We start from the raw sequence: 288,358 nt of genomic DNA on the forward strand, positions 1-288,358 counted from the left end.
TGTTCCACTGTAGTGAGCGTGAATGCTCTCTCCTGACATCTTCAACTGTGAGGATCTACTCTGAACATGAAGCCAATATCCACATGGGGGCAGACATCAGAACCGAAGGAAAATAAAACCAATTCCAGGTCAAACCACATCTGTTTTCTGAACTATATCTAGCCCTTTCATTTGAATGACCCAATAAATTATCTTGATTGTTTAAGACGTCTACTTGGGTTTTCTGTTAGTTGCAACTAAAAACAATCTAATTGGCAATAAATGGTAAATCAAAACACAGATGGCATTGCTTAGTTACCTGTATCTCCTGTATGGCATTGCTTAGTTACCTGTATCTCCTGTAGGACAAAATGTAACCATCTTACAAGTAAAGACTTAGACTAGTTACAAGAAAGAAGAACTGTTCATGTATGAGAGGGCAGGGAATAACTGAAAACACAGTCAATAAATTGGTGGTTGTTTTTGGAAAGACTGTAGATCTCAAATGTCAGTCCAATAAGGATGAACTTAAATATGTACATCTGCTTGTTCATTCATTTGTCAACAAATACTACTTGTGTGCCAACCACATGCAGACTTTGTAGAAGGCCCTGGATATTGGGTTGCAAAGAGGTCCTAACTTCCAGAATTCAACATCTAATTTCATTTCTTTTAAGAAGGGATATCTTTGTTTACAAAGTAAGAAATGCAAGTTATAATTTAATTGCTAGTTGACATTTTTTAAAAGCTCTTTTACGGATATTCCCTTGATAATTCAAAAGTTTCTAATGATCACTTTCTAATATTCATTTCTATATCAAAATTCATGTTAATTAAAATTCTGAATATTATTAGCATTATTATGTTAATTTAGAATATATCATCAATTTTTTGAAATAGCTAAGTTCGTTATTTTAATAGTTTCTTCATATATTTGAAAAAGGCAATTATAAACACAAAAATGTTGTTATGCATAGGAACCTAATATTTTGACACTTTATTAAATTTCCATATTGCTATGCTAAATTATATCATTTAACATTGTGCAATGGAAACAGTCTCATGGTGTAAATAAATAAGCTAGTGGGAAATATGTTACAGTATGTTTAGAGTTCAAAAGAATAGTTGGAAAAATATGTCTTAGACTGAAAATTTTTATCTAGAATTAGTAGTAATACATTCAGAAAATTAGCTTTTTTATTAAACAATTTTGTTAACCTTAAAACTGAGGGAAAATTATACTAAAAATTATTTACTCAACATTTGAAAAGACCAGACATATGATAACATATTTAATAGCTACACTGATTTTTACTTCTATAATTTTAATTTCTATCTATTTTTAATTTTTTTTGCATTGACATGACATTAGATTCAAATGCAGTTGCAGGAAATAACAGACTCCAAATATTCCCTGCGCCCAGTTTCCCCCAATGATGGTATCTTGCATAATTATAATATTACAATGAATAAAATGACATTTATATAATTCACAGACTGGATTTTGATTCCCCCAGGTTAATATGCACTCCCTCCTGTGTGTGTGTGAGGGTGTATATGTGTGTGTTTAGTTCTGTGTACTCTTATCAAAAAGTACATTCTTGTGATCACCACCAAAGTCAAGATACAGAAGAGTTCCATCACAAGAATTAATTGTGCTACCTTATAGTCACAACATGACCCTCCCTCCACCAATCACTTTACTCTGCTCTCCATCTTATACTTTTGTCATTTCAAGAATGTTGTATAAGTGGAATCATTTAGTATAATATTTTGAAATAGGCTTTTTTCACTTAACATAATTCTGAGTCATCTAAGTTGTTGCATGTATTAATAGTCCTTTTAAAAAAATTATTACTGAGTAACACTTCATTATTGGAATGTAGCACAGTTTGTTTAACATTCACTAATTAAAGGACATTTGGGTTGTCTCCAGGTGTTGAGTGGGTATAAGTTTTTATTTCTCTGGGATAAATGTACAAGAGTACAATTTCTCAGTCCTATTGGAGACACATGTTTAGTTTTGTAAGAAACTGTCATATGTGTTTCCATAGTGGCCACACAACATTTAACATTCCCACCAGCAATATATGAGTGATCCAGTTTCTCTGCATCCTCACCAGCATTTTGCATTATCATCATTTTTTTTGCCTTTGTGAAACATGTGTAATCATCTTTCATTGAGGTTTTAATTGGCATTTTACAAATAGTTAATGATGTTGAATCTCTTTTCCATCTGTATATTTTGTCCACTGAAATATTTGTTCATGTCTTTTGAGCATTTTTAATTGCATCTTTTTTTTACTGTTGAATTTTGAGAACTCTTTATATATGCTAGATATAAGACCATTGTCAGATATGTGGTTTGTGAATATTTTCTCCCAACTTCTAGTTTGTCTTTTCAATCTCTTCAAATGGTCCTTTGTAGAGCAAAGATTTTAATTTTCATGAGGTCTAATTTACCTCTTTTTCTTGTATGTGCCATGTTTTGATGCCAATTCCAAGAACTATTCACCTAGCCCCAGACAGAAGGTTTTCTATATTTATTTCTAAAAGGTTTAGTTTTATCTTTTACATTGAAGTCAGTAATTCATTTTGAGTAAATATTTGTATAAGGTGTGATGTTTAGGTCAAAATTTTTGTTTTGTTTCATTTTGTTTTATCTATGGATATCTAATTTGCTTCAGCACTAAATGTTGAAATAGTCATTCTTCCTCTGCTACTGAACTGTGCTTTAGCACCTTTGTCAAAAGTTAGTTGGGCTTATTTGTGAGGCTTTACTGGTGGGTTCTCTTCTATTCCACTGATCCATAAATAAAGGAAGTAATGAGTAGAGACTAATTATTCAAATATTTGTAAAAGCTGTCATATGGAGTTTCAATACTCAAATGTTTAACATTGCAAAAACAATGGGCTCAGTACCATAACTGTTTGTTTTTACTCAGAACTGTGTTATATCATGTTGCAATTACTGTGGCTATAGTATGCTACTTCCTCAGAAGAAAGAGTATCAAAGAAGTTAGCAAATATATTTAAAGGGTACCACAACTTTAACAATATTGTCATATAAATAGTTGTTATAAACCTATTTAAATTATATAATTAACAATTTCCTTACCTATGTGCTGAACATTCTCAAAGTGCAGAAAATTCTATTACAGTCCCATCACTAACATGGACCTCCAGAGACTGGAAGTTGAAAATCAAGGGAGATAGCCAGGGAAGAAAAGAAAATAATTTCATTTCTTATTATTTTTGTATTCACACACAAATTTTTATGTCAGATTAATGTACTCATAACTTGTATTTGAAGTATTTTGTAAAATTAAATTCAAAAGAAGTAGAAAATCTATTTTAATTCTCCTCTTGGGAGTACACTATAGGTCTAATACATTGAATTATTTTGGGACTTTAGTGATTACACTCTCTTGGACAGAATTCAAGATTTACATATATGATACTAAATTTCAGTTTGTTCTGAGAAATATCACAATGGTGTTCCAGGGTACATATGGCCACATTGCCCGCACTTCTTTAAATATAACTCACAAGAGGAAAGTTAATATGAGTTTGGAGTTCCTTTAACATTTTTTTTTCCACATTAACCCTTGCTTGTATGTTTGATAATTAGAAATAGTTTCTTTTAAATTTTGGTGCATATCTTCTTTTCTGTAACTTTATTATCAACTTTTTGCATTTTATTACTGAAATATGTAAATGTGTCATTTAGGCTCGTAACAGAACTTGAAATAGGTTATTTTTGACAATTTGGCTAAATGGAATCAGATATAGAACACAGAAAAGAAGGTGAAATTTAAGTCTTTAGTATAAAGTATGCTTGGGTAGATATAATAAATCAGAACGTTTTCTCATCACAGAATTAAAAGGTCAACCTACAGTTGAAGACCTATCACTACTTGATCTCAAATTATACTATAAATCTACAGTACTCAAGATAGTGTGATATTAGTGAGAGGATCCATACATAGATTAATGGAAGAGTAGATCAAAAATAAAATATAATGGGGGAATTTGTTTTATTTTTCCACTGATACCTTTTGTCTTGATTATACAATGAAATAATATTTTGGACATTGGGTTAAATAAAATACTAAAATTAATTACTTAAAAATTTTTAAACTTTTTATTTTAAACTAATCATAGATACATAGGAAGTTTCAGAGACCCCATGTACTCTCCACTTAGTTTGCTCCAATGGTAACACCTCACTAGTGCAATATCAAAATCACAAAATTGACACTGATACAATGTGCATGAATAGTTCCACCTCCTCGTATCAGATATGTAGATTCATGTTACCACCACTGCAATCAAGATGCAGAACTATTTCATCATTACAAAGATCTCTCTCATGCTACACTTCATAGTCACATCTGTCCTCTTACCCCACCATCCCTAAACCCTGGCAATGACTGATTTGTTCTCCATCTCTGTAATTTGTCATTTGGAAAATGTTACAAGGTTAGAATCATACAGTACTTAAACTTTTGAGCTCGGCTTTTTATACTCAGCATAATTCTCTTGAGATCCATTCAAGTTGTTATGTGTATCAATACTTCAATTTTCATTACTGCTAAGTAGTATTTCATGGGATGAATATACCAGTTTGTTTAACAGTTTGCCTATTGTAGGACATTTTGATTATTTTCAGTTGTTGGCTATTACAAATGAAACTTACATGAACAATCGTTTATAAGTTTTTGTGTGGACATAACTTCATTTTTCCAGAATAAATGCCCCAAAGAGAGATGGCCAGGCCATGTGGTACATGTATGCTTTATCTTTTTAAGGAAACTACAAAATATTTTTTAGAATTTCTGTATCATTTTACATCACCAACACCAACGTATGAGAGATCCAGTTTCTCCATTCTTACCAGCATTTCGTATTGCCACTGTTATTTGTTTATTTGTTTATGTATTCTAATAGGTATGTATGATGTCTCTCTGTGGTTTTGCTTTACATTTCCCTAATGGATAGTGATGTTGAGCATCTTCTCATGTGCTTATTTGGCATCTACATATCCTCTCCAGTAAAATGTCTCTTCATGTCTTTTGCAAATTTTTTGAGTTGGATTTTTTGCTTGTTTGATTTTTACTTGTGAGTTGTGTGAGTTCTTTATGTATTCGAGATATGAGTCCCACATCAGATATGTGCATTATAAATACTTTCTCCTAGTCTATAGCTTCCCTTAACAGAGTATTTTGCAGAACAAATTTTTGTTTTGTTTTGTTTTTAATAAAGTCCAATGTATTGTGTTTTTTTTAAGGATCTTGTTTCTGGTATCAAGTCTAGGAACTGTTCTCCAAGCCCTAGTTCCCAAAGATTTTCTCCTTTATTTTCTTTTGAAAGTTTTAAAGTTTTTATCTTACATTTAATTCTACAATTCATTTTGACTTATTGTTTTGGTGTGAAGTTTGGGTCAAATTTATTTTATATGCCTGTGGATATTCAGTTGCTCCAGTACCATTTGTTTTAAAGACACTCGCTCCTGTGTTAAATCCCTTTTGCCTTTCTGTCAAGAATAAGTTGGATGGATCACAAGAAGATTTTTATGGCAGCAAAACAATTCTGTATAATGCTAAAATAATGGACATGTGTCATTATATATTTATCAAAACCCATAGAAGACACTTCATCAAGAGTGAACCCTAATGTAAACTATCAACTTTGAATGATAGTGATGTGTCAAGGTAGCTATACTGATTGTTACAAAAGTAGCACCACTCTCCTGGGAGATGTTGAGAGTGAGGGAAGACTATGCATGGATGGAATCAGGTGGTATATAGAACCATTCTGTACTTTCCACCTAATTGTGCTGTGAACCTAAAGCTGCTCTGAAAAAAACTTTAAGTCTATTAAAAAAAAATAAGTTGAGAATATTTGTGTGGGTTGCTTTCTGGGTTCTCTATTCTCTCCCATTGCTCTCTAGGTCTCTATGGAAAAATGACAATCTAAATGTCTATAGCTATACAATAAATTTTTTTTTTTTTTTTTTTTTTTTTTGCGGTACGCGGGCCTCTCACTGTTGTGGCCTCTCCCGTTGTGGAGCACAGGCTCCGGACGCGCAGGCCCAATGGCCATGGCTCACAGGCCCAGCCGCTCCGCGGCATGTGGGATCTTCCCGGACCAGGGCACGAACCCGTGTCCCCTGCATCGGCAGGTGGACTCTCAACCACTGCGCCACCAGGGAAGCCTGTACAATAAATTTTAGAATCTTAAATCTTCATTAAGATACAGTTAATATACTAGATATCAATTACCAGAAAAAACCTGTAAAAAATACAAACACAGGGAGGCTAAACAATACACTACTTAATAACCAAGAGATCACTGAAGAAATCAAAGAGGAAATCAAAATACACCTAGAAACAAATGACAATGAAAACATGAAGACCCAAAACCTATGGGATGCAGCAAAAGCAGTTCTAAGAGGGAAGTTTATAGCAATACAATCCTACCTTAAGAAACAAAAGACATCTCAAATAAACAACCTAACCTTACACTTAAAGCAATTAGAGAGGGAAGAACAAAGAAAACCTCAAAGTTACCAGAAGAAAAGAAATCATAAAGATCAGATCAGAAATAAATGAAAAAGAAATGAAGGAAACGATAGCAAAGATCAATAAAAATAAAAGCTGGTTCTTTGAGAAGATAAACAAAATTGATAAACCATTAGTTGGACTCATCAAGAAAAAAAGGGAGAAGACTCAAATCAATAGAATTAGAAATGAAAAGGAAGAAGTAACAACTGACACTGCAGAAATACAATGGATCATGAGAGATTACTACAAGCAAAATATATGCCAATAAAATAGACAGCCTGGAAGAAACGGACAAACTCTTAGAAATGCACAACCTTCTGAGACTGAACCAGGAAGACATAGAAAATATGAACAGACCAATCACAGCACTGAAATTGAAACTGTGATTTAAAATGTTGCAACAAACAAAAGCCCAGGACCAGATGGCTTCACAGGCGAATTCTATCAAACATTTAGAGAAGAGGTAACACCTATCCTTCTCAAAATCTTCCAAAACATAGCAGAGGGAGGAACACCCCCAAACTCATTCTATGAGGCCACCATCACCCTGATACCAAAACCAGACAAAAATGTCACAAAGAAAGAAAACTACAGGCCAATATCACTGATGAACATAGATGCAAAAATCCTTAACAAAATACTAGCAAACAGAATTCAACACCACATTAAAAGGATCATACACCACGATCAAGTGGGGCTTATCCCAGGAATGCAAGGATTCTTCAATATATGCAAATCAATCAATGTGATACACCATATTAACAAATTGAAGAAGAAAAACAAGATGATCATCTCAATAGATGCAGAGAAAGCTTTTGACAAAATTCAACAAGCATTTATGATAAAAACACTCCAGAAAATAGGCATAGAGGGAACTTTCCTCAACATAATAAAGGCCATATATGACAAACCCACAGACAACATCATCCTCAATTGTGAAAAACTGAAACCATTTTCACTAAGATCAGGAACACGACAAGTTTGCCCACTCTCACCACTATTATTCAACATAGTTTTGGAAGTTTGGGCCACAGCAATCAGAAAAGAAAAAGAAATAAATGGAATCCAAATTGGAAAAGAAGAAGTACAGCTGTCACTCTTTGCAGATGAGATAATACTATACATAGAGAATCCTAAAGATGCTACCAGAAAACTACTAGAGCTAATCAATGAATTTGGTTGTGTAGCAGGATACAAAATTAATGCACAGAAATCTCTTGCATTCCTATATGCCAATGATGAAAAATCTGAAAGTGAAATTAAGAAAACACTCCCATTTACCATTGCAACAAAAAGAATAAAATATCTAGGAATAAACCTACCTAAGGAGACAAAAGGCCTGTATGTAGAAAATTATAAGACACTGATGACAGTAATTAGAGATGATACAAATAGATTGAGATATATACCATGTTCTTGGATTGGAGGAATCAACATTGTGAAAAGGACTATACTACCCAAAGCAATCTACCAATTCAATGCAATCACTATCAAACTACCGCAGGCATTTTTCACAGAACTAGAATAAAAACTTTCACAATGTGTACGGAAACACAAAAGACCCCTAATAGCAAAAGCAATCTTGAGAAAGAAAAATGGAGCTGGAGGAATCAGGTTCCCTGACTTCAGACTATACTACAAAGCTACAGTAATCAAGACAGTATGGTACTGGCACAAAAACAGAAAGATAGATCAATGGAACAGGATAGAAAGCCCAGAGATAAACCCACGTACATATGGTCACCTTATCTTTGATAAAGGAGGCAAGAATATACAGTGGAGAAAAGACAGCATCTTCCATAAGTGGTACTGGGAAAACTGGACAGCTACATGTAAAAGAATGAAATTAGAATACTCCCTAACACTCAGCACAGAAATAAACTCAAAATGGATTAAAGACCTAAATGTAAGGCCAGACACTATCAAACTCTTAGAGGAAAACATAGGCAGAACACTCTATGACATAAATCACAGTAAGATCCTTTTTGACCCACCTCCTAGAGAAATGGGAATAAAAACAAAAATAAACAGATAGGACCTAATGAAACTTAAAAGCTTTTTCACAGCAAAGGAAACTATAAATAAGACCAAAAGACAACCCTCAGAATGGGAGAAAATATTTGCAAATGAAGCAACTGACAAAGGATTAATCTCCAAAATATACAAGCAGCTCATGCAGCTCAATATCAAAAAAACAACCAACTCAATCCAAAAATGGACAACCTAAGTGTCCATCAACAGATGAATGGATAAAGAAGATGTGGTACATATATACAATGGAATATTACTCAGCCATAAAAAGAAACGAAACTGAGTCATTTGTAGTGAGGTGGATGGACCTAGAGTCTGTCATACAGTGACGTAAGTCAGAAAGACAAAAACAAATAGTGTATGCTAATACATATATATGGAATCTAAAAAAAAAATGCGTCATGAAGAACCTAGGGGCAAGATGGAAATAAAGACGCAGACCTACTAGAGAATGGACTTGAGGATATGGGGAGGGGGAAGGTAAGCTGGGACAAACTGAGAGAGTGGCATGGACATATATACACTACCACAGGTAAAATAGGTAGCTAGTGGGAAGCAGCCGCATAGCACAGGGAGATCAGCTTGGTGCTTTGTGACCACCTAGAGGGGTGGGGTAGGGAGGGTGTGAGGGAGGGAGATGCAAGAGGGGAGAGATATGGGGATATATGTATATGTATAACTGATTCACTTTGTTATAAAGCAGAAATGAACACACCATTGTAAAGCAATTATACTCCAATAAAGATGTTTAAAAAATGCAGTTAATACTTTAACCAGAATATTTAATGGACATTATGTCCATCAACCCTATAGCTATCCAAAGTAATATACATAAACAGTGTATAAAGATAACTTGTTATTTCCAGGCCTAATATGAATATTATCAGCATAGTCACATGTCATGCCATGTGACAGATTCACTGTCAAATAATATATTGTTCAGAGTCTAAGGTAGGCTTTTCATACCTTAATAACAAGAAAAACTGTCACTTAATGAGCAACACAATCAAAGACAACGTGGAAGTAAATATTCAGAGATTTCACGTATTTTTGTCAGTCTCTGTGATTATATGAGTCTTTAAAATGTCTTAGTCTGTCTCAGAAAAAGAATCAAGTGATTTTTTTAAAGAAATAATATGAATTTATTCAATCACATGTCTTGTATAACCAAATCTCATTGAAGCATAGGAGTCTTGATTTCATAATAAAACTCTATTTCCTCTATAAAAGGACAATGGCTATCCAGATATTTACAAGAACACTCAATATTCTCATAAATATGCCTGAATGCCAGCCTTCCCACACGCCTTCATTATTTCTATTGCTCCAAGTGTCCAGCCATTTTTAGCCCAGATCTTTGAATGATATATTTATAATTTCCTTTGGTCAATATTTACAAAGTTTCTGATTAATGTTATATTTTATGAAAGAAATATAGTCAAATTATTAATGAGAATTTTTAAAAAACTTAACTGTTCTATCCAGGAACTTTGTTTTGTTTTGTTTTGTATTTTTGAAGCATAGTTGATTTACAATGTTGTGTTAGTTTCAGGTGTACAGCAAAGTGATTCAGTTATATATATTTTTTCATATTATTTTCCTTATAGGTTATTAAAAATATTGAGTATAATTCCCTGTGCTATATAGCAGGTCCTTTTGTGTTATCTATTTCATGTATAGTAGTGTGTTTATGTAAATCCCAAAATCCTAATTTATCCCCCCTCCCTTTCCCCTTTGGTAACAATAAGTTTGTTTTCTATGTCTATGAGTCTATTTCAGTTTTGTATATAAGTTCATCTGTATCATTTTTTTAAGATTTAACATACAAGCAGTATCATATGATATTTGTCTTTGTCTGTCTTACTTCACTTAGTATAATAATCTCTAGGTCCATCCGTGTGGCTGCAAATGGCAATATTTCATTCTTTTTTTATGGCTGAGTTATATTCCATTGTATAAATATACCATATCTTCTTTACCCATTTATCTGTCGATGGCATTTAGGTTGCTTCCACGTCTTGGCTATTGAAAATAGTGCTGCAGTGAATATTGGGGTGCATGTATCATTTTGAGTTATGGTTTTCTCCAGATATACGCCAGGAGTGGGATTGCAGGATCAAATGGTAGCTCTATTTTTAGTTTTCTAAGGAACCTCCATACTGGTCTCCATAGTGGCTGTACCAATTTACATTCCCACCAACAGTGTAGGAGGGTTCCCTTTTCTCCACACCCCCTCCAGCATTTATTATTTGTAGACTTTTTCATGATGGCCATTCTGATCGGTGTGAAGTGATGCCTCACTGTAGTTTTGTTTTTAAATGGATAATAAAAGTATTCTTGTGGCAATTTGATTTCTATAGCAATTATGGTACACTTCATTACAGCTTCTTTACTAGACTGTGATCTCCCCATCAACATCAGCCATGCTTTCTTTGTCATTTTATATCTGGTGCCTACCTCTGAACAAATATTCAATAAAGGTTTATTAAATGAAGCAAGAAAGAGAAAAGGAAAGACAGAAAGGAATGATCTGTTTCCTTATGTACATTATTGACTTTTAAAGACACTTCTCCTTTGGATTTGTCAACTTTGTTTGTTTTTTCAAAACAAAGTCCTAGATAGTAAATTAATATTTATTAATTAACATAATATATATGTATATAAATTAACATCATAAGAAATGTTTCAAATAATATTTTAAAGATTAGAACAATTTCTGTGGTACTTTTGAAGAAGTTACTCCTTTTGGTCCTCCCCAAGTCTAAACGATATTACATACTACTCCTTGGTTGACCTCTTGTGAGTTCATGAACAATTCGTTATGTTCTTATATGTAATTACATGATGCCTTGCCAACTCTACTGGATGTATTTATGAACAAGGCATAATGGCTTTTGAAGGTGCCCCCATCATTACTGGCGGCTAATACAATGCTCACCAAGAGAATACTGTTAATAGTTCTAGGTAACTGCTCAGTTGTGCTACATTCTCTAGTCTTATCAGTATCCTGAAATATGGGGTATTACCTTTCTCACATTGGGTCACTCTTAGGTACCTGGGCACTAGTCAGTCACAGTACATTGTTCTGATAATATACACCTCTACCATTCGTTCCCTCTATTTAGAAGAAAAACCAAGAATAAATATATAGTTTGGGGACACATAAATGTACTCTGAAACAGATTCCCCAAACACCTTTGCCTCCTTTCTGTTTTTTCTTACAAACATTGTCTGTTGCCCTGGTATCCTATTTGGCATAGAGGCTGTTTATGCCAAGGAAACTGGGTTACAATGAGGAAATAATGTGGTACTGCTGTACTTTATTTTAGGATCTTTGTCAGAGCTTGGTTGGAGCATCTATCAGAGAGATTCATAATTTAATATCAAGATGATCTGAGACGTTGACTGAAGCTTAGTCATTAATAAATACCACAGGCTTTCCTGCTTATACTCTTTATTTTGATTCTGGCACCATTACTTAAAATGGGATTACATATCTAAAACCAAGAGTGTGCCTTAAATCATCCTTTTACTGTTGTACCTAATAATCATCATCATCATGTCCTTGTTATGATGAAAAACTTTTCTAGGCTGAAGAAAAATGCATATATTTTATTACATTCATAAGTGTTTTTTTAAAAACAGGACTCCAGTGAGAAGCTGAACACTTTCAGGTGCTTTTACCAAGAATAAAACAGTAAGAAAATAAGACATTCCAAACCTATTTTTAAAATGACTGCAATTGTGAGGGTGAAAAGCCTCACCTCTACAGACACCCAACTCACTGCTATAAAATATAACCATTATAGACCTTAAAAGAAGAGGGGGGATTGAAATCAATAATTTTTCTCCTAAACATTATTAAAATTAAGTAGGGAAACCCACTAGCCACCTACAAAAACGAAATGTGTTTGTTTATTTGGGCTCATTCATGACATTTAACTTAGGCAATGAATGCCTCAAGGTATGAAAGAAATTTATGTTTTTGAGCTGGTTTAACTTTACCTGAAGTTAAAAGTTTTTGAGGACACTATGAGCAGCGTACTTTTTTTCTCTGTGTTCTTTCTCTCATGCAAATGCCCTTCCTTTTAAAGTCCTTTTTTGATATAGTGGAGAGAGTGCCCTCCCACAGCAGAAATCACTCATAACTGGCTCAGGGGAAGCAATTTAGTTGTATTTCTTGAAAGATAGTCAAAGAAAACAGCTGAGTAGGGCTGAAGGCATGTTTCAGTTTACTCAGAATCAGAGGAAAAAGACAAATGATTCCTTCATTTTGTTTTCTGAACATATTTGTTACCCATCACTTTTCATTAACCAGCTGAAATCATTAAATTGGCATATTAGCAGTTCTTTGTTGAGAAAATTATTTACTGAGATATATCAGAAAAGATATTATATTTTACATAACTTTAAGAAACCAATTCCATATTTAATCTTTATTTAGTTTCCTTTTTACAATGTTGCAATATGTCATTCTGACTTTCTAGATGATTGAGACCAATAAATGTAAATGATATAATGAATACTTTTTTATATTTGTGTACCTTAAATTTCCATTGCTCATGTCCATCCAGAATGCCACGTGAATGGGTTTTCTGATCACAATATATGCTTGTTAAATTAATTAGTTTCTTATGCTTCCTGAAGTTACTAAATGGAAAGAGGCAGGGGCGGTTTCAAGTGGTTTTAAAGGCTTAAAAACTAAGTAGACTTGAAGACGTAGCAATAGAAAGTATCCAAAATAAACATAGGGAGAAAAAGAGACACCCCCTCAAAAAAATTTTAACGGAGTTTCAGTGAACTGTGAAACACTCAAGCAGCCATATATGTACATACATAATGTATATATGTATATATATTACATATACATATTTATAGGTGATTTGAGTATCTAAAAGAGAAGGAAGAGCAAAAATATGTAAAGAAGTAGTGCCTAAGATTTTTCTGAATTTGATTAAAACTATAAACCCACAGATCCAAAAACCTTAATCTTCAGCCCAAGGAACACAATGAAAGCTATATCAAGCCATATCATATCATAATCAAATCTCCCAAAATTAGGGAAAAAGAGAAAATCCTAAGAGCAGCTAGAGAATAAAAGAAGTCCTGTATTCAGGAACAAATACAAAGATAGCAGTGTGTTTCTTGTCAGAAACGAAGCAAGTGAGAAGACAGAGGTATAAAATCTTTAAAATACTGAAACAGAAAATATCAAACTTGAATTCTATATCCAGCAAAAATAGCTTTCAAATTTTATTCTGATACCATGTTATATGTATAGACTTATCTAAAGAGCCTGCTATTTTCCCAGGTTATGTTCCAAAGAAGTGCAGTTTTGATTGACTTTATAAAAGTATATCTTATTTATATTAAAATCCACAAATATTTAGTGTACCGATTGTTGAACTTTTACATACATATAGATTTATGTAACAGATCAAAATGTAGAATAACCCCACTGTAATGGAGGGCTCCTTGACGTATGTTAGTGTTAGCTCTAAAGTAACCCCTCTTCTGACTGTGATCACCATAGATTAGCAATTAGCAATGCCTATTTCTGATTCCACATGGATAGAATCATACGGAATACTTTCTTGTGTTGGATTTCTCTAAAGAAAATATTATGAATGTTATCTTCCTATTTGCTTTTATGTGCATAAGTATTGCTGTGTGGTATTCCTCTGTAAAAAAATAAAATCACCCAGTCTAATATTGATGGATATTAGGTTGTTTCTATGTTTTGTCTATTAAAATAAGCATCTATGAACATTTTTGTACATTTTTTGTTAGACATTAGAGCTTCCTATTTTTTAAGTTACGTTCGTTTTTTGTTATATATCTAGAAGCAGGTTAGTAAGGTTAATTAGTTCACTTAAAATATATATCTTTAATTTTTGAAAATATGCACTTCCAAACATTTTTTCCAAAGTGATTATGTCAAATTATGATGGCACCAACAATTTAACAGTGTCCCAGTTGTTCCACATCCTTAAAGTTATTTAAAACTCTTCCAGAGGGAGTGAACATTGAAAGACAGCGAAACAAGATGAGAGAGAGAGAGGAAGAGAAATCAAGAGAGAGAAAGAAATTATAATGCCAAATTACAATCTATGAAAAACACAAGACACAGAGTTCTGTAAATCCTGGACTGAGGTAAGACAACATGCTTTGGAGCTTACGGATACTGTTTTATGTATGGTGAAGAATACAGATTTCCTACAAAATAAAGCAAGAATTCCACGAGCCAACCTCAGTGTTTCTTACATGCAGAAATCCCTTCACCATCATTCTGACTTCAAGCCATCACGCTTGAACCCAGATTCTTGCATTTTTCTTTTTCTCACGCTTTTAGCTTGCCCCAAGTACAGTCAGATGAGAAGTTATCTTTAATAGATTCCCCATCCTTTTTATTCCCTACCCAAATGCTTTTTTTGGAGTCAATAATAAATTATTTTTAGTAATGAGAGACACTTTTAAACTATCAAAACATTGGCTTCCTTTGGCAGCATAACACTGCAAACCATGGAAAACAGAACTCAGTGTGACAAAAGGAAATATATATATAAGAAAAAAAAAACACTAAGAAAAGTAATTTCCAAAATAATAATTCGAAGAAATAGGAGTGGAAAGGGGCCTATACTGATACAGATTATAGTTCAGTGTTGAGGAATCTGCGTTAAAAAAAAAAAGACTGAATAAATCAAATACTTGTCCTAAATTCTTTTAATGAAATATTTTCAGGATAGTGTTGCTTGATTTCACTTAACCTCCCCACTCTATGCTTAAACTACATAGCAAACATAAATACCAATTACTACAGGGAAAAGTAAGAACAACCTCATCAATTCTAATCTCTGTTTAGCTAAATAATAACCATATGCTGTCTATTTTTGCATCTATATTTGTACTATTAAAATATTAAAAAGTGTTTTATTATTTGTCCTTTCTAAGCAAAAATTGTTTTTTAGTTACTGGGGATAATTAAGATGTAGTTCTCTATATTTCTAATAATTTTGAGGATTGTAGATAGTAAGTTTGAAAGAAGATAATAAAATTTAATATTAAATAAATATTTTTTTTAACTTTTTATTGTGAAAGATTTCAAACTACAGAAAAATTGCAAGAATAGTACAACCAACCCCACAGACCCTTTAATTTTTTTTTATTAGTTTCTGCTTTATAACAAAGTGAATCAGTCATACATATACATCTGTTCCCACAGCCCTTCCCTCATGCATCTCCCTCCCTCCCACCCTCCCCATCCCACCCCTCCAGGCGGTCACAAAGCACCGAGCTGATCTCCCTATGCTCTGCGGCTGCTTCCCACTATCTATCTACCTTACGTTTGGTACTGTATATATGTCCATGCCTCTCTTTCGCTTTGTCACAGCTTACCCTTCGCCCTCCCCATATCCACATGTCCATTCTCAAGTAGGTCTGTGTCTTTATTCCCGTTTTACCCCTAGGTTCTTCATGACATTTTTTTTTTTTTAATTCCGTATATATGTGTTAGCATACAGTATTTGTCTTTCTCTTTCTGACTTACTTCACTCTGTATGACAGACTCTAGGTCTATCCACCTCATTACAAATAGCTCAGTTTCATTTCTTTTTATGGCTGAGTAATATTCCATTGTATATATGTGCCACATCTTCTTTATCCATTCATCCGATGATGGACACTTAGGTTGTTTCCAGCTTCGGGCTATTGTGAATAGAGCTGCGATGAACATTTTGGTACATGTCTCTTTGGGAATTATGGTTTTCTCGGGGTATATGCCTAGTAGTGGGATTGCTGGGTCATATGGTAGTTCTATTTGTAGTTTTTTAAGGAACCTCCATACTGTTCTCCATAGTGGCTGTACCAATTCACATTCCCACCAGCAGTGCAAGAGTGTTCCCTTTTCTCCACACCCTCTCCAGCATTTATTGTTTCTAGATTTCTTGATGATGGCCATTCTGACTGGTGTGAGATGATATCTCATTGTAGTTTTGATTTGCATTTCTCTAATGATTAATGATGTTGAGCATTCTTTCATGTGTTTGTTGGCAGTCTGTATATCTTCTTTGGAGAAATGCCTATTTAAGTCTTCTGCCCATTTTTGGATTGGGTTGTTTGTTTTTTTGCTATTGAGCTGCATGAGCTGTTTATAAATTTGGGAGATTAATCCTTTGTCAGTTGCTTCATTTGCAAATATTTTCTCCCATTCTGAGGGTTGTCTTTTGGTCTTGTTTATGGTTTCCTTTGCTGTGCAAAAGCTTTTAAGTTTCATTAGGTCCCATTTGTTTATCTTTGTTTTTATTTCCATTTCTCTAGGAGGTGGGTCCAAAAGGATCTTGCTGTGATTTATGTCATAGAGTGTTCTACCTATGTTTTCCTCTAAGAGTTTGATAGTTTCTGGCCTTACATTTAAGTCTTTAATCCATTTTGAGCTTATTTTTGTGTATGGTGTTAGGGAATGATCTAATCTCAAACTTTTACATGTCCCTGTCCAGTTTTCCCAGCACCACTTATTGAAGAGGCTGTCCTTTCTCCACTGTACATTCCTGCCTCCTTTATCAAAGATAAGTTGGCCATATGTGCGTGGGTTTATCTCTGGGCTTTCTATCCTGATCCACTGATCTATCTTTCTGTTTTTATGCCAGTACCACACTGTCTTGATTACTGTAGCTTTGTAGTATAGTCTGAAATCAGGGAGCCTGATTCCTCCAGTTCCGTTTTTCGTTCTCAAGATTGCTTTGGCTATTCGGGGTCTTTTGTTTTTCCAAACAAATTTTGAAATTTTTTGTGCTAGTTCTGTGAAAAATGCCAGTGGTAGTTTCATAGGGATTGCATTGAATCTGTAGATTGCTTTGGGTAGTAGAGTCATTTTCACAATATTGATTCTTCCAATCCAGGAGCATGGTATATCTCTCCATCTATTTGTATCATCTTTAATTTCTTTCATCAGTGTCTTATAATTTTCTGCATACAGGTCTTTTGTCTCCTTAGGTAGGTTTATTCCTAGATATTTTATTCTTTTTGTTGCAATGGTAAATGGGAGTGTTTTCTTGATTTCATTTTCAGATTTTTCATCATTAGTGTACAGGAATGCCAGAGATTTCTGTACATTAATTTTGTATCCTGCTACTTTACCAAATTCATTGATTAGCTCTAGTAGTTTTTCGGTAGCTTCTTTAGGATTCTCTATGTATAGTATCATGTCATCTGCAAACAGTGACAGCTTTACTTCTTCTTTTCCAATTTGGATTCCTTTTATTTCCTTTTCTTCTCTGATTGCTGTGGCTAAAACTTCCAAAACTAGGTTGAATAAGAGTGGTGAGAGTGGGCAGCCTTGTCTTTTTCCTGATCTTAGTGGAAATGGTTTCAGTTTTTCACCATTGAGGACAATGTTGGCTGTGGGTTTGTCATATATGGCCTTTATTATGTTGAGGAAAGTTCCCTCTATCCCTACTTTCTGCAGGGTTTTTATCATAAATGGGTGTTGAATTTTGTCGAAAGCTTTCTCTGCATCTATTGAGATGATCATATGGTTTTTCTCCTTCAACTTGTTAATATGGTGTATCACATTGATTGATTTGCGTATATTGAAGAATCCTTGCATTCCTGGAATAAACCCCACTTGATCATGGTGTATGATCCTTTTAATGTGCTGTTGGATTCTGTTTGCTAGTATTTTGTTGAGGATTTTTGCATCTATGTTCATCAGTGATAATGGCCTGTAGTTTTCTTTCTTTGTGACATCCTTGCCTGGTTTTGGTATCAAGGTGATGGTGGCCTCGTAGAATGAGTTTGGGAGTGTTCCTTCCTCTGATATTGTTTGGAAGAGTTTGAGAAGGATGGGTGTTAGCTCTTCTCTAAATGTTTGATAGAATTCGCCTGTGAAGCCATCTGGTCCTGGGCTTTTGTTTGATGGAAGATTTTTAATCACAGTTTCAATTTCAGTGCTTGTGATTGGTCTATTCATATTTTCTATTTCTTCCTGAGTCAGTCTTGGCAGGTTGTGCATTTCTAAGAATTTGTCCATCTCTTCCAGGTTGTCCATTTTATGGGCATAGAGTTGCTTATAGTAATCTCTCATGATCTTCTGTATTTCTTTTTTTTTTTTTTTTGATCTTCTGTATTTCTGCAGTGTCAGTTGTTACTTCTCCTTTTTCATTTCTAATTCTATTGATTTGAGTCTTCTCCCTTCTTTTCTTGATGAGTCTGGCTAATGGTTTATCAATTTTGTTTATCTTCTCAAAGAGCCAGCTTTTAGTTTTATTGATCTTTGCTATCGTTTCCTTCATTTCTTTTTCATTTATTTCTGATGTGATTTTTATGATTTCTTTCCTTCTGCTAACTTTGGGATGTTTTTGTTCTTCTTTCTCTAATTGCTTTAGGTGCAAGGTTAGGTTGTTTATTCGAGATGTTTCCTGTTTCTTAAGGTGGGATTGTATTGCTATAAACTTCCCTCTTAGAACTCCTTTTGCTGCATCCCATAGGTTTTCGGTCGTCGTGCCTCCATTGTCATTTGTTTCTAGGTATTTTTTTATTTCCCTTTTGATTTCTTCAGTGATCACTTCGTTATTAAGTAGTGTATTGTTTAGCCTCCATGTGTTTGTATTTTTTACAGCTCTTTTCCTGTAATTGATATCTAGTCTCATAGCATTGTGGTCAGAAAAGATACTTGATACAATTTCAATTTTCTTAAATTTACCAAGGCTTGATTTGTGACCCAAGATATGATCTATCCTGGAGAATGTTCCATGAGCACTTGAGAAAAATGTGTATTCTGTTGTTTTTGGATGGAATGTCCTATAAATATCAATTAAGTCCATCTTGTTTAATGTATCATTTAAAGCTTGTGTTTCCTTATTTATTTTCATTTTGGAAGATCTGTCCATTGGTGAAAGTGGGGTGTTAAAGTCCCCTACTATGATTGTGTTACTGTCGATTTCTCCTTTTATGGCTGTTAGTATTTGCCTTATGTATTGAGGTGCTCCTATGTTGGGTGCATAAATATTTACAATTGTTATATCTTCTTCTTGGATCGATCCCTTGATCATTATGTAGTGTCCTTCTTTGTCTCTTCTAGTAGTCTTTATTTTAAAGTCTATTTTGTCTGATATGAGAATTGCTACTCCAGGTTTCTTTTGGTTTCCATTTGCATGGAATATCTTTTTCCATCCCCTTACTTTCAGTCTGTATGTGTCTCTAGGTCTGAAGTGGGTCTCTTGTAGACAGCATATATATGGGTCTTGTTTTTGTATCCATTCAGCCAATCTGTGTCTTTTGGTGGGAGCATTTAGTCCATTTACATTTAAGGTAATTATCGATATGTATGTTCCTATTCCCATTTTCTTAATTGTTTTGGGTTCATTATTGTAGGTCTTTTCCTTCGTTGTGTTTCTTGCCTAGAGAAGTTCCTTTAGCATTTGTTGTAAAGCTGGTTTGGTGGTGCTGAACTCTCTCAGCTTTTGCTTGTCTGTAAACGTTTTAATTTCTCCATCAAATCTGAATGAGATCCTTGCTGTGTAGGGTAATCTTGGTTGCAGGTTTTTCTCTTTCATGACTTTAATTATGTCCTGCCACTCCCTTCTGGCTTGTAGAGTTTCTGCTGAGAGATCAGCTGTTATCCTGATGGGGATTCCCTTGTGTGTTATTTGTTGTTTTTGCCTTGCTGCTTTTAATATGATTTCTTTGTGTTTAATTTTTGACAGTTTGATTAATATGTGTCTTGGCGTATTTCTCCTTGGATTTATTCTGTATGGGACTCTCTGTGCCTCCTGGACTTGATTAACTCTTTCCTTTCCCATATTAGGGAAGTTTTCAACTATAATCTCTTCAAATATTTTCTCAGTCCCTTTCTTTTTCTCTTCTTCTTCTGGAACCCGTATAATTCGAATGTTGGTGTGTTTAATGTTTTCCCAGAGGTCTCTGAGACTGTCCTCTGTTCTTTTCATTCTTTTTTCTTTATTTTGCTCTGCAGCAGTTATTTCCACTATTTTATCTTCCACCTCACTTATCCGTTCTTCTGCCTCAGTTATTCTGCTATTGATCCCATCTAGAGTATTTTTCATTTCATTTATTGTGTTTTTAATCGATGCTTGATTCATCTTTAGTTCTTCTAGGTCCTTGTTAACTGTTTCTTGCATTTTGTCTATTCTATTTCCAAGATTTTGGATCTGGGAAATAGAATCTTGGATCATCTTTACCATCATTATTCTGAATTCTTTTTCAGGTAGACTGCCTATTACCTCTTCATTTGTTAGGTCTGGTGGGTTTTTATCTTGCTCCTTCTCCTGCTGTGTGTTTTTCTGTCTTCTCATTTTGCTTATGTTACTGTGTTTGGGGTCTCCTTTTTGCAGGCTGCAGGTTCGTAGTTCCCGTTGTTTTTGGTGTCTGTCCCCAGTGGCTAAGGTTGGTTTAGTGGGTTGTGTAGGCTTCCTGGTGGAGGGGACTAGTGCCTGTGTTCTGGTGGATGAGGCTGGACCTTGTCTTTCTGGTGGGCAGGTCCACGACTGGTGGTGTGTTTTCGGGTATCTGCGGACTTTTTATGATTTTAGGCCGCCTCTCTGCTAATGGGTGGCGTTGTGTTCCTGTCTTGCTAGTTGTTTGGCATAGGGTGTCCAGCACTGTAGCTTGCTGGTCGTTGAGTGAAGCTGGGTGCTGCTGTTGAGATGGAGATCTCTGGAAGATTTTCGCCGTTTGATATTATGTGGAGCTGGGAGGTCTCTTGTGGACCAGTGTCCTGAAGTTGGCTCTCCCACCTCAGAGGCACAGCACTGACCCTGGCTCCTCAATTTGGAATGATTTGTTGTCTATTCATGTATTCCACAGATGCAGGGTACATCAAGTTGATTATGGAGCTTTAATCCGCTGCTTCTGAGGCTGCTGGGAGAGGTTTCCCTTTCTCTTCTTTGTTCTCACAGCTCCTGGGTCTCAGCTTTGGATTTGGCCCCGCCTCTGCGTGTAGGTCGCCGGAGGGCGTCTGTTCTTCGCTCAGACAGGACAGGGTTAAAGGAGCAGCCTCTTCGGGGACTCTGGTTCACTCAGGCCGGGCGGGAGGGAGGGGCAGGGAGTGCGGGGCGAGCCTGCAGCGGCAGAGGTCGGCGTGACGTTGCACCAGCCCGAGGCGCGCCGTGCGTTCTCCCAGGGAAGCCGCCCCTGGATCCCGGGACCCCGGCAGTGGCGGGCTGCACAGGCTCCCGGAAGGGCGGTGTGGACAGTGACCTGCGCTCGCACACAGGCTTCTTGGCGGCGGCAGCAGCAGCCCCAGCGTCCCACGCCCATCACTGGGCTCCGCGCTTTCAGTCATGACTCGCGCCCGTCTGTGGAGCCCCTTTAAGCAGCGCTCTTAATCCTCTCTCCTCACGCATCAGGAAACCAAGAGGGAAGAAAAAGTCTCTTGCCTCTTCGGCAGCTCCAGAGCTTTCCTGGACTCCCTGCTGGCTAGCTGTGGCACATTAGCCCCCTTCAGGCTGAGTTCTCGCCGCCAGCCCCAGTCCTCTCCCTGCGCTCTGACCGAAGCCCGAGCCTCAGCTTCCAGCGCCGCCCGCCCTGGTGGGCGAGCAGACAAGCCTCTCAGGCTGGTGAGTGCTGCTCGGCACTGATCCTCTGTGCGGGAATCTCTCCGCTTTGCCCTACCCAGGTATGTGGGGAGTTTCTTGCCTTTTGGGAGGTCTGGGGTCTTCTGCTAGCATTCAGTAGGTGTTCTGTAGGAGTTGTTCCACGTGTAGCTGTATTTCTGGTGTATCCGTGGGGAGGAAGGTGATCTCCGCGTCTTACTCTTCCGCCATCTTACCCGGAAGTAGGAAAATAAATATTTTTTATATGTAGCTTAATAACAAGGAAGATTCAAGAAAGAGAAAATGATGGCTAAAGGTACCACATTCAGTGTTCTTCTTCTTAAGAAAATTAATTCTATATTTATCATCTTAATTTTTTTATTCTTATAGTTTATAACATGTCTTTATTTATCATCTTTCCATGAAAATATGTGCAACTTATTACCTACTAAGAAATCCTAAGTTATAATCCATATTGCCATAAGTGTGTGCACACTATCAAGTTATTTTAAAAAACAACAAAAAAACCCACCTCACTTTTTACTGTCAAAATACAGACAAAGTTTCTCTTCCTAGTTGAAAATGGAATGACGGACATTGAATGAAAATATTAGTTTTACATATTGAGATTTATAATTTGTGATACGCATTGAATTAAACAATTGCTATCTATTGTTGCCATACAATGCCTACAACTTTCTATTATAGGTAACTGTAATGATGGCCAACACAATAATAATTTCTTTTTTTAATCACATTCCTTTAAGGTTTGAATTTCCAATGTTCTCTTTTTTATTTTTGAATCTACAAAATTTGCTGTAATTTTCTACCCATCTAGTAAATACTAAGATGGTATTAAAAACCCTATTCAGAAACCTCATAAATGAAAAATTATTCCTAATTACATGTCAGCGATGAGTTTTCAATTTACACCCAGTCTTATTTTATTATCACAAAGAGCTATAATATATATGAGAATGGTTACTGGAAAGAATAAATTTCAAATAAAGTAAAATAAAATTATAGAGATTTCTTTTAAGTATTTCTCATTAAATTAGCAATTTATTAATTTCAATATTAAGCACAATGAGATACTCTAAGATAATATTTCACAATATTTGTTTATATATTCATCTTCCTACCATTATATATGTGTCCCATGAGGGCAGGGGCTAAACCAGATAATACTTTTCAATTAAAAGAAATGAATACAATCATTTTAATTTATGACTGTATTAATAATTCACCAATTATGTCACTTTGAAAATTACACAATTGTACACTCATTTAAAAAAAATCTTTCCAACATTATCTGATAATGTTGACTACTCTGTCATCTCACTGGATTTTTCAGGACTCCATGCTTTAAGAACACCTAAGTAAGCTCAGTCCTTGGCCATCTGTTGATATTTCTTTATAATAAGGTCCTTAGAGAATCTGTGCTCTCTGACTATATATCTATCAAGAGACAGTTCCAAAAGCTGCCTCTAGCCCAGATATTGTCCTGTCATAATTATATACTCAGTTCCACCTGTGACTTATCCAAAAATAAGACTGGTCATTTTCACTCCAAAATACTTGTTTCTTTCTTTTCTCACCTACCACATTAATACTTTAAATATGCCAAGTACTTTTGTCCTCCACAATTTCTACCAATTGATACTTTCCACTTCTTAGCCATTATCGTTGACAGTCAGTAATCTTCTCATGCCTGGACAGTCACATTAGAGTTGTCTGTAGTGTTTCTGCTGCTCTCGTTTCTAATATGGTCCATACGAATTAGAATTTCTCAAATATGGTTTATATATCTATCACTAAATATTCTACTTTGTAACATATAAAACACAATTTTGATTTTATATGTTTAAGCTCTTCTTTAGTTCTCTTTCATTATCTGGATTCTCCTCACATTGTTTTTTCCACATGCATATTTTGGTTTTGTTTAATGGACCAGTCTTTTCATGCAGTTGACTACATTTGCCGTTCTTTCAAGAAACATTGTTCATTCAATTTTCCCATATAGAAACCTCTCCCAAATTTTCGACTTTTGCCTATTATTTCCTTTACAATCTGTGCTGGTTATTTTGCCTTAAGATTCATTCTGTGACCATCTCTTCTAATAATACTTCTCCCTCTGGTAGCGCACAGAGTGGGGGAAATGATTTTCACTATTGCTAGTCCCTGGGCCTTTCTTTGTTTGTTGCCATCTATCTCCTGAGGAATCATGATTTAACTCAAATGTTACCTTCTTGTTGTACCTCTTTATTCCTTTTTATAATAGTCATTTCCTTTTTCCCAGTCTGTTTATGTATTTTTGTAACAACTAAGAGTTCTCTCATTTAAAACTGACCCAATCTTACACCACACACTGAAATCAATGTCAGGTGAACAACAGAACTAAATGAAGATCACATAGAAGTATGTGGTATTCCCAATGGTTTACAAATATCTATTATAGACTTTTCTATTTTTCTTATGCTTCAAGTGAAAGAGAGTTTGAAACTCTATTTTTCATAAGTACTGACAGGACAGAGGAGATAATCAAACCACGTCCCTGAGAATGTGATGGGGGATGCAATCAAAACAAGGATGAGAGAGGAAAGAAAAAGCAACAGTGGCTATGAAGGCAGGTAGCTGTAATTTTGGAGGTAGGAGGAGAGAGATGTTTAAAGAGTTCCCATGTTATAACTTCAGTTTTCTCTAAATCAGGAGTCAGTTGAAAGTTCAGATAAAGGTTAGTGACATTTGAAAGAATGTAAACGTTCTAACCATCATAGGGAGGAGAAAACCAAGCAGATAGTAACAAGCAATAGTAGTAGTTGCGATAAAGAGTCTGATCTAGCAGTAACATTAAACTACTGACAGCTTTAAAACCACACCCCTCCCTCTTTCCCTTCTACCCCATCTGCCAAGCTAATAAGGAATCCTGGGTACATCCTCCATTGACTTCGTGGACAAGTTTAATCATGTAAGTGCCATCCAGAGTACATGCTGAATCGTCACCCTGGACCCACCCTCTTACCACTATAAAACCTCAAATCAATTTTCAATTTTCTTTCTCTCTCTCTTTTTTTTTTTTTTTTTTGGTCGTGCCGGGCTTCTTGTGGGATTTTAGTTCCCCGACCAGGGATCAAACTTGTGCCCCCCTGCAGTGGAAGTGGGGGAGTCCTAAACACTGGACCACCAAGGAATTCCCTCAAGTCAGTTTTCTTTCCCTGACTTCTTGAGCCATTTTTGGACCAGCTTCAGAGTCCTGCTCTGCTGTCTCCCAGAAAGGACCATTTTGTGAGTAATAAACCTTTCATACCATCTTGATGCTTGTGTGGCATTATCAGCCTCAATACCCAAACCAAATTTTTGGTGGGGTGGTGGAAAATTTATCCCTTCTCTGTGGGGTGATTGTTACAGTAGGATTGATGGGTAGCACTGAGGGCCTATCAATGGTGAACACAAAATGAACATACAATTGCAGTGGTCCCAATGGTTCTAATCTACTGTGTGGAAAAAGGGTCATCGGTCTATGTATAAGTAGGAAGACTGTTGAATTCACTGAAAGTTAAGATTTTACAGGACAGATATGCAAAAAGGACAAACAGTCAGAGGGTAGAAGGTTAACCTAAACTTCCATTTAATGACATCTAAAGATTAAGTAAAGTGACTGATAAATACAGAGAAAGTAAAGGGTCATTGGAGTGAAGGCCCCATGAGAGAGAAGGTAGAGCATCGGAGTATGTGTTAGAGCTAACAACTGCAAATGATATACTATAGTGTCATCCCCCTGAAATATTTGGCTTCTAAAATAACAAATATAGATGGTGGAAGGTATTATAGGAGGAGAGGGTGACAATTTAATATTTTACAGATGAAATATTTCTAGATATTTGCAGCTAAGGTGGCATAGATGTGGTCACAGGAGATTATAAAACTGAGAGGTGACAAAGTAAAAAAAAAAAAAAAAGAAACTGAGAGGTGAGATTTTGGTGGATCATTCCTTTGCACTTTGAATCACGTGGTGTTATAATATACCTAGGACAAAAAGCTGACCTTCAAGTCTTTCAGTGCATAAAATGAGCATCAAAAGTTTTGGATTTCCTTCCCATGTAGGTCACCACAGAGCACCGAGTAGGGTTCCCTGTGCTATACAGTAGGTTCTCATTACTTATCTATTTTATATATAGTAGTGTATATATGTCAATCCCAATATCCCAATTCATCCCACCCCTCTTTTCCCCCCTTGGTGTCAATACATTTGTTCTCTACGTCTGTGTCTCTATTTCTGCTTTACAATGTTCACTTTGCTGTATAGCAGAAACAAATACAACATTGTAAAGCAACTATACTCCAATAAAAATTAAAAATAAATAAAATAAAATGAAATTTTATATATAGAGAAAATTTTTTTAAAAACGTTTTGGTACATGAGAGCAGCCCAGTTGAAAAAGAAAGTCTCAAAGCAGCAGGTTATGTTAAAATAGTGAGGAAGAAATGTGTTGAAGTGGGATTGAGGGAAGAATGGACCTCCAAAGTGAACTGCTATGTGTGTAGCATGGGAGATGAAAAACCTTCATTTGAAAAGTGTACACTTGGAGCAGAAATTTGGGGAAAATAGTTTTTCAGTTGTGTTTAGAGATATTAAAGAAGATAGGAAAAATTGTTGAGAAAATAGGGGAGTTCTTAGTTGATGATTGGTAGTGGTAGAGGGCATTGTGAAGAATTTCAGAGGGTGAAAATGATTTTGAGGATGTTTCACTAGTGCAAGAAACACAAAGCAGTGTGGGAATGGCTTGTAACTAATTAAAGGGGCCTATATGTGGAAGTTGACTGAAGAATCCAGGCCTGTGAGCCATGAAAGGTTTAAATGGTGAGCTACAATGAGATTTAAATAAGTAATCCAGTTTCATAGTAGATAAGAACTTGAGTTCATTTGAGACTTCTAGAATGGCCACACAGTGTGCTCGACAATGTGACATAGGTGACATGAAGTGGCATTCCTAATATTCCACAAGATGAATGTCCTCAGACAGCCAGGGCAGGTGGCATTATTTCTTGGATTCCATAAGGAACAAACTTCATGCTATTTGAAGGGATTACCAACAGCATGTAAAGGAACTTCAGCTTGGGGGTTTCATTGAGAGGCTAAGATGTTTTATATTTGTTTGCAGGATGGGTTCCCTGCCAAGTGAAATTAAGAAAGGCTGGGAAATCAACAGATATCAATACAATGAAGGTGATGACAAAGCTTAATTTGATCTTTGTATTGCCAGAGCCTAGCACATATCCATTTAGTAAATAAATGATTAGAGAAATCTAAGTCACTTATAGATTAAAGCAATAAAGAAATGTGAACATCAGGCTTCTTTATAACATAAAAGCTTCATTTATTTTAGGTTTGAAAAAAACTGTCAAAACATTAAAAAATTTTTAAACTTCAGTAGAAAGAAGAAAATTGAGTGGACTATAGTCTCAAACAGCAAGTTCTACGTTGAGATTTATTTTTATTTGAGATACACACACAAGTGTGTATATGTATGTGTGTATACGTACATGCACACATATATGTATATATGTATATGGTTTAGAACAGGGGTCGCCAATCCCCGGGGCGCAGACTGCTACCAATCCGCGGCCCATTAGGAACTGGTCTGCACAAGAGGAGGTGAGCGGCGAGGGAGCAAGGGCAGCTTCATCTGCCACTCCCCATCGCTCACATTACCACCTGAACCATCCCCCCCATCCATGGAATACTCATCTTCCACGAAACTGGAAGGTTGGGGACCACTGGTTTAGAAAATAATAAAATAACATAGTCTCTAAACAGCGTAAGACATATTCTGTAAGATTGTCCTTGAACACCCAACTTTGTCCCAGTCAGAGCTTAGGCCTCTCGCTTCTCTATTCTGAATAAATGTATGAATGATTCCAGGCTGGCTTTAGCTGGCAAGTCATTTTTACATGAAAAAGTAGCAGCTATTCCTTTGGGGGAAACAACCCTCTCTAAACCGCCTGAAGCAAAGCCCATGTTTCACTGGGCTTTCCTCTAAACACCTAGGCATGGTTAACTAAAAAGCTGAATTCTGAAAATGTCCACTAGGCTACTGTGGCTGTTCAGCTTCAGTACCAGCTCTGCAGACTGGAAAGGGACGCGGTTGCTCTACTCTGTGGGTGGAATTTAAGGACATTCTCATAGCACTGACTTAAGTTCCCCTTGATGAACCTGGTAATAGTTTTATTGACTCTTGAAATGTTGCCAATAACCTAAGTGATAGCTATCTAGTCTGCCATTTAGAAAACTATAAGTTAATGATTAAAGACATCCCTTTTTTGGATCCCGTGAATTGTGGGAAAAAAATCATAGATACTGATTGCACCCTGTGGGTCACTCAAGTAGATGCCCACAGCATGGACCTTTCTGTGAAGGCATCAACTGGAATCAAGATGTTGATGGAAACTGCATCAGATTGCTCAGTTGCAGACTCAGATTGCTACCATTGCTGCCTGGATCCACCCTGTAATAGGTATGGCAACATTTGCACTATCAAAGGCTAGGCAAAAAGTAAAGGACTCCAGGTTTCAAACCTATAGGCTACCCTCTATACTGGATTCATGATTCCTGCCAAAGTTGACCTGGGTGTCCTGCAGTGAGGAAGGCTCCACTGCGTGGTGTTGTCCTTGCCTGCTCCTGGCAGACTGACTACCTCAGAGCTTTGATCATTTTTCTCAGGACTATCGGCAGTATGTCACTGCTGTTGACAGCTTTTCTTATTAGTGTCGCTGGTCCAGTCTGATTAATCAAATTGATAGAGAATATTTCTGAGAATATTTTGTAGGTATGATTTGTGTAAACCATATCAGATTAATAAATTTTCTTCTAAGTATACTAAGGATATTGTTAAAGATTTTCTCTGAGAAAAAAATACAAAGGGCTACTTAATATTGATCTGTGTTATCAGTTATACTATTCATCAGTTTGAAGAAGGTAGGATAAGAATGAAGACTTTGTACAAACAAGAAACGTGTATATTTTACTCTACATATATTAAAAATACTGCATTAACTTTTCATATGTAATTTTATTTTTACCTTTACTTTTATTCTATTCTTTACTTCTATTCTATATAAGAAGCAGGCCATCCCTCAGGTGGTTTTTTTCCCTCTATTTGGAAGAAAGCTGAGTTGTGTTGGAGTGTTCATGCTTCTTCATTTCAACACCAGCTTAGGAAAGTGTTCCTTTGTACTAATGTGAACCAGCAAATAGTTAGAAATACCCAATTATCTATTTGATTTTACAAGGCATGAAATTGAGGCTCAAAATCCTGATTTTGACTGCCACTAACCTGTGGTCATAAAAGTGACCCTAAGTGGAATCATCTCCTTCTGTCACAGCTATCTATTGATATTACTAAAATAATGATGCAAATCAAATAAGCATTATGTGTTAGTGACGTACAACAACAAACAGGTATTTAGCTCATGAGTCAGTAAGATTCAGTAGATCTGGGCTGGCTTTATCTGATCCTGTCCCTTCCCATACTTCTATAATAAGCAATAGTTCAGTAAGGCAGATCTGCTGATATTAACTAGATTAGTTCACAGACGTAGGGCCAACAAACTCTCGGTTGACATAGGATGACTTCAACTGGAACAACTGGGGCAACCCGTTTTATTCCACATGTTTTCACCCTCACCAATGTAGTTCATACATGTTACCACAGAAAAGGTAGACAGCATGAGTGAAAGCAAATCCAATCACAGAAGTACGTTTTAAGTTGTGCTTGTATAAAAATTTGCTAGTATACTATTGACCAGAGAAAATTGCATACCTAAAACTGGAGTTAGAATTGTAGACACAACAAATTTACATTGCAAAGGATGTGAGTAAGGTGAAGTATTGAAGCCATTTCTGAATTCTACTACATCATCCATTTTACATAATTATATATTCTCAAGTATCTGTATTTTAAACTAATTAACTACACATGCATTTATTTGTTCATTCACTCAGTGAGCGTTTATTGAGCTACTAGCATGTACTAGACATCTTTCCAGGAACTATATATACACAGCAACAAACAAAAGATTAAAAAAAATATATCATCATAGTACATAAATTTTATTAGAGTTGTCACAGACAATAAACAAGTAAAAAGTTAAAGTATGTAATGCTAGTAAATGTGCTATGAGAAAAATAAAATAGAATGAAAACTTTGTGGGGGAGAATTACAATTTAAATAGTGCTAGTGTTTCTTCCTTCCAGTTTTATTGCGATATAACTGACATACAGCATTGCATAAATTTACGGTGTACAGCATAATTATTTGACTGACAAAACTCATGAAATTATTATTACAACAAGTTTAGTAAACATCCATCATCTCATATTGATATAAAATTTAAAAAAAAAATTCCCTTGTGATGAGAACTCACGGATTACTCTCTTAACAACTTTCATATATACTAAACAGCAGTGTTAATTATATTTATCATGTTGTACAATACATCCCTAATACTTATTTATCTTATAACTGGTAGTTTGTACCTTTTGACTGCCTTCATCCAGTTCCTCCTCCCCAAACCCCTTCATCTCTCGTAATCACAAATCTGATCTTTTTTTTATGAGTTTGATTGGTAGGCTTTGATATGTAATTGACCTACAACACTAAGTTCATTCCTGTTATAAAACTTAGTGATTCCATATTTCTATACATTTCAAAATGATCACCATGATAAATCTAATGACAATCTGTCATCATAAGATATTACATAGTTATTGACTATATTCCCCACACTGTATATTTCGTAACCATGACTCCCTTATTTTGCAGTTGGAAGTTTGCACCTCTTTATTTTTTGTTTTTAGCATGGGATGGCCCCCCACCATTTACTTTTTTTTTACATTTAATTTTATTTATATTTTTATACAGCAGGTTCTTATTAGTCATGAATATTATACACATCAGTGTATACATGTCAATCCCAATTGCCCAATTCATCCTACAACCACCACCCGCATCCTCCACTGCTTTCCCTGCTTGGTGTCCATACATTTGTTCTCTACATCTGTGTCTCGATTTCTGCCCTGCTAACCGGTTCATCTGTACCATTTTTCTAGGTTCCACATATATGCATCAGAATACGATATTTGTTTTTCTCTTTCTGACTTACTTCACTCTGTATGACAGTCTCTAGATCCATCCACGTCTCAATAAATGACCCAGTTTCGTTCCTTTATATGGCTGAGTAATATTCCATTGTATATATGTACCACATCTTCTTTATCCATTTTTCTGTTGATGGGCATTTAGGATGCTTCCATGACATGGCTATTGTAAAGTGCTACAATGAACATTGGGGTGCATGTGTCTTTTTGAATTATGGTTTTCTCTGGGTATATGCCCAGTAGTGGGATTGCTGGGTCATATGGTAATTCTACTTTTAGTTTCTTAAGGAACCTCCATGCTGTTCTCCATAGTAGCTGTATCAGTGTACATTCCCACCAACAGTGCAAGAGGGTTCCCTTTTCTCCATACCCTCTCCAGCATTTGTTGTTTGTAAATTTTTTGATGATGCCATTTCTAACTGGTGTGAGGTGATACCTCATTGTAGTTTTGATTTGCATTTCTCTAATAATTAATAATGTTGAGCAGCTTTTCATGTGCTTCTTGGCCATCTGTATGTCTTCATTGGAGAAATGTCTATTTAGGTCTTCTGCCCATTTTCGGATTCAGCTGTTTGTTCTTTTAATATTGAGCTGCATGAACTGTTTATATATTTTGGAGATTAATCCTTTGTCTGTTGATTCATTTGCAAATATTTTCTCCCATTCTGAGGGTTGTCTTTTCATCTTCTTTATGGTTTCCCTTGCTGGGAAAAAGCTTGGAAGTTTCATTAGGTCCCATTTGTTTATTTTTGTTTTTATTTCCATTACTCTAGGAGGTGAATCAAAAAAGATCTTGCTTTGATTTATGTCATAGAGTGTTCTTCCTATGTTTCTTCTAAGAGTTTTGTAGTGTCTGGTCTTACATTTAGGTCTCTAATCCATTTTGAGTTTATTTTTGTGTATGGTGTTAGGGAGTGTTCTAATTTCATTCTTTTACATGTAGCTGTCAAGTTTTCCCAGCACCACTTACTGAAGAGACTGTCTTTTCTCCATTGTACATCCTTGTCTCCTTAGTCATAGATTAGTTGACCATAGGTGTGTGGGTTTATCTCTGGGCTTTATATCTTGTTCCATTGATCTATGTTTCTGTTTTTGTGCCAGTACCATATTGTCTTGATTACTGTAGCTTTATAGTATAGTCTGAAGTCAGGGAGTCTGATTCCTCCAGCTCCGTTTTTTTCCCTCAAGACTGCTTTGGTTATTCGGGGTCTTTTGTGTCTCCATACAAATTATAAGATTTTTTGTTCTAGCTCTGTAAAAAATGCCTTTGGTAATTTGATAGGGATTGCATTGAATCTGTAGATTGTTTTGGGTAGTAGAGTCATTTTCACAATATTGATTCTTCCAATCCAAGAACATGGTATATCTCTCCATCTGTTGGTATCATCTTTAATTTCTTTCATCAGTGTCTTATAGTTTTCTGCATATAGGTCTTTTGTCTCCCTAGATAGGTTTATTCCTAGATATTTTATTCTTTTTGTTGCAATGGTAAATGGGAGTGTTTCCTTAATTTCTCTTTCAGATTTTTCATCATTAGTGTATAGGAATGCAAAAGATTTCTGTGCATTAATTTTGTATCCTGCAACTTTATCAAATTCATTGATTAGCTCTAGTAGTTTTCTGGTGGCATCTTTAGCGTTTTCTATGTATAGTATCATGTCATCTGCAAACAGTGACAGTTTTTCTTCTTCTTTTCTAATTTGTATTCCTTTTATTTCTTTTTCTTCTCTGATTGCCATGGCTAGGACTTCCAAAACTATGTTAAATAAATGTAGTTAGAGTGGACATCTTGTCTTGTTCCTGATCTTAGAGGAAATGCTTTCAGTTTTTCAGCATTGAGAATGATGTTTGCTGTGGGTTTGTCATATATGACCTTTATTATGTTGAGGTAGGTTCCCTCTATGCCCACTTTCTGGGGAGTTTTTATCATAAATCAGTGCTGAATTTTGTAAAAAGATTTTTCTGCATCTATTGAGATGATCATATGGTTTTTCTCCTTCAATTTGTTAATATGGTGTATCACATTGATTGATTTGTGTATATTGAAGAATCTTTGCATCCCTGGGATAAATCACACTTGATCATGGTGCATGATCCTTTTAATGTGTTGTTGGATTCTGTTTGCTAGTATTTTTTTGAGGATTTTTGCATCTATATTCATCAGCAATTTGGTGTGTAAATTTTTTGTAGTATCTTTGTCTGGTTTTAGTATCAGGGTGATGGTGGCCTCAAGAATGAGTTTGGGAGTGTTCCTTCCTCTGCAATTTTTCAAAGAGTTGGAGAAGGATGGGTGTTAGCTCTTCTCTAAGTGTTTGATAATATTCACCTGTGAAGCCATCTGGTCCTGGACTTTGGTTTGTTGGAAGAATTTTAATCAAAGTTTCCATTTCATTACTTGTGATTGGTCTGTTCAAATTTTCTATTTCTTCCTGGTTCCATCTTGGAAGTTTATATCTTTCTAAGAATTTGTCCATTTCTTCCAGGTTGTCCATTTTATTGGCATAGAGTTGCTTGTAGTAGTCTCTTAGGATGCTTTGTATTTCTGCAGTGTCTGTTGTAACCTCTCCTTTTTCATTTCTAATTTTATTGATTTGAGTCCTCTCCCTCTTTTTCTTGATGAGTCTGGCTAATGGTTTATCAATTTTGTTTATCTTCTCAAAGAACCAGCTTTTAGTTTTATTCATCTTTGCTATTGTTTTCTTTGTTTCTATTTCATTTATTTCTGCTCTGATCTTTATGATTTCTTTCCTTCTGCTATATTGGGGTTTTATTTGTTCTTCTTTCTCTAGTCCTTTATGTGTAATGTTAGATTGTTTATTTGAGATTTTTCTTGTTTCTTGAGGTAGGCTTGTATTGCTATAAACGTCCCTCTTAGAACTGCTTTTGCTGCATCCCATAAGTTTTGGTTTGTCGTGTCTCAGTTGTCATTTGTCTCTATGTAATTTTTGATTTCCTCTTTGATTTCTTCAGTGATCTCTTGGTTATTTAGTAATGTATTGTTTAGCCTCTATGTGTTTGTGTTTTTTACATTTTTTCCCTGTAATTCATTTCTAATCTCATAGTGTTGTGCTCAGAAAAGATGCTTGATATGATTTTAATTTTCTTAAATTTACTGAGGCTTGATTTGTGGCCCAAAATGTGATCTATCCTTGAGAATGTTCCATGCACTCTTAAGAAAAAGTGTAATCTGCTGTTTTCGGATGGAATATCCTATAAATATCAATTAAATCTATCTGGTCTATTGTGTCATTTAAAGCTTGTGTTTTCTTATTAATTTTCTGTTTGGATGATCTGTCCATTGGTGTTAGTGAGGTGTTAAAGTCCCCCACTTTTATTGCATTACTGTTGATTTCCTCTTTTATAGCTGTTGGCAGTTGCCTTATGTATTGAGGTGCTCCTATGTTGGGTGCATATATATTTATAATTGTTATATCTTCTTCAGGGATTGATCCCTTGATCATTATGTAGTGTCCTTCCTTGTCTCTTGTAACATTCTTTATTTTAAAGTCTATTTTATCTGATATGAGTATTTCGTCTCCAGCTTTCTTTTGATTTCCATTTGCATGGAATATCTTTTTCCATCCCCTCACTTTCAGTCTGAATGTGCCCCTAGGTCTGAAGTGGGTCTCTTGTAGACAGCATATATATGGGTCTTGTTTTTGTATCCATTCAGCAAGAATTTGTTTTTTGCTTGGAGCATTTAATCCATTCACTTTTAAGGTAATTTTCAATATGTATGTTCCTATGACCATTTTCTTAATTGTTTTGGGTTTTGTTTTGTTTTGTTTTGTTTTGTTTTGTTTTTTGCGGTACGTGGGCCTCTCACTGCTGTGGCCTCTCCCATTATGGAACACAGGCTCCGATGCACAGGCTTAGTGGGCATGGCTCACAGGCCCAGCTGGTCCACGGTATGTGGGATCCTCCCGGACTGGGGCATGAACCCGTGTCCCCTGCATCGGCAGGTGGACTCTCAACCACTGAGCCACCAGGGAAGCCCTTGGGTTTGTTTTTGTAGGTCCTTTTCTTCTCTTTTTTTTCCCACTTCGAGACATTCCTTTAACATTTGTTGTAGAGCTGGTTTAGTGGTGCTGAATTCTCTTAGCTTTTGCTTGTCTGTAAAGCCTTTGATTTCTCCATCAAATCTGAATGAGATCCTTGCTGGGTAGAGTAATCTTGGTTGTACGTTCTTCTCTTTCATCACTTTAAGTATATCATGCCACACCCTTCTGGCTTGTAGAGTTTCTGCTGAAAAATCAGCTGTTAACCTTATGGGAGTTCCCTTGTATGTTATTTGTCTTTTTTCCCTTTCTGCTTTCAATAATTTTTCTTTGTCTTTAATTTTTGCCTATTAGATTACTATGTATCTCGGCATGTTTCTCCTTGGGTTTATCCTGTATGGGACTCTCTGTGCTTCCTGGACTTGGGTGGCTATTTCCTTTCCCATGTTATGGAAATTTTCAACTATAATCTCTTCAAATATTTTCTCTGGTCCTTTCTTTCTCTCTTCTCCTTCTGGGACCCTTATAATGCGAATGTTGTTGCAGTTAATGTTGTCCCAGAAGTCTCTTAGTCTGTCTTCATTTCTTTTCATTCTTTTTTCTTTATTCTCTTCTGCAGCAGGGAATTCTACCATTCTGCCTTCCAGGTCACTTATCCATTCTTCTGCCTCAGTTATTCTGCTATTGATTCCTTCTAGTGTAGTTTTCATTTCAGTTATTGTATTGTTCATCTCTCTTTGTTTGTTCTTTAATTCTTCTAAGTCTTTGTTAAACATTTCTTGCATCTTCTTGACCTTTGCCTCCATTCTTTTTCTGAGGTCTTGGGTCATCTCCACTCTTATTATTCTGAATCCTTTTTCTGGGAGGTTGCCTATCTCCACTTCATTTTGTTGTTTTTCTGTGGTTTTATCTTATTCCTTCATCTGTTACATAGCCCTCTGCCTTTTCATCTTGTCTATCTTTATGTGAATGTGGTTTTTTTTCCACAGGCTGCAGGACTGTAGTTCTTCTTGCTTCTTCTGTCTGCCCCCTCGGAATTTTGTACCTCTTAATCTCCTTCACGTATTTCTTTCCTCCTCCTCCCCCCCCACTCCCTCCTTTCTGGTACCTGCCTATTGGTTCTCTGTATCTATAACTTTGTTTCTGTTTGATATTTGTTCATTTGTTTTGTTTCTTAGATTGCACATATAAGTGAAATTATACAGTATTTGTCTTTCTCTATCTGACTTATTTCACTTAGCTTAATACTGTCTAGGTCCAGCCGTGTTGTCACAAATGGCAAGATTGCATTCCTTTCTATGGCTGAGCAACATTCATATATATATATGAATATATATGTTATGCATATTAAGTTCCCCCTCTTTTCATTTCTTTCCTTTCCTTTGTTTTCTTTTCTCTACAAGTCATCTGGGCATCCATGTTGCAGTCAGCTGGACTGAAGTTTGGACCTTAATATGCATTATATATATATGTGCATCTTTATCCATTCATCTATTGATGGGCATTTAGTTTGCTTCCATATCTTGGCTATTGTAAATAATGTTGCAATGAATATAGGGGTGCATATATCTTTTGAATTTGTGTTTTTGTTTTCTTTTGATAAATACTCAGGAGTGGAATTGCTGGGCCATATGGTAGTTCTATTTTTAATTTTTTAATAAATTTCCATACTGTTTTCCATAGTGGCTGAGTTTATTTAACTAAGTAAAGCACTATTGGAAATGAGGGAGTGAATATTGTAATTGGAAGAATGAAAACATCATTTACACAAATAGGAAAGTCTTGAAATGGATGAGGTTGACCATTCTTCTATTTGGCCATGGCTTTCTTATTTCAAACTCTGGTGGTATCAAGGTTTAGCACAGCAAATCTTATATATTGCATATAGGCATGTATGTTTGTATAATCACTTTGAAAATATTTTGGCATTATCTAACAAAACCAGAGTTGTTCACAACCCTACAACCTACTAAGTCCATTTCTAGATTAATCCAGTGAAATATCTTATATGTATGTCCTAGGAACAGGACCAGCTTCGTGGGTGTACAACCTGTGCTTAGAAGGGCTCCACTTTTTGTTTTAATGCCTTTCTTTCATATCTTATGATTCTGAATAATTCTGGACCAGGGGCCCTGCATTTTCGTTTTGCACTGGGCCCCCTAAATTAGGCATATGACCCTAGGAGACATGTACACAAAATGCACAGAAATATTGTATATAATAGTAAAATTCTATGATCAACCAAGATGTCTATAACTGTAAAATGAATTTTTACATTTTTTCTCTCTCATTTTTACATATGAGAGAAAGAGAAAGACAGAAACTGAGACAGAGACACAACACACACACACACACACACACACACACAGAGATATACATGCAACTTGATTTAGCCAGTGGATTGTCAGGTGATGTGACACTAGGCACTCATAATTGCTTGAAAGGTGTTTCTGTGGGAGAGTTTTCTCTCTTGCATTTCAGACTTCTTCATGGAAGTACATATATTTAAAACCTCAGTAGTACTAAAAAAATAAGAATCATAGCTGTCCCAGCCAAAATTCAGTCTGGCTGACTGCAACATGGATCCCCAGATAACTTTTAGAGAAAAGAAAAGAAACGAAAGGAAATAAATGAAAAAAGGTGGACCTTAAGCCAAAGTAGAAAAGTAGAACATCTCCTAGAATGAGCTTCTATGGCCCTTTTATCCAATTTGCCTGTATGCCCTCATTCTTGCCTACTGGCTCCACCCTTCCCTGCTGGGGCGAGATCCATCACCAGTTAACTAAATCCTAATATTTTATACTGATATACTAGTGCTTCAACAGTAAAATCATAGAGCACTTTCTCTCCTAAGTAAATTACAACATGATTTTGAAAAGAAAGCTTTAGTGTCCACAGATTTTATGAGTAGGAGTGAACAATGGAGATTCCTCCCCAACCAAATGTTGCTAGTTGATCTAGAAATCAGAGCTCTGCTATTTAACATGAATATAAAGTTTGCAATTTTCATCATCTTTAAAATACTGTTTCTGTATCTCTGAACTGAGTACAGTTAAACTCTCTTTATGGGTTTGTTCTAAGAGCTAAACAACATGATAAGAATTTATTTCTTTGAAAACTCTAAAGAAATACATATAAAAATTCAGAGAGTATCCACAGGGATATTAAAGTTGTGGACATACATGTAGATTATCGGTGGGTTATGCAAGCATGTGGAATACAAGATCATGATTTGGAATGAGGATTTCACCATGGATCTACAAATATATAGACATATACATATCATGATAGATGGCAAATATAAACAAAAAAGTATATATAGATAATTTTCAGTAATGTGAAAATTTTTGTCATCATTCTAGAAGTCATTTGGCTAAATAAAACGTTACAGAAATAAGTAAAAAGTAATATGTAAAAGATAAAACAGAGATAAGATTTAGATACAATACATTTGGGATGGTATGAAAATAAAGACTTTGTCTTAAGAAAATATCTCATGGAGAATCAGGTCCTCTACTTTTTAACTAGTTGTAAATTCTGAAATCAATGAGTAAGTAAATAAGGGAGAGGATGCAAATCAATAAAATTAGAAATGAAAAAGGAGAAATCACAATTGACACTGGAGAAATACAAAGGATTATAAGAGACTAATACAAACAACTCTATGCCAATAAAATGGACAACCACGAAGAAATGGACAAATTCTTGGAAAGGTACAATTTTCCAAGACTGAACCAGGAAGAATTAGAAAATATAAAAAACCCTATCACAAGTAATGAAATTGAAACTGTAATTAAAAATCTTCCAACAAACAAAAGTCAAGGACCAAATGGCTTCACAGGTGAATTATATAAAACATTTAGAGAAGAGCTGACACCAATCCTTCTCAAACTCTTCCAAATCATTGCAGGGGGAGGAACACTCTCAAATTCATTCTACAAAGCCACAATCACCCTGATACCAAAACCAGAAAAATATATCCCCAGAAAAGAAAATTATAGACCAATATCACTGATGAACATAGATGCAAAAATCCTGAACCAAATACTAGGAAACAGAATCCAACAACATATTAAAAGGATCATACATAATGATCAAGTGGGATTTATCCCAGGTATGCAAGGATTCTTCAATATATGCAAATCAATCAATGTGAAACACCACATTAACAGTTTAAGGAATAAAAACTATATGATCATCTCTATAGATGCAGAAAAAGCTTTTGACAAAAGTTTACACCCATTTATGATAAAAAAACTCTCCAGAAAATGGGCATAGAGGGAACCTAACTCAACATAATAACAGCCATATATGACAAAGCCGCAGCAAACACCATACTCAATGGTGAAAAACTGAAAGCATTTCCTCTAAGATCAGGAATAAGACAAAGATGTCCACTCTCACCACTCTTATTCAACATAGTTTTGGAGGTCCTAGCCACCACAATTAGAGAAGAAAAAGAAAAAAAAACGAATACAAATTGGAAAACAAGAAGTAAAACTGTCACTGTTTGCAGATAACATGATACTATACATAGAAAATCCTAAAGATGCCACCAGAAAACTTCTAGAACTAATCAATGAATTTGATAAAATAGCAGGATACAAAATTAATGCACAGAATCTCTGGCATTCCTATACACTAACAACGAAAAATCAGAGAAATTAAGGAAACAATCCCATTTACCATCGCAACAAAAAGAATAAAATACCTAGGAATAAACCTACTGAAGGAGGCAAGTGACTTGTACTCAGAAAACTATAAGACACTGATGAAAGAAATAAAAGATGACATAGGGCTTCCCTGGTGGCGCAGTGGTTGAGAGTCCGCCTGCCGATGCAGGGGACACGGGTTCGTGCCCCGGTCTGGGAAGATCCCACATGCCGCAGAGCGGCTAGGCCCGTGAGTCATGGCTGCTGAGCCTGCGCGTCCGGAGCCTGTGCTCTGCAAGGGGAGAGGCCACAACAGTGAGAGGCCCGCCTACCGCAAAAAAAAAAAAAAAAAAAAAAAAAAGATGACATAAACAGATGAAAAAAATACCATGTTCTTGGATTGGAAGAATCAATATTGTGAAAATGACTATACTACCGAAAGCAATCTACAGATTCAGTGCAATCTCTATCAAAGTACCAATAGCATTTTTCACAGAATTAGAACAAAAAATTTTACAATTCGTATGGAAACACAAAAGACCCCAAATAGCCAAAGCAATCTTGAGAAAAAAAAATGGAGCTAGAGGAATCAGGCTCCTGGACTTCAAACTATACTACAAAGCTACAGTAATCAAGACACTACGGTACTGGCACAAAAACAGAAATATAGATCAATGGTACAGGATAGAAAACCCAGAGATAAACCCATGCACCTAATTTATGACAAAGGAGGCAAGAACATACAATGGAGAAAAGACAGCCTCTTCAATAAGTGGTGCTGGGATAACTGGACAGGTACACATAATAGAATGTAATTAGAACACTACCTAACACCATACAAAAAAATAAACTCCAAATGGATTTAAGACCAGACACTATAAAACTCTTAGAGGAAAACATAGGAAAAACACTCTTTGACATAAACCACAGCAAGATCTTTTTTGACCCACCTCCTAGAGTAATGGAAATAAAAACAAAAATAAACAAATGGGACCTAATGAAACTTAAAAGCTTTTGCACAGCAAAGGAGATCATAAACAAGGCAAAAAGACAACCCTCAGAATGGGAGAAAATATTTGAAAATGAAGCAATGGACAAAGGCTTAGTCTCCAACATATACAAAGAGTTCATGGAGCTCAGTATCAAAAAAGCAAACAATTCAATTAAAAACTGGGCAGAAGACCTAAACAGACATTTCACCAAAGAAGACATACAAAAGGCCAAGAAGCACATGAAAAGATGCTCAACATCACTAATTATTAGAGAAATGAAAATCAAAACTACAATGAGGTATCATCTCACATGAGTCAGAATGGCCATCATCAAAAAATCTAGAAACAATAAATGCTGGAAAGGGTGTGGTGAAAATGGAACTCTCCTACACTGTTGGAAGGAATGTAAATTGATACAACCACTATGGAGAACAGTATGGAGGTTCCTTAAAAAACAAAAATATAACTATCATATGACCCAGCAGTCCCACTACTGGGCATATACCCTGAGAAAACCATAATTCAAAGAGTCAAGTACCACAATGTTCATTGCAGCACTATTTACCATAGCCAGGACATGGAACAAAGCTAAATGTCCATCAACAGATGAATGGATAAAGAAGATGTGGCACATATATACAATCGAAGATTACTCAGCCATAAAAATAAATTGAGTTATTTGTAGTGAGGTTGATGAACCTAGAGTCTGTCATACAGAGTGAAGTAAGTCAGAAAGAGAAAAACAAACACCATACGCTAACGCAAATATACAGAATCGTAAAAAAAAAAAAAAAAGTGATACTGATGAACCTAGTGGAAGGGCAGGAATAAAGATGGAGATATAGAGAATGGACTTGAGGATGCAGTGGGTGGGAGAGGGAAGCTGGAGTGAAGTGAGAGTAACATCGACATATATACACTACCAAATGTAAAATAAATAGCTAGTGGGAAGCAGCCGCATAACACAGGGAGATCAGCTCGGTGCTTTGTGTCCACCTAGAGGGGTGGGATAGGGAGGGTGGGAGGGAGGCTCAAGAGAGAGGAGATATGGGGGTATATGTGTGCATATGACTGATTCACTTTGTTGTACAACAGAAGCTAACACAGTATTGTGAAGCAATTATACTCCAATAAAGATGTATTTTAAACAAAAAAGAGTAGCAGGAGGGAGATCTTTGTGGTGATCTGATCCTTCAGTATATCGATTGTGGTGGTGATAATGTGAATTTATACATGTGATGAAACAGCTTAGAATTACCCACCCACATTTTTCTGATTTTAATTTCCTTATTTTGATGTTATTCTGTGGTTATGTGAGATGTCACTATTTGAAGAAACTGGATAATGAACGTAGATAACCTCTATATACTATCTTTGCAACTTCCTAGGAATTTGCAGTTGTTTCAAAATAAAATGTTTTTCTAACGGTTAAAAAAAACACAAACCCAAAAAAATAACGAATAGAAGTATTGCCATCCCAACCAACACCTTAGCAGAACAGTTGTTATTTCAAGTACCTGAGGAAGAGTTCTGTTTTAGAGAATTCAGTCACTTTACAAATTAGTGTTCTTTTGAGGGAAAAATTAGTAACCCAGCAGACATTCGACTCTAAAAATGTTAACTAAGTCCTAAAGAAAAGGCCAAAGCAAAAACAAGAATAAAGAAGCAAGCAAAAACTATTTCTCTAACTTTTTGTGCTAAATGCCAATCTTACTAATTTGTACTTAGTATCATTATTTTTTCCCATGATTATTCCAACTTAAACACAGTCTAGTCTATTTTACTGATATTGGCCTTTGGCAGAAAATCTTGCCAATGCATTCCCATCTGCAGGTCATATGCTTTAAGACTTCTTTCTTTCAGGCAACAGAAGGTTAATATATGCTGCTAAAAAAAAATGCCTTAATTTTCTTTCATTTTTACTGAAGACAGGCAGATAAACACCTATAGGCAGATCTCTACCTGCAGGCATGAGTATGCTTTAAGAGAAATTCTCTTAAGTTATGCAAGATGCTTGTAGAAGGAATTCTTTGTGTGTTAGCTAATTACAACCCTGCTCTAAAAAAATGTTTACTTTGAATATTCTTAGAGCTTTTCCAATTCCTTTGCTGTACTGCAGTCTGTTTGCTCACACTTTCAGGAGATAAAAGAAATAAATGCAAGATTTTAAAAAAGAAAACCTTATTCTAAGATGTTATTAAAAACAGTATCTTTACTCTTGGTTTAAAATCTCAATTGATGGTTGATATAAATATGATGCTTTTTTAGTCTCAACACAATCTGTTTAAATAATGATTGAAGAAAAAGTAACTACATGCCATTTATTTCACAAATTTTAAAAAAAAACTTGTTATTGGGGTTGTAATTACTTATACTAAAAATAGAATAGCTTATTTTGATTCTTTTATGGAAAAATCACAGAAATCACAAGAAAATGCTATCTCATCGTTAGTCCAAAATATTGTTACTATCAAAACCCTTGTTCTTAAACAATTCAAACATATAAAATAGTAGAAAATTTGGAGGTAGGCCAAAACATGTATTTACATTTTAAAATTGTAATTGTAAAAAAACAAACAACCCATCAAAAAATGGGCAGAAGACCTAAACAGACATTTCTCCAAAGAAGATATACTGATTGCCAACAAACACATGAAAGAATGCTCAACATCACTAATCATTAGAGAAATGCAAATCAAAACTACAATGAGGTATCACCTCACACCAGTCAGAATGGCCATCATCAAAAACTCTACAAATGATAAATGCTGGAGAGGGTGTGGAGAAAAGGGAACCCTCTTGCACTGTTGGTGGGAATGTCAATTGATACAGCAACTATGAAGAACAGTATGGAGGTTCCTTAAAAAACTAAAACTAGAACTACCATATGACCCAGCAATTCCCACTATTGAGCATATACCCTGAAAAAACCATAATTCAAAAAGAGTCAAGTACCACAATGTTCATTGCAGCTTTATTTACAATAGCCAGGACATGGAAGCAACCTAAGTGTCCATCAACAGATGAATGGATAAAGAAGATGTGGCACATAGATGTAATGGAATATTACTCAGCCATAAAAAGAAATGAAATTGAGTTATTTGTAGTGAGGTGGATAGAACTAGAGTCTGTCATACAGAGTGAAGTAAGTCAGAAAGAGAAAAACAAATACTGTGTGCTAACACGTATATATGGAATTTTAAAAACAGTGGTTCTGAAGAACCTAGATGCAGGACAGGAATAAAGACACAGACATAGAGAATGGACTTGAGGACACAGGTAGGGGGAAGGGTAAACTGGGACGAAGTGAGAGAGCAGAATTGACATATATACACTACAAAATGTAAAACAGATAGCTAGTGGGAAGCAGCTGCATAGCACAGGGAGATCAGCTTGGTGCTTTGTGACCACCTAGAGGGGTGGGATAGGGAGGGTGGGAGGGAGGGAGATGCAAGAGGGAGGAGATATGGGATATGTGTATATGTATAGCTGATTCACTTTGTTATACAGCAGAAACTAACACAATACTGTAAGGCAATTATACTCCAAAAAATATGTTTAAAAAATTGTAATTGTATTTTGATTCCTCAATTAATTTAGAGACAAATCTAAGAATTTTACTTTATATTTCATTGCCAATAAATATCATGATTCCATTCGGCATTAGAACATAACTCTGATCCACATCCTCTGAATCCTAATCTCAGATTGATTTACAATGGTTAAAAATGTACAGATTTATTTATAATGGATTAAAATAAACAAATATGTTACTTATTTTTTCACTCAAATATAACTCCCATTTTTGACAGTTTGGCTCAATTTATCATTTGTCATGCAACATTCCCCCCAAAAGGCTATTTGTATCAAGAATCAGAACATTCCCATATTCTCTAAATGCATTATTTTTTACTAAGAATGTTGTTGCAATCTTCAAAAGTAATGCTTTCAAGTATTTTATAACTAATTAACATATTTAGTAATGTCAGCCTCAGAGTGAGGGAACTTAACTAGCTCAGAAAACATCCCATCACTAGTGCATGCCCTTGGGAAAATTATTGCCTCTTATTATTCAGGCAAACCATTAATATATGTTGAGTTTTTATTCATCTATAATATCCCAGTGACATTAGGAGCATTTTAACTATGACTGGGGCACACAAAGTGTGATATGTCTTATGACATTTGGGCTGCCATAGCAAAATACTGCAAATGGGTAACTTGCAAACAATAAACATTTATTGCTCACAGTTCTGCAAGCAGGAAGTCGGAGATCAGGATACCAGCATTGTTGCGTGAGGGTCACAGACTTCTGGGTCATAGATTGTCATTGTATCTTCACATGGCAAAGGGGTTAGGGATCTCTCTGGAGCCTCTTTTATAAGGCACTAATGGCATTCATCAGTGACCTAACTGTCTCCCCAAAGCCCCGCATTCTAATAACATCACTGTAGAAGGTTAGGATTTCAACATATGAATTTGGGGAAGACACAAATATTCAGACCAGAGTGATGATATAAACCTCAGGTGTAAGAGGTTGCAAAAGCCTAAAGGTTGAAGGGATCCCTAAGATCTCTAGCCAATTTTGTACTAAGTGACCTTAAAGTAAAGTACCCCTCAATAAATCTCTCAGAATACTAATGCTAAATTCTAAGCATTGTCAAGTTCTGTTTTTTAAGGGGAGATTAGGTGAGATGTACTGGATAATATCATAAGTACTCACCTATTTATATATGGAGATAGGAGACCCCAGATAAAGAAACACTGACCATATGCTACCTGGATGGAGAAAGATGACTATTAACAGTGTTAGTAAAAATAATAATCCTTTTCATACAAAACCACATGGAGTTTTTTGGTTTTTTTTTTTTTTTTTTTTTTTAGTTAATACATTTTAAGAGCCAGTATACAGGGGTAAATTGTCCACTAAAAGTCCATTAAATTTAGGTTCTATTCATAACTTTAATGCTGAAATTTGGTGCCACCACCATTGACAAAAGAATTTGTTAATTGGGTCTCAGATTGTTCATTTGTAATCAAAAGATTATATGTTGGTCAATACAACACAGAACTGTTTTTAAAATTTAGTTTATTTACAAAAGTTGAATAATTTACCTTAACTTTTTTGTAGGTGTCTTAGTCCATTCAGGCTGCTATCACAAAAATACCATAGACCAAGTAACTTATACACAACAAGAAATTTTTTCTTACTCTTCCTGAGGCTGGAAAATCCAGGGCATTGGCAGATTGGGTGTCTGGTGAGAGCCTGCCTCCTGGCTCAGAGATGGCCATCTTTCCACTGTGTCCTCAGTGGTGCAAATGGTGAGAGAGCTCTAGGGCACTAATCCCATTCATGAGAGCCCCACCCTCGACCTAGTGACCTCCCAAAGGCCCCATCTTCTAATACCATCACATTGGTGGTGAAAATTTCAATGTATGCATTTGGGGAGTACACACATATTCAGTTCATATCAGTGTCATAAATTTTTAGGTAATGATCTTATGACTTTATGAATGAAAAGAAGAATATCCAGTTTTTTTTCCTGAACTCATTATATCTTCCCTAGTCTGAAAAACACCTACACACACACAAGGATTGAAAGACATGTTCCACCTAAGGATGGGTTATTATTTCCACTTACCATGTAATATGCTTGTCAACAGTTTAACCAGTAACTGTAAACTTCCTCTCAAAAGAAGGGAGAAATTGGAGACATTAAAGAATTTGGAAGAAAGATCACATAAACATCTAAAGGTGCTTTCCATATACAAGGCTGTAACAAGGGTGCAGTCAGCAGGGACAAATGATCTAGAAGTAATATTAGCTGTGTTGAACTAGAAATGATTAATTCTGATTAAACATAAATAATATTGGTTAAAAAGATTCATAATTGATAAGATAAACAATACTTATTTTACTTATTCTATTTGTGTTTCAATTTTTACTCCTTACCCCATCTTTTCAACCCTACTTTTTCTTAATTGTTTCCTCAAACAGACAAAATAAGCCTTGCCCTTGTGAAGCTCACATTCTAGTGTAGAATGTCAGACAGAGAAACATAAACATAATAAATTAACAAATTATGTGCTAAAGTGATTGTGCCAGGAAAACTAGATTTATAAGTGTGGTGAGTTCTACGGAGAGACTGAAACTGGAAAAGAGTTAGATGGAAAAAGCTTAATGGAGAAGGTGACATTTAAGAAAAGGTCTGGAGGAGCAGTGGGAGTGCTCAGTCAGAATATCTGACTGAAGAGCACTTCGGGAAGAGGAATAAAGCAGAGCAAAGACTCAGAGTGGGGAGTGTGCCTACCGTGTCACAGCAACAATAAAGGGAAAAGGGACCCCTCCTGCACTGTTGGTGGGAATGTCAATTGGTAGAGCCACTATGGAGAACAATTTGGAGGTTCCTTAAAAAACTAAAACTAGAACTACCATATGATTCTGTAATCCCACTCCTGGGCATATACCCTGAGAAAACCATAATTCAAAAAAAGTCATGTACCACAATGTTCATTGCATCTCTATTTACAATAGCCAGGACATGGAAGCAACCTAAGCGTCCAACAACAGATGAATGGATAAAGAAGATGTGGCACATATATACAATGGAATATTACTCAGCCATAAAAAGAAACAAAACTGAGTTTGTTTCTTTGTTTGTAGTGAGGTGGATGGACCTACAGTCTGTCATACAGAGTGAAGTAAGTCAGAAAGAGAAAAACAAATACCGTATGCTAACACATATATATGGAATAAAAAAATGGTTCTCATGAACCTAGGGGCAGGAGAGAAATAAAGATGCAGATGTAGAGAATGGACTTGAAGACATGGGGAGCGGGAAGGGTAAGCTGGGACGAAGTGAGAGAGTAGAATTGACATATATACACTACCAAATGTAAAATAGATAGCTAGTGGGAAGCAGCTGCATGGCACAAGATCAACTCGGTGTTTTGTGACCACCTAGAGGAGTGGGATAGGGAGGGTGGGCAGGAGGCTCAGCAGGGAGGAGATATGGGGATACATGTATACATACAGCTGATTCACTTTGTTGTACAGCAGAAACTAACACACCATTGTAAAGCATATATACTCCAATAAAGGTTAAAAAAAAAAAAGGAGATGACTGTGGCTGGAGGAGAGCAAGCTGGAGAAATAGAAGTAAATAAGATCGGACAGGAAATGAGTGTCAGGTCACCTTGGGCCATGTATGTCATAGTAAGAAATTTATCTTTTATTTGAAGAGAAATAAGGAGTCATGGGTGGGTTTTAAGCAGAAGAGTGACAAGAATTAAATTTTGTTTAACAGTGTTGCTCTGCCTGCACTTCTCTTTGTTTTCTTTGAATTATAGTTGATTTACAATGTTGTGTTAGTTTCAGGTGTACAGCAAAGTGATTTTTGTATATGTGTGTGTGTGTGTGTATACACACACACACACATATATATTCTTCTTTAGATGATTTTCCATTATAGGTTATTATAAGTATTGAGTATAGTTCCCTGTGCTATACAGTAGGTCTTTGTTGGTTATCTATTTTACACATAATAGTGTGTATATTTTAATCCCAAACTCCTAATTTATCCCTCACCCCTCCCTTTCCCCTTTGGTAACCATAGGTTTGTTTTCTACATCTGTGAGTCTATTTATGTTTTGTAAATAAGTTCATATGTATCATTTTTTTTTAGATTCCACATGTAAGCAATATCATATGATATTTGTCTTTCTCCATCTGACTTATTTCACTTAGTATGATAATCTCTAGGTCCATCCATGTTACTGCAAATGGCATTATTTCCTTCTCTTTTATGGCTGAGTAGTATTCCATTGTGTATATGTACCATATCTTCTTTATCCATTCAGGCTGCACTTCTAAGAGAAGACTGGGTGGAAGCATGTATTCCAGTTAAAAGACTATACTAGTTACAATGTATACTGATGTACCAAACAATCCCATCACCTCCGTAAATCACCACAATAAATTTTACTTCTCACACATGTATATTCAACCCAGGTTTACAAGGGTTCTCTGTACATCAAGGTCATTAAGGCACTCAAACAGGCAGCAGCTGTGTCTTGGTGGCTTCAACAATATATAAGGTAGGAAAAGGGGACGTGGCAAAACATGCATCCACTCTTAAAGTGTCATGTCACAAGGTCAAGTCTAACTTCAAAGGAAATAGAGAGGAGCAAGGCTGTCATAGCCTAGAAGGGGAGAAAAATATTACAAAATCTTGAGCAAGAGGTGACAGTGTCTTAGAGGAGGGGGAGAGCGGTGGAGGCAGTGAGAAGTCACTGGATTCGGACATTTTCAGAATATGTAGCAAGCAGTATTCACTGACAAATGGATATTGGGTGTGAGAGAAAGAGAAGAGAGCAGTGATGACTTTGGGGCATAAACCACTGGGAAAAAGGAGTTTCCATAACTGAGATCAAGGAGACTAAAGGTTTAGCAGAATTTGTAGGGAACTTAGATTTGCATATACTAAGTCTTAGACATTTAGGTGGAGCACTCAAATAAACCACTGACCATACAAGCTGGGGACTGCAAGGGAGATGTCTGCATTGGAGAAAACAATAAGAAAATCAGCAGCAGATAGGTGACATTTAAAGCCATGCAATTAGATAAGATCACCAAGGGAGTTGACAGTGGTCCAAGGACGGAGCTGTTTCACTAGATGCTACAAAACTGCAGATTTAGGTATCTGAATTCAGAAGTTAATAGTTATTTCTCTAGATCCATCTGATACAGATAATTCTAGGCCTATATACCTGCACCATGTTTATCATACCTAAGTGTAACTGGAAATATATACCCATTTCCTATAATGAGGTGATGTATATGAAGTATACAACCACCAGTACCTCACAGACACTGATCAAGCACAAAGGATGTTTGCTAGTATGCGGTCATCCTACCTGTAACACCAACTCCTAACTTCCCTTCAAGAGCTCCACTGTCTAATATGTGAAACTCATCTTCACTTCCATAGGCAGCATTTAATTATTATTTGCCTTCCTATTTTATATAACATTATACCAAAATGTATCATAGAATTTGGTACTTTATGCAAATGTTTTAAATGTATTTTTTTCTTCTTAAAACATGAATTCAGTGCATCTTTCTAATATCTTTGTAACACCGTGAAGCAGAGGTCTTGAAACAGAGAAGAATCTTGAACAAAAATATTGAAAAAGGATTAAAAATAATCATAATTATACGAACCAAATAAGTTATGACTGTTGGCAATTATCCTAATCCTATCTGACCTCATAATGCACTATATACCAAATAAAGCTTTAAAACTTTTAAAGTAAAAACCAACACAACTTGACAATGTTTTACTAACCTAAAATTTTAAGTACAATAAAAAGAGAAAACTATACAATTGATTGTTTTAACACCAGGATACCCTGCTGCATGTGAGCTCCTCAGGGACTATATTTCATTCACTTATAACATAACTATGTAGCATAATTCATGTGACACAGGAAGCATTTGATTCAGGAAATATTTTGAGAATCTATTTTGTGACAGGTATTGTCCAAAGATAGGGTAAGAGAAATAAACTGGCAGATTAGTATCCTGCTGTTTACAGTTTACATTCTAGTGGAAGATATAAGAAATAAATACATACCTAAGCCTAAGTTATAGTTTCAGGTCAATGATAAATGACATATATAAAATTAAAGCAAGGTGTGGGAATAAAGAGTGAGGGGAAGAGGAAGGTTAGATAGCTGGGGAGAAGATGTCACCTTTCTGAGATGATGACAAAGGATGAGAGACAAGAATACCATAAAGAAACCAGCCAAACAGAGATCTCAGAAAAGATATTCCTGATGGAAAAATTAATAATTGTAAAGGTATGTGGACAGAAATGACCTAGTGGGTTCAAGGGCAGCAAGGCCAGAGGGGCTGAAACAGAGTAGTAAGGAAACAAAAGGTAGGAGACAGGGCCAGAGGCCTGGGCAGGGATCATATCAAGTAGAGCTTTGTAAACTAGAGAACTTGAATTTTACTCTGTGATAGGAAGCCACTGGAAGGTTTTGAGCATGATAGAGATATGATTTGATTTATGTTTCCAAAAGACTACTTTGAATTCTGTGTAGAATATAGGTAATAAATCAGGTGAAATCCCAGAGACCACTTTGTTAATAGGTTTTTAAAGTAATTTGGAAAAGAGATGATGATGGTTTGGACTTGTAGCAGTGTTAGTAATTAGATGTAGATGTTCACAACCTTTGCCCTTTCAGCAAGTCCATGCACATTTCTCTCAAAAGAGAGAAGAAAGGATCTGAGAGTGAGCACACAGACTTGGGGAATTGGGGGAGGGGTGATTAATTAGGCTGAAAAGGATTCATTAAGAAGAAAGAAATCCAGTAGAGATTTTTGTTTGGGAATCCACAAAGAAAAGTTTTCATGAAGGAAGGAGTGGTGTATTGTATAAAATGGTTCTTAACTTCAAGTATGATGTTGGTTAAAATTGATCATTGGGGTTGGCCAGTGAAGGTTTTGGTAACATCAGTAATAGTAATTTATTAGTAGTATTAAACCACTCGGTCAAAATTGGTATTTAACTGTGTTTAAAAAAGGACAGGCAAATATGAATGTGGTAATAACCAGTTATGTGAGGGCTCAGGGAATCAAAGAGGCTTTTGTTTGTTTTTAAATTGGAAGGATTTTTGCGACTTGATCATTTGTAACACATGGGAAATCAAACTATTGATTAGATATATTGATAGATTTGTGAATGGAAAGAAGAATAGGTCTATTTTTATTTCTCCTATTTTCTCAGTGAAGGGAGAATCAGTTACCAACATTGAGAGATGGGAGAGGTGTGAGGAGAAAGTAAATGGTATAGTCTTTTGAAAAATAATGAGTAATGTAACTATAGAAATGTGTATTTCTACAGAAACCAACCTGGGTGATTAAGGGGTAAAACCTGTAATGGAGTGACAGTGACAATTGCATTGGATCTGAGGGGTCTCCAAACAAATATGATAATAGTCTTTAAAAAACTAATTTTTTAAAGCACTGATTTTTCCAAATAAATCTGGAGTGTGAAGTAAATAATCTAGTGCAGTTTTTCCCCAAACAAATGCTCAGCATAATATTTTTGTTTGATCAAATATGTTTTCATAAAAAGGTGTTACATAAGTCTGAGGTTCACTGACTTAACCAAACTGAAACAGAGTTTGGTTGATAGTTGGTTTAGTTTTGTTTTATACTTTTAAACTGTAGGACTTATCAGAGCCTTTAATAAGCCACTGGAAGTCGTGACTCTCCAAGAGGGTGATTTTGAATGTTGTATTTGAGGATACCCCTTTTTGGGGAAGGGAGAGGATCCCCAAAGAATCTGATTATTTTCCTTTCTCCAGTGCACAGTCACCCTGGTAAATGTCTATAGGTCTCTGGGGGAAAGCTAGGAGAATGATTAAAGTATAAATTTTAGTGTAATTTTGAGAATACAGTTTGGGAAAATCTGCGCTGGTACTTCTGAATTTCAAATATTTTACCACACTCCCTTTTTGTTTTATTTCTCCTCCATGACTACTTTACATAATAACTTCCACTTTCCTTTGTTTTGCTTAGATTAATAAAGTGTTATGAGATTTATTTTGTGAGATATGCCAGCTAACATATCACTTTTCCTATGGTAATCAGGCACTAACCACCTGTTGTTTTATTGATTGTAACATTATACTTAACTATGGAAGAAGTAGAAACAGCTTGTCTATTTTAATATGATTTTAGATATCAAAGAATGCTTTCCTCTGAAGATTGTTATGTTTTAAGTAAACGCAATAAAAAAGCAAAACAACCAAAATTTCAAGTTGTTTCGAGGTGGTACTAATGACAAGGAGCTTGAGTAAAATGTGCCACGTTGTGCATGGTAGCTGAAGAGATAATGTGTGAAATTGGGAATGCTATTTTCATAATTCAGAGGCAGGCAGAGACAAAAAAATCTAATTTCATCATTTTGAGAGGAGAAACAAAAATGCTCCTGTGCTTTCATAAGATTTTTCTCTTATTTTAGTCCATACACTGAGGTTTCTGAAAGTTCCATTTGCTAATAACTTAATCAGCAATTCAGGGTAGTTGGGTCTGCAGCCTAATGCTGTTTTTGGAGTTGACTTTGAGAATGAAGGCAGCCTAATTTGTTGAGTGATTCCCATCTCTACCAACTGGCCCACGAAATCGCGAAATCTAGAAGCATCACCTGGGCTTCCCCTTGTTAACTCAAAGCATATCACAAGACTCAGATTGATGTCTAGGGCCCCTGAGCTCTCTGCTCACTGCCCACACAGCAGCTATAATCACATTCTGAGCATGGGGAGTTTAGTTTTATCTAAGTGCTCCAAATCCACTGTCTCAAAAAGGGATGCTACAGGACAGAAGTGTCTTTTATTGAAATGAGCTGAAAGCATTTACATCCACAAGAAAAGCTGTGCTTTCCCAAGGATACTCAGTAATGACTAATTGTGTCTGATGCCAGGTGCATAAAGCAAATAGCATTTGGTTTGGCTTTCACAGTTCTTAAGGGGAAAAAAAGGTACATTGTATACAAAGAATCAGCATGTTGCTTTTCAAGATATATTTATTGTTTCTGGGGATGATACCTGCTTTCTTTCTATTTATGATTCTAGTTCAGTTTCCTTTTATTCTTTTTTCTCTTTCATTTCCAGATTGAATTGTGATCAGAAGAGCAAATGGAATTGCATTTTGCAGAATCCTCTGTTGATTCATATACAAATTTCAGAAAATGTTGAGACTGTCAGGAGATTAGCATTTCTTTCTCGAGATGTTCTTTGTTTGTTATCCTTCACACTGAGCAAGATTAATGGGCATCAAGAGATGGGGGCACATAAGGATGCAAATTTTAACCCAGCAGTTCTTTCGTTAGTGCAAGTGCCATAAATATTCACAATGTTGTTTGTGTTATTCTTCTTTTCAGTTCTAATTTTTATTCTCCTGCTATGTCTTTTTTTATCTCAGAAGTGGTATTATATAATTATCATTCTTAGTGTAGTGTGCTACTTTTAAGTGGTTCATTTTTTCTAATGACTAAAGATTGACCATCACTTGGCTGGCATGGATCTTTTCCAAATATTCCTCAGTTTCCATAATTTGGTAAAATGAGACACCTTCCTAGAAAGCTTTTTTTTAAAGCAAATTAACTATGTCAGGTTTATTTCATTTTGTTTTGATCTATGAATTAGTGTTTTATTTTCTGGTATAAAATAATTACAAAATGAGCTTAAATGAGCAGACCCATGGAAAATCTATCTGTATGACTCAGTCCAATATTTAGTCTATGAAACATTATTTTGGTTAATTTCATGATATTCCTGTGTTATTATTTTAGTCCTGGACGTGGCATCAAATATTTAGGAAACTTTTTTAGCTAAGGTTCAATTAGAAAAGCAGAATCAGTAGTAAATATATATGAAGCGGTTAGCTTTCATGATTGTAAGGGCTGCCTAGGCAAGTCCAAAATCTTTAGAGTGGGCCATCAGGAAGGGAAGAGTGGACCTCTCAGGCTGAGTTAAAGATGCAGTACACAGATAGAATTTCTTCCATGAAACTTCTGTTCTGTTCTAAGGGCTTTCAACTGATTAAATCAGGCCTACCCAGATTATCTAGGATTATCTCCTTTGCTTAAAGTCAACCAATTATAAATGTTAACCACACCTACAAATGTCTTCATAGCAATATCTAGATTAGTTTGACTGAATAACTGGGTACCTTAGCCTAGCCAAATTAACACATAAAACTGACCATTAAAGTCCAACACATATCAATTTGGCATCCCTACACATCTCTTTGAAGTATGTTTACCCTCCAAATAAAAACAGTAACAAAGTCCTATTTTCCAGCTAACATGATACAGCTATCCTGCGCACTACCAAAAATGCACTAACCATTTCCCTGGAGGAAGATGTACAGTCAATGGGTAATTTTTACTCTTCTCTTTTGATATCCTGTATCTTAAATACTGTGATGTAAAGTTAACTATTACTAATACATCTTATGTTAGATGATAAAAAAATGAATTGGAAGGAAAAGAGAAAAAATGCTTAATATATCTCTATCTATATACAAACACATTCAAGCAAAATAAGGAATAAATGATTAAAGATATTACAGTTCTCATTTCTGCAACTAGTCACAAGGTTATAGCTAATATTTATAACCACATTTCTACTACCATTCCAGTACCTCAGGTGGCCATGGCTCTTTGCTTGTTGAGGTGACCTAAATATTAATTCCTGAAGTGTCTGGGCCATTAGCAGTCTTACCTTAGTTGGGTTGATGCAATTTTCCATTCATTTAATCACAAGACTGGCAATACTAGAAAATAAGTTAGTGATCTCCTGTATTCCAGCCATATTCTTTCTTACCTCCACTGTATAGTGGAAATTAAAATTGTGCAAACCAACCTCCCCTTGGGGGTCAGGATCAATCACTCCTGTCAGTACAGAAGTTCTTTCTTTGCTTGTTGATTCAGAGATATGAGGAGACCAAAATGGACCATGACACTCTTAACTTCTAGTTCAATGGGGTCATTGTTGTGCCTCATGGTGGAAGCATTTCTCCCTTTGGGCTAAGACATCTAAACCACCAGAGCATAAAGTCACAGGGACAGAAAGGAAGGATTTTGCTAATGGCAGTAATGAGTGGTGCCACTCTCATTTCCACCCCTTGATTCCTAGACATGAATACTGGCTATGGAAAAAAAGAGCACACTATGTGTGCTGTCATTAATTTAGAGGCTATACAGCCTCATGGTGGAGATTGCCACAGCCCTGCAAGGTATTACCACCTGGCTGACACTGCAACTGAATCTTCAAAAGACTGTAGCTCTGTTTGGTCAAGTCAACTTATACTTGATCATGAGGGACATGGTACAACTGGTAAATTCAATGAACATGGACCCATTGCTAAACTTAATTTGCTGTTTAAGAAGTGATCATTATTTCATTGATCAGAAACAATGCTCTCTGGAATACTGCAATGGTAGATAGGCATTCTGTGAGTCCACAAATAGTTTCAACAGAGGCACTTTGCACCAGACAGGTAAATTCATATTCAGAATTAGTGTCATGCAGAACACAGTGCTGCCCCTTCCATGAGAGAAATGGTTCGATATAATCAATCTGCCAACAGGTAGCTGACTGATCACCCTGGGAAATAGTGCCATATTAGGGAGTCACTGTTAGTCTGTACTGCTGGCACTGGGCACCCAGCAGTAGCTGCAGCCAGTTCTCTTTGGTAAATTGAAGTCCATGTTGCCGAGCCCATGAATCACCTCCATCCCTGTCACCATACCCACTCTGTTCATAAATTCACTGAGCAATAACAGGAGTGGCTGAGAAAAGAGGCTAACTGGTATCTGCTGATATGTCATCCTATCCACTTGATTATTAAAATCCTCCTCTGCAGAGGTCACCTTTTGATGAACACTCACATGGGACATAAATATGTTCACAACCTTTGCCCTTTCAGCAAGTCCATGCACATTTCTCTTCCCAGCACCTTCCTGTCACCAATTTTCCTATTACATTCCTTTCTAGTCTTTGACTAGTCAGCCAGATCTTTGGCCACAGCCCATAAGTCAATATATACTCGTACCTCTGGCACTTGTTCCTTCCAAGCAAAATGCACAGCGAGGTGCACTGCTTCAAGCTCCGTCAACTGGGAAGATTTCTGTTCACCACTGTCCTTCAGCAATGTCTCAGGAAGGGCTTGGAGTGCTGCAGCTGCCTGCATGGCATGCAGGACTCTCTGTAAAACATTCCTGAGTTTTCTCTTGCTCAGTCGACTAGTTATGGGAAACTACCCAGGCCATAGCTGTGGGCTGAGAAAGAGAAGCTAATGAAGCAGCAGTGGGGACTATGTGCATTTGCACCACTCCCTCGTGTAACTTGCTTGTGTCTTCAGGGCTTGCTCTAGTTCAATATCATAGATGTCACTTTTATTTGAAACCAGAGTGCTGCTGAGAATGCCCAATTTCATGGCTTGGTGGGTCAAAAAATATTCAGTTCATGATGGGCAGCTCAGGTTGCATTGTAACTTGGTGGCAAAAGCTTAAGCATTCAGTCTCTACTAAGGCACAGGAGCAGGTCAAAGGTGTTTCTCAAAAGGAGAGTCATTATCTGCAGAGGATGACACTTTTCTCCAAAATCCTGAGTATTCTCTGTGATTCAGCTGTAAGGGCCTGTCAAAGCCTCCATGCAGCATCTCAGTCTGCCACTCACACACACCCTTGCATCTGCCCCAAGTGGCAGATCCATGAAAGCTTGCCACTGTCACAGAGCCTTCCTTTCTTCTGGACTCTAAAGTAGCAGCTGTTCAGGCCACTCAGTAATGGACTGGACTAGCATATTTAAAGCAGGAATATGTTGCCTCCAAAATCCAAAGAAGCACACTAAGCACTGACTCTCTATTTTTGGTTGGGCCAAATGCAACAACTTATCTTTTACCTTAGAAGGGACATCTAATATGCTCACGCCACTGAATTTCTAGAAATTTAACTAAGGTAGAAGGCCCCTGTGTTTATTTCCCACCTGTTACATGCAAAGTGATTTATTGGAGGGAACTGGTTTATGTAGCTGTGGAGGCATGTCCAAAATCCACAGAGCAGGCCATCAGGAAAGGCAAGATGAAATTCTCAGGATGAGTTGAGGCCACTGTTCTGTTCTTAAGGTCTTTCAATTGGTTGGATAAGAGCCATTCATAGTATCTAGGATAATCTCCTTTACTTAAAGTCAACTGATTATGACCTTGAATAACGTCTAGATAATATCTTCACAACAGCACATAGATTAGTGTTTGACTGAATAATGGGAGACTCTAGCCTATCCAAGTTGACACACTCAGCTGAGAGTCACTGTAACCTTTGCCCAATAACTTAGGGATCTCTGGAGATTTTTCCTAATTTATAAAATATGGCACTGTGTATATGGTCTTTAAACCTTTCCTAGCTCTGTATCACTTCAGAACTTTCACATGACACTCCATTAGTTTAGAAGTCATACAAAAGAGCAAATGTAATCACCAACTATTTGAGGTAACCTCTATAAATCCGGTTTACCCTAAATTTTCATCCCTATTTTTTCAGGTTGAATTTAACTCCCATCCTGGTCTCACCATATTTACATTTTATTATTTATAAAATGTTTATTTTGATGTACCAGTGAATATGCATTACATCAAGACACTATATGGAGGAGAAAGAATTTAAGCTTGTCAAGTGTAATGGCATGGAATTCTAGACAGTTTTCAGGTAGAAAAAACATACTAGAAAACTGCGTTACTGGAAGTAGGAGGAAAAAGCAGAGTTCTAGTAAAAATTATAGCCAAAAAATAAAAGAAAATTATAAAAGGAAAGAAAACACATGTTCTCTTTTTATCACTGCGCCACCAGGGAAGCCCACACATGTTTTAGCTTCTTCACAATTTTGATTTTGATGGGAGCTTCTTTATAAGTGCGTGGGAATTTTGCTATAATTACTGGATCTTTTGCACATAATTGGACATGAAATATAGAAGTGAAAGGCATTGCTGTTAACTCACAGGTTAGCTGTGTCCTATGCTAGTAGTGTGAGATTCAGTATGTCAAATTAATATGGGGTCTTAAACCAGAGACTTTTCTCCAGATTATCTTTCTTAGTCGCCTGTGGTATGAATATAAAAGATTTCTTCTCAGCACTGTACCTTAATCTAACCCAAATTACCCCTAAAGGGCTAAACATTCCCACTAGCCAATAGTAAATTTTTTTGATGTCACCTAAAATAGCTGTGTATTTTTGGAAAATGATAGTATAGAAAAGAGTTTCCTTTGAGTTTTATGTCAAAGGGAGATTTGCTCTGTTAAGCTCATTTAATGCAAAAGCTATTCATAACTTTTGTAATAATTTTCCCCCTCTATAAGATGGTACAACATGCAATTCTCTACATTTTGTTACAGGAACTGACTCTCAGAAATACAAATTTAGATTTGAGTTCAAACCATACAGGAAAGGGATTTATATACAAGACAGAGCTGTGAAAGAATTAAAAATAGATCATTGATACCCAATATCAAAGCAAGAATATGACTTTAAAAATGTAGGAAAAAATATTTCTTCCAATGTCTGTAGTAATCACATGATCTATATAAGATTTAAAATATGGTATAAAGTTTTGTTATTTAAATTTTGAATTTAAATTTATTCTTCTTTTGAAGTGATGAAAAATACTAAAGAACATCCTGTACAATTTTATTACCATAATAGTTATTACCTAGGCAAATGAAGCAAAGGAATTTTAGAAAAAATTCTCTTTGTGTATCTTACTCCTAAAAATTCTTTAAAGCAATAGTTTTCAAACACGGTCATTCTTTTTCTCCAAAGAACATTTGGCAATCTCAAGAGACAGGTTTGGTTATCACAACTGTGGTGAAAATGGGGGGGTATGATGCTACTGGCATTTAGTGGGTAGAGGCCATGGAGGGTATGTACCATCCCCCAGGGCACAAGAAAGTCACCTACCAACAAAGAATTATCCACCCAAAATATCAGTATTGCTGATATAATTTCTTTAAAGAATGAAACAAGGTAACTGATATAAACTTGGATACCTGAGAATTACTATCTACTAATGACAGAATACTATATTCAATTCTGCCTTATAAGGTCTACATGGCAACCACGTGCATTATAAAAGTTTCCTCCAAATAGATTCTGCTATTTTAATTATTATTTTTAATAATTCTGTCCTCATTTTACCTTTTTATTTCCTCTTTGATCTACTAAGTACTATTTCATAGGCCATTGCTTCCTAAGTATATATTGCCATGACAACCAGAAAGTCTACACACCCTCCCTTTGCTTATGATTTTAATTTACTTATACCTAGGTCATTTTATGGGTGGAAGTTAATTTTAGCCTTCAAAATCTTGTGTGCATGCATTCAATAACTATTTATTAGACATATTTTATGATCCAAAGCTATCTGCATTTGCATATTAATTATGAAAGAAATAAGAAGAGAATGTCATAAAGAAGTTGGTAACTTGGGAAGATTTTAGAGGAAATCAACTATGAACTCGGCCTTGAAGGTGAGATTATAAAATGGAAATGCAAAAGAGAGCAGATATCAAGTGAGAAGGAAAGTGTAGGCAAAGGAGGAGAGTGTCATATGAGTGAGATATATATGAGGAACAGGACTGTCAGCTTGGATGAATATATATTGTTTGCAAAAGCACATGGAAAGATAAGTTTGCTAATGATGGCCACATTAAAAAAGGTTTCAAGTGTCAAACTAAGGAGTCTGGGTTTTGTTTCTATTTTTGTTTTTCAAACAAATGCGAGATATAGAAATTTTTTGATATAGAAAGGTGCCATGGGCAAAGAAATTTTCTAAAATGACTAATCTGTTTGCAATATGCCAAATGGAGTTTGCATGGGGGAAGGGTCAGGACAAATTCGATATTAGGGAATGAATTTTAAAAAAAGTAGCAACTCTGGTGATAAATATGGGAAATCAAGACATTAGATTTAACACCCTGAAGAAAATATAGATCAACCTAGGAAAAAACTGTAATGACTGAGTACTGATATATACTATACTTGAGAAGTGGGAGGAATAATAGAATAGAGTTGATCCAAGTGGCTAAAAATGATACAGGGAAAATAATATGCAGTGTAGAATCAGGAACTAAATCTAAGACCATACTGTATTAATTATTGCAATACCATACTGGTGGTGATTCACATTTATTTTGTTTAGAATTATTGTTTCCATGCTGATAAGCAAGACTGGTTCAGGATTTGCAATGCATATAAACTATCTATATAATACTAAGATAAAATGGACTTAGAAGTTTTATAACTTTTACCTCTACATTGGAAATTTTTGGAGGAAAAGAAATCATTTTGTGCTCAATTTTTACAGAAAATCTTTGTGCAGATACCTTTGTGGGTTAAAAGACTTTGTGGGAGGGCTTGGGCATTTTAGTTTTCTTGTTTGTTTAGTTTTTTTCATTTTGTTTTTTTATTTTGCTATTTCACATGTATTGGTCAATTTAGACTTTCTAAGATAATTTTATGCATATTTGCATAATTCATTTATTTCTTCAAAACTCTATTCCGTCTAGATTTCATAATTAATAAGTATGTAATTGAACATAATATCCTTCAAACTGAGCAAATTAATGAGGATTAATATATTGGGGTACATGAGCATGCATATTACAGTCTGTCAGCTCTTTTGTTAATGAAAGTGCTATAGATACAGAACAAAATAGTTTCATTAATATAGCTATTTCCTTTGTAATTTTTGTTATGGTCACTTTGCCAAAAGATCATATTCAAGTGACCTTATTGTTATGTATCTATGTGTCCATTTTTTGTTCTTCTCCTTTAGTATTCTTGCTTGACTCTAAGTAGAACATTTTGACCCAAATAAGATTTTCTTCAGCTCAGAGAAATTGCCCTTGTTTTTTTGATGGCCCTTTTATCTTGTTTATATGTTGTATTTTTCGAAAATTTCTATGAAATATTTTCTCAATTTTATCTTATGACTTAGATCTTTATACTTGCTAAGTGGAACAAAGAACAGCAGGAACCTACCTGAGATGGCCAGTGCATCTCTGGGCAGGTTCCTTTCTGCCTGCAGGATTTGCCTGAATACGGTCTTTTCCTCAGACTGACCATCTAGGGCAGGGGTGCCCAACCCCAGGGCCGTGGACCGGTAACGGTCTGCAGCCTGTTAGGAACCGGGCCGCACAGCAGGAGGTGAGCAGCGGGCGAGTGAGCGAAACTTCATCTGCCGCTCCCCATCGCTCCCCATCGCTCGCTTTGCCGCCTGAACCTTACCCTCTTCCCACCCTCGTCCGGAAAAATTATCTTCCACAAAACTGGTCCCTGGTGCCAAAAAGTTTGGGGACCGCTGGTGTAGGGCATAGACTGGTAGAGTGAGAATAGCATTTAGTTGCAAAAGTAAAAAATTACATTATCCTGGTAGAAGAATTTAGGACTTTGCTATTCCACCCAGCATCTATAGATGCTATAAAATCTATTTTTCCACCTCTGGCTACTATGATGAGATGGAGCTGCCTGAGGTCTTTTCTGGCTTTTTTATCACCAAAATACCTGTGTTAGGCACTTATATGGCAGACACCAATGCACAGAGGGAACTACACCTAACAGTTTGGAGTAAAAACAACAGCTGCATCCTCTCAGTACAACAATTAAACCCTGGTTAGTTCTTTATCCACTTTAATCACTCCAGTAAGTACTCTGTAACTTGCTGATAGTTTACTTTGCTTTGGGTTTGTTTTCTTTTATTTTTGGTGTTCTTAAGGAAAAATCAATCAACAACCACCTCAAACAACTTACCTCTCTTCTCTTTTTGTATCTTTGCTCTATTTTGTCGATCTTGTTCTGCTTTAAAATTTGCAAATTTGCTTAACATTTTTATCATCTTTGACACAATTACTTATTTCTAGTGATTGTATGGATTAATTTATATTTTCATATTTTTTCAATTGTCTCTTTGATTATACCAGTGGGGAGGATAATATATGAATTCAAAACTCACCTCTTGACATGAAGCCTTAATCTTTTATCTCCAATTACTTTTTAATGTACTTTAAAATCTTATACATTCAGATACATCTTACCTTTTTAAACTATCTAGGCTGTTTGTTAATTAAGATCCCCAATAAACTTGATGTTTTAACCATTATCTGAGGTATATATAAGTGCCCTAATATTCTATGCCTGTAAAGTCTGGATTTTGCTGAAACAGTCTTGTTTTCTAATATTTGGCATTGAATCCAACTGGTACACAGGTCTAGTCCTTTAACTTGATTATTGATAGGGAATATATGCTCACAATTAAGTAAGATCCTCAATGTTGGTCTCTCAAGATTTAGGACACAACTCACAGGAAGGGAAATAGCCTCTTAGGCCAGCAGAATTTCCATGAGGACATCGTCCACAAATCTTCACAGCAGTCTGAAATTTTATTTTAGAACATAAAAATACCGCTTTTGAAAATTAGTAAAACTTTGGGGTTTTAGTTTTTGTTTTTGTAAAGCATCTGCTAGTAATTGAAATAAACAGAAGTCACGTACCAATTACTTCATCAAGAAGGTAATCACTTAGTGGGAGAGAAGCATATAAGAATAAACAATAGTTCTTTTTATCGAGTTGTAGTTACAGCTCTGCTAGTTGATAAATAATGGCCTTTGGGAAGTAACTCAGTCAGTCAAAGCCTCAGCGTCTCGTAAAATTTAGTGAAATGTAGTGACATAGTTCATGCATAAGAAAACTAGGAAGCTCAAAAGAGAGAATTATATAAATCAGTTTTAAATATGTCAAGATATTGTACAAAAGTGTATATGATTTTATTAAATGAATATATTTTTAGCTGACTAAATAATTTCTGATTCTGACCTAGTCTTGCATTGGAAAGTGCCTCACAACCAGAGGGTCTGCAGCAAGAACAATGTAGATACCTAAGAGAATGCAAAGTATTACCTGGTGACTGAGAAACAGAATCAGACATAGTTTCCCACGTGAGTAATTCCAAGCCCAGCACACACTTTTGTTTCCCCTATTAATAAGCACATTCTGATATGTACATGCCTGTGACAGTAGCTATGCTATGTATAAGCTCTTCCTCACATTTCTTTATGATTTAGGAAAGCAAAGAGAATGACATCAAGGGACTGATATCTTGGATCTTACCTTTGCATCAAAAGTAGCAGATGCCAGTTGGGAGAGTATGGACAAAATATTGAGAAGTGCTTGTCTGCTTACTTCTAAAAGACAAGTTCTTCTCCCAAAACCATCTGCTATGTAATCAAATTCTCTGGTCATCACACACAGACAAACTCAGTCAAATCAAAGTACAGATGGTCGTTTATTACAAAACAACACAGGAGGCTTAGAATAGATGATACATTTGGTCATTTTTGCACATAAAGTCTCTGATTAAGTATGAAAAATGTGAACATTTGTTTATCTTGGAAAAACTGCTATTACTTGTCAGGCATGACCAATTAGTTATTTCTAAACTGTTATCCATATAATTAAGAAAAACAGCCATCTGTAAAGTCAGAAGTTTGTGTCTCTTTTCTGATCCACATGTAAATGTAAGTTCCATAATCTGATTTACTTCAAAGAGAATTATCAGGCACAATACAAGACAGATGATAGAAACTGATGTATTTTATAATTTCTTTCTCTGTTTATTCCTTCACTTAATGGGAGAATATATAGCTATTGTGGCTGGAATAAGGAAAACCAAAAAAGCATTACAAGAAAGCTTATCAGGATACTTATTTTTCAAATGTAAGACATGAGTGCTATAAAGAAAAGTAAAAATGTCACATAAGAAAATTTGTATTATTTTATCACACTTAAGCATTTTACACACTTAAGGCAGGAAAAAATGAAACATGATCAAGTCTTTAAAAATAACCTCACTGGAATTCAATTTTAATGTGCACTTATATGTTACATGTATGTGCTTGATCTTAATGAATATTACTTTATGATATGTTAAATATAACTTTTATACTTAGCTAATTAATATTTATAAAATGCTTATTTATATTTCATTTGTAACAACCAGCATTCTTTATCTCAAGCAAAATTCCTACATTATAGGATTCAACATCAAATTGTGAACAAATGAACTAGTCACATAAAATGCAATTTTCATGGTTTTTTAAATTTATTTCCAGTAGTATTCAACACTTTCCTGAATTCCCAGAGTGGCAGTGAAGTATGTCACAAAAAAGGAATGCATGCATCACTTACCAATTCCAGATGTCCCCTGCACCTACTGTTCTCACTATTTAATCATATACCCAGATGTCTTTTCTTTGTTTCACCTAGAATTTTTTTAATGTTAAACATTTTAAAAGACTGTAAACTCTATTTTAATTGAAATTATTAATGCATAAAGCAAAAATACACTCTGTCTCTCATAACCAATTACTCTTGAATTACTTTTCCTATTCTGATTTGAAAGTGCCAGTAAAAAATAAAATTCCATAGGAGATTGTCAGCAGAATAAATTACTTATTTAATGACTTTCAAATACTTTTAATTAGTCAGAAAATAGGAAAATTCAGGATTTGGGGAATATGCCATTTATAGTATATATGTGAGTAGCAAGTATTTCTGCTATGTATGAATAATCAATAGTGACTATTTCACATTTTAAACTTATAAAACATAATCAGAATACTTGATCAGGTTCTTTTTTGCATTTAATGCCATACAGTATATTTGAAGTTTGCTTATTAAATAGAAGCACTTTTTGAAATATTAAAACCACCTCTTACTCTTGAGAAAGAAAATATTTAATAATGGAGATATTGATATTAGAGAAAAGACTGAATTCTCACGTTCATGATAGAGACAGGTGCTGCAGAAACTAGACTGACTTTTTGCGACATTTGTCAAATGACTTCCAGAGAAGACTTCAAGTCCAAAAGGCCACAATGCATGTTCTTCCTATCTGAGTCAATGTTGAAATAAGCAAGAAAAAATGTTTGTGAACTGAAATTAAATCATATGCAAAAGCTGCAAGATGAGTACTTCTCAACACGAAAGTTATTATGTAAAAGAAAAATTTAATGAGATGAAAGAAATAAGTGTTTGAATAAAATAAGCAGGTAATCTGGTGGTTTTTATGGTTATCATTAGTATTAGTATAGTATTTTAAGTACTGAAAGAAAATTGAAACATTAAAAAATCAATTTCCATGGTTGTCTTCTAGATCAGATTTTTAGCCTTAAGAGCTCTTTTCTCTATTAGAATCTAGTGAGGGTACCAAGGAGCTTTTCTTTATGTGGCTAATATTTACTATACTAGAAATTAAAACTGAGAAATTTAAAACCACTTATTTATTTATCCATTAAAAGCAACAACAATAAACCTCTACAAGTTAATGAAAAATAACTATAATGTCTTAGACAATAAAAAAAGACGAGAAAAGTGACATGGCTTCATATTTTTGCAAATCTTCTTGATGTCTGGCTTAAGAGAAGTCAGCTGAATTCTCATCTCCACTTTTGCATTCAAATCATTGTGATATCACATATGATGTAGCATCTGGAAATGGGTAGTTGTAAGAGAACGAGAGTGAAAAAGGCAAATAATATCATGGGATTATAGTGAAATTAATACTGACCTCACTAAGCCACAAAAGGGTTTCAGAATCCCTATAAGACCTCAGAAAACACTGTGAGAACCACTATTATAAAGCATGTATAACACACAAATGGCTTCAAACCAATGGAAAGTACTTGACACTTGACAACACAGTTCAGTCTGTATAATACATGTTGTATATTTGTACCTAATGTTCATGTATGAGATAAAAGCTATAGTCATGGGTGCACTATATCTGTTATATCCATTAGACATGTAATAATACAAAACTGATTACACAAAGATATAACACTGAAATATTTTAAAATGAAGAATGATGAAAAATACAGTGAATGTTTTAATTGTATTATTTTATTAAAAACTAAGAAGATATTGAATTGAGCATAATAAGATTTATCTAAATTAGAAAACAGATCATTGTAATTTTGGTTTCCCAAATTGATATAGTAGTTTAAATGATATCATCTAGATTATAAAGCAAACTCTCTAGCTAACTGCCTTAGCTTAAAACACTAATCCCTGCTCCTTGTTTTTTTGTAACATCATGCAATGTTGATGCACTTTATACAGATTCCTTGGTATAACATTAAAGACAAGTTTGTAAAACTGTCAGATGTAATGAGCTATGGTAAAACAGCAACATAGAGCACTTAGAGTCATACAACTCACAATGCTAAATTTGAATGAACCAGAGGCATTACATATAATGTTGACTAACATTATTTTCACTGCCTGCTGGCCTGCAAAAAAAAAGAAAAGAAATTTGTCGTCAGGTTTTAAAAGCGATGAATTAGTTTTTCAGTGAGAAATGCAACTGGAAAATAGCATGCATTATTAAATGATTTGCATAGAAATCCCATAGGATAATCCTTATATTAAAATTGTGCAATAAGGCCACACTCATCAGATCAGAGCAACAATGTTTCATAAAGTAAATAATTAGTGAATAAAGTGGCGAACAGATGAAAGACAAATATGGATTTGCTGACTAGATCTGAAACAGGTTGATGAGTAAGTGAGAAATGACCTAGTGTTAATGAAAAATATGAAGCAGCAATAGATTTGTGATAACATCTGGAAGAGAGTACATGTGCTAAACTAAGGAAGACTGACTTAGTGAGAGCTTTTCTAGCCAGCCAAGGCAAGCAAAAGCCTCCCAAATGGAAGGTCCACTTCATAGATGAGATCTTGTTCTCTAATCAAATCCAAAACTCATAGCACCAGTTAATTTCTAAATACTATATTTCTTTTCCATGTTATCCAACCTTTAACTATAGAATGTTTTCCCCTGGGATGAATATCACAGGTCAATACTTCAAAATACCAAAATGATAAGTGAATTTTTCCCATGTAAAAAATAGTCTGGGGCTTCCCTGGTGGCGCAGTGGTTGAGAGTCCGCCTGCCGATGCAGGGGACACGGGTTCGTGCCCCGGTCTGGGAGGATCCCACATGCCGCGGAGCGGTTGGGCCCGTGAGCCATGGCCGTTGGGCCTGCGCGTCCGGAGCCTGTGCTCCGCAGCGGGAGAGGCCACAACAGTGAGAGGCCCGCATACAGAAAAAAAAAAAAAAAAAAAAAAAAATAGTCTGGGCTTCCCTGGTGGCGCAGTGGTTGAGAATCTGCCTGCTAATGCAGGGGACACGGGTTCGTGCCCCGGTCTGAGAAGATCCCACATGCCGTGGAGCAGTTAGGCCCGTGAGCCACAACTACTGAGCCTGCGCGTCTGGAGCCTGTGCTCCGCAACAAGAGAGGCCGCGAAAGTGAGAGGCCCACACACCGCGATGAAGAGTGGCCCCCCTTCCTACAACTAGAGAAAGCCCTCTTACAGAAACAAAGACCCAACACAGCAAAAATAAATTAATTAATTAACTCCTACCCCAAACATCTTCTTACAAAAAAAAAAAAAAACTAGCTTGAGGGACTTCCCACCTGCCAATGCAGGAGACATGGGTTCGATGCCTGGTCTGGGAAGATCCCACATGCCGTGGAGCAACTAAGCCCGTGAGCCACAACTACTGAGCCTGCGTGCCACAACTACTGAAGCCAGCACACCTAAAGCCGATGCTCTGCAACAAGAGAAGCCACCACAATGAGAAGCCTGTGCACCGCAACCAAGAGGAGCCCCCGCTCACCGCAACTAGAGAAAGCCCGTGCGCAGCAATGAAGACCCAACACAGCCATAAATAAATAAATAATTTTTAAAATAAATAAATAAATAATAAAAACTTGCTTGACTAATCAATGCACTCATTCCATTTATAAGTTTCAAAATTTAAGTTTTAGACTAAACAAAGTGACTGAATTTATTATCTTTAAAAGTACAAAAGCAGGGCTATTAATTCTATGTATGTTGTTATAATTTGTTCCTTTTAGTATGATTGTTATACTTTATACTCATCATTATTAAAATTTAAACAAAATACTCTAAATACAAGTTTTAACATAATAATATATCATTTGTTATGATTTAATATTATTAGCCATAATTGTATTGTTAAAACACACATATATACACTTACATAAATGGTGAGTTAAAAAGCTGGAAATTAAAATATAGCCCCAAAAGTACCTTAATGGATAAGAAAAGACAATGTAAGTAAGTATCTGACTGCAGTGATTTCTAGATATAATCACAGTAAGAGTCAGGCTTGGATATTCCAGAAAATGTATGATTATAAAGGGACCAAATTTCAGATGAGCTTATTGACAACAGATTTTCCTTATTACTTCTTCTTACTAAAATTCCAATCAACACCTTTCCCTTGTTACATATGCATTGAGGAAGGCAGAAATTAGGGTATCTGCTACCCTTTGTGTTTGGAATGAGGGCACCAGAAAGATTAAAAATTGCAGAACTCTGGGTACATAACAGCTTTGCCCAAACCTTTGCACTAAGATACTTGACCAAACTCTAGCCTAGCTTCTGGCAGCAGAAGCCTGGGTCCCTAGGATGACACTGCAGCACACACACCCCATTAAAATGCCTGCCCGAAAAAGCCCAACATTGCCAATAGTAAATAGGAAAATTTGCTCTACTTGCTCTACTATTTGTTCTAGCCAACTCTTATGACAGGCCCCTGACCTCCCTTTCTGAGAGTGTTTACTAAAAAGGACTTCTCTTGTAACTCAGAAACATCTCTCTCCAGGGTTTGGGAACTATTCCTTTGAATTGTAATCATTAAAAAGAAGGCCTCTGCCTCCCAGTCTCTGTGGGAAGATAGAATCCTGACTTGGATAACTACCAGTCTGCAGACATAGCTGGCCTAATCACATTTATACTGATGAATCTGTGTACTTTTTCACCTCTCTAACTCTACTGAGCTCCCAAATTTCCCTCCCTCCTTCTCCCTTTAAATTTCCCAGTCACCTTTGCAGAAATCGGAATGGAGCTCGGCTCTTTCCCTTACTGTCAGCAGTTACTGAGTAAAATCTGTTTTCACTCTTTTAGCAAATGCCCCACTGTGTTTATCATTGACAGTTTCATAGACAATGTGTCAGCATAGGTAGAAATAAATAGATAGAAAGGACAGATACATAGATAGATGATAGATAGATAGATAGATAGATAGATAGATAGATAGATAGATAGATAGAAAGTAAGAAGGAGAAAGCACATGTGAATCACTTAGGAAACAGGTGAAACCTAGTTTCCATTTCCTAAAGCGTGTAAACAGACCTTGTCTTCATAATCCGTGAAATATCAAGGAGGTGTCCATGTCATTCACTGAATCTCAGATCTTCTCACCACCTAACTAACCCTGGGACCCACCCCAACCCTCTTTCTTTTAATATCAAAATCACAATTAAGTGTGATGCTGCAGCATTCCATTATCTTGCAGAACTCCCTGTGTTAGAACAATAAGGCCTCTTACTGATTTGGATTTGGAAGTTGGAAACATTGGATTTGTAGTCTATCTGATATGTGAAAATTCATGTGTCAGAGAAAAAGGACATGATAGCTTGCTCTAAAATTACATTCGTTAAAAGCTTTATGCCTTTGGGTGAAATCTTACCTAGACATTCAAATCCTGAAGGAAGATAGAAATCATCAAATTTCCCCAAATAATAGTGAAATAATAGAAGTAACTGGGCTGAAATATGTTCAAATTTCTATTTCATGTTACTACATATAAGTTGAAAAGTAGAAAGTGGTCACATAATGTAGATTTTTACTTTAATAAATATTCCTGGGCTTCCCTGGTGGCACAATGGTTGAGAGTCCGCCTGCCGATGCAGGGGACACGGGTTCGTGCCCCGGTCCGGGAAGATCCCACATGCCGCGGAGCGTCTGGGCCCGTGAGCCATGGCTGCTGAGCCTGAGCGTCCGGAGCCTGTGCTCCGCAACGGGAGAGGCCACAACAGTGAGAGGCCCGTGTACCGCAAAAAAAATATATATATATATTCCTATTAGCTAACAAGTTAACTAAAAGAAGTGGAAAAAAAATCAAATAGAAGTATTTTCTCAATTTTCATAAGATACACTGATTTAGCCCTTATAGTACTGAAGGATAGTCATAGCAGGATAATTTTTGTTGGATTTCTTTATGCACTTATTTGTTTTAGACTAGTTAGGCAACTGGATGCTACAAATATCAAAATCTACAAGAAAGCATAAAATGTATTATCATTTAAGGATTCATTTCTCTTTTGACTATTACATGTGACACAGGGGTAGAATGAGAAAATTCAGTTTTGCAAAAAAGGAAATACAAAAATTCCAAATATGGTTACCTGGAAAATATTATATACTGACACAAAAGACAAATATTAATATGAAATGTATTTCTCAATGCCAGTTCCATTAGGAGAGCAATTGTTCCATTTCTCAACACTGTCAGTGTTATGAATAGGTAACTTTGCACATAATATTATTTCAAAAGCCCCCAAAAGACTCCTATTTGCAATCCACAAAAAAGCACCATAAATCTATTCACCCTATTTATCAACACCTCATATTCTAAGAATAATTTTTGGACCGAATTCTGGGTTCACTAAATGTAGTTACCTTGGGTGGTAGCAAAAATTTAGACTCATCAGTCATTCATACCTTAACGTAAGTGAATTTATAAACTCTTTGTGAAGAGCAGATTTGCATTTAGATACTATGAAAATTGAAAGTAATAATAACCTTTATTTGTTTCAGGGTTCTTTCATCTCCAATTTATGTGCTCTCCTTGGGTAAAATCTCTGGAAATTGTAAATGCTAACCTCACCTAAATCTGAGGTCTGGTAAAGATAAGAGAGTGGATATCACTTTCAAAGGAGATTTAATGTTTCCTGCATAGTGTAATCTTGTGTGTCACATCCATAATATTGTTAAAGTTGTAAGTTATGATGATTAGCATTTTAGGCACACCTGCAAAGAAGAAAGGCATGTATGTGAGAGGGGGGAAAATGTGGGAAATATATTTTATATTAACACATATGTGTGTTTTCCCATGATGAAAAGCTCTACAGCAACCAAAACAAAAACAAAAACAAAAACAAACAGGGGGCAGGGAGAAAGAAAGAAAGAGGAAAGAGAATAGCTCATACCATGGTAAAAGAGAAAATGAAGAAATTCATTTGAAATAGTCAATTGTCTTCCATGAATCTGATGGGGGAGTAGCATGAACAATTGTTTTTCATGCCTGTCTTATGTCCTTATCTCAACCCTCATCAAATGGCCTTTCTGGAATGCAGCCTAGTGCTTGGAGGCAGATGGTAGGGCATGTCATTACAATACTGAAGTTCTTATGCCTAGAGAAGATTAATAATAATAACGGTCTCTCATGCCTCCAATTTAAAATGCTGAAATTCTTCCATAGAAAGCACACTGGTTTCAATATTTAATGGTGAAAATAAATATTAGCTTACTATTTCAGCATTAAATTATGAAAGTAGCATTCTTTCACTGATTTATATTTTGGGCATTGCAAAATACACAATTTTTTGCATATGATTTTGAAAAATATGACCACAAGCACAAAATCATTTAGAATTTTAATTAGACATAGAGCAGGTTTATATTTATCTTGCTATCATATTTCTTGCACCTATCTATTGGTGCACCTATTGGTATCTCTTACTCCCCTACCCCTATCTTGCCCCTACCCCCTTCCCTCTCCCCACTAGTAACCACTAGTTTGTTCTCTACATCTGTGAGTCACCTTCTTTTCTGTTACATTCACTAGTTTGTTTTACTTTTTAGATTCCACATATAAGTGATATCATACAGTATTTGTCCTTCTCTGTCTGATTTATTTCACTTAGAGAATTTTTTCATTTCTTACTTGTTGTATCTAGAAATATCCTAAGTGACACAGCAATCAGAACTAACCTAGGTTAACAGAGGACTGGTTAGAAAGTTTTGGCATTTGAAATGTAGTTAGAAATTTTGATACTGAAGCATTTGACTAAAGAATTTCCAATTAATAAATTATAATTTTGTCCCCATCAAAATAGGAAGTGATTTGTTCTGATACATGCTCAAAATGACTGTCCTCATTTCCTCTCTGAAATTCTCCTAACTCCTGAATCTGTAAAATTTTAGTAAAAAAGTAAGAGAGACATGGAAGAAAGTGGCTGTGCCCTCAATACAATGAGGACGATCAGAAAAAAAAAAAACAAAAAAAAACAGAAGTTTGTTTTAGGCAGCAGTTTAGGCCATAGTGGCAAGGAAAGAAAAAAACAGGTTCCAGTAAACCATGGATGCCCCAGTACGTACTTGCAGACTTGGAAATCAAGGTGTAAGAACTGCTTTCATGACTCTACCACTGCAGACTGCCCTAAAGGTATCCGATGTCCACCCCAAATCGTAGTCTGTCCTTGACACATTATTGATGGAATATCCTAAGCACACACAGTAAACGAACTTTGTAGAAAGGCACCAGGCCCTGTGTGAGAAGGAGAGTGAACTGAAGCTGTCAAGGAGAGATTATAGAGGTAGTGTTCCCTCTTATTAGTTTCTCTTAAAGAAAGTCAACATTTTAGAAAGAATGTCAACATGAACACACTGGGATTAACATATACATACTACTACATATAAAATAGATAACTAATAAAAACCTACTGTATAGCACAGGGAACTCAATACTTTGTAATGACCTACACGGGAATAGAATCTAAAGAAGGCTAGATATATGTATATATATAACTGACTTACTTTGCTGTACAGCAGAAACTAACACAATATTGTAAATCAACTATACTCCAATAAAAATTAATTTTAAAAAAACGCTAAGGTAGTCTAAGTGGGGGCCGGGAGGTCGTGTCAGGAAACCAAGGAAGCTTCAGCTAGTGAATAAACTGGACTGTATCTCCCACCCTCCATTTTGTCACCTCACCTAGGCAGAAAAGATCCTAAAGTGGGGAAGGACAAATTAAAGTCAAAGCTAACACATCAACATGTTGGTCACTGCTAACGAAGCTTCACTCCTTGACCAAATTTTAGGAGGCTCCTCTGAACTAACTTCTCAACTGAGCCTCAGTCTTAGCCCCCCATCCTGTCTTTGACCTGCCTGGCCCAGTTTTAGCAAGAATTCTGCTAAGTTATTTTAGGGAGAAGCCCACCTTTGATGTCTGATCATCCTTGATACCTGATCACATTCCTTATCCCTCATATTTGATGTATAAATCCTTGGTTAAGTTGGTTTAGCAAGAATCCTCCCACTTATCTTTGATGTCTAATATTCCATCCCCTTGATCCCCTCACTCTTCTCATGGGCTGTAAATCCCACTTGTCTTTGTTTCACTCGGAGTAGATCCTAGTCTCTCTTCCTACTGTGAGAGTCTTGGTACCTCTCACAACAGTTCTGAATAAAGTCTTCCCTACTGTTTTAACAAGTGTCAGAACAATTTTTTTCTTTAATATTGCTGCCCTGAGAACATGGGCAGGCCCAGAAACATCCGCCCCTGCTGTGGGAACCTGAGGCTGGAGGAATGGCTACTTGAAGCTCCAAGTAGACATTGATGGAGATGGGTTGGAAAGCCAGTTGATATCACCCACCCACATGGACTTTCCACAAGACTCTTTACCTTCAGGCTCATCTCAAGGTTGAGAAGCACATACAACATCTATGTAAACGTGGAGTAAAGTCAGTCCAATATTTAGAACCTTGGATGGCTGAGCTCATTTCTGGAGGAAAAATACACTCTAAGGATTGTCTCTCAAAATTAGGAAAAGGTTTCACTTTTTCTTTCTTGGAGATCATGAGGCAAGTATTACCCCCAAAACTGTGAGATACCTGTAGGCAAATTTGGATGTTTTTGAGATGAAAAGGGTGTGCTAAGAATAACTAATAACTAAATTTTGAAATAGTTATTTATTGGCCAATAAGTAGGTTTTATTTCATTGATGGATATATAGATATAATAATATTTAAATAATAATTATTTAAACTATTTTTACAAATAAAATGATTTATCAATATATAAAATATACATGAAATCATTTTTTCCATTCAAAGTAACTTAGTAGGAAAATTTTCCTGATATATATTCCTGTAATAGAAACTGCTCCTTCACCATATCTGCATTTAATATCTTATTATTTATATTTTTCTCTAGAACTCATATTTTTGTATGGTCTTATTTTTTAATTTTGTCAAAATTACCTGCAATCTCTCCAAAGTTATATTTAATGAATAATAAATTTAATATCCTTGGCCATTTTAATAAACCCCACTCTATACCATAATACTATTTTAATTGGAACATCAGTCTACAGTAGCTGAAGTCTTTGGTAAGCATAGAGAAAATTCTGAAAATGAAAGATATTCGCAATTTCATTTGTATATTGAAATTTACCTATATTTCAAACAAATTTATTTTCTCACATAAATTTTTATTTTTAACTCATGTCAGAGTAGCTTTCTTGGATAAATAACATTACAATAAAACTAATAATATAATACATTTATGATTCTTTAGAATATTTTATCAAGTCTTGATTATAAAACCAAAAGCTTTCTAAAATTTACTCTATTCTACTATACAATAAAATATTAATTAAATGTAGAAGCTTCATCAAAAAATCATTCCAGCAAGTTATTTATCAATTTGAATCTATAGTATTCCAAATTTAAAAAAGAAACTTCAACACATATTTTTCTCTCAATTTATTTGTTTCCTTCCTCCCTTGAACTTTCAGGTGTGTATTTTAATATGTTCCTGTATCATTGCTTTTAATAATTGCACATTATCACAACCTTCAAAATTGAAATTATTTTTGTTGTTCTATTATTTGAATATTAGACTAAAGGTTTCCAAATAGTTTTGAAGAAAATAAAGCCAAAAATTATTGGAATTATTTTCAAAATGCCAAATATAATAGTAGTAGAACTCTCATTATTTATTTATTATAAAGATTCAAACCCTTCTAAATTAACGATTGGTCACAAAAACAGAAAGCAGTTATTATCATGCTGAAAGGTACATTTTACATCTGATACCATATTCACACAAAAATTATAGTTTAGTTATTCTCTTTATATATTTTACTGATACATTTTGATAATAGATCTTATTACAAGTGGTACAGGACTAATGCTTCTTTAGAAAGAATATGAATTTTGTATACACCACTACCAATTCCAAGTAAATTTTTGTTCCATGTTTCTTTATTTTACCATAAATATATTGTTTATATTACAGTGCAAAAGTAAATCATTTTATTTCTATTTAGAATATCTTAACTAAATTTGCAATCACAAATAATTTCATATGTTACATATTGATAGAATGAACCTCCAAATAGTTTACTTTGATTCTGTGAGGTAGTTAAATAACTAAAATCATGACTGAAACTGATTTTCTGTTTGAAGAATCTGATGACATTGGCATAAACTGAACTTCATTTAACATTTGCTTATTTTGCCTTCTCCTGAAGGAACTGACATAATAAAGACATTGCTTCACTTTTAGTATTTGCAGGAGAAAACTTGGACTTGAAAATGAGTGACACTACTTTAGAGGAATATTTTGACCTAAAATAAAGGCTATGTTTTGTAGAGTAATAAGTAAATGCACATTCTGCAGCTGAACATGTTAAATTATCTTCACTAGGCAGAGAATCTCTAAAATGAAGGTTACTTTCAAGTAGTGGTCAATGCATATTCTAAGATTTGTTTCTTCTGGTTTCCACATAGTCAGTGATGAGGCCTTGCTTTCCATTCATTTCACAGATTACTCATACATCATCAAACATTAATATTCCTAAGAAATGGAAATTCAGTACTTATTAATTAAACGTTTTTATTTTAAGTTTAGTTTTTAAAAAATGAGTATATTTTAATTTTTTAATGTGTTACAAAGCAAAAAAAAAACAGTATAAAAAGGTGAGATTTTACACCAATAAAATTTAAAACATTGTAGCAAGAGCACTCAAGCTATTCTCTATATGCTCTATGCTCCGATCAGCCTCAATTTTCTATGTGATTTACAAATGATATTATTATTTTGCTGTTTGCCACTGACACCACTGACTAATAGCATGCCTATATCTTGCATGTTAAAGACCTCATCACAAACCATGGCACACCTGGCTGTTTTATCAAATTGTAGGATGTAACAATCATATGTAATACTACTCCTGCCATAACCAGAAAGAATTAGCTAACCCTGCTCACACATGCCCCTTGTAATTAATTTTATCAGCTAGTGCTTTCCACACTCTCCTTAAAAGAGAAGGGCTAGATAATTCTGCAAAGAGGTGGGGAAAAAGGGGTATATTTCTGATAGTTATTCATATTTGACAACAGTTTAAAGTGAGAACTCGCCACAGTGCATAGTCATTTCATATGTAACCAGCTGAGACCATGGAAGAATTTGGATGGACAAAGCAACAATCTACTAAACTCATCCCAGGTTACTGCTAATAATAATAATTTTAAAAGTTTAAAATAGTAACAAAAATCTAATCCATACAGATTGATATAGCAAAAGGTAAAAACAAGGATCAATCTAAGCAAACAGAACACATGGTCACCTAGTTATGGAGAACCTGACCAATATCAGAGGACTGATGACTTCACGTCAAACAGTGGCATACTGGGGGAAAGAAAAACACCAGGATGGAATGATAGGAAGTACCTTTTCTCTCCTATATGCAAATATGTTCCAGGTGAATAGCAGGTCAGGATAACTGCTGAGATACTAATGTGGTTCTTTTCCTCGTAGATGCCCTTTCCTCTCGCCTTTTCCAAGAAGTTAGCATGACCCATAATTATAATTATTCCTTGGTAATTTTGGCATGTCTAAAATCAGAAGCTGCTTAAAGATGATCATTTGGGGGGCATTTTTGAAAGTTGATGCTCTTTATAGAATTTGTATCAGGTTTTCAGAGCACTGCCAGAGAGATGGGCATGGCACTGAGAAATAAATATGATGAGAGGAATATTATTTAATGTTGGAAAGAGGATAGAAAGTGCAGATCTTATAGGCAAAGATTTCTTAGGCCACAGAAAGAAATAACCATACAATTAAAACATGACAAAATACACTTCATCAAAATGAAAAATAACTTTGTTCATCAAAACACACCATTAAGAAAGTTACTAGGCAAATCAATTTGGTGAAAATATCAGCAAAACATATTCAGCATAATATATTCAGAATACATAAAAAGCTCTTATAACTCAATAATAATGAAAACATTTCAATTATTTTAAAAGTAGAAAAAGACTTGAACAGACGCTTCTCAAAAGAGGATTTGTGAATGGCCAATAATGATATGAAAAATTGTTTTACACAGTTGGTCATCAGTAAAATGTAAATTGAAACCTCATTGAGATACCATTAGATACCACTGGTGTACTCACTAGAATCACTAAAAAGTTTTTTAAAGTTCTGAACAGTACCAAATTTTGGTAAGAATGTGGCACATCTGGAACATTCATACGATACTCATAGAGAGTAAAATGGTACTACCATTTTGAACAAATTCTATTCTTTTTTTTTAAATAAAGTTAAAGATTATCTACACTTTGACCCAGAAATTTCACTTCTAGGTATTTTTCCAAGGGGAATAAAAAAAAATTTGTCCACAAAAATACTCATACAATACTGTCTATAGCAACTTATTCACAGTTGTGAAAAGAAAAATATAAAGACAGATGGCAATCAACAGAAAAATGGATGCAATAAAATACTACTCAGCAATTAAAGAAACAAACTACAAAGACATACAAAACATGGATGAATTCACAATAGGATGACCAACAGTCCCAGTTTGCCTGGGACTGAGGTGCTTCCCAGTACACAGGACCTGCAATTCTAAAACAAGCACAGTCCCAGGAAAACCAGGATGGTTGCACCTTAAAAGATATTATGTTGATGATAAAAGGCAGACACAAAAGGGAACACTTGTACACTGTTGGTGGGAATGTAAATTGGTGCAGCCATGTGGAAAACAGTATGGGGGTTCCTCAGAAAACTAAAAATAGAACTATAACATGGCCCAGCAATTCCACCTTGGTATGTATACAAAGAAAACAGAAATTCTAATTCTACATGATTGATTTTTTAAATGGTAATTAAAACATATAGACCTGGAAAAAATTATCATTGTCATATACATGAGAAATATTTAGTAATAGCCAACACTGCAAAATATTCTCTGAGATGCAATATTCTCTGAGATAAAAATCAACTTTTCATTAGATTATTTATTCACCTGTCCATATCTCAAGAGAAATACTTGTATACTTTGGATGTTAAAAATTAAATAATTCCTATTATAAAAATCAGAACCCAATCAAAAATGAAATTATATATAAGTATATTATTTCATATATATGAAAATTTTGCCATGTCATGTGGCTTGCAGGATCTTGGTTCCCAGGCTGGAGGTCAGGCCTGAGTTCCTGTGGTGGGAGCTCTGAGTCCAAACCACTGAACTAACAGAGAATCTCAGGCCCCAGGGAATATTAATTGGAGTGGAGCCTCCCAGTGGTCCTCATCTTGGCACCAAGACCCAGCTCTATGTAACTGCCTGCAAACTCCAGTGCTGGAGGCCTCAGGCCAAACAACCAGTAAGACAGGAAAACAGCCCAACCCATCAAAAAAAAAAAAAAAAAAAAAGAAATGAGAAAAAGAATGTTACACACGAAAGAGCAAGGTAAAAACCTACAACTTCAAATAAATGAAGACAAAATATGCAACCTACCTGAAAAAGAATTCAGAGTAATAATACTAAAGATAATCCAAGATCTTGGAAACAGAATGGAGAAAATACAAGAAACATTTAACAAGGATCTAGAAAAACTAAAGAGCAAACAAACAATGATGAACAACACAATAACTGAAATTAAAAATAATCTAGAAGGAATCAATAGCACAATAACTAAGGCAGATGAACGGATAAGTGAGCTGGAAGATAAAATGGTGGAAATAACTGCCAGGGAGAAGAATAAAGAAAAAAGAATGAAAAGAATTGAGGACAGTCTCAGAGACCCCTGGTACAACATTAAACGCATGAAAATTCAAATGATAGGGTCCCAGAAGAAGAAGAGAAAAACAAAGGGTCTGGGAAAATATTTGAAGAGATTATAGTTGAAAACTTCCCTAATATGGGAAAGGAAATAGTCAGTCAAGTCCAGGAAGCACAAAGAGTACCATACAGGATAAACTCAAAGAGAAACACACTGAGACACATATTAATCAAACTATCAAAAATTAAATAAAAGAAAAAATATTAAAAGCAGAAAGGGAAAAACAACAAATAACATACAAGGGAATCCCCATAAGGTTAACAGCTGATTTTTCAGCAGAAACTCTGCAAGCCAAAGGGAGTGGCAAGACGTATTTAAAGTGATGAAAGGGAAAAATCTACAACCAAGATTACTCTACCCAGCAAGGATCTCATTCAGATTCAACGGAGAAATTAAAACCTTTACAGACAAGCAAAAGCTAAGAGAATTCAGCACCACCAAACCAGCTTTACAACAAATGCTAAAGAAACTACTCTAGGCAGGAAACACAAGAGAAGGAAAAGACCTACAATAACAAACCCAAAACAATTAAGAAAATGGTAATAGGAACATACATATAGATAACTACCTTAAATGTAAATGGATTAAATGATCCAACTTAAAGACACAGACTGGCTGAATGGATAAAAAAACAAGACCTGTATATATGCTGTCTACAAGAGACTCACTTCAGACCTATGAACACATAGAGACTGAAAGTGAGTGGATGGAAAAAGATATTCCATGAAAATAGAAATCAGAAGAAAGCTGGAGTAGCTATTCTCATATCAGACAAAATAGACTTTAAAATAAGGCTATTACAAGAGACAAAGAAGGACACTACATAATGATCAAGGGATCAATCCAAGAAGATATAACAATTGTAAATATTTATGCACCTAACATAAGAGCACCTCAACACATAAGGCAAAAGCTAACAGCCATAAAATGGGAAATCGACATAACACAATCATAGCAGGGGACTTTAACACCCCACTTTCACCAATGAACAGATCATCCACATACAAAATAAATACGGAAACACAAGCTTTAAATGACACATTAAACAAGATGGACTTAATTGATATTTATAGGACATTCCATCCAAAAACAACAGAATACACTTTCTTCTCAAGTGCTTATGGAATATTCCCCAGGAGAGATCATATCTTGGGTCACAAATCAAGCCTTGGTAAATTTAAGAAAATTGAAATTTTATCAAGTATATTTTCAAACCACAACACTATGAGACTAGATATCAATTACAGGAAAAAATCTGTAAAAAATACAAACACATGGAGGCTAAACAATACACTACTAAATAACCAAGAGATCACTGAAGAAGTCAAAGAGGAAATCAAAAAATACCTAGAAAAAAATGACAATGAAAACATGATGAACCAAAACCTATGGGATGCAGCAAAAGCAGTTCTAAGAGGGACGTTTACAGCAATACAATCCTACCTCAAGAAACAAGAAAAATCACAAATAAACAACCTAACCGTATACTTAAAGCAGTTAGAGGAAGAAGAAGAACAACAACAACAAAAAAAAAAAACCCAAAGTTGGCAGAAGGAAAGAAATCATAAAGATCAGATCAGAAATAAATGAAAAAGAAATGAAGGAAACGATTGCAAAGATCAATAAAACTAAAAGCTGGTTCTTTGACAAGATAAACAAAATTGATAAACCACTGGCCAGGCTCATCAGGAAAAAACTCAAATCAATAGAATTAGAAATGAAAAAGGAGAAGTAGCAACTGACATTAGAGAAATACAAAGGATTATGAGAGACTACTACAAGCAACTATATGCCAATCAAATGGACAACCTGGAAGCAATGGAAAAATTCTTAGAAAAGCACAACTTTCTGAGACTGAACCAGGAAGAAATAGAAAATATAAATAGAACAATCACAAACACTGAAATTGTTACTGTGATTAAAAATCTTCCAAAAAACAAAAGCCCAGATGGCTCCACAGGCAAATTCTATCAAACATTTAGAGAAGAGCTAACACCTATCCTTCTCAAACTCTTATAGCAGAGGAAGAAACACTCCCAAACTCAAAATATAGCAGAGGGAGGAACATTCCCAAACTCATTCTATGAGGCAACCATCACCCTGATACCAAAACCAGACAAAGATGTCACAAAACAAGAAAACTACAGGCCAATATCTCTGATGAACATAGATGCAAAAATTCTCAACAAAATACTAGCAAACAGAATCCAACAGCACACTAAAAGGATCATACACCATGATCAAGTGGTGTTTAACCCAGGAATGCAAGGATTCTTCAATATACACAAATCAATCAATGTGATACACCATATTAACAAATTGAACGATAAAAAACATATGATAATAGATGTAGAGAAAGCTTTTGACAAAATTCAACACCCATTTATGATAAAAACACTCCATAAATTAGGCATAGAGTGAATCTACCTCAACATAATAAAGGCCATATATGACAAATCCACAGCCAACATTGTCCTCAATGGTGAAAAACTGAAACCGTTTCCTCTAAGATTAGGAACAATCCAAAGTTTTCCATTATCACCACTATTAGTCAACATAGTTTTGGAAGTTTTATCCACAGAAATCAGAGAAGAAAAAGAAATAAAAGGAATCCAAATTAGATAAGAAGAAGTAAAGCTGTCACTGTTTGCAGATGACATGATACTATACATAGAGAATCCTAAAGATGCTACCAGAAAACTAATAGAGCTAATCAATGAATTTGGTAAAGTAGCAGGATACAAAATTAATGCACAGAAATCTCTTGCATTCCTATACACTAATGATGAAAAATCTGAAAGAGAAATTAAGAAAACACTCCCATTTCCCATTGTAACAAAAAGAATAAAATATCTAGGAATAAACTTACCTATGGAGGTAAAAGACCTGTATGCAGAAAGCTATAAGACACTGATGAAAGAAATTAAAGATGATACAAACAGATGGAGAGATATTCCATGTTCTTGGATTGGAAGAATCAACATTGTGAAAATGACTATACTACCCAAAGCAATCTACAGATTCAATGCAAACCTGTCAAACTACCAATGGTATTATTCACAGAAATAGAATTAAAAAATGCACAATATTTATGGAAACACAAAAGACCCTGATTAGCCTCAACAATCTTGAGAAGGAAAATCCGAGTTGGAGGAATCAGGTTCCTGGACTTCAGACTATACTACAAAGCTACAGTAATTAAGACAGTATGGTACTGGCACAGAAACAGAATTATAGATCAATGGAACAGGATAGAAAGCCCAGAGATAAACCCATGCACATATGGTCACCTTATCTTTGATAAATGAGGCAACGGTATATAATGGAGGAAAGACAGCCTCTTCAATAGTGGTGCTTCGAAAACTGGAGAGCTACATGTGAAAGAATGAAATTAGGACACTTCTAACACCATACAGAAAAATAAACTCAAATGGATTAAAGACCTAAATGTAAGGCCAGACACCATAAAACTCTTAGAGAAAAACATAGGCAGAACACTCTATGACATAAATCACAGCAAGATCCTTTTGACCCACCTCCTAGAGAAATGGGAATAAAAACAAAAATAAACAGATAGGACCTAATGAAACTTAAAAGCTTTTGCACAGCAAAGGAAACCATAAATAAGATGAAAAGACAACCCTCAGAATGGGAGAAAATATTTGCAAATGAAGCAAATGACAAAGATGAATCTCTAAAATATACAAGCATCTCATGAAGCTCAATATCAAAAAACAAACTACCAAATCCAGAAATGGGCAGAAGACCTAAATAGACATTTTTCCAAAGAATATATACAAATTGCCAACAAAAACATGAAAAGATGCTCAATATCACTAATCATTAGAGAAGTGCAAATCAAAACTACAATGAGGTGTCACCTCACACCAGTCAAAATGGCCATCATGAAAAAATCTACAAACAATAAATGCTGGAGAGGGTGTGGAGAAAGGGGAACCCTCTTGCACTGTTAGTAGGAATGTAAAGTGATACAGCCACTCTGGAGAACAGTATGGAGGTTCCTTAAAAAACTAAAAATAGAACTACCATATGACCCAGCAATCCCACTAGTGGGCATATACCCTGAGAAAACCATAATTCAGAAAGAGTCATGTACCACAACGTTCATTGCAGCTCTATTTACAATAGCCTGACATGGAAGCAACCTAAGTGTCCATCAACAGATGAATGGATAAAGAAGATGTGGCACATATATACAATGGCATATTATGCATCCATAAAAAGAAACGAAATTGAGTTATTTTTACTGAGGTGGATGGACCTAGAGTCTGCCATACAGAGTGAAGTAAGTCAGAAGGAGAAAAACAAATACCGTATGCTAACACATATATATGGAATCTAAAAAAAAAAATGGTTCTAATGAACCTATAGGCAGGACAGGAATAAAGACACAGATGTAGAGAATGGACTTGAGGACATGGAGGGGGAAAGGATATGCTGGGACGAAGTAAGAGAGTAGCACTGACATATACACACTACCAAATGTAAAATAGATAGCTAGTAGGAAGCAGCTGCATAGCACAGGGAGATCACATCTGTGCTTTGCGACCACCTAGAGGGGTGGGATAGGGAGGGTGGGAGGGAGATGCAAGAGGGAGGAGATATGGGGATATATGTATACGTATAGGTGATTCACTTTGTTATACAGCAGAAACTAACACAACACTGTCAAGCAGTTATACTCCAATAAAGATGTTTTTTAAGAAAAGATACATGCACCTCAATATTCACAGCAGCATTATTTACAATTTCCAAGACATGGAAACAATCTAAGTGTCCATCAGCAGATGAATGAAGTTGTGGTTTATAAATATATACATACGTACACACAATTGATTATTACTCGGCCATAAAAAAGAATGAAAGTTTGCCATTTGCAGCAACATGTATAGACTTTGAGGCCTTTATGCTAAGTGAAATAAGTCACACAGAGGAAGCAAATACTGTAGGATATCACTTATCCATGGAATCTGAAAAATACAGCAAACTAGTGAATATAACAGAAAAGAAACAGACACAGATATAGAGAACAAGTTAGTGGTTACCAGTGAGGGAGGGAGGGGGAGGGGTAATATAGGGATGGGGGAATGGGAGATTACAAACTATTGGGTGTAAGATAGTCTTAAGGATGTACTGTACACCAAGGGGAATATAGCCAATATTTGTAATAACTGTAAATAGAAAGTAACCTTTTAAATGTGTATAAAAATAAAAAATTAAAAACCTTTACAAGTCATATAAACATAAAGAATTTATTTTAAATAAGTAAATAAACAAAGCTATGTGTAAACAACCTGTTCTAACAAGGATGTGTTGCACCCGGATTCATGGTAGCGCAATCAAGTTTCTCTCTGGTGTATTTATTTCCTCCCTATTTGATATGAGAGAAAATTTCCCGTTGAAGTCGTCAGATTCATTACACATATAACCTAATCAATGCAGAGACTACATCTTCCTATTGCTATGTTCAAGAAGACTGAAGTAATTAAAAATAAATTCCCCCCAAAATTTTTTAATTCCATTTTTTAATATAAATACCTCACAAACACTAACCAGGACCTAAACGCACATCCACATCAGGCACTTACATTTTCTATTCGCTGCTCCTTCAGTTCCCATCAGTTCAAGGGATTTCTTGTTATTACTTTCCGAAAAATAGAAAATATAGGTTCCACATCAGTAGGGTTGGTTTCTTTATTCTTTATTCTCCGTTCCTGATATCAGAACACTTTCTTAAGCTGGTTTACTTAACTATTTCCCCCAAAAGAAAAAAATTCATTCTGGGAGAAAAGGAGCTGCTCTTGTTACACACAGACTTCTAAGATTGTCTCGAGTACAGTGTTCCCCAGCCCCCTGGTGTGCACAAATCTGCTCCCAATTATTCAATTAAACAGTAATATAGGTACCTTCGAGAAGGAATACTGCAGGTACAACTACCAAATCAATTCGCCTAACAAGAGCGAGATTATCCACGTAGGCTTGACCTAATTACATAAAGTCTTTAAATCTGGGTCTAGGTCCAAGACTCGGGCACTCAGGGGCTTGACGCACCATTTCTGGCTTGGAGGTGAAGGGGACCTTGTGGCAAGCGATGCCGGCAGAGTGTAGGGCCTGGGAGCAGCCCCAGATGACGGTCAGTCAGAAAGAAAGCAGCGACCTCAGTCCTACAACTGCAAGAAACTGAGTTTTTCTTGGACCGTAAATGCTTTGGAAATTAACTTGGAAGCAGACTTCTCCCGGAGCCTCCAGGTAAGAGCTCAGCCTGGCCGACACCCTGGCGTCAGTTTAGTGTTACCCTGACCAGATAACCCAGCCATGTTGTCGTACCGGACTTTTGAACTACGGAAATGGTGAGGTAAGAATTTTTTGTTGTTTTAAGCCGTTAAATTTGTGGTACTTTGTTACCAAGCAATAGAAATGTGCCTCTAAATGTGCCGTCTATGACATAATGCCTATTTTCCTATGAACAATGTGTTTTCAAGTAATAGTCACATTATAAATTTTGAAGCATGTGTGCTGGTTTACCAACTTAAGCAAAATATCTTTGGACATGTACTGCTTGAACACTATTTTAGTTATATATTACACTATATATGTCAGAACTGACCATCTTTTCCTCATCTGCATTTTTAAAAGTTATTATAAATACTGTATTGCTTTTAGCCATTTTCCTTTGTAACTACTGGAAGAGAAACTAAAACAATTCTAAGTTTTTGCATTTTTCATGTAATGAAAATCACCTGATGGCTGGTAAGAACACCTGCTCAGATTCTCTCTGATAAATTTTCAGTAATACTTTTCAGGTGACTATTTTTGGTCAGAAACTAAAATGTGTTTATGTCTCTGTGTCTCTTAATTCTTTTAGTGTAAATTCTGAACAGAAAAAAATATTTAGTAAGAGAAACTTTACACTTATTATAAAGTATGTATTTCTTTTATTTAGCTGATAGTCATAAAAAATTCTACATGTGCTGTAGATAGAACTTATATTTGATGGTACTTAGTTTTATGACTTTAGCTATTTAACTTTTCCAGATATAAACTTAAATATGGTGACAATATGAATTAGATTTGTTTTAAATTTATTGCTTCATCATGGTTGCCACACAGAAAGTTACAGACTTTTGTTATGGAAGACACACAAAATATAGAACTTCCAATTTCACTGGAAAAACCTCCAAAGATAGTTTTGATACATGAGATACTATCGTGTCTATTTATTCAGAGTATTTTTTAGTTCCTAGTTGAAACTGGAATTTTCAAATTGATGTTTGAAAGTAATAACACGGGTGGTTAATAGTTTTGATAATGACACAAGATTTTGAAAGGTAGTCCTAGTCATTTTAGGTTCAGTAGATGGATCTTAATATTCTTCCAAAAAGAATGAAAGCTTCCTAATACCAGAACATAGGCTGACATCAAACTTTTCAATATTTTACAAACTATAAAATTTTTTTAAGAGTTCTGTGCAGTTTTGAAGGTATGAAGTGTCCAGTTACCTATGAAAATTGAGACTATATTTACTTTTTTCTATCTACCATTTTTATCAACTGAGGATATTATTTGGGTAACAATGAATAGACAAAAATGAGTAGGCTAACAGTGACATTTATAATTAAAACCTATAGCTAAAAACCACCCTAAACAGAATAGCAGAAAATGGCTGAACACATAAAAGTTTATAAATATGAATGCCAATCACAGATATACCCAGCATGCAGGTATTTAAATATACTGGTATATAAATCTCTGTGCAATGTTGTTTTTAAAGCTTGGCTCCATCCTACTGTAATAAATGCAAGGGAGTCACTGACAGGTCAGTTAAACTTAAGTAACTAAGCCCCAGCCCACAATTTTGAAGCAATCAGGGTTATAGTTTACTACTTATTAAAAGCAGTTGATTAAACAATTTAGAGTAATGGCTTGGAGTTTTGTTGGTAGCTATTAGTATTACTTACTGTGAAGCAGCAGCTTGATTTAATTCAAAAACCCTTGTTCTTTTCACTTACAAGCAATATTAGCACCTACACTCTTGCCAATAAATTAGACACTGTACCTATTCTGAAATGAGAACCACTAACTACTGATTGTAATTAGAGCAGATAACCTATCACACCTGCTTAAGGCCTCATTCCAGTGTTTACCCTCACCTTAGGAAATACAAGGAACTGATGCATCTTTGATACCAAAGTTCCTTGGTAAATGTTATGCATTTTTTAGTAAACATCTGATGGAGTAATGCACCAAATAGTCTTAGTTGTGGTGTATGTTGAAGGGAGTTCCACTGTGTGTCATAATATAGATGGGAGATATAATTTATTGGAAGTTTGCTACAGAATTGGTTTTGCAAATGCATAAGGCATAGTGTCATACATCTGCCTTAAACCCATTAGAACACAACTTCAATAGTGTACTTACGTATTTGAAAAAACCAAAATAAGAATAGCTATATTTTGTTTAGTAGCGAGTTAGTAGATTTGAGTTTTTGAAATTTCTTACTAGCAGTATTCCTAACCCCCTTCCCATCCTCTACTCACACCCCTCCCCTGTTCACACACATTTGGCAGAAAAATTTAACCTGAGGTATATACTAGGAATATGACCACATTTAGAACAAATTTTCTAAATGCACTGCAGTGTATTACCAGGTTGTTCTCAGTCTGTCTAGAATGTACTTGCTAGGCTGGCCAATATGATTTTGATTAGACATCTATATATAGCAATCCCTGGAGTGATTCTTTAAGGATATTCAAAAATGAAGGTGACAAACGATTTTGGTGAGAATGTCTGAATCCAGACCCTGTAATAAGTGCAAAGAGACAATTCAAATAGATATTCAGCTGTCTAAACTACTTTAAAACTGACATATAAATAATTACAATGAATTTCTGATTATAGTACATTCATCAATATTCAGTTTTTTCTCACCAAACACAGCCTATACCCAGCACCTGGCTTTTGACTTCTGTCAGACCATGAGGTGAGAAACAGATGGATCTGAGTCAATCTAAGCAGATCCTGAGCTGGGTTTGGGTTTTATTGTTACTTAGGTCACCTACAGTGTGCTTATAATGTTGTCACAGGATCCTGGGTTTCTCCCCTTGTCCTGTGAGGAGATATCCAGGCTGGGCTGAGGCCATGTGCCTTTTCTGAAGCTGCAGCCAATTCCCCACACACATGTCCCACTGAGGCAGGCTCCCTGATCACATGTTCTTCCCCCAGACTTCCTCCTGAATACCAGATGGGCATCTATGAAGAAGAATCTGCAAATAGTCTTTTTGTGTGGTGTTCTCAGCCATCCCATCATGTCACCCTGTCCCACGGTTGGCCTTTGGCATTTTGTTTAAATGCCAGATGATTTCTCCTTGCCTGTCTAGATGGTGGCTTACACCACTGTCTACCATGATCTGTATGGGTGAACTGTGTCTACCTGCAAGGTTCTGTTTCTTCCTGGAGTTCAGGCAACTGTTTGTCCTGGTACCCCAGCATTCTGATGATTTCAAGAAAAGTACTCACTTTGTTACCCTGCTCTTTTTTGTTTCAAAGTGGGGAATGATATTCTTTCCAATTTTCTATATCCTAGACAGAAGCTGCCTATGCATTTTGATCATGTGATCCCCTGCATCCACCCCTTTGAAAGGCTTCTGAGCTAAATTAGGATTTCTTCTGGAATTCCTACTAAAGTGACTCTTGGTCTGATTATAAATCAATAAAGTACTGAATAGTCCATGGCAATTTTAATACTTAGAATAATTTGAACTCTGGCTTTATAGCCAATAGAGAATTTTTTAAATATGTAAGAATTATGTGACTTTATTAACTTTTTAATATATGTTGTGGTGCAGGGGAACATAACACATATCAGAAGAATCACAGATACTGAGTTCCATTCTCTCGAAGAAAGGAGAAAATATTCTTGACAGTTAACATGGCAATTTTTACTTCATAAGATTTTTACAAAACTTTTTCATTTGAAATTGTATGGCTTAGCTAAAATACAGGATTTCTTTTCTGAAGTGTTACTAAATGACCAAGTCTTTACAATGGAGGCAAATATTTTGCACATTTGATGTAAAGAATCCACCATAGCACTGCTGACACAATATTTTGATTAAGCCTGTTGCTCTTATCAACTATTTCATTTGTCAAATCAACTGGACTATTAGATGGCCTCACACTACCTAATCATTCTTATTCCTCACAATTATTCTCTCTATATTCATAACTTTACTCAAAACATATTTTTCTCAATCCAAATACATTCTTACTTCTATTATCTACCTTTGTTACATCTTCTACATTCTTTCTCTCACCTATCATTATTCTTTTCTTCTTTTTATTTTTTCTAATATTTTCTTTCAGTATTTTTCTAAACTATTACTTATTTTATGAATCTTTCCCTGATTATTCCATTCCATATTTGTCTTCCCTTGGCTAGAGTATCACTTTATTGTTCTGTAGTTCATAGTTTCTAATGAGTGATCTAATTTAGCATATTCTCCAGTCGTTGATGTGTTAGTTTCTTCTCCTCGTGCAGAAGGATGTGAGACTTCTAGAGAGAAAGAAATGCATATATTTTCATTAAATATCATAATTTACTAAAATATAACTGGTACAGTGCTCAGCACCATTTATCAGCCAATAATTAATTGATAATCATTGGTTAATTATGTAGCAAAATTGGGACTTCCCTGGTGGCACAGTGGTTAAGAACCCACCTGCCAGTGCAGGGGACACAGGTTCGATCCCTTGTCCGGGAAGATCCCACATGCCTCAGAGCCACTAAGCCCATACACCACAACTACTGAGCCTGCATTATAGAGTCCACAAGCCACAACTACTGAGCCCACAGGCCACAAATACTGAAGCCCACACACCTAAAGCCCATGCTCTACAACAAGAGAAGCCACCACCATGAGAAGCCCACGCACCACAACAAAGAGTAGCCCCTGCTCGCCGCAACTAGAGAAAGCCCACACACAGCAAGGAAGATCCCATGCAGCCAAAAATAAAATAAATAAATAAATTTATTTTTAAAATTATGTAGCAAAATTATATAAATATTTTAATTGTTTCACGAAAAAAATCTGTGCCTGTACACATAATTCCGTTTCACTGTAAAGATCAAAGTCAATTCAGCAAAAAAGAAACCTAATTTGGAAGTGTACTTATAAGACTCATGTTCTGAATCATTACATGTTTATTATTTTCAGTCACTGATTTAGAGACATCTGTATAACCATCATTTGTGAATAGGAAAAAAGTCATGATTACTGTCACTAGGTATTTCCATTCTTTGAGCTCACTGAACTTTGTGCATTAGAACTGAAGTTCAAATATCAAATGCTCTAGAGGCCAATGGAAAGTTATAACAAGTCATTAAAATAATCTAAGCAAACAGTTTCTTTCAGTGAGTGATTTTTTGAATTGATTTAAGAAATTACATTTAAGACACACTTTGATATGTACTTGAATAACAAATTAGAAATGATCTTCTCCCAAATTTTACTTAATATTTTATTAAACCCATTTCTATATAGATACTTACATATTTACCTCATTCATTTTATTTTTTCTTATTAATAAGCTTTTAAAATTTTTAGTATCATTTTAGCCTTTGCACATTTAATAATGATAGCATTAAATACATTTATCAAAAAATGTCAATCATATAGGCCTTAACATTTTTTCAAGGTTTAATTTGTTGCCTTAGTCTATGTTTTATGAAGTTCAATTGTAATTGCAATGTAGTAATCTTAGAAGTGGAAATTTGCAGACTGTGGGGGGAGGATGATGTGGAGGAAGATTCAAAGAGACACAGTGATTGCTGGCTTTGAAGACAGAAGAGGGGTTATGAGCCAAGGAATGCAGTAGAACTCTAGAGGCTGGAAAATGCAAAGAAACAAATGCTCCCAGAAAAATGCAGTCCTGACAACACCTTAATTTTAGCTCAACAAGATGCATGTCAGACTTCTGACCTGCAAAAACTAATGTTTGTCATTTTAAGCTTCTAAGTTTGTAGTAATTCGTTACAGCAGCGTTAGAAGACTAACGTACTTGCTCATTTAATAGATCATCTAAAAGTGATGTGGGAAAGAGTGATATAAGGGTCAAGAAAGATCCTATTGGATGGCTATGGTCAGCTTGACTTGACATTGGAGTGCTGTTGGGATTTATTTCATGGATTCATGAGAAAATAACCTGACCATCACCAGACTGCTCACTCACTGTCCCATCTGTATGGCTGAATGCCTGTTACCTGCTTGGTCATTGACTTTATTTAGGTATACAGTACTGCCCTTCCATCCTTCATTTCTTGAGTTTGCACCATTGCTTCAGGCAGCCTTGACCCTGATGTGAGGTTAACTATAGGCCATTTATTGATCATGTAGCACACAGCTAAGCAGTAGGGGCAATCCCTATACTCTTGCTTAGGAGAGAATATGGAACTCACAGTCACTTGATAATTTGCTCAAAAATCATTTGAGGGCTTCCCTGGTGGAACAGTGGTTGAGAGTCCGCCTGCCGATGCACGGGACACGGGTTCGTGCCCCGGTCCCGGAAGATACCACATGCCGCGGAGCAGCTGGGCCCATGAGCGATGGCCACTGAGCCTGCGCGTCCGGAGCCTGTGCTCCACAACGGGAGAGGCCACAACAGTGAGAGGCCCGTGTACCATAAAAAAATAAAAAATAAAAAATCATTTGACCTCCTAGTCAAGCAATGTGTACCCGCCACATATCCTCCACTGCCAATCTTGCAGAATAGTTTGTTTGGATTATGGAGGAACTTCTTATCTATTGTTTGTGATCAAGTCAAATATTGAAATATACCAGTTAAGATAGATTTGGGTTACAAATCGAGAGATTATTTACCATTGTAGTTATTAAAGGCATCTAATTGTTTTACGTAATTAGAGATCAGAGATAAGAAACATCATACTTGACACAGTGCCACAAGGACACTAAGAACGACGTTCTCTTAATCATTCCACTCACCCGTCTACGTTGCCTTTGTTTTTACCTTTTGGGTTGCCCATCTCAAGAAAAAGCAACGTATTTTCAGAAAATAGGCAGGAAGAATAGGTGAAAAGGCTTGGAAGCTGGAATATTTTTATTCATCTGCCTCTGTTACCAGGAACCTGAATACACCCCAGAAACCATTTGTTGTTCCACGAGACTTCCTCTTGGCAACTCACTGACAAAAACTAAGCTATATGACCACTTTATCAGACAGTGAGTGAATATTTTAAATTATCAATTGAGAACGAGCTAAAGTTTATGCCTGTATAATGGTTAATTTTATAGCAAATACTAAATTAGCATAAAAATATAAAGGAAGAATTTTGAATGATTAACTCTTATTAAATTATTTAAAAGGTACAAATATAGTGTTTTAAAACATGTGATATATGGATTAGATAAACCATGCACTCCATAAGGAAAAGTCCCCAAATAAGATCAGGAAAAAGAAATTACATGTTCCTATTTTTAAGAGACTCTGGAAAGCCAAGGCCAAAATTCATTATTCATGGTTTTTACACATTCAAAACACTGTCGTTATTATTTTGTGATGAATAGACTAACAGTTATACCATCAAGGACATATAGCAAATATCTTTTCTCCAAATTAGCTTTTATCAAGTTGACTATAGCTCCAAGACATACATTAGTTTAGGAGGAGATGATTTATATAGATTCCAATAATAGTCTGGCTGTCCTGGATGCCAATCAATAGAGATTTTTTCTTACATTATTCACTTGACTTTGTCACTTATGCTGACATACAGACAAAGATCATTGTACAAGTTTATAAAGAGATAGTTTTGGCATGTTAAAATAATGCTTTTAAAAAGAACTTTCAACTCGAGTGAAGTATATTTTAATGACCTGGTAGAACCAACTAACAGTGTTTTAAATAACAGCAAGACATCTATCTCCTTTACCTCCTTATTTAAATATTCCCCTTCAAAGAAACTTCCTCATTAATTCTTTGCCACTTTGAACTGTTACCTACCGAATGCAATTGCGTGCAGATTTTTAATTTTTCTAGATTTTGGTAGTAATGGTAATGAAAATATGCTTTATATATTTAACATCAAAACAATAAGACTATGCTCTCTAAATTAGTTCAGGATGTTTTAAAGTGAGGTGAGTAGTACAGTGAGGAAAAAGAAACAGACAAATAGTAGAGACTGGGAAATTAAACTCCTAGTTACTAAAATATATCACATTTTCTTGTATTCCCCTGTTCAAACTCTTACTCAATAATCTTTATTCAATCAGATCTCTTAAAAGAAATCTTTAGTTCTAGTTGATTTTACATTAAACATTAAAATATGTTCTTAATATAAAATATTAAATATTATAAATCAGTATGAGCTTATTCTATATGGAGGTGAAGTAGGAAAGAGTGTGGAAAAGAATCTACATCTATATAAATTTAGTTACTACACTGTATTATAAAATAATTTAAGTTTTAGCATTTTTCATCTGAGATCCAAAATATTCCAGTCTCCTCCATGTAACTTTAGGTTTACTTATGAAAAAAAAAATCTCTAAAGTAATGACTATTTCAAATTACTATTTGTTAAAGTAATAACTTTATGTAAACTATACAAATTTTATTAACAAAGGAATATAAAAAACATTTTCAGAAAACAATATGGTAGAGATAAAACAAATGAATGAACAAACAAAATACATAATATTCTCTATGTGTAGAAGTATGGAATATTGGAAAACTCTTTCATAAAGTAACTTCCACAAGTCTTGGGAAATACAAGTTAGTAAAAAAAGAAAATTGTATACACTCTGTGGCTTTGGGATAGAGTCACCATAAACCCATGCCTTAAGCTAAAAACAACTACAAAAAGATAGCATAATGAAATTGTCAAGTCCAGATGAGCAAGTGACTGAACACTTTTACTATAGTAGATTCGACTTCATCCCATTGCTGTTGAAAACTTGAAATAATTTGACAGCATAACTTGTATCTCATGAAGGGAAACGAGTATGATACTGCTACAAAAGGATGCACAGAATCATTGAGAAATCTCTCTCTCTTCTCTCTCACCCATTTTTATTATAAAGTACTTCCCATTTTCAAATATTGAAGGAATCCGAAAGTAGATAAAGAAGAAAGTGAGGCTTACTTCTAATTCTACCACTCAAGGATATCTTATATTTCAAAATACCCTCAAGATTAGTAAGTATCTTTATTCTCTCTTTCTCTATCTCTCTCCCTCCCTCCCTCTTTCCCTCTCTCCCCACCCACCCCCTCGCCCCATGCCCTTTCATACATACTCACATTTTCATGATTTCATGAATTGCTTACAAATATTTCTGGTGCATGTGCAGAAAATCTGGTTCTGAATATGATGACACTGATAGATCACATTTTAAAACATGGAATCTGAGATATCTATTCACTAATCTTAAATATATTCTTGGCAAGACTATTTTACTTCTTGGCATCTTCACTTTCCCACTGTCCTGAGTTACTGTTGTACGGCTCTATCTTCAACACTCCAACACAGTTTGAACTCTCCTTACTCTTACCCGATATTTTTGCCTCAATTAACTAAGAATATATAAACAAGCACTCAGTGATCATCTAATCATCTATCCTTCCACCACCAAATCTGTCAACAAACTAGCATCCATTTGTGGGGGGCTGGCTGTGTATGGGAAATCTTTATACCTTCCTCTTAATTTTTTTTTTGTAAACCTAAAACTGCTCTTAAAGTGTTCCCAAAAAAGTCTGTATAAAGACAGTATTTTGGCTGAACATTAAGTGGTTCTATTCTTTTATCTTTTCCCCTATTTCTTATGCTTTTAAGGACTCATCAATAATATTTGCATTCTCTTTAACCTTAGAGAAAAAACATGTAGAATGTGTGTACTGAGAATTTTATAAGTACAAAGGCAAACTTCACCTTCTGTTTTACTCTCAGCCACAAGACACAACCAATAAGATGTTCACAAGATATCATTCACCCAATAATATGGACTTCTGCACTCATTCTCCTTTAACAGTATATTCATTATATTTCTTCATCAGGCCTATCTTTCCCAAATATCTGAGATGCTCACATTAATCCAGACCTTACTGAATTTACCATTTTTTATTTTCACCCTACATTATGTTCTGAATATGATCTCAACACTATATATTTCCTCTCCTATAAATCTTTCAAATGGAAGTATATATAATGAAGAGCATGTGAACAAGCCCTTGCACCTGTGTCTGGATGTCTATTTGCTACCCCTGTTCTCTGGAGGTTATACACTCTAGCCTCCAAGGTATGGAAACTGAAAACCAGGACCAGTACCACTACCAGGGAGACTGTGTCCTATTTCAGGCTCTGCAACTTTATAAACTAACCAGATAGTGCCATTTCAGTGCTCAATTTTCTACATCTACAAAACAGAAATGAAACTATTATTTTAAAAAGGCATGAACACAGAAAGGAGACTTTAAAAAGTGAATCTCACACTAGATCTTTCACTAATCAGATTGAAGCAAGAGCTGATTGTCAGCGAAGTGGTGAAAACTCCTACAGTGCTGTAGCATCTCTTGCAGTGGATTAGAATGAGCCACAGATTGAAAGGGAAGCATTGGCTTATGCAGAAGCTCTAGAACTTGAATGGCATGAGGGTAATATTTAAGGATTTTATATATCTGACTAATCTAAGTTAGAAGTCAAATAGAGAATTGCATTCTCAAGGTAGCCAATTATCTTATACAGCATACTTTGAGGGCAGGAGGACTTATATGTCAGATACGATCATTTCCTACAACTATACGGCAGACTATGTTGAGAATCAGGCACAAAACGTACCATGACAGGGGCAGAGTTGCAAATTAACTGGATTTTCACCTCAAGTGCCCTCCTGTGGTAAAGTAAGTATTCCAAGAGAGGGACACTTAAAACTAGAGTGAGAGATTACCTGATTGTTTAAATATTGATATTGGTATCTACATTTCAATTTGTAGATTAGCACCAGATGAAAGTACAATTTTATGATGACTGATGGTGATAGATGTTATGGAGAAAGGCTAACTTTTATTGAAAAACTGATATGTGCCAGAATTTTTCCAATCTCTATGCAATAGTATTATAATACCTGTTTCATGGATGGAAACTTAAAGAGCTATTAAATCTTTTGCCCCGAACCAAAAATTTAGAAAAACTTAGGTACATTGGCTCCAACTCACCATATAAGAAAAAAAAAAAGCTTTGTGCAATGTAAATGGATTTGGACTTTGCCTTAAGAACTGTTGAAGCCTTCAACTATTTGGAAGAACTTTGATTTGGGAGTTTGGAGTTTATTTTAGTATTCATAGAATATTGTCCTGCTTTAGAATATTTACAGCCATATTTATGTGAAGATGGAGAGAAACAGACATATTGCAAGAAGGCTTATGAGGTGGAAATTGTAAGTCTTGGAGACTGATTAGATATGGAGTGAAATGTAACTAGGTATAATATTCATAGTATTTAAAAACCAACACAGCATACGTACCAATCGATCAGATTGAATGTCGAATGGATAAGAACAGGAGCAGCTTTACAGTACTGCTGTATCCTGGCTCATTATCAGCTCTGGGTAAATGGGAGAGGCCGAAAATGTGTAGTTCATGTTTTTGACTTAAGTGAATTGGTGGATAGTAATTCTGGTCTTTCTGACTGGGACATACTTTTCTACTGAATGATAAGATATGCTTATTCCCTTCACAGAGCAGTTTTGTATTAGCTTATAGATTTATTGTGATAATAAAATACAACATATATGTTGTCAATTACCTAGAAAAAATGGATCAGAAATATTATTTGAATAGATTTGAATTGTGCAGGAATTGTATATTTAAAATAATAATGGTTGTTACTATTTTTATTGAGGTATTGACTTACAACATTATTTTAGTTTCAGATGTACAACAAAATGATTCTATATTTGTATATATGGAAAAATGATCACCACAAGTCTAGTTAACATCCATCACCATACCTAGTTGCAGAATTTTTTTGTGATGAGAACTTCTAAGATTTACTCTTAGTAACTTTCAGATATATAATACAGTATTAACTATAGTCACCATGCTGTACATTATATCCCCATGATTTATTTGTACTAACTGGAAGTCTGTACCTTTGACTACCTTCACCCGTTTTGCCTACCCCTTAACTCATGCCTCCTTTATCAGCTATCAACCTGTTCTCTGTATCTATGAGCTTGTGTGTAGTTTTTTTGGTTTGGGGAGGGGGGGTGTACGGTTTTTTTGTTTAGTTTTATTTTTAGATTTCCTATTGTCACAAATGACAAGATTTCATTCTTTTTTATAGCTGAATGTTATTCTTGAAGTTTTATTGTGTGTTCTAAAATATACACACTACAGAATAGACACATAATAGACAACTTTGTTCTAAACATACTTCTCATAATAATATCAATATGCATTAAATTAGACATGGTTTCAGTGCCCAGATATAGTAGGATATTTTAACAGCTTATGGAAAACGAATATGATGCTATACACAAACACTTACTGTTGGAATTATAAAACATACACACCCACACCAAAAGTATATATTTATCTTATAGATTTCAGTGGGTATGTCAGTTAGATTGCAGGTAGTCTTGCTCTAGCCATCCTTCTTCAATAAATGACCCAAGGTAGATATTTGACAGGGGACCATGAAAGGGTAATCAAAATAGAAGGAAAATTAACAGTGCACAACTTCCCAGGTCTTTGTTAGGGGAATAAATTGATACAACTTATTTCAAGATAATTTGTCAATAACAAATTTAAATGTACATACATATATATTCAGACATGTGTTCAAGGCAGCACATCAACAGATGCTCATTACATGATTTTTAATAGTATATAACATTAAAATCAACTTAAGTATACACAGGTAGACAACGGAAAATATGTTTTGTATCCCCTGTATCTGTACACAATTAAATCCAAAGTTTAGAATGAACAAGTTAAATATAATTGCTGACCCACAGAGATGTTCACAATGAATTAAGGGAAAAAAGTAATTTTTTAGTATTATATAGTACGAATGTTGCCTTTGGTAAAGCTGAGAAATGAATTCTATTCTTAGGCATCCCAGGCTGCCCTGTGTTCCACTATACTCTGATGCCTTCCAGCCATATTAACAAAAATTAGCATAAATATAGCCCTTGTGCCTTAGATTCCCCTGATACAAAGAACCTCTGATTAATTTCAGATTGGGGCATGGGTGCCTGGCAATATAGATCATCCTTAATTTGATTTAAGTCTCTGCTAAATCCACAGGAGTATAAAATACACCTATGAAGTTATTTGTTTACCCTGGCAGGTGCACTCATAAGCACTTATATGGAAATGCTTATAAGGCAATTAAGAAAGAACTGTAATTACAGGAAAACAACATCGTTAAATGTTCTACCTATTATGGAATACTGTGATAATCTTTCAAATAATCAGATATGTGGGAAATATTAGAGTAGAAAGGAGAGAAGGAGGAATGAATGGAGATAGGAGATAAGGAGTGAGTGAGGAAATAAGGAACAATTTTATTTTGCAGTCTTCAACATATGATTCTTACATATTTTTTCTAATCTATGCCCCTCCCACACTCTTAAGTGTGTCATAAACTGGTAAACTGAATTGCTCTACTTTTCTCTGTATATGCTCTCAAGTTTCTGTTTCCATGACTTCGCTCCTACTATACCCTCCACAGAAATGTCCTTTCTCAAACCTGTGTAGGTCTAAATCTTACCTGGTGTTAAAAAGCAACTCAGTGACCACCGACTTTGCAAAGCTTTTCTTAATTAATCACTGTATCAGCCAAACCCTCAGTGGAATAACATCTGAATATACACAACCATACTTTACCTGGAACTTTTAACAACATGTAACAAGTGCTGGTATAAATATTTTGGTTTTTCAATTTGCCTCTAAATAAGTAACATTCCCCATGTTTCACCGTGGAGAGAGTGATGTTATTTTTTTGCATTGTATTTTTCACTTTGAAAAGTTTATTCTGAAGTATGCTTGCCTTTTTAGGGTTTTAATGAATCATCTGCAACTTTGTTTTTCTTTGAAGTTTTTAGAAAGCTATAACTAAGTTTTATTGTTGCTTATTGAAACAATGACATACATATTGGTAGTATCATATACATAATAGATTACAATAAATCCTATTTTGTCATCAGTAACATTATCACTGCTTAAAAGATGTTTCCACCCAATACCATAACTTGATTTCATTTATTACATAAATGTTATAAATCTGTACAAGCTGCTCACTGAAATTCTGTCTTAAGGAATCCTAAAGGCTTAATATAGGCACAAATCAAAGTTATCCTGTCCATCGTTACAGGAAATGGGTTCTAAAGCTGCTTTTGAACATAAAACAGTTTGACCTGATTAATATTATTATTATTAATTTATAATATATTAATATTATATATAGTTATATATTAATGTGTGTATAATTACTTAGAAAATAACAAGCTGAGGTTACTGATATTTTCATTTCATGTACAGCTGACCCTTGAACAATGTGGGCGGTGGTTTATCCACATATAACTTAAGTTGGCCCTTGATATGCTCAGTTCCTCCACATCTGTGGATTCAACCAACCATGGACCATGTAGTTCTATAGCATTTACTGTTGAAAAATACCCCATACAGTTCAAACTGCATTGTTCAAGGGCCAACTGTATTTACTTTTGGCATCTATAGATACAGAATTACTTTTCCAGAGGAGCTGTAAGTAAGACACTCCGACAAGCCTACTTGATGCAGTGAGGTTTTCAAGATATTAAGGTTCTCACCTATTTATTCCACCAGACAATAATGTGGCCAGGTTTTGGTTTATTTGAATATTCATAAATGTATTATAGACTGTATTTGGTGGGAAAGATTTGCTCTATTTTTTTTATGTTTCATTGTATCTATAGCAACATTTGGTTACTATTCCTAATGCCCCTCCACGAACTTGATAGCTACCCCAACAGTCACCATGGTACGTGGGGTACCATGTACCAGTGTACTTGCAGAGGGGTGCACCGAGCAAATACTCCCAGCTCTTTATGAGTGCTGGAATGTGTTTTAAAAAGGGAAAAGAAAGAGTCCTAATATTAGAAAGTAGTCTACAGATTCATGCTCTCAGGTTATAGATAAAGCTCCATAAATTTACAAGTCCGCATAGCTATACCTCATAAAAAACAAGAAAAACAGCTATTCTGAGACCTTTTCTGAGGATCAGTCAGAGGTTTTAGAAGCTTATTCAGGATGTTTTAAGCTGTGTAACATACATGGAGTTATCACCAGGGTAGGGACAGGGTGCTAAGGTTATGTTAACTTTTCTGTATACTTACTGGTTTATTATTTCCTAGTGGAAACCCTCATGTACCCCATTGCAAGGTCTATAGCATCTGACTCTTGACTATTCTATGCTTATTACACTATTATTTTTATCTTGTGCTTTAACCACACTAGTCTTCCTTTTCTTTGAACCTGCTGAGCTCCTTCATATGTTAAAAGATTTGGACTTTTTTTAAACATTTTTCTTCGAATTAAACATGCTAAACTTCTTACTTTGACTGTATGATTCAACTGTCACCTTCACAGAAAAGAGTTTTCCCAAAGACACTATGTAATAATCCTCATTATTTAGGTCATTTTTATTTTTTAATAAGTGCTATTTTATTTGTAGGATTTACTACTGAAATCTAACTGGTTGTTTAACTTGGTTAATCTTTTTCAACTCCATAAGAATGCAACTTCCTTTAACACAGAGCTTCATCTTTTTAAATGTTGAAATCCCAGTACCTGGAATAGAACCTGGCACATAGTAGCTGTCCAGGGAATAAATTAATGGATGCCTTACAACCATATATATGAAGATAAGTTGCATTTTTGGAACTACTGAGGGTAAAGAGGCGTGATGATGCAGAAATTACAATGGTTCCACGTGTCAAATATCTTTCAAAGTTCAAAATAATAATAAATACCACTTCTTTAAATCCTGAATTACTCTACCATAAATACAGCAAAAAGAAAAGTTTGTTATACACAGAAACACTTAGATCAGGGAAGAACAATATAATCATTTCAATTAAGAATGTTATGTGGAATCTTAAAAAAAAAAGACACAAATGAACTTATTTACAGAACAGAAACAGACTCGCAGACTTAGAGAACAAACTTATGGTTACGGGGGGGGAAGGGTAGGTGGGAGGGATAGATTGGGAGTCTGGGATTGACATGTACACACTGCTATATTTAAAATGGATAACCAACAAGGACCTACTATATGGCACAGGAAACTCTGCTCAATATTATGTAACAAACTAAATGGGAAAAGAATTTGAAAAATAATAGATACCAGTATATGTGTAACTGAATCACTTTGCTGTACACCTGAAACTAACACAACATTGTTAATCAACTATACTCCAATATAAAATAAACCAACATAGATGATGAAGTGAAGGGCACCATTTGGATCATCCCATAGGCAAAAAGAAAGAGTTACTGCTCTGTAATGATGGAGCAGGTGCTGTAGAAGACTAATTGTTGCTGGTTGTTTCAGCTCTTCCAACTTGAATAAACTCTGAAAGAGAAAGAGAGGGAGAGAGCAATAGAGAAAAAGAAGACAAATTACTTGTAATAAATTCTAAGCCCCAAATATATTTCCAAACAGGAATGGGGGGAGTAGGGCATGGGGATATAAAGAAGACACAAACATAATGTAGAACCAGATGGATATTTACTAGGGAAGGGGAGTATGTGTGTTTGTGTGTTACTTTTATCAGAGGTGTGAAAAAGTTAACTCAAAAGAGAAATTGAACTCAAAACTCATGTCTCCTTTTCATCATAGCACAAAGAGCAGAGGAGGGGAAAATAGCCCTTGCAATGAAAATTAAGTGCTATTACTGCCAGCTGTCTTGGATGGTTTTCCCAGTTTTTGAGTGATTAAAAGAAAAGTTACAACCACAACACTTCACCTGCTTATTCATATAGGACTTTGATGTTAGAACACAGTACTTATTTTGGCATGGATGAAATACACAAGTTTACCTCATTAAGATCCTCAGGGAAGTTAAGCTACAAAAGATTGTTATTTTGATTTTAATTATATGATTTTTTTAAAAAATAAAGCATGAGAAATATATTGAATAAATATATTTAACTTTTGATAAAAATTTCTGTGCAGAAATCATTCCTGAGCACATGTAATTGCAGCATGGATACCAATAGGTAAAACATTGATCTAAGGTATTCATTAAGATAACCTACTGAGGTACAAATAGATGAAACATTTTGTTAATCAGAGCAACTCTATGGCTAAATACATACACTATAAATTCAAATAAGCATGATATTGAGTATTTTTATAAATATGTTTGATCCCTTTTCACACTATTATGTGTAGAGTATTTGTTCATGTGCGACTCTAATAAGGCTCTTTATTAGTTGGACACATGTAAGAAACTAAAAAACACAAAGCTAATCAAGACTGATCTGTTTCTACTTAGCAAATATTAACTAGAACTATTAAAGCTGTAGGTTATCAGCAAATTTTCAACTATCAAATTATTTAAGTCCAACATTAATAAGAAAAATGCTTATATTTCTTTTACATTTTGAGGTGTTTCCTGTATTTTTTTTTCAGTGACTAAAATTCTTCTATTGATAAAAATCCAGGTAGAGTAAAGTGGACCCTTGTATTCCAGCCTGGACTTCAAATTACATTTGTTCTAAATGGAAATGCTGCACGTAAGTGTAGCACCAAAGTTAATGGCATCACTATGTTACACTAGCTCAAGTTTAAGAGGGAAGTAGTAGCTATTAACTTAGTTTTAAAAATATCAATTCAAAGTGTTTTCTCTGCAGTTTGTCAATCTCACCCAAAAGTTTATACACATTAAAAACCAAGAGATAACCTTGAAACCTATTTTCTTCATCTGTTTCATGCAATCAGTCAGCACTTCCTGTTGATCATGTGTTCAAAATACACCAAATGCTTTAGCATTTCTTTTTCTGCTGCTGTAGGTCTTGTGAGAGCCTGTGCTCTCACAATAGCTTCCTAACATGTGTCTCTCCTTTCACTCTCATCTCTTTCATCTGTTTTCCAAATATACTGGCCTTATAAAAGTGGGAAACATTCCCTAGAATAGTTCATATAAGTTTGAACTTACCTATTTCTTTCTAATTTGGTAGAAAGTCCTATAAAACCTGTATGTAGTCAATGTTTTATTGATCGTTTCCATTCTTTAAGTTTATTGAGATAAAATTCACATGACATAAAATTAACATGTGACATTAATACATTCACAGTGTTGTACAGCCACCAACTCTATCTAGATCAAGGCTCTTTTGAGCCCTGCAAAGTAAAACCCCTTACCTGTTAGAAAGCTCCTCCCCATTTCTCCCTTCCCCCCAGCCCAAGCAACCACCAATCTGTTCTGTCTCTGGATTTATCTTTTCTGGGTACTTCATATAAATGGAATCATAGAAAGTATGACCTTTGTGTCTGGCTTATTTCACTTAGCATAATATTTTGGAGATTTGTCCATGTCGTCACATGTATAATACTGCATTTCTTTATTTAGTATAGCTTAATGTTCCATTGTATGTATATATCACAATTTGTTTATCCATTCATCCATGAATGCACATTTAGGCTCTTTGCATCTTTTGGATATTGTGAATAGTGCTGGAATGAATTTGTTTGGACATATATTTACTTGAGTTGCATATTTACAGTTATTTTGGGTATGTTCCTTTGTGCCTAATAATACATATTTCATTAGAGTATTATCTGACTGATATTAATATAGTGGTCTTTAAAGATTTTTCTGATGTATCTTTATATATTAATTTTTTATAATCTTAACCACTTTTAAGCATAGAGTTCAGTAGTGTTAAGTACATTTGCACTGTTGTGAAAAAGATCTCCAGAAGTTTTTCATTTTAAAAATATAAAAAAACTATACATATCAAACAATTACTGTCTTTTCTCCTTTACCCACAGCCCCCGGTAGCCACAATTCTACTTTCTTTTTCTATGAATTTGGCTACTTTAGATAACTTATAAAAGTAGAATAATCCAGTACTTTTGTGATTGGCTTATTTCACTTAGCATAATGTCCTCAAGTTTCATCCATGTTGTAGCATGTGACAAAGAATAATATTCCATTGCCTGTATATACCACAATTTGATCATCTATTACTCCATCGATGGACATTTTGATTCTATCTCAGCTACTGTAAATAGTGCTCTACAAACATGAGTGTACAAATTCTTCAAGAGTCTGCTTTCAATTCTTTTGATGTGTATTCAAAAGTGGGATTGGTGAATCATATCGTAGTGCTATTTTTAATTTTTTGAGGAAACCCATACTATTTTCCATAGTGGTTGCACCACTTTATATATCTCACCAAAGGTGCATAAGGGTTCCAATTTCTCCACATCCTCACCAACACTTGTTATTTTCTGGGGTTTTTTGTTTGTTTGATTTTTTGTTTTGCTTTCTTTTATAGTACCCATCCTAATGAGTATCAGGTAATATCACTTTGTGGTTTTGATTTGCATTTATCTAATAATAAGTGATGTTGAACATCTTTCCTATGTTTTGTTGGTGATTTGTATATCATCTTTGGAGAAATGTCCAAGTCCTTTGCCCATTTTAAAATAGGTTTATTTGATTTTCTGTTGAATTTCAAGAGTTCTTTATGTATTCTGGATATTAATCCCTTACCAGATATAACTTTCAGACATTTTCTCATATTCTGTAAGTAGCCATTCAATCTGTTGATTGTGTCCTTTGAACAAACGTTTTTAAGTTTGATGTAGTTCCATCATCTATGCCTGTTTTGTTGCATGTGCTTTTGGTGTCATACCTCAGAAATCATTGCCAAAGCCAATGTCATGAAGCTTCTCTCTATATTTTCTTCTAGGAATTTTCTAGTTTTAGGTCATACATTTAGTCTTTAATTTATACTGAGTAAAATTTTTATACAGTGTAGTATAAGGGTCCAACTTCATTTTTCTTTGCATGTGAATATCCAATTTCCCAGCACTATTTGTTGAAGAAATTGTCCTTTCTCCATTGAGTGGTGTTGGCAACTTTGCTGACCATATACACAAGGGTTTATTTCTGGACTCTCTATTTCATTCCACTGTTTTAATGGTTTGCCTTTATGCCAACACCAAATTGTTTTGATTTCTGTAGCTTTGTAGTACATTTTCAAATCATGAAGTGAGTCCTCCAACTTTGTTCTCTTTCACAATTGTTTACCTATAAAGGGTACCTTGAGGTTTTATATCAATTCTGAGATGAATTTTTATATTTTGCAAAAAATGACATTGGGGTTTTTATAGGGATTCTTTTGAATCTGTAAATTGCACTGCGTAGTACTAATATCTTAATGTTAAGTGTCTTAATGACTGTACACTGGATGTATTCCATTTACTTGTGCTTTCTTAAATTTCTTTCAGCAGTGTTTTATAGTTTTCAGTGTAAAAGTCTTTCACTTTCTTGGTTACAATTATTCTTAAGTATTTTTATTCTTTATGATATTGTAAATGGAATTGTTTTCTTAGTTTCCTTTTTGAATTGTTAAATGTTAGTGTATATAAATGCCACTGATTTTTTTTTTTTTTGACGGTACGTGGGCCTCTCACTGTTGTGGCCTCTCCTGCTGTGGAGCACAGGCTCCGAAGGCAGAGGCCCAGCGGCCATGGCTCACGGGCCCAGCTGCTCCGCAGCATGTGGGATCTTCCCAGACCGGGGCACAAACCTGTGTCCCCTGCATTGGCAGGCGGACTCTCAACCACTGTGCCACCAGGGAAGCCCCTACTGATATTTTTATATGTTAATTTTTTATCCTGCAACTTCACTTAATTTGTCTTTTAGTTCTAACAAGTGTTTTGTGTGCATGTGCATATTGCAAGCATAATTTTCCTACCTCCTTTCTTATTTGGCTATTTGGATGCCTTTTTCCCCCTGATTGCTCTGACTAGAACTTCCAAAACTATGTTGAACAGAAATTGTGAAAGCAGCTATCCATCATTTGTTCCTGACATTACAGGAAAGGCTAGAAGGGGAGAGCAGGGGAGATAGAGAGAGAGGTAAATAAGGCATTGCTTGTATTTAACTAGAACTAGATAACATTTAAATTTGGTGTGATTATTTATATATTGGATTTTACCTCTGCCATTGTGTTTTGCTTTTATTTTCCCATACTCTCTGGCCTTCACTTTTTCTCAACAATTTTTAGATTTATAGAGGGTTTCTGTTTCCATCCTTAAGTTTCTCTCTTCTGTTTTAGAAAACCAGGTCTTCATTTCCCTTCTTTGAAATTTGACCATGTGTATTTAGTTTTATAATCAGTATCTTTAATATATTTATCCATGTGAAAGACATGTAATACAGAATTGAGGCCAACTACATTGACAAATTTACAACAAAGAAACTGAGGTTACAATCCTGATAGCAGATAAAATTCAGGACCAATACAATAAATAACATAAAGAGGGATAATTTATAATGCCAAAAACTACATCTCAAAATCATAGGTATGAACCAAGTAACACAGAGAAACCAATATAAAATAGAATCTACCGAAAATTAAAGCTTTATTAGGAGACTGTGTTTAATTCACATATGATAAAGAAGACACTTCAAATTACACCATAATGCAAAAACAGTTGTATGCTCTATACAAGGAACAATTGTTTTAAAATGACTAAAATGTAGACAGCACAAAGCAGGAAAATGAAGAGAAAAATTTAGTCGTTTGGTAAAGTTCTGGGAAAACAATCTCATATTTTGCTAATGCAAAATGACACACCTAACAAAGTAGATTTTGAAAATATTCAACAAAATTATGAATTTACCCTTCAAGTGATCAATCCCACTTCTGGGAAGATATCCTGAATATACACCTCCAACAATACAAAAACACATATGTATAAGTTGATTAATTGCACCATTGAGAATTACCTGTATGTCCAAACATAAGAGATAATTGAATAAACCATGATACATAAACATATTAGAGGGCTTCCCTGGTGGCGCAGTGGCTGAGAGTCTGCCTGCTGATGCAGGGGACACTGGTTCGTGCCCTGGTCCGGGAAGATCACACATGCCGCAGAGCGGCTAGGCCCGTGAGCCATGGCCACTGAAGCTGCGTGTCCAGGGCCTGTGCACCGCAATGGGAGAGGCCACAACAGTGAGAGGCCTGCATACTGCAAAAAAAAAAAAAAAAAAAAAAAGCATATTAGAGTGTTGCACAACTGGCAAAAAGAATGAAGAAGATACCAGTGAATGGAAACAGAAAAATTTCTAGGAGGTAGGTTTATATGACAAAGCAATTGCAGGATAGCCTCATCCACCAGAGCACAGACAGCAGAAGCAAGAAGAACTACAATCCTGAAGCCTGTGGAATGAAAACCACATTCACAGAAAGACAGATAAATTGAAAAGGCAGAGGACTATGTACCAGCCAAAGGAATAAGATAAAACTCCAGAAACACAACTAAATGAAGTGGAGATAGGCAACCTTCCAGAAAAAGAATTCAGAATAATGATAGTGAAGATGACCCAGGACCTCAGAAAAAGAATGGAGGTAAAGATCAACAAGATGCAAGAAATGTTTAACAAAGACCTAGAAGAATTAAAGAACAAACAAACAGAGATGAATGATACAATAACTGAAATGAAAAATACCCTAAAAGGAAGCAATAACAGAATAACTGAGGCAGAAGAACGGATAAGTGACCTGGAAGACAGAATGGTAGAATTCTCTGCCACAGAACAGAATAAAAAAAAAAAGTGAAGAGAAATGAAGACAGCCTAAGAGACTTCTGGGACAATATTAAATGCACCAACATTCGCATTATAGGGGTCCCAGAAGAAGAGAGAGAGAAAGGACCCGAGAAAATATTTGAAGAGATTATAGTCAAAAACTTCCCTAACATGGGAAAGGAAATAGCCACCCAAGTCAAGGAAGCTCAGAGAGTCCCAGTCAGGATAAACCCAAGGAGAAACACCCCAAGATACATAGTAATCAAATTGGCAAAAATTAAAGACAAAGAAAAATTGTTGAAAGCAGCAAGGGAAAAACGACCAATAACATACAAGGGAACTCCCATAAGGTTAACAGCTGATTTCTCAGCAGAAACTCTACAAGCCAGAAAGGAGTGGCATGATATACTTAAAGTGATGAAAGGGAAGAACCTAAAATGAAGATTGTTCTATCCAGCAAGGATCTCATTCAGATTCAATGGAGAAATCAAAAACTTTACAGACAAGCAAAAGCTAAGAGAATTCAGTACCACTAAACCAGCTCTACAACAAATGTTAAAGGAACTTCTCTAAGTGGGAAACACGAGAATAAAAGAACCTACAAAAAGAAACCCAAAGCAGTTCTAAAAAATGGTAATAGGAACATATATATCATTAATTACCTTAAATGTGAATGGATTAAATGCTCCAACCAAAAGACACAGGCTTGCTGAATGGATAGAAAAACAAGACCCATATATATGCTATCTACAAGAGACCCACTTCAGACCTAGGGAAACATACAGACTGAAAGTGAGGGAATGGAAAAAGATATGCCATGCAAAGGGAAATCAAAAGAAAGCTGGAGTAGCAATACTCAGATAAAATAGACTTTACAATAAAGAATGTTACAAGAGACAAGGCAGGACACTACATAATCATCAAGGGATCAATCCAAGAAGAAGATATAACAATTATTAATATATATGCACCCAACATAGAGCCCCTGAATACCTAAGGCAAAAGCTAACAGCTATAAAAGAGGAAATCAACAGTAACACAATAATAGCAGGGGACTTTAACACCTCCCTTACACAAATGGACAGATCATCCAAACAGAAAATTAATAAGGAAACACAAGCTTTAAATAACACAACAGACCAGATAGATTTAATTGATATTTATAGGACATTCCATTCCAAAACAGCAGATTTCACTTTCTTCTCAAGTGCACATGGAATATTCTCCAGGATAGATCATATCTTGGGTCACAAATCAAGCCTCAGTAAATTTAAGAAAACTGAAATCATATCAAGCATCTTTTCCGACCACGATGCTATGAGATTAGAAATAAATTGCAGGGAAAAAACATAAAAAACACAAACAGATGGAGGCTAAACAATACGTTACTAAATAACCAAGAGATCACTGAAGAAATCAAAGAGGAGATCAAAAAATACCTAGAGACAAATGACAATGAAAACACGACAGTCCAAAACCTATGGAATGCAGCAAAAGCAGGTCTAAGCGGGAAGTTTATAGCAATATAATCCTACATCACGAAACAAGAAAAATCTCAAATAAACAATCAAACCTTACACCTAAAGGAACTAGAGAAAGAACAAACAAAACCCAAAGTTAGTAGAAGGAAAGGAATCATAAAGATCAGAGCAGAAATAAATGAAATAGAAACAAAGAAAACAACAGCAAAGATCAATAAAACTAAAAGCTGGTTCTTTGAGAGGATAATCAAAATTGATAAACCTTTAGGCAGACTCATCAAGAAAAAGAGGGAGGACTCAAATCAATAAAATTAGAAACAAAAAAGGAGAAGTTACAATGGGCACCACAGAAATACAATGCATCCTAAGAGACTACTACAAGCAACTATATGCCAATAAAATGGACAACCTGGAAGAAATGGACAAATTCTTAGAAAGGTATAACCTTCCAAGACTGAAGCAGGAAGAAATAGAAAATACGAACAGACCAATCAAAGTAATGAAACTGAAACTGAGATTTAAAATCTTCCAACAGGGCTTCCCTGGTGGCACAGTGGTTGAGAGTCCACCTGCCAATACAGGGGACACGGGTTCATGCCTCGGTCCAGGAAGATCCTAAATGCTGTGGAGTGGCTGGGTCCGTGAGCCATGGCCGCTGAGCCTGCGCATCCGGAGCCTGTGCTCTGCAATGGGAGAGACCACAACAGTGAGAGGCCTGCGTACCGGAAAAAAAAAAAAAAATCTTCCAACAAACAAAAGCCCAGGACCAGATAGCTTCACAGGTGAATTCTATCAAACATTTAGAGAAGAGCTAACACCCATCCTTCTCAAACTCTTCCAAAAAATTGCAGAGGAAGGAACACTCCCAAACTCGCTCTAGAGGCCACCATCACCCTGATACCAAAACCAGACAAAGATACTACAAAAAGGAAAATTACAGACCAATATCACTGATGAATATAGATGCAAAAATCCTCAACAAAATACTAGCAAACAGAATCCAACAACACATTAAAAGGATCATACACCATGATCAAGTGGGATTTATCCCAGGGATGCAAGGATTCTTCAGTATACACAAATCAATCAATGTGATACACCATATTTACAAATTGAAGACAAAGAACCACATGATCATTTCAATAGATGCATAAAAACCTCTTGACAAAATTCAACACCCATTTATGACAAAAACTCTCCAGAAAGTGGGCATAGAGGGAACCTACCTCAGCATATTAAAGGCCATATATGAAAAATCCACAGCAAACTTTGTACTCAGTGGTGAAAACTGAAACCATTTCCTCTAAGATCAGGAACAAGACAAAGATGTCCACTTCTCGCCACTCACTCTTATTCAACATAGTTTTGGAAGTCCTAGCCACAGCAATCAGAGAAGAAAAAGAAATAAATGGAATACAAATTGGAAAAGAATGTAAACTATCACTGTTCGCAGATGACATGATACTATACATAGATAATCCTAAAGAGGTCACCAGAAAACTACTAGAGCTAAGCAATGGATTTGGTAAATCTGGAGGATACAAAATTAATGTACAGAAGTCTCTTGCATTCCTATACTAACAATGTAAGATCACAAAGAGAAATTAAGGAAACAATCCCATTCACCACAGCAACAAGGAAACCATAAACAAGATGAAAAGACAACCCTCAGAATGGGAGAAAATACTCACAAACGAATCAGTGGACAAAGGATTAATCTCCAAAATATATTAACAGCTCAAGCAGCTCAATATTAAAAAAAAAAACAACCCAATCCAAAAATGGACAGAAGACCTAAATAGACATTTCTCCAAAGAAGACATATAGATGGCCAAGAAGCACATGAAAAGCTGCTCAACATCACTAATTATTAGAGAAATGCAAATCAAAACTACAGTGAGGTATCGCCTCACACCAGTTAGAATGGGCATAATCAGAAAATCTACAAACAACAAATGCTGGAGAGGGTGTGGAGAAAAGGGAACCCTCTTGCACTGTTGTTGGGCATGTACATTGATACAGCCACTATGGAGAACAGTAAGGAGGTTCCTTAAAAAACTAAAAACAGAACTACCAGCAACTACCAGAACTACCAGCAATCCCACTACTAGGCATATACCCTGAGAAAACCATAATTCAAAAAGAGACATGTACCAAAATGTTCATTGCAGCTCTATTCACAATAGCCCAGAGATGGAAACAACCTAAGTGTCCATCATCAGATGAATGGATAAAGAAGATGTGGCACATATATACAATGGAATATTACTCAGCCATAAAAAGAAACGAAGCTGAGCTATTTGTAATGAGGTGGATAGACCTAGAGTCTGTCATACAGAGTGAAGTAAGTCAGAAAGAGAAAGACAAATACCATATGCTAACACATATATATGGAATTTAAGAAAAAAAAATGTCATGAAGAACCTAGGGGTAAAACAGCAATAAAGACAGAGACCTACTTGAGAATGGACTTGAGGATATGGGGAGGGGGACGGGTAAGCTGTGACAAAGCGAAAGAGAGGAATGGACATATATACAGTACCAAACGTAAGGTAGATAGATAGTGGGAAGCAGCCGCAGAGCACAGGGAGATCAGCTCGGTGCTTTGTGACCACCTGGAGGGGTGGGATAGGGAGGGTGGGAGGGAGGGAGATGCAAGAGGGAAGGGATGTGGGAACAGATGTATATGTATGACTGATTCACTTTGTTATAAAGCAGAAACTAATTAAAAAAAAACCTAAAAATAGAATTACCATATGACCCAGCAATTTCACTACTGGGCCTATACCCAGAGAAAACCATATTTCAAAAAAACACACACACCCCAATGTTAATTGCAGCACTATTTACACTAGCCAGGTCATGGAAGGAACCTAAATGCCCATCGACAGATGAGTGGATAAAGAAGTTGTGGTACATATACACAATGGAATATTACTCTGCCATAAAAAGGAACAAAATTGGGTCATTTGTAGAGACATGATGGACCCAGAGTCTGTCATACAGAGTGAAGTAAGTCAGAACGAGAAAAACAAGTATCGTATATTGACGCATATATGTGGAATCTAGAAAAGTGCTGCAGATGAACTGGTTTGCAAGGCAGAAATAGAGACACAGATGTAGAGAACAAATGTATGGACAACAATGTGGGAAAGCTGGGGTGGGGGTGATGGTGGTGGGATGAACTGGGAGATTGGGATTGACATATATACATTAACATGTATAAAATAAGTAACTAATAAGAACCTGCTGTATAAAAAATAAATAAAGCAATTGCAAAATAGAATATATAATATGCTACATTTGGTGTAAGAAAGTAGAGACAGTAAGCAATAACCATATTTTTGCTTGTCTCTGTGAAAAGAAACACAAAAAGTATAAATCACACCCCAAATTCATGTCACCAATAAGAAGTGGAGTTGGAAAGTGGACAAGAGCAAGTGATCTTTGTATGATCTTTGTAAGATCTTTTAAATGATCTTTGTAAGACCTTGATTTCTGCAAGCATGGAAATGCTATTTATATTTTTTACCTTGAAATAAGAATGGGAGGAAGGAAAAGCTAAAAATGAAAACAAATAGAAGCAAATTAACCCAAATGTATTTCAAATGAATAAGGTACCCAAATAGAAATGATTATTTGAAATATGAATACAGTATTTGCTCATTTAGAAAATGAGCAAATATTTTGATGTATTGGGTGGGGGCCAGCAATATCACTTTGGAAGAAAAGATTTCAAATATTGAAAGGGATAAAGAAAGAAAATTGTTGGCCAGGTTGAATTGGAGGTGCTGATATGGACTGATTTCTAAAATATGTATGTGCACGAATATGCAAGTATATGAGTTAGATTCCTTGGAGAAATAGTTAAATGTATGGCTGGTTCAGGGAAGTACAAGATGAGACTAGAGCATCTTGCCATGCCAGAAAGTAAAGAAGCACTTAAAAAAAAAAGCATGTCACAAGGACATAAGTACCACCTGAATAGGCTTCCACTGGCCAAATGTGGGACAGTTTGATCAGTGAAATAATTAAGGAGAGTGATGAATTATAAAATTTGAAATGAGATGTAATCCATGAGACCATGTCTATAATAAATGCTGGCTAGATGGATGGATGGGAAGAAAAAGTAGACTCATTCTGTAAAAAGGCCAAGTGTGGACCATTAATTTTGGAGGGAATAATGGAGATAAATAATCATGTTGTAATTATTACTGGTGCATGTTGCTGAGTATCTTTAAGTATCTCCCTGTAGATTAACTATTGAAGACAAAAATGAGTATCTTAGTGTCTCAGCATAGATTAGCTATTAATTATAATGGAAAAGAGTAGTAACCATATAGCAGAGAAGCTTACAACACTTAGTACAATATTAGAGTAATTTTTAATATTTCTGGTCCAAAAGAAATACCAAACAGTTCAATTTATTAAGGAAATTCAAGCAACTTATTAATAGCTATATCCAAAGACTTACTAACCATTTGGGAAAAATACACATATGTTGAAGGAAATAAATAACCATTTTCTTTCATTCCTAAATAACCTAATGGGATGTATCTACCTTTTGAGCACTGAACAAATTCTCAAATTTGGAATCAGATTAGACTGTGAGTATCTACATTGCTTTTTTGTGGTCTTGTTTTCATCACAGTGAACACTAAATACCTAGGTTTTCACCATTATAACATCTTTGAAAGAACATAGGATGATCTAATCTAACTGTAAGCTGACCTCAAGCTAATAGTTTATGCAGTTACTGGCAGATGACACGTGTCATTGTGTTTCCCTAGAAAATTAAAAGTATCCTTGGTCACCCCATGTGTTCATCATGGAACCCTAGAATGCATTGGCCCATAGTCTGATAACCATGTTTATAATGAACATATCAGAAGACACCTTGACATTATGATGAAAATTAATATTATTAATAAGGGGCAGACAGACATTGGGTGCCTCCAGATGTGATATCTACATTAAGAGAGACAAAATGTGGAATATTCAAGCTAGGAATATAAAACCTGAATCTAATCATAAGGAAGCAAGACAAACTCAAAGTTTTGTTTTTAAATAAATTTAAAACAACATCAGAGGGATGATAATTTTCATTAATGTCAATTTATAAAGTGCAAAGTAAAGCTGACAATTTTTTCCAGATCTAAGGAGACTGAAGAGAAATGACAACTCAATAGAATACCTGATCCTAGACTGGATTGTTTTTTTTTTAATTTTTTTCTGTAAAACTATGTTTTTATATTTTTATTATGGTATAATTGACATGTAACATTATATTCGTTTCAGGTGTACAAGATAATTATTTGATATTTGTATATATTGCAAAATGGTCACCACAATGAGTATAGTTAACATCTGTCACCATACATAGTTACAGACTTTTTTTTATTGAAGTATAGTTGATTTACAATAATGTGTTTGTTTCAAGTGTACAGCACAGCGATTCAGTTATATATATTTTTTCCTTCAGATTCTCTTCCCTTATGGGTTATTAAAAAATATTGAATATAGATCCCTGTGCCATACAATAGGTCATTGATATTTATCTATTTTAGGTATAGTAGTGTGTATATGTTAATCCCAACCTCCTAATTTATCCCTCCCCCCACTCCCATTTCCCCTTTGGGAACCATAATTTTGTTTTCTAAGACTGTAGGACTGTTTCTGTTTTGTAAATAAGTTCATTTGTATCACATTTTAGATTCCACATATAAGTGATATCATATATTTATCTTTCTCCTTCTGACTTACTTCACTTAGCTTGATAACCTCTAGGTCCATCAAGTTGCTACAAATGCATTCTTTCTTTCTTTCTTTAGGCTGAGTAGTATTTCACTGTGTATATATTTATACCACATCTTTTTCATCCATTCATCTGTCAGTGGACATTTAGGTTGCTTCCATGTCTTGGCTATGTTAAATAGTGCTGCAATGAACATTGGGGCGCATGTATCTTTTCGAATTATGATTTTCTCTGGATATAGTCCCAGGAATGGGATTTCAGAAGAATATGGTAGCTCTATTTTTACTCTTTTAAGGAATCTCCATACTGTTCTCCATAATGACTGTACCAGTTTACATTCCCACCAACAGTGTAGGAGGGTTCCTTTATCTCCACACCCTCTCCAGCATTTATTATTTGTAGACTTTTTGATGATGACAATTCTGACCACTGTGAGGTGATACCTCATTGTAGTTTTGATTTGCATTTCTCTAGTAATTAGCAATGTTGAACATATTTTCATGTGCCTTTTGGCCATCTGTATGTCTTCTTTGGAGGAATGTCTATTTAGATCTGCCCATTTTTTGATTGGGTTGTCTGTTTTCTTGATATTGAGCTGTATGAAATGTTTGTATATTTTGGAGATTAATCCCTTATCTGTCACATCGTTTGCAAATATTTTCTCCCATTCTGTACATTGTCTTTTTGTTTATGGTTTCCTTTGCTGTGCAAAAGCTTTTAAGTTTATTAGGTCCCATTTGTTTATTTTTGTTTTTATTTCCATTACTCTAGGAGATGGATCAAAACAGATACTGCTGCAATTTATGTCAGAGTATTCTACCTATGTTTTCCTCTAAGAGTTTTATAGTGTCCAGTCTTACATTTAGGTCCTTAATCTATTTTGAGTTTATTTTTGTGTATGGTGTTAGAGAATGTTCTAACTTCATTCTTTTACACATAGTTGTCCAGTCTTCCCAGCACCATTTATTGAAGAGGCTGTCTTTTCTCCATTGTATATTCTTGCCTCCTTTGTCATAGATTAGGTGAACATAGATGTGTGAGTTTATTTCCATGCTTTCTATCATGTTCCATTGATCTGTATTTCTGTTTTTGTGCAAGTACCACACTATTTAGATTACTATAGCTTCATACTATAGTCTGAAGTCAGGGAGCCTGATTCCTCCAGCTCCATTTTTCTTTCTCAAAATTGCTTTGGCTATTCAGAGTCTTTTGTGTCCCAATACAAATTAAATTTTTTTTTCTTCTGGTTCTGTGATAAAAGCCATTGGTAATTTGATAGGGATTGCATTTAATCTGTAGATTGTCTTGGGTAGTGTGGTCATATTGATGAGATTGGTTCTTACAATCCAAGAACATGGTATATCTTTCCATCTGTTAGTGTCATTTGCAATTTCTTTCATCAGCTACACTGACTTCTTTACTGGAGAAAAAAAATTTGCTACAGAAGATTATTGGAGCAATCAGCAAACTGGAATATGCAGAGCAATTTAGATAAAAGTATTTTATCAATATTACATGTTCATAATTGCACTGTGGTTTTATAAAAGAATGTCCTTATTCTTAAAAAATACATACTGAAGTATTAGGGATAAAGGGCAATGAAATATACAACTTACTCTGTTCATAGTGAAAGAAAAAGATAAGGAGAGAAAGTGAGCAAAAGATACATCAAGTGAGTTTATATAAAAATTGTTATTTATCTATTTTGTAAGTATTTTGCAACAAGAGGGGTCTTTTTAGGAATTCTGTAGGAAGTAAAATATTTTCACGTTTCACTCTGTATTTGTTCAACAGTATATGATAGAAAACTTTCCAGAAAATAAAATATGGAAGAATTATTTTAAAGATGTCATGAAATTCTTCTTGCTTTGATTACAAAGTTTTTTTTTAGATACTTTTTTTGTTATTAATTCCATAATCTCCCTTTCAAGTTTGTCATAGTCAAACCACATAAATTATGCATTTATATTACTCATCCAATTTTGAGCTAATTAGATTGTAAATAGCTTCATCACTTTCATATTTTAATCTCTATTTTAAAAATCTGTGCATATTTAATTAATGTAGAAACACTGATAAATTAAAATTACAACCTTATACAGATTTTTCAGATACATAAGATACTGTTTTATATCTTCTGAAATTAACATAAATTGAAGGATCATAATGTAAAAACAGATGCATTTATTGCACTTACTTCACCTTCTAACACAATGTTAATGCTTTCATGATGAACACTACTTATGGAAATACCAAATGCTTCAAGCTGATGTGTTTGAAAATATAGTGATAGGCAGCCTCCAGTAATGAGAAATAATCATGAATATGCACAAATGATTCCATCTGTATTTTAACTTGATCCAGTCTTATAGTGTCCAAGCATAGTATCTGATGTATTCATAAAATAATAATTTTTGAAATAATGGAGGAGGAATTATGCTTGTAGGCAGTGGATAAACATTGCTACCATGTTGATAATTATATTCACCTCTGTTAGCTTAAGAAAGGAAAACAAAAAACCAAATCTGATCTTTATAGTCAATGTTTTGTCACAGTTAAGGGAGTGGGCAGGAGATGTGAGCCTGTTGTCCCTGTAGGATTTTGAACCACAGAATGGAATGGAACGTAAAACAGATGGTAACCTCTATTTAAATTTTATGCACACTATCCAAAAAATGTCTGCCCTGAAAATCATATAGTGTCCTCTTTTCCCCACTCAAAATTCCATACCCTCCCCAGATCTTACCCTTGCAATCTATCATCTACTGCAACTTCATCTCAATAAGTTTTAATTCAGTAACCTTATTGCTCTTCACCTAAACGTTATATACTGTTCACTATCAATGTGTTCTTAAGTGTTTCATGCCTTAACTGAAGTATGTCCCCTTCCTTGAGAATTACTTTATATGTAACCCTACCCAGTGGTGACTATTCACTCACCCCATATGCACTTCACCTTTGTTTGCTGTGCTTAATGTTCTGTTTGATCCTTGGTATAAGGTCCAGATCTATACTCACTAATCTTGTAGATCTTGTAGATATTCTTCACCTTGAGACATGTGTGCTTGTGCTATACCACCCAACATTCCTCTTCCTGCTATTATCTATAACATGTCAGCATCTAACTTCGGTATTCCTCTCCACCCCATTTATTATCAATATTCTGGGTGAGCCCACTTTCCATATAAGTGAGCATCTCAACATTCAGCCTCTCTGTTCTTTAATATCTTCATCTCCAATGATTTTTCTCCCTCGTTCCTCGGCCACATACTCCTACATCATAAGCTAGATCTTGTTCCACCCGGTAGTGCTCCTATGACTCACCTTTGCTCTCTATACCAACCTTCTCAATTCACTTGTGAATTACTTCTATCCATACATTCTTTTGACACCATGCAAATCTCCACTTTTCCATATTTCCATATCTCCATTCATTGCCCTCATCATTTACCCCTCCATATTCAGTCTTTCCTCCAGGGCTCATTATTTTAATAACTCTCATGCTAATATGCTAAACCTCGTTCACTTTTTTATTCTCATGTACCCAGGGGACAAATTCTAAAGCTTGATCATCTGTTTTCTCCACTTCCAAAAAGGGTCACATGTACTACTGGAGAATATTGCAGCATTAGCACTATACACACTGTTCAGAACCTCAACAATGTCGTCTCCACCTTCCTTATCAGGAATCCTACATAATCTATTTTGTCAACTACTCACTTTATAATAAAGCCTTTCAACTGTCAATGAAACATTGTCAAATTATCTTTAAAATAGTCTATTGGGCCATATGTAACCTCCAAAACTACAACATCAATTCCTTCTTCACAATGAAGTTTCTTTACAGTGGTTGACATATGCTGTATCCACTTTCTCACTTTTTTTTTAAAACTCTTTAACCCCATTCAGCTGTCTTGTGCTCCAATCATTCCATCAAAACAACACTCACTTTAATTATTGAGGACCTCCTGGAGGTTAATTTGGAGACATATTTTTAGGTTCCTTAATTGTCTGGTGAATTACTTCCTTTGCAAAACATTTTCCTTGTATTTTGCCACTCAAGTCGTGTTTATCTTATTCTGCTATATCTGGCCCCTGTTTCTCAATTTTTTTCTGGATTATTACCTCTCTCTACCTCAACACTGGAGTTCCTCAAGACTCAGTACTGTCTGTATCTTTTCTCTTCTCACTCTCACCTTATTCATGTTAAAAAGCTTCCATTGTCATCTATATATCATCTATATGCAAATTATTTGCAAATTTATATGTAAACTTATTCATTGAGCTCCAGACTCACATCTCTAATTGTTCACTTAATACCTAAAGGAACGAAAACTTATCTTGGCACAAAGTAGAGTATTAAAAATATGTTAAATAAAGGCCAAAGTTACCTCAAATTGAACATATTCCAAATAAGCTCAGAATCTCTTCCCTTGTCCTCCCCAGCAAGAAAATTAACTGTGTCTCCTTCAGGGTTTGTATCTCGGCGATTGATACCACTCTTCATCTTTATGAATATGACAGATACTGAGAAGTCACACTTACTTTCACTCACATATTATATCCTATGTACCCCTAAGTCGTATCTATTTATCTCCAAAATTCCACTAAAAACAACTTTATTTCCTTTCCACTGTCACCATGCTAGTTCAAGTAGTCATCACACTCTACCCCCTTTCTTACTATTGACTTATCTTCTAAATGATCTACTTGCAACCCTTGGATACCGGAGCTGAAAAGACAATATTTCATAAATTTACCCCAAACTTTTATGTTCTTTTTTTCATACTGTATCTCCTGTTTAGAAGGCTTTTCCCTTCTATTGTTTTCTCTCCCCTCTCAATCATTTTCCTACTTAACTAACTTTCCTTCTTTAGATATCTGCTTTATATTACTTAATCAAGAGCCCTTCCCTAATTAGCTTGACTATAATGAATTCCTAGGCTCTATGAACTTATGACTTTATAAATTTTCATTCATAGAATGTTCACAGTCTATTTTAATGTACTATACTACACCGTATTTATGGAAGAATGGCCTGTATCTGTTATTTTCTGACTGCTTTACTCTCAGTGAATAATACAGTTCCTGGCACATAGTAGGAACTACAATACAGTAACTACTGTTTGTACAGTCAATGAATAAGGAGAAACAAATTCTTTGCTATGGGGAGACATAAATGGTTTATCATATGTAGCTTATATTATCCAATAAAATATAACACACAGGGCTTCCCTGGTGGCGCAGTGGTTGGGAGTCCACCTGCCGATGCGGGGGGCTCGGGTTCGTGTCCCGGTCTGGGAGGATCCCATGTGCCGCGGGGCAGCTGAGCCCATGGGCCGTGGCCGCTGGGCCTGTGCATCCGGAGCCTGTGCTCCACGGTGGGAGAGGCCACGACAGTGAGAGGCCCGCGTACTGCAAAAAAAGAAAAGAAAAAAAAATATATATATATATATATAACACAATTCAGCTCTGAATACCAGTAGAATATTCTATAGGAGTTTTATGTAAGGGACACACGGGACATACTTATACAGTAAGCCCCCTACGTACAAACATTCAAGTTGGGAACTTTCAAAGACACGAACGTGCTGTGCAACATGAGGCGCTTACTAATGAAGACATGATGGAATTGGAGGCCCAGAGAAAGGGAGAAGAGAACAAGAGAAAGAAGAAGTAGCTGAAGAACCAAAGAGATTCATGACAAAGGAAATGGCAAGGGGATTTGTTTTTTTTTTTTTTTTTGGAGGACACGCTGTTAGTTTTTGAGGCAAGGACCCAAACGTAGAACGGTACACAAAGGTTGCAGCTGCCGTTCAGAATGCAATCCAGTGCTACCGTGTCATCTATGGTGAGATAAAAATAGCTACTACCCAGATATCACTGGATCATTTTTCAAGAGGGTAGACAGAATTGAATCCAGCAAGGAACCAGAACCTGTGCCATCAGCGTCAGGCGTGAGTGAAATTGCAACTTGCTCTCCATCTCCTACTGCTAACGATCCTTCAGCTCTGCCATCTCCCACCTCCTCTCCCTCTTCCAGCCTGTTCACTCAATGCCAGCTCCTGTATGCCAGCTGTTGTACTGTACTACTGTACTTTTCAAGGGACTGTACTGTAAGATTAAAATTTTTGTCTTTATTTTTTGTGTTTGTTTTTTACGTATTATTTGTGTGAAAAGTATTATAAACCTATTACAGTACAGTACTGTATAGCCAATTGTGTTGGTTGGGTACTTAATAACGAACGCACTCTCAGAAAGGAACTCGTTTGTATGTAGGGGACTTACTGTATAAAGGGCACAGGGGGATAATAGGCAGTTTTTCATTACGTTTGAAAAAACAATTAGATATTTTCTTTAATGGAAGCTTGTAGATATTGAAAATGTAAGATTCATTCAACTGAGTAAAAGTATTTCTACAGGGAACTAAAATGATTTTTGTTGTTGTTCTTAAAAATTTAATATAGTAACAGAAATTAGAACACCAGTTCCAAATGCTAAAATGTCAGTCATCTGAAATAGAACAAATTAAATCTCCCAGGATTAGGAAAGGAATTTGTTTCAGGATCTTGGATATAGCCGAGCCTGTAAGGGATATTAACTTGTTCTAGGTATGTGGATTGGAAAATATCAAGAATAAATAGCCAGGTAAATAATTACAGGTTCTTTCTATGTCTACATGAGGTTTACAAAAGTCTTAATTATAAATAATTCATAGTTAAATCCTTTGCATGGGTGAAATGCAAATGTTTTGGTTGTTTATTTAAAATAATCCATGTGGTTTAGATACCAGATGTTCTGGTGACAGAATAGATAATTCTGTTCTAAAATTTAGGAACACATACTTATTCATTCCTAGTTTGAAAAATAGCCTCAAGAGGGTAAACCAGAGAGGAGGTGTCTGTGACCTAGCATTATTATATTTATGAAAGGCTTAAAGGTATGCCTGACACATAGCGGCTGATTTATAATGATAAAATTATTATTATAGTTATACTTCCAACCAAAAAAACTATTCCTGTAGGAAATGTATATTTATTTATCACATCCCCATTAAAAATCTGGGATTTAGGTTTAAAAGTATGCATCTGGACACATCTGTATACCATGAACAGATTTATTTTGAAATTGAAAAAATTTCATGGAATAATTATATAGTATTCTACAACTTACTTATGTTGAGAAAAGGTTAATCCCAATTACTCAAAATATAAATAATTAATTCTGTGAGTGGATAGTGAGTCAAGAAGTTTGACAGTTATTTACATATAAGAAGCTAAGCTTCCAAACATTTTCATTACTTTAGGGTCTGGATTATCTTAATGAATTTAATTCAAGGAAATATTTTAATCTTCTTGTATATTCACTATGTAATAAGAATAGGTGAGGAATGGAAAAAAATAATCCAACTGGATATTTACACTCCAGAAAATTCAGTCTGTTTAGAAGAGATAGACACATATACAACAATAATAATCATGAGAAATGCTACAATTATTGGTACTTTGAGGTGTTAAAAAAACAAAAATTCAACTAAATAAATTTAAAAATATAATTGGCTTTATTCAGCTATTCATTAATTGGGCAGCAGCCCATCTAGAAGATAGAAAGGAACTCCAAGGAGCTGTACAAAATGGAAGGCTTGTATAAATAGAAGGGGGTGGGAAAATGAAGTTCCTAACAAGGAGTAGATTGTTTCCGACAAGGTCACCTTCCTATGGAGGACAGACGGGGTCTATCTAATGGATTACCTCACTAGTGATGACCAGATAATTCCAAATTGACTGGGTAAAGCTTGCATTCCTGGGAGAGGTTGAAACTGCCATTAGATTAGGTCTTGGTTTGCTGACATGGGACTTTGCACAAGTGACTGCACTTGGAGGACTATTATTTTTTTTAACACAGCAAAGACCTACTTCTATGCAGAATAAATGACAGATTTTTATGTAAGGTATTTAAGCAGTGTATCATTTAAGGCTGTTCTTTATAGGATTTTGGTGATCCTTTTGCTCTAGGGACCATTAAGCAATTTACTGACTATTCTGGTGATTGAGGGAGCTAATACTATCTGTGCAATGATCAACTGAAATTTAAATTAGTCAAAGTAGTTTTCAAGGGGTGAAAAAATTTAGTGTGATATATAATGAGTTGAATGTTTTCAGAACATATACAGTGGAAAGCAATTTATGCACATTTCCGTTAAGAATGGAATTCATTTTTCCTGTATAATGCAGTCCATTTTTCCTTCTTTTCTGACTATCCTATATTCTCACATGTTTTTGATGGGCATATCTCTAGACATAAAAGAATATGAGGTAGGTGCCCTCAAAACATGCTGGATTCAGGGAGGAGAACTAAAGAACTGTCTCTTTTTTGACATTAAGTCTTGTGAATAACACACCAGCAGAAGACACAGTGTGCTGAAGCTGAAGTTGTGTTGTCAGGGTTTCACCTGATGATACTATTGGTTTCTGACTCTACCTTCCCATAAACATAAGATCTAGCTAGTATGCTGGTGGTGTTAGAAATATATTTTCTGTAGAATGCTTACTTACTCTCCTTATCCAGTTATAAGGCAAAGGAACAGATGTGTAGAATAAGGGTGAGGTCTTCATTCCCTGCATAGAGGGGACCACTATTCCCTTGAAAGAAAAAGAATCAAGTTAAAATTAGTAATGGTTTTAATTTTTTTTAATATTTTGTTTTACTTTTCTGAAGAACTTTGTGATATAGTTTCATTGTAAATATACACCATGACTTAGTAACTTTCTGGAAACATGTTCCTCCATTCAAAGCCATATCCAAATGAGACAGGCTGGAACCTGGGACCCTTTGCTGCAGTGCTGCAATGCTTGCACCTAGACACACCTCTCTTCCAGCAACAAAATACAAAGAAACTGCATGGGACTAAGAATAACTGTGTGCATGTGAAATTGGGGCAAGTTCTGGACAAACGATACAAAGAGACCAAAAAAGCCCAACTGCCACTTTTGAGGAGTCTGGAGCAAAAACAGGGTGTCACAAGCAAAAGTAGGGTACTGAGCATGCCCCCTGCACTCAACACCACCAGAGGGGTGGGCAAAACACCTAAGCCACCCCTCTGGCCCAACCCCTGGACACACCCCTACCCTCACCCCCTACAAGAAACAAGCTTGCTCCACCTTGGGGAGTGAGCAAGTAAGGGAACATGTTGTTTGTTCTTGTTCCCCCCTGCTGCAGCGGGGCCCCCAGTAAAGCCTTTGCCTGAATTTCTTGTCTGGCTTCTAGTCAATTTTTATTGATTGAGGAAGGCCAAGAACCCTGGTCAGTATCATGAATACAGGCTCTTCAGAGTATGAATGGGAAGTCTTATTCATCCTGGTCATGCCCCTTGGTGTTCTTCCCTAGATGGAATTTGAAATGACTGTCAAGAACTCTAGCTAGAGGAATGAAAATGAATAAAAAGCTAAATCATAATGTAATGAGTAAAAGGGTCTCACCAGGACTGTGGTCATCTGTGGCAAGAGATAAATTATATTTAAATATTATCAATAGTGTTTCATGAATATCTGCCTCTAACAATTGCTATAAATGAGCATAAATGGCTTTACATGCATGTATAAATGAACAAAACCTCACCTGTTTCACTGGGGAAAAGGAACAAAGGCACTCAGTTAGAATGTTGCTGTTAACTCGTGCCAGCAGCTTCAAGTTGTCCAGTTTGGCCTAATCTTACAAGGCAGCTGGGTTCCAGCAGTGCAGCATTTCAAGACAAAGGTACAAGTTAGAAAGGTGCTGTTTCATAAAAACCTAGATGAGTCCAAATATGGAAGTGAAGGGCTTGGTATCTAACAATCCAATTATTCAGTATTACAGGAACCCTTTGGGTGTAACCTTTATATTGCTCAATTTCTATTATAAGCTCATGGTGAGAGGTGAGATATATGTTGAGAATTACTTAGACCTTAGATGAAGGCATATGGAAAACTGATAAATTTAAGTTTTGTATCATGCACTGTCCACTACCATTTTGAATAAATGAGTTATCCTTAATATATCTTTATAATAAAAAGTAGACATCTTTTAATATTTCAGGAAACTGAAATTACTGAATATATCTTCCCTTAGAACAAGAAAGATTGATAGATATACATGCCATGAACACATGTATCCTTATTTTCTGGAAATGACAGATCTCTAAAACCAGATTTTGAAGGAGTGAATGGAATTCAGTGATTCATTTTTGGAATATAATTAACAAAATTCTGGAATCCAGGATTTTCATGCTCAGTTTGCCCAGAGATTCCTTTAGTTCTCTTGGTCTTTAAATAAATGTATATAAGAGTCACCTTGAGAGCTTGCCCTGTCGTGAAAGATTCTTGTTTAGTAGTTCCACAGTTGGGGATAAAGTATGTGAATTTTTTATCAGGCAACCCAGGTGATATCACCAGAAATCTGCAGACTTGGAGAAAGACTCCTGTAAGTGCTGTCAGCATGGCACTAGGTTGAGTAGATTCTCAGGAAAGAAAATTTAATGTCATTGTGTTCTAAGGACATTATATATTGCTCTGGATATCAAATCAAATGTCAAAGAGATCAAAGGAATTGCTAATGAGGCAATGGCTCTTCTCTTCCTCATTCTTTTATTCTGCCAAGCTGTTTTGTCTTGGGTCACGTCGTCCTCAAATGCAGTTTACATTAGGTAACAAGGTAGAGATTGCTCGCTGGCCCCGGTATCTACTGTGCCTTCATTCCTTAGAAAGTTAACACAGGACATTATAATGGCTTGGGTTGCTTAGAACAAAGACACTATTTCTCAACATCCATGCAAGGGTTGAAGACTTGTGACCAAGGATTGCCCAAATTTTGCCTCAAAATTTGCACTCAAATGGCCAATCTTAATCTTTGAGTAGAGCTGCATGCACTAGATGTCAGTCTTCTTGAAGACAGAGATTCTGCAAGTGTTTATTCTTTCACTGCTTATCTTTAAAGACAGCTCATGAAACACAGCAGACAATAAATATTCGAATGAATGGATTTTTTTCAGATCACATTTCAATTAAATATTACTTTTTAACTTAAAAAAGTAAATCAGACCTTGAGGTTTACATTTGTCACTGAAAGAATGACAGTGAAGTGCCACCACTAAAATTTTCTTGGAAATAAACCATGTAGTGAAATTCTTTGCTAGTTATGGCTGTCAGTACTTCAATTAGATTGAAGTTGTGAACATAATTATACAGTGGTTTTCTGGCATATTAACTGTTAGTTCTATGTTAGATAGAGGTTATTATGTGGGAAGAAGCTTACAACTACTAAAACGGGAATTTTAGCTGCGACTTCTTTCTAGTTTATAGGTAATTCATATCTATATCCAAGCCAAAGACAGGGTTGGGGAGAAGGGAAACTCATTTAGTATTATATTGTGCCATTAATAATTGACATAATAGATAAAATTAAAATAAGCATTTTATCCTTGGCAATTAAAGTTCATGCCTCTGCTGAGGCACCATTTTCCCAGCTGTTAAATACAGGGAATTTTTACAAATTCTGACAGTAACTTCTTTAATCAGATGAAAAATCATGTGAGATATTGACCCAATTCTTAACTATTTATTCACATTTAATCATTTTCTGTACTATGTAAAAATTACTGGTTACTCATATGCAATAGCAGACATTGCATAAATCTTCATAATATATTTAATTTGAAAAAATCTAATTAATATACTTTTCAGTGTTTCAGAAAAGGGAACCTGAAAACAAAGTTGTAAATATACTTGTTCTCTCCCTTTTTACCTTACCTACATGTTTTTCCTTTCTTGGAAATGCTTTGCTAATTAAGTTGGTAATTTCTTAGAAATATGTTTAAAAAGGCACCATCAAACTATCCTAGGTCATGCTATAGTATGTGTTATGGATTATCCTATTTATAATTTTATATTATAGTTATTGGAAATATTAAGAATAAGAAGGCAGGCTCAATGTATTATACAAAATTAATTTTTCTTAAACAACAGAAAGGTAGCAACACATAAATGATTGATAGCTACTTCAGAAATTTTCTAAGAACTTGATATTTTTTCTGATTACTTTTCTCCTTTTGCAATTTGGTGCATTTTGTAACTATCTGCCACAAAATTCATGAAAATGTTTCCTCCTAGTTTTCCTAGCAGCACATTATCCTGGTTCCCCACTGTCTAAAGACTGTTCTCTATTTTCTTCAAGGACTTCTTATTTCTCCCATTCTCTAATTATGAGAGGCACATCCTCCTCATGTCTATTCTAGTGCTCTTACACACTTCTGACTTCATTTTTGTCTTTAAGAATAATTCACACACAAATCACAAAATGTCACATCTCCCTCAAATTTCAGTATGGATTTTCTTCTGCCTTGGTCATTTGCACCAGAATAGAAGCTAGAATCATCCAAACATGGAATATATCCAAACGTGGAACTAATTTTCCTCCCGTCTCCCACCTTCTAAGTCAGCTTGCTCTCACGTTGCCGATTTCCTTTTATTCCACTATTTTTTTAAAAAGTGTGTTGCTAAAAACATTTCATGACCATTTATTATATTTACCTTTTTCACTGTCATCATCCAAATGTTACCAGTTCTCTTTATTCAAAAATTTCAACCTCAAATAAATTTAGCAATGAAAAGTTATTATGGGCCTTCCTTTCTCTCATCTCATATATTTAATTATTCTAAAATATTTGTGTTTTATTTTGAAGACTGCACTTTTTAATACCACGTTACTTGCTTAAAGCATAAATTATTACAGTTGACCTTAAACTGAAATGTTAAATAAATTATGCTGAATTTTCAAAGTTGTCTGATTTATCTCTGTAATTTATAAGAAAAGATACCAAGTAAACTATTTGAAATAAATCATTTGGAAAATAGGGAATAAATGTAATTTATACATTTTGAATTAGATTGATCATGCATTCCTCATATTATACAAATTTGAACAGATTTGTTTGTGTTAATTTAGTTAATATAGTTGTTTTTGTAATAATGTAAGGACATAATATGACAGCACAATTATTTCCATTTTATTTTTAACACAAACTATACCACCTAAGCAAGAATAGCATAGACTACATATTTTTAGGGTGAGATTGTCATGGAATAGAATACTATTTAAATATTAATGGCTGTGTTTCAGCTTTCTCTTCATCCCTTCTCCCATGTTCCTCACTGACTATTTGTTACCATTACCTGAAAAGCTGCCTATTGAAAGGTGTAAGGAAATTGGGATAATGCCATTCTACTTTGTAGTAGGATTGAAAGGCCTGGAAAGCAAATTGAAGCTTACCAAGAGCTACCAGAGTTCCAGATCAACACAAAGGCTCCAACTTCATCTTAACATGTTGCTTAGAATCCATCAAAATAACTTTGTCTTGATTTCAAAAATAAGTTTTTATATCCGAGTGAAATTTGTTTTCTGAAAGATTGCCATCATTTTGACTAAGACTGTGGCAATCAAAGTACATTATTGTGTTCGTTAACGATAGTACATGAATACAGTTGACAGATCAATGGGTACTTGAAGCTGCACAGAGAGACTCAGAATTTGCTGGAAAGAGTTATTTTGAATAGTTGCTTTTTGAACTAGAAGTTACCCACTCTGATCTAGTGTGACCTGTTCAAATGGGCCTTCCCTAAACTTACTACCTGTTAAATTAAACAAGGAAGCCTTTAGATTGACGTGGGTTTAAGGCCTTTGTAACCTCCACAAGCAAAATAAAACCTAAGTCAGTAAACTCCTCAAGATTAAGAAATCAAAACCTAAGGACAACCAATAACATATAGTCAACTTTTGGCTTTCCCCCAAACTATAAGAGTTTAAGCTATATCCAATCAAATAGTGTCCCTGCTTTGCTTTGGCCATTTCTCTATACATGTCTTTCCCTGAACACTGGCCAGGTGAAGCGCTCCTACCATTTTCAGTTTGGCACTGCCCAATTTGAATCAATTTCTGCTAAAAAAAAAAAAAAGCCAAAAACGAAAAAAACAAAAAAAAACCTCTTAAAATATTTAATATGCCCCAGTTTCTTTTAACATATCTAAGTGTGCCTGTCGCTTTTTATGCTACTTGAGTTTTTCACAGCACTTATTACAACCTGAAATATTTGTGTACTTGTTTATTGTCTATCATCATATCAAGAATGAAAAGTAGTTGTGGAAACGTGACTCATTCATCTCTGTATCTCTAAAAGTAGAACTAAGTGTTCTGTAAATGTTTTTAAATAAAATAAGGAATATTTCCCAAGTGATATTTTATTGCTATCACAAAATTGAATTACTGCTGTTAATGCCATCTAATTTAAACTTATATTTTTGAAAGACTAAAGACATAAACATATCATCAGCCTCGTAGCATCTTATTTAAAGTTTAGGTAGGGTGACATAAATATATCATCAGCCTCGTAGCATCTCATTTAAAGTTTAGGTAAGGTGATATCTCAAAATCCCCATCATGAAAATAGATAACTGTTACATATAAAAGGCAATGTAATTTAGCCAAATTTGCAGAAAAGTAGGCATAAAAGATAATAAGATTAAGATAAAATGCACCCAAGTTAAAGGAAGTCTATTTTGCTGTATTATTCTAAGCTGTTGATTACAGTATGATCTAGATTAAGGAGTGAGTCTGAACCTAATTAACACATCATAATCCTTCTGAGAATATTTATAATATTCTAATACCTAGGCCACACTTTTAGGAATTCTTGTTTAATTGGTCTAAGATATGAACTGAGGCTCAGTATTTTTGAAAAGCTACCCAAAATGATTCTAATTGAATGCCTCCAATACTCTATTATATTTCTAGCTCTATTTCTAAAATAACATTTTGAATTCTAACTTTCCAAAATTTCCTCTGCTTTGTATTTCATGTTGCATATGTTATTATTTTCTATCACATGCCCTAAAATTGTATTTCTTTTGTTTTCACTCATAATGAAGTGAAATAGCAAGTGAATTTTTTTTAAATCATGTTTTCTTAAAATGAGAGATGACTTACCTCTAAATGTGAGATTTTTGTAGTCTCAACTTTCATTAAATATTTTATTTAAGGAAAACTAGGTTATTTTTATTCAAAATATTTCTATTGAAAATTTGATGGGACATTTTATATGTTATGTGTAAGATCTGGCTGACTTATCTTTGGGTAGTTTCACAAAACATTACTGAAATAATCTTATTACAATTCAATACTTGGCTTTGACAGCATGAACTATGTGTTTTGACTATTTTCACTAAATTGATGAGCTAGCAGTTGGTTAGTTCAGATGAAAAATATAAGAAATAGATATGTTTTGCCATAAATATCTTGGTAATAAAAGAAGAAAAACATTGAGTATACTGTCTGTATACTCCTGACATTTTACACAGCATAGGCACCAATTTAAAACAAATGTTACTACTTATGGGGCAACCTCTGAATACTAAGTTCCCTGTTGTATAACAGAACATGTGAGAAATGTGACTCTGCAAGACAAAATTGGATAATGCTGCTGCTTTCTCCAATTTTCTTGCTTCGGGCAGTAGGGTCTTGACACCACAAAGAGTTTACCTGTTTCTGGAGAGTATGTAACAGTATTTTTAGACGACTTCTCTTAATTAGTGCTTTATAAAAATATTGAAAGAATTTTCTTCCAAACCAACAATATAGTGCTTTCGTGAGTGTGCATGTGCACCTGTGCGCATGCAGTGCGTGCTTGTGTGCATATGTGTAGTATATCCCTTAATCCACGCAGGTTAAGATAATCATAACAGGCCAGCCTAAATCCTCCTCCCAGAATCCCATTCTTCTTTTATCCCACATATCTGTTTGGAGCTTCAATCATAGATGGTTGCTCTAATTTCGGCCAATAAAATAGACCAAGTAATGCTGTTCATGCTCTCTCACCTTAGTCCCGGGATGGCTGCTTTCTCTAACAATGCCAAGATTCTGATTACATCGTAGTGGGAAGAACTGCTTTAAATCCAAGTAGAGAAGAAGTTTTCCGACTGCTCACACACCATAGGAAACTTGACATTTCCTATTGTGGAAAGGGGTCCATTAAGTGGACCCCTGCATCAGTGATTCCTCATGCCACAAGATGGGGCCAATCTGGCCATTACAATCACAAAGCTTTATACATTCACTTACTTGTATTATAGTAAGGAAATTATTTTTTTCAGTTTTCACAGTATCTAAATGACCCAACTGAATCCAATTAAATCCTTAATTAATCAAGTTATTCAAATCTTCTAATCATGAATCTTGATTTTTTTCAAACCAATCTTTTAATTTTTAAAGTCACATTTTAAACAGCTTTATGTAGGTATGATTTACATACAATAAAATTCACTTGTTTTATGTATATGATCCAATGACTTTAAATAAATGTAGTATTGTGCAACCAGTACTACTATCCAATTTAAACTATTTTCTTCATTTAAAAAGATATTTTGTGCCTGTTTGCAGTTATTTTTTGTTCCCACCTCAGCTACAGGCAACTACTAACTTATTTTAGATACCTAGAGATTTGCTTTTTCATATAAATGCAATCATACCATATGTGGTGTTTCATGTCAGGCTTCTTTCATAAACATTATGTTTTTAAAGTTTGTCTGTGTTGTAGATGTGCTTTGTTTCTCTTTATTGCTGAATAGTATTTCATTGTCTGGATATACTACACTTACCACCAATAGATGGACATTTGAGTTATTCCTGGTTTTCTGTTTTTTATGAGTAATGCTGGTAAAAACATTCCCATAAAGATACTTGTGGGGAAAGCGTTTTCATTTCTTTTAGATGGATGCAAAAGATGGAATTGCTTTGTTGTGTAGCAAATGTATGTATATCTTTTTAAGAAACTGTCAAACTCTTTTCCAAAGTGGCTGCATCATTTTCCATTCTCACATGCAAAGTATGAAGATTCTAGGACTATGCAGCTGTAGAAACCCCGTGGAGAACGCATTAAGCGTTGCAGCCAACTGACCCAGTGAACCACCAGGCAAGTGTATGGCTACCTTAGATCATGCAGCACAAGTCAATTTATCAGATGATTGCAGCTGCAAGCAAGATGAGCAAAAGAAACTGCCAAGCTGAGCCCAGAACAATTTAGAGTATCATCAGTCAATAAATGCATATAAATCTGGTTTTAAATACTATTATGTCCCATCAAATCTTACTGTTGCTAACCTGCATAAAGAATATTGGCTCTTGGGCTTCCCTGGTGGTGCAGTGGTTGAGAGTCCACCTGCCGATGTAGGGGACACGGGTTCGTGCCCCGGTCCGGGAAGATCCCACATGCCGCGGAGCGGCTGGGCCCGTGAGCAATGGCCGCTGAGCCTGCGAGTCTGGAGCCTGTGCTCCGCAACGGGAGAGGCCGCAACACTGAGAGGCCTGCGTACCGCAAAAAAAAAAAAAAAAAAAACACAATATTGGCTCATATGAAACTTTAGTTTTATGATGAGTAGCAAGTTCTGTTCCTAAAGAACATTTCTGCTTTTGGACTATTGGTGTTTTCCATGGGAAATGTTGGTAATCAGTGCTATTCCTAACTTAAATAACAGGGACATGGAAAAGGGCATGATCTTTTGTCAGCAGTGTCCTGTTGGTTCTGTCAGTGGGAGTCACTAGTACAGCGTTGGAGGACCAGGGCAAGGACAACCGCATTCTAATTCTAAAACTTCATTGCATGCAGCATTGGGCTCTCGGACTGCCTTGCTCACTCCTGCAGTGACAGCAAGAAAAACCACGATGCTCTTGCAGAGGCCAAGAGCATTTTAGATACAGATGGTCATGGCCTCCTGAAACAGTAGTAAGACCTTCTTTCCTGTATTTTCTAGTCTTTGGGTAAAACCACTCTAGGCCCTTTCTTAACCCCTCTATCTTTTCTGACAGTTGTGTCACCCAACTCATTGCATTAAATTTCTGTGCATGAAATGTCAAGCGTGGGTTCATAGAGCTCTTCTGATCAGTCCTTGACTGATACTTTGTTAAATGCCCCCTGAAAAGCAGTTCGAAGAAGCTTCCCTGTCCAACCCAGAAGGTAGAGACATATTTTCTGGACACAGCAGTTTTAATATATATTTTGGCAAATTTGTCATAATCAGACAAATTGGTTTTCTGTTGAACAGGAACTTGCCTGGAGACAATAATATGTTAGGTCATATTGAAAGAAGAAATGGTGGCTTCAACTCCCACCCAGTTATCCCGTTTCTAGAACAACAGGAGTTCTTTTTAATTCAAATAATGGCAGTGTTATGGTGGAATGCAATAAAGAGAGATGCATTCTCTCAGTTCTTCAAATTCTCTTCCTAAATTGAGAACTTTAAACATCAACTCTCCTTCTCCCTCCTTGCCTATTTTACTCATTCCCTCAAAGCTTACTCACCCCTTCATCAGGGAAATCTTCCTTCCCTGACCTTTCTGATTAGGTATACAGACCCACCGAAACATTTCACTGAACCATGGATCTCTTCTTTCTATTATTACTATGCAATTTATAGTTATTTGTATGATTATTGGATTCAAAGCAGTCCCCACAACTTACCTGTAAGTTCCATGATTATGAGGCCATTCATTTGATCATTTTTGTAATTATTCACACCATTAAATCTCTGTTATTTGAATTCTAGCTTGATTTTCTGTTGGGTTTTTCCACCTTGGGAAGTTATTCCATCTCTGTACTTCAGTATCCTAATTCACTTAATAGCTATGTATGTAATTTTGCTTTAAGCCCTATATGTAATTTTGCTAAGCTTCAGTTTAGCAAAATTACTCCTTCACTAGCAATATAACATTGGAAAGGATTTAAAACCTTCTTAGTTGTCATTGTAATAAGAATAGGATACAGTGTTATTTGGAGCATAAAAATGCATATGAAGTGTTTATCATATTGCCTTGTACTTGATAAGTACTCAGTAAAGGTTACATTTTTAATGGAGGTAATAACCTAACATGGTTGCTGTAATAATTAAATTTTATATAATATTCTCTATGAAATTTATATTACTTAGAATAGGTGAACAACACATTAAACTTATAGTTTGTATAATAGGAGCAGTCTTTAATTGTAGAGATTGTCTGTATTGTTAGGTGGAAATGTACTCAATGGAGAGAATTCAGACAGAAAATTCTATCTCTGGTTTTGCCACTAAGCATCACTAATTGACAATGGAGTAATAGTGACAATGGCATTAACTATAACAGTAAAACTACTCTTTATGGAATATCTACCATGTGCCAAAGACTGTTCAAAGTAACCCTAAGTGGCAAGTTAGACAAGATCGTGAGCTCATAGCTGACCATGTATTAACATTATATCCTTGGAAAACATTTAACCATGTCTAAGACTTTTTCTGCACCAATACAATGAGATAATAACAATTCTTCTATTAGGTAATTATGAAATTAAATGAGATAATTTACTTTCAGTTCTTAGTATAGTGTTTGACCCACTGTAGAGCCTCAGTACGTGTTGATGTTGGTGCTGGTACTCATGTTTCTGTATTATGCCTGAATTTATAGAGCTTCCTGAGATTCGACCTCCACTTGACCGTGCTCTCCACACTTCTCTAGTAGGTACACCTTTTTTTCTTCTCAAATGTGTCTGAAAAGTGGTGATATTTTTCCCAGTAAAATATCTATGAACACTTGTGATCACTGTATGTGTCCATCATATCCTTCAAATATTAACTCTTTGGCTGGGTCATAAAATATTTACATTTGTGCATTTTTCTGAATTTGCAAATAGAAGTTCCTCTGAGTCTGCGTAACAGCCTGGCTCAGTCCTCTGACTATGCGGCTGATCGGGAAATTTGAGAATTAGGGGAAACTCAGTGGGAATTACACTGTCCAGTTTAAGTCCAACCTGACATAGACTTTTCCATTGGGCACAGATAGAAACAAAAAATACCACTTTTAACCTGATTCTCCTCAGGTTAAGTTAGTTTTCCTACCAACTTTTGAAGTCTGAAAAGCACATAATAGTGAAATGTCCATCATCAAGTAAAGAACAGAATGAAAGGTGGAATTCTATTGCTATGTTTAAATAGAGTATCATCTTGTTATAATAGTGAGAAATTTTCAAAGAAGAGGACTCATCTATGTGAGCTGCAAACTCATCTGTTTGATTTGCAAATATCATTCTTTCTAATGGGAAATATTTGAACAAGGTAATTTTAGGCAACAAGACTACTTTAGCTATTTTTGTCTAAAATTTAAATGAAAGCTCAGCAATCACTCCTTTCAAACCAGCTTTTTTCATTGTTATTAATTTATTTTGTCAATAGTGTATATAGACTAAATCAGTGGTGCTTTTTAAAAATAATGTTGTTAAGTAAGGGTCTATTTTTTTTCTTATCTCTCTGATTACATAATGCAAGCCACTTCTGAAAGCTTAACAGAAAATTACAAAGGCTTGTCTGGGCCAAGATAGGGGAACTAATTTAATTATTATAAAAAGGATTTAAAACCAAGCCATAAGAATTCTTGCTTTTATTGATTATTTTTCAAGCCTTCTGGAGGTTAAAATCAAAAGGCTTTAATGCAGGATTACAGACAAAACTAATAATTGTAGAAAACTAGTCAATTCAATAATGTTCATGTGAATTAGAATATTTTAGCAAATATAATTAAAACATTAAAAGTCTAACCTCTGGCAAATGAAAACTTGAAAAATCCAGTAGATCCATAAGAGGAAAATATGTAGCAAGTCACATCATTTAGATGAATGCAGCTGTATTGAACCAGAAATTACACTTGAAAATAAAAAATATTTTGGTCCTTTTCAGAAAATAAGATGACCTCTCTTGGGTTGCACTGCTTCCCATATTCTTATACCTCAAAGTTCACTATAACCAACAACCAACTGAAAATAGCAAGCTGCTACTCTTCAACCAAAGCCAAGTTGAGTTTATTGATTTAGAAAAGTATAAGTAGAAATAGTAAAGATGCTTAATATTGTTCTTTTTAATTAATTTTTATTGGAATACAGTTGATTTACAATGTTGTGTTAGTTTCTGCTGTACAGCAAAGTGAATCAGTTATACATGTACATATATCCACAATATTTTAGATTCTTTTCCCATATAGGCATTACAGAGTATTGAGTAGAGTTCCCTGTGCTATATAGTAGATCCTTATTAGTTACCTATTTTATACATAGTAGTGTGTATATGTCAACAACAATCTCCCAATTTATCTCTCCCCACCCCCACTTTCCCCCTGGGTAATCATAAATTTGTTTTCTACATCCGTGACTCTATTTCTTAATATTGTTCTTAAAAGTATGACTCTGGTTATGTCACTTCTGTTCAAAATCTTCAAGTTCCTATTACTAACATAATAATGGTCAAACACCTTTGTATATATAATGTGATGTAAAGTAGGATTGTCCTCTTTTATCTGGTTTGGCTCCAAGAAAAGCACGTGTTGGGCATGGGGATGTTTGCAGGGAGGTGACATTGACTTCTCCACCCTTAAGTTTTATTTGTGCTGCATGCATTATTAGGCTGGCTCTGGTGCTTTCAGAAGAAAGGAGTAGAGAATACATTGAGAGATCTTGGCTTGTGTCTCTTGGAGGTTTTAGGGATGAAAAAGATTCGTGGAAAAGTCTGGTTTTCCTGTGAAAATTCCAAAGGCAAAACAATGGCTTTAGCTGCCTCTGATGGCTAACTGAAGAAAAAGGAGCAAGCTACACTCACACACATGGTGGGGAAAGTTGTTTGGTCATGTTGACCACATGCAAACCTACTGGAAAGAGGCTAAGACTTGAGTCCTTTGGAAAGAACTCTGGTCAAGAGGCCAGATTGGAAGGTCAAAGTTACCAGGACAGAAAGATTCAGCGTGGGGTGGATGCACTGGAAGTCAGGGACTGATAGCGGAGTTATAAGTTGCCAGTTAGCGAAGGTATGATCTAAACTGGAAAATGCAGAGAAGAGACAGGTAAAGTTCTTACAGAACAGTCAAAAATGAAATAACTGAATGTAAGGGAAGTAATTCAACATCATCAACCTTGGCTAACTTGGTTACATCACCCATCTAGCCTCCCATTTTTCAAAACCCTAGAAAAGCAAGAAGTACACAAAATGGTGGCAGTTGAGGAAGAAAAAGTAGAATCAAGGAGGAAGAGTAAAACAAATACCAAAACAAACTGACCAGTAAAAACCACTTGGCCATATTATAGAAATAAGGCAGAAGTTCTAGTTTGTATCACACAGTAAGGTGTGTTTATTTTTATTTTATTTTATTTATTTTTTTGTGATACGTGGGCCTCTCACTGTTGTGGCCTCTCCCGTTGTGGGGCACAGGCTCTGGACACGCAGGCCCAGCGGTCGTGGCTCAAGGGCCCAGCCGCTCCATGGCATGTGGGATCTTCCCAGACCGGGGCACGAACCCATGTCCCCTGCATCAGCAGGTGGACTCTCAACCACTGCGCCACCAGGGAAGCCCAGTAAGGTGTGTTTAGATTTGACCATATTCTGTTATTTTTTAAAAAACTGGAATAGTTAGACTATCTAATAAGATGTGTAAGTAAATGAAAGTGCTTTGGGATTTGATATATCTCCAGGACAGGGTGGTTAAAAGGAGGTGCTTTAAAAATGCAATTGCTTTTTGTTTCATATCCCACAAGTCTAGTTTTTTCACTAAAATAGATGCCTGGAATTCTTTTGATTTTGACATTGTGAACCCCAATAATATATTTCACTTTCATATACTTCGCTAAGTCTCAAACCATGTATGCATCTTCAGATAGTATGCCATGCTATAAAAAAAAAAAAAATTTGATGTGTGTTTAGCACATAATTGGCCCTCAATAGAAACTTTATTTCTCTGTATTTCAGTTACAGTACCCATAGTGTGTGTGTTTCAATAAATGTTTAGAAGATAAATTAATTTTGAAATGAATAACATGGTATATGCTCAAACATAAAGATTATGTAGATTAGATTAGTTCTTCCCTGATGGTAGGTAATACCAGATATATACCAGATAAATGTGTCTTTATACATAAATACATCACATACATACATACATATACACACATGCACACATATATACTTACCTGTATGATTGCCTGTGTATATGTTTGTGTATATATACATGTGTATGTGTGTATATGTAGTCTCTTTCTTGACTCTATTTTATTTTATTCATCTATTTATCTTTAGTATAAATATAGGCTCTCCTAATTACTGCAATTTATAATTTCTTGATATCTAAGTTGTTTTCATTTTGCAGAAACCTTGTGGAGATCTGTGGTTCTTTTAGTTGCCATATACATATTAGAATCAGTTGTCCAAGCAGAATAATAACCGTGAATCAGTTATTTCCCTAAGAATCCCTGGTTCCTTTTATTGGAGAATATGTATACAAACCAAATAAAGGTATGCTTATTGCTACTGGGGTGTCATTGCACCTAAGCCCTCTCAGTGTACACAGCTAGGAAATATATGAAATGTACATAGACTCATACACATGTGCATCTATATCTATTTTAATTTCAGTCTGTATATTGATCAAAACCCATGAGTTCATACTGGTGTCTCAAACACCATAGGATCCACTCAAGCCATTCCCCCTTCTTTATTTTTAACTACTTTCTCTGACAGTAAGAAACTGGATATCATTATCTACAATATGTTTACTGATTTGCTCAGTCCTAGAATACCAATTAAAGCAATGTCAGAATTGCTATCCTAAAACTCTACGAAAAACAAATTTACTAAATGGAGTACAAAACTGCAGACAGTTATTTTTCCTTCAGTATATTTTACTTACAACATATTCAATATTATTATTTATTCAGCATTTTCTTACATCTTTTCCTTTCTTACATGAAAGGTAACTTACCAAGGATATTCTTTTGCACACAATGCTTTTTCAACCGAATTACCTGAAAAAGAGAAAGTCGAATGCAACAGAGTGAGTTTGGCAGTTTTAAAGTAACATGTAATTTTTAAATCCTAAAACTTTACATTGAAGACAGTAAACATTAAAGTTAGGATTTGTTTTGGCTCTAGTTTTTATTCTTACCAGTTGGTGTGGTAGAAGACATTTGATTAAATTAGCCACAGGAAATCACAAAGTTAGACATTTCCAGGAGAGAGAAGACATCTTATAGGCAGCATTTAAGGAAAATGCTATTTAAAAATGTATGCCTAACATTTACATTAAAATTATCTTAAATGTTTAATAGGGGATAAAAAGAATTTAATGTACCCACTGGATATGTTTATAGGAAAACAATTGTTCTATGGTACTTGCATTAGACTACACAGTTCATGCTAATCATTGTGCTGATTCAGCTACTTTAGGGGAAAAGTAAATCCTTAAAAGTAATACAGAATGGAATGTAGAAGCCAAACCCACCAAAAATTAGCAAATATTTTCATTCATTTTCCATAAGGACTTCTATCTTCCAGAATTCTTTTTTTAACTTTTATTTATAACCATCAAGTCTCTATGCCAATATTTTCCTATAAATATATAAATACATTAACAAAAGAAAGGAAGGAGATGTGAAAAAATATTTCATTATTTTCTGCAAAAAACAAAACAAAACAATACCAATTTGGTAAAATATCATTATTTCCAGTCAGTTCACTCAGGTTTCACGAAACTGGTTAAAGTCTAAGAAACATGTACAACAAATATCACAGCGAATAGAAGTGTTTTCTTTCCAAAAATATGACTGTCTCTAGGGGCCTTTCTTATCCTCTCACAAAGCATATCTCCACGTTGGCACCACAAGCACTGCAATTACTACAGTAAATCTACTGTAATACACACTATACGATTTGATCCCAAATTGGATCTACCTTATCATTGAAGTGACATGAATATATTTAGTTTTTCACCTGAAATGAAAAGGTGTCAGATCAATTCTTCCTCTCTGATTTCTGCGTTTGACTCTGGCATTATTACAAATTGCCCTAAGGCATATCTTTCCTTTTAACACGATATCTCAAATGCAAATGTTCAACGGTAGATATTGTTCAACATTATATAGCCAAAAAGAAATGCCACCTAGTTATTAAACTGTCAGAACATTAAAAGTGAATAAATCATAGCAAACTTCATAGTTTATAAAGCCATAGGCACAGTCAATTTCTTCAGAAGAGGCCTTGTGAAGTGCATGGAGGGAACTAAAGGACCAATACCGAGAGGAGGAATTTATGGTCTTCAAACATTTTTAACTATGTCGTGAAAAGTAACCATATCCCTGGTTCCATAAAATTAGTAAGGATGCAGGATTTCCCTTGTACTCACCATCCTTTATTATCTAATAAGTTATTATCTATTAGTTAAGGGAATTTTTTAACTATTAAAATAGAGTTCTTTGCAGAGTAGCTCTAACACACAGCCACCATCTGATATTTAATTTTAATTTGAACTCACCCAAGATATCTACTTGTGAATACTTTGGATTTAGCTTCACGTAAGTTTCCATCACAAGAGAGGCATATATTTTTAAAATATTTATTTATTTATTTATTTGGTTGTGCTGGGTCTTAGTTGTGGCATGTGGGCTCCTTAGTTATTGCAGGAGGCCTTCTTATTTGCACAGGCAAGCTCCTTAGTTGTGGCATGTGAACTCCCAGTTGTGGCATGCATGTAGGATCTAGCTCTCTGACCAGAGATTGAACCCAGACCCCCTGCATTGGGAGCGTGAAGTCTTATCCACTGCGCCACCAGGGAAGTCCAGAGAAACTTTTTTTTTTTTTAAGAAGATGTTGGGTGTAGCAGTTTATTAATTAATTTTTGCTGTGTTTGGTCTTCGTTTCTGTGCAAGGGCTTTCTCTAGTTGTGGCAAGCGGGGGCCACTCTTCATCGCAGTGTGCGGGCCTCTCACTGTCACGGCCTCTCTTATTGAGGAGCACAGGCTCCAGACATGCAGGCTCAGTAGTTGTGGCTCACGGGCCTAGTTGCTCCACGGCATGTGGGATCCTCCCAGACCAGGGCTCGAACCCGTGTCCCCTGCATTAGCAGGCAGATTCTCAACCACTGTGCCACCAGGGAAGCCCCGCATATTTTTACTATGAAAGAAATATCATAATGTTCTTTCTTATTCCCTCTTTGGCCACATAATTGATCCATATCATCTTTAATTACAGGACAAATTTTTTTCTAGACTGTGTAAAAGTAAAAGTTTTCATCACATTTCCTCTTAGGACAAGGGTAGCAAAAGTTGTGTATATTAACTCAGATGGAGTTTTGTTGAGTTTAATTAATTAATATAATGCACTATTGACCTTTCATTGCAAACCAAACAAACATAAGAATAGATTTTATGGGCTTCCCTGGTGGCGCAGTGGTTGAGAGTCCGCCTGCCGATGCAGGGGACACGGGTTCGTGCCCCTATCCCGGAAGATCCCACATGCCGCGCAGCGGCTGGGCCCGCGAGCCATGGCCGCGGAGCCTGTGTGTCCGGAGCCTGTGCTCCGCAACGGGAGAGGCCACAGCAGTGAGAGGCCCGCGTACAGCAAAAAAAAAAAAAAAAAAAAAAAAAGAATAGATTTTATAAAAGGAAAATCTTTGAGATATTTATAAAATCCTAAATTAATGTTGCAAGTTAAAGGGTTATACAAAACAAAAGTAGCATGACATTGAGTGACCAAAATGACTGTCCTTTCAGAAAACAAATAGAGATTGATATAAAACTGAGTATTCCATAGCAAACTATCTTGAAATGTCTTAGAGTCACTCCCTGAATTTTGGACACAGAACAACCAGTGGAGATTGTCAGCAGGGCTGGAGTCATGTGTGTATTTTTACTCCACCTGACCATCAAAGTTGAGAATTTAATTTCAATTCCAACTAATCTGTTTCAGCTATTCTAATTAGTCTATCATCAATAATCTCAGCTAATTTCGACAATAGATTCTAGTCCTTATTTCTGTCTAACAATATAACTGTGGATCTCAAACGCTCATTAGCTTATCATAAGCAATGAATTTTTGTAGGTAGTAATACACATTGCTTGTGCTAGTTGGTGAGATATTAACTGCCCATAGTTTACTTAGTACAGAATGATTTGATTGATGATAGTTGTCATCCTCTTATCTTGCAAATTTATCTTAATAATGGGACAATAGTTGGCAAGTTTTTGTTACATAATCCATTTCCAGATACAAAGGCAGGTTATTGAATATGTCACTCTGCACGTGTAACTGTTGTATTTGTTGCCATCAGGTAGTAATTCTATTAAGTATAAAGTAAAAGATAAAATTTCATGTTTGATATTCTCACACAGACGTATAATTACCTCTATTCTTTGGTTTATGATCAGGAAGGAACTTGGAATATCTGTACTTTAGAATGAGGGGAAAAGAGTAAGTCTTTTGTACTTTTCTGATTCTGATTTTCTGGCTTAAAATGATAATGGCTCATATAGATGAAGGAGAGAATGCCAGGCAAAACACAAAAGAATGTCAAGAGTGAGGTATATCTGAAACTTATTTCTAAATAGTGTGTACTATTTTACATCCTTCCAGGGAATCAGTGTACATTTGTTAGTAAGGAAGCTGTTACTATATTCATCTATTCATCATGTAGTAGCGCTTAACTTCATTGTCACAGACCAGATGCACTTGTATCCCACAACTTAAAAAAAGGGGAGGGGGGTTTAAGTCAACATCAAAAATGGATTCAACATAAAAAATGGATTCAGTTTTATTTTTGTTATTTCATTTCCATGCTCCTTTGGTAATAGGAGTTCAGTTTTCTTACATATATTTAAGCTATTTGGACAAATAAAATATCATTTAGGGAAAATGCAACAAATTGTTTTCTTAAAGATTGTTTCCATTGCTTAGCACAGACAATACCAATGAGGTGGTGTTCCAGGAAATGAAGGAGAAGGAGGATTTTGAATGCCTGGGTGGAAACTCGCAGCACCCCATTGTGAGAAACTTGGTGTAGACAGATACCTTTAAGTGCTCTAAATTATGTGAGGAGTTATCAATGGCTAAAAGGACAAATAGACTTAGGAAACAATGAGTTTATTAAAAGTAAACAAGTTTCTTTCATTCACATCTTCTCAGAGTTTTAAATAAACAATTTGAACATGGATGAGAAGACGGCAAGAGAAAAAAATGTGGAACAACCAATGAGGAATGTTATATAGGGAAGTTTTGAAAAGATAAGGTAGGCTTTAAGTTCCAGATCTGCTGTCTAGCAGATTATCTTGGATGAAAATTTTAATTTCTTTAAACCTATTTCCTAATTAATAAAAATTTAAGAATTATGCCTAACTTTCAGGGGTGTTGTGAGATCTATCAAAATGTTATAAAAATACTGAAAATAATCTCCAAGTAATAATAACAATAATAAACCTAATCTTATGTGTATATTATTAAACTTAAAGCTAACAAAAAAAAATGTCCCATGAGGGCTTCCCTGGTGGCGCAGTGGTTGAGAGTCCGCCTGCCGATGCAGGGAACATGGGTTTGTGCCCTGGTCCGGGAAGATCCCACATGCCGCGGAGCGGCTGGGCCCGTGAGCCATGGCCTCTGAGCCTGCGCGTCTGGAGCCTGTGCTCCACAACGGGAGAGGCCACAGCAGTGAGAGGCCCGCGTACCGCGAAAAAAAAAAAAAAAAAAAAGGCCCATAAGACAGCTATTATTGTTTTCTACCCTATAGAATATTTAGGAAGATAAATGTAATTTTACCTTTTTTCATTTTTTCCATTGGTGTATCCTAGTGCCTAAAAGTATATACAGTAAGTCTATACTCAATAATTTTTTTAATGAAGTGAATGAATAGAATGAGAAAACACTGTTAAAAATCTATGTACTTTGATTCTAAAATCTCTGATCTCAACCACAGTATGCTGTGGATTTCAAGAAAAAGTGTAGTTTTTTGTTCTCATTTTTTCTTTGAGGAAGTACAGCCTTTAAAATCAGAAATTTTACACAACTAAGTAAAAAAATTTAATTTTTCTGCTTCTGTGAAATTCTTTTATTTATTTGTTATCAAGCATGTGTTAAATGACTGTGTGAGATACTGAACTAGAAACTGAAACTTTACTGGATAACCACTATATTCCAAGCACTGCACTATGAACTGAAGAGATAATGAGGAAGAACCACTAAATATTTTTATGTGCTTTATACAAAAAGAGCAGAAAACTTGGAGAAAATTAAAGTAGGTAATTCAAAGGTCACAAGCAGCAAGTTCAAAAAAGTGAGTCAGTCATTTCTGAAACTGTATGCAGAGCAATACTCTTTACTACAGAGAATTATAGACATTATCATGTAATAATTTTAATGCAGTATAATCTGTAAAGACACTGAATCTCTATATTATACACTTGAAACTAATATAAATCAGCTATACTTCAATAAAAATTTTTTTCTTTAGAAACCTAAAAAAAATTTATTGTGGTAATAAATCTTCAATTGTTAGAATTTCTAGCAGACATTATTTAGAAAAATGTCACTGTTATCTTTGAAACATCTGTCTAATGAGCAATAGCTCATTTAAAAACAGGCATGAGTTTAAGAAAAGACACATTGATAAAGACACTAGGAAAAAGTGATGAATCAAATTAGAGATCAAGGGTAAAAGTAGACTCACTAAAATTGCTGATCGCCATAGCTTATTTTCTTTATTTTTCATTTGTGATTGTCATTTTATAAGCCAAGACTAATACATAATAGTGCCAAATTTTTCATGTAAAATATTCTGTAGTCAAAATAATTTTAAAATTTCATCATGCTCCAAAAATTTAATTATCAGGGTAAATTTATTTCCCAGTCATTCAGAAGCCTGGGTAGAGTGGGCTGTGCTTGCCTGAGAGACCAGCTGACCAACCCCAAGGTCCTTCCAGGGCCACATTGATCACCTTGTGCTTACAAAATAGTTTCTTCCCTGAGCCTTTCAAAAATAGACAGCTAATTTTTTTTTTTTTTTTTTTTTTTTGAGGTACGCGAGCTTCTCACTGTTGTGGCCTCTCCCGTTGCAGAGCACAGGCTCCGGACGCGCAGGCTCAGTGGCCATGGCTCACGGGCCTAGCTGCTCCGTGGCATGTGGGATCCTCCCGGACTGGGGCACGAACCCATGTCCCCTGCATCGGCAGGCGGATTCTCAACCACTGCGCCACCAGGGAAGCCCGACAACTAATTTTTTTTCAATATCCAAATGTAAAATCTATCTCTCAGGAGAAGATTCATATTAACTAATCTCATAAAACTGATTCATACAACGTAACTGGCAATTTTCTAAGTTATATCTAGGAATTATTGTCAGATTTTAGATCACTAAAATCATATATAAATTATATGGAAACAAAATAAGGTTGTGATAGGGACTCCAAGGGGCAACTGTAGAAGTTAATTGAATATTTGTGGTAGAGTGCGATGACCTCATTTCTTTATCTTCACCTTTATCTGCCTTTTGTCATGTTGTGTCATAGTTTCTCACAATAAGGTAGATTTTTTATCCCTAAGCCTTGTGTTGGTGGTGCTCTTTCAGTTTGTCTTAGATAAGTGATTGAGGCAAAAATGATGGTATGCCAGTTCCAAGCCCAGGCTTCAAGAAGCATTGTGTGGTTTCCATCTGTGCTCTTGTACCTCCACCTTCCTTGTGATAATAGGATGGGGGGGGTGGGTCTAGCCAGCTAGAAGATGAGTGATGGTAGAACAGAATCTGAGGGCAGCCTAGATCAGCCAACAGACCACTGATCCCAAGTCATGTGAGCAAGTCCAGTCAGGATCATCGGAGCCTAGCAAATGTCTGACTTCAGAGACAAGAGCCATAAACTCTTACTGTCATATACTATTGAACAGCACAATTGTAGTAATAGTTAACTGATACAGTATTAACCAGAATCAGGTTACACTGTTCTAAAGACTCCACCCACAACAGGCAGGCTTTTGAGCATATGCACTTGCATCTGTCTCAGTATGACAGGGGCTTTACATATACTTTTGGACAATACTGTCTTTAGATGTCCTTACCCGGGGCAATATACAGGGATACATACCAATGGTATTTGTTTCTCTTGTTTCTCTCTTTTTATGCATCTGAATGAACAAATTTGGTGTACAGCCGTGTCATTTATGACTAAATATATCATTAGAGATCTAATTCTTTAGAGAAAATAAATCACACAAAAATACACATATCTTTGTATGTATGAAATACACTAGTATTTTCACCGTTGCCAAAAAAATACCATTTACCTTCAAAATGTGTTCCTTTAGCTTGTACTCATGTTTTCCACTAATTTGCACAACTTTATGACCACTTTTTTTTTTCCTTTTGAAATCTTTATACACTCCAACACTCAAACTCCTCAACTAAGTGTTATTTAGACACTATGTACTTCTGAAGTGTTCAATATTTAACAATTTAGATATCTAATATTGCTTTAATTTCTTAGCTCATTAAAAGAATGAATAAATCTTTTTCTTTATGCTGACATTGCTCTCTTCTTCACCTCTCCTTCTATCTCTTAGTATAAGAATAAACCTATACGCTCCCTCAGTTTATTCTTAAAAGTTAATTTGGTAGATAATTTGTGAAACTTACACCCAGGATTTTATTGTTTCCAGGCAGTTTAAGCTGATCATGTCTTTGATTTTAAGTTAATGATGCCAATGCATTTCGCTCCTGCATTAATTTCCTAGGGCTGTTATTACAAGGTAACACAAATTGCATGGCTTGAAATATCACAATTTATGGTTTCACAGTTCTGGAGGCTAGAAGTCTAAAATCAAGGTGTCCACAGAGCCATGTTCTCTCTGAGACGCTGAATAGAATCCTCCCTGGCTTCTTCCTAGCTTCTGGTTGTGTCCAGCAATCCTTGGCATTCCTTGGCTTCCAGCTGCATCTCTCCAGTCTGTCTCTGTCATCATACTGTGCTCTTCTCCTCTTCTTGCAAGAAAACCAGTTATAGTGGATGAGGGCCCACCCTAATGACCTCATCTTAACTTGATTACATCTGCAAAGACCCTATTTCCAAATTTATTTACATTCAGAGGTATAGGATTTAGGATGTTAACATATCATTTTGGAGGACACATTTCAACCCATGACAGCCCCAAAGTCCCAGATGATGTTTTGCCCAACCTAACTAATACCCAGGGTTATTAAGAACAAATCTTAAATAACCAGTAAAATTCTAGAAAGTAAGTTTTTTCTACTGAATTATAATGTTAGACATTTTTCTGTCAGGCAATAGCAATGCCCACCTAGAAAACCAGTGATAGTATTTACAAACTAGAGAAACCATTAACCATTATGTTAAAAGGAAAGGGTACGAAAGATGGAGATTTTTCACATACAGCATCACAGCCATCACCTATGTTGTATGGATGGTTTGCCAAGCAGTCAAGTGTCTACAGCAGTTATTAGATTAAAAATCATAATCTACTAATTGCCTAGAATTGTCCATGAGAATCTGACAATCAAATCTCATAGATAGAATCTTCTACAGGAACATCAACATACTTAGATAAGCAATTTTTGCAATCACACAAACTAGTTTGTATACAAATATGATTCAAGCTATTAAGAGTAAAAATAACATAATACTCATTCTGTGAATTATCAGTTCATAAATTTGATCCATGAGCACAACTTATGCAGAAGATTAGAAAATGGTGTCCCATCACCATTTCAGAAGCATATAATTTTAATAGCAATCTCCAGATATTGTTAGCAAGATAATCAATGACTATTGGAATTAAATCAGTATCCTGAATGGCCTAGCTCTCAGTAACATTTTTAATGTATCATTTAAGATATATGATGAATGAGATTTGTCTCACTTATTACAGTCATGTAAAGACATATGTGCTGTACTTTAGTACATGTATTGAATTGATAGGGATTTAAGACATCAAGGCAGTGGTATATTATCAAACAATGTTACTATAATATAAATATATTTGCCATCCAGATCATCAAAGTTTCTTTCAAGCCTTTATAAAAATTTTATTTATTCTTAAATTTATTTAATTGAAATATAGTTGATGTATCAATACAGTATTTCATTAGTTTTCAAGTGTATAGCATAGTGATTCAGTATCTTTACAGATTATACTCCTTTAAAAGCTATTACATGATATAGGCTATATTTCCCTGTGCTATACATGATATATCCTTGTTGTTTATCTATTTTATACATAATAACAATAGTTTGTATTTATTAATCCCATAACACTAACTTGCCCCTTCCACCTTTCCTCTCATCTCTGGTAACCACTCATTGGTTTTCTGTATCCATGAGTCTGTTTTTGTTTTGCATATACATTGATTTATATTATTTTTCAGACTCTACATATATGTGATATCACACAGTATTTGTCTTTTTCTCTCTGACTTATTTCTCTAAGCATACATAATATTCTCTAGGTCTACCCATGTTGCTGCAAATGGCAAAATTTCATCATTTTTTTATGGCTGAGTAATAGTCTATTGTATATACATATATCTCCTTTATCCATTTGTCTGTTGATGGACACTTGGGTTGCTTCATATCTTGACTATCATAAATAGTGCTGCTGTGAACATGGGATACATGTATCTTTTTGAATTAGTATTTTTATTTTTTCTAGATATATACCCAGGAGTGGAATTGCTAGATCATATGGCAGTTCTAGTTTTAGTTTTTTGTGGAACCTCCATACTGCTTTCCATAGTGGTTGTATCAATTTACTTTCCCACTAACAGTGTTCAAGGGTTCCCTTTTCTCCATATCCTCACCAACATATCTTATTTGTTGAGTTTTTCATGATGGTCATTCTGACAGGTATGGGGTGTTTTCTTATTGTTGTTGTGATTTGCATTTCTCTAACTAGTGATGTTGAGCATCTGTTCATGTGCCTATTAGCCTTCTGAATGTCTTCTTTATAAAAATGTCTATTCCGCTCTTCTGCCCATTTTTTGATTGTTTTTTTTTTTTTTTTGATATTGAGTACTACGAGCTGTTCATATATTTTGGATATTAACCCCTGTCGGTCATGTCATTTGCAAATATTTTTCCCATTCTATAGGTTGTCTTTTGTCAGTGGCTTCCTTTCACATCATCAAATTCTCATTCCAAAATAATGTGTTACAATGAGGGCTGATTTTTAAATGACTTATCTGAAGTCTCAAATATAGGTGAATATTGTCATTTGTGTAATACAAATAAAGTCCATTACACTGAAATATCAAGGTGTAGAAATGTTGAGACATTGAGGCTCCCTTCTAGGCCAATCAAGAGATTGATTTATGTGATTTTAAAGAAAAGAGGTATCAATTATATAATTTTCAACTCTTTCTGGGTAACTTCAGAGGCTTCTCAAAACACAGCTATTGGATATGATTATAATTAGTATTTCATGATTAAAATGCCTAATATGAGAGGGAAAATTTGAACATAAAACCTGAGTTTTACCTAAATAACTGTTTGAATATCTAGTTGTTATAGCTATGATTTCATATGTATATATAATTATTATAACTATTAAATATACAGTTATAAAAGTCAGGAGTAAAAATCTTGCTATATAACTGTAATATGGTGACATCATAATAAAAAGAAATATGTTTACACATTAATAAAAAATCTTTCCCCAATTCCTGGTACAGAGCTACTAAAACTTTTGGAATTTCCTGAATGACAGGTCTTCTGTTATTCATTATGAGTTCCTTTCAACCATATCTGAGTTTATGCTAATGAGGTGACTCTTGGAGGATTCGGGCTGGATGTCAGAAAAACCAAGGAATGATAGATTACAGGGTTAGAATTTTCAGGCCCACCCTCAAGCTCTGGGAAAGAAGGGGTGCTAGAGGTTGACTTAATCTCCAATGGTCAATGGCGATTTTTGTCAATTATTCTTACCTAATGAAGCCTCCGTAAAACTCCCAAATAATAGGATTTGGAGAGATTTTGAGTTCGTGAACACATCAAGGTTCTGAGAGGGTGGTATGCCCAGAAATGGCATGGAAAATCTGGATCCTTTCCTCAGCACTCACTCTATGTATCTCTTCTATGTGGCTATTCCAGATTTGTACTCTTTATAAAAACAAATTATAGTATATAAAGCTTTTCCCTGAGTTCTTTGAGCTGTTATAGAAAATTATTGAATTTGAGGAGAGGGTCTTGGGAACCCTTGATTTGTAGCCAAATTACACAGAAGTGTGGGCAAGGCTAGGACCCACTAATTGTGCTTGAGTCTGAAGTAGAGGGCAGTCTTGGGGGATTGAGCCCTTAACCTATGGGGTCTGCACTAACTCAGGATAGTTAGTATCAAAGTTGCTTAATGTGAGGGGAAAACCCACACATGTAGTGTCAGAAACGTTGTGAGTAGTAAAGAAATACTTATTTTATTTTAATAGCTATTCAACAAGCCATCATAGACCTCAAAAAATGAAGCCGTTTTTCAATTAAAAACTTTGTAAATGTTCTTTTCCCTTTGATCTACCATTCAAAGTTGGATTATATTCAAACTAAAATACCATCTGTCTCATAGATTGAGACATCTTATTACTTTGACAGATAGGACAGCCTTAAGGGAAGCTCAATCACTTTTGTCCATAATTACTTTTTTTTTAAACAACCTGATCTCTTATGACATAATGAGGTATTTAAGAAAAATACCATTTCAGTAAGAAGAATGATGGTGAATTTAAAATTATATTCAGAATTATTTAACATAGTGATTTGTTAATTTCAGTTTTTTCAGAACTTTCTATATATAAGTATGACTATTACAACATTCCGATATCTTGAATGTAAAGGTTGTTAGTTATCCAAGGTCATACTCAAATATCTTCCATCTGTCTTACCATGGGTGACATTTTCTGCAATGAATAGGCATTTGTAGGTGTTGATTTATACATCTCAATTTCACTTAATTTACATCCAATTCAAATTTAACCCGACAGATGTATTTTAATGTTACAATATCCCTAATATTATCTTAGATAAGGCTAGCTCAGTGCATGGGTGGGATTCATGATGACTTAACCATGTGATTTGATGGCAATAGTAAATTTGTCTTAAAAACAAAACAAAAAACATAAAACAAAGAAATCTTCCACCATCTTCTAAGACAGGTAAGCCACATTATTCAATAAGTGAATCAGTCAGTATTTATTAAATTTCTAATATGAAAATATGAACAAGCACAATTTTGGAAACTGCAGGAGAACTTAAGCATACAAAATACTTCCATTGTCATTGTCATTACAGTCTAATCATGGAGACAGAAACAGAAATAGAGAATCATAAGACAGTGCATAATTACATCCTAGAGTAGTCTAAAATTAGCTTCATTTTTTAAAGGAACTGTCTTCAGTAGGTCTGTCAAAATATAAAAAATATAGAATTTTCAACTAAATAGCTAGTTATCACTATTGCTTTAATACTTCTGCAGTTATTAAACAAGCAAAGGTAAATATTAAACTGAAATCTGTTTCATCTTTGTTTAGGAGGGATAATTTCTGTAAACCTGGGTAAGAATAAGGACACACACTTAAGACAGATTCTATCTGTCCAATAACAATTAAAAATTGGAGCAATTTGAGCATAAAACTTTGCATTCAATAAAAAAAAAAAATGTTCTGGAGAAATGTCCTACTGAGTCCCAATCTGCTGAACTATGCTGTGATGGTTGAAAATAGAGCTTGTGATAAAAGTCTGTGAGCTAAATTCAACACATGGGAAAATCAAAGAGGTAGGACATTTTGTTTCAAGTACAGAAGGAGGGTTAAAGTGACAGAGCCCAACAGTTCAGCAACACACATATGTTAATATATTCTAGTCCTTAAAAGCCTCCAGAAAGTTGTTTACGTGTCAAAGAAAAAGCACCTACCCAGTACAGAGTCAGCTGCTGTATCTAGTAATAGAAAATTTCTGATATACTGGCAACACTACCATAAGAAAGATAAAGGTCAATAGTTTCTGTATTGCTCACGTTGGCAACCCTGGAAAATAAATGGGGGTACGAAGCTTGCCTTCATAGTCAAGACATTATGATAACACGTGTATACACTTTAAAACCGAAGATGAAGATGCAACCTATCAGTTTGTATACGGAATCTGCATCCAATTTTCTGCAGTGATGAGTTTATTTCTACTGTAAAAAAAAAAAAAAAAAGCTTTGCTTGTGGTGTACTGGAATTAGGTAGTTAAGGTCAGAAAAGAATGTTTAATTAAGTGAAATCTCAGTAGTTTAAAAGAAGAACCAGAAAGAGGAGGAGTGATACATTTAAAATTATTTATGTAAAACAATACAAAGAAAAGGCTTCCCTCTTTCTCTCTCTCTCTCTCTCTCTCTCTCTCTCTCTCTCTCTCTCTGTCTCTGTCTCTGTCTCTGTCTCTGTCTCTCTGTCTCTCTTTCCCTCACTGTTTTTTCCTCTTTTGACCATGGCACTGGGTATATGTCTCCCATCTACCTTTCCCTGTCCAAAGCTTGAAAAATTAAAAGTCACACACTTAAATTGCAGAAGGAGGAATTTAGAATTACTAAAACTAAAAGACATTATCAGAAGCATCAGTAAGAGGTATTAAAATACATGGCTACTTGAAGTTGTATCATTTCTTCCCCTTCGGAGAAGTAAAGAAGTAAAGACTAAAGTTCTGATTTCCTTTTCTCTGATTTAGATATAATACTGAAAGAAAACTGGGAAATGAATAGAAAACTTCTTGAGGTCCTTTTGTCTCCTCAATTGTAAAAATTATCTGCATGACCATTAGTGGTAAAATATGGGCACGATTATGTAAATAGGCTATTTAAATTAAATAGCTAGGCATATTTGAAGTGGAGTAAAAGGAGTGAACTTTTTTTTATCTTCTCATAAATGTTTTATGAATGTATGTCATTTGAAATAATACATTATTAGTAAAGATTATCATAACTCTGCCTAAAGAGGAAATATGTGAAATAAGAAGGCTGCCATAAAATAAATTGAACTTAATAGTAATTATTAATATGTAGCATAAAAAGGACACCTATAGATAAGGACTTATAACTTCCATTGAAATTACAAATCAATTTTACCTTCCGAGGCATTTTTTGGTCCTTGACTATAAGCCACATCTTATTATATGTACTGTGTGTAGATTTCTTTAGTATAGTCCACAGTTACTATCTGGACCTGCTAGAGAACACATAGTCCCTCAAGAAATATATCTTCAAAGAATAATAGAGGGCTTTCCTGGTGATGCAGTGGTTAAGAATCCACCTGCCAATGCAGAGGACAGGGGTTTGAGCCCTGGTCCAGGAAGATCCCACATGCCATGGAGCAACCAAGCCTGTGCGCCAGAACTACTGAGCCTGTGCTCTAGAGCCCGTGAGCCACAACTACTGAAGCCCATACACCTAGAGCCCATGCTCCACAACAAGAGAAGCCACTGCAGTTAGAAGCTTGCACACTGGAACAAAGCATAGCCCCTGTTCGCCACAACTAGAGAAAGCCTGCGCGCAGCAACAAAGACCAACTCAGCCAAAAATAAATTTATTTTTTTAAATAAAGAATAATACAATATAATATTTACAACAAACTCTATGGGTCTTCATTACTGAAGGTCCATCCAAACCAAATGTGGATGAAGAAAATATTATTAATCAAGCATTAATAAAATACAATACTATACAAATTAGTTTCCCCAACTGGTATAATTTTTGTCAACTCACATGTAACAGCAACATGAAGGAGCCAGACTATGTATGTGACTGGAAGGAACAAGGGACTTGACAGAAAAAGCAATGGTAACCTGATGAGTTCAGTGAATTTGCTCTTGAAACAAAGAACAAAGGAAAATCAACATGTCTTTATTTTATAGCAACTCTTACCAGGGTATACTGGCTTTTCTCTGTTTTTCTTCACAGGCAGTATAACTTACATTGCCCATATCATACATAGAAAAAGAAAAGTGCATTATTGAATAAAGCCTCTGCATAATCACTGGGGCACAGCAACATAGTGACAAGGAAAAGCAAACATATTCAATGGCTTTTAGAATGTATATGATTTTAGTGGTGACATACTCAGAAAAGTAAATACAAAAAAAACAGCTTCTCAGTGATACAGCAAGATGACATGCCCTAGTATTCTGAAGCTATGGTAAATTATATATTGTGTAGAAATGTATATTATACTATATCTTGCTTGTGTATGTTTATGTGTTTATTTATATAGTGTTCTTGTGTGTTGTGAAATTGTTAATATTTGCTTATTAATTTTAGCAATTTACCTGTAGATTCTTTTGGAGTTTTCTAGGTATACCATGATGTGGCTACAAATCCACTTTTTATACATTTTGTTATTGTTGTTAATATTACTGTATTGCAATGGACTACGTCTCTGTAAAAAACTGCACAGAAGTGATGATGGCAGGCATTCTTTCAGAAGAAACTATTTCAATATTTTACTGTCAAGTAGGGTACCTTGATATGATCTATAGTTTCTTTTATAGAAAACTAAACTTTAAAAATAATATTTCCATTTGATTTCCATTTCTTGAGAAGTGTGAGGTTCTTTCAACATGAATTGATATTGAATTGTATTCGCTGCTTTCTCTTTGTATATTGAGGTAAAATACTCCTTTTTATTTCTTCATTTATTATAGTGGCAAATTACATTGTTACACTAATATTGTATTTCTAGAATAAGTCCAGAGAGTTTGTAATATATTTTATTTTTATATATCACTTCAATGTGTTTGCAGATATTTTGAGTAGAATTTCTGCATTACATTAGTGATATTCTGTAGGTTTTGTTTCTTATAATACCATGTGTGTTTGCGGGAATACATGCATATATGAACATATGTATGTACATGTGATTATCCAAAGGTTTAGATTTTTTTTCTTGTGATAGTTTTGATAAATGTTTCTCCTGGATTATTAGGGTCCTCTTATTTTTCCTTTTCCCTAAAGAACACTCTTTAGATATTCTTTTTTTTTTTTTTAAAGTAAAGTTTATTTATTTATTTTTTTAATTAGTTTCTGCTTTATAACAAAGTGAATCAGTCATACATATACATCTGTTCCCACATCCCTTCCCTCATGCATCTCCCTCCCTCCCACCCTCCCCATCCCACCCCTCCAGGTGGTCACAAAGCACCGAGCTGATCTCCCTGTGCTCTGCGGCTGCTTCCCACTATCTATCTACCTTACGTTTGGTAGTGTATATATGTCCATGCCTCTCTTTCGCTTTGTCACAGCTTACCCTTCCCCCTCCCCATATCCTCCACTCCATTCTCAAGTAGGTCTGTGTCTTTATTCCCGTTTTGCCCCTAGGTTCTTCATGACATTTTTTTTTTTTAATTCCGTATATATGTGTTAGCATACGGTATTTGTCTTTCTCTTTCTGACTAACTTCACTCTGTATGACAGACTCTAGGTCTATCCACCTCATTACAAATAGCTCAGTTTCGTTTCTTTTTATGGCTGAGTAATATTCCATTGTATATATGTGCCACATCTTCTTTATCCATTCATCCGATGATGGACACTTAGGTTGTTTCCAGCTCTGGGCTATTGTGAATAGAGCTGCAATGAACATTTTGGTACATGTCTCTTTTTGAATTATGGTTTTCTCAGGGTATATGCCCAGTAGTGGGATTGCTGGGTCATATGGTAGTTCTATTTGTAGTTTTTTAAGGAACCTCCATACCGTTCTCCATAGTGGCTGTACCAATTCACATTCCCACCAGCAGTACAAGAGTGTTCCCTTTTCTCCACACCCTCTCCAGCATTTATTGTTTCTAGATTTCTTGATGATGGCCATTCTGACTGGTGTGAGATGATATCTCATTGTAGTTTTGATTTGCATTTCTCTAATGATTAATGATGTTGAGCATTCTTTCATGTGTTTGTTGGCAGTCTGTATATCTTCTTTGGAGAAATGCCTATTTAAGTCTTCTGCCCATTTTTGGATTGGGTTGTCTGTTTTTTTGCTATTGAGCTGCATGAGCTGTTTATAAATTTTGGAGATTAATCCTTTGTCAGTTGCTTCATTTGCAAATATTTTCTCCCATTCTGAGGGTTGTCTTTTGGTCTTCTTTATGGTTTCCTTTGCTGTGCAAAAGCTTTGAAGTTTCATTAGGTCCCATTTGTTTATCTTTGTTTTTATTTCCATTTCTCTAGGAGGTGGGTCCAAAAGGATCTTGCTGTGATTTATGTCATAGAGTGTTCTACCTATGTTTTCCTCTAAGAGTTTGAGAGTTTCTGGCCTTACATTTAAGTCTTTAATCCATTTTGAGCTTATTTTTGTGTATGGTGTTAGGGAATGATCTAATCTCAAACTTTTACATGTCCCTGTCCAGTTTTCCCAGCACCACTTATTGAAGAGGCTGTCCTTTCTCCACTGTACATTCCTGCCTCCTTTATCAAAGATAAGTTGGCCATATGTGTGTGGGTTTATCTCTGGGCTTTCTACCCTGATCCACTGATCTATCTTTCTGTTTTTATGCCAGTACCAGACTGTCTTAATTACTATGGCTTTGTAGTATAGTCTGAAGTCAGGGAGCCTGATTCCTCCAGCTCCGTTTTTCGTTCTCAAGATTGCTTTAGCTATTCGGGGCCTTTTGTTTTTCCAAACAAATTTTGAAATTTTTTGTTCTAGTTCTGTGAAAAATGCCATTGGTAGTTTGATAGGGATTGCATTGAATCTGTAGATAGCTTTGGGTAGTAGAGTCATTTTCACAATATTGATTCTTCCAATCCAGGAGCATGGTATATCTCTCTATCTATTTGTATCATCCTTAATTTTTTTCATCAGTGTCTTATAGTTTTCTGCATACGGGTCTTTTGTCTCCTTAGGTAGGTTTATTCCTAGATATTTTATTCTTTTTGATGCGATGGTAAATGGGAGTGTTTTCTTGATTTCATTTTCAGATTTTTCATCATTAGTGTACAGGAATGCCAGAGATTTCTGTACATTAATTTTATATCCTGCTACTTTACCAAATTCATTGATTAGCTCTAGTAGTTTTTCGGTAGCATCTTTAGGATTCTCTATGTATAGTATCATGTCATCTGCAAACAGTGACAGCTTTACTTCTTCTTTTCCAATTTGGATTCCTTTTATTTCCTTTTCTTCTCTGATTGCTGTGGCTAAAACTTCCAAAACTATGTTGAATAAGAGTGGTGAGAGTGGGCAGCCTTGTCTTGTTCCTGATCTTAGTGGAAATGGTTTCAGTTTTTCACCATTGAGGACAATGTTGGCTGTGGGTTTGTCATATATGGCCTTTATTATGTTGAGGAAAGATCCTCTATACCTACTTTCTGCAGGGTTTTTATCATAAATGGGTGTTGAATTTTGTCGAAAGCGCTCTCTGCATCTATTGAGATGATCATATGGTTTTTCTCCTTCAACTTGTTAATATGGTGTATTACATTGATTGATTTGCGTATATTGAAGAATCCTTGCATTCCTGGAATAAACCCCACTTGATCATGGTGTATGATCCTTTTAATGTGCTGTTGGATTCTGTTTGCTAGTATTTTGTTGAGGATTTTTGCATCTATGTTCATCAGTGATATTGGCCTGTAGTTTTCTTTCTTTGTGACATCCTTGCCTGGTTTTGGTATCAAGGTGATGTCGGCCTCGTAGAATGAGTTTGGGAGTGTTCCTCCCTCTGCTATATTTTGGAAGAGTTTGAGAAGGATAGGTGTTAGCTCTTCTCTAAATGTTTGATAGAATTCACCTGTGAAGCCATCTGGTCCTGGGCTTTTGTTTGATGGAAGATTTTTAATCACAGTTTCAATTTCAGTGCTTGTGATTGGTCTATTCATATTTTCTATTTCTTCCTGAGTCAGTCTTGGCAGGTTGTGCATTTCTAAGAATGTGTCCATTTCTTCCAGGTTGTCCATTTTATTGGAAAAGAGTTGCTTATAGTAATCTCTCATAATCTTTTGTATTTCTGCAGTGTCAGTTGTTACTTCTCCTTTTTCATTTCTAATTCTATTGATTTGAGTCTTCTCCCTTTTTTTCTTGATGAGTCTGGCTAATGGTTTGTCAATTTTGTTTATCTTCTCAAAGAACCAGCTTTTAGTTTGGTTGATCTTTGCTATCGTTTCCTTCATTTCTTTTTCATTTATTTCTGATCTGATCTTTATGATTTCTTTCCTTCTGCTAGCTTTGGGGTATTTTTGTTCTTCTTTCTCTAATTGCTTTAGGTGCAGGGTCAGGTTGTTTACTCGAAATGCTTCCTGTTTCTTAAGGTGGGATTGTATTGCTATAAACTTCCCCCTTAGAACTGCTTTTGCTGCGTCCCATAGGTTTTGGGTCGTCGTGTCTCCATTGTCATTTGTTTCTAGGTATTTTTTAATTTCCTCTTTGATTTCTTCAGTGATCACTTCGTTATTGAGTAGTGTATTGTTTAGCCTCCATGTGTTTGTATTTTTTATACATCTTTTCCTGTAATTGATGTCTAGTCTCATAGCATTGTGGTCGGAGAAGATACTTGATACAATTTCAATTTTCTTAAAATTACCGAGGCTTGATTTGTGACCCAAGATATGATCTATCCTGGAGAATGTTCCATGAGCACTTGAGAAAAATGTGTATTCTGTTGTTTTTGGATGGAATGTCCTATAAATATCAACTAAGTCCATCTCATTTAATGTATCATTTAAAGCTTGTGTTTCCTTATTTATTTTCATTTTGGATGATCTGTCCATTGGTGAAAGTGGGGTGTTAAAGTCCCCTACTATGATTGTGTTACTGTCGATTTCTCCTTTTATGGCTGTTAGTATTTGCCTTATGTATTGAGGTGCTCCTATGTTGGGTGCATAAATATTTACAATTGTTATATCTTCTTCTTGGATCGATCCCTTTATCTTTATGTAGTGTCCTTCCTTGTCTCTTCTAATAGTCTTTATTTTAAAGTCTATTTTGTCTGATATAAGAATTGCTACTCCAGCTTTCTTTTGATTTCCATTTGCATGGAATATCTTTCTCCATCCCTTTACTTTCAATCTGTATGTGTCTCTAGGTCTGAAGTGTGTCTCTTGTAGACAGCATATATATGGGTCTTGTTTTTGTATCCATTCAGCCACTCTGTGTCTTTTGGTGGGAGCATTTAGTCCATTTACATTTAAGGTAATTATTGATATGTATGTTCCTATTCCCATTTCCTTAATTGCTTTGGGTTCGTTATTGTAGGTATATTCCTTCTGTTGTGTTTCTTGCCTAGAGAAGTTCCTTTAGCATTTGTTGTAAAGCTGGTTTGGTGGTGCTGAACTCTCTCAGCTTTTCCTTGTCTGTAAAGGTTTTAATTTCTCCATCAATTCTGAATGAGATCCTTGCTGGGTAGAGTAATCTAGGTTGCAGGTTTCTCTCCTTCATCACTTTAATTATGTCCTGCCACTCCCTTCTGGCTTGTAGGGTTTCTGCTGAGAGATCAGCTGTTAACCTGATGGGGATTCCCTTGTGTGTTATTTGTTGTTTTTGCCTTGCTGATTTTAATATGATTTCTTTGTGTTTAATTTTTGACAGTTTGATTAATATGTGTCTTGGTGTATTTCTCCTTGGATTTATTCTGTATGGGACTCTCTGTGCCTCCTGGACTTGATTAACTATTTCCTTTCCCATATTGGGGAAGTTTTCAACTATAATCTCTTCAAATATTTTCTCAGTCCCTTTCTTTTTCTCTTCTTCTTCTGGAACCCCTATAATTCGAATGTTGGTGCGTTTAATGTTGTCCCAGAGGTCTCTGAGACTGTCCTCTGTTCTTTTCATTCTTTTTTCTTTATTTTGCTCTGCATCAGTTATTTCCACTATTTTATCTTCCACTTCACTTATCCGTTCTTCTGCCTCAGTTATTCTGCTATTGATCCCATCTAGAGTATTTTTCATTTCATTTATTGTGTTTTTAATTGATGCTCGATTCATCTTTAGTTCTTCTAGGTCCTTGTTAACTGTTTCTTGCATGTTGTCTATTCTATTTCCAAGATTATGGATCTTGGAAATAGAATCTTGGATCAGCTTTACTATCATTATTCTGAATTCTTTTTCAGGTAGACTGCCTATTACCTCTTCATTTGTTAGGTCTGGTAGGTGTTTATCTTGCTCCTTCACCTGCTGTGTGTTTTTCTGCCTTCTCATTTTGCTTATGTTACTGTGTTTGGGGTCTCCTTTTTGCCGGCTGCAGATTCGTAGTTCCCGTTGTTTTTGATGTCTGACCCCAGTGGCTAAGGTTGTTTCAGTAGGTTGTGTAGGCTTCCTGGTGGGGGGGACTAATTCCTGTGCTCTGGTGGTTGAGGCTCGATCTTGTCTTTCTGGTGGACAGGTCCACGTCTGGTGGTGTGTTTTGGGGTGCCTATGGCCTTATTATGTTTTTAGGTAGCCTCTCTGCTAATGGGTGGGGTTGTGTTCCTGCCTTGCTAGTTGCTTGGCATAGGGTGACCCGCACTGTAGCTTGCTGGTCGTTGACTGAAGCTGGGTGCTGGTGTTGGGATGGAGATCTCTGGGAGATTTTCGCTGCTTGATATTATGTGGAGCTGGGAGGTCTCTTGTGGACCCGTGTCCTGAAGTTGGCTCTCCCACTTCAGAGGCACAGCACTGGCTCCTGGCTGCAGCACCAAGAGCCTTTCATCCACCCGGCTCAGAATAACAGGGAGAAAAAGTAGAAAGAAAGAATTAGTAGAAGAAAGAAAGAGAGAGGGAAAGAAAGGAAGAAGGGAAGAAAGGAAGGAAGGAAGAAAGAAAGAAAGGAGGGAGGGAGGGAGGAAGGATGGAAAGAAAGAAGGAAAGAAAGGAGGGAGGGAGGGAGGAAGGATGGAAAGAAAGAAGGAAAGAAAGGAGGGAGGGAGGGAGGAAGGAAAGGAAGAAAGACAGGAGGGAGGGAGGAAGGAAAGAAAAAGAAAGTGGAAAGAAGAAGGGTGGGAGGGAGGAAAGAAAAAGAAAGAAGGAAAGGAGGAGCGGAGGGAGGGAGGGAGGAAGGGAGAGTAGGAAAAAAAGAAAGAGCAGGTAAAGTAAAATAGAATAAAGTATGAAATATAGTAGCGTTATTAAAATTAGCAAGTAATTATTGAAAAAAAAAAAAAAAACCGGACCGATAGAACCCTGGGACATATGGTGGAAGCAAAGCTATACAGAGAGAATCTTACACAGAAGATTACACATACACATTCACAAAAAGAGAGCAGGGGGAAAAATCAAAAATCTTGCTCTCCAAGTCCACCTCCTCAATTTGGGATAATTCGTTGTAAAAAGAGGAAAAGGGCGAGAAGTCTGAAATCTTGCTTTCTAAGTCCACCTCCTTAATTTGGAATAATTCGTTGTAAAAAGAGGAAAAGGGGGGAAAGTCTTAAATCTTGTCCTCAAAGTCCACTTCCTCAATTTGGGATGATTCGCTGTCCATTCATGCACTCCACAGACGCAGGGCACATCAAATGGACCGTGGAGCTTTAATCCGCTGCCTCCGAGGCTGCACAGAGAGATTTCCCTGCCTCTGCTCTCACAGCTCCCGGGTCTCAGCCTTGGACCTGGCCCCGCCTCTGTGCGTAGGTCGCCGGAGGGCGTCCGTTCTTCGCTCAGACAGGACGGGTTTAAAGGAGCCGCTGATTCGGGGGCTCTGGCTCACTCAGGCAGAGGGGAGGGAGGGGCGCGCAGTGTGGGGCGGGCCTGCGGCGGCAGAGGCCGGCGTGACGTTGCAGCAGCCCGTGGCGCTCCGTGCGCTTTCCCGGGAAAGCCGTCCCCGGGTCTCGGGGACCCCGGCAGTGGCGGGGTGCACAGGCCCCCCGGAAGGCGGGGCGGACAGTGACCCGCGCTCGCACACAGGCCCCGCGGCGGGCGGCGGTGGCGGCGGCGGCGGCGGCGGCGGCGGCGGGCCGCGGCGGCGGGCGGCGGCGGCGGCGGCCCACGCCCGTCTCCGAGGTCCGTGCCTTACCCGCGGCTCGTGCCTGTCTCCGGCGCTTCCCCAAGCAGCACTCTTAATGCCCTCTCCTCGCGCACCAGGAAACAAAAGGGAAAAAAGTCTCTTGCCTCTTCAGCAGCTCCAGACCCTTTCCCCGGACTCCCTCCGGGCTAGCCGTGGTGCACTAACCCCTTCAGGCTGTCTTCCTGCCGCCAGCCCCAGTCCTCTCCCTGCGCTCCGACTGAAAGCCGATACCCGAGCCTCAGCTCCCAGCCCCGCCTGCCACGGCTGCCGAGCAGACAAGCCTCTCGGGCTGGTGTGTGCCTGAGGGCACCGGTCCTCTGTGCCAGAATCTCTCCGCTTTGCCCTCCGCACCCCTGTTGCTGTGCTCTCCTCCGCTACTCCGAAGCTTTCCCCCTCCGCCACCTGCAGTCTCTGCCCGCGAAGGGGCTTGTAGTGTGTAGAAACCTTCCCCCCTTCACGGCTCCCTCCCACTGGTGCAGGTCCCGTCCCTATCCTATTGTCTCTGTTTATTCTTTTTTTCTTTTGCCCTACCCAGGTATGTGGGGAGCTTCTTGCCTTTTGCGGGGTCTGAGGTCTTCTGTCAGCGTTCAGTAGGTGTTCTGTAGGAGTTGTTCCACGTGTAGATGAATTTCTGATGTATCTGTGGGGAGGAAGGTGATCTCCGCGTCTTACTCTTCCGCCATCTTCCTCCGGGCCTCCTAGATATCCTTTAGTACTGGTATGTAGCTAACTAATAGTCTGTCTTTTTTTTTTTTTTTCTGAATAGCAGTTATTCACTGTTATTTTTAAAGGTTATTCTTATTGGATATAGACTTCTAGGTTGACAATTTTTTCAGCAATTTGAAACTACCATTTCCTTATTTTCTTTTCTTCCTTGCTTATCGTTGCTGTTGCCAGCTCTGTGTCTTTTTGCTCATTTAAAAACAATGGTCTCTCTTTCAGATGGCTTATAGCACTTAGTTATTGGTTTTCAACAATAATACCACGATGTGCCTGGGTGTTCATTGCTTTCTTTTATTTTTCCTGTTGGCATTTATCAGATTTCTTGAATCTGTGGATTGGTGCCTTTCATTAGTTTTAGAAAAAATATCAACCATTATCTCTTCAGATAGTGTTACTTCTCTCATGCACTGGCAATCCATACATATAACTTTTTTATTATCTGCCATGTGGCTTTTAATATATTCTGTTGCATTATACCTTTTTATCTTCCCTACTTCAGTCTGTGTATTCTCACCCACCTCTCAGTCTTTCTTGTTTTCAAAAATATCTACTGAGTTTGATAATTTAACTCTTGTGTTTTCAGTACTAGTCTTTCATTGTAGTTATTTTAAAGTTTCTAGTTCTCTGGAAATTTTCCAAATCTCACCTTCTAATTCATTAATTATTAAGCATTACTACTGTGATGTTCATAGCTGATAAGTCCCTTATAGGGATCTCCTGTGAGTCTGTTTCTTTTGATTGTTTTATCTCTTGTTTTTAATCAGGTCTTCTATGCTTGAGTATTTTGATTAATTTGTGGAAATTGTATATAAACAACACTGAAGATACTTTTTTAGGTCTTGGATGAAGTGAATTTACTTCCCAACATTGTAAACTAACCAAAATAAATCTACTAAAAGAATAGAATATTTTCTTTAAATTTAGATAATCTGAGGAGCAAGTATGAACTTAGTGGGTCAGGTATGATTAATTCAATCAGACATAACACAACATGTGAAGAGTCAAACAAGATGTAGGGAAGGACTCATTGGAATGATATTAGCTTTTGCACTGAAAGAGTCAGAGAGCTACAGAAAGGTTTTGAATAGAATACTGGTAAAATTTATTAAGTTTTAATAGAATTACTCTGGCTGCTGAGGGAGAATAGATTTTAGGAGAACTAGGGCAGACGTAGGAAAACAGAAGGTATTGTAATAATACAGTTGGGAGATAATGGTGGTTTGGATGTCGAGGTAATAAAGTTGGGGAGAAGTTGTCAGATACAGGACATGCTTTTGTATCACAGGGGAATTTGCCACCCCAGTATGCCACTTTTCCATAAGGATTATTTTCAGCTGAAGGTAACTGAGAGCAGCTACAAGAATAGCTTACTACCTTCCCCCTATTTTCCTAAAAGTAGGACATAAATTTACAAAGTTTCCCTTCTCTCCTCTCTATAAAGAAGAACAAAAGTTAATCACCAGAGACAACTTTAGACCCTTATCAACCCAGAAATGACACCAGAGGAACTGATGTAACAAACATCAGTTTTCCCCCACATATTTACCTTCTCAGCTGGCAGAGCTTGGAAGTCTAAAGTGTTTTTTCTTTACAAATATATATTTTTTGTGTTGTTAAGGATTCTTTATAAGCCTGAGTTCTAAGCCACCTCTTGAGTTACTCATCCTTGAGTTTCTTCCATTTATATATGAGATATACATGTTAATGAACTTCTTATTGTCTTTATCTTGTTAATCTGTCTTTTGGTATAGAGCCCCAGGCAAGAACATAAGATGGGAAGAGAAAACATTTTTTCTCCCTGAAACTTTACAGATAGAGAGGAAGTATATTGATGGATTGGACATGAGGTATGGAGGGAAATATAAAGAGGGTTTTAGCATTACTTTGAGTTTTTTGGGCCTAATAAACTGAAGTATGCAGATGTCAACACCTAAGTTGTGAAAGAATTTTGCAGAAGCAGGTTGGTAGGTTGAGCAAGAAGATTATTTGGCATCCAATTAAAAATATCAAATAAGAAATTTGTTATATAAGTCTGAGGTTTCATAGAGATGTACTAGTTACAGATATAAATTTGGAAGTTATCAGCATGTGGATGGTATTTAAAACCATTTCTAAAACTGGGTAAGATCACTGAGGAAATAAAAACAGATAAGAATATTATTTATAAATGTATCCCCAATTCTTTACTCTCCTTCAATTCATTCCCTTTCCAATGTGACTTCTTAGTTTCTTCCATCAAGAGGTGGCATCTACTCAAACCCCTTTGAATCTAGGCCTTCCTTGTGACATGCTTTGGCCAATAGATTGCAAAGGAAATGTCAAGCCAGGCCTCTACAAAACCTCATGTGCTTCTGATTTCTCTTTCTGAAGTTTGCCAGTGTCACATGAACAAGCCCAGGCTAGCCTGCTGGATGTGGAGAATCATGTGGCTCGGTCACTTCTATTATCCTGGCCCACTAGCCAGCCTCCAGAAATGTAAGTGAGGCTATTCTGACCAACCGTACATCAGACAACACACCAGCTGAACACATCTGTATGAATAAGCAGTAAAATCAACAGAATCTGTCCCAGGTCAACAGAACCACTCAGAGGACATATAGATTCCTGGGCAATAATAAATATTGTTTTAAGTCACTGAATTTTGGGATAGCTTATTACTCCAGAATAAGAATCAAGGAAGTAATCCAGAGGGCACTCCAGTTGTTAAGGGATTAGGGAAATGAAAAGGAATCAAAGAAAACTAAGAGCAACCATGAGGGTTGGGAAAAATCCAGGTTATTCATGGTATTTTTTAATCTGGAAAAAAGTATTTCAAAGGAGCCAGAATTATCAACTCTGTCAAGTACTGTTAAATCAAGTAAGATGAGGGCTTCAAGTTGACCACTGGATTTAGTAATGTAGTGGATGTTGTTGGCCTAATTTCAAGATGCTTCCTTAACCGTGTTGATGGAATGAGAACAAGGCAAGTTTTATGAAAGACACTGAAGATTGTTACACAAATTTAATTACAAATTGTAAACTTTTGAAATTCTAAAGAGTCTCATTTTAGCTGAGTCTGTATATTATCTAGTATAACCAAAAGTGTAACTCTATTATAAAATATTAGAGTAAACAAAACATCAATGAAACCTTTAAATTGTTGATATAGACAGATTTTTATTCTTTATACATACAAAAATAAAACAAGTTGTCTCTTGCTGTATAAACCATCATATATGTGACCTATGTTGTGCGCTCTTTTTATTAAACCAAAGGACAGTTTCATGCATGACTGCATACCAGTATGTAAGTAAAATTCCAAGGGAAATTGTGGAAGGAATTTTTGAACAATATTTTTAAGGGCATAAACGCATTTCATAGTAATTTTGCCCTGTTAGTTACATTAAAGATAAAACTTCACGTCTATCTACTAAAAATAATTTTCTAGGCCAATGTAAAAAACGTTTTGTACTAAAACTTGACATTAAAAGGAAATCATTTTTGTTTGTTTATTAACAGTCTTTACTCTTTCGGAAAGTGAGGTTGGTGGATTATTTAAGTGGGTTTTTGGGGTTTTTTTTGTTTGTTTTGTTTTGTTTTGGTGATTTGCTGAGCCTCACATAAGATTAAGAGAATTATACATCCTGAGTCAACTTCATCCCTTTGTTGCCCCAGAGGCCATGATTATCTTAGCTTCCTGTCTTCACCCCCCACCACTGGAATAGAGAACATGATACTATGAGTCTCTCATCCGGTATTTAACATGGGTTTGAAGAGAGAATACTGAGGCACTGCTAGTAACCTCTGTGCATCCAGGCCCAACAATGGTCACAGAGAAATAATTACCACCACTTCAAAGTGATTAAAAGCAGTTCTGCGCAAAGGGGAAGAACCATCCTAATTGTGCCCGAGGGAAGAACTGTTTCAGAGGGATACTTATGATTACTTTGAAGTAGAAGTAACTACTCTGGCCCTCTCAGCAGGCTTCACTAAGTAGAAATGCATAAGCTCTCGTGGACTCAAGGGAGAGTATAAACTGAAATACCTAGTAGAAGCATTGATTTCTTAATCTCAGGAGGTTAAACCCCTGCAGAACAAGATGCAAAAACAAACCATGTGATTTCAACTTCAGTGAGCCCATTGCATTAAATCTAAATTAGACCAATGTCGATAAGCCTCAAGAAACGAATGTCCTTCTAAAGAAAGCAATAGCTTAATTTATAATTCTACCTAAAAGTTTCTCTGCTAAAAACAATCAAATAGAATATATCCAATGTTTTCTGTTTACTTTAATAACAAATGAATGTGATAACTGACCAGTAGTGATTATGTATTTCAAAAGCACACAGTGACATTTACTTACTTGAAGCTATAGGAAAATGTAAAGTTTGTCACCCAGGTGTATTCCGGTGCCTGGAAGAAGAGTGTAACTCCTGCATTTAACAGTAAGTTAAATGAGTTAAAAACTAGCGAGAGGCATTTATGTAAATAGATCTGATGCTCTAAATTTCCTTTTTCAGTGATAGTTTCCATTCTGACTTGATCGTAATTTAAAAGTACTTACATACTTAAATGCTGTTTTGTTTCAAACTCAGGATGTTACAGAAATTACATAAACTACAGGAACTATACCTGCTATTTAACTATAGTAATAAGAATCAAAACTGGTCTAATTCAAGAATGCTCTTTTGTATAAACATCCTGATTCAATAATATTTTAAATGTTTCTTTGAAAATATATTCTCAGATTATTAAAAATTCATCACAGCCATACTATTTGTACACTATTATTGATTTTGAAAAAGAAAAAAAATAGAATTAAGAGTGTTAGGGACACTGAAAGTGTTACATTGGTCTTGTCTTTAAAAAGAAAATTTAGTTTTGTTGCAAATCTTCTTTTGTTTATTTTACAAATTAACAGTGTCTTAAAATAGAAATTCCTTCTAATTTGACCTTCAGGTATAAAACCATATTCATAAGTATTACAAATATACATGTTAAGAAAATACCTGAATGGATAATTTAAAAGTAATGTATAGATTTTTTTTCTTCTTGTTTTAGTTATCTAGAAACAGATGAGAGGTATCAATGGAGAAGATTGAAATGAGTTACAATTGGATATGTATATAAACAAATATTTACTTGAGCAATTGGGACATGACTGTTGCAATTTATAATCACCTTTTTCATGTTATCACTTAGTACATTTTTTTGTTTTTACTACTTTTCTAGAAGGTTAAACAGTACTGCATGTTTTAGTATTAAAAAACCTTCTAGTTTTATGGAATTATAAAGCACAAGTACAAAATGATACTTGTTTTCTGCACTCTCTATTGACTATGCTAGATCTCTTATTTAAATTTGTTTATCTCTCAGCAAGTGCTTAACAGCATAATACTATGTGGAATGGAATATGTTACTTTTTTTCCTCTTCAAATTTTTACTAGTTGCTGACTGCTATTGGAAGACTACCATATGGTGTAAAATAAAGATTTCATTTCAGCATGCTACAATATGTTGTATTAAAGCCATAAGGAAAGGAGACTTGGCTATAAAGGTCATAAAATTGCTGGAATGCACCATACAGAAAAAGAAGTTGTTACTGTGTACATTGTCTCGTGAATATAATGATATACATTTCAATATGTGCACTAAATGAAATAGATTTAAAATATTTTTAAAAGATGCTTTCCTTATGCAAAAAAAAATCATAATAAAACAAGCAGTAAGGCTGGATATTTAAGTCTCAAAAGAAACATATTTAAGAACTTGGGTGCATTCACACATTCAATAAAATTTATTGATTACCTACAGTATAGTAACCACCAGGCAGAAAGATGTACAAACTCAGAATCAGTTCTCCAGGGGCTTATAATCTACTAATGGTGGTTGTAGACATATAATCAAATAACCTTAAAAATGCAGTAGGTTCTATTTTAGTAAACCTTTGAAAATGATGTTCTATGGACCCAGAGAAGAAAGCACTTAACTCTGCATAATAATTCAGGGCAGACTTCCCAGAGGAACTATCATTTCAGCTAAAAGTTTTGTTTCCATTATTCAAATCCTACAAAATGCCAAATCTATGTGTCCATAAGTTTAATAAAAAGAGGAATGATTTCACAGCTTCTACACTTATGCCCCTCCACAATCCTTTTCTACAGAGCAGCCTGAGTGACTTCTTCAAAATGTCATCCTAAACAAGCTATTCTTTTGCTTAAAAATTTGTGGTCACCGGCTCTCATACCATGATCCATAAGGGTGAACTTGTGCCACGTTCTTAATGATTCTATGAACTCAACTCTTCCCACACTTCCCTTCACTTAGTCTTTCCTCTAGACGTGTCTATGCTGCCCTTGTCTCATGTATTTAAAGACATTTCATGAAGGTTTTCACGTATCTTACTCCTTCACTTTATTCCAGTATCTGCTGAAACATAATCTTGAAAGAGAAAGAACTTTCCTGGTCACCCTATGAAAAATGGAATCTTCTGTCCTATTGTGGTATAATAAAAAACAAATATTTTGTCTTTGTCCCCACTTTCTGGCACAGAGCTCATAAAGCTCATGAGGGCTCCTGAATGATGGGTATCTTTGGTTGCTACAGAGATAATGGGAGCCCCTAGATAGCTTCAGTCTCAGGGCTGGTGTCCAGAAAGTCTAAGCCATGATTCCAGAGTTGGAACTTTCATCCTCAATCCCAACTGACCAGGAAGGGTGAGGGAATAGAGATTAAATCACTGGCCATTGGTGATTGAATTCAATCAGTCATGCCAACATAATGAAACACCTCCATAAAAGCTCCTAAACATCAGGGAGAGTTTCAACGTGGGTGAACCTATTGAGTGTGCAGAAAGGGCAGAGACCTGGAGAGAGCATGGAGACTCTGGGCAAACTGCCCACACCCTCCTATACCTTGCCCTATGAATCACCTCCACTTGGGGGTCCTGAGTTGTATCCTTTATAATAAGCTAGTAAACAGAAGTTTAGTGTTTTCCTGAGTTCTGTGAGTCATTCTAGCAAATTATTGAACCTAAGGAGAGGGTTGTGAAAATTCCTCATTTATAGTCAGTTGGTCAGAAGTGCAGGTGACCCGGGACTTGAGACTGGCATCTGAAGTGAGGGCAGCCTTGTGGGATTGAGTCCTTAACTTGTGGGGACTGAACTAATGCAAAATAGTGTCAAAATTTAATTGAACTATTGGACAAACAGTTAGTGTCAGAATCACTACTCATCTATTCATTACATATTCCTTTTAATCTGTACTGTTTTCTCTAAAGCACTTATCTTTACCTAAAATTATAGTAAAAGTGAAACCAAATCCACCTAAAACCGAATTCCCCTGCCAAGTTTATTTATGTATTTTTCTATCTTTTTTGTTTGTTTGTTTTATTTTATTGAAGTAGAGTTAATTTACAATGTTGTGTTAGTTTCAGGTGTACAGCAAAGTGATTCAGTTATACATATACATATATTCATTATTTTTCAGATTCTTTACCCATATAGGTTATTACAGAGTATTGAGTAGAGTTCCCTGTGTTATGCAGTAGGTCTTTATTGGTTATCTATTTTATATATATTTGTGTGTGTATGTTAATCCCAAGCTCCTAATTTATCTCACCCCCCCCCATGTTTCTCCTTTGGCAACCATAAGTTTGTTTTCAAAATCTGTGACTCTGTTTCTCTTTTGTAAATAAGTTTATTTGTATCTCTTTTTAAAAGAATATTCCACATATGTGTGGTATCATATGATATTTGTCTTTCTCTGCCTGACTTCACTTAGCATAATAATATCTAGGTCCATCCATGTTGCTGCAAATGGCATTATTTCATTCTTTTTTATGGCTAAGTAATATTCCATGTATATATGTACCACACCTTTATCCATTCCTCTGTTGATGGACACTTAGGGTGCTTCCATGTCTTGGCTATTGTAAACAGTGCTGCAATGAATATTGGAGTGCATGTATCTTTTCAAATTATGGTTTTCTCCAGATATGTGCCCTGAAGTGGGATTTCTGGATCATATGGTAGTTCTATTTTTAGTTTCTTAAGGAACCTCCATATTGTTTTCCATAGTGATTGTACCAGTTTACATTCCCATTAACAGTGTAGGAGGGTTCCCTTTTCTCCACACCCTCTCCAGCATTTATTGTTTGTAGACTTTTCAGGTTTTTAGCATTGAGAATGATGTTTGCTGTGGATTTGTCATATATGGTCTTTATTATGTTGAGGTAAGTTCCCTCTGTGCCCATTTTCTGGAGAGTTTTTATCATAAATGGGTGTTGAATTTTGTCAAAAGCTTTTTCTGCATAAAGTGGTATATCACACCAATTGATTTGGAGATACAGTAAGTGACCTACATAAGGACCTTCAAGTTGCAAACTTTCAAATGTGCAAACGTGTGTTTGCATGTCCAATCACGTAAGTTAATTCATGTGTCTGGTGCACATTGTCACATGCATGCATCCTCTACAAGTGGTTGTGCTTTTGTGTACTTTACTGTACAGTACTGTATAGAGTACAGTAGGACAGTATCTTTATTTCAAGCCCAGGATGTCTGAAAGCAAGTGTAAAAGCAGCAATGATGTAGCTGGTACTCTAAGAAGTGCCAAGTGATAATGATGGAAACAAAACTGAAAATAATTGAGAGAGTGGAGTGAGATGAAGAGACGGTAGATGTTGCTTGTTCTTATAAGTATTATAAGCCTATTACAGTACAGTACTATATAGCCAATTGTGTTAGTTGGGTACCTAAGCAAAGTTTGTTGAACTTACGAACAAATTGGACTTAAGAATGTGCTCTCAGAATGGAACTCGTTTGTATGTAGGGGACTTACTGTATTGAAAAATCTTTGCATCCCTGGGATAAATCCCACTTGATCATGGTGTATGATCCTTTTAATGTATTTTGGATTTGGTTTGCTACTATTTTGTTGAGTATTTTTACATCTATGTTCATCAGTAATATTGGCCTGTAATTTTCTTTTTTTGTGGTATCTTTGGTTTTGGTATCAGGGTGATGGTGGCCTCGTAGAATGAGTTTGGGAGTGTTCCTTCATCAGTGATGTTTGGGAATAGTTTCAAAAGGATAGGTGTTAACTCTTCTCAAAATGTTTGAGAGAATTCTCTCATGAAGCCATCTGGTCCTGGACTTTTGTTTGTTGGGAGTTTTTTATCACAGTTTCCATTTCAGTACTTGTGATTGTCCTGTTCATTTTTTTCTATTTCTTCCTGGTTCAGTTTTGGGAGATTGTGCCTTTCTAATAATTTGTCCATTTCTTCTAGTTTGTCCATTTTATTGGCATATAGTTGCTTGTCATAGTCTCTTATGATCCTTTGTATTTCTGTGGTGTCCATTGTAACTTCTCCTTTTTCATTTCTAATTTCATTGAGACTTCTCCCTCTTTTTCTTGATGAGTATGGCTAAGGATTTATCAGTTTTATCTTTTCAGTGAACCAGCTTTCAGTTTTATTGATCTTTTCTATTGTTTCTTGGTCTCTATAATTTCTTTCGTTCTACTGACTTAGGGTTTTGTTTGTTCTTCTTTCTCTGGTTGCTTCGGGTTTAAGGTTAGCTTGTTTATTTGAGTTTTTTCTTGATTCTTGAGGTAGGATTGTATTGCCATACACTTCCCTCTTAGAACTTCTTTTGCTGCACCCCATATGTATTGGATTGCTGTGTTTTCATTGTCATTTGTCTCTAGGTATTTTTTGATTTCCTATTTGATTTCTTCTGTGATCCATTGGTTGTTTAGTGCCATTATTGTTTAGCCTCCATGTTTTTGTGTTTTTACAGTTTTTTTTCTTGTAGTTGATTTCTAATCTCATAGCTCTGTGTTCAGAAAAGATGCTTGTTATGAGTTCAATTTTCTTAAATTTACCCAAGGCTCACTTTGTGGCCCAAGATGTGATCTATTCTGGAGAATGTTTCATGTGCAATTGAAAAGAAAGTGTGTTCTGCTGTTTTTGGGTGGAATGTTCTATAAATATCAATTAAGTCTATCTGGTCTAATATGTCATTTAATGCTTGTGTTTCCTTATTTATTTTCTGTCTGGATGATCTGTCCATTGGTATAAGTGGGGTGTTAAAGTCCCCCACTATTATTGTGTTACTGTCGATTTCCCCTTTTATGGCTGTTAGCGTTTGTCTTATGTATTGAGGTGTCCCTATGTTGGGTGCATATATATTTACAATTGTTATATCTTATTCTTGGATTTATACCTTGGTCATTATGTAGTGTCCTTCCTTGTCTCTAGTAACAGTTTTTATTTTAAAGTCTATTTTACTTGATATGAGTATTGCTACTCCAGCTTTCTTTTGCTTTCCATTTGCATGGAATATCCTTTTCCATTCCATCACTCTCAGTCTGTATGTGTCCCTAGGTCTGATCTGGGTCTCTTGTAGACAATATATATGCAGGTCTTGTTTTTGTATAGGATCAGCCAGTCTATGTCTTTTGACTGAAACATTTAATCCATTTACATTTAAGGTAATTATCAACATGTACTTATTGCCATTTTGTTAATTGATTTGAAAGGTTTTTTTGTAGGTCTTTTTTCTTCCCTTCCTCTTTTGTTCTCTTGTGATTTGATGACTATGTTTAGTGTTGTGTTTGGATTCCTTTTTCTTTTTTTGTGTGTATCTATTGTGGATTTTTGGCTTTCAGTTCCCATGAGGTTTTGATATAGCAGTATATATATATATAAACAAGATTGTTTAAGTTGCCAGTCTCTTAATTTCCAATGCATTACCAATATCCTGTATTTGTACTCTCCTCTTCTCATGATTACTGGTTTTGATATCATATTTGTGTATGGATGATTTTCTACCTTTACTTTATGTTTGTCTTTACCAGTGAGATTTCCCATTCATAATTTTCTTGTTTCTAGTTGTGTCCTTTTCTTTTCCACCTAGAGCAGTTCCTTTAGGGTGTGTTGTACAGCTTGTTTGGTGGTGCTAAATTCTCTTAGCTTCTGCTTGTCTGTAAAGCTTTTGATGTCTCCACCAAATCTGAATGAGAGCCTTGTTGGGTAGAGGAATCTTGGTTGTACGTTGTTCTCTTTCATCACTTTAAATATATCATGCCACTCTCTTCTGGCCTTCAGAGTTTCTACTAAATTCTGCTGATAACCTTATAGGGATTCCCTTGTATGTTATTTGTTTCTCTTCCCTTGTTGCTTTTAATATTTTTTTCTTTGAATTTAATTTTTGTCAGTTTGATTAATATGTATCTCAGCATGTTCCTTCTTGGTTTTATGTTGTATGAGACTTTGCACTTCCTGGACTTGAGTGAGTGTTTCTTATGTTAGGGAAGTTTTTGTCTATGATCTCTTCAAATATTTTCTCAGGCCCTTTCTCTGTCTCTTTTCCTCCTGGGACACCTATAATGTGAACGCTGCTGTGTTTAATGTTGTCCCAGAGGTCTCTGTGACTGTCCTGATTTCTTTTCATTCCTTTTCTTTATTCTGTTCTTTGGTGCTGATTTCTACCACTCTGTCTTCCGGCTCACTTATTCATTCTTCTGCTGCATTTATTCTGCTACTGATTCTGCTGTTGTTCATCTCTGTTTGTTTGTTCTTTAAACCTTCTAGTTCATTGTTAAACATTTCTTCTATCTTTTTGGTCTGTGGATCCATTCTTTTTCCGAGATTTTGTATCATCTTTACTATTATCACTCTAAATTATTTTTCAGGTAGATTGTCTATCTCCACTTCACTTAGTTGTTCTTGTGGGTTTTTATCTTGTTCTTCATGTGGAACATATTTCTCTGCTATCTCATTTATGATTAACCTCTATATCCAAAAGGTTATTCTCTTGTCCAATAACTGTTCCTCTCAAGATTGAAGAGTATCAAAGAAAAGGGGTATCTAAGCAAGACCATGGGGGGCTCTCCCCCTTACAAAAACCTTTCTGTGTTCCCTGTTTCTTGTTTGTAGGAAAAAGGCTTCAGCCTCCTAGACCTTCCCTGAGTTCCAAAGAGCAGATTCAAACAGTTACTAATAAGGGAAGGGAGGCGACGCAGAAAAAAGAGGAGCAGTCCAGTAACAATAGTGCAGTGATCGGCAGGATCCTGGTTCCTCCTCAAAGGATATTCATTACAATATATCTCTGAGTTCTCCTAGAGAAACTAAGGCCCCTACCCAGGTGGGGGATGGTAACTTCAGGCTGAACACAAACACAGGGACCCCAGACTGGTTGGAACCAGAAGACTGATGATTGAGACTCTGGGAAACTCAGTCACCTGTTACCACACCACCAGCCAATCAGAGGAAGGTCATACACCCTGCAGACCTCCCCCCAAATTTGCCTATAAAAACTCTTCCCTGAAAACCATCAGGGAGTTTGGGTCTTTTGAGCATGAACTGCCCATTCTCCTTGCTTGGCCCTGCAACAAACCTTTCTCTGCTCCAAAGTTAAATGTTTTGGTTTGTTTGGTCTCACTCTGCATTGGGTACAGGAACTTACATTCTGCAGCAAAAGTACTTTGTTTCCCACAGTTCCATGATAACAAGTGATATTTCTGTCTTGTGCATCACAGAATCCCTGAAACAAGAAACAGTTCTTTGTACATATTAGGCATGCAGTAAAATTTTCAAATTAATATATGAATGAATGCATAACAGCTATCTGACCATGGACTACTATATTGCCATTTCTTTTATCATTGTTCACATGGGATATAATAAATATATTCAAAACCAAGCATTTGTTTTACAAGGTTGCATTAGTGTTCCAAAGAAATGCTATCAAATGAAGGATGAGAAATGATATTTTTTGTACACCAACTAAAAAAGAATCCAAACTAACACAAGAATCAAACAAGAGAAGCCAAATATCTTTGAGTAAAATTATCTTATGTGTTCCCTAAAAGCTGTTATTTTCATTTTGGATTTTACAAAGTTCATTCCTTGCCCTGAAATAAAAATTCTATGACTTTCCCCCTTGTTTGCTTATAGGCTGTAAGATCTAAGTATCCCAGCAGGTTTTAGTTGCAAATACAAAAGGAGAAAATTTCCCCCCATATGGTTTTTGCATTATCCATATGAGGGTAATCAAACAAACCAGCTAGGGAAATCAAAGGGATCAACTGGAGACTTCCTTTTGCTAGAACTAAACAGACCAGTTCAAACAGTATGCTTCCTTGAAATGTCATTTTGCAAAACTAGCTCTTATCCTTTATGAAAATGGTGTATATTCAAAAGTATTAAGACAATTTGCTCTATGTATAAGGTATATTTATGTGTTAAGTAAAATATTTGTAAAATATGCTTCTGTTACCATTTTTGTCTGTTATCAGATTGCCTCTGCAGCACACCAAAGCCTAACAGTAGCAAACTTTGATTTGAATTCTTCATTTCCTTGGTGAACTTCTTCTGTGTTGTTCTGGCCAACTATGGAAACTTTAACAGAAAATACCAACTTAAGCAACAACATCTAAGACTGTAGTATTTTCACATATATAGCTGTCATCTTTTTCCTATGCAGATAATTTAAAAGGTCTTTACTTGGGTTAAAAATAGTGTGCTGTGGGGGAGGAGAAACAATTTTTCCTCTACCCTTCTAGGTGCTATGGCTGAGACTCCCCTGTTATAAAAGATAAATAGGAGAAAAACATACAGAATTTTAATAACATGTATTCCTCATGTATACATGAGAGATACCCAGGAAAACAGACTAAAATTCCCCCCAAATGGTCTATGCCACCATCTTAAATACCATATTTAGCTAAAAACAAAAGAAAGCTCTTTAAAGTGGTGGGAGGTCAATTATGGGAGGTTACCAGGGAAAGCATGTTTAACAAGGGTAAGGTTTATTGTGCAGGTTTAAGGTGTTGTCTTCTCCATTGATGAGTTTCTGAAAATTTAGAGTTATTCTTTCCCTGGTACAGAAAGGGAGACACTCTTACAAAGGAGATTTCCCTTATAAAAGTAAATTTCCCTCACAAAAGGGCAATATCTAATCTGTTTTCAGAGTTTCTGCTGTGTCTGCAGCTTCTCAAAAATAATCAGCTCAGAATAATCCTTTTGCCAAAAAGGCACATTTTGGGGTGGCATAGTCTATTATTCTTCAATACCAATATTGATTTCCTACTTTTGATAATTATACTATGGTTATATAAGGTGTCAGCATTAGAGGAAACAGAGGGATATAAGAGAATTTTATGTATTATTTTTGCAACTTTTCTAAAATTAGTTTGAAACAGAAGTTTAAGATATAAAAAAGAGAAAAATTTAGCTTTTATCTAGATAATTATTAGACTATCACATAAACCATATGTAAAATATATCCTAAAAGAGAACCATGCAAAGAGAAATATCTAGGTAAATCAAGTTTTTCAGAAGTGTTTGTACTTCCACTTTCAATCATGATAGAGTATGCAGTACTTGACTTTCTTTCTCACCATAAACAGTTATGAAACTAGAGAAAATATAAGAACACATATGGACATTAAAAAAAAACAGGAAGAACATGACTGTGGCTCCTAGGAAGTGAAAAATCCATGAGGAAAGCCCTATGATTTATCCAACTCACTGATTAGGGGTATATATCCTATTGTGACAGAAATGAGAGAGATCAGAGCTTTTTAAGAGACTAGAATTTGTGTAGCTGGATCTTAAAAGAGGAAAGTGAATGTTTCTAAACTCAGGTTCAGCTGCTCACTGCTCAAAAGCCAATAATTGAGAGGCAAACATCAGTAGAAAGGAAAGGTGCTTTAATCAGAAAACCTGGCAATTGGGGAGAAGACGGACTCTTGTCCTGAGACCAACTTTGAAGGCTCTGCTCAGCCATGGCAGTTTTTAAAGGGAAAATGGGGAAAGAATCTCAGTGAATCATTGAGATAGGAGGTTGGGTTCTGCATCAACCTCCATTGCGTGCAGACTGGCTGACTCTTTCTTCAGTTGTTATCTTGCCCATGTGATCTGTCTGCAGGATTGCTAAGGGAGCAGTTGTGGGTAGAGAGCTAGTAATTCTTTAACTACTTAATTTTTCATTTTTACTTCTTTTAGTCTAGGAAAGGAATCAACAAGTTAGGCAAGGCATGGTGTGCATTCAGGAGAGCATAAGTCAGGAGTTAGGTTAAATTGCCTAGTGATCTCATTCTTATAAATGGGTTCTTTTAAGGTTAGAGGGGAACAGAAATGAGCAAACAGGAAATGGGCAAAAGAGCTGCTGTCAATTCCCCACTATCAAACATCATTCCATTTCTCTGTGATTAGAGGTGAAGATCTGTATTCTGTAACTTCATGCTGACATAGGACACTGTATTCTCAGAGTGGAAAATGTTGACATAGGTCTGTAGCATCTCTTTGCTGAAAATTTTACTAGTCTGCTTACATATATGGGTAGAGCAAGCTACAATTGTTTTGATGCCCACAAAGATATAGATTATTATGAGTAATAATGTTGATCCCATTCTCTTGAGCCCAGTTCTTAGAACTGTGCTAGCCATAAATTTAGTACTGCTCAAGATGGAGCAGCTTATGCCATGGCTGCAGTCTGGTCATCATGCAGTTAGCTTTTTCCCTCTGGTGGGAGTTATAGTATCTGTAAAACAACTTAGGGTTTTATGTCAGACCCTGAGTCTGTGACTCTATTTTCCTAATCATAAACTGCTTGAACCTGCTCTTTTATGATTCAGGGAGGCCTGGGAGATTTCAGCTTTTTCACAAACAAGATGCAGGGGACATGGTGCAGCCTTTGTACTTGGGTGGGGGCACAGGGTTCTGCTTGGTTTCGTGAACAAAGATGATCCCTAGGAATCTGAATGGGGATTAACACTGAGACTTTGGTTAAAATCTGAGCCCTCTATGTGCAGGGTGAGATTCTGTGAGTCTTCCAGAACACAGTGACTCTGGGACAGAATGCAGCACAGATACATCAGGGGTCACATGGGATGGAGAGATGTTGAATTTGAAGCCTAGCTAGAGGAGAAAGACATTACTGTTCTCATCAAAAAATCAGTTTAGATACTAGAAGAAAAGTCATATTTTCATATTAAGGACCTTACCCAAAGATTGACACAAAGTGAAAATAGAACTACCTCATCAAAGAATAAAACCAAGCCTAACAATTAAAGGGAGGTGTCAGTGATTTAACTGAATGCTGGAACAAATTCAGCACCATTCAAATATGGTGGAATGATCATGATACCATACAAGATATCAGTCAAAATGTTCAATATAAACTAAAAATTACTAGTCATGTGAAGAAACAGGAAAGTGTGATACATAATGAAGCAGGGGGCTACTCAGTACAAACCCCAAGAATATAAAGATTTTAGAAGTAACAGACAAGGACTTGTAAAGAGCTCTAATGAATATATATATATATATATATATATATATATATATATATACACATATCATAAATTGTTATTGAAGTATAGTTGATATGTAACAATGGTGTGTTAATTTCTTCTGTACAGCAAAGTAACTAGGTTATATATTCTTTAATATATATATTTATTCTTTTCTCACATTGTTTACCATTCTATGGTTTGTAACAGGATATTGACTATAGTTCCCTGTGCTATACAGTAGGACCTTGTTGTTTATCCATCCCATAAGTTATAGTTTGCCTCTGCTAATCCCAAACTCCCATTCCTTCTCTCCCCGAACCCCACCCACTGGCAACCACAAGTCTGTTCTCTGTATCTGTGAGGTTTTTTTTGTTTTGTAGATACGTTGATCTGTATAGTATTTTAGATTCCACATATAAGTGATATCACATGGTATTAGTCTTTTTAACTTACTTCACTTAGTATGATAATCTCTAGGTTCATCCATGTTGCTGCAAATGGCATTATATCATTCTTTTTTATGGCTGAATAATATTCCATTTTATATATGTAGCACATCTTCTTTATCCATTCATCTGTTGATAGATATTTAGGTTGTTTCTGTGTCTTGGCTGTTGTGAATAGTGCTGCAGTGAACATAGGGGTGCATGTATCTTTTCAAATTATACCAGTTTTTTCTGGGTAAACGACCAAGAGTGGGATTGCTGGATCATATGGTAACTCTATTTTTAGTTTTTTGAGGTACTTTTATACTGCTTTCCATAGTGGCTGCAACAATTTACATTCTCACCAACTGTGTAAGAGGGTTCCCTTTTCTCCACACCCTCTCCAGCGTTTGTTATTTGTAAACTTTTAGTGATGGCCATTCTGACTGGTGTGAGGTGATACCTCATTGTAGCTTTGATTTGCATTTTTCTAATAATTAGTGATGTTGAACATCTTTTCATGTGCCTTTTCGCTAACTGCTTGTTTTCTTTGGAGAAATTTCTATTTAGGTCTTCTGCTCATTTTCCAATTGGGTTGTTTGTTTTTGTTGTTGTTGTTGAGTTGTATGAACTGTTTGTATATTTTGGAAATTAAGCCCTTGTCAGTTGCATCATTTGCAAGTATTTTCTCTCATACTGTAGGTTGTCTTTTTGTTTTGTTTATGGTTACCTTTGCTGTGAAAAAGCTTGTAAGTTTGATTAGGTCCCATTTATTTATTTTTGTTTTTATTTCTTGGGAGACTCATCTAAGAAAACATTGGTACAATTTATGTCAGAGAATGTTTTGCCTATGGTCTCTTCTAGGAGTTTTATGGTGTCATATCTTATGTTTAAGTCTTTAAGCCATTTTGAGTTTATTTTTGTGTAGGGTGTGAGGGTATGTTCTAACTTCATTGACTTACATGTAGCTGTCTGGCTTTCCCAGCACCACTTGCTGAAGAGACTGTCTTTTTCCCATTGTATTTATATTCTTGCCCCCTTTGTCAAAGTTTAATTGACCCTAGGTATGTGGTTTTTTTCTGGGCTCTCTATTCTGTTTTATTGATCTGCATGTCTGTTTTTGTGCCAATACCATGCTGTTTTGATTGCAGGTAGCTTTATAATATTGTCTGAAGTTTGGGAGGTTTATGCCTCCTGCTTTGCTCTTTTTCCTCAGGATTGCTTTGGCAATTCTGGGTCTTATACGGTTCATATAAATTTTAGGATTATTTGTTCTAGTTCTGTGAAAAATGACATGGGCAATTTGAGGGATAGCATTAAATCTGTAGATTGCTTTGGATACTATTGTCATTTTAATATTAACTCTTCCAATCCAAGAGTGTGGGATATCTTTCCATTTCTTTGAATCATCTTTAATTTCCTTTATCAATGTTTCATAGCTCTCAGCATATAAGTCTTTGACCTCCTTGGTGAGGTTTATTCCTAAGTATCTTTTTTTAATGCTATTTTGAAAGGGATTATTTGTTTTCATTCCCTTTCTGATATTTTATTGTTAGTGTAAAGAAATGCAACCAATTTCTGTATGTTAATCTTGTATCCTGCTACCTTGCTGAATTCGTTTGTCATTTCTAGTAGTTTTTGTGTGGAGTCTTTAGGCTTTTCTATGTATAGTGTCATGTCATCTGCATATAATGATAATTTTACCTCTTACTTTCCAATTTGGTTACCTTTTACTTATTGTCTGATTGCTGTGGCTATGACTTCCATATTATCTTGAAGAGAAGTGGTGAGAGTGGGCATCCTTGTCTTGTTCCAGATTTTAGAGGGAAGGCTTTCAGCTTTTCACTGTTGAGTATTATATTGGCTGTGGGTTTGTCATAAATGGCTTTTATTATGTTGAGATATGTTCCCTCTATACCCACTTTTGTAAGGGTTTTTATCATGAATGGATGTTGAATTTTATCAAATGCTTTTTCTGTATCTATTGAGATGATCAAGTGGTTTTGTTCTTTCTTTTGTTGATGTGGTATATCATATTGATTGATTTCCATATGTTGAACCATCCTTGTGACCCAGGATGAATCCAGCTTGGTCATGATGTATGACCTTTTTTAAGTGTTTTGGATTTGGTTTGCTAATATTGTTTTGAGAAGTTTTGTGTCTATATTCATCAAAGATATTGGCCTGTAATTTTCTTTTTTTGTAGTGTCTTGTCTGGTTTTGGTATCAGGGTGATGGTGGCTTCACAGAGTGTCTTTAGGAGTGTTCCTCCCTCATCAATCTTTTGGAAGAGTTTGAGAAGGATCGGTATAAGATCTTTTTGTATGGTTGGCAGAATTCACCTGTGAAGCCATCTGGTCCTGGACTTTTACTTGTAGGCAGTTTTTTTTTTTTTTTCCTACAGATTTTATTTCATTTCTAGTGATTGGTCTGTTCAAGTTATCTATTTCTTCTTGATTCAACTTTAGTCGGCTTTATGCTTCTAGAAAGTTGTCTATTTCTTCTAGGTTGTCAAATTTGTTGGCATATAGTTGTTCATAGTATTCTTTTATGTTTTTTTGTATTTCTGTAGTAAAAGTTGTGATTTCTCCTCTTTCATTTCCTACATTGTTTATTTGGGTCATTTTTGTTTGCATGAAATCTTTTTCCATCCCCTCACTTGCAGTCTATGTGTGTCATTTGCCCTAAGGTGTGTCTCTTGTAGGCAGTATATTGTAGGTTCTTGTTTTTTTAATCCAATCTGCCACTCTCTGTCTTTTGATTGGAGCATTTATTCCACTGACATTTAAGGTAATTATTGATAGATATGTATTTATTCCTATTTTAAACCTTGTTTTTCCATTGATTTTCTATTTCTTCTTTGTCCCTTTTTCTTTTTGTTTTTCCTATTGTAGTTTGATGATTTTATTTTGTATTATGCTTATGTTCTGTGCTTTCGGTTTTTGTGAATTTATTGTATGTTTCTGATTTGTGGTTGGCCTGTTTTTCAAGTATATTAACCCCTTCTTATATCTACTTGCTTTAGACTGGTAGTCATATAGGCTCAAACACATTCTAGAAAAAAAATCTATATTTTCTTATTCTCCTTCCCCACATTTTATGATTTTGATGTCCTCTTTTGCATCTTTATGTTCATCCATTTGGTGTTCATTGTGGTTATCATTGCTTTCACAGAAATGTTTTGATTTTTCTTTTTAATCTCTGTACTGGCTTATTTAAGTGATTTATTTTCCAATTATGATTTTCTCTTTCCTATTGATTCTTCTTTTCTATTTCGAGAAGACTTTTCAATATTTTCTTTAAGTAGATTTAGTATTGCTGTATTCTTTTAGTTTTTGCTTGTCTGAGAAATTCTTTATCTCTCCTTCTATTCTAAATTATCTTGCTGGATAGAGTATCCTAAGTAGCAGATTTTTCCCTTTCAGGACTTTGAATATATTTTGCCACTCCCTTCTGGTCTGCAATGCTCCTGTAGAGAAATCAGCTGATAACCTTATAGGGATTCCCTTGTAATTAACTCTTTTTCTCTTGTTGCCTTTAGAATCCTCTCTTTATCTTCAATTTTTACCATTTTTACTATAATATGTCTTGGTGTATGTCTGTTTGGGTTTATCTTGTTCAGGACCTTCTGTGCTTCTGGATATCTGTTTTCTTCTTTAGGGTTGGGAAGTTTTCAACCATAATTTCTTCAAATACATTTTCAATCCCCTTTTCTCTTTCTTCTCCTTCTGGGATCCCTATTTTGCATAGATTGGCATACTTTATATTATCCCACAGGTCTCTTATATTGGTTTCATTTTTTTTCATTTGAGTTTCTGTCTGCTGTTCTAACTGGGTGATCTCCATTATGATATCTTCCAGATCACTTATTTGTTCTTTTGCATTATTCATTCTGCTAGTCATAGCCTTTTGTTAAGATTTCAATTCTTCAAATGAATTCTCTAATTTTTCCTGGCTCCTCTTTATAGTTTATAGTTTCTTTTTACAATAATCTGCATTTGTGTTGATAGCCTTTCTTAATTCCTTCAGTATTTTCATTATCTCCTTTTTGAACTCAGTGTCTATTAGATTGAAGTGGTCTATTTCATTCTTTGTTCTTTCAGGGAATTCTCTCAATCATTTAATTGGGAGTGGTTCCTCTGCTCTTCATTTTACTTATATTTCTCTTGCTCTATGGGTTTAGAAGAAACAATTATTTACTGTGGTCTTGTAGGGCTATTTTTACATTGGAACATCTCTGTGTAGCCTGTGTGGGTTTAATCTTTTTTGATTCAAGGGCTGTTTTTAGTATGGATGCCTGCCACCTCTTTCCTCAGTGTCTGTTGACCATTATACTCTTGATAGGAGGTGTGACTGGTGTGTTGACCAGAGCCTGCACTGGACATTGAGTGACACCTCCTCTTTGCTCTGTGGTTTTCACTGTCCTGTCAGAAGCGGGGTCTGCTCCCTAGTTGTTGCAGTAGAAGTCTCCAGATCTGTTTCTGAGCTGTGTTTCTGACCTACAGTGTGAGGTAGCTGCTATTGGAGGGCTCCCACTGGGAGGGAAGCCACTGAGTATTCCTGTGCTGGAGGTGTTCACCTGTGAGTGTGCTCTATTGTGTCACCTTTCACCCATTGTGCGGGCTCACAAAGTACACTGTTGTTGACACTGCCCTTGGTCCCACCTCAACCGTGGGTATGCTGGCCATTGTTCCTGGTGTCTCTCAGATGTTGTTTTCACCAGGCCACCAGCACAGATCCAGTGAACTCAGGTCCCAGGACTGCAGGAATTGTGCACCTGGACTGGCTATGGGAGCTGTGGAAGCAGCTCAGACCCTGCCTGGTCCAGCCTATGCATGTTCGCACCCACAAAGCCCACAGCTACTAAGGTCAGACCCAACCCCACCTCCGGGGCACCCGTTGTCTGTTTGGATTTTCTATAGGTGCTGAATTTACAACACCAGCAGCTGAAGTGTAAATCCATGGTCTGTGCAGCTGTAGGGAGAGATTTCAGGTCTGCTTCCTAAGTGGCACAGGTCCTGGGGCTCAGTTGTGATTTCAGCCCCACCTCTGCGTGTGGGCGGCCCATTGGCATCTGCTCCCAGGGCTGCCAGGCAGCAGCAGGGGCACATGAGCTGGACCAGGCAGGCACCTCTCCTGGAGCCCGTAGAGCAGGGGCTGGTGTGGGGTGGAAGAGGCTGCTATGGCGGCCCCACCTCTCCTTTCACATACCACTTAACAATGGCACTTTGCTTCCATGGCCTGGGCTTCTTTTGAGAACATTTCTGGTTGCGGCTCCCCACACTCCAGGCCCCTCAGACAGTCTCTGTGAAGCCAACACAAGTCCTCTTCCTGAGTCTGTCCTCTAAACCCCGCATTTCAGCCCCCAGCCCCCACCTGTACCAGCGGACACGCATCTCAGGGTGTGGTGCACAGGGTGGTGGTGCAGACCTTCTATGTAGGTCTATCTCTGTCTTGACTGCCACAAACCAGGTGTTGCACTCTCCTCTGAGCCTCTGTAGCACTTTTTGTCCTGGCTGATCTCCCTGCCAGTGACGGACTTCCCAGAGTGCAGGAACTTCTCCTCTCATTCAGCTCCTCCCAGGAGCAGAGGTCCCAACCCGCTTCCTCTCTCGTTTTTTTTTTTTTTTTTTTGTCCTTTCATCCTAGCCGGTTATGTGTGGATCTTTCTTGTCCTTTCAGGTGTTTGAGGTCTTCTGCTAGTGTTCAGTGTGTGTTCTGTGAGAACTGTTCCATTTGTAGATGTATTCTTGATATATTTATGGGAAGAGGTGAGTTCCATGTCCTACTACTCCACCATCTTGATTCCATATAATGAATATATTAAAGAACATACAAGATAAAAATGAATGAATATTCTCTATCTCATTAGAGAAATAGAACCAAAAAAGTTGAAATTATAGAAATAAAAGTTTGTCTGAAATGAAAAACTTACTAGTCATAACAGCAAAATGGGCAGAGCAGAATAAAGGGTGAGTAAATATGAAGACAGTTAAAGACCTTATCCAAAAATGAAGAAACAGAGAAAAGAATTTGACTAAAAATAAACACACTTCAGTGGCTTCTGATAAACCATCAAACAAGGGAGGCCAATTATATTAAAATAAAGCTATTAGAATATTTTTTAAACCTGCAATATGATAATATATATGCCTCTTTAATAATGCATTAAATAACAAGATGTAGCAGCAGGTCTTATAAGTACCATAATTTTGAAGTAGTTTTGAACTTGAAAGATACTTTGAAATGTCTGCAACAACTTCAGTGTGATGTGAAAAATCCATGATTTATATTGGTGACAGAGTCAGGGTCATGCTAACATTACTGTGATTTTTTGCTTACATTACAATTGGAAATACATGCCAAATTTCAGTTAGAGATTAGTGAAAATAAAGATGTAATTTATTCTCATGCAAGTTCACAAATCCTAGATTAAGAGGCCCTTCAATAAATTCTGGTAGTACCTGAAAAAAAAAATTAAACAGACTAACATGTAAGTAACTGCATTTCCCCCCCAAACAGAAACGAGAATAAGATGAAATAATATTTGAGTAACTATTTCTAAGGCTTAATAAATTTGGTTAAAAAACATCAATTTAGGGGCTTCCCTTGTGGCGCAGTGGTTGAGAGTCCGCCTGCCGATGCAGAGGACGCGGGTTCATGCCCCGGTCCGGGAAGATCCCACATGCCACGGAGCGGCTGGGCCTGTGAGCCATGGCCGCTGAGCCTGCGCATCTGGGGCCTGTGCTCCACAACGGAAGGGGCCACAACAGTGAGAGGCCCGCATACCGTGAAAAAAAAACAATTTAAAAAAGCAAGAAAAACCAATGAAAGTCAATATGCATTAAAAAAAAACACACACCTACGCACACCATTGTCAAAATGATGAAAGTCAAAGAAAAAATCTTGAACTGAGACAAAGAAACACAATATTTTATTCAGCAGAAGAAAGATAGCAATAAAATCAGACATTCTCCTCAGAAACAAAGGCCCAAAACAGTGCAATAATATATTTAATAAGCTTAAAAGAAAAACCAGGATTCTCTGTCCAGTGAAAATATTCCACAATTAGTGAAAAAAGTAAATAAAACTTTTATTATTTTTTGCGATATGACTGATATATAATTTCATTAGCTTTAGGTGTACAAGTAATGATTTAATATATGTATATGTTGTGAAATGATTGCCTAAGTACATTTAGTTAACATCCATTACCATATAGTTACACATTTTTTTCTTGTGATAAATTTTAAGATTAACTCTTAGCAACTTTCAAATATCTACTACAGTATTGTTAACTATAGTCACCATGCTGTATAATACATCCCCAGGATTTATTTTCCTTATAACAGGAATTTTGTACCTTTTGACTATTGTTATGCATTTTGCCCACCTCTGGCAACTACCAATTTGTTCTTTGTAGCTATGAGGTTTCTTTTGTTTTTTGTTTGTTTGTTTTCTTTTCAAATTCCATGTATAAGTGAGATCATACAGTGTTTCTCTCTTTGACTTATCTCACTTAGAATAACACCCTCAAGGCTATTCATGTTGTGGTAAATGGCAGGATTTTATTCTTTTTCTTATGGCTGAATAATGTTTAATTGTGTGTTTGTGTATGTGTGTGTGTGTATATATATATATATATATATATATATATATATATATATATATATATATATATATCACATTTTCTTTATCCATTCATATGTCCATGGACATTTAGGTTGTTTCCATGTCTGGGCTATCATCAATAATGCTGAAATAAGCATAGGTGCAGCTATCTTTCTGAGAAAATGATATCATTTTCTTCAGATAACTACTCAGAGGTGGAATTGTTAGGTTGTACAGTAGTTCTGTTTTTAATTTTTTGAGGAACCTCCATACTGTTCTCCAGAGTGACTGCACCAATTTATATTCCCACCAACAGTGCAAGAGGGTTCCCTTTTTTCCACATCCTCATCAACACTTGTTATTTCCTATCTGTTTGATGATTGTCATTCTAACAGTTGTGAGGTGATATCTTGTTGTGGTTTTGATTTATATTTCCCTGATGATTAGTGATGTTGAGCACCTTTTCATGTACTTCTTGGCCATCTTCATGTCTCCTCTAGAAAAATGTCTCTTCAGATCCTCTATTTTTAATTTTTTAAGTTGAGTTGTATGAGTTCTTGAATACTTCAGATATTAACCCCTTATCAGATATATGGTTTGCAAATATTTTCTCCTATTCTATAGGTTGTTTTTTCATTTTGGTTTATTGTTTCTTTTGCTGTGGAGAACTATTTAATTTGCTGTAGTATCACTTGATTTTTGCTTTTGTTGCCTTTGTTTTGCCTTTGCTTTTGTGGTGTCAAATCCATAAAATTATTGCCAAGATTAATATCAAGGAGTTCACCCTCTGTTTTCTTCTAGGTGTTTTATGATTTCAGATCTTATGTTCAAGACTTTAAGCCACTTTGAGCTTATTTTTGTATATGATGTAGGATACTGGTCCTGTTTCTTTCTTTTGCATGTTGCTGTCCAGTTTTTATACCACCAGTTATTCAAGAGACTGTCCTTTCCTCATTGTATATTCTTGGCTCCTTTTATATAAATTAGTTGGCCATACATCTGTGGCGTTATTTCTGGATTCTCTATTCTGTTCCATTGATCTATGTGTCTGTTTTTATGTCAATACCATATTGTTTTAATTACTGTAGCTCTGTAATAAGGTTTGAAATCAGGATGTGTGATGCCTCCAGCTTTGTTCTTTCTCAACTTTGTTTTGGCTATTCCAGGGCTTTTGTGGTGCCATACAAATCTGGGTATTGTTTGTTCTATTTCTGTGAAAAATGTCATTGGAATTTAGATAGGAATGGCATTGAATCTTTAGATTGCTTTGGGTAGTATGGACATTTTAACAATATTAATTTTTCCATGAGCACAGAATATCTTTCCACTTATTTATGCCTTCTTCAATTTCTTTCATCAACCTCTAAAATAAAACTTTTCTTGATAAATGAAAGCTGAGAGAATTTGACAGTAGTAGATTTTCAACATAAGACATGCTAAAATAATTTCTTTAGAATGAAATAAAAATGTGGATTTGCAGAAACAAATGCAAAACACAAGCTATAAATGGCTAAAGCAAAAATAATTATATTGTATTCTGTAATTTATAATGAACATAAACATAAAATTTATGTCAAGTGTATCATAAATGACAGGAACAGTAAGTGGAATTGTACTGTTGTAATGTTCTTATATTTTACATGAAGTAGAGCAATTATAAGTCTAAATAGATTCTGATATATTAATAATGCACAGTGTAACCCCTAGGGTAACTACTTAAAACAGTACAAAGATACATAGCTAAAAAGCAATAGAGGAATTAAAAGGGAATATAAAAAATATTCAATTAACCCAAAATAAGACAGGAAAGCAGTAAGACAAGAAAAAAAATCAGATGGGACCAAAAGAAAAATAATAACAAAATAAGAATGCTTAAACTCAAACATATGAGTAATTTCATTAAATACAAATGGATTAAACATTCCAGTCAAAAGGCAGAGAAATGCACCACACAGTTATATGCTAATCACAAGAGAAACATCTTAAATGTAATAACAGTGATAGGATTAAAGCAGTAGTATTCCCCAATCTAATTTTTGGTTTCACAGTAAATGTTGAAAATGAAGTCATTCAACAAGATTGCAAAGACCCATGCTGTCCAATGGCCTAAATGAAACCTTTCTCATTTTTCTCAACAGACACAACATTGGGCAGTTGGGGTATAAGCTTTCTATTTTTCCTTTTCTGAGGCTTAAATATTTGATCATTGACCCACATAATAGTACAGGCCCTATTTCAGTGTCCACCTATCTCAAAGATTAATTGCATGATCCATCTAATTATGCAAGCCTGAAACATAGGAACAAATTATGACATGGTAGTTATTGTTAACCTCTATGTTCAGTCCATTCATCATGTCCTCTTACCCTTTAAATACCACATAAATTGAATTATTTTTCCCCATAATGCCAACAACCATTGTATCTTACCTGTATCATTAAAATTGTACTTTAACTTAAATGTTGAATTTTGTTTTTCCTGTAAAGGGCCAGACAGTAAATATATTTGGCTATTTGGCTATTTTGTCATTATCACAACTGTTGTAGCACAAAAGCAGTCACAGACAAGTAACCAAATAAACATAAGCCATGTATATGTACCGATAAAACTTTACTTACAAAACCGGTAAAAAAAATGGTAAATTTGGTTGATGAGCTGGAGTTATGACAATTCCCACAAACTGACCTACCTGAATCCATTAGTAAGAAGTAAGAAGATATTTTGAAATGTAAATTCCTCCTTTGCTGAACGCTTAAATGTCCTTTGATTTCTTTCAGTACAGAATCAACCATCCTGATCTGACCATAAAGCCCAGCATGGTCTTCCTGAATTATCCACTCCAACCTCACTTGCAGCATGCCCATCTCCTCTCCAGCCTTTCTGGCCTTCTTTTGCACCACAGCAATTAGTCACATACTCTTCCTAGGACAATGTTCCTTCATCTTTCCTTCTAATAAGCATTTTGGCATCCTTCTGATCTTAGCTCATTTTTACCATAGAAAACTTTCCTGGCCACCTCGAATAGGTAAAATCTCCCTATTCAACATGCCCAAATTTTCTTGCATGTCTCCTTACACACCTAGTCATAGTCAAAACATTACACAAGTTTATATTTAGTTGATAAAGAGCTAGTAGCTTTAAATGCTTTTTTTTTTTTTTTGCGGTATGCGGGCCTCTCACTGCTGTGGTCTCTCCCGTTGCGGAGCACAGGCTCCGGACGTGCAGGCTCAGTGGCCATGGCTCACGGGCCCAGCTGCTCCACGGCATGTGGGATCTTCCCAGACCGGGGCACGAACCCGTGTCCCCTGCATCGGCAGGCGGACTCTCAACCACTGTGTCACCAGGGAAGCCCCTAAAAGCTTTTATTTATGATACTGTTAAGAGTGGCAAGCACATTTAAAATACTTTATATGTATTATCTGACTAAATCCTCACAATGATCACATGAGATAAGAAATAATTTATGACTAACTTTCTGGCTATAAAACTGATGCCTTGGAAATAATCATTTGCCGAGTCAAACAGGGAGGAAAATGTTGCTATATCAACACAGGGAGACTGATTTCAGAGTCCCTGTTCTCAACAACTGTCAAATAATGGCTATCTCTGTAAGATATTGATTTTCTATTCTTAATGCATTATTGCAGAAATAAATATATACTATACACACATATCAGGTCCTAAATAATACGTGTAATAATATACTATTTCACTTTGTTTTTCCTAATGAGTTTCCAGCTGAAATCCATCCAAATTTTCATGATAGCTACAATATATATTGTACTTTCTAGCTCAACATAATATTGTATTTAATAGTCATATCATGTCTTGAAACTTTATGACATAAAAAATGCTTACACAGATTGTAAGCTATTTCCCTTTCATTATGCTGTTTTTTTGTTTGTTTTTTTTTTTTTTTTGCAGTACGCAGGCCTCTCACTGTTGTGGCCTCTCCCGTTGCAGAGCACGGGCTCCGGACACACAGGCTCAGCAGCCATGGCTCACGGACCCAGCCGCTCCATGGCATGAGGGATCTTCCTGGACTGGGGCGTGAACCTGTGTCCCCTTCATCGGCAGGTGGACTCTCAACCACTGCGCTATCAGGGAAGCCCTGTGTGGTTTTTTTTTTGGCTGTGTTGGGTCTTCATTGCTGTGCATGGGCTTTCTCTAGTTGCAGCAAGTGGGAGATATTCTTCCTTGTGGTGTGTGGGCTTCTCTTTGCGGTGGCCTCTCTTATTGTGGATTACCAGCTCTAGACACACGGGCTTCAGTAGTTGTGGTGCATGGGCTTAGTTGCTCCATGGCAGATGGGATCTTCTCGGGCCAGGACTCGAACCTGTGTCCCCTTCATTGGCAGGTGGATTCTTAACCACTGAGTCACCAGGGAAGTCCTACTGTTGTTGTTTTTAATGTAACTTTAAAAATAAACATTTAAATTTTGCAGTTAAGGGCTATCAATAAGGTTATATTAATTATATAAAAAATTTGTAGGTTTCAGTTGAAAGGAGAAACTTTAAAATTTAACTCTATATAATGTATCAATTCAGTAAAGTGATAAGACTAATTTCTTTCATAAATGTTCTTCCAATTACTATTGTCATATAGCAAAACATCCAGACATTTCTGGCATAAAATAATGGTTTTATTCTCATAAATTCTGTGGGACAAGAAACCAATGAAATACCTGTTTCCTCTTTATTATGTCTGGTGCCTCAGCTGGGAGTATATGAAATCTGAAATCATCTGGAATCGGCTTCATTCACATGGTTAGGGCCCAGGTTAGAATAACACAAAGGTTTAACTGAGCTAAAATTCTCAATAAGACTATCTACACAAGACTTTGCTATGCTTCTTGGACCCCTCACAGGATGTTAGCCTCAAGGTAATCAAATGTCTTACATGGTAGCTGAGGGCTACAGCATAAATGTTACCACATATAAGGTGAGAGCTGCATGGCCTTTTATGACCTAGCCTTAGAAGTCATACAGTGTAATCTCTGTCATATCCTATTGCTTGAGACAGTTATAAGTCCATTCACACAGGACAGGAGACATAGACACTGCCTTTCAATAATAGGAGTGTCAGTGTATTTAAAGACAGTTTTTAACAATGCTAGAATTTCTAAATAGAATTGTTTTAGATATTGCAACCACATGCTTTGGAAAATTGTCAGAATTAGTAAAATATTTAAAACCGATATATTTCAGATCATAAAATTCAAACTCCCATATTTATATATGAGAAAGTTAATAACCAAAGAAGCAGTATTACTCATCTTTGGATCAAAAAATAGATGATAGACAGGCAGACAGACAGGTATTGCAAAGACTGTAAACCAAATCTGATATTTTAAGAGCTATATCTTATTTGGATCTCACAGATGACATTCTTTGTTTTTGTTTTTGTTGGTTTTTTTTTTTTTTTTGCGGTATGCAGGCCTCTCACTGTTGTGGCCTCTCCCGTTGCGGAGCACAGGCTCCGGACGCGCAGGCTCAGCAGCCATGGCTCACGGGCCCAGCCACTCTGCAGCACGTGGGATCCTCCCAGACCGGGGCACGAACCCGTGTCCCCTGCATTGGCAGGCGGACTCTCAACCACTGCGCCACCAGGGAAGCCCATATGACATTCTTAAAAACATTATTTCTAATAGCTGAGTTAACTGCAGTCAGGAGGCTCATTACATGGCATTATGGTGATGGCCTTCCTTCCACCACGCCCATTTTATCACACAGCTTAATCAGCCTCTCTGCAAAAAAGATGATACCAAGGTACCCATCTATTCTATAAGATCACTAATGTAGATGTTAGAAACTAAAGATACTCTAGCTCTTTAACATTATTTGGGCTGCCCGCAAAAGTGGAGTATTAAGGACTGGATATACTGTCCTGAAGAAATAACTATCTAAACCTGAAACAAAGAGATAAAATATACAAACAGTGACATTCAAGATCTGCACAGGGTCTCCACTCAAATTTTCATCATAGTAGTGATCAGAACGTGCCTGTGAGGAACCTATCTGTGGCTGAGGAACCATCCAGAGCATTAGTGGAAAAGTATGTGGCACCACATAGGGCCAGGAACAGTGCCTGTTCCTACCCACCACATTGGAAAATCTCATAATTCAAGGGGGTCTGGGTAGAGTACATAGATTCTCACCTTGGTCATGGTAAACAATCAGCCCTAGATTAAATGTTGTTGTTGTTTTGCCTAATGAATCTTTAAGAGCAAGACCTGAAATGTTCAAATTGTTTCCAAGTAGTTTAATTGCATATCAAGCCTTCAGAATATAGAAATACAAAAATATCCAGCACAAACGTGGCAAGATATACAATGACTAGGACCCAGTAAAAAATTACCAGGCACTTAAAGGCACAGGAAAATATAATCTATGATGAGGAGAAAAGTCAAGCAGTTAAAACTGACTAGGATATTAGAATTAGCAGGCATGGGCATTAAAACAAGTGTTAGATTGCATTCCATGTGTTTTAAAACAAGTGGAGCCATGTAAGATGTTAAAAAATATCCAAATGGAAATTCTTGACATGAAAACTATAATGCCTGAGGTGAAAAATACACTGAATTAGATAAAACCAGAGTCAGTGTTGCAGAAGAAAAGATTAGTAAACTTGAAGTAAAAGCAATGAGCAGTATTTGTTATTGATTATTAATAATGTTTGTCTCACTTGTGAAATTAAAAATAGGAATATTATATGTTTACAGGACCACTAGAAGAAATGAGTCTAGTTCCTGAAACATATGGAAGAAAGTTACAACAGATAAGGAAAACCTACATTACACTCACACGTACATACACACACACACTATATATGTATACATATATATACATGTATACATATGTGTGTGTGTGTGTGTATATATATATATATATATATATATATATATATATAGTGTTAAGCCACTGCAATATTGTGGTTTATTAATTTCAAAAGTTACTAGTTTCCTAACATGGCGATAATATTCATAACATTCTTCGAAATTGTTAACATTTTTCTAGAAACTTCATCTGAAATTGTGCAATTTGCTCTGCAAATTACAAAAATTAAATCAGGCAATTTATTTTCTATTAAACTTATGATTTGGGATAACTAGTTCAAATATAAGAGCTACCAGAACCTATATTGGATATAATGCATATTAGTGAAGGAAAGGTTTTAGTTTAATTCTGTATAGTTTTAAAATTCTTACTAACCAGAAATAAAGACAGATGTATGGCAGAACACTTACAATGTACTAAAATAATGCACATAATTCTGGCATCAAACTGTGATCTTTCACAAGTAGTTTTTTTAACCTCCCTAAACTCATTTTTTGATCTGAACAAAGAGGAGACAGTGTACATACATGTATAAATAAACAAGAAAGGGATTCTGTGCTAATGGCCATGTAGCTCAAATTCAACCAAAGTCTTGGAACATTGAGAAGATGGTAACTAGTAATAATGTTCATTTATTCAGTCTACTTGATTTGATTGTTTAAAGAGTGAAAAGTATGTATTAGGCACTGTGATGTTTTCTGAGAAGCAATAATCGGGAAGATCATCTCTGCCCCTAAACTGCTGTTTATCAGTTGGAGCCAATTACAATATGGTGCATATATGCACAGGATGGAATGGGAGGGAGCATCCTGCATGGGCAAGGATTTCTATCCTGGAATCAGAGTTCAGAGAAAAGATAACAACTTAACTTCAGTGTGAAGTAGTAGTAGTAGGAGGTTTTCTGAAATATTTTTAGCATAGGCAACTTAAGTCAAAGATATGAAATAAGATTATATTGTGTTGAGGAATAGAAGATTGTTTATTATAGCTAAAGTTATGGATGAAATGGCAGTGGGAGTTAAGTATAGATCATAGTGGGCATTTGTGGTCACCTTTAGTCTAGGGGAAAATGTAGAGCATTTCTTTGTAACCCATAATTCTACTGTCCATGTATATCAATTAATCTTGTTGTGACATCTGTACTTTTCACAAATTATATTGTCATCCACTAAAATCCAATGCCTTAGACTCTGGTGAAGGAAGAAATCTGCAGAGTAGTCCATACTCCCCACTTTATTGAAATACCATTAACATACATATTATAGCTCTTAATATTAAGGAACAAAATAATCAACAAAATAGGTGTCCACATGTTCATAATCGGATACATTTATATAAAATAAAGTTGTGGCCAACCCATTTTTAAAATTCCAAATAAATACAAATCATGAACAAGGAAAATTAGTATAAGGCTTCTCGGCTATTTCTCATCTTCCTTACATACACAGACATCCTAAGCATTTAACACCTTTTCTATGTCCACATTTTTCTCTTTAGGTGAACTTTATTCTTTTTAATAGATGTGTAAAATTTTATTCTGTGGATATAGTATAATTTGTTTAAATTTTGTTTTTTTGCTCTTGTAAATGAGGGTACCATAATTTCTTTATGTTCACATATATGTGAACATCTATATAGAAATTTGAGTAGAATAAAATAATAGCTTAGAGTATTGATGGCAAAGTGTTGCATTTACTAGCACTTCCACTGGCCGTTGGGACTTTTCTTGTCCCTATTAAACATGATTATGATTTCTTCAATCTTAATCAAGCCTCAAAAATGTTTTGTTTGGCCAGATGCATGAAAAGAACAATACCATGAATATTTTTAGAAAGTTTGCCACAGTGGCTACTACTTCCTGTTTCTGTTCACCTGGACTCTAAGTCAACTTGTTATTGATGCCTTCTTTTGTGTCAAAGAAATCACTATTTTTATATCATCTAAAGATAAGAATAGCCAACATTCTTTGAAATACCTTTTGTTACTAAATAATATTTCTTACTTCAAAGACTGGATCAGTAAAATAATGTTCAAAATTTGAGGTAGATATTCTTGGAAGATTCAAGCTCTAGCAAACTGTCATGAAAGGCTAGTAAAATGAAACTGCATCAACTTCCAAAAAGTTGAAGGTTTTTCTCCAGTAAGTAAAATCAGCATAATACTCTCAATATTAGTGTTCAAGGTTAAATAACAAATGTCCTAAAATTTTATCTTTTATACAGTTTTAAAAGCACTAAGCACCCAATATTAACTTTTTTTTCTTCTAATTGCTTCTTTTCAACATTCTATAGAGCTACATAGAGGATGCAGATATCAATTATTAAAGTTCATATAATTGTGTTCAATTTTTCATTATAATTATAATCTCAACATTTTAAAATTCCAAAGCTATAAATGGAAAGTTTAATTACCATGATATTTAAAATTGGACACATTGCTTCTTCATCTCCCAACATGATTAATAATTTGTCAGATATTTGTCCTCTAATGCATCTATTTGCCTAAGCCCATAAAATTTAACATAAAAATTTTAAAATAATGCTATATATTTTAAATAATTGCATAAGTGTTTATGGAAAGAAACTAAGGTAAAAATTTTTTTATTAATTAAATTATTTATTTTTGGCTGTGTTGGGTCTTTGTTGCTGTGCGCAGGCTTTCTCTAGTTGCTGCGAGCAGGGGCTACTCTTTGTTGCAGTGTGGTGGCTTCTTTTGTTGTGGAGTATGGGCTCTAGGCGTGTGGTCTTCAGTAGTTGTGGCTCGCGGGTTCTAGAGCGCAGGCTCAGTAGTTGTGGTGCACGGGCTTAGTTGCTCCATGGCATGTGGCATCTTCCCAGACCAGGGGTCGAACCTGTGTCCCCTGCATTGGCAGGCGGATTCTTAACCACTATAGCCACCAGGAAAGTCCCTAAAATATTTAAAAAATAGTTTTGTAATGAATTTAATTGATGGAATTGTTTTCTAGACAATTTCATAGGTGTTCAAACAAGGCTATGTTTAAGAGCATCTTCATAATATAATATTTCCACAAGTAAAAACAGCCTCAATACTCTTCAAAGTAGAAATGGATTTTTTAAGTTAATAACTTTACTAAGGACCAATTTTACACTTTAGGAATGGTTGGAATATTACAGAAAATTTGAAAATGGTAAAAGTAATATATTTAATATTTGACTAATATAGCTTATCTTACAAATATTCTATACCTTGACTTGATTTCTACCTTCCTGTTTTTTGATTGAGAAAAAGTATATTTCCTGAAAGAAAAAACTTTTTTTCCTAAGAAAAAAAGCGTCTGTTCTTGCAACACTTGGTGGGTTCTGCAGCTTAATTAGTGAAGTACTCAATTATATGCTTTACATAACTCTTCAGTAGGCTTGAAAGTATTTAAGGACAACATCCATGTATATTGAAACTATGAAACTGTAACTCCTTCCTCTACTATACATTGTACTGTGCTGGGATAACAAGAGAAAATAAATAACAACTTGTTAACTTACATGTATCTTCATTTTATTTTCCTTTTAGGGTACATAATAATATCTAAGGTGACAAAAGCTAACTGTCCATCATAGAGGATCATGTAAAATGAGTAAAATAGGAATGAAGAAATTAAAAATAGGATAAACTCTGAAGGTTCTAATGAAATAATAAAATAATATCAGTATACATTTACTGTTTCCTAGAATGACTGTTAGAATTTTTACATAAATTTGTTCATTCATCCTTACAATATCCACATAAGATAGACATTATTGTTATTCCCACTTTACAAATAAGCTACAGAAATGGTAAATGAGTATGCCAAGTTCTCACTATTAGTAAGTGATGCAGCTGAGATTCTAATCCTGAGAATCTGACTGCAAAGCCAGGGAAGCTCAAATAGTAATGAATATCTTTTACTTAGCATGCATTTACTGCCTTTTGAATTTAGATGATTAAAATTTTTACATACTTTTCTGAATGTTTAATCTACAAACTCATTCTGAAAAATGTTTCTGGAGGTAAATATGTGAAATATTATTTTTTTAAATAAAAATTATTTTATAATCATTATCAAATATTGCATTTTAACACGGAGCATACAAACTTAAAGAGGTATTTTATATTCACTTTTATAAATGTTTATTTTTATACAATTTTTAAAGGTTACACTCCATTTACAGTTATTACAGAATACTGGCTATATTCCCCATGTTGTACAGCACAACCTTGAGCCTCTCTTACACCCAATAGTGTGTACATCCCATTCCCCACCCCCTATATGCCCACCCCCACTGGTAACTGCTAGTTTGTTCCCTGTATCTGTGAGTCTGCCTCCTTTTTATATTCACTGGCTTGTTGCATTTTTCAGATTCCACATATAAATGATATCATACAGTACTTGTCTTCCTCTGACATACTTCACTTGGCATAATGCCATCTAAGTCCATCCATATTGCTGCAAATGGCAAAATTTCATTCTTATTTTGTGGCTGAGCAGTATTCCATTATATATATATGTATATACATATATATTTATATATTATATATACCACCTCTTCTTTTCCATCCATCTGCTGATGGAGACTTCGGTTCTTCCACACTTTGGTGGTTGTAAATAATGCTGCTAAAGAAACATACCTTGGGGTGCATGTATCTTTTCAACTTAGTGTTTTTGTTCCTTTCAGATATATACCAAGGAGCGGAATTGCTGGGTCATACGATAGTTCTATTTTTAGTTTTTCTGGAAACCTCCATACTGTTTTGTACAGTGTACAGTGGCTGCCCCAATGTACATTCCCACTAATAGCGAAGGAGGGTCCCCTTTTCTCCACATCTTCACCAACATTTGTTGCTCGTGTTTTGATTATAGCCATTCTGACAGGCAAGTGAAATCTCATTGTGGTTTCGATTTGTATTTCCCTGACAATTAACGATGTTGATCATCTTCTCATGTGCCTGTTGCCACCTGCATTTCCTCTTTAGAAAAATGTCTATTCAGTTCCTCTGCCTATTTTTTTAGTATTTAAAAAATTTTTAATTTTATATTGGAGCATAGTTGAATTACAATGTTGCATTAGTTTCAGGTGTGCAGCAAAGTGATTCAGTTATACATATACACATATCTATTCTTTTTCAAATTCTTTCCCCATATAGGTTATTATAGAGAATTGAGTAGAGTTCCCTGTGCTATATAGCAGGTCCTTGTTGATTATTTTGTATATAGTAGTGTGTATACGTTAATAACAGCCTTCTAATTTATCCCTCCCCCCTAACCTTTCCCCTTTGGTAACCATAAATTTGTTTTCCAAGTCTGTGAGTCTGTTTTGTAAATAAGTTCATTTGTATCATTTTTTTAGATTCCACATATAAGTGATTATCGTATATTTGTCTTTGACTTACTTTAGTTAGTATGATAATCTCTAGGTCCATCCATTTTGCTGCAAATGGCATTATTTCATTCATTTTAATGGCTAATATTCCATTGTGTGTGGGTGTGTATATATGTATATGTGTGTGTATATCTATCTATATCTATATCTATATCTATATCTATCTTTTTACCTATTCATCTGTCAGTGGACATTTAGGTTACTCCCTAAATGTACACAGTGCTGCAATGAACATTGGGGTGCATGTGTCTTCCTGAAGTATGGTTTTCTCAGGGTATGTGCCCAGAAGTGGGGTTGCTGGATCATACGGTAGCTCTATTTTTAGTTTTTTAAAGATCCTCCATACTGTTCTCCATAATGGCTATACCAATTTACATTTCCACCAACAGTGTAGGAGGATTCCCTTTTTTTCCACACTGTTTCCATAGTTTATTGTTTGTAGACTTTTTGGTGATGGCCATTCTGACTGGTGTGAGGTGATACCTCATTGTAGTTTTGATTTGTATTTCTCTAATAATTAGCAACGATGAGCATATTTTCATGTGCTTTTTGGCCATCTGTATGCATTCTTTGGAGAAATGTCTATTTAGATCTTCTGCCCATTACCTGATTGGGTTGTTTGTTTTTCTGAAATGAAGCTGCGTGACCTATTTGTATATTTTGGAGATAACTCTCGTCAGGTTGCATCATTTGTAATATTTTCTCCCATTCTGTAGGTTGTCTTTTCACTTTGGTTACTAAAGTAAGCAGTCAAAAATTACTTAAATAATTGCCATGTATATGGTAGAAAAGGGGGGTAATATGTATAATCCCAGAACTAAGCCAAACTAAGTGGGAAAATAACTCAATATAAAAAAAAATACTAACTGAACATTCACAGAGGAGCAAGTATCAAAAGCCAATAAATGCATAAAATATTCAAGCTCACAAGTAGCCAAAGAATGACTATTTGATAATGACATATTATTTACAGGTTAATGACACATCACTCAGCATCCATCAGAAATGCAAAAGTTAAAATGAGTTATAACATCTATTGTTGTCAGGGATTGAAGGAGAAGGGAATACTCTCAATGTTGTGGATAATGCAAAATGTTACAGCCATCTTGAATGCAATCTGGCAATATGAAATTAAGAATACTAAGAACTAATACTTATTAAAAACCTTTGACTCAGAAAAATACTATGCAGGGACATTCATATAAGGATGTTTGCTCATAGCAGAGAACAAAGATAAATGTATAATCATGGGAAAATATTTAAAGTACCATGACATGGAATACCATGGAATGCCATGGAATACCATGGAATGCCATGCATCCATTGTAAGCAATGATTGTTAGAGATACTAGTTTACTTGGATAAATTTCCATTTTGTAAAAGAAAGTTGAGGTGTGCGTATATATGTATGAGGTATCATTTTTGTAAAGCAAAAACAAAACATTAAGTCCTATATTCAGGTATGTGAACATACTGTAATAGCATAAACATCAATAATATAAATGTTTTTTATATAATTACATGAGCGTAAATAAAATTGTATTATTCTAAAAATGAATTGCCAACTTGGACTACTTTGGGAGATATAATGATGTAAAAGAAAGAAACTGAACTTAAAAATATGCATCTCATAAATTTATATAAAATTATGTATTGACATTTTTAATGGACTTTCAAAGTAAAATGAACAAAACCAATGAATATCTATTTAAAAGCCAGAGAGTTCTTAAAAAAAAAAAGCCAGAGTTCTAGAAACCCATCATCTACCCTTCTGATATGATTCCTGAACATCAAAGTACTGAGGGAAATACCAGAGAAGCAGAAAAATTTTACTAAGTTGATTAAAATCAAATTTCTTCAATTAATTTTGAGATCACTAGTTCTTTTTCCTGTTTCTGAATATGAGAGCTAAACTATTTTTAAAATTTGTAAACGGTATTTTTTCCCTTTCAAAAGATTACTTGTTCCTAATTATATCTAAACATGTTCACATTTGCCTTAAAATAGCCACTTACTGCAGCAGTTAACATGCAAAAATTGTTTCTGCTAATGAGAGATTTGATTTAGATGTCTTTTACTAATATGCATCCAAACATTAAACCAAAAAATGAAGTTTAAATACGGGATCCCATCATATATGTTACAAAACACTTTGGGAAAATATCACTTTCACACTTGCATCAGTATTTTGGATAATAATAGATGTTTGGCTCAAATCTACTTTTAGTTTCACAAGCTTTTTAAAAGAGATGTCTTTTTATTCTTTAATTCTATACACTTGGATTAACAGAAGTAATCTAATGCATGCTAGCCTAATGAAAGAGAAATTATGAATCAAACCACATTTACTTCAGTTCACTTGTTCACAGACTCACTCATTTGTGAAATCTAATGAAACCATTCTGGAATGAAAGGGAGAAAGACACAGAAACTGAAAGATTTGTGGGACAGATTTGAGACAGTAAAATAAAGAGTTTTAAGGAGGCTGATATTTCCTGTGAGAAAACGTTGTTAACAACTAATTTTACTGAATTTAGTGCATATTATTTCACAAAATTGACTTCCTTGCCTAATCAATTTGATTGAATATGTTAAGCCATGCTTCATTGTTAACAGAATTTAGAAATAGTTACCTTGGGTTACACTTATCCATAGAAAGTAGAATTATGTACATTATAGTTTATTAATTGAAACAGCTTTTAATCATTCACCTGGAAACCTATGAAGAGTTCCAGATCAAATATTATTGTCATTTTATTTTATTTTATTTTTTTATTATTGTCATTTTAACCTACTGGAAATTTTCAGCAGCTGAAAAATATGTGAAGGAAAAAAATAATCACAACCAGTTAATTACCTACTAATTTCAGGAATTCTTGGTAATTTGAATTTATCTGAGATTTTGAGTCTAATCCAGTTTTGTAGCACTACTAGAACAACAGTAACTTAGTTGTTTTTGTTATTTTATACACACACACACACAAACACACAAAAAACCTTCAGTTCTGGTAAATACTGATAAATGAATTTAGCTCACTCCAAATCAGTAGTAAAATGTAGTTTTGTGTACATTTAAAATAGATACACTTAACAAACTAATATCAAATACATAAGAATGTTGTTGAAAATCTGATAACATAAAACCATCTAAAAGTCCTCAATTTTTTCACATTATCAGTGCTAAATTTGTGTAGGAATGCAGCAGAATGATGGTTTAGAAAATTCGGGAAACATGGGAGACAGAAAACCATTCTTCAGGAAGTTAGATCCCTTTAAAACAAAATACATAATACACAACTTGTTTTACACATTTTGGGTCCTGTTTAAGACAGGAGTTTATATCCATGCCTTTATATGACACTTCCTTTACTCACATAAAAATGTACACATCTGGTACATATCTTCAAGTAAAAATAAAATGTATATAACTTAATTATTTTAGGAGCTTCATATGAATCCAAAATATGGTGATTTCACAATGATTTTAGCCATTCCCCTCTTCATGGACATTCAGATGATTTCCAGGTTCCATTTGTTCCTCCTAACACAGCTGAAATAAAAATCCTCACTTCTGTATTCTCCTTCCTGGACTTCACTTTTATAGAATAGGTAGCCAAAAAAGTCTTGCCCCTAAAAACATGGACATTTTTAAGTGTAATTGTGCTATGGCTAGCTTGCTTGCCTATATTATCGGGTAATTCCGGTTTTCAATAGTAATGAAAGTCACCTTCTCCAGGATGCCTTTAACATTAAATGTTATTTTCCATTTAATACTTACTAATTGTAAAAAGAGGCAACTTTGTTACTTATATTTGTCTCCATTTACCTATGGTCTTTGACCTACTCTTGAGCCCACTTTTCACAGTGAACCTTCAGAGAGCCTTTATTTCTCCAGCCCAACCCGCCACCCAGCTCCTAGGTGTTGTTTAATCATTTCAGCATAGGTTATTATCAGGTTTTCCCTTAAAGTAGACACTCATGGCACTGCATGTGTGTTTAAATACCCTAACATGCTTTCATTGATCTCCTAAAATAAATGTTAGTGTCAAAATTTATTTCTCCCTCTTTTCTGGTTTTGCTCGTTGCCAGCTGGTCATTCATTTTCAACTATTTTCCTCTGATGAATATGCAAATATACTCTGTAAGAGAATTTCCTGTCCTAAATACTTTTCTTTTGCTCTAAAAGAAAAATTACATCTGAGTATGCTATTTTTGGATTGAGTATTTTTCTCTCTGTCCCACTGATTTCTACCAGGTAGTACTACCGATTAAAAGCTGTTGCTAATCTGATACTTTTTCCTCCATAAGCAACTTGTAATTTACTGGAAGCTTTGGAATATTGTCTTTATGCTTGGAATTCAAGATATTCCCTATCTTGAATATCTGGCAAAGGCATTTTAAAATGAGTCCTGCCTAGACATGATGAGATTTTTACATCTTTCTTTGGATCAGATATATTGTCCCCTTTGATTTATGTAATCATTTGTTCTATATCATCTATTCCTTTTCTTTTTCTAAAACACATATTAATTTTCATATTATATCCCTGGCAACTATCCTAAAACCCTGTTTCCATTACATGCCTTCTCTGTTTTGTTCTGTGGGTTTTCAGCTATTAATTTCATATGATTTGCCAAGCCACTAACTTGGTGCTGAATACTGATGACCCAGTCTTCCAAATGCTTAAATCAGTTTTCAAAATGTTAATATCATGATTTTAATGACTTAATTGGTGCTCCTCGAGGGCTCATATTATCATGTTGTTTAGGTTGTTATCTGCCGACTCCAATGACTGTTTCAGCATGAGCAACTTAATCTCTGGGTCCTGTTTGTTATGACTTCCTGTGGTTCCTTGTGCTCTGAAACATAGTATGATTTTCTTCTTTTCACACTCTTGGTGATCACGTTAAGTTATCAGACTGGCTTGGACAAAGGGATACTCACCAGAAGGCACAGCTTGTTCTATGCCTCTGACCAAGCAGGAGACAATCTCTTAACAGCCCACTGTCTCTCTGTGACCCAGCAGGTACAGATCTTCCTCAAGCATCTGTGTACTGAAGCACTGCTGGTTACTGGGAAATCCTGTTCTATTCCTCAACTCAGAACCGAGTCCTGTGTTTCAGGGCATCCAGATGAAGCCTTCTTTCTGCCTCAAATGCCCTCTCTAGTTTTGACGTTAAAAATACTATTGTCTTATCCCAGAGAAGACAGGAGATAAAAAAAGGGGGGGGATACATATTTTTTCCCTCAAAACATCTCTTCCAGTAAAACCCTCTTCAAGTAAAATAATGAAATATTATTTAGGAACACAATATATCCATAGGTATTACAATAAATAATACTTTAGTCTGTCTTTTTCAAAACTTCATGTGCAAACTCCTGTACTCAGAGGCTTTACATGTGGCCTTCTCATTTTGTTACCAACACCAATCAGGGTGGGCGTGGAGACAGGAAGGAAGAAGGAATGTAAGTGGGGTATTTAGTCTTTATAATATTGCACTGAAATTTTAGCTAAGTAGTAATTCTAAGCAGCCATTTTCTTCTGTGGAAGAAATGATGCAAGGTGGGAAGGGGCAAAAGGGTAAAAGAATCAATTACTTGTTGGCAAGACACAGTGTGACTACCCCTCTCCTTTACTCTCGTATGAATGAATGCTACTTATGAAACATAACATTAGTGGAGCAATGCTGCTGATTACAGAGTAGCTTCTGGAACTTTGTCAAAAAAGGTGCTCATAAGAAATCGACCCCTCCTCTCATGTGTAATATATCACTCTCACAAGTAGAAGCATCATTCAGGAAGCCTTCTGCAGGAAGTACTGGCTGGACACTATTGTTTGGCGGTCAGTTGGTTTCATGGGGTTACTCCATAACTCCGAAGGTTCTTATTCTTAGAAGTATAATGACAGTAAGGTGAAGTGTTTAGAAAAAAGTTAAATTGACAGTGTAAAATAAATTCTATGAAGACTATTAAGTAGGTTAACTATTGCTGCTGAAACAAATATGCCTAAAAATATGCACAAAAACATTTAGAGTTTCTTGTTCACATATGAGCCCAAGGAGGTGGCAGGAGGAGGGCTGTCTGTTGCTCAGTGTAGTCACTGAAGGGTCCTGGTGGTGGGCACGTCTGCCATCTTCAATACGTGGTTTCCAAAATTGCTCTGTGAGTTGTGTTCATTCCTGTCAGAAGAGGGAGGGGCACAGATGAACAGATATGGGGGGAAGTTAAAGAGGCCAGTCTGGAAGTGGCTCCCACCTCTTCTTCTCAAGCTCCATTGACTGAAATGCAATCACACGGCCCACCGGGAGGCTGGAGAATGCAGTCTAGCTCTAGGCCTAGAGTGAAGAGAAAGCTAAGTCTCTGCTTCATGGGCTTAAACTAAATTAATTAATAAATACACAAATATCAGTTTAACATGATGTACATATGGTTTAACATTAAGGATGACCCATACTTATCTAGAAGCCAGGATGAAATCAGTTCAGTACTTTTATCTTCTCTACTGTTATAAACCACACTTCCAAAATGCTCTACATGCACAGCCAGCTCACAGTAAATGGCACATTTTTTCTCTTGAGAGGAATGTTATAGCTCACTCGAGCTTTTGGTGGAAAGAAAATATTGAGAAAAACATGATATGTATGGGGAATATCTAAATTTTTTCTTCTATTATTTTTTAGTAGCAGCACTTCTCTTTGATTTTGCTTGGTGAAGTCTGCACTACCCATTTGCCACTGCATGTCGTTTTTGTGGGAATGGCATCAGCAGACCTGCTCCAAAGCCATACCCCAATTACATGTTTGCCTATGCACCAACCATGCTAATCAAACTATAGCCCTGGGCATTAAAGTCTCACATGGACTAATACAAGGACAGAATGTCATGAACAACTAATTCTAGTTAATTACGAAGTCAGTGCCCTGACCAGGAGGCACTGAGTTCTGCTGCTGAGGTTGACAAGCTCACTCGGTCTTTTCCCACCCGAAGCCCAGTTTTTAGACTCCCTTTGATACAGTAAGCAGTACCCTCCCATTATATATTTGAATTTTTTATTGATTTTTGCTTAAATTAGATTCAGGATCTTTTACTCCTTTCTGAGGAAACTAACTCAAACACCATGTAAACCCCCTTAGCTAGGCCATCCAGAGAAAAGAGAAGACATTAAACCCACATTTGCAGTTAAAAGGTGTACAATTGTAGCAACTGTGATTAACTGGTCTTTTTTGGCAAATAATTACTAAGTAAGTTAATAACTAGGATTGTGGGGATACATATTCTTAGTGGTACCAGATATCATCCAAGAAGGCAAAAAAAAAAAAGAAAATCATAAGATTCAGTAGGGAGGAAAACTGTCTGTCTGTACAGGCACAGGACGCACTTCTCAGTGATGTGTAGCAGTGCTCATGTACGCCTCTCAAACATCCATTCCACATAAGGTTTAAGAACTAAAAGTCATATTTTCAGGAATCAAAAGCCACCAGGTTCATGGCTTCAGCTTCTATCCAGAAGGAGAAATCATTAAGTGCTGTTGACTACCTGTTTGCTTACTCTATAGAAACATTAGTTTTATGACTTTCAGGGCATATTATAAAACTTAACTTTTCAGGCCAAGAGACCTCAGTTGATAATTAAAATTCACATGCTGCAGCTATTTTTATTTCTATGGCTTAAAAAAATTTAATTGGCATGTACCCTGAGGCTTTTTGCAATGGGTTTATCTTTACAAATAATTAATACTCAACATTAAAAGCAATATTTTAATTTCTAAGCAATTTAACTGTCCAACAAGTCTATTGTGGTTGTATTTTTGTCAGACAGTCTGAGAAAAGCAGATATAACAGATGAATATAATCAGCATTAACATAAAAGGGCCTAATAAGAATGAATTAAATTCATTAAGCTGGCAATTTCAAAATTACCATTTTAAAGGAAAAACTGGATACTATGAATTTATTTTGTAATTTGCCTGTGAACTCTTTGTTTTGAATATACGTTTATAGCAAAGGCCTACGGCTATTATATACGTATGTCAATCTCAGGTATGACAATGTTAACATGCTAAACTCAGAACCATCTATATAACACACATAACAATCAAACTACCATAAACTTTGATTCCACAGTCAACAACACTTAGTACCCAAGACAAAAGTAAGGTTTTAGGTTTTTTGACCATATAATGAAGCTAGGGGCTTCACATATGGTATACCCATTCAAATTTGCATTATTATTGTCATTTCCATTCTGAAGGTAATACTAATTCAAAGACTTTGTCTCTTTTTCTCTCTACCTCTCTTCCTCTCACTCTCCCTCACCTTCTATCTTGCCCTCTATCTCTCTCTTCCACTCATCTGTGAAATCAGTCTTAATTTGATGCTAACATTTGTAAATCTGCAATTCCAACATTTAGATTTTTCTTAACGCCTGATATAATGTACATTCCTTTCAGTTAGCAATATTTGTGTATATGTATATATGGTTTTATATTGATATGAATATACTGATCTATCTTCTTGAGCAACAACAAACAAACAAAAAAACCACACAAGGAAATCTCAAATACTTTATGTTTGAGATATTTGAGATGCTATGTTGATATGCTCACAGCTAGATTTAGTTCAGTGAATGGGTAGTTCAATCACAAATTGAAAGATGGGAAAACACATACAAACTTAAAATAACAAGAGAAACAGAAAAATAAAGATCTTAAGTCATCCTACTGTAACCCCTGGACTGTAAAACATCATGATAATCCTCACTATAGTGAAGAATCCACTGATCTCCAACCAGGCTGTAATTTCAGGTTAGCTCAGCCTCTTTACCAAGACCCCTTTTTAAGAGAGATTTTGGGAAGGAAGCAGTTACATTCATGATCAGGGAAATGAACAGAACATCAAGGCCAGATATAGATTAAAAGATCATGATTTGGTAAGGCTTTGGTTTGGGTTATTAGCAAACAAACTCCCAAGACTGAATTAAGAAATTGAGGATTTTCAGGACTTGAAACTTCAAGCCTCTATTGGGAAGGGAAGAATAGATATTTAAGGTACTTTCTAGAAGTGTACTTGGGCCTTTGAGACACTTCAGGGTGGAGTATCTACAAGGAAGTTTTCTCTTGCTAATATGGATTATTTTTCCTATAAACACATGGATGTATTATTTTGTTCCCACTTCCCACTAGGAAGAGGATGAGGAAAACAGGAAAAAACTGTATTACTGGTAATAAGATTACTTTTCCCCCCTCATCTATCAGATCCAAAGCATTTTGGGTTTTAAAAATATTTCCACTTGGAACTTTCTCTAACTTCCCTAAATAGTATTTTAAACTGAAAATTATTATTCCATTTCACTTTTAGAGCTAAGGTTGGTAACAGCTTCCTGCTATTGAGCATTTCAGGGTAATTCACCATTCCTGTTGGTATCATTTTAAAGTTTCCATAGCTTTGTAAATAGTCCATCACTTTCGAGTGTTTCACCTGTTTCTTACTGGACTGATTCAGAATCCTTGATTTCCCTTTTTCCTTAAGCCCCACAGTGAAAGAATCTGCAAATGCTGACATTTCTACTTTCAAATTATATCCATAATCTTATCTTACCATATTCACTGCTAACCATTTTCCAGTGCTTCCCCTTTTATGCCATGGCATAGGGAGGTTGATACTACATTTATCAACACTGAGGTAAAAGGACAAGGCTGTTCACAACTGAAGTGATAGACCATTGGGAATAAGAGACATCTAGATCCGTCAAACTGCCCTCAAGGGCTCAGAGGACTGATATCTCTGCATTTAACCTGGGAAACTCTGCTCTACTCTAAGTCGTCATTTTCAATGCCTGAAGTACGGCAAGAGCCTTCTACCTGCTCTCCTGGCCCCCACTACTTCCCTTGGTCAGAAGAGCTGGGGTTATCGTTTGAATCGTGCCTCAATCTCCTTGTTGCAGACCTAAAACCCTCAAGTGGCTTTCCATTACAGGTGGAATAAAATCCAAACTGAAAGACCCATTTAAGGCCTGTCTTCTGGTAACCCTCCCCAACTTCTCACCTACAAAGCATTTACTAGACACCTGCTACATCCTTAATTGTACCTCAGAAACCCCTTGGTTGATACTCTTTTTGGCCCATTTTCAGTTTTTCCTTTCCCTTAGAACACTCCCCTCAGAGCTTCACTACCTTGTATATCTCACAAACTATTTAATTCAAGGACGCCTCCTTAGAATACCCTTTTACAGTCCAACTGAACTAGATTCCTGTACCAGTCATCTCTACTGTATCACTGATCTTTTTTCCTCATGGCTCATATCAACTAGTAAACTTATCCTATATATTTATTTATTGATTTATTTTTCTGGGCTCTAAGGGTAGAGATATTGTCATGAATTTATGGCTGGAAGAATAGCACCTGATTCATAGTAGGTGTTCAAAATTATATAGTGACGGTTGCTGTATGACTTGACTTGAGAAGCTTAAATCTCCTTTAAGCCTCTTATTTCTTTCCATTGAATTGGAACTAATTGCGTTGCTAAATCTATCATTGTGTGGATCTGAGGATTAATTGACATATTTATGTAAGAGAATTTGGTGTTCTACAAATGTCTAGACCTATGCAAGTGACGTGTTGCAGTGGTATGCTGGAGACAGCTCCAAGATTGCAAAAGCTATAAAATTTTCAGAAATCTTGTGAGCTGGCCGACACCACACTGCATCTTGAAGGCAGCCCCAGTAGAAGTAAGTACATCATGGAAATCAGAAAGTACTACAAATCAGGGCCATTTTGTCCTCAAAGATCTGGTTGTTATGTATCTACCAGTACATCACTGAATTCCAATCTGCATTCATAAACATGCCTCTTTAATAGCAATACTACAAAGACTATATTATAAAGTAGTAAAAATTTTAAAGTAACAGCCTTATGGATTAGGAACCAAAATAATATTAATAATACCTTTGAATCATATTTTATTAAAATTTGGATTTGTAATAACTAAATTATAATACACTTGCATCATCAAATCTGCTGTTTTAGGACATGTTAAAAAAAACAGCATTTTGTGTTCAGACACAGTCATATCAAAGAAATGAATTCTCTGAAATTTTATAAAATCTAAGACAGTATCTTTCTCACCAAGCCTTTTTTTTTTTTTTTTTTCCAGTACGCGGGCCTCTCACTGCTGTGGCCTCTCCCGTTGCAGAGCACAGGCTCCTGACACGCAGGCCCAGCGGCCATGGCTCACGGGCCCAGCCGCTCCGCAGCATGTGGGATCTTCCCGGACCGGGGCACGAACCCGTGTCCCCTGCATCAGCAGGTGGACTCTCAACCACTGCGCCACCAAGGAAGCCCACCAAGCCTTCTTAAAATCCTAAGACAGTGATCTACTATTTCACTGGGCATTATTAGAATCAACAAGACGCTTTTGAAAATTTCAATACCCATAAGCCACTGCCCATGACCAGTTAAATTTGAATTTCTGATGTTGGAACCCAGATATCAGTATCTTTTTAAGCTCCCTAAATGACTCCAATATGCAGATAAAGTTGATCCACTATCCTAAGGCATGAGAGTCTTTAAATGGGCAGCATGCCTAGTAGATATAGATTTGCTATGAATATAGATATAGATGGAATATTTCTACTTAAACCTTATGCCAGTCAAGTTAAACTTTTGTAGATACATTATGTCATTATCTCCGAAATGTGTTTGGTTGAAATCCAAGGAAGATAAATGAGCACTCTTCTTAGAAATGGTTTAATTTGGCAGACACCACCACTTCCATAAACAAACTGTTCAACAAAATCAATTCTTGGAATCATTATAACTTTAAGAATAGGAATTAAAGAACTATGTGGCAGGTGTTCCATGTAGCTGCAGTAAACATAATGGAAACATTTGTACATTTCATTATTAACAATAGTATTTCTCCAGGTGCCTGTTCACAATTTTAAACATATACCATAGCAGACTGGCTTACCCATTCTCCGCTACTATTGTCTAAGCATATTCTCCTAAGATAAGAATGTACTGCCATTATCTATACAGGGAAATCTCTAACAGTGTCAGTTAAAATGTATAATGTCAATTGTTATAATCAACAACGTGCCAAAATACCTCAGAAAACTATTTATGACCACTCCAAAATGTGTTTATCTGTAAAGATATATCTATCATTTTAATCTAGCTATCTAGCTACCCAGCTAGTTACCCAGCTACCCATCTAGATTTAGGTAAACACATTTCAAGCCATAGAGTAGCTACTGCTGTTGTTTCCATATATCTGAGACAGAATGAATGTGAAAGCAAAATAAAAACAACTGAAATAGGAAAAATATTGTTTCAAGAAACTTATCACAAGTGCACTAGGGATAACAATGGAAATTCCTTCTGCATTATAGGAGCTTGGTGTATATCTTGAAATTTGTAAATGGGGCCAATGGAGACCTGTGAATTAAAGATTTAGCATTGTTGCCAACTATTTGCTGCTCTGAGACAAAAGTTGAATAGACAGCATTTTTGTTTTATTCTTAGTCATTCCCTTTTTCCCCAACCAATACAATGTATTTTTTCCTTTTATGTGTGATATGGATTTAGAATAATGCTGCACTGTAAAACTGTATACATTGTAAAATGCTCAAATATATAAAATTGAGCTTGCTTTCAATTTCTTATGAGATTAAACACTTGCTTTAAAAAGCAGCCCTTTTATTTGAATTATCATAGATAATACTTAGAAATCCCTGTTTAAAGAAATATCTTAAGTTTCCTATAGAGTATACTTCTGTATTTTTTCTATGTCACATGATTTTTTTTAATTTAAGGTATGCTCTTCAGAAATTTATTGGTTCCTCCCAAGATAAAAGTAAAGAAAACCATAAAATTTAAGTGCTATGAAATGCCATTAAAATGTTTAGAGGATCAAAGTTGATGAATCATAAATAATTTCCAGCATATTCTGTACCGTGAAAATATTGAAAACTGCAAGATTTAAAACAAGATAGTTGTTATTTCAGAAGATTGTGTAAAAGGGATAGGGAAAGGGAAAGTACTGCACAGTCCTTGACTCCTTTGTGAATCCACTTGCCAGGTTACCTGACACATAATCCAACCCTTTCTCTGATGCACAGTCATACACTGAGCTTCTGCTGGGTGATACCATCTGAATGATTCACCAACAATTCAAACACCAGTCCAAAAGTAAACATGAATTTCTATTCAAATATGCTGAACCTCCCATTTTCACATTCATGCAGAACAATACTACGATCTCGAAACTGATTCTTTACATGCGAGCGCTAGGTTCACCTTGAATGCTAGAATTAAAAATAAGTTTATTTTTATGAAAATATTTCATTAAACTTAATTATTTCTTCCAGAAATTAAATATGAATTTCAGGTTTATCTAGGTAATTTTGATTTAAATTTTGAAAGTCATGAATTAATTATATCCGTTTTCATTTAAATTTTAATATTACAATTCTTGAATATTTGAAAAGAACAGTAATGTTTTCAGAAAACATTAGTAACTTTTAATATTTATGCTTAATTTACATACTTTATGAAACTATATTCAAATTCTGTAATCTGAAAATATCTTTAAAATATTTAGATGTGAAGGATTATAAAGATATTTTTATCATTTTTAAAGTATATGGCAATAATTATTGCCAACAGAGTACAAATTAAGTAAAATCTTTATATATTTATAATCAAGTGACTTTTGTCAAAGGCAAGAAAAATAAATTTCATGATAAAAAGAATTTGTAATAATATATAACTTGAAAAAATATATTAATTTTTGAATTATTAAAGTTTTAATTCTCATCCTTATCTAAATATTGTCTATCCATCAACAGCTTAGCTCGTACAATAATACTTATATTCAGTTTTTGATATGTTGCTAAATTTTTGTCATTTAACAAAAAAACAGTCATACACATATTCATTAAGTTCCTAGGGCTGCTGTTACAAAGTACCACAAACTAGATGGCTTAAAACAACAGAAATTTATTCTCACAGTTCTGGAGGCTAGAAGTCTGAATTCAAGCTGGCAGGGTATGCTCCCTCCAAAGCCTCTAGGGGACAGATCCTCCCTGGCCTCTTCTAACTTCTGGTAGCTCCAGTTGTTCCAGTCATCACATGGCTCCCATTCTCATATGGCCATCTTCTATGTCTGTGTGTTTCCATGTCTTCACATGGTGTTCACCTTGTGTATCTGTCCAAATTTCCGGCTTCTTACAAAGACACCAATCATTTGGATTAAGGACCTAATGACTTCAATTTACCTTGACCACACCTGCAAAGACCCTATTTCCAAATAATGTTCATAGGTTCTAGGGGTTAGGACTTTAATGTAACTATTTTGGGGGCAGAAACAAATTAACCCATAAAAATGTATTTTTCAGCTTCTTGTTGAGGTAAAGGCATAAAACTTTACACTTTAACTTACAAATTTTAGACATGTGGTATGTTGGACTTTATTTGTCCTCTTTTCCTTGGCCCCCAGAATATTTAGGATGGACTTTACAGTTAATAACATTTATTGCATTTTAATCTACAATACAATCAAGTATTTCTGATTCCTCATAAAATGTCTGATGTAGAAATAGTATCTTTAGTCGTTTATTCCCAGTGTCCAGTGTACAAATTATCTGATATTGGTATTCAATAAATATTTGTTTAAAGAACTTTAAAAAAATCATGTTACCAAATTTGAAGAGAGAATAAAGAGAGGGATCAGAGAAGAAGCAAAAATGTTCTTTTCTCTCTTTTTTAATTCTCTACAGCCCATGGAACAAACCTATTGCTACCTTTTCTTTTTTAAATTCTTAATGTTTTAAAGATTTTTAACACATTACATTCTAGAGGAAAAAGTTTTGGTTACTTATTTCTCTTACTAGTAGGACTCAAAGAAACCTAAAAGTGCTATTGTTTCCCCTAACTTCTTGATTTCAAAAGCCAAATATAAAATAGCCCGAAATAAAAAACACACAGTGATATGAGGTACAAAGGCAATGATTTTCATCTGTTCTGCTCACTGATACATCCCTAAGTGCTAGAACTGCCTGGCATACATTAGGCATCCAATTAATGTGTTGAATTAATTGATAATATGCATACTTCTCTTATGGGAAATACTTGAAACATATATTTATAGTTAGGTTACTCTTCTAAAAAGCAGAATACCCAGAAGAGATCTTTTAGGTGCCTAATAAAATTTATTAAGGTAATGACCCAATCTCACTGACACAGAATCATCTGTCTTTTAACCACTTCCTTGCCTCAGGTGGACAGGATGTTGTCACACCACAGGTGATAAACAGCACCACCACAATATTTTCTTTTTTTTTTCTCTCTCTAATGGTTTGGTATATTCAAGAAAGAGAAACTTATATATGAGCTGTAAACTTGGTGAAATGAAATTGTTAATGAGCTCCTCTTAAAAGCTTCTTTCCTTGAAGGGAAATGAACTTAGCACCGCAGAAGAGCTGGCTCAACTAATAGTAATTAGGTCAATTGACCACACTTGAGGTCTGTATAAAAAAGAAAAGAAACTGAAGAAAAGGCTGCACACTAAATTTTAATTATATCATATTATTAAGAAAAGCATCCACGTTAACCTTCTCAGACTATTTCATTGTTAATATCACTGAACAAAAGGATAGACTAGATTTTTAAAATAAACTTTTAATTTTATAACAGTTTTAGATTAACAGAAAAATTTCAAGGATTTTACAGAGTTCCCATAATCCCCAAACCCAATTTCTCCTATTATTAATGTCTTACATTATATGGCACATTTGTTATAATTAATAACCCAATATCAATCTATTACCAGTAACTAATTTCCATGGTAATTGAGGTTTTTCCCAGATTTCATTTATGTCCTTTTACTGTTCTAGGATTCTGTTCAGGTTATCACATGACATTTGGTCATTATGTCTCTTTGGGCTCCTCTTGGCTATGGCAGTTTCTCAAATTTTCCTTGTCAGGGAGGACCTTGCCAGTTTTGAGGGGTGCTGGTCAGGTATTTTGTAGGAAACCCCTTAATAGGGATTTGTCTGACCTTTTTCTCTTCCTCCTGATTAATATAGGTGCTTTGGGAGTTAGATCACAGAGGTAAAGTTCTATTTTACGGTAAGTGTTATTATCTCGTACCACTTGTAAGTACTATTAACATGAGTCCCACTGCTGATGCAGGCCATGATCACTTTGCTGAGGTAGTGTTTGTAAGGTTACTCCACTACTCAAACTTACTCTGCTTTGCCTCTTCCATACTGTACTCTTTGGAAAAAAATTAATACATGTACCCTGTGCTTAAGGAGAGGGAATTTATGTTCTATCCCCTTCATGTCAGAATATCTGCATAAATTACTTAGAATTAGTCTGCATGGGAGATTTGTCTATTCTCCCTCATTTATTCAAATAATTATTTGTGTCAGTATGAATTCATAGATATTTATATTTTGGGTTAAAATCCAATACTACATCAATTTTTTTCCAGCTTGGGCACAATTAAAATTAAAATGGATGAAAAAACTTCAAGTGTAACTCTTCTGATGGTTTCTTTCCTGGCCTAACATGGACTGTGTCTACATGACACAAACTGCAATGACATTAGTGAAAATATATTAATCAGCTATCTAGTTCCTTAAATAGAAACCAAAATACCAGGCTTGTATTCTTGCATTTTAAGTACTTAAATATTTGTATAATATGGACATAGGAGATTTTCTGCCAGCAGCACTGTACATTTCTTTCCAGCATAAACACAGACTATCAGGGATCACTTTGACATTAATGCAGGTCCTTGATGTTGTATATGTGACAGACCTGTCCACTGATTTTGTTGCCAAAATGGTGTTTTTCATCTTTGTTTTCTAAAACCATAAAAGGTTGAATCAGCTTGAATAGTTTCAAAAGCACAATTAAACATCTATTTGATAATATTCAGTTTAAAATTCTAATCAAAGCATTCTTAGTAGGGTGATGAGAGAATGTATGCATTGTTTATTAAGTAAGAACATATGCTTTTAATATAAATAGAAATAATGAGAACGGGACAAAGACCATTCTTCTCATTAAGTATGCTCTCCTTCCCACAATCATAAGAAGAAATTTTATTTTAAAAGTGTATAATAATAAAAGCACTGCAACCTAGTTCTCTCAGCACACATATGTGATATCCATTTCTTAAAGGAGAAAATAAGCTTCAAAACGTTTAAGAAAAAAATCCAGGTTTACACCACAAAAAAAAAGACTAAGGGTTCAATATAAAATCATCTAACTCCAAAACCTATGCTCTTTGATTATATTACAATTATTTTTGTTAGTTTAAAATTTAATAAAAAGGAGAAAATACAAAATTACATACAATTATAGTAAAACCTGGAGTTGTGTATGGGTCAGGTGCAGGATAAAAGGAAGCATTTCCTAGACTGAAGCAGTTAATAAGGAACAAAGGTAGCTTAAGTAAAGTTTATAGAGTTTTAAAAATCTATTTTGCATTATTTTTTATTAACTGTAGTTTCAAAAGAAGTTTTTATTCCATATCAGTATCTGTTCTCTTCATTTTTGATTTTAGCAGTATACAGTACTTCAGTGAATTCTCAGACCAGCATGAAACAAAGAAAATTACCCCAATGTGCAAAATCCCATTTTTATGCATAGTATTTAAATCAGATCACTAAAAACGTACACAGGGTTTGAAGACACTGAAAACAGTGAGGTGGTGCCATCCAAGCCAGAAGCCATAAGGAAAAAGCACAGGGAACCAAACCACTGTGTAGTCTTTCAGTGTGTAAACTCCATGAGATTTTATTAATTCATCTGAGGATGACCTAATTTTCAATGATCTCCCAGCACATTTTACCCACTTCATCCCCATACGCTCCTAATAACTTATCTAACCTAGCTAATACAAGTTTGCATTACTCCTGGAAACACTGTGAGAACGATAGCATTTCCAGTGAATTAGGCATGGCTTTTATTCTTAGGGGACTTCCATGTTTAAATGAATACTCACATGCTTCACTATCGTATCTTTAAAATACATGCAAACCCTGAGGCATACCAAATTACTGAATTAAGGTAACATAATTCTTAGAAAAAGAGTTCAGTACTTTGTTCCTAAAATATACCTATGTCTCCAAGGTTCTGACTAATTTATACTGCTAGGGGAACTGCCCCAATTCACTCTGGCTTTCAACAAAATACCTACAGCTGCCTCTAGCTACAGCTCTGGTTCGGGACAGCAGTACCAGCCAAATTAGCGTTATCATAGTATCATTATTTTTAACAGAACTTCACTTCATCAGAGTGAAAAGATTAGGACTCAATCTAACTTGTTGGGTTGTTGTTACAGGGAGAACTCACCATACGTCCAAATGGCAGATTAATATTAGTTTGCAGCTGTACTAAAGAAAACATGTTCTTTTATGTATGAATAACACCCAACTGTAAAGTTGGGACAGTTTTTCTTCACCTCACTTAGTGGTCTGAGAATTCACAGAAGTGGAGAAGATGGTTAAAATGAAAGAAATGGTGAAATGTTGTTATGGAATAAAATCATTTTTCGTGTGTCCATTAAATAACAGAACGAGACTCTTACCTCTTGAATAAAATGAACATGATAGAAATGTATTTCTAATGAAACAACAGGTGTATTATTTTGTAGCTCCTCTAAAAGCTAAGTTATAGAGTGGTATTTATGCTGGTCTTCCTGATATCAGATGCTGAAGGATATGGCTTTAAACACTGAGAAGGAAGAATTTTTTTCCAATTATAAGAGCCAGATATACAGGTGGAACAATTGGCTCTTAATCTGCTGTTGATTTGAGTCAACTAATGTTTAAAACCCTGATTTCAGATTTCAAATCCAGCTGTTGATGCGTTAGCTAACTTGAAAGCTGTACATCCAAAATAAAACCAGGTCATTTATATATGGTAGGCAACATAAAATGTATACATGACCTTCTGTGGTGTAGACAAAAATTATTCCATGAAGTACTTTTTCTTATTTTCATTATCCAAGCCCTTATGGAAAAGGAACAATTCCCCATTGTGCAAATATCTCCACCTCAAAAGGCTTCTGAACAAGACATTGGCTCTTTCTGCATCAGCTAAGGGGTTCTGCATATAAACATGGAGCCTCAGCAGTCAATTTGGTTAACTTTTCCGGGATGGTGAAAACAAGATTGCATCCTTGAAGTGAAACCTGTTTCCCTTTATACTATAAATATTAAACTTGTGACTGCTTTACTTCACCTTTCATATAGTGTCTATGCTACTTAAGAATTAGAAGTAGCTACTCCTTGTCTCCCTTATATTCAGAATTAAATTTCTTTTGAGATAGAAATTTATTATTTAGTAAAATATTTCTCCCCCCAAATACTAAGTCTCTGTTGTATTTTCAAAGATAACAAAATTGAATTAACTCTATACTAGTTTACTGATAGTTTAAAATTATACTATTTGTGATTTCTGACTTATTCTCTCTCATTTTCCTGTTAAAATACTCATGAAATCCAAAAAAGTAAAAAAAGAGACAACATTTTAAGGAAACTGTTAACAGAAGTTACTGTGCAATCATCTCCTGGATGCAAGAGAACATTTTCAAATTGTACCTAAATCTCTAAGGCAAAACTCGAGAATTCCACAGAAAACAAACTAAAATATGTCCATTTCCCCCACCAATCCCATCTCTAGATGTAAATACCCAAAAGTATTGTGAGTGAAAAATACAGCCTGCCACATCAGTAAACAAAGGATGCTGCAGCCATCAAGCCATCACATTACAACCTCCCCGATAGATGGTGAGCCCTGAAAGAACTCACAAACACAATGCCTGCCATCAAATCATGAGACACTGCGGCCACCCCCGCAAGGTGCACCCTGAAAAAACTCAGGATGCGAAAACACAGGATACTGGCCCCAGACAGCTGACGTACGTATCAAAGGAATGATTTCAGTGAGCCCAGACTCTTGCATCTTCCCATGCACAGAAAAGCACTAAATTCCTTAATTGAGTTATCTGGTTTTCTTTAATTAGTAGTAACCTTTTGATGTGATGACTACCTGGTCTTTGTTGCAAAAACTCCTCTCTATTCTGGCTCCTCTCTACTCGGAGCAGTCTTTCAGAGTGATCTGAGGTGCTCTGTCCTGGGCTTAAGACCTCAGTTTTGTCCACCCAATAAAACGTAACTCTCAACTTTTAGGTGGTAAATCTTTTTCAGGCAACAGTAGGCTTTTTTTTTTTTTTTTTTTTCAATCCAGAGGTAGAGAAGCCAGTCTGGCATATGCTCTTTATAAGAGAGAGAAAGAGATCAAAATGACCAAAGAAAGATAACTTAAACAAATGTAGATCAGTCAAAAGCAAATGGCAAGATAGCAGACATTGTGATATAAATACCTGCAATACTGTGAAATGCATAAAATGGAGCAAAGACCATTATATTATTTTAATTAAGTATATACTTAACAATGAACATTTTGTAGCCACAAGCCGATTTATCTGTTTTAAAATCAGGAACACCCTGACAGAGTCAGAGGTCACTGTGATTTTACTAGAGGTATGGTTTTCTGCCTCTATTCAAATGAAAGCCCCTGTACGGTGATTAAGATCAAGGACACTGAAGCCAGATGACCTGAGATTGAACTGAACCTTCAACCTCCTAAACGTATAGCAAGTATAAATTGCTTCAGCACTCCAGTTCTTAGTAACAATATCACAATAAGATTATTGTGGATTAAATAAAATATACCCAATGTGCCTACTGCTACTGCTTGTTCTGGTTTTAGTGTTAGGGTTTATATAACAGATTGTCAAATATAAAAAAAGATATAGAGAACCACAATTCTCAAACTTCAGTTTCTATGAAAATTACTTAGGAATGTGGATGATGACACTGATTTATGATAGGCACATCCATGCATTTTGGTTCAGTAGAAACAGAAGAGGTACCAGTGATGTCCATTTCTAACAACCACCTTAGATCTATGAAGCACACTGTAGGGAACAGAGAAAGGTTGGCAACACAGTATCATAGGATTGATTTTAATAATATATGTTGAAAATTTAACATTGCAAAGAGAATATATCTGATTATTTTACAAGTTTATGGAACACTTCAAAAACTGGTTTTTAAAAAGGTGGCACACAGACACAAAACACTTATTTCTCAAGGTGAAATTGTGAAAAGAAACAGATTCCTTGATAAAAATGTAAAAATAAATCACGATCAGAAATTTAAAAAGTAATAACAAAAAAATATGTAAGTTTTAAAAAAACATAATTTGTGATTAATGTCAGAAATTTTATTAACTATTAACAAAATACAAGGTATTAAAATTATAAATTTCCAACAGAAGTCACAGAGTTTGCATATAAAGGAATCTGAGATAATTCTGGTCACAGGTTCAGGGAACTACCAGGCAACTTGCATTCCTTCAGGGGCTAGGTTAAAATAAGAAACATCCTTGAGGGACTTCCCTGGTAGTACAGTGGTTAAGAATCCCCCTGACAATGTAGGGGACACGGGTTCGATCCCTGGTCTGGGAAGATCCCACATCCTGAGGAGCAACTAAGCCCGCGTGCCTAGAGCCTGTGCTCCACATCAAGAGAAGCCACTGCAATGAGAAGCCTGCACACGGCAACGAAGAGTAGCCCCGCTCGCCGCAACTAGAGAAAGCCCGCGCGCAGCAACAAATACCCAGTGTAGCCAAAAATAAAATAAAGTAAATAAATTTTTAAAAAATCCTTGAGAAGTCAGGATCCTCAAGCAGATGTATCAAGTTCATACCACTCTAATATTTTTAATAAGTTGAGAAATGAGTATGAAAGCCTAAAATTTTGAAAACTGAGTGCACTATGCTCCCCTTCAGAGAAAAACATAAAGCCTCCTTTAGAGATGATTCCTAAGCCCAAGACACATGGGGCCATCATGAAAACCACCCTGAGGATGAGCTCACAGTCAATGTTTACAAACCATATGAGGAGACCTGCAATGAGGAAAAATTAACAGATGGAAGAAATGGGAAAGTTTCTTCTCCAAGTAAAAAAATCCACTGGCACTCTAATCAAAATCTCACCAGGAATTTCAGCATAATTTGACAAGCTGATACTATAATCCTAATGGAGTTGTAAAAGTAAAAGTAGCCATGGCAGTTTTGAAAAAGAAGAGGTTTATTATCAAGCCATAGTAGTAGTTAAAATTGGCTAGATGGAATGGAACTTAGAGTTCATACTCTTCCAACTACATATGGTACATGATATAGGATGGAAGTGACATTGCACATCAACAGGAAAAGGACTGTATTAGGGTTCTCCAGAGAAAAAGAATGAAAAGGATGTAGAATGTGTGTGTATTTGCGTGTGTGTATGTGTATGGAGAGAGAGAAAGAAGGGAGAGATTTGAGAGAGTCTGGTTTTTTTTTTTCCTCTTAAGGACTTCAACAAATGGGGCCTACCCACATTATGGAAGGTAATTTACTTTACTTAGAGCTACTGATTTAAATATTAATCTCATCTATAAAGTACTTTCATAAAACATGTAGACCAAACATCTTGGTACCATGGCTTGCAAAGCTGACACACTGTAAATTCACTGTTGCAAGTCTATCCCTTGACAACTTGGCATGCATAAACATCTCCTTAAACCATATATAATCCCCAAATAAAGACAATACCAAGGTCATAATTCTGTCTGTCATGATACATAAGATATGTTGACTTTTACATCACAATATTTAAGTTACAGGTTATCAAGGGGAGTAAACATCACCCAGTGACCTTGCATCCTCTTCTGGGGAAGGGATAGTGTGTTTTTTGTTGTACTCAGGATAGCTTGTATCATCTTAGGCTGAAGTATGACTTTATTTATTCTCTTTATTTGAGGATTAGGTATGATTTAAGGAGATAGGTGCCACACTGACAATAAAATTCACTATCACAAGGATAGTGAGGAATGCACCCTCTCAGATGTGGGACCCTGTCCTCAACGGCCTGTTGGACATTTTTCCGGAAAGCCTCCAAGTACTTTATGCTTTGCATGACCAAACTGAACTCATTATTCCATACTCCCAAACTTGTCCCTCTTCACTTACTGTGCATCTAAGTAAAAGACAGCACTCCACCTCCCGTTATGCAAGCTGGAGACCAAGGTGTCATCCTTGTCACTTTATGAAATAAAGAGGAAAATGTCAGTTATTAATCCTCTTCTAACCCCCTTTACTCAACATGTTTATAATACTTAATTTGGGTTTCAGAAAGTTCATTAAGTTTAATTAAATTAAGTAACAATGATTTCTGGTATTATTATAAATTCATCAAGCTTATTCCTAAATCAGGCACAAAGTACTTTTTAAATGTTACTAAAAATCATATTTCAACATTTTACTCAAAGTATAGATCTATATTCCAAATGTTGATTTAGAACATTAATATAAACTCTATGTATGAAATTTTTACACTAAAAAGCTTTACATTTACCATTAATGGTAATTGTAGAAAATAACATCAGTTTAAATCTGACAACAAAAGTACTATTGAATATAAATCACTATCAAGAGTAGCTTTTGGAAACATGTCTTGCATTTTGATAGGTAAGTGGCCATTCAAGATTCCTGCTGTTCATTCTCTTTGGTCATTTGCTTTTATTTTTACATATTCTCTTTAAAAACTTTAGTACATACTCATTCCTGTTGTGATGAAATTATCAGGCAAAACTGTCATCAATTTGGTATTTCCTATACACATAATACCTTAGCCTTTGATTCTAAACTGATATTGTTTAAGATGGTATAAATATGAACTCCTGTTAAGCAACAGAAAGAAGTGGAGCAGCTGAAGAATGACGAGGAGGGAACAGATCTCCAACTTCTCCACGGATCTAAGAACCAGAGACAGAAGCAATAACAGATGGTGCTGCTAGAGCTGCTGCTCCTTGGTTGTGATGTCACAACACATGTACATTCATTTCTAATCAGCAACTTTGTCCCTGAGTTTAAGTATTATTTCATGCGTTTCCCTCCTTCTGCACACTTGACTCTGAGTTTTTTGATGGAGGAGATTAGCTCATCTCTTTATCCTCAAGACATGTATAAAATGCCTTTACCCCCCAAAAAAAGAAAAAAGAAAAAAACCTGTGTATACTAAGTTTTTATAATGGAATGTTATAATAAGTACACTTAAGGGTGAAAATAAAGGGCATTAATCATACGTGCACATTCTATGAATCACTGCATTTTTTCCAGACACACATGCAAATCATAAGTCTTATTAATAGACTTATTGGAAACTAGACACCTTGAAACAAATGTATTTCAGACATGGTGATTTTTCACACAACAATTGCTAAAGCAAAGGATTATCATGTTTAAATATATTGATTGTTTTCATATAAACATGCTAAAAATTAGACAGCTATTTATATATTCATTATTTTAAAAGGAAATCAAATTTGCATATATCTTATAGTTTTACTTATAAACTAATTTACTTATAAGCTTGGAATTCTGTTTTCAGTTATATATATATGATTTTGTCCTGCAGATACTAAGTTTATCTCAATATTCAGACTTCATGAAGGATAGCTACAACTCACTCAAGTGGGATGGTTTGGCAGAGTTTAATAAAGGAAAGACCCTGACTTCACTCTCCTCTGCTTTCCAGGAGAAGATCTGCTGGCTGGTACATGTCCTAGGACAGACTCAGCCCAGATGGTGTAGCCCATTGGAGATCAGTGTTCCAGGACACAGATGGGTAGACAAGAATAGAGAGAGGATCTGACGGGGCAAACAGAATATACCCAGAACAGTCTGCATCTGTGACATTATCCTTATGTAACAGTAACAAAGAAAATTATTGCTTTGCTTTTAGTCTGTTGCACAAATAAAAATGGACACAATCATACAGAGTTCTTCTAGATTATAAAACATAAGTGGTAAATAAAATACATATAAATGAATGTGTCATTCTTCTCAATGTCCTTTTAAAGTACAGATTCTGCTCTCCAAGGTGATGGCTAGTTCACAGAACATAAGCCGGGTGCATGTTTCCCTGGCTGAGATGAGATGACAGCTGATTAAATTTGTCAACCAACAAAGGTGGTATTAGATTAAAACACAGTTATAACCCATGTTCTAATATATTTTTTTCATGAATACTCAAATTTTGAAAACTTCACAAGTCAATTCCTTGGAAAGTATAAAGTCTTTGTGTACACTGCATATTCAATTATACCATGGAAGACATCAATTCTCCCTTATATCTTTGTATAATACCTCAATTTTTCTTTTGGGGGGCTATGAAAACTGCTACTTAGAATTTATCTTCCTTTCCCACAAACAGAAAAACATCATTGTGAAGTCCTATCTTTATTTGGGAAATTTAGATGTGGTTTCAATATTAGTAATAGAGAGATTATGTTTTAAGCCCACTAACAGCTTCTCTATACAAAATTTAATTTTACTTAACAGAGAAAATGTATCCCTAATCACTTAAACAATTTGAATCATTTTAAACAAGTATTTGTCCAAGAACTGGAAATTGGTCAGATTATGGTGGTAGTGTACCACCAATCCTAAATCACATACAGAGAAATGGAGTTGACATTTTGCTTCTGGAACAGTTTTCTTACAAGTATTTTGTAAGAGTAAACATAGGAAAAATAATGAGGTGTACATAGGAGAACACATGAACAGCAGTACCACTGCCTAGCTCAGCCAAGCCAGGTAAGCTAAGCAGAAACTCATGGAAGGAGCTGAGGAGTTCTGCAGGTGTACACTGAAGGGAATTTCCCAACACTGTCCTGTAGCTGAAAGACTCCAGGATGGGAAAGGGAAGCAGGAAAAACCAGAATAACTCTGCTGAAAGTGACTTCTGGGGCTAACCATGAGTTTAAGGGGCAAATACTCAGTGACACACTCTGTAATACCTGCAGATTGAAGCACTATCTGCACATGCACTGACTGTGGAAAGGACTGTTAGTCATTCATAGAGAGTTTGAGACACCTATTCACACAAAAATTTCAGTCAATGTAACAAGAAAAACATGTATATATGGAACATTTTAAAAACCTCAATTGCCTAATTAATGAAAGTAAACATAAAAATGCTAAATTAAGGGGCAGAGACAAGATGGCAGAGTAGAAGGATGTGAGCTCACCCCCTCTCATGAAAACACCCAAGTTACGCCTAACTGCTGAACAACCATTGACAAGAAAAATGCTGGAACCTACCATAAAAGATCTACTACATCCAACAAAAAGAAGCAGCCACAAGACAGTAGGAGGGGCACAACTGTGATAAAATCAAATCCCATACCCACCAGGTGGGTGACCCACAAACTGGAAAATAATTATATAGCAGAGGTTCTCCCATGGGAGTGAAAGTCCTGAGCCCCACGTCAGGCTCCCAGCCTGGGGGTGTGGCCTTGGGAGATGGAGCCCACAGAGCATCGGGCTTGGGAGGCAGCAATGTTTGCTCGCAAGAATTCCACAGGACTGGGGGAAACAGAAACACCACTCTTGGAGGGCACACACAGGTCTCGTGCACACCAGTACCCTGGGAATAAACAGTGACTTCACAAGAGCCTGGGCCAGGCCTACCTGCAGGTATTAGAGGGTCTCCTGTGGAGGTGGGGGGCAGGCAGCTGTGGCTCACTGTAGGGACTAAGACATGGGTGGTGGTAGTTCTGGGGAGTATTCATTGGCCCTCCAATGAATACTCAATGAATATTGAGAAGATAAAAGAAATGTTTAACAAAGAGCTAGAAGATCTGAAGAACAAACAGAAATGAACAATACAGTAACTGAAATGAAAAATACTCTAGAAGGAATCAATAGCAGAATAAATGGGGCAGAAGAACAGGTAAGTGAGCTGGAAGACAGAATGGTGGAAGTCACTGCTGTGGAACAGAAATAAGAAAAAAGAATGAAAAAAAATGAGGACAGTCACAGAGACCTCAGGGACCACATTAAACGCTCCAGCATTCACATTACAGGGGTTCCCAAAAAAGAAAATAAAGGGCCTGAGAAAATATTTGTAGAGATAATAGCTGAAAACTTCCCTAATATGGGAAAGGAAAGCCACTCAAGTCCAGGAAGCGAAGAGAGTCTCAGGCAGGATAAAACCAAGGAGGAACACTCTGAGAAACACAGTAATCAAATTAAAAAAATTATACAGAAAGAGAAAATATTAAAAGCTACCAGGGAAAAGCAACAAATAACATACAAGGGAATTTCTATAAGGTCATCAGCCGATTTTTCAGCAGAAACTACAGGCCAGAAGGGAGTGGCACAATAATTAAAGTGATGAAAGGGAAGAACCTACAACCAAGGGTACTCTACCTAGCAAGACTCTCGTTCAGATTTGATGGAGAAATCAAAAGCTTTACAGACAAGCAAAAGCTAACAGAATTCAGCACCATGAGACCAGCTTTGCAACAAATGCTAAAGGACCTTCTCTAGGTGGAAAAGAAAAGGCCACAACTAGAAACAAGAAAATTATGGATGGAAAAGCTCACCATAAAGACAAACAACATACAGTAAAGGCAGGAAATCATCCATACACAAATATGCTATCAAAACCAGCAATCCTGAGAAGACAGAAGTATGAAATCAGGATACTGGCAATGCATTTGAAATTAAAAGACTGACAACTTAAAACAATCTTGTGTGTATGTGTGTGTGTGTACATGTGTGTGTGTGTGTGTGTGTGTATATGTATATATGGACGGCTATACCAAAACCTCATGGTAACTGCAAACAAAATCTACAGTAGATAGACACAAAAAAGAATAAGGAATTCAAATGCAACAGTAAAGTTAGTCATCAAACCACAAGAGGACAAAAGAGGAAGGGAAGAAAAAAGACCTACAAAAACAAATCTAAAACAATTAAGAAAATGGCAGTAAGAACATACATATCAATAATTACCTTAAACATAAATGGATTAAATGCTCCAACCAAAAGACACAGACTGGCTGAATGGATACAAAAATAAGACCCATATATATGCTGTCTACAAGAGACGTACTTCAGATCTAGGGACACATACAGACTGAAAGTGAGGGGATGGAAAAAGGTATTCCACACAAACGGAAATCAACAGAAAACTGGAATAGCAATACTCATATAAGACAAAACAGACTTAAAAATAAAGACTGTTACAAGAAGCAAATGATCAAGTGATCAATCAAAGAAGAAGATATAAAATTGTAAGTACATATGCACCCAACTGAGGTGCACCTTAATAAGGCAAACACTAACACTAACACCCATAAAAGGAGAAATCAGCAGTAGCACAATAATAGCAGGGGACTTTAATATCCCACTTTCATCAATGCACAGATCATCCAGACAGAAAATCAATAAGGAAACACAGGCCTTAAATGACACATTAGACCAGATGGACTTAATTGCTATTTAGAGAGCATTCCATCCAAAAGCAAGTTCACATGGAACATTCTCCAGGACAGATCACATCCTGGGCCACAAAGCAAGCCCTGGTAAAGTTAAGAAAATTGAAATCATAACAAGCATCTTTTCCGAGCACAATGCTCTGATATTAAAAATCAACTACATGGAAAAAAAAACTGTAAAAAACACAAACACATGGAGGCTAAACAATACGTCACTAAACAACCAATGGATCACTGAAGAAATCAAAGAAGAAATCAACCTGAGACACAGCAAAAGCACTTCTAAGAGGGAAGTTTATAGCAATACAATCTTACCTCATGAAACAAGAAAAGTCCCAAATAAACAACCTAATCTTACACCTAAAGCAACTAGAGAAAGAAAAACAAACAAAAAAGTTCATAGAAGGAAAGAAATCATGAAGGTCAGAGCAGAAATAAATGAAATAGAGACAAAGAAAACAACAGAAAAGATCAATAAAAATAAAGCCTAGTTCTTTGAAAAGATAAAATTGATAAACCTTTACCACACTCATCAAGAAAATAAGGGAGAAGGTTCAAATCAATAAAATTACAAATAAAAAAGAAGTTACAACTGACACCATAGAAATACATAGGATCATAAGAGACTCTACAAGTAACTATATGCCAATAAAATGGACAACCTAGAAGCAATGGACAAATTCTTTGAAAGATACAATCTTCCAAGACTGAACCAGGAAGAAACAGACCAACCACAAATACAGAAATTGAAACTGTGATTTAAAAAATCCCAACAAACAAAAGTCAAGATCCAGATGGCTTCACAGGTGAATTCTATAAAATATTTAGAGAAAAGCTAACACCTATCGTTCTGAAACTCCTCCAAAAAACTGCAGAGAAAGACACACTCCCAAACTCATTTTATGAGTCCATCATCACCCTGATACCAAAACCAGACAAAGCAACCACAAAAAGAAAATTACAGGCCAATATCACTGATGAACATAGATGCAAAAATCCTTAATAAAAATACTAGTAAACTGAATCCAACAATACTTTAAAAGGATCATACACCTCGATCAAGTGGGATTTATCCCAGGGATGCAAGAATTTTTCACTATCCTGATATCAATCAGTTTGACACACCACATTAATAAACTGAAGAATAAAAAATATATGATCTCAATAGATGCAGAAAAAGCTTTTGACAAAATTCAACACCTATTTATGATAAAAACTCTCCAGAAAGCAGGCGTAGAGGGAACATACCTCAACACAATAAAGGCCATATATGACAAACCTACAGCCAACATCATACTCAGTGGTGAAAAGCTGAAAGTATTTCCGCTGAGATAAGGAACAAGACAAGGATGGCCACCCTTGCCACTTTTATTCAACATAGTTTTGGAAGTCTTAGCCATGGCAATCAGAGAAGAAAAAGAAATAAAAGGAATCCAAATTGGGAAAAAGGAAGTAAAACTGTCACTGTTTGCAGATGACACGATACTATAAATAGAAAATTCTAAAGATACTACCAGAAAACTACATGAGTTCACCAATGAATTTGGTAAAGTTGCAGGATACAAAATTAATACACAGAAATCTCTTGCATTTCTATACACTAACAATAAAATATTAAAAAGAGAAATTAAGGAAACAAGCCCATTTACCATCACATCAAAAAGAATAAAATATACAGAAATAAGCCTACCTAAGGAGACAAAATACCTGTACTCTGAAAACTATAAGATGCTGAAGAATAAAATGAAACATAACACAAAAAGAAAGATATACTATGTTCTTGGATTGGAGAAATCAATATTGTCAAAATGACTATACTACCCAAGGCAATTTACAGATTCAATGCAATCCCTATCAAATTACCAATGGCATTTTTCACAGAACTAGAATAAAAAATTTTAAAACTTGTATGGAGATACAAAACACCTGAAATAGCCAAAGCAATCTTGAGAAAGAAAAACAGAGATGGTGGAATCAAGCTCCCTGACCTCAGACTACACTATAAAGCTACAGTCATCAAAACAGTATGGTACTGGCACAAAAACAGAAATACAGATCAATGGAACAGGATAGAAAGCCTAGAAATAAACCCATGCACCTATGGCCAATTAATCTACAAAGGAGGCCAAGAGTATACAATGGAAAAAAGAGAGTCTCTTCAATAAATGGTGCTGAAAAAACTGGAGAACTACATGTAAATGAATGAAATTAGAACATTCTCTAACACCATACACAAAAATAAACTCAAAATGGATTAAAGACCTAAATATAAGACCAGACACTATAAAACTCTTAGAGGAAAACATAGGCAGAACACTCTCTGACATAAATCACAGCAATACCTTTGTCATTCCATCTCCTAGAGTAATGGAAATAAAACCAAAAATAAACAAATGGGACCTAATTAAACTCAAAAGCTTTTGCACAGCAGAGGAAACCATAAACAAAACAAAAAGACAGCCCACAGAATGGGAGAAAATATTTGGAAACGATGCAACCAACAAGGGATTGATCTCCAAAATTTACAAACAGCTCATGCAGCTCAATACCAAAAAAACAAACAACCCAATCAAAAAATGGGCAGAGGACCTAAACAGACATTTATCCAAAGAAGATACAGGTGGCCAAGAGGCATAGGAAAAGATGCTTAATATCGCTAATTATCAGAGAAATGCAAGTCAAAACTACAATGAGATATCACCTCACCCAGTCAGAATGGGCATCATCAGAAAGTCTACAAACAATAAATGCTGGAGAGGGTGTGGAGAAAAGGGAACCCTCTTACACTGTTGGTGGGAAAGGAAACTGCTGCAGCCACTATGGAGAACAGTATGGAGGTTCCTTAAGAAACTAAAAAGAGAGCTACTATATGATCTGGCAATCCCACTCCTGGGCATATACCTGGAGAAATCCATGGCCTGAAAGGATACATGCACCCCAATTTTCATTGCAGCGTTAACAATAGCCAAGACATGGAAGCAACCAAAATGTCCATTGACAGATGAATGGATAAAGAATATGTAGTACATATATACAATGGAGTATTACTCAGCCATTGAAAAGAATGAAATAATGCCATTTGCAGCAATATGGATGGACCTGGAGATTATCATACTAAGTGAAGTAAGTCAGAAAGAAAAAGACAAGTATCATATGGCATCACTTATATGCGGAATCTAAAAAAAAAAAAAGTGATACAAATGAACTTATTTACAAAACAGACTCACAGACTTAGAAAACAAACTTATGGTTACCAAAGTGGATAGGTGAGGGGGAGAGATAAGTTGGGAGTTTGGGACTGACATATATACACTACTATATTTAAAATAGATAACCAAAAAAAAAAAAAAGATAACCATCAAGTACCTACTGTATAGCACAGGGAACTCTGCTCAATATTCTGTAACAACCTAATGGGAAAAGAATTTGAAAAAGAATAGATATATGTATATGTATAATTGAATCACTTTGCTGTACACCTGAAACTAACACAACATTCTAAATCAAGTACAATCCAATGTAAAATAAACATAAAAATTTAAAAAAAGAAAAGAAATAGCACCTAGATAAATAAAACTAACTCAAGTAGAATAAGGCATTCATTGATCCAAACATCTTAATTTATCAATAGCATTTGTTCCCAGACATGTAGTGATTATTTTCATATAAATACATGAGAAACTAAACCTACAGGTTATTATTAAGAAGGAAAATAAAGTCATACTTGCTTCATATAGTGAACAACAGCATAGAAAACAGATTTTTGAGCTTATAATATTTATAAATTTTTTCTAATATAAATGATCATTTGATTGAGCACCCGGGTTCTTCTATTTAACAGTGAACTTGTTTCTTAAATACACAGATACCTCCTATCTACCCCTGTAATTCACACCTATTTTTCAGAAGAGGCTTATAATAATGGTTATGATGCTCCAATCCTTAAATCCATGTTCTTTTATATCTGCATTCTACTGCAAAAAGCACTTCACATGCTTTTAATCCTTAAAGTAGGCTTTTACTGTTTCTGTTCATGATCATGCTTTGTCTTGCCACATGACAGCTGTTACAACATCAGAATATCATCAGTTTTATATTCATGCTGAAGCTATAGCTATTTTTTAATACTTTTGTCCTTTAGCCTTTTTTTATACAAGAGTTAAGTGATTAACACACCACCATATTACGGTATTAGAGTGTTCTGGAACCTGACATATTGAGCCTTATACTGTCTTGCAGTTTTATTTAATTACACAGATTTCTGTTAATGATTATTTCCTCTCAAAGTTTAGGCTGAACTGCATGTTACTACAGGAAAAAAGGCCCAATAGTAAGAAAGTGAAACTCTTATCTTTGAAAGTGAGAATCTGGTAGATATTGTGTAAAATGGAAAGATAAATACATGACCATTATTCAGTTAATACATATAGAGAGAACAGGGCCAGAATATTGTAGTAACTAATTTTTCAAACCACATATTCACACTATGTTAACACAAAAATATCAGATTAAAACAAAAGATATCTTAGACAAGTCAGGTAGCAAAAGAGATAGAAGAAGCTGTTTACTGCAATCTTATATGAGTTAACAAAAAGCCACATATACAATATAATAGCACCCTATTTCATTAGGGACCTGGACATTGACAATAACTGAAACAAAACTAAATAAAGGAGGAGGATGAGACACTAAGAGCACAGAAACCGAAATGTTTTTATTTCATAGAATGAATATAACATAATATTAGTTCCTCAAGAGACCTTGAAGATCATTTAGTCAAAACTTTTTATTCTATCACAGAGAAATCTGAGAGTAGAGAAAACAAGTTAAATGAGGATGGTCATGTATCAGTCAACAGCAAAATTAGACTGGACAAGCTTTGTCTATAGCTTGTCCATGGACAAGCTCCTCACCTGTGGTGTAAAATCAGATATTCTTAACCAGAGAGCTGCAAAGAGAGTATTGTTCAAAAGGGAAAAATTGTAGTAGTGATGAATTACAGACAGCCCCCAACAAACCCAAAAGTATACACAGTTATCACACAATTATGTACAAGAGGGGAAAGCAGATCATTTGGTCTATTTTGAAAATGCTCACAAATGCAAAGTTTGTTTAAAAAACGATTCAAAAACATTTAAAATAATTTGAAAAAGCAAGAAAAATACACACACACATATTCATACACATGATGAGTGGTTTGATGTTTGCAATGTTTCTATTTTCAATGTTTTCCAAGTTTAATATTTTTTACTGAATGTTTAAAGCATTTAATTAGTTTTGTCATTCAACTGGCTGAAATTGAATTATAAAATTATGAAACTGGAAAATATTTTGATACTTCTGATCAAAACTGTTAGAAAAAGGCAGACTAACAGTTTGATACAGACACGTAAACATAGAAGAACAAAAAATAAAAGTTCTATATGGTTCTTTTAAACATACATACATTACATCTTCAAAGTTCAATCTATCATTTTTAATTAATATATTTCTTCTCATTTAGAATTAACTACTTACTGAGAATTATCAATACATTTCTGAAAATTTTTCTTAGTTGTATTAATTTATGAAGTTCAGCATTATTTATTAACATAATGAGAAGTATAATTGAAAAGAATTAAGAGTTATATTAAAAAGGACTTTTCTTTAGGCTTATGTGGAGTTTTAAAATCTAACAAATTTACCAAAAGAGCACATGGCCAAATTAATTAGGTTAGTTAATGTAATTAATTTTTAAAATTAGTTCAATCTAGAAATTAGTACAGTTACATTATTTCTGCTAGATTACTTTGAGTCTTGCAAAAGTGGTGTTGTCTTTTGAACATTTTCAGTCAGTCCAGTTTGTTCCCCACTATTAGAATACCTATCCACTGCTATTGAAAACCTGTTTTAACATTTACTGGAAAGCTACATGGTACCAGCTTATTAATCTTGCTCAAGTGAAATTCTAAATATAGAAACTTTTGTTGTTGTTCTTTTTGTTTTTGTAAATTGAAAATAATACTCATGAGACCTGAAAAAATGTAATTTTAAAGCTATTCAAGTCTGTTTACAGAAACAGCCTCTTGCAGCAGATGTCTATCTATTATGATTGAGGCACGGTTCTCCCCTATAGAATTTTTATTTTTTCATTAAAAAAAATTTTTTTTTTGGTTACCACCATGGGGAAATGTCTAGCTTAGTATGAAGCTGACACAGAAGAGTGGAGCGCTGAGACAACTGGTCACAAAGTTTTGGTGGCATCATTTGAGGTTACGGATCTACCTGAAGCGAGATACAATAAAGCTTGCTTTAATGAGCTAGTGTAGTGCCTTGTCTGCCTCTCCTGCTTTAGTTTAAATTCAGTTCCTGACCAAGGTACTAAACCCCTTAACATTCCCAACCTTGGCAATGGTTTGCTACTGTCTTTTTTGCTCATGGCCTGGAATACCCCTCCCCATCTCTCAAACCAGGAGTGTTCTATGTATGTGGCCATGCCCTGGTCACATATCTCACTGCCTTTCCAATCTAGCCCCCAGAATGAGTCTCCTCTCTGGGTTCCTGCAACCCAGGCTCACGCAGGCCAATGCACTTCATCTCAAAGTTAGCTGTGTGTACTGGAATTCCTGACTCCTTACTTAAGAGATAATTTCAGATACTTTCTTATTTAAGTTTATATCCATAACACATTGCACAGCTTCTGTGAATACAAAATAAATATTTGTTGGCCTGAATTTAGTAGAAAAAGAGAAATAATAAGAGTGGTAAATAAAAAAGGAAAGGGAAAAAGTGTATTTTGCCCTTTAAAATGTGAGTCTTAGACTTGGGCTGTAGGTAAAGGAAGATGGAAACGACTTGTTGAATAACAAGTTAAACCTATTTAATCTATTTTTCTAGGAACTGTTTGTACTTAACAGCTACAAAATATGTAGTAGCCCCTATATGGGAGGAATTTAGCACAACACATGGGGATGGCAGGAAGAGAGGCTGAAGTGATGATTCTGCCTCAGTTACATAAGGTCACGGTAACACTGTGTCCTGCACCGGTGTAAAACTCCTACCAGGTGATGGGATGCCAATTTCCGGAATGCTTCTCAGGACTCTTCCCTTCTTACATTCCCTAGTTCAGGCTGTCCCCACTGGACTACAGGGCATCCCCACTGGACTACTGCTATGGTTTTCTCACAGGGCTCCCTGCTTACATCCTTTCACACACAGTTCATCCTGTGTGTTGGGTCAGAATGATCCTGTCCATCAGCTCTGCTCCTGTAACACCCTTGCTTACAAACCTTAAGTACCTAAGATAGCTCTTTTTTTTTTTTTAAAGTATTACTTCGACATATGTTAAAATCCCAAGGGCGTTTTTATTATTTTCACTTTAATCATTTTTCTTTTCAAGAGATTAAAAATGTGAGAATTTTCTTTTGGGGGGGCAGGGGGTTGGAGGGGTGGTGGGGAGAAAGGCAGAAAAAACTAAATCTGAGTTTTAATCCTCTACAATTTTGCTCCATGCTCCTTCACTTACACTAATGGGTATAACTGTAACTGCTGAAGCATGTTCCTTCTGCAAGCTGTAATGTATCTACAATCCATGTTTTAAGTGATCTGGCTATTCTAAAAAGAATTTAATTTGTGTTTCCATTGTGAAGAATTGACCAAATGTGCTGAAATGCCCTTCTACTCCGTGCAGTGACAATACAGGGAAAGAAACAAAGTAAAATAGCTTAACCTTTCAGTCCTGAAATGTACTTCCACAGGGTGTTGCTGGTTTAGTCATGGATATTTTAAGTATATTGTCACCATTACTGCAAAATAACTTCCTGAGATTACATTACTGTACACAAAGTGGGAAAACAACAACAAGAACAACTAAAAGGTCAAAATAAAACCTATTGCTGGAGCTGGGGAAGATGGCGGAAGAGTAAGACGTGGAGATCACCTTTCTCCCCACAGATAGACCAGAAATACATCTACACGTAGAACAACTCCTACAGAACACCTACTGATCGCTGGCAGAAGACCTCAGACCTCTCAAAAGGCAAGAAACTACCCACATACCTGCGTAGGGCCAAAGATAAAACAAAGACAAAAGAATAGGGATGGGACCTGCACCAGTGGGAGGGAGCCGTGAAGGAGGAAAGGTTTCCACACACTAGGAAGCCCCTTTGGGGACGGAGACTGCGAGTGGCGGAGGGGTGGAGCTTCAGAGCCACGGAGGAGAGCATAGCCACAGGGGTGTGGAGGGCAAAGCAGAGAGATTCCTGCACATAGGATCGGTGCCGACTGGCACTCACCAGCCGGAGAGGCTTGTCTGCTAACCTGCTGGGGCAGGCGAGGTCTAGGAGCTGAGGCTCCGGGTTCGGAGGTCGGATCCCAGGGAAAGGACTGGGGTTGGCAGCGTGAACACAGCCTGAAGGGGTTAGTGCACCATGGCTAGCCTAGCCGGGAGGGACTCTGGGAAACGTCTGGATCTCACGAAGAGGCAAGAGACTTTTTCTTCCCTCTGTGTTTCCTGGTGCGCAAGGAGAGAGGATTAAGAGTGCTGCTTAAAGGAGCTCCAGAAACGGGTGTGAGCCGCGGCTAACAGCGCGGACCCCAGAGACGGGCGTAGGATGCTGGGGCTGCTGCTGCCGCCGCCAACAGGCCTGTGTGCGAGCGCAGGTCACTCTCCACACCTCCCCTCCCGGGAGCCTGTGAAGCCCGCCACTGCCGGGGTCCCAGGATTCAGGGACAACTTCCCTGGGAGAACGCACGGCTCGCCTCAGGCTGGTGCAACGTCCCGTGGGCCTCTGCTGCCACAGGCTCGCCCCGCATCTGTACCCCTCCCTCCCCCCGGCCTGAGTGAGCCAGAGCCCCCGAATCAGCGGCTCCTTCAACCCCGTCCTGTCTGAGCGAAAAATAGACACCCTCTGGCGACCTACATGCAGAGGCGGGGCCAAATCCAAAGCTGAGCCCCAGGAGCTGTGAGAACAAATAAGAGAAAGGGAAATCTCTCCCAGCAGACACAGAAGAAGTGGATTAAAGTTCCACAATCAACTGGATGTACCCTGCATCTGTGGAATACATGAATAGGCAACGAATCATCCCAAATTGAGGGGGTAGACTTTAAGAGCAAGATTACTTTTTACGCTTTTCCTATTTTTGTGAGTGCGTATGTGTATGCTTCTGTGTGAGATTTTGTCTGTATAGCTTTGCTTCCACCATTTGTCCTAGGGTTCTATCTGTCTGTTTTTTTTTTTTTTCTTAAAAAAATTTTTTTTCATAATTATTTTTTATTTTAATAACTTTATTTTTTCATACTTTATTTTATTTTATCTTCTTTCTTTCCTTCCTTCCTTCCCTTCTTCCTCCCTCCCTCCCTCCCTCCTTTCTTCCACCCTCCTTCCCTCCCTCCCTCTCTCTTTCTTTCTTACTTACTTTCTTTCTTTCTTTCTACTTTTTCTCCCTTTTATTCTGAGCTGTGTGGATGAAAGGCTCTTGGTGCTCCAGCCAGGAGTCAGTGCTTGCCTCTGAGGTGGGAGAGCCAACTTCAAGACACTGGTACACAAGAGACCTTCCAGCTCCACGTAATATCAAATGCTGAAAATCTCCCAGAGATCTCCATCTCAACACCAGCACAGAGCTTCACTCAACAACCAGCAAGCTACAGTGCTGATCACCCTATGCCAAGCAACTAGCAAGACAGGAACACAACCTCACCCATTAGGAGAGAGGCTACCTAAAATCATAAAAAGTCCACAGACACCCCAAACACACCACTAGATGTGGACCTGCCCACCAGAAAGACAAGATCCAGCCTCATCCATGAGAACACAAGCACTAGTCCCCTCCACCAGGAAGCCTACACAACCCACTGAACCAACCTTAGCCACTGGGGACAGACACCAAAAACAACGGGAACTACGAACCTACAGCCTGCAAAAAGGAGACCCCAAACACAGTAAGATAAGCAAAATGGGAAGACAGAAAAACACACAGCAGATGAAGGAGCAAGATAAAAACCCACCAGACATAACAAATGAAGAGGAAATAGGCAGTCTACCTGAAAAAGAATTCAGAATAATGATAGTAAAGATGATCCAAAATCTTGGAAATAGAATAGACAAAATGCAAGAAACATTTAACAAGGACCTAGAAGAACTAAAGAGGAAACAAGCAACGATGAACAACACAATAAATGAAATGAAAAATACTCTAGATGGGATCAATAGCAGAATAACTGAGGCAGAAGAACGGATAAGTGACCTGGAAGATAAAACAGTGAAAATAACTACTGCAGAGCAGAATTAAAAAAAAAGAATGAAAAGAACTGAGGACAGTCTCAGAGACCTCTGGGACAACATTAAATGCACCAACATTTGAATTATAGGGGTCCCAGAAAAAGAAGAGAAAAAGAAACGGACTGAGAATATATTTGAAGAGATTAGAGTTGAAAACTTCCCTAATATGGGAAAGGAAATAGTTCATCAAGTCCAGGAAGCACAGAGAGTCCCATACAGGATATATCCAAGGAGAAATACACCAAGACACATATTAATCAAACTGTCAAAAATTAAATACAAAGAAAACATATTAAAAGCAGCAAGGGAAAAACAACAAATAACACACAAGAGAATCCCCATAAGCTTAACAGCTGATCTTTCAGAAGAAACTCTACAAGCCAGAAGGGACTGGCAGGACATATTTAAAATGATGAAGGAGAAAAACCTGCAACCAAGATTACTCTACCCAGAAAGGATCTCATTCAGATTTGATGGAGAAATTAAAAACTTTACAGACAAGCAAAAGCTGAGAGAGTTCAGCAGCACCAAAACAGCTTTACAACAAATGCTAAAGGAACTTCTCTAGGCAAGAAACACAACAGAAGGAAAAGACCTAAAATAATGAACCCAAAACAATTAAGAACATGGGAATAGGAATATACATATCGATAATTACCTTAAATGTAAATGGACTAAATGCTCCCACCAAAAGACACACATTGGCTGAATGTATAGAAAACCAAGATCCATATATGTTGTCTACAAGAGACCCACTTCAGACCTAGAGACACAAAAAGACTGAAAGTAAAGGGATGGAAAAAGATATCCCATGCAAATGGAAACCAAAAGAAAGCTGGAGTAGCAATTCTCATATCACACAATATAGACTTTAAAATAAAGACTATTAGAAGAGACAAAGAAGGACACTACATAATGATCAAGGGACTGATCCAAGAAGAAGATATAACAATTGTAAATATTTATGCACCCAACATAGGAGCACCTCAATACATAAGGCAAATACTAACAGCCATAAAAGGGGAAATCAATAGTAACACATTCATAGTAGGGGACTTCAGCACCACACTTTCACCAATGGACAGATCATCCAAAATGAAAATAAATAAGGAAACACAAGCTTTAAATGATACATTAAACAAGATGGACTTAATTGATATTTATAAGACATTCCATCCAAAAACAACAGAATACACATTTTTCTCAAGTGCTCATGGAACACTCTCCAGGATAGATCATATCTTGGGTCACAAGTCAAGCCTTGGTAAATATAAGAAAATTAAAATTGTATCAAGTATCATTTCCAACAACAACGCTATGAGACTAGATATCAATTACAGGAAAAGATCTGTGAAAAATACAAACACATGGAGGCTAAACAATACACTACTTAATAATGAAGTGATCACTGAATAAATCAAAGAGGAAATCAAAAAATACCTATAAACAAATGACTATGGAGACACGACGACCCAAAACCTAAGGGTTGCAGCAAAAGCAGTTCTAAGAGGGAAGTTTATAGCAATACAATCTTACCTTAAGAAACAGGAAACATCTCGAATAAACAACCTAACCTTGCACCTAAAGCAATTAGAGAAAGAAGAACAAAAAAAGTCAAAGTTAGCAGAACGAAAGAAATCATAAAGATCAGATCAGAAATAAATGAAAAAGAAATGAAGGAAATAATAGCAAAGATCAATAAAACTAAAAGCTGGTTCTTTGAGAAGATAAACAAAATTGATAAACCATTAGCTAGACTCATCAAGAAAAAAAGGAAGATGACTCAAATCAATAGAATTAGAAATGAAAAAGGAGAAGTAACAACTGACACTGCAGAAATACAACAGAACATGAGAGATTACTACACGCAACTCTATGCCAATAAAATGGACAACCTGGAAGAAATGGACAAATTCTTAAAAATGCACAACCTGCCAAGACTGAATCAGGAAGAAACAGAAAATATGAACAGACCAATCACAAGCACTGAAATTGAAACTGTGATAAAAAATCTTCCAACAAACAAAAGCCCAGGACCAGATGGCTTCACAGGCGAATTCTATCAAGCATTTAGAGAAGAGCTAACACCTATCCTTCTGAAACTCTTCCAAAATATAGCAGAGGGAGGAACACTCCCAAACTCATTCTACGAGGCCACCATCACCTTGATACCAAAACGAGGCAAGGATGTCACAAAGAAAGAAAACTACAGGCCAATATCACTGATGAACATAGATGCAAAAATCCTCAACAAAATACTAGCAAACAGAATCCAACAGCATATTAAAAGGATCATACATCATGATCAAGTGGGGTTTATTCCAGGAATGCAAGGATTCTTCAATATATGCAAATCAATCAATGTGATACACCATATTAACAAACTGAAGAAGAAAAACCATATGATCATCTCAATAGATGTAGAGAAAGCTTTCGACAAAATTCAACACCGATTTATGATAAAAACCCTGCAGAAAGTAGGCATAGAGGGAACTTTCCTCAACATAATAAAGGCCATATATGACAAACCCACAGCCAACATTGCCCTCAGTGGTGAAAAACTGAAAGCATTTCCACTAAGATCAGGAACAAGACAAGGTTGCCCACTCTCACCACTCTTATTCAACATAGTTTTGGAAGTTTTAGCCACAGCAATCAGAGAAGAAAAGGAAATAAAAGGAATCCAAATCGGAAAAGAAGAAGTAAAGCTGTCACTGTTTGCAGATAACATGATACTATACATAGAGAATCCTAAAGATGCTACCAGAAAACTACTAGAGCTAATCAATGGATTTGGTAAAGTAGCAGGATACAAAATTAATGCACAGAAATCTCTGTCATTCCTATACACTAATGATGAAAAATCTGAAAGTGAAATCAAGAAAACACTCCCATTTACCATTGCAACAAAAAGAATAAAATACCTAGGAATAAACCTACCTAAGGAGACAAAAGATCTGTATGCAGAAAAGTATAAGACACTGATGAAAGAAATTAAAGATGATACAAATAGATGGAGAGATATTCCATGTTCTTGGACTGGAAGAATCAACAATGTGGAAATGACTCTACTACGCAAAGCAATCTACAGATTCAATGCAATCCCTATCAAACTACCACTGGCATTTTTCTCAGAGCTAGAAGAAAACATTTTACATTTTGTTTTGTTGTTTTTTTTGTGGTATGCAGGCCTCTCATTGCTGTGGCCTCTCCCTTTGCGGAGCACAGGCTCCGGATGCACAGGCTCAGCGGCCACGGGTCACGGGCCCATACCCTCCACGGCATGTGGGATCTTCCCGGACCAAGGCACGAACCCATGACCCCTCCATCATCAGGTGGACTCTCAACCACTGCGCCACCGGGGAAGCCCAAAATTTCACATTTTGTATGGAAACACAAAAGACCCAGAATAGCCAAAGCAATCTTGAGAACAAAAAATGGAGCTGGAGGAATCAGGCTCCCTGACTTCAGACTATAGTACAAAGCTACGGTAATCAAGACAGTATGGTACTGGCACAAAAACAGAGAGATAGATCAATGGAACAGGATAGAAAGCCCAGAGATCAACCCACACACATATGGTCACCTTATCTTTGATAAAGGAGGCAGGAATGTACAGTGGAGAAAGGACAGCCTCTTCAATAAGTGGTGCTGGGAAAACTGGAAAGGGACATGTAAAAGTATGAGATTAGATCACTCCCTAACACCATACACAAAAATAAGCTCAAAATGGATTAAAGACCTAAATGTAAGGCCAGAAACTATCAAACTCTTAGAAGAAAACATAGGCAGAACACTCTATGACATAAATCACAGCAAGATCCTTTTGGACCCACCTCCTAGAGAAATGGAAATAAAAACAAAAATAAACAAATGGGACCTAATGAAACTTCAAAGCTTTTGCACAGCAAAGGAAACCATAAACAAGACCAAACGACAACCCTCAGAATGAGAGAAAATATTTGCAAATGAAGCAAATGACGAAGGATTAATCTCCAAAATTTATAAGTAGCTCATGCAGCTCAAAAAAAACAACAAACAACCCAACCCAAAAATGGGCAGGAGACCTAAATAGACATTTCTCCAAAGAAGATATACAGACTGCCAACAAACACATGAAAGAAATCTCTACATCATTAATCATTAGAGAAATGCAAATCACAACTACAATGAGGTATCATCTTACAACACTCAGAATGGCCATCATCAAAAAATCTAGAAACAATAAACGCTGGAGAGGGTGTGGAGAAAAGAGAACACTCCTGCACTGCTGGTGGGAATGTGAACTGGTATAGCCACTATGGAGAACAGTATGGAGGTTCCTTAAAAAACTACAAATAGAACTACCATATGACCCAGCAATCCCACTACTGGGCATATACCCTGAGAAAACCATAATTCAAAAAGAGTCATGTACCAAAATGTTCATTGCAGCTCTATTTACAATAGCCCAGAGATGGAAACAACCTAAGTGTCCATCATTGGATGAATGGATAAAGAAGATGGGGCACATATATATAATGGAATATTACTCAGCCACGAAAAGAAACAAAATTGAGCTATGTGTAATGAGGTGGATGGACCTAGAGTCTGTCATACAGAGTGAAGTAAGTCAGAAAGAGAAAGACAAATACCATATCCTAACACATATATATGAAATTTTAAAAAAATGTCATGAAGAACCTAGGGGTACGACAGGAATAAAGACACAGACCTATTAGAGAATGGACTTGAGGATATGGGGAGGGGGAAGGTAAGCTGTCACAGAGCGAGTGAGTGGCATGGACATATATACACTACCAAATGTAAAATAGATAGCTAGTGGGAAGCAGCCGCATAGCACAGGGAGATCAGCTTGGTGCTTTGTGACCACCTAGAGGGGTGGGATAGGGAGGGTGGGAGGGAGGGAGATGCAAGAGGGAAGAGATATGGGAATATATGTATAACTGATTCACTTTGTTATAAAGCAGAAACTAACCATTGTAAAGCAATTATACTCCAATAAAGATGTAAAAAACAAACAAACAAAAAACCCTATTGCTTGGAAAAGTTTTTTCTTAGGTACTGTGGTTCTTCCTTGAACGTTTTCAGACTGCACCAGTTCAATAGCATTTTTGCAATTAATAAATCTACACCTGCCAATATGTGGAAATCACAAGCAAATAGATACGTACTTACAATCAAACAAAAAACACTTTAATCAGGACATTCCCATGTTTTTAAAATATTGTAATTTAGCACAACTAAAGCTATTTAAAAAATATAGGCTAAGCCATTTTAAAGCAATTTTTTCTTTTATTTCTTTTTTAATTCAATTTACAGTAAGTCCCCTCCATACAAACAAGTTCCGTTCCTACAGCACGTTCATAAGTCCAATTTGTTCGTTAAGTCCAACAAAGTTAGACTAAGTACCCAACTAACACAATCAGCTATATAGTACTGTACTGTAATAGGTTTATAATACTTTTCACACAAATAATACATAAAAGAACAAACACAAAAAATAAAGAAAACATTTTTAATCTTACAGTACAGTCCCTTGAAAAGTACAGTAGTACGGTACAACAGCTGGCATGCAGGGGCTGGCATCGAGTGAACAGGCCAGAAGAGTTAATGACTGGAGGAGGGAGAGGCGGTGGGAAATGGTAGAGCTGAAGGATCGACAGCAATAGGAGATGGAGGGTAAGCTGCAATTTCACTCACGCCTGATGCTGATGGCACAGGTTCTGGTTCCTTGCTGGATTCAATTCTATCTACCCTCTTGAAAAAACGACCCAGTGATGTCTGGGTAGTACTGTACCAGCTACATCACCGCTGCTTTTACGCTTGCTTCCGGATATCCTGGGCTTGAAATAAAGCTACTGTACTACTGTGCTCTATATAGTACTATAAAGTACACAAAAGGACAACCACTTGTAGAGGATGCATGCAGGTGACAATGTATGCCAGACACGTGAACTACTTATGTGATTGGACATGCGAATATACATTCTCATCCTTGAAAGTTCACAACTTGAAGGTTCATATGTAGGAGACTTACTGTATTTAAACTAAAACAAAACGGTTCATCCATTTCTCCTTTTATTTAAACAAATCTTTAATGTCACATTGTTTAAAGTTTTCTTTAAAATTTTAAGTATCAAATTTGGTATAAAATTTGAAGCCAATTCCTCTCCACATTTACAAATTGCAAGTCAGTCATTTAACGAATATGGTATCTTATATACTGAGTGATATGACCCATCTGATTTATTTATTTGAAGCCATTATTGATTAACAAGAAGCTTACAAAGAAATTACCTTAAGGCTTCCCTAAGAATCAAGTTATAGTTTCAAACCTTCTCTATATAAAAGAATGCTTTTCCATAATGAATAACATTATGCTGTTGTGCATTTGCTAACATTTTTAATGTATTTAAACGTTAACTAAAATCATCACAACACTTTTTTCCTATCAATTTTTAACAATTTTTATTTCTCTCATGATACTTTTTAATTTTAGTAACTGTCAGAAAATCAAAGAAGAAATAAAAAACACATATGCCCCTTTTTAATTAAGAAACACAATCTCCTAACTTCATCATGCTGATTTTATGTCTATCCAGTATATTAGTTCAAATGTGTAATATGAATGGTCTGTGCTCTAGGTCAAGTTTAGGAACATGTTAAAACCCAATGGACAACATTTTATTGCAACATGGTCCCCACAGGAAATGAGAATAGATCAAATGATAGATAGGTATTAAAAATGTAACAGCAGTTGGGGGATTGTAAAAAATATAAAAAATGGCTCCAAGTCCTCAATCTATTATGAATAACATGTTACTTAAAACCACTGAAAATTAAGAAATGGAAGAAAATCCCAATGTGTGTTATATGAAGGCATCTTTTCATTTGGTTTCAGTTGATCCATTTATTTGAGATTCTCTCACCCACTTTTCCCTCACTTCATCCTGCATATTTTTTCTATGTTAGTTATTTTCTTGTCTTGTTTGCTAGTACCAGTTGAGAAACATCTACACAAAAAGAACACTTTGATCATGTCTATTACTTTCACTTTAAATGTGTAGCTTAAAAATATCTGTCATTTATTCCTTGCTTATGCAGCAGGGAAAAAATGTGGTAACTACATCTTTGCCCCTTCTAGAGACAGCATATTAAATTCCCTTTTTCTATACGTGACACAAAATCTCATTTTGAATCACAGCATACCTGTTCTCCACTGATTATAATGCTAGATAAATAATCTCTCATGTATTCAGTATGCTGAGATTGATTTACTGTGCATTTTTAAAAGTTGAAGGATAGTTGATTTACAATAGTTTCTGGTGTTAGTTTCTGGTATACAGCAAAGTGATTCGGTTATATATTTATTTTTTCAGATAGTTTCCATAATTTCTGTATTAGAGGTAATACAAATGAATCTGTATACAAAACAGAAACAGACTCACAGATGTAGAAAACAAACTTACGGTTACCAAAGGGGAAAAGGAGATAAATTAGATCAGGGGTCCCCAACCCCTGGGCCACAAGACCAATGCCGGTCCCGAGGCCTGTTAGGAACCGGGCCGCACAGCAGGAGGTGAGCAGCGGGTGAGAGAATGAGGCTTTATCTGCCGCTCCCCATCACTCGCATTACTGCCGGAACCACCCTTCGACCATGGAAAAAGTGTCTTCCACGGAACTGGTCCCTGGTGCCAAAAAGGTTGGGGACCCCTGAATTAGAGTATGGGATTAACAGATACAAACCACTCTACATAAAACAGGTAAGCAACAAGGATTCACTGTACAGCACAGGGGACTTCATTCAATATTTTACTGTGCATTTTTAACTAAAAATATTTTCATGTGTTTTTTTGTTGTTGTTTTTTGTTTTTTTTTTTGCGGTACGCAGGCCTCTCACTGTTGTGGCCTCTTCCGTTGTGGAGCACAGGCTCCGGACGCGCAGGCTCAGCGGCCATGGCTCACGGGCCCAGCCGCTCCGCGGCACGTGGGATCTTCCCGGACCGGGGCACGAACCCGCATCCCCTGCATCGGCAAGCAGACTCTCAACCACTGCGCCACCAGGGAAGCCCTATTTTCATGTGTTTTAAGTGCCTGAATAATTGCCCAGTCATTTTTAAGCAGAAATTGATCATATTATCTCTTTAACTATGGTAGCATTAGTATTGAGCCATAATACCTAAAGTGTGTGACTTCTAACCAAGCCATCAATATCTATTTTAATTTCTGATAGCTGAGAAATCCTGATTCCTTTTCTGCATGTTAAAAGTGATAAGCATACTTTACACTCTTTTCAAAGTTCACTTCGAGCTCTTTGCAGTTAGCTGATGTCCTGACCTTCAAAGTATTCTTCATGGATTCTGGGCACTGCCCCGTGCTCGGCCTGGCTTGACAGATACTGGGCAAGTTGTTCTCACTGGCACTCTGCCCCATGTGTTTAAGACCCGGCAGTGACATCTTTCAGCTTAGAAAACTCAGCATGAACAACTGTGCTCAAAATTCTACACAATGACATCCAAGAAAAGTTTACTTTTTGGGAAAATAACATAATTTACCCCTGCAAGCCTATGAGGCTATTTCCAAACCACATATATTTCTAAAAGAGAAAAAAACTATTTATTTGGTGTTTTCAGATGAAATAATTAAATGAAATATTTTGTGATCTCTAAATATATAAAGGACTTCATTTAAAACAAATTTCAAACAGAAATTTTGGCTCTACGTTCTTTTATAATTTTCATTCAGGAACTCCAAGAAAACACTTTATGTTGAACTGTTTATACATTTGTGCTTTTATAAAGATTAAAATAGGGATATAATCTTTATAAATCACTGGTTTAAAAATATTCAAAAATTATCTTTACACATTCAATTAGAGAAGTTTCCTTGTATCTACATAAAAGACAGGTGTTACTTAATTTTCTTCTATTAAGTGTTAAAAAAATGAATTTGTTTAAAAATAATCAAATGCATTTATTTTATTTTTTTTTTTCTGCAGTACGTGGGCCTCTCACTGTTGTGGCCTGTCCTGTTGTGGAGCACAGGCTCTGGACGCACAGGCTCAGCGGCCATGGCTCACGGGCCTAGCCGCTCCACGGCATGTGGGATCTTCCCAGACCCGGGCACGAACCCACGTCCCCTGCATCGGCAGGCAGACTCTCAACAACTGCGCCACCAGGGAAGCCCAAATGCATCTTTATTAATGCTAAAAAATTAGAAAACTAAGTATGAGTTTCACTAAAATATTGGGATTGTTTTCTTTATTGATGTAGGAAAAGTTGGTTTTTGCAATAACTCACGCCAGACCTTATTACACAGTCTATTCAGAAGTCAAAATACATGTGGTGTTATTGTGTCCTGCTTACATCTGAGGCCACGGGCAGTAAAGCGCTGGACTCAGAGTGCGGGAGATGCAAGAGGTAGCAAGCAGGGTGCAGTCTGATTGAGACAGTACCACTGTGCTGACTCCAGCAGGCCCCACTTAAAGGGGAACAGTCCCCCTGCCTATGCCCTTTAGTATTAAGCCTAGACACCAAAACCTCCCCTTCTAGTTCTGAGCAAAGGAGAGTGTATATCCAAACAATAACTTAGCTGCATATCAACTCACAGAGATTATTCATGTTTAATTTTGCCAAAACTATCTTCACATGACAGTTGTATTAACAGAGTATTAACCCAATAACCAGAAAACTAGCAGCTCAATCCAAACCATGCACTTAAGACAGAATTGTATTATGTTACGGTTTCCCATAGTTTGAAGCAATCTTTATGGTATGTGAAATATCTGTCTGAGAGTCTATCCTGTGTTTACTTTTATTTTAGACTTTTCTCATGGATCCCTTATAACACTGACATTTATTTTTTCATACATTTCAACATTTTTATATTCAATAGAAGATGTGTGTTTTTTCACAAGAACTCCACGTCAATCCTGCCATGCCACTGTACTTTCCTTGAGTTTGAAATTGAATGTGTCCATGTGACTCATTTTGGGCAATGAAATGTGAGCAAGGGAGGATTGGGTCACTCCTGGGTTGACATTTTGAGAAAACAGCATGAGCTTCACCACTCTTTTCCATGTTGAGGATGGAGGAGAGTGGTGCCTCCTGCCTGCCTTCAAACAACATGTGGCAGAACCAAAAAGCAAGCCTTTGTTGTGTCACTGCAACAGAACTGATAAAACTGAAAATTCTTAAAAAAAAAAAAAAGCAGCTATAAAAAGTGTATGGATTGGGAGATAAAATTTTGTACAAAAAAAAAGCAGCCATAAAAAGTGTATGGATTGGGAGATAAAATTTTGTACATTTCAATTTTTACAAATATTTTATTTTCCCAAGCCTGAACTTCCAAAGCTGACTTTTTTTCATGCTGCTCTCTATCCGATAGTCAATCTCTAAAATGAGCTTGAAGATGTCAAATAACCTGAACCAAGTTCCACTAGACAAACCTATGCATGCACAATCTCCTTTGATCTTCATTTCTCCCTCTCCTTCGTAACATAAAATTCTGATTTTCAGAAGGTGCAAAGACTTTCAATATGTGAAAAAAAAGGACACTATTCTCTTAATTTTTATTACAGCAGTTTTTAAGACTATGATTTGCCTGTGTTAACACAGGCTTTTTCCACAAAAATGATTTGCATGAAAAAGGCCCCCTCAAACACCTGGATCTCTTACTTCTATTCTTTGAATATCTTATTCAATTTGAAAATCCTGGAAATAACACAGCATATCAATTTTAAAGGATGTTCAGAAGTTATGAAACTGATAAGATCATGATTCGAAATAAATTTTAATCTCTTTCGTCCTAAAATTAACCTTACTAAAGCTAAGGAATATAATAAAATATGAAGAAGAATACTAGCAAAATAAATGAATCATAAGGCCTTTTGTGACACTTTTTGTATTTTATTTGATGGCTTGTTCCACCTCAAGGATTTTTTCCCCCAAAATAGGAACACTTTAAGCTACGTTATTAGAAGAACACATACTGTTTGATAATTTTCAAGCTGCTTGAATCTTGTAGCTAAATGGCCTTATTCCAGAAAAGCAGATAAGGTTTAAGCTGATTGGAGTTAAAATATGTCAAGAATCAGTCTAAATCCATCATTAAATATCACACTACAATTTGAGATGCTCTACAAATATCAAATATCGACAAAATATCATCTTTGAAGTTTTAAAGATATCAATCAAACACATTAACAGGAGAAAAGATACTGCAAAACTTTAAACCAGCTAAAGACATTAGATATAAGAAATCAGCATTCAAATATATGTATAAACCATGCAATTGCTTTGTATTTGGGATTATATCACATACACATATATACGCATAGAAGTATCAAATTCTACTTTATAAATGTTCAATTAAAATCTCAAATAGGGCTTCCCTGGTGGCGCATTGGTTGAGAATCTGCCTGCCAATGAAGGGGACACGGGTTCGAGCCCTGGTCCCACATGCTGCAGAGCAACTGGGCCCCCGTGAGCCACAACTACTGAGCCTGCGCGTCTGGAGCCTGTGCTCCACAACAAGAGAGGCCGTGATAGTGAGAGGCCCGCACACCGCGATGAAGAGCGGCCCCCGCTTGCTGCAACTAGAGAAAGCCCTTGCACAGAAACGAAGACCCAACACAGCCAAAAATAAATAAATTAATTAATTAATTTTTAAAAAACTCAAATAGCCTTTGATTTATTAAAAATGCTTTATAAATGTAAATATTTAATACTTCTGAATGAAGTTATATTAAAAATCACAAAATGTTAAAACGTTTCAATTACATATTGCTTTTAAAGCTCATTATCTGGTTTGAACTCATTAATATTTCATTTTATATTAACAAACTCAGAATTATGCGTTTATAAGTTTTTAATAATATTTTTCTAATTAGTACATTAAAACTATAGTTTTCAAATAGGAAAAATGCTAATACATCACAGTGGAGTGCTTTTAAATCTTAGGACGTAGGGTACTCTGGGGTGTTTAAAATAACATAATATTTTAAGTGTTTTATTTACTACCTTTTCCTTGAATATGCTTCATCATGAAAGGTAGCAGAATATGCCACCCCAAAGTATGCCACTTTGGCATAAAGATTATTTTGAGCTGAAGGCCATTGAGAATAAGCAGATAAAAGAAAAGCTTTTTGCCCTCCATTTGCCTAAATGCAAGGCATAAATTGACAAAGGTTCCCTCCTTCCCTCTCTACCAGTAAAAACAAAAGTTAATCACTGGAGACAACTCTGGACCCTATTAGCCTGGAGAAAGAATCAGAGGAATCTGCATAACAAACTTTACTAACTAGCTTATATCTACCATTAGTTTCCACACAACCCCAAAATTTACCTTCTCACAGTTTGCTGCCCTTGGAAGTCTATAACTGCTTTCCTTTGTCATGTCACTTAGCACAAATATATTGTTTTTCTGTTGAAGGGGCTATATAAACCACAGTTCTAAGCCATCACTTTGAGTTACTCATTTGTCCCTGGATCTCTCCTATTTATACATGAGGTACACGTTAATGAACTTGCATATGTGTTTCTCTTGTTGGTCTATCTTTTGCTATAGGGGCCCGAGAGAGAACTTTGAAGGATAAAAGAGAATTTTCTTCCTCTACAAATATTAAGAAATATTAAGAACATGCATTCTAAACAGTAATTAGTTTGAGATATAACTGTCAGAGTTGCACTACCTATACCCTGCATCTTATACAATATGAAGCAGAAAATAACAGAAACCAAGGGTTTCTTCTCAAGGCCTATTCTCCCACTTTAGTGGCCATACAGGTGTGTCTGTTTCAAACAATTTTCAAACCTATCCCTTAAAAGAAGTTCAGTAAAAAGCATCTTTTCTGGAATAATTCCCTCAAGGTCATGCTCGCTAATTTATATTAAATGTTAATGCATTAATTAATTCAATAAATGTGTAACAAATGCAAAATATGGTGAATCCTGGAGTAGGCATGGGGGTAATCAGTGCAGGATTCCCACCCCAAGACCCTACAGCACGGTTTTCAAATTACCTAATGCATATGATGAGACTTTACATGCAAATTAGGGATATATCATCTTTTGAGTACAGTTACATCTCAGACCAAGAACCTTAGATGTTATTAGATGGGAAACTGAAAACTTATGGAACTGTTTCTACCAAAGGATGAATCTGGCAGCTTCTTTATTTGAGGTCTGTAATTCTCTCAAGGATCATTTCTTTTGAGTCGTCTTTAGTTTCATTCTCCCCCACTCCTCACAAACTTCACATAATCATAAACGGAGGACAGAAGTGGAGGTGTAATGCATTCTCCTAGCTCCAAACCATTATTTCCCACTGTCTGGTAAAAACTAACTAGGAGATTGAATCATGTAAAACAGAAAATACTCAAACATTGGAGAATGGTTGAGAATGCCTACTCAAAAGGCAAAGTCCTAAGAATCACCCATTACTTTGAAGCTCTCAGGACTTTTTTTTTTTTAATTCAACTGATCATTTTACTGTACTAACAGTGTTGATACTTGGCTCATAACCTATTTACCCATCGAAATACTATCATCAAAGAACAATTTTACTATGTAGACACTGATATCAACACCCTAATTTCAGTCTTTTGTTCTCATATCCAGTCATCAAAAACTCTACTGTCCTTTAGCAACCACTCTCATAGCCAGGCCTAAACCCTGTTGACTTGCTGACACTACACAAATGCATGGTCTTAAACCTCTGCTAGGTCTTCAAGTGGATTCATTGCTTGGGAATCATTTTTTTGTGCCCACATTTTCATTCCTTTGAGCATATATTTAAAACCTTCACCATTTTCTTCAAACAATTTATACCAGCGCCTCACTACTTCTACCAAGTACAGACAATCTTATTCCCCCTTGCACAGATAATGAAGGGGACAGATGCTCAACTTCCTGTCCCTTACCTAAGGAGTCAAAGTAGCATGTACCTAATCATGGTAAATTATACGATTGATCCTATTCTTTCCTCTGACCCTGCTGCAGTAGATTAAATCCACACCTTTTGATATATGTCTGGCTTTGCAGCGCCACCCTGTAGACTACAGAGTACCATTCCCTAAGGCATTACTTTGGGCTCAGGTATGTGACTTGCTTTGTCAATGTGATTTAGTGAATCTATGTAAGCAGAGGTTTTAAGTATTTTACATTGTTTTGCTTTGCCTCTGGTACTTCAGCCATTCCATTCAGATTGATACAAGTTTTCATAAATAGCCAACAAGAGACAACTGGAGCAGACCTGAACCCAACCAGTAGCTTTAAGCCCAGCCAATCCCAGAAGCACCCAGTATAAACGCAACCTCCCTACAGCCCTGAGAGTGAGCAGTAAATATATACTACTGTAAGCTGCTGTAAAGTCGTTTGTTACACAAGATTATTTCAATTGTTAAATCATTCTAGCTATCTTTCCTCCTATGGAAAGCGCTGTTTATTCTAAGGGTTATCCTCACTGTATTCTGGATTTTACCTTCCCAGGAGTTTTACTTCAATTTGCCCAAACTGACTTCTCATAGACTTTTTCCTTTAGGTCGGCTCCTCCCCTCTGCCATAAACTCTCCCCCTCCCCTGCACAGACAACCTCACTCCATGCACTGCTCAGGCCCCAACAATCTCCTGTGTGACCAGGGCTCCTGTTCTCCCTGGTTAAGCACTGAATGCCTTTTAAACTGAAATGTTTAGAAAATTTCGGAGGAGAGAAGAATAGAACAGGTAGGATTTCTTTATATATTCCAAGTATGCAATCTCTTCTCAGTCTATACATTGTAAATGTTTTATCCTAGACTGATCCATATTTTTTAATTTAATATCTTTTCTCCTCCCAGAAAGTATACATTCTAATGAAGTCAAATGTATACCTTTACTAGTATGAGGTGCACTTTTGGGAACTTGACTAAAAGAAAATTTTGTTTAACTGTGGTCATAAATATATCCAATATTTTCTTCTTAGGACTTAACAATTTTCCATTTCATGTTTAGGTCTTCTAATATATTTGTATATATAATGAGCCAGGCTTCTATTTTACATTTTCCATGAGGCTAGTTAGTTTTTCCATCATAATTTATTGACTAGTTAATATTTTCTCCACTGACTTGTAATTCCTTCTTCCTTACAATAAAAACATCCATAAATTCTTGGTTCTGTCTATGGGTTGGCCATTCTGTTCCACTGGTCAGTGTAAAATAATGAACAGTTCCAGAGCTAGGGAGGGAGAGATTTTATTTGAAAGGATTATTGCAAAAGGAGGGAGGGGACTATTACAATAGAGAGAAGAACTACTGTAATAGAACACTCAAGTGTGAGATCTGCAAGCTTCTCAAAGATAAAGCAGGAGAGGACTTTTCTTTTATAGAGAGAAGTGAACAAGACTACAAAGAACCAGGGGATGAATGAAAGTGGTGTAATCAGTGGATCAGAGAATGTTTTACCATGAGCCAGCCTATTCTCAGAGGGGCTGTTAATGAGAGGTTGTCTGCTGGCTCTGGCTGAGGGTGGACCAAAGTTCAGGAGCCTGGGGGAAGCAGAGCAACTTAACCAAACTCTGGTTACCAAGCATTTTATTCCAAATGATTAGCGGGGTCAAAACAGTTCAGTTGTCATTTATACAGCCAAGAAAAGAAATTCGGAGGTTCTGTATTTGGTGAATCATGGGTAAGTAAGCATGAGTCTGATCTAAGTCGTACTGAGGAGGCTCTCTTTGCACTAAGCTGTTTCCTGGGAACACAAAATGGTGGAGGGATTTCTTTAACCATGACTGTTGACCAGGATTACAGGGCTGCTGTAAATTTCAACATTGTCATCAACTTGCATGAGTATCATGAGTATATTCTATAGCTCTATAAACCTTAGTATCTGGTAGAGCAGGCTAATCTTCCTTAATTTGTTTACAAAATTGTCTTAGGGATTATTGATCCTTTTGCCAATTCAAGAATAATTTGACAATCAATATAAAAATTCATTTTTATAAAACTGGAATTGCATTATATTTTATAGATTAATATAAAAAGAAATGTTAGTCTCATGACATTCAATTTTCCTCTCCTTATATATGGTATATACCTTCATATAGTTAGATTTTTCTTTTTTTCCCTTCAGGAAAAGTAATGGATTTCCCTATGGGTCTGCTACCATTCTTAGGTATATTCTTAGGTATATTATGGTTTCTCATTACTCTTAAAAATGGAATATTCTTATTAATAGTATTATATGTCTAATTTTTATAAAATATAAAAGAAAACTATTAACATGTATATTGGTTTTAGGTCCACAACTTGCTAAATTCATTTGTTATTTCAGTCTGTCTGTAGATTTTCTTGAATTTTCAATATATGTATTAATGCCCTCTGCAAATAACAATGTTCTTCCTTTCTTTCCATTCTTTATAGTTCTGAATTCTTCTTCTAGCACTGGTTTGTAACTCCAGTATACAACACTGAATATAATCAGTGACAGAAGACACCTTGTCTAGTCCCTGAATTTGAGGGAATACTTTAAATTTTTACTGGTATCCACTGAAGTGATATTTCACAGAACACATTTTGTAAAGCAATGCTTTACCCTAATACAATGCAGCACTACTTACTTCTTTGCAATTTACACAGTTTTACAAATACAAGGCAAGTTTTTGTTTGTTTGTTTTTTACCATACATAAAATACATAGTCTGTATCTACTGATGATACTAGTGATATTTGTGTAGCATCACTTTTCACTTAAGAAACAAATAGATTTATTGAATGCATACTACACCTGTTCTGGTCTCAAGGCCAGAATATATGCTACCTATGCTGTAACTTTAAAGGCATAAAATTAAGTCTGTGGTTCTAATTAGATATATCATCCCTGAGTTCCTTTGATACCACATGTGGTGGCAAGCATAACACCTTGTCATTATAAAATACACATGCTTAACCAATCCAATACCAGGAGTAAAAGGAAATCACTGATGTACTCTATAGTCTGGGGAACCAAAAACAAAACAGAACAAAACAAAACACAAAAAAATAAGAAGCCAAATTCTGAGTAGAGACCCTCTAGAGTCCTGACAAGTTTCAAATGGTGCCTAAAGCAGAAAAAAGGAAATAACAGCATGTTTTGTGGGCAAATAAAACATAATTTTGACAGTCTAAACTTCTGAGAACTTCAGAAATACACAGCACGTAAATTCTTGCAGAATGGAATGCCTAACTCTGAAAGAAATTTACATAAACAGAAAAATAAGGTAAACAAGGCAGGAACACTGGGAATCAGAAAAATGAAAAGATTCTGATACTGGATAGGAGTAGAGCCCACAGGAAAATTTTTTCAGAAAGCATTTTACCAGCAAACATATGTAACACTGAGAGTGCCACCTTGAGGGCAAATCCCATGGAGCCATAAATCCTGAGTGTAGGGTGGGAGGTAGAGCGCTTTCCTGAGTCAGAGACAGGAAGGGCTCCACAGCAAGGACATACTGCATCATTTAAAACAGAAGAGGAAGAGAGCACCGTATGATTCACTCATAGGTGGAATCTGATAAACAAATAAAAAACAAAACAATGAGCTTATGAATATAGAGAACAGGATGGTGGTTGCCTGGCAGGAGTGGGAAAGAATGGGTAATGGGTGTCAAAAGGTACAAACTTTGTTATAAAATGAATAAATCATGGGGATGTAATGTATAGCATGGTGTTTATAGTTAATCATACTGTATTATATATATGTAAGTAGCTGGGAGAGTGAATCTTCAAAGCACTCATTACAAAAAAAAATTTGTAACTATATATGGTGACAGATATTAACTGGACTCATTGTAATCACTTTGCAATGTATACAAGTATGAAATCATTACACTGTACACCTAAAAAAAACCCAAGACAGCAGAGGGACCCCCTGGAGTGCAAAGGTGGATATTACTACCTACTCCTTCTAAGAGCCTGGGTGCCTTATTTAAACATGGGAAATAGGGTTTTCTTTAATAATCCCACACTAATTGTCACAAATAATGGCTGAAGAGAAAAGAAGAACACACCACTAAAATGTATAACAAAGCAGAAGAATGTGTAATAATCTAATTTTTCAAAGTAAACTAAGGTTTAACCAAATAATCACAGCTTTAAAAGTACAGCGCAAATGAGAAATATAATACAGGACTTCCCTGGTGGTGCAGTGGCTAAGATTCCACCTGCCAATGCAGGGGTTACACGGGTTTGAGCCCTGGTCTGGGAAGATACCACATGCCGTGGAGCAACTAAGCCCTGAGCCACAACTCCTGAGCCTGCTCTCTAGAGCCGGTGAGCCACAACTACTGAGCCTGCATGCCGCAACTACTGAAGCCTGCATGCCTAGAGCCCGTGCTCCACAACAAGAGAAGCCACCACAACGAGAAGCTCGCGCACCACAATGAAGAGTAGCCCCTGCTCGCCACAACTAGAGAAAGCCAGAGTGCAGCAACAAAGACCCAATGCAGCCAAAAATGAATCAATTAAAACAAAAAAAAATAAAATACATAGTAATGTGGCAGAACTGAAAAACAAACACAAATCATATCTGTAAGTGTAAGTAAGCTTAAATTTGACATTCTTAGGATGTGAGAACCTACCTCAACATAACAAAGGCCACATATGACAAACCCACGGCTAACATCATACTCAATGGTGAAAAGCTGAAAGCATTTCTTCCAAGATCAGGAACAAGACAAGAATGTCCACTCTTGCCACTTTTATTCAACATAGTTTTGGAAGTTCTAGCCACAACAGTCAGAGAAGAAAAAGAAATAAAAGGAATCCAAATTGGAAAAGAAGTAAAACGTTGCTGTCTGTAGATGACATAATACTATACATAGAAAACCCTAAAGTTGCCACCAGAAAACTAGAGCTCATCAATGAATTGGGTAAATTTGCAGGATGCAAAATTAATACACAGAAATCTGTTGCATTTCTATACACTAACAACAAAATATCAGGAAGAGAAATCATGGAAACCATCCCATTTACCATCACATCAAAAAGTATAAATTACCTAGTAATACACCTACCTAAGGATGCAAAACACTTGTACTCCAAAAACTATAAGACACTGATGAAAGAAGTCGAAGATGACACAAACAGATGGAAAGATATACCATTGTTCTTAGATTGGAAGAATCAATATTGTTAAAATGACTGTACTACCCAAGGTAATCTACAGGTTCAATTCAATCCCTATCAAACTACCAATGGCATTTTTTGCATATCCAAAACAAAAAATTTTTTAATTTGTATGGAAACACAAAAGACCCCAAATAGCCAAAGCAATCTTAAGAAAGAAAAACAGAGCTGGAGGAATGAGGCTCCCTGACTTCAGATTATACTATTAAGCTACAGTAATCAAAACAATATGGTACTGGCCCGAAGACAGACTTACAGATCAGTGAAATGGGATAGAAAGCCCAGAGATAAACCCATGCACCTATGGTCAATTAGTGTGCAACAAAGGAGGCAAGAACATACAATGTAGAAGACCGTCTTTTTAATAAGTGGTGCTGGGAAAACTGGACAGCTACATCTAAAAAAATGAAATTAGAACATTCTCTAACACCATACACAAAAATAAACTCAAAATGGATTAAAACCTAAGTGTAAAACTGGACACTATAAAACTCTTAGAGGAAAACATAGGCAGAATACTCTTTGACATAAATCGCAGCAATATCTTTTTCAGTTGTCTCCTAGAGTAATGGAAGTAAAATAAAAAATAAACAAATGGGACCTAATTAAATTTAAAAGCTTTTGCACAGCAAAACAAAACAAAAAGACAACCCACAGAGCGGGAGAAAATATTCACAAACAACGCGACTGACAAGGGATTAATCTCCAAAACACACAAACAGCTCGTGCAGCTCAATAACAAAAAGACAAACAACCCAATCAAAAAATGGGCAGAAGATCTAAATAGACATGTCTCCAAAGAGGACATACAGATGGCTAAAAAGCACATGAAAAGATGCTCAACATTGCTAATTATATTACTCAGCCATGAAAAAAAAGGATGAAATAATGTCATTTGCAGCAACATGGATGGACCTAGAGATTATCATACTAAATGAAGGAAGTCAGAGAAAGACAAATATCATATGATATCACTTATATGCATAATCTAAAAAAAATGGTACAAATGAACTTATTTACAAAACAGACTCACAGACTTAAAAAAATAAACTTATGGTTACCAAAGGGGGAAGGTGGCTGGGAGGGATAAATTAGGAGGTTGCGATTAACATATACACACTGCTATATATATAAACTAGATAATCGACAAGGAGCTACTGTATAGCACAAGGAACTCTACTCAGTAGTCTATAATAACCTATATGGGAAAAGAATCTGAAAAATAATAGATATATGTATAACTAAATCACTTTGTTGTACACCTGAAACTAACATAACATTGTAAGTCAACTATAGTCCAATATAAAATAAAAATTAAGATATATATATACATATATATAAACAGAAAACTCCCTAAAAATTAAAAAAAAATCATAGCTTTAAAAAGCGCAGTGCAAATCAGAAATAAAATACACACTAATGTGGCAGAGCTGAAAAACAAACACAAATCATAGCTATAAGTGTAAGTAAGCTTGAATTTGAAACAGTTAAGGTATGAGGAGATTTACATAGGCTTCACTTTCATGGAACACCAGGAAAAGTCATGATAATATACAAAATCGTGATTATCTATAGAAATATAAAGAGTGGTACATGCAAAAAACCTCCAATTTCCTAAGAGTGAACTCCGGTGAGCCACAAGACACATTAATTTCTGAGAGCAAACAAAAAGTGTGAGCAGGGGTAGATGGAGGTGAAAGCCTGCCAAAGAGAATGTATCAGATCAGAAAGGGCAGCTGAGCTATTAGTGATATGGGGTGTGACAGGTGGGACTCATTCAAGACTGAAAGAATTCCAATTGCAAGATTAATTTACTTGGGAAATTATCCTCCTCATCTCTACCCTCTAAAATACCCTATGCTGTATTTTAACGGCTTAATAACTAACAATACTTAATCAACATTTTTCAAAAAGAAATACATCTGTCACCAATTGCCTTCAAAATGTATGAAATATCTTCTCTTTACCAGGTGTTAGGAATAAGGTAATATTGCAGAAATTAATATATTTTTGGTTCATTATATATATCTATCATATATATGATTATAATATATGATGCATAGTTAATATATTATACTATATAATACCATATATGTATATACATGATACATATCACATATACACACTCACATATATGGCTAATTATGTGCCCTCATTCTTTTACCAGGTAACATTATCCCCAAATTCCTCAATTAAAACTGACCTCGAAAATGCAGGAATATGCTGTCATTTTTTTTTCCTCTCTCCATATATTAATTGAAGAAACTTATTCAATCCCTACCATATGCCAAACACAGTGCCAGTATCAGGAAAAAAAAGATGAATAATAAGTCTTTATCTTCAAAAAGCTTGTAGTTAGAGCAGATCAGACACGAGGACTATAATTATCATACCTTACTGGCAAATGCGGTGATACACCATGTCCTAATGGCTATTTAAACAGAAAAAAAGCTTTCTATTTTTAATCTCATTCTTAATGATAAATGCTTTCAAATGGTTAAGGAAAGAGTTCTGGATTAGAGGCTATCTCTCCAAGTCTTAAAAGTCAAGAAGGCTTAGTCAAGCATGGGAGAACAGTGGAAGAATTACAGACTGAGGCAACAGCAAGAACAGAGTGTGTTATTGACAGATACAAACAACAAGATGTGCAGAGAAATAAAGCAGATCAGCACTTCTGGGGCATGTATTTTCTGGCATGGGGTTGTAGTTACGTGTGTGTTGGAATCAGTAGTGGTGAAAAGAGTTGGAAAGATTTCAAAGATGAAATCAAAGAGAGAAAGAGATGAACGAATTTGACTCAATAGAATTTTGTATTGTAAATAGCCCTAATTGAATATAATTTGTTTGTTGAACTGCTGACCTCCTCCTCCTCCTCCTGATAAATGAATTATACTTCCAAAAATCACAAAATAAAAGGTCAATAATTATGCCATGAATCACAAAATGACTACACAAACAGCACTTGATTTTTTTTTTAATCCATTGCTCTAGTGTAGGTGTGAGAGCTGGATTTGAGGAATATACAACTAAAAGCACAAAAAAGGAATTAGAAGACTTTGGCATCAACGCAAATCAGTCTTGATGAGAATTTATTCTAGAACTATCTCCAGTGATACTAAAATGGTGCAGTGGAACAGACAAATGTAAGAACAGTGATTGTGAACTGAGGGTGAGAGAAGAATCAAGGACAAACTAGAGTTTCTAATTTCAGGACTGGAAGTGCAAGAGCTGAGAGACTAGATACAGAAAGTAAATACAATATTTAAATGTGAACACTAAACAATATACTAAAAAGTGATGCAGAAATGGAGCTAATCTTGTTTGACAGTTTAAGGTAAACAGTGATTAGAATAAGTACTAAGCATTATGTCAATGTTGTTTGCTTTGACAAAGCCAGGTGACAAATTCTAAAAAGATTAAGTTTATTGTTGGTGCTCTATTATCCTCAGGTAAGGATAGGCAGAAAGGACTAATTTTCAGTAATCATTATCATCACAGGCACATTCCCTGGGAAATTTACTCAACATGCTCATTTCAAACAAAATGTTCTGTAGTGTTCACTGTGTAAAATACAGTTGAAATCATAGGGTAGTGATAGAGGAGAATATCAGGTACAAATTTAAACAAATTCAAACAGTTCTGAATGAAATGAAATTAATAGTCAACTAGAATTCCTTGTCCGAAGGCTTTACCAACTCAACGTGTTTGCTGAACATCTGTTTTTCTCCTCTTAGGGTTTCCCAGAAATTGGCAGCCTTGTAGCATTGTATGAAGCTGTGCTTTAACGAATCCTTGAGCATTCTTCAAGTCTAGTTACCTGGAGTTATCCTCCTTGGTTTGCTGGGAGGAAGTGCTCCAGTTCCTTGGGTACCTTCACAGAGACTGCAGAGGGGCACTAGGGACAGGGCCTTCTAGAGGCAGAGATGGAAGTATTGCCGCTAAAGCAGGCACTGGGCAAGCACACTCCACTGCTGCCTGATTTCCCTCTAGATGCCCATCAGCTGCAATCCAGGTTGGTATGTAAAGGTTTTGCAGAGACAGTCCTCAAGTGCTTCCTCCAACAGAGGGCTTCTGGGTAAAGAATCAAGCTTACCATTTTGAGGAATAATGCGGGTTTCTTCCAATTTTTTCTTTAGCTCAGAAGTTAAACTTAGGCTTTCCCTACTAAAGAAAGTTATCCGAAGAGGAAACAATGGCGCTGTCACTTAAAAATGGATGTTAAAATAGCAACCAATCAGGCTTCCCTTGTGGCGTAGTGGTTGGGAGTCCGCCTGCCGACGCAGGGGACACGGGTTCGTGCCCTAGTCCGAGAAGATCCCACATGCCACGGAGTGGCTAGGCCCGTGAGCCATGGCCGCTGAGCCTGCACGTCCAGAGCCTGTGCTCTGCAATGGGAGAAGCCACAACAGTGAGAGGCCCGCATACAGCAAAAAAAAAAGCAACCAATCAACCAACCAACAAAAGCCACAGAAAATAAATAAATGTGGAGGTCAGTTCTAGCTTTCACCAGTCACTCCTATCTTTACATGGTAAAGAAATAAAATTGACATTGTTTACCCATGAAGATATATATTTTTTCTGTTTCCACTAACATTTACTAAGCATGAACTCTGTACCAGGAATTGCATCTTCATGTTGTCTTGCTTTAGCCTAACAACAATCTGGGGATATAATTCTGCTTATTTTACAGCTACAGAAATGAGGCTCAAAAGGCTTGAGAGTTCCACTCACAATCACTGCTTAGTTGCAGGGACTGAATCTGAATTCAAGGCTATTGGCTTGAACTCTAGGGCTCTCTCTGGACCCAAAATGACTGTTCAGATGCACCTGTGAGCCCCAGCCTGAAAGTGTACTGGCTTCTCACGTGCTCTTATGTCTCCTTTCATATCCTGATAGCATCCTCATGGCCTGAGGACTTATGAGAAACCTGCAAGCAGAAAAGCGTTTTGGAAGCTGAGTGGTATGTGTAATGGGGATGGCCCCCTGATTAAACACAACTCATACACATGTACATATACATTCACATCCACAGTCTACCCAGTGAAACTTCCCCAAGGACCAAGAGAACATGGGTCATTACTTAAAAGAGACTCTACCTACATAAAGATATTTTACAAATTTCTATTTTAAAGGGATGTAAATCCAGTGACTCACATTTCCCTTAAGGTTATACTATTTTAAAAATAGATTCTAAACATTTACCGATACACTCTTGGTTTAATATGTCTCTAAAATAGTCTTCAAAGTAATTGAAACTAATTCACTTATTCTCAAGAATTCCATGGTATATGGCTTAACCAACAGAGCATGGGTTCTGAAAAGGCTATGCATATAATGAGATCCTCTAAGAAGGCATGGGGACAGGGAGAGAGTAACTCATAGAAAAAAAAAAAAAAGAAGGGAGACAAATAAATATTACACATAAATATGTATGATATATTGAAAGCTATCCAATAATATATCACCCATTAAGTTTTAATTTCTGATGATTAAATACTCAAGATGTTTTATATATATTTAACTGCCAAGTAATCAATATGCTTCTTAAACTATTCCAATGCATAAGAGTTTCTAATAAATTTTAAGTTATCACCATGCAAATAAACAGTGAAATATCCCTAAATAAAAATACAATAGTATTAATTTCAAATAGTCAAATACAGTATTAACTAAAGTTAAAGTTCCTTTCAGGGCTCATTTTCATCCTCAACATTAGATGCTGTTTCAGAAAGAGTCATTTTCCCCTTTCATTCTCATACACAAACACATATTTACATAAATATAATTGTTGTACTTGAAGAGAATAAAAATTGGAGAATTTGGGAGTCAAAGCAATATTATTATTACTTGCCATCAGCAGAGAAGGATATGCTGGCCTAAAGTCCTAAAGAAATAATTTTTTTTTCTTTCTCTCCTTCCCTCCTATCCTCCTTCCTTTCTTTCTTTCCCAAGAGCTATATATAATATTCCATTTAGAATACTTCAGAGATTATTTGAATTATGAGACTATACACCTCTTTTTAACTATGTGCTCAACCCAGGTTTACAGTTAGATGTTAAGTACATAAGAAAGGCAATATATCTTTCTTAATATTGATTTAATGTCTTTGGACAGCTTAACTTTCTTACAGGAGATTTAATATAGCAAGAGACAAACACCTAATTCTCCACTCAAAGCCTACAGAGACTCAGCTCGGCTTTCTAGTAACTTCCTGTCCCTTGCTTTGACTTTCTGAACTCACTGCTTCTCCAACCTTTCCTGAACTGTATCCAATTTCTAGGCTTAGCCTATTAATTTGCAACAAATCTAGTTTGTCTTCACCATGGGTAAGGGTATGGACTGAACCTTCTTCTGCAAATAGCACAGCATGCCTTTCCCGATTTCTGGCCAGTTGCACCTGCCGCCCCAGTCTCCTGCTGCTGCTGTTACTGCCTTGTGCAGCTGTGCCACAAAGTTCCACAATTCCCTTCTTCTGCAGTGTCAGCATCCTACAATGAAAACGGAAGCTGTCTTTTGAGCAACAGACAATGACTGTTTTTGAAGGCAACATCCCAGTTTATTAAATAATTTGTTCCTGACCAGAATAAGACACTATATTACACGGTGGTAGACATGTTAGTTAAATCACCTGGTCAGATATACCCCAAATAGTTGGGAATATTGATCAGCAAGGATTCCAGAAAATAATTTCCCATTTGCTTTCCATGAATGTATCTAAGAATACAAAATAATTAAAACAAACTATTCCTCAAATAAGGTAAGCCTCATATTATTTATACAAGGAAAATATAACCTTACTCACAGTCTCAAATTAAAATTGCCTACGTGTAGTGGTGTGATCTGAGACACGCTTAAAAGCGTATCAATACCCTAAATATGTACACTCCTTATTACAAAGCTGACACTCTCATTTCTTGAAAAAATTATCATCTCCTTAAGGTTCTTATGCAATGCTTATCTTCTACTGATTACATTACACAATAGGAAGATATTAATATGATAGCAAGTGTCTTACTCCCTTTCAAGCTTGGTCCCTTGACTTTCATTATTACCACTCTAGGCTCCAGCCAAGTTACACTACTTATTTCTCAAACATATATAAATGTTTCTTCTTCCTGGCCTATTTTTACATAAAGATTGACAACTTTTAACATGTATCCATCCATATTCAACAAATATTTATTGAGTCACTATTATATGCAAATAGTTTGACTGGCTGTTGGGAAGACGAGATTAAAAAAAAGACAGTGTCGGGCTTCCCTGGTGGCGCAGTGGTTGAGAGTCCGCCTGCTGATGCAGGGGACACGGGTTCGTGCCCTGGTCCGGGAAGATCCCACATGCCATGGAGCGGCTGGGTCCGTGAGCCATGGCCACTGAGCATGCATGTCTGGAGCCTGTGCCCCACAACGGGAGAGGCCACAACAGTGAGAGGCCCTCGTACCACAAAAAAAAAAAAAAAAAAAGACAGTGTCTGTCCCCATGGATCTTACCATCAAAGTATTTAAAATTCTTCTTGTCCTCTACATGTCTACTCAATAATCTCTGACCATCTTTCAAGGTTAGTCACTGATTTTAAGGATTCCAATATATTAAATTTCATGTCACTTTAAGTTATGAAACTACTGGTAGTTTTGCTGTGATATGATTATTTCATATATCACTCTGTAGCTTCATTTGCTTTTGATTCTTTCTCCAGTGGCTCAACTGTCCCATGCCCATTACCAATATCCTCACCCATGTCCCCTTTTTTCATTTTAGTATACAATCCCTTATACCATTACATCTTTCTTCCGAAGAAAATGCTGTGCAAAGATGAGTTGTATGTAGTTTTCTGAAGCTCAGCTTCACTTATGGAGGAGTTGAATGGATATGAATGTAGACAGAATCATTCCACCTAGTCTATCTAAAAAGAAGCACAACTGGGCAGAGATGAGAAGCTGGCCAGAAGCAAGATCCTGAATGTTCCACTTAAGGGAGTTAAACACCGCAAGAAGGTACTAGAAAAGATACAGCTATAGTCCAGTTTCCAGAGGGCCATAGTCTAAGATGGACCAAAGTTCAAAAAAGCAGCAAGATCAGTGAAAGCTGATAATTGACATATTTATAAATATGTAGTTTATACTTTGTACATATGTTTCTTCACAGTTTTTTCAATCTCCACCAATAGTCTATTTATTGTCTTTCCCACCTTCCCCTACTGCACAGTCCCAAAGCCAACAGTGAACACTTTAGGTTCTTGTTATGGGAACACTCCAGATTCCAAGAGTTGGGAAGGAGACTGATGCTGGGAACACTAAAGTCACACTGCATAGGGAGGTGTGTCAGGATGGGAGAAGGCTTTGGCAGAGCAGCTCAATTGCAGTAGTTATGCAAAAATCTGACAGGAATCAGTTTTCATGAAATGCTAAGAACTGGAGTTAGCAAAGAAAACAAAATGAAAAATTGGAGTTAGCAAATGCAGACTGCTCATTTACAGAGTTACATTATAAAGATAAAGAAATGTGAAACTAGCTAGACGACTGAGGGCAAGAAAAGTGTTTCTTTTGTTTGCTTTTTGTTTAATGGGGAAAATAACAGTATATTTGCAAGCTCATGGAAATAATACAGCAGAAAAGGAAAACTATATGATGCAAAAGGGAAAACTGCCTGAGCAATATATTTATATAAGAATATGGCATCTAGTGTACAAGTGGATGCTTAAACAAAGTCAAGAACAGAGACACTTCTTTTGTGGTGAAAGAAGAAAAAGTGGAGTATTTGGGCAAAAATGCTATATAGGTGGCATAATGTGGTTGTGAGAGCTTGATAAACTACTTTGAGATTGTTATTTTTTTTTTGAAATAGGAAGTAAAAGTTATCAGCTGAGGGGAAGAATTAGGTAGGAGATACTGAAGATTTGAAGAGAGTGGAAAGAGTGTTCACCTGGGAGTATAAGTAAATAAACTGGTATAATTTCGGTACAGCAGCCACCATTAAATTTGGTAAATGTTAATCTTAAATGAGATAATCAGCTGGTTGTAGTTTTTAGTTGTCACGTTTAGCTTGGCAGAGAATAGGAGAGGAGATAAAAAACGTTCATCAAGGTTCTGACTTAGACAAGCAAGTGAGACATTATGGAGCGGGGAATGTTGGTGAAATGTTTGAGAAAGTGATGTTAATGATTGACTATGAAATTAAACTAGAAATGAGAACCTGATGGGATAAAATACATTGGAAAATTGAAAGAAACTAAATATTGTAGGTTACACTGAGGTGGAGGAACTGATAGAGTCCTAGAATGAGAGAGCTGGAAAAATGAGTTGGTGGAGTAAAGAGTGGAATATTTGAAACTAAGAATTTTCAGGAATTGCGGTTGTATTGGTAAAGACAAGATCTACAATGTGATCAGGGGAATAAATGGGATGGGTGTCAAGAAATGAAGGAGAGGAGGCCAAGAAGCTAATAAATCAGGTTACTGGGAAAATAATCTACTAGATTCTAATAACTAGGATATCGAAATAACCAGGAATAATAGCAGGATTAGTGGTGGAGCGAGTGACAATGGGCCAGGTAATAAAACCCCCAAGTTGCAGTAACGGGCTGCAAAAGAATGGGCTGGTAGAGTCTGATGATATGAGAATCCAAGCTGGTCGTTCTTATGGAAGAAAGGAGAGATGATCTAAAAGAAGGAGTGAGAGGGCACACCTCAAAGTGGTCTGCACATGAGAAGCCAGCATAAGAAGGACTGGGATACGGGAACTCAGATTTCAGGTTGAGCAAGAGGCAAAGGCCATGTCCTCAAAAGTGCCTGATTATATAAGAGACTTGCTGATGACAGACAATGAGCTCTTAAGGTCTAAAAGGTTTTTTGGTTTGTTCTAAGGAAATGGAGACTGGTAAGAGATGTAATCACAGGAGTGATCACAAGAGTGATCCCTAGAGTTATAAGTGGATCAGAACCAGAGTATGATAGATAAGAGAATTCTGAGCTGCTTGTGCTATCAGATAAACAGAAATAAAAGCCATAATGCAATTGGTCCTAACAGGCCCAAGGCAGACATTGGTGGCAAGCTGTGCATGTTGTGGAGAGTGAGAAGCAGGAATGTTGCCAGGAGCCCCCACTTCCTGTTGAGGGAAATAAGAAAGAAAAAGACCAAAATTAAAACAGAACATGCATCCTCCCAAAACAATGAAATCATTCAGGGGGCAAAAAGAGAAATTTTCTAAGTACTCCTGTTAGTATGCACAGAGAGTTTTAAAAGTTTTTTTCCATCTATTTGAATATGTAATTGGGTACTATAAAAAGGAAACAACCCATAAACCAAAAGTGTTCTTAGGTAATACAAATAATTTAAGGGAAAAAAAAACACTCTAAAAAGATAATTGATCAACAGCCTAGAAGATGTAATTGAAGGAAACTACAAAATATAGAGCAAAAAGAGATAGAGTAAAAAAACAAGAAGAAGTTAAGCAAAATAGAAAATCAACTGAAAATGCAACTAAAAGACAAGTAAGGAAGTTCAAATGTCAGAGAAGAATTGTGGGGCTGATATCCAGGGGAAAAAAAGAAGAAATGCTAACCATACCTTTGAGTCAATTTTACCATAGAAGAAAACCAACAATTCCTAAAGAGTCAGATGAAAGGCAGAAAAGCTACAACTTCTGAGACCCTCCTTGGTCTCTAGAAATTAGGATGAGATGTGCAGAGCCTTTGAAAACAAGGCTGTTTAACATACCATGCTTTGCATTAAGACTTTCAAAAGCACCCCAGAATAAAAAGTAGATGTAAAATATATCAATTCTTACAGGACTAGAATCTGATTTCGCATCATCTTCATCTTGAAAATGGAATAAAATAATCCAGGATTCCTAGTGTCTTTATTTGCTTGCCAGAGCAAATATGAATTCTCCCTGAGTTAATAAGGTAATATCATTATAGAGCTCAAATCTACATTCTTTCAAATAGAGTGTCCAACATTCAGCCAAAAATAACCAAATAAAATAATGATGTGTCTGAAAAGGAAAAGAAACAATGGAAAATATATAATTAACAGAGTATCCATACAGTGTACCGATTAGAAACAGACTCTTCAATAATTCAAAAGACTGTATTCATAACTTGACAGAAATGGAAATTATTTTTTAAAAAGCCAAATGGAATTTTAAACAGAAAGACTAAAAGTAAAAATAAAAAAATTCAATAGATGGGTTTAATTATATATTGATAAGTTGAAAGAGTAAACTGGGAGAAAAGAAAGAAGAAAATATCCAAAATAAAAATCACACAGATGTAAAGTTAGAAACAAAGAGAAAAGTGATACAAATGTGAGATGAAAAATGCATTTAATTTGACTCCCAGGAGGAAAAAGAGAGAGTTAGGATTCTTATATAAAGTGATATTTGCTATGTCTTTTTTCAAACTAAAAGAAAACACAGTAAAATTCCTAAGCAAGTTAAATCAAAAACAAACAAAAAAACTATACCAAGGCACATCAGAGTAAAACTACTGAAAATAAAAATAAAGAGTAAATGATATCTCATTGTAGTTTTGATTTGCATTTCTCTAATGATTAATGATGTTGAGCATTCTTTCATGTGTTTGTTGGCAGTCTGTATATCTTCTTTGGAGAAATGCCTATTTAAGTCTTCTGCCCATTTTTGGATTGGGTTGTCTGTTTTTTTGCTATTGAGCTGCATGAGCTGTTTATAAATTTTGGAGATTAATCCTTTGTCAGTTGCTTCATTTGCAAATATTTTCTCCCATTCTGAGGGTTGTCTTTTGGTCTTCTTTATGGTTTCCTTTGCTGTGCAAAAGCTTTGAAGTTTCATTAGGTCCCATTTGTTATCTTTGTTTTTATTTCCATTTCTCTAGGAGGTGGGTCCAAAAGGATCTTGCTGTGATTTATGTCATAGAGTGTTCTACCTATGTTTTCCTCTAAGAGTTTGATAGTTTCTGGCCTTACATTTAAGTCTTTAATCCATTTTGAGCTTATTTTTGTGTATGGTGCTAGGGAATGATCTAATCTCAAACTTTTACATGTCCCTGTCCAGTTTTCCCAGCACCACTTATTGAAGAGGCTGTCCTTTCTCCACTGTACATTCCTGCCTCCTTTATCAAAGATAAGTTGGCCATATGTGCGTGGGTTTATCTCTGGGCTTTCTATCCTGATCCACTGATCTATCTTTCTGTTTTTATGCCAGTACCAGACTGTCTTAATTACTGTAGCTTTGTAGTATAGTCTGAAGTCAGGGAGCCTGATTCCTCCAGCTCCGTTTTTCGTTCTCAAGATTGCTTTAGTCAGAATGGCCATCATCAAGGAATCTAGAAACAATAAATGCTGGAGAGGGTGTGGAGAAAAGGGAACACTCTTGCACTGCTGGTGGGAATGTGAATTGGTACAGCCACTATGGAGAACGGTATGGAGGTTCCTTAAAAAACTACAAATAGAACTACCATATGACCCAGCAATCCCACTACTGGGCATATACCCTGAGAAAACCATAATTCAAAAAGAGACATGTACCAAAATGTTCATTGCAGCTCTATTCACAATAGCCTGGAGCTGGAAACAACCTAAGTGTCCATCATCGGATGAATGGATAAAGAAGATGTGGCACATATATACAATGGAATATTACTCAGCCATAAAAAGAAACGAAACTGAGCTATTTGTAATGAGGTGGATAGACCTAGAGTCTGTCATACAGAGTGAAGTTAGTCAGAAAGAGAAAGACAAATACCGTATGCTAACACATATATACGGAATTTAAAAAGAAAAATGTCATGAAGAACCTAGGGGCAAAACGGGAATGAAGACGCAGACCTACTTGAGAATGGACTTGAGGATATGGGGAGGGGGAAGGGTGGGCTGTGACAAGGCGAAAGAGAGGCATGGACGTGTATACACTACCAAACGTAAGGTAGATAGATAGTGGGAAGCAGCCGCAGAGCACAGGGAGATCAGCTCGGTGCTTTGTGACCGCCTGGAGGGGTGGGATGGGGAGGGTGGGAGGGAGGGAGATGCATGAGGGAAGGGATGTGGGAACAGATGTATATGTATGACTGATTCACTTTGTTATAAAGCAGAAACTAATTAAAAAAATAAATAAATAAACTTAAAATAAATAAATAAATAAAAATAAAGAGTAAATAATAAAAGCAGCAAGAAAAACAAAGTCATATTATCTTCAAAGGAGCAATACTAAGGCTGAGAGCTGATTCTTAACAAATTGAAAAAAGCAGATGATGGAATTATATTCTCAAAATGTTGGGGAAAAAAAAAAGCTACCAATCTAGAATTCAATAACCAGATAAAATAACTTTCCAAAGTAGAAGTAAAATAAAATCATTTTCAGACAACAAAAACTAAGAAAAGTATGTCACCAGTAAACCAACACTAAAGGACATACAAGACTATTCTTCAAGCCAAAAGTAACTGTCCAGTTGGAGACAGAGTTAGGAACAATAAAAAGCATAAATATATGGATTAATCTAAGTAAATATATGCTATATAACTCCATATTTAAAGTGTATTATGTGATTTAAAATATATATAATTAACATATAAGAAAAATATAAATTTTAAAGAGAGGTAAAGTGTTTTAAATATCCATGCTGCTTCTGGGAAGAGGTAAAGTACTAATTTATATTAAGGTCTACAGATCTAGTATGACTTTGTAAATTCCAGGATAATTGCTAACTGAACAGCAGAAAAGTGAATATTTAACAAGCTAGTTAATAGGGGAAAATGAGTAAAAATGTTGTACTGTTTCAAAATAAGATGCATTAAAAGAAAAGCAGAATAGTAGAACAAAAAAGAAGCAAATAAGATGATAGATTTAAACCCAAATAATTATATAGTTACTTCACAATATGAGCTAATGATTCATTTAGAAGATGATTATCAGTCTTAAAAAACTGAATGAATGTATTTTAAAAATACAAGGATATAGGAAGGGTGAAAGTAAAAAGATGGAAAAAGATATAACATAGAAACTTTTTCCAAAAGAAAGCTGCTAGTGCTGAGCTAATAACATACAAAATAGATTCTAAGGCAAAAAAGAAGAATTCTCTATAATGATCAAGGTTAAAATTACTGGGAACATATAATTTTAAATTTCTATGCACTTGATAATATAACCTAGTATAATATGCATACAGTGGTATCAAAATACATAAAGCAAAAAGTAATTGCAACAAAAAAAAGAAGAAAAATCATCTTTATGGGAGGACGTTTTTAACTTCTTTTTCTCAGTATCTGACTGGACAAGCTGACAAAAAGAAGGACAAGAAGATTTGACCAATAAATAAAACTGACTTTATTGGCATAAGTGGACACCTTAACAGAAAACCACAGAATGCACACTCTTCAAATATTCACAGGATATTTACTAAACTTCAGTGTATGCTGGGACATGAAGAGAGTAAATTTCAAAAATGATAAAGGGTTAAAGTCATACAGAGTGTATGCTTATAACATAATGTAAATACAAGATAATAAAAAAGAAACTCCCATGTGTTTGGAAATTCAGCAACGTATTTTCAAAAACCAGTAGATCAAAGAAAACATTACAATTAAAAATAGGAAATATGTTTAACTGAATGATAATGAAAGTGCAATATATCAAAACTTGTGTGATACAGTTAAACCCTGCTAAAGGGAATTTATAAATTTGAATGTAATTATTAAACAAGAAGAAAGGCTGAAAATCAAGGATCTAAACATCCATCTCAAGAAGCTTGAAAAGGAGCAGCAAGTTATACCCTAAAAAGTAAAGATTGTAAATTTTAAAAATTAAGAGCAGAAGCTTAGGGCCTCCCTGGTGGCGCAGTGGTTGAGAGTCCGCCTGCCGATGCAGGGGATACGGGTTCGTGCCCCGGTCTGGGAGGATCCCATATGCCGCGGAGCGGCTGGGCCCGTGAGCCATGGCCGCTGGGCCTGCGCATCCGGAGCCTGTGCTCCGCAACGGGAGAGGCCACAACAGTGAGAGGCCTGCATACCGCAAAAAGAAAAAAAAAAAAAAAAAAAAAAAAGAGCAGAAGCTTGGGGTTTTGAGCATAAGCCACTACTTTCTCCCTGTACAGCACTTTACAATAGACACTGCACTTTCCTTCACCACAAAAAAAATAAAAATAAAATAATTAAGAGCATAAAATAATAGATAATTAGAATACAATAGAGATCATCAATAGTCAGAGTAGGTTCTTAACTAATAACTATTATAACTAAAGACCAGTAAAATGTATTAGTTCATGGGATGATTGATACAGAAATATTTACAAATGTTACTAATGGAAGAAGGGATATTTTACGGACTCTACCAACTTTAAAAATTCATAAGGTAGAAAAACAAATGAAACAAACTTTATGCCAACATTAAAAAAAAACCCTAGATTAAATGAACAGAAAAACAAGAAAAAACTTAACAAAGCAGACACAAGTATAGACAGAAAAACTGAAATGGCCTGTGTCGAGAAAATTATTTGGATCTGTAATTTAAAATTAATTCATTTCTCTATATCAACAACAGTTAATTAGAACATAGATTCATAAAAAAATAAAACTATACAGAGAATCAAAACATCTAGGAATAAATCAAACGACTAGGAGTAAATATACCAAAAATTGTATTAGATCTCTATTAATAAAACTGTAAAATGATTCTGAAAATTTACAAAGGGCCTAAGTAAATGTAGGGATGTTCATGTGCTTGTGTTGTAAGACTCAGCATTGTAATTTCTAATTCTCCTCAATGTATTCTACAGATTCAGTGCAACTGCAAATGCAAAATCTTTTTATATTTTGGTAAAAATATGTATGCAATGCAAAGGGTCAAAAAAATAACAAGAGCACTCTTGTAAGGCAGAAGGACTTACAGTAACATTATGAAGACATATTATAAGGCTACAATGATTAAAACAGTATGCTACAGATGCAAGGATAAAGAAATAAGCAACTGGTACCAAATAGATGATCCAATAACAGACTCATACTTATGGACACACTGGATTTATCATAAAGCTGGCACCACAGGGTAGTGTGGAAAGGAAGATCTTTCCCAAAATGTGCTGAATCAACTGGATATCCATACAGGAATGAAATAAAAATTAAGACATACTTTATGTCACACACAAGTTTTGATGGATTGTGAAATGTAAGTAAATAATGCTTCTAAAAATAATATGGAATGTTTTCATGATATGAAGAAAGAAAAAAGTTTCAGCAGAACAAAAATGTACTAACTATGGAAGGAAAAACTTGATAAATTTGAATACATCATACATAATAATTCCTTTTTAACAAAATATACCATTAAGAGTGTGAAAATGGAAGTTACAGCATGGGAGATATTTAACTTTTACAAATGAAAAAGGGTTGACTCCATAATACATAAAGGTTGACTCCCTGAAAAAAATGAAAAAATAAAACTATTCAATGTAATTTTTTTGAAATGCAAATGAATTAGTCATCAAATGACCAATAAATGCATAGAAAACTACTCAATTTCATTAGTAAACAGGGAAATGAAAATTAAAACTGAAAGAGCACTACACAGACCCCAATTTTAAGTGTTTAAAACATACGGAACAGTAAGTATTCTAATGCACTACTGGATGGAATACACAGTCTCCGATTTATGATGGTTCAATTAAAATTTTTCTACTTAAACCAGTGCCAAAACGATATGCATTCAGTAGAAACTGTACATCGAATTTCAATTTTAATCTTTTCCTGGGCTGGCTATATGCAATACAATACTCTCCTGATGCTGGGCAGCGACAACTCCCAGGCAGTCAAGCAATTATGAGGGTACACAACCGAAACACTTATAACCATTCCGTACCCATACGACCATTCCTTTTTTAATTTTCAGTACAGCATTCAATAAACTACACAGGACATTAAACATTTTGTTTTAAAATAGGCTATGTGTTTGATAATTTGCCCAACTGTAGGCTAATATAAATGTTCTGAGCACATTTAAGGTAGGTGAGGCTAAGCACTGATGTTCAGTAGGTCAGGCGTATTAAACACATTTTTGACTTACGATATTTTCAACTTATGATGGGTGTATCAGAACATAACCCCATCACAAGTCAAGGAAGAGCTGTACATTTGTACAAACACTCTGGAAATAATGTGTGGCATTATATACCGTTTGGCATTATATAAATTTGAATATACACATAACCTATCTCACAGAAATTCAACTCCTTGGTATATACCCAAATAAAATATATGCACATTGGCACAAGGAAAAATGTAGCATTATCATTCCCAGAGCTCACAAACAGACACAAAATTTTGATGGTACAATGGATAAATTGCAGTATATTCATTTAACAGATATAATCCCGAAAAATTTTTTAAACTACATCTATACCTAACAATCTGTAACGATGTCACAAGTATTATGTTTAGGAAAAGAAGTCAGACACAAAGAATACATACTGCTTGATTTTAACTTACATATATTTCAAACACAGGTACAGATAAATTATATTATTCGATATAATATAACAAAGTTATAACAATAGTTACCAATGGGGAGTAGGGATTGTAGTTTGGGGAAGAAATGTGAGGGGAGCTTGTGCTATTTCTTTCCCTGCGTCATACTGATATGTATGTTCATTTTGTAATAATTGCTGTACACTTACGCCTGTACATTTGGGGGTATGTGTTATATTTCAATTTCTTTAAAATTATAATAAAAATAAAAGGAGACAAACTATGAGAAAATATGTGACACAAAGATTAGCTGTGCCAGTCCAATATGTGATGAATAGTATCAAGGGAAAGAGGGAACAAAAAGATGAGAATTAGTAACTCTCCTCGCTCAGGAGTAGAAGATCCTAAGAAGATCATAGAGCTGATCTGAGATTTATTATAGATAGGATGGCTCTAAAACTTAAGCTTTTAATTACTCTGTTTTTATGTCTTCTGAAAAAATATTATTCAGTCATTCTTGTTTTTAAATTAACCAACACTAATTGAAAACAACTGAGATAAATGATTAAGATTAATGCTAAATTTAACAGATGAAGCACGTTAATCATGATTATTTAGGGAAGGCCCCATTTTTTTCCTCTTATTGGGCTGGCTCTTTTACCTCTCCCTCTCATCCTCGCCCATATAATCCACCCTCACCTCTTGCTATATTATTAACTTAACAACCTGTTCATAACCTGGTGTATAATTATACATATTCCCCCATGCTCTTACAATCATATGCCAATGCATTAGGACACATGTTTTAAGCCACAGATACAAATAAATGCCTAGAACCAGCTGTGTTTCCAGTCTCCCATTACTCCCTGGATTCTGGTGAGCTCCTTTGGTCTGAATACTCAGGTCTATTTTAATTTATTTATTCATTGCTTGTATTCTATGTTCATTTTCTTCCTTAAAGCTAATCTAACACACCATGTGCTTCTCCCTCGTTATATACTGTTAAAGTACACTTAAAGAAATTTCTTCCAACTTGTTTGCCAGGTCACTAATTTAGGCCTCAAAAGACAATTCGATCCTCTAACTATATAAGGGAAGTGTTTCATTGTTATTCAGAACTCAGATTTGTTTTCCCTGCTTAACTATATGCATGTGTAAGTGTGTGGATGTGTGGTAAAGCATCGAATTTCCTTAGTTGTTGTAATTAATTATTTTCTGTTCAAATTATCAGCCTCCTCCAGCATCTTTACTATGACTGTCACGTATTCTATGAGTGCTGAATCTTACTCAGTCTCTGGCTGCCTCAGCTATGTTGGCCCATCCTGTTAGTCTCAGAAAATACTAGGCGCAATCCCTCGAGTGAAAAGGAACAGCGTCTCTCCATCAGTGCACCAGTGACACAGAATCAGGCTAGGCCACAGACCCAGCCCCTAGCTAAGATACTTAGAAGATCAAGGACACCCATGGGGCTGCCTTTAAACCTTCCCACCACAGACCCCAGAGCTCTGAGGGGCACATTTTTCTCAGGACCTGCACCCTTGTGATCTTCCAAAGATTCTCTGACAATGGACTCCAGACAGTTTGCCTCACCCATAGCTGAGAAACGCCATATCGTTTTTCTTGCACGCCATATCGGTTTTCTTGCACCAACCCCCAGAGAGGCCAAAGGATTAATTCGGACCATTATTTTCCAACAGATTTCAAATCTGGACACGCAGATAGATTCGTTTAGGTAACAGTGGAGAATGAGCTGCAGTGTGAGGAGTTTAGCTCTGGAACAAAAGCCCGTGTGGGATTTTTCCGCACCCAACCGTGGGCAATTACAAAGGCTTCCCTGGCAGGCCTCGGGGAGGGGGAGGGGGGAAGGGGGACGGGCGCCCTCCCCACACCAGACTTGGAGCACAGCCAAGGCACTGCAGTCTCGGAGGGGAGCAGCAATCGAGGACCCAGTCCCCCCCCATCTTCTCACCCCCCCAGGAGCTTTGTTCCAGTTTCCCTCAGCAGTGAGACAATCCCCAGGTCTTCACTGATCTTCCTGACCCTCGCCCCTCCTTGTCCCAGTGGAAGATTTCGGGGACCTATGCTTTCTCCTGGTTAGCCTCGTACTTAGTCACTGCAGTACGGCATTAAGGGCTTGACTACTTTCGTTTTGGCTTGACCATTGGGCAGCACCCGGCAGCTCAGCTCACGACGCAGCAGATACTGGGTCTTGCCGCGCAGACACCCCTTCAGGACCCTGGCACTGCCCTGACCTGTCAACAGCCTTGGCTTCTCAAGGGTTTGCAGGTGAGTGGAAGTTTCTGCAAGTTTGCCAGAAACTTCCCACAGCCTCAGGAAGCTGCCAAGGCCCGAGGTTACACCCCGTCCACAACCAGCCAGGGCGCGATGACCGGTACAAGGGGGAATGGAAAGACCCGCCTCCCCCCGCTCACCAAGTTGAACATCACCCAGCTCGAGCTCCGTGCAAGCCGAGCTGAGGCCTGTGCTTTCGTTCCAAGTGCTTGGCTGTTCGACCCCCGTTCTGCCCAATCCCCCGACCTTAACTCCTCCGTAAGACAACCCGGGCCACTTCCCCCAAAACGACAGGCACTCAAAGTGAACCTCGTAGTCTGTTTCCAACCTGGACCTAAGACAAGAGTTGGCTACAGGTCTTCATTTGCCCCAGTCCACTGTTTCTTTACCGTGATCTTGCTTTAACTTTTCTAGACAAACTACAGACAAAGCAGAAAAACCTAATTATGAGTTTAAGTATAAAGAGTAGATGGTAGGAGAGAGGAAGTTGGGAAGGAGGGGCAAGAAAGAAAGGTGTGTTAATCTTCTTACCTTATATAATGGGCATAAACAGCTACCGAAGGCAGCGGCTGAGCCGGGTCAGAGGGGCGCACCGGACAGCGCACGAGCAGGAACCTGGCTGGGCGGAGGCGAGCGAGCGCAGCTGCTGTATATGCGCAGCCGGGCTGCTGACGGAGCTGCGGAAGCACCGCCTTCCAGGGCGTCCTGGCCAACCCGGTGCTGCTCCTCAACGCCACGCCTTTCGGCTGAGAGGGCACCCAGGCTGGCCGTATTTAAAAAAAAAAAAAAAAAAAAAGAGATCTAAAATTGAACAATTTAAATATGAACTAGGTATTATATACAAAATCATTCACTTAAATATGAAAATAGTATTATGATTATGTATGAAAATGTCTTAAGTTTTAAGAAAGACGTACATAAGTATACAAAGGTGATATATAATGCCAACTTAAAATAATTCAGCCTAAAATATATAAATATAGCATGTATAGAAAAATATATTAGCTAAGCCTATATGATGAGGAGTATGAATATATGCATAGTCATTTTGCTCTGGTTTTTGCTTTTCTGTATATGTGAAAGTTTTTATGATAACACTAAACAAAAGCATGAATTTATGAAATATTAATTTTCCAGAATATTAGTTGATTATAAAAATGACAAAAATTATTATATATAACCTGAAATTAAAGTGAGAGGCAACTTGAAGTGAATTCTATGTGTTCTCAATTTTATCTATCATAGAAAGTAGTAACACAAAAATGTTAACTAACACTCATATTTCAAGAAATGTTAGTATAAAAAAATGACTTAGTATTGTGGAGAAAAACAGAGAACCCCAAATGTAGACATTTAGAACTCATTGTGTCTACAGAGGGGTAGAAACCAAACTGTGATTCAGAAAGGGATATATGGGATATATATCTCTGGGAGATATATATATATATATATATGCTACTGCTTTTTTTGCACGTTTTCTGCTTCATTTGACTTTCACCATCTGTAATTTTTACTTCGATAACATAAATAATAAAATTGAATTGAATAAATAAAAATAATCTGTGTTGACTATCATGAATTAAATATTCTGCCTTTCTTTTTATCCTAATAATTTTCATGAAATATATAAAGTGACTCTCTTGCTATGATTGGTTTTGAATTTTATTGATAGGTGACAATATATGCTTCAAAGATATCTATTCTCCAAAACTCATATGAAGAGAAATAATTCACAAGTTAGATGCAGCCTTCCACAGAGTATGGCCAATCGTTACTGCCTTCCATTGCCACTTAGATCAAGAATGTTCCCTATAGCTCTATAAAGCAAATAATATATTATCAGGAAATCACCCCAAATATCAAAAACCTATTTTGATGACATATTTTTTTTCACATCGGACTTCAAATTTACCCAGGGATTTAGAGTACTCTGATTTATTTTATGATTTGATTTTTCTGTCTAAAACACAACTTTTTAACATAACCTTGCAGTTTCCAATCATGTTACAAGTATAAACAACAGAATGAGGATGTTTGCATGTGATTATTATAGTTCCCAGTTATTTCAAACTGCATTGAGCTTCTCCTGGACGTAGGACATGGCAGTTGTGGATGGTGACTCCAGCAGTGTATTTTTCATGTTGCTTATATGGGATTTAAATGAGGGAGAGATACAACTAGTTAAAATATCTCCCAGCACTTACATAACAGTTGTTCTCCAGTTTAGCTGCACTGGTTAATTACTAGCTCTAGGTAGCTCTTTTGCTTTATTCATATGCAGGAAAGACAATGTCTTCTGTTATGTGTTAGAACTGATATAAAGGAATGTGGGAAGCGCTGAATCTTAAATATCACATGTCCTCTACAGCACCTCGTTTGTATAAAATAAATCCTAATTTAAAGGGTTCATAAATAAATTATATAATAAATGTATCTATGTAAATTATATATAATAGATATACTTATTTATAAATGATTTGTATATCCACTAATTTATATATATTCTAGCTATCTAAATGTGTAATAGGTATATCAGCAGTTATAGAGATTCAGAATTACATTGGAGGAAACATATAAATGATGTTCATAGTACAAGAAAACTGATTGGATGTTCTGTTTAAAAATTCAATAACACATTTTACATAGTGACATTTTTTTCAACAAACACCATATCTATTTTTGAAGGAAAGGTGTCAAGCTGAAAGTGCTTATATTTTTAAAAGTGATCACGCTTATATTTTTCCAATAATAAAATATTTACTTACAATGAAGAGCTGCAGTAGAATAATAGAAAATGACTAGATATAGAATTTGAACTTAGTCTGAATCCAAGTTACTACTATATGACCTTGGATGATTCATGTACTCTCTGAAATTCACTTTTCCCATCTGTAAAATGGAGGTGAGACTAGTAATAGCAACCTCACAGGGCTTCTGCAACTATCATAGGAGATAAAGTATATGAAAGTTCTTTGTAAATTTGTTAAAAAATGTTAGCTAATTTAATTAGCTAGAGGTCATATGCTAATGTACTTAACATCTACATTCTTTTTCATTCCCATTTAGAGTTAGGAAAAGTCATTCACTAATCATAAGGTTATTATTAAAATATGTTTATAATTCAAAGGAGGTAAATGTTAATCAGACAAATTAAAAATGCCACAAATTAGAAATAGCAACACTTTCCTTCTGGGGTAAGTATGCATGGCATATGGGAATTTAGTGTTAGATAGGTGATTGTAGCAATAATGATAGATAATTAAATTCATGTGTTCAAGTGGCCCCATTTTATCTGAGTGTGTGTGCACACATGAATACAGAAAAATAAGCATTTTAAGATAATATTATTTTCCTGTTTATGTTATAATTTAGTAACATAAATTATGTTTGTCAAAGTCCAATAAAAATACATTATAAACCCAAGCTGTATTTCATTATTATTACATAGATTCAGAAAAGTAAAGAGAAGTAATATATCATCTCCTTCCTACTATAAAATCAAAGTATACACATAAAGTCTCTTGTGAGATATCGTTATAAGGAAATATGTTGCCTTAAAAACACATTGTAAAATTGATTACTCCATATATTTTTATTTAAATAAATTATCATAAATAGGCCAATTTAAATAGAAATTACTTAAAAGTGCATTTTCCCACTGGAGCTAAAAAAGAAAAGACCGTTTTTCCAAAAGCTTTTTTTTTGCCACTGATAGTTTGCTTAAAATAACACATTGGGCCACAATGAGGTAAATTTATTCAACATTGTTTACACTGTTCTTTAACTTCTCATAATTGTTAAGATTGTTCTATAAATAGTTATGTAATGGTTTTGCTTAAGACTGTTTAATTCACTTCAAATTATGTGTTAATACACTACTCTCCAATGCAAAGAATTTAAAGTTGTCTTTAATACAAGTTAATTTATAAATTTCACATTTTTGATTTTTAGCTTTCTTTTGAAGATTTAATAAAAAGAATAAATTAGAAAGCTTTCAAAAGACAAGAGAAAGCTATTTTTATGCTCTATAAATTTTGTAAATGTTACATATTGGTAACGTGTACTGTAAAGAGAGGCAATATCTACTAGCTGTATCTATTAAAAGAATGTTTTAATTTCTTTTAAAATAGAGAACTGGGGGGGAAAAAAAAGAGCCCACTAATTAGTAACACCTGAAAACTCTTTATATGGAGAAAACACATGTATTCCTAAATTGACTAAAAAGGATGTATAAGGACCATCAAAGAGTCCCTTAACAGAGATCAACAAATTTTAATAATGATAAATCATTACAATTTAAGATTACAAAGTATGCATTAATTCTTTTTAAGCACACTCTTTCTATTTTTATGAGACAATTATATAAAACGGATTTTTTAATATTCATTAAGTTAAATGGAAGCATATGTGGGAGTGATTGAAGCAATTCTCTTCTGGAAGAGAGCTGAGGGAATCAGGTAACTACAAAAAATATGCTCTCAGGATGGTTCCTGGGCATGGGCTCCAGCGCCCTACTGTCTGAGTTTATCCCCTGGCTCAGCCACTGACTCTAACCTGGTTAAGGCTTCCAACCTCTAATTAATCTTTTTCATGTGTAAAATGGGAGTCATAACAGTACCTACCTTATAGAATTTCTCTGAGAATTAAAGTTAGAGGCTTTAAACCAATACACATAATAAGTGCTGAATATGTTTAACTATTAGTATTGACAGTTACTTCCTGGTTATTAAATTTAAATGATCAGCCATGCATAAGATTCTTATTCAGTTTCCAGAGAGAAGTAACCAAAAGCAATAATGAGTGAATTAATAATCAAATGCATTGATGAAGGAAACCATGTAGAAATACAGAAAGATCCATGTAGAAGGAATAAATATTTCAGAAAAGAAAAAAAGTGATAATTGCATTTTTCTCCAACTCTGTCTCCCAAATAACATTTATTTTGGGAGTGACCTTTGTTTTGGTAAGGTACCCCACAATCATTGTCCAGGACATAGCCTGGCTCTAAAGGGTTAAGATCAGGGGTGGTGGTGGTAGTGGTGGGGGGTGAGGGGGTAGGGAGATAGTGAGGGTGGTAGTGGGGGTAGGAGTGGTGTGTGTGTGGGGGGGGTGGGGATGATGGGGAGGTAGGGGTGGGGGGTGAGGGCAGTGGGGGTGGGGGTGGGAGCTATGTGGGTGGGGATGATGGGGAGGTAGAGGTGGGGGGTGAGGGTGGTGGTGGGGGCTATGGGGGTGGGGATGATGGGGAGGTAGGGGTGGGGTGGTGGTGAGGGTAGTGGTGGTAGGTTAGGCCTGGATTGAAGACAAACAGACTAGTACCCTGAATTCCCCTTTTGCTTAGTTGATTTGAAATATCTATATAATACTATTACTTGGATATTTAACATTTTTCTTGAAAATATTTTTTGTATAGCACCCAAAGTATCCCATCTATTGCCATTGCCTCTGTTTTCTTTTGATGTAACCTTTTTTTTTTCTTTTTTCCATAGCCTCCTTGTTTTTTGGCACAATAAGATGTTTCAGCCAGTTGTCTATATTTCCTCCTGCAGCTTTTACTGCTCTTTTTATCGGTGAAAGTTATTTAGAGAAATCACAATCTGGATGTCACTCGGTGGTGGCCACCTCTTGGTCTTTTCAAGAGACAGAGCTATTAAAAATTACTTTAGAAACAAAACAAATGTATGTGTTCATAATGTATACCTCCAACTTAAATTTCTACCACAGGATATTTATCTAACCTGTTTTCTCTTAAATCTATGTTCATTTTCTCTTTTACTGAAAATTTTGGTTCCAAAATAAAGTTAATGCTATTACTTCTTGACTTTATCCAATTATAAATAAATTAGTTTCAATGTCATAACATCAGCATTGTTAATAAAATAAAGCTGAATGAGTTTCAAGAATTCTTTGCAGCTCAATTTTTCCTTCAAACATACTGCTCTAAGTTTTTACAGAAAAAAACGAATACATTATGGATTAACCTGCACAGAAAATACATTTTAAATCAATCATGATATATAATTAGTTTTATTAGTTTTGATTTTTAGGAACTTTTTACTTTCTGATTCTACTTTATTTATTTATTTATTTTGATTATGTAAGATTGTTAAACGGTTGCAAATTAGAACATACGTAACAGGGTATTTGGGTAAAGGCTTGCCTTCACTCCTGTCTCCTCCATTTTGACTCTTTCTCCCATACAGATAATTGGAAAAAAATTATATGCAATATTCAGTATTGTGCCTTTTTCATGTATAAGTACAAGCATATCTCAGAGATATTGCAGGTTTGGTTACAGACCACTGGAATAAAGCAAATTTTGAAATAACGCAAATCACAGGAATTTCTTGCTTTCCCAGTACATATAAAAGTTATCTTTATAATATACTGCAGCCTATTAAGTGTGCTGTAGTATTATGTGTAAAAAAATCAATGTACATACCTCAATTAAAAATTACTTTATTGCTAAAATATGTTAACCATTATCTGAGCCTTTAGCGAGTCATGGTAGAAACATCAGAAGTCACTGATCACAGATCACCTTAACAAATATAATAATAAAATATTGCAAGAATTACCAAAATGTGACACAGAGACACAAAGTGAGCAAGGGCTGTTGGAAAAAAAAAAGGCACCAATAGACTTGCTCGATGGAAGGTTGCCACAAATCTTCGGTTTGTAAAAAAACAAACAGGGCTTCCCTGGTGGCGCAGTGGTTGAGAATCTGCCTGCCAATGCAGGGGACACGGGTTCGAGCCCTGGTCTGGGAAGATCCCACATGCCGCGGAGCAAGTAGGCCCGTGAGCCACAACTACTGAGCCTGCGCGTCTGGAGCCTGTGCTCCGCAACAAGAGAGGCCGCGATGGTGAGAGGCCCGCGCACCGTGATGAAGAGTGGACCCCGCTTGCCACAACTAGAGAAAGCCCTCACACAGAAACGAAGACCCAACACAGCCCTAAATAAATAAATAAATAAATAAATAAATAAATAAATAAAACAAACAAACAAACAAACACACGGAATCTCTAAAGTTCAGTAAAATGAGGTATGCTAGTATATCATAGAAATCACATTTTATCACTCTCTATAGATAATATTCATTCTTTCTTATGGCTACAGTGTATCCTACTGCATTATATACAGGATATAATCATTCGATTCCCTATTGAAAGACACCAAGATTTTTTTCAGTCATTTCCCTTTAAGAGGAGTATCATCATGAGTATGTCATTTCATATTTTTGCTAGTGTATCTTGGTGAAAGATTCCTAGAAGTGGAATCAAAGGGTACATTCACTGTGTAATTTTGCTGATGTTGCCAACTATTCCTCCATACATGTAATGCTTTTTTTCCCAACCTCATCAGCGGTGTATGAGGCTACATGTTTCTCCTCAGCTTCATTAACAAAATATTTTGTCATGCTTTTGGAATTTTACTAATGTGATAAGATAAAAATGTTTATTCATTTTTCCCTTATTATAAGTGAGAACGAGCAATTTTTCTTATGTTTAAGGAGGGTTTTTCTTTCAGTGAATGTCTAGTTTATATCATTTATTCATTATGCTACAGGTTATTCTTCATTCCTTGACGTTTAAGAACTCTTGGTAGATTGGAATATAAACTCTAGGTCTTATAAATTGAAATATTACACTCCAGTTTGCTGTTTGGTTTTCACTTAGCTTACTGTGTTTTTCCTACATTATTCTCCCATTAAAAACATCACACCTATTTTCTTCTAGTTTATATATAGTTCCATTTTTTACATTTTATTCTCTAATCAATTTGGAATTTATCCTGGAGTGGGAAGAAAAAAATGCTAAAATTTATCTTTTATCAAATCACTATCCAGTTGTCATGAGATTTAGGATCTTTTCTTTAAATATCTAAAATATGGAGTTCTTTTATTTCTGACATATATCACAGAAATACGTTTTCCAACTATAGTTACCTTAAAATAAAATGAGAGAACTTTAGTATAGGCAGTAGAGAAACAATCTCTTTGCAGAATTCTTTAAGATATTAGCATTTTTTGAATTTTAAAGTCTTTAAAAACCTAGAGAACAATATTTTAGTGACCTAATTTTATCAAATCTTTACAAATACCTTTTTATAAAAATAATGAGCTAGTGTATTCTTCTCATATTGCATCATTGTACATAATTTCTTTTTTTTTTCTTTTGCGGTACATGGGCCTCTCACTGTTATGGCCTCTCCCGTTGCGGAGCACAGGCTCTGGACACACAGGCTCAGTGGTCATGGCTCACGGGCCTAGCCGCTCTGCGGCATGTGGGATCTTCCTGGACCAGGGCATGAACCCACATCCCTTGCATCGGCAGGCAGACTCTCAACCACTGCTCCACCAGGGAAGTCCAAATTTCTATTAAATTATTATAAAAATAAGTAATTTTCCCATAAAGCGTTTTGGGAGTAATCAACTGGTTCATGGCATTAGATATTAGGCCGTTTGTCACAAGGCGTGAGCATTCTATAAGCATGAGTCACCATTTTTTATAGAGTCAATAGAGAGTTATCAGTTAAACCCCATAGTTGTTTGAGAGGAAATTATTTATAGTAACCTCTGTTCAGAGATTCCAGGGATCTCAAAAGTGGCAAATTTACGTTTTTTTTTTTAGAAGCATATATATATATATTTTTTATATAAATTTATTTTATTTATTGTGGCCACATTGGGTCTTCATTGCTGCACATGGGCTTTCTCTAGTTGTGGTGAGCGGGGGCTACTCTTTGTTGCGTTGTGCGGGCTTCTCATTGTGGTGGCTCATTGTTGCTAAGCATGGGCCCCAGGGCCATAGGCTTCAGTAGTTGTGGCACGCGGGCTCAGTGATTGTGGCTCACGAGCTCTAGAGCGCAGGCTCGGTAGTTGTGGCACACGGGCTCAGTTGCTCCGTGGCATGCGGGATCTTCCCGGACCAGGTCTCAAACCTGTGTCCCTTGCACTGGCAGGCAGACTCCCAACCACTGCACCACCAGGGAAGCCCCGCAAATTTACTTTTGAAATAAATAAACTCCTATGATTTCCAATACTAGAAGAAGTTTTGCTCAACAAGTATTCAAAGCATTTTCTTTTGATTAATTAATCAATCAATTAATTAATTAATACATCAGGTAGAAGTCCATTTTCCCAGCAATATATTTTAGAAACAGTTTTAGAACAGTTAGAAAATAAAACTTGCAATAAAAACAGGAAAAAATGAAAAGTTATAAGCATTGAGAAAGATTTTCTATAAGTTTTTATTAATACGGTCTTTAAGCTTTTTAGGAATTGGAAATCATTTAGACCACATTCCTAAAATAAATTTGGCATCTTAAAAAAGTCATATCTTAGTTAATCTTTCATATTTAAGTAGGCTTTGATCTTTTCGCTCATGTTGATAAATTTAATATTCAAATGTATCACTGTTCCAATCTATTATTTCAGGCCAAATTTAACATGGCTACGTCTCACTGATTCTACCTCATCTCAGTTTACTGCCTGGCAATGATATCTTTTTTTACCCTGGATGGTCTTACTTTCCCAACCACAGCACAAGACTACATTGATCACTTTATCTCTGACCTTCTTAGATTACCTGCTGATGGATGACACACTTGACTCCAATTTTTACCACATTTACAGATCATTTTATGAAGCTGTCTTAGTTTCCCAGAGAAATGGTGAAGTCTTTTAGAGGAAGAATTAAAACGAAACTTTCTATTATAACCACATACTAGTATAAATTTAAAGTGATATTGGAGGGTATAGTTGTAAATATCTTATTTCTTTAGTTCTGGTTTTATAAGAACAAGTTTTCAAAATCAAATGCAAAATCTATGGATTTATAATGAGTGTTAGTGTTCCTATTGGTATACTGAGGAAAATAAAATGAAGATCAATCTTATTCTTATACTTGGATGTATAGTCAGTGTAACAACTGTCTTTTTTTTTTTAAAAAGGTGTAAAATTTGTGCTGTATGCACAATTTGAATGAAGTGGGTAGTACATACTTTGGTTTACTTATTATTTTATTAATATAATCTAGCTTGAACTGCATTCTAATATATTGATTATAGAACTGGCTTCTGTTTTCTTTACTAATTTTTGATGTGTTTAATAATATTTAAGGTTTTATAAAAAACATGCAAACTATCATGAAATTATGTTTATAGTTATATAGTTATAAATATGAGCAGAGAAATGGAAATGAGATTTTTGTGTATTGCTATTTATGAACTGTTTATAATAATTCTGATATTATTGAGAACCTTCTCTCTCCACACAAAATTGTGATTAAAGCCAAAGAAGCTATTACATACAGTATATGATCTAGGTAGAAGTGTACCAAACTAAATTATCAGAACATGTGAAGATTAGCTATGATGTCTGTTTTTCTTTTCTTTTTTGCATTGTCTATATACCCACACACACATATATGGGAAAAGACTTTTGAAATATTTAATATTCAAAACAAAATGTTATATGCCATAAAGCAAAGGGACACGCGTTGATATTCTATAATTTAGCTTGGGCATATTACCTTTCTTAAACTCAGGATTCATTTTTTAAATGTAACTATATATTTAATTATTACCAATATAAAGGCTAAGGATATTTCCTTTAATTATGGGCTAGGTAAGTACGTATTTGCCACAGTGCTTAAATCGTGACCCTGGTGGTAAGTTGTTTAGCCATTGACATTGTAGGCAATATTTGACTTTCTTCAGTAACTTAAAAAGTATTTTAGGTAGAATGGACATGTATGCAAAAAAATGTATACATACTCATAAGGTTCAGGAAATAATATAGCAAATGTGTGTGGGCAACAGTGGGTGTTATTATGATGATTTTGCATTTTCACACTATTTAAAATAGCTCTCAGTAATCTTATACACCCATGGAAACAATACTTATCTTTCTAAGACTGATACAATCAAATTCATTGAGAGGTAACTTCTTACCTGTTTATATTCCATTAATTCTGATACATTAATATTGCTTCCAAAGATGCAACTTATGAGGATGGAACACTAGGGAAAACAAAACAGTTACATCTAGGGATTAAAGATCACAAAGCATGAGTTCACTATGCTCTCCACATTCT

This window comes from Mesoplodon bidens (assembly GCF_964165515.1).
Source record: "Mesoplodon bidens genome assembly, chromosome: 1".
NCBI classification, from domain to species: domain Eukaryota; kingdom Metazoa; phylum Chordata; class Mammalia; order Artiodactyla; family Ziphiidae; genus Mesoplodon; species Mesoplodon bidens.